Source organism: Triturus cristatus, chromosome 11 (genome assembly GCF_964204655.1).
Source record: "Triturus cristatus chromosome 11, aTriCri1.1, whole genome shotgun sequence".
In the NCBI taxonomy this organism is placed as follows: Eukaryota; Metazoa; Chordata; class Amphibia; order Caudata; family Salamandridae; genus Triturus; species Triturus cristatus.
The window spans coordinates 398,934,879-399,223,236 of record NC_140594.1 but is presented as its reverse complement, the minus strand read 5'-3'; the positions used below and the strand labels follow the sequence as shown (position 1 = coordinate 399,223,236).

At 47.0% G+C, this 288,358-nt stretch overlaps 1 protein-coding gene and 3 pseudogenes across 1 annotated transcript; 3 read left to right on the top strand and 1 right to left on the bottom strand.

The window, feature by feature from the left end:
- Positions 1-101,803: 101,803 nt before the first annotated feature.
- On the bottom strand, positions 101,804-262,913 carry LOC146784288 (uncharacterized). Its single transcript, XM_085634364.1, has 7 exons — positions 262,825-262,913; positions 250,231-250,276; positions 237,433-237,625; positions 237,101-237,274; positions 178,730-178,870; positions 135,700-135,827; positions 101,804-102,511 (listed from the first exon to the last, which is right to left on the bottom strand). Exons 2-7 carry the CDS (start codon positions 250,264-250,266, stop codon positions 102,191-102,193), a joined length of 993 nt encoding a protein of 330 aa, XP_085490490.1. The 5' UTR covers positions 250,267-250,276; positions 262,825-262,913; the 3' UTR covers positions 101,804-102,190.
- On the top strand, positions 210,127-211,867 carry LOC146784291 (18S ribosomal RNA; annotated as a pseudogene).
- On the top strand, positions 212,597-212,738 carry LOC146784290 (5.8S ribosomal RNA; annotated as a pseudogene).
- LOC146784289 (28S ribosomal RNA) lies at positions 223,947-225,541 on the top strand (annotated as a pseudogene).
- Positions 262,914-288,358: the final 25,445 nt, after the last annotated feature.

Below are 288,358 nucleotides of genomic sequence, written 5' to 3'. Positions count from 1 at the left end.
ACATGGGGGATCCGTCCAAAGGCATAGAATTCCTCCTTGATGTCTGACAACTCTCCAGGTGTCGGGAACTTAATATACTGGTCTAGGTAACGGAGCAATGCCTCCAACACATCACGAAGGACATGGCTGAATATTGCTTGGGACATTCCACCAGATGTTGCCACTGTATACTGGAAGGAACCCGTGGCAAAGAAATGTAATGCTGCCATCACCTTCACCTTGGGGGTTAGTGCAGTTGAATATGTGAGACCAGGCTTCAAATGAGATGACAACTGCTCAGACAATTCTTCAATTATTCTCCGTGTGAAACGGTATTTCCGTATGCTGTCACGATCTTCCATGGTCTGTAGGCCTGGAAAGGGCCTGTACACTGGAGCTCGTCTGTGATACCTATGTGTAGAGTGTAAACACAGTTCGTGTTACTAAACAATTAGGGCTCCCGGTTTTATGGTATTTATTTTTTTGCCATTTCTGTCTGTATTTATCCATATTTATTTATGGGGCATTTTATCTGCATTTATCCACATTTATTTTTGCCACAAGCAAAAGACGGCGCTGCAGCTAGTATTTTTCCACATTTATTTAAATTGACAATGCACACATGCACTTGGTTGTTATTAGTCAACATAATACATTCATCTGAAAACTTTGCCATTCGCAGAATGTCCCAAATACGCTTAAAAGTGCTTTCACAAACCATTTGTCTCAGAGCCTTTCAGTTTCTGTCATCGGCACAGAGTGCCGCATCCTCTCCCACACTGAAGACCATGCTGCCCCACTGAAAGAAACTCACAATGTCTTTAGCTACAACCTTATTGTGTCCCGCTATAAACACTTGGAAAAAACTAAATTTGAATTGTGCACTAGATAAGAGTAATATGCTGCCTAAAAAAAAAGTAACAACAATATTCTGGAAAAAGCAAACACTCATAAGGAATTCAACTTAAATCTTTAACACTCATTATTCAGAAATCAATGGGTGCTTTTCCTTGAAAAGCTAAGGATATGAAAAGAAAAGTAGCAATTCACTGGCAAACTCTGTAAGGTGGCGCTAATGTGTTTGGGTATGAATAAAACCAATCTGGCCACTTTGCGCCTACTCTGTCTTGTTTCATTTATTTATGTATTTATTGTTCGTATTTCTAAACCTTTTTTCTCTCCTGAGGCTGCATTTTGGAATAGAAAAATGGCAGAAAAAGACATTTGCAGCAGAAGTGTTTCTTCTATGTTTGTATCAATTTCACAGGGGAACGAATGATGGAAAGGAGAGGAAAGAACAGTCATGGTTTTCTGCAAGTTAGGAAGAGGGCTGGGCAAGGCAACTCTCTGCTGGAGCACGGCAGCGCCGCAAAATGTGCTAGTATTTTCCCATTTTTAAATATAAATACAGACTAAGGAAACCGGGAGCCCTATTCACAATGTACAAAGCAGCATGAATTTAGATAAACAGAACATTAAATATGACCATAACTAAAACTACATAACAATGGTAATGCACATTCCAATTAATAAGGTTGACCTTAGATACATATCACAGCATTATGACCCTTGGCAGATATGTTACCAAGGTATGGTGGCATAGCAATCAGAGTGCCGTAGTGTAAAATTCACTGCTGTCTGTCACCGTTCATGTTAATCAAGCATCACATACTCAACAACATCCCAACAAATAAATCAAGATATAGGTTTGTGAGAACAATTTCATGGTTACAATGCACCCACAATACGATCATGTAATGCCAGATCTGTGGGACCACAAATACACACGGTGTCTCACAAATTATGCACACTACTGTCACAGGGTGGACACCATCATGTTGTCATGTCTGCAGTACACATACAATCACATATGCAAGCAATTAACTATATAAGAGTTGGATATAATGCCGTCATCCACTTAAGTCTGGGACACAAAGATGCACTAGTAAACCTCATAAAAAACACAAGCTGATGTGGCTGCTTAATGTCACGGTCTACTCATTCCAAGGAAAATGCATTATCCATGACTTTGTCAAAAAACCTTTACTGGCAGAAATCACACGCATTGGTCACTTGGTCGCACAATCCCCAAATGCAGTGAATATGTAAAGAATGCACTTGTATTTCCCCAAAACATCATTGGCACTGTGACCAAGCTGAAGAGGCTAAATGGAATAGTTATGTTTCATGTTGGTATTAGCCTCATGCTCAGTGTGCCATGTGCCCCTCAAGGTTAGCTCCTCATGGGGGTGTGAGATATTCATTTAGAGGTCCATTTCATCATTAAAAACCTGCCTCCACACATGCAATGCACAACAATACATCAATTACAGAAGTGTCTGTTCTGCCGACCGATTCGTCAAAGGACGGGGTAGCCACATCCTAACCGATTCGGACAGAGTCATTGGTTGCAAGTTGTTATGGTGACAGACGCAGGTGTATATGCAAAGGATGCGGTAGCCGCAACCTAACAAATTCGTACAGAGCCACAGGCTGCAAGTTGTTATGGTGACAGACGCGGTGAATATTCACAGGATGCGCTAGCTGCATCCTAAATGATTCAGACAGAGCCATAGGCTGCAAGTTGTTATGGTAACAAATGCGGGTATAAATTCACAGGAACCGGTGGCCGCATCCTAAACGATTCGGACATAGGCTGCATGTTGTTATGGTGACAGACGCAGGTGTATATTCAAAGGACTCGGTAGCTGCATCATAACCGATTCGTACAGAGCCATCGGCTGTCATTTGTTATGGTGACCAACGCAGGTTCTATTCAAAGAAGGTGCTTGGTGCAACATGACCGATTCAGACACATACATTGGCTGTTGGTTGTTATGTTGACAGACGCGAGTCTTGGATTGTGTCCTTATCATGTGGAAACAGACTCGGTAACCTCCCATTGCCAATGTGTCAAAGTCACCCGCGGTCCGATGATATCTATTCTGACCGTGCAGTAGGCGTGTCGTCTGCAAGCAATGTAATGCATTGGACCAATTCGGAAAATGAGACTTGCGCGAACCTATCGCTTCGGCTGCATGGAATGAAAACTGCCTCTGCCTTTTAGATAGGTCTGCCTGTTCCTTAGAGACTTCACTTGCCTGCACTACCTGCATTATTCCTGCACCTCCCCATCTCTCCACTGCTTTGTCCACATCCTCTGGGAGCTGCAAAGGCACTTACAGATGGCAGAGCCCTAGCTTTCACACAGGATGAGAACCAGGTGGTGCTGGATGCCCTCCAGCCTCTGTACAGCCAGCTCTATGGCAAACCAGAGGAGCAGGTGAGTGATGATTACACTGCATTTTCATTGGACATGTGCAAATACCATGCACTAATAGCATTAGGAATCTCATAGGCAAGCATGTTAACTGTTTTTTGTAAGTTTAACAGTGTGTAGATAAATGTCTGGGCAGGTACACTGTTGTAGAAGTGTGTGTTCTGGGGTAAACATCTTATCACTGTTCTCATGGGATGGAGTCATCATTGAGTACAGGACAACTGCACATAATGCCAATTGTCTATCCCTTAAACATTGTTCCCAATCTGACCATGACCTATGTGCACAAGTGTTTGACACAGAAACATTTTGCATGTGAACTAAGGGTCTGTCACCATGTCATCCTTACAGGTCGATTTCCATCAGAAGGCCGAGCAGTGGAAGACCATCGCCCGGAAGGTGCTCACTGTGGGGGTCGCAAATTGGCACGTCTGTCATTGCCGCAAACGCTGGGAGGACCTTCATGGATGGAGCAAGAATAAATATTGCTAAAGTCCAGCTGGGCCTGTCAGTTCCAGGCAACAGGGGCGGGTGCCAAACACTGACCCCACATGCTCCTGATTCTAGCGGTGGTCTTCCCTGACCTGGATGGGAAGTTGAAAGCACCACAGCAGCATGGAGGGGGTGAGTATGTGCCTTGTCGCACACCTTTTTTAAACATGCATGTTGTAGTATCTTAGCCTGCTGACACTTTTGCAGTTTGTAAGACACCCAAAATCATTGTTCAGTTTTAAAAGATGAATATGCACAAGGATTATTAGATGCCTGATTATGCCCCTTTCCTCAGGGACATGTGAGGAAGTTTGTTCAGGGTAGTGACAGTAGTGCCATGCATATATGATCAGCACAAATTACAACAACACGTGCATGGAGATAACTATCAGGAGTAATGCGATTGCTCAACATGTGTCAGCACATTGACTAATGTAAGATTTGTGGTCTAAACAATTCAGTGAAGTATGTTGTTATTGGAGCACTCAAGCGTGAACAGCCCATGCTATACATCAAGGCAGCAGGTGACGTCTATGTTGAGGCCTTGGTGAGTTTTGCTTGGTCAATGTACCAATGTTAGGTCTTGGTCGTGGTGCTCACGGGACTCAAATCTATCCCAAGGGCCAATTACAGGTTTTCTAACTCAGGTCCCCTGTCACACTGGCCTTTCATCAGATTGAGTGTGAGATTCCATTCTCTCCATTCAAAAGAGTGAGTCTATGTGTCTGACTCGGTGACAACACATGCAATTCAGTGTCAAACACAGGTGCTCTCTGGTGGAATAATGACTGCAATTGTAAGGCATGATGTTAGATACACATTTACAATGGTTGGCATGTGTATAAATGCTCTTGGCTATTCATAATTGATGTCTTTGTAAACCATGTGTTTGATGCATCACTGTCAGATTCAGAGATGTCAAATGTGCATCATGTTGGAGTAACGTAACAAAATGAGAGGGTAAACAAGAGCAATGTAAGCTGTACAAAGTGTGAAATATGTCTAAAATAAGTGAGGGACATTCAGACTTGGACCCTATAAATGTGGTCTTCTGCTGTCTAGACAGGATTAGTACACAGTGTTACCTGTACTCTTAAATAATATAGGTTCATTGCTAATAGTCTGTACATACAATCCACCCAGGTGGCCCAGTGGCATAGTGTTTCACCTGAAGCATTGTGGAGATGCAGTCATCAGTCTTAGAAGTGTGTTGACCATTGTGCACATCTGAAACTGGTGAGCTGTTTCCAATGTGCACAACATTCAGAATCAACATCATATCACTGTGCATAAATGACACAAGATAGTGTGCCAAGTGCCTCTCACCCTAGTTATGCCTACTACCTTAGTGTCTCCACAATAAGAGTCAGATGTGTGACCTGGCAGTAAAGTACCTAAGTTACAGGACAAATTAGCCTAAACACTGTAATCAGTGTGATATGACTTACACAATGACTACGCCAGCTTGACGTATGACAATAAAGTCATATGACCTGTAACATCAGGGCAGATGGTTCCTAATTTGATGCATTGGGATTGCAGAATGGATACCATGTCTCAATTCAACTGTGTGAATCCTATTTACATTGTGAGGTCTAAACTCCCTTGCATGAGATGAGACAGGTATGTCATGACACAAGACTGTCAGGAGCAAAAGACAATACATCACCTGCTACATAGTGAAGTAGCTGAGAATGTGGTTGTGGAATTTGATATTGATACACCCAATGTTGCAGATCACATCATGTGTGAGGGAAGAATGGTTAACTGGCATATTAATAAGCAGCTTGTACAGAACTATATTAAAATGTAATGGCACAAGTCCAAATGATGTATTTGGTTGATCAGTGAAGAGTTGTGATGATACCTATGTGTCAAGTACATACGGATGACTTATTTTATTTATTTATTTGAAAGGTTTTATATAGAGCTGGCTAGACCCGGAGGTATCAGAGCGCTTTACATGAGTATCAGACCATAGTTGCAGGTTACATCGTTACAAAGGTTACACAGTCATTAGAGCATAGCTACATAGTTACATGTTAGGTTGAGACAAACAATAAGGCCATAAGCGTAAGGGAAAAAGCAGGCAAGGGAAGAGATTCAGGGGAGAGGGGGTAGGAGCAGGGGAAGTAGACAGCGAATGAAGGAGGGAAAGAGGAGGGGGAGGGTGAGAGACATAGCATGAACGAAGTGGGGGGAGAGTGATGGGGGTACAAACCGGTAGACAAGTAATAGCTGCGTCCAAAGTCCAGTAAGCTGTGATCCCAGGGGAAGTGGTATCATTCCCCCAACTCCGTTGCGTGAGGCTCCCTTTACACAGTGGACTCTCTCAGAGGGGTCTCTGAGACTCCAAGGCCTACCTACTGGATCCTTACCCAAAAAGGGGAGAGGGAGTGCTTTGGCTAGGGGCGCCATACCATACCTCAACTGTGAGTGGCTCCCATGGCGCTGTGGACTCTCTCAGAGGGATCACTGAGACTCCAGAGTATAAGTAATTGGATCTTTCCCCAAAAAGGGGAGAAGGAGTGCTTAGTTAAAGGGCACAAGGGACAGGGAGCTAGGTGGCGTAGCAGGCAAGGGGAGAGATAAGGGGAGAGGGAATAGGAGCAGAGGAAGTAGACAAAGAATGAAAGAGGGAAAGCGGTAGGGGAGGGTGAGAGAGAGCATGAAAGGGGGGGTGGAGGGGGCACAAACCGGTAAACGGATAAAAACCTCGTCCAAGGTCCGGTAAGCTGTGATCCCAGGGGAAGTGGCATCAATCCAACATCTCTGCTGCGTGAGGCTTCCTTTACGCAGTTGACTCTCTCAGAGGGGTCTCTGAGACTCCAGGGCCTACCAACTGGATCCTTCCCCAACAAGGGGAGAGGGAGTGCTTTGGCTAGGGGTGCCATACCATACCTCAACTGTGAGTGGCTCCCATGATGCTGTGGACTCTCTCAGAGGGGTCACTGAGACTCCAGAGTAAGAATATTGGATCTTTCCCCAACAAGGGGAGAAGGAGTCCTTAGTCAGAGGGCAACAAGGGACAGAGGGCTAGGAGGCGGGTCAGAACAGGCAGGTCAACAGAGGGGGAACAAACGGCAAAAGAAAATTGCATTAATTACAGAAAGATAACACATTCAATACCAGGGTAAATTAGCGATCCAGAAAAAGACAGGATCTACGAAAGGCAAGGGTCAGGGAGGACAAAGGGAGGGTGTCAGAAAGTTGAAGAGTCCCACAAGGAAGAGATACGGATAGCAGAAAAGGAAATGTATACGTTGTAGAGTCACTCAGGAGAGAGATGCAGACGGGAAAGCTCAGAATCACAAAAAAGTGATATTAAGTACAAAGAACTACTACATATACTAGTGGTTAGAGTTGTAACTATGCAAAATAGTAAATTCACTCAGGGTTCCATTTTCACAACGATTAGGCTAAAAGCGATTGTATATTACTTTTCAACAGAGTGAACGGAGAAATAAGACATCCAAGGGGGTAGAGAGAGGGAGGGGAGGGAGATGAGATAGGTGATAGGAGACACGGGGGCCGAGGGGGGGGAGAAAGAGATAAGGCTGTCCGGCTGAGGAGCAATGTCTGAGTGTCGGCAGGATGAAGTCAAACGGACCGACGGAGAAGACAAGAAACAACAAAATGGTGGCTACATCCGCGATCCGCCATTTTGCGCCGTCAGTTCCCAGACACATCACTGGACCATCACTCTAAGGCATCTCCAACTATGCGGTAATAGGGCAACCTAAGCAGTCAAATGTGTGGCATAACTGCGGAAGAACAAACTCCAAGGAGGCAATCTGTGACTATAAATCCTCAGAGGGAAGGCAGTTCAGGCAGGCCGTTTCATACAAAAATCCTCAGAGGGTAGTCAGTTCAGGCAGGCTGTTTCATACAAGGCCATATAGGAAATATTCACCAACAACAGGACTCATATTGGAGATGGAGCTAGGGAGCCTCTTTTCATGCTTGTTACCCAAGGTTCAGTTTCTCTGGTGGCCAGCGCTGTATAATTATTATAGGCAGGGTGGTCTTCATGAATATGCGTAAGGCCGGTCCCCAACCACAATAAAGCAGTACAAGCGCCTCTGGTATATTGTTCTGGCACGCAGGGGGTGCCCTAGTTACCCCTCAACCACGCCCCATATAGACATCTAATGGGTGTTATGTACCAGTTAAAATGTTGCATACAATAATCAGAGGTGGCCCGTAGGTTCCCAAGTTTGTGACAATAAGTAGGGGCAGACTTGAGTTGCCCCTGCTGTTCGCCTGTATTTTCCTCTGTGTGCCTCTCTCGCTTGTGAGTACGCCTTCTTTAATGCTCCTAGAAATATTGTCAGTTTACGCATATGTCCCTGTGTTGCAGGAGAGGGACGCCAAATCCAGGAATCGTCAAGTGCTTGGGGCGCAGCATAAACGCAGCTGATGCGGTGTATATGGTGACTGTAGTACTTCCACAGCAGTCCCTTTGGTTGTATTAGGATAGGGGCGCACAGCCACACTCACCGCAATCTCGCCCACCACGTCTCGACCAGGCCTCAGTGAAGGAGATCACAGCAAGTGACCGTGGGAGCAGGCTAGTCTACTCCGGGGCTCAGTTCATGCAAGCAGTCTGAACCTCAGTTGTTGGTAACAGAAGTGGATGCTCTGTGCCAGTCTGGGCTTACGCTGCCCGTGGCCAGCTGCACAGGGCCTCACAAATGTGAATGACTACAGAGCCCAGCAACAGAGCACTGCCTTCAGTGTGCAGTCACTGTTATGAGCTACAGGTGGACAGGCACCTCCCTTGGGTTTGCATCCATAGTGCATCAGGGTGATGCAGAAACGACATACAACACCCCTCATCTGGGACACATAGGAATGTGCTGAGATATGAATGTGTTTGGGGCACACACACACACCTTTCATTCTTGGACTGGAATGTTGTATTTTTTAAACTGCCTTGACTTTCATGCCACCTTTGACTTGTGGTCACTCCACACACAGCGTACACAATGCATGGCCATCATTACGGCATGTGCCCACATCACTTGTGAGTGCTAGGGATGTGATTGCCACATGCCCCTGTCTGGATGGACTTCGGTAAATACAATGTTACGCCCCCACTTCTGAAGTCTGACATGCATGATGTAAGTGCAGCAATTTGGGCCCGGCTTAACAGGGTTGAGTGCAAATTATGAAGATTTGTGAATGGTCTGACCAAGCTTGGATTTTAAAGTTTCAACCACACATCATTTGTATTTGAGCATATGTTTTGTGTTTAGGCTGTCATTTGTGCATGAATGACAATGGAATCCTTTCGAGATCTGCTTGATGCTGTTCCAGCAAAACCAAAGGGGACGATGGACGGAGTGTTGAACATTGCAAGCACTCACCACCAGTCAACTGATCTGGGTTTAATCCATCATCATTCTTTAGCTCACTCCACCACCCCAGTTCAGACATGGCCGTATGCAAATCAGTCTGAACCTGTGCCTCATGGGAACAGTCTAGCCCGAACTGCCAAGCCATGTCTTCCCTGGACCAGAAACAAGCATCCTGGGACCGGTTTCTGGCTAATCAGCTGTCATCAGTCAGGCTAGCTTGAATCCAGTGGCAAAGTGAGCAAGGGACCCAAGTCTGGTCATACCCTGCCAACTTAGGGCGAACAAAGCAAAACCAAAGGGGACGATGGACGGAGTGTTGAACATTGCAAGCACTCACCCCCAGTCAACTGATCTGGGTTTAATCCATCATCATTCTTTAGCTCACTCCACCACCCCAGTTTAGACATGGCCGTATGCAAATCAGTCTGACCCTGTGCCTCATGGGAACAGTACAGCCCGAACTGCCAAGCCATGTCTTCCCTGGCCTGGAAACAAGCATCCTGGGACCGGTTTCTGGCTAATCAGCCGTCATCAGCCAGGCTTGCTTGAATCCAGTGGCAAAGTGAGCAAGGGGCCCACGTCTGGGCATACCCTGCCAACTTAGGGTGAACAAAGCAAAATCAAAGGGGACGATGGACAGAGTGTTGAACATTGCAAGCCCTCACCCCCAGTCAACTGATCTAGGTTTAATCCATCATCATTCTTTAGCTCACTCCACCACCCCAGTTCAGACATGACCATATTCAAATCAGTCTGACGATGTGCCTCATGGGAACAGTCTAGCCCGAACTGCCAAGCCATGTCTTCCCTGGACCTGAAACAAGCATTCTGGGATCGGTTTCTGGCTATTCAGCCGTCATCAGCCAGGCTAGCTTGAATCCAGTGGCAAAGTGAGCAAGGGACCCACGTCTGGGCATACCCTGCCAACTTAGGGCGTACAAAGCAAAACCAAAGGGGACGATGGACGCAGTGTTGAACATTGCAAGCACTCACCCCCAGTCAACTGATCTGGGTTTAATCCATCATCATTCTTAAGCTCACTCCGCCACCCCAGTTCAGACATGGCCATATGCAAATCAGTTCCAGGTCACACAGAGCTGAACTAGTGTTGCTGTTATGTGTATTGTGTTGCCCTGTGCTACATGTAGAAAGCAGAGTGGACTGTGAGTCTCTAGAAGTGTTGTGGGCATGTCTACTGTGCAGATGCTACAGGAGTCAGTGTCACACTTGTGCTCTTAGTTGCCACACAGGGGAGGAGGGGGATTTCGGAATGTGAGGCCTAGCTGCAGATGTGTTGTGCAAGATTAATGTAGCATGGGCTAAGCTAGCTTAAACAAGGGTAGAGAAGAGAGAGACTTGTGTTTCCAATTTGGAAATGAGTGGAGACTCATACGTAATGGGCTAGGGCAAATTTGAAAGTATAAGGTAAGAGTTAAGTTCAGAGGCAGTTCTTGTGTAGGAGACGTGAAGTATACCCATTGTTCCAAAGTGAGTGGCTTAAAATGCGGGAGTGTGAATCAGAGTGTGTGACCTTGTAAGACTGGTTAAATTCTATGCAAGGCATGCTAGGAATAGGTAGATGTGATAGAGGTAGAACCACCTAGACAAGGTTGGAGTCTGGCAGGAGATAATAGCTGTACTCTGTGGCACTACGGTGAGAGATGACTGTGACAGGGCAGTATCATTGAGTAAAGATAGTTGTTAATGTGCAGAAGTCAATGGCGGTATGCAGCATGGAACTGAGGTGTGGATGTGACAGGGCCACAGTGAGACAAACTTAAACTTGTCATTTGTAACAAAGTGGATAAGTGTATGTCAAGGGTATACAACAGTTGTGTACTTTAGTGTGCTGTATGGTGAAATGTGAGGTGTTGTCCAGTTGATGTATGTTGTGTTTGAATCTGTGGATGCATTTGTTTTTTAAATGACTATCTGTAGAATTTATGCAGAGTAGTGTGGGTGAATGGTCAGATGCATATGACTGAGGACATATTCATTGAGCAATGTGAGTGTCTTGTTGAGAGATGTGGTGATGTGTTAAGTGTGCATGTCAGAGTTGGCAGTAATGCTGCACATTGTGATATGAGTGCAGTCCTAGACATTAATGAGGGTGAAACTGGTGATGAGAGTTGTCCATTTGACATGCTCTGTTTAACTTCTGCTGAGGAGGTTATGAGTACAGTACATTGTGTACATGTCATGCATGGGAGTGGTTTGTGTACATAGTGATGAAGAGTGGTGCTGTGAATGTAGGTGTGGATGTAAGAAGGGCAGTACCAGTATGAGATTGTGAGATTTGGCTTGGAAGAGTTCTTGGACAAAGCTGGAGCTTGTGAGGCAGACATGCTTTTCCGGATAGCTCCAGCATAGGGGAATTATGATGTGCTTGTGAATGTATGATAGTTCTGGGGGATAAGCATGTACTTTGAGGTGAGTGTGAGTGGGGTCATACCTGCACAAGTAGAGATTATGCAGGCCAGGAGGTAATGTTGACATGTGTATATGTGTAGATTATGTGGATGTAAGTAGGCCATAAAAGTTGCATGATGAAATATGAGGATGAGGAATGTTTTTGCTGAAGCTTGCTGTCTTTCACTGAATGTTCATGACTGATTGTTGGAATGGCTGCTTGGAGTACACTGGCATATGCAAAACGTATTGTCCTCACAGGATAATTTGCCTCCAACTAGCCTTTCCTTGTCTGAGTTGTATGTGTATCAGTGGCAAATTACCCTTTGTAGGTAGATGTTTTTACTGATTGATCATTTTTCTCTGTGGATACTGCCCTGGGATGTAGGTGTTGATTAAGTATATTGAACTGTCATGCTGCTAAAAAAATTTGGAGTGCAGTCCATTGCTTAGAAAGCTGTGGTCCCCGCCCCTCCCCAAGTGAAAAGTAAAGGATGTGTGATATTGTGCCACCTGGAGTCAGATTACTACAGAAATGCATTCCCACACTTCCCAGTAGATTACACACATGGGTATTAAAGGCATTCTGACTTTGAATATAAGAGATGTGGGGACACCAAGGGAGATGGACTCATTGTGATGATATCTCTGGTTGTGCTGATAAAAACACAGTGCACTGTAAGAAAACACACATGTGACACTGGAACATTGCACACAGTTCTAAAAGTGTTTGCATTGTCAATATTTTTAACCTCTAATCTGGTCTGGCAAGGGTAGGCCTTGTGTGGGTCCATACGGGCTTCCATTTTGCACATTTGACACTGCCACAGAGCCTGAGGGCAATATGTCTTAGTTGAATGTCTTCTTGATGTTTTCATAGATTTGGAGACAGTGTTTCAGTGCCAAATGTGGACAAGGCAGACTTCATTCTGCACATATCCAGCATCCTCACAAGATGTATCCATATCCCCTGGCATGAGGATGGCTATGCCAATTGTGTTCGAGAGCCACAGATTAAGCCACCCACTCTGGCATCCTCGCCAGTGCTGGCAGCTTATCTTACACAATGGGCTGTGCACTGGTCCCTCCGACACTGTTGGTGGATCCTACGTCCTAAGGCTCATGAGTACTCCTGCTATTCTGCAGTAAACAATCTGCACATTCAAAATAGAATTATTATTTATCAGCACACACGGCCTGAGGAACTAGCTGCTGAATTGCTGTGAATAACATTCTCAGAAGATGACCCAATACACATACAGATTGAGTGTTGTGTGCAGCGCCCCCTGTCCACACATGTTGACTGTATCCCACATTGTTGTTGGCCAATGATTTTTTCAAATTCCTGATGGATTTCGTATACAAATTGTTCAATAAGAACTGGGACACAACCACTTTTAGGTTGTTGGAATGGGAGGAACTAAACTCAGTACTGAGTGGCTGGGTCTATGGGCTTGTGTGTTATCTGGGCCAATATCCACTGGTCTTTATTGTACACCAAGACATCACAATGTTATCAATTGACTGCAGTTCATTTGCAGGCTGTGATGTTAGCCATGCTGACAGATGTTCAAACACACATCAACCAACTGATTGAGCAACTGCGTTGCTTTTGCTTAGCAGCATGACATGCAGAGATGCACACAGAGTGGAATGAGTCAAGTCAACTCCTGTCCTGCCTCCTCTGTTGCTTAACAACAACCCAGCTGATGTTGCTGATTGTGGATCACCTGCCCCAGATGCAAACTAGACAAGGCAACTGTTACATTTAAAATTCCCTTTACTATGATGCTTCTGCCATGCTGTTTTAAATTAGCAGTGTGTGGCTAAACTACATGTATTGATGCTCGCATTCAGTAAACTGTCCAGTATAGTATGCAGGACCATTAGCCAGTGTGACTCCATTTTGTATTTCGCAATTCCTATAGGACTGCCAGTGTTGTGCTCATGTTAGGCCTTAGAATTCAGAATCGCTTGCCTCAGCAGAACATTGCATCTCGTTATATTTTCTGTTCATGTTCAAGGCTGCAACTCGACTTGCTAACAGTATGATTATTTTGCTCTGCATTCCATTGTATATATATGTAGTCCTGCTCCCACGTTAAGAGGCGATGAGAGTCGGCACGGTGACCTTGGGCTGTTGATAGTGTGCCCATCTGGCAGGTGTTAGCTCATCTTTCTGTGCCTTCTTTGTTTGTGTCTGGCCATGACCGGTGCTTTTCTACCGGGGGCGTGGCCGAAGTCTCCTGAAGGGTTTATCTTCTATTAGCGAATGTTGGGGAGTCAGTCCCTCTCCAGCCATACCTGGGTGCAGGTTATGATGGGCTCCTCTGCAGAGTAATGGTAATAAATGCTTGTTTGTATTCTCTACTGTCCGACCAACTCTTCATTTGGGAAGGCATAGCAGGTGGTCATAAGTACCCGCGTGGTCCTAGAGGGCCATGTCCTTCAGTTGGCGCCTGAACAGGGACCCCACAAAAGGGCCCCCTCACCCGTAACCGGATTCATAGGGGCCGGAGTGGTGTCTGGTCTGTCGGGCGAATAGGGGCCCCTTACGTACAAGACAGAGCTTGGTTCTCGCAGCTGCCCCACCCTCTCGATCAGACGGATCTTCGGCTAGTGGCCCTTGGCTGGGGTCCTGGAAAGGCTAAACCTTGGAGCTGACCATTTGGTCCGAGGAGTCGGCAGTGGAGAATAACTTGCTCGACCTGTGTGCACCAGGTGAGTGATTTGGAAAATGGTGCCATTATTGGTCGACATGCGCCTGCGGGCCGTGTCCTTGTACAGTCTCTGACTGTCTTGTTTGAACGACACAAGCTGACTATCTTGGACTTGGTGGATCTGCGGACCCTTGAGGGACACAGAGCGCTTGTGAGCGGCCTGCCGAGTCAACTGGCCTCTTTGTAAAAGGTCGAGGACCGCTCACAGGTTCTCTGCCAGGCCAACTGGAAATTGGATTTGCTCTTGAAAAGGTCTGTGGCTGAAGCCTGTCCTCTTGTATCAGTGCACTCTCTGGACTGTTTGCGAACTGCCTTGCTTGAACGGCAAGATGTGACGGGCTGTGTCTTGGTACGGTTTAATACCGTCTTGGTTTGTACTTGACGAGTTTTCAGATCCTTGGAAAAGACACAGCGTGTTCGTGAACAGTCTGTCAGGCCAACTGGAAATTTGGCCTGCGCATGAAAAAGGACTGAGACTGTTTGCGGACAATCTGCCAGGCCAATTGGTAATTCAGTCTATGCTTGAAAAGGTCTAGGGCTAAAGCCTGTTTTCTTGAACTTGGTACAGTCTCCAGGCTGTCTTCTTGAATGTGGTACCGTCTCTGGGCTGTCCACCTGTCTTGGTGCGGTCTTTTGACTGTTTTGTTCCGGACTGACTTGTGGTTGATTGTTGCGTTTGAGTGTCATGAGGTTTGTGGACCGACGTCGGTGGTGGTGTTTGTACAATGCTTGCTTGAGTGAGTAGCGACTGTGCTTTCCGGGCAGCGGTCCTGGTTTGTAAACAGCTTTTGTTCCTTTATTTTACTCATATTACAATTGTGGGTTTTGTCTGTCCGTTAGGGACAGGGTGTGTGTCTTATGTTAAGATGCCTTGTTTCAGTAAGTTGGTTGTTTTGGATGCCGATACTGTTCTAAGAGCGGGCTGCTGGAAGAGCTCCAGCCCACCCCTCCGGAGGTATGTCAAACATGGTATTGGCCCTTTTATGTTTAGCACATTGTGGAATAAATATATGAGGGACAATACTGAGCTGCTATGGCCACTTACTGTGTGGAAATCGCAGAAATTACCGTTAGCATAAGCTGAAGCCATTTGGTTGTGGCAGTCATTTTAGTTATGACGACAAGACAAAGGTATCCTGAAGCACACCCTGTTTCTTCTTTTATAGTTCGTGTTTCCTTCATTTTATTTCCATGTAGCGTGCAGCACCTGAAATAGTGCACCGTTCCTACGCACCTGAGCATAATTAATTCGAAAGTAGTGGCCAACGTTTAGTTGGTCACAATCAGGTAGCACAGCCATATACACATTGGTATCTTAAAGTAGTACACATCCACCAAAGTAAGCAGTTTTTTATCCGTTTTATTTTCTCAGTCTTTTCCAACATTTTTCCACTTTTTCTTCATCACGTCAATAGATGTAATATTCGTTAGTTTGCTTTTAGCATATTAAGATTCTACGTATTGCCCATCCAGGCCTACACATGAATTTGTTACGAATTTTCAAATCCTCCACTCAATTCGATACACATCTTACTTAATGCATTTCGGTTTGAAGAAAACCTTCATCGGGAGAATCTACAAGTAAAAAATACGTATATCAGTCACTATGCATTTACAACGCCCATGGTATCAAGATGTTATTTGTGTGACTTCCCATGCTTCTTTTATACCATCCAGTTTCTACTAAAAGTGCCTATCAAACCAAAACCCATCCCCCAAACCATATCACCCTTCTCAACCACAAACTACTGATGAACATTACATCCTAATTTTTTGAAAAGACATATCCTCCAACCCGTGTGCCCTAAATCAACAAACCCCCTGATATTCTAACCTCTAAACCCCTATCAACTTCTGATCACCTCTATCCTGTTTAACTACCTCCTGAGAATACTACACCACTGCCCATCTCAAATTCAAACACCATGCCCAACCCCCGTGCATACCTGCTGTAAAACGCGCAGCGCTTCGCCTTCCTCATACGCGCTTGTTGTATCTTTTTTCGCAACCATGCTAACTCTCCCAAACTTTAAATAGATGTTACTCGCCCCACCTCTGCGGTCATTGGTGTGAACCATCACGTGTATTCCCACGCCTACTCCTCCCAATCCGTGTAATCCGGTATTACCACAAGAGCATTTTCCAGAATCAAATATGTCGCAAATATCATATCAATTCTGGAATATTATTTATGAGGTGAAGAGAAAAAAGTATAACCTTGTACATTTGGAAATACCCTCCTCCAAGAGTCTTCCTTTTGATGCAAGTGAAGAAGCTCGTAAGTAGCAGTTCTAGTTTTGCACATTCTGGCCCGGGCGGAAGTATTAGTAGTATCAATCTTCCTATCAAGTATGCAATTGAAATCGCCCATCACTATCGTTTCGCCAGACCACTCCAACAATTCAGAGCTCAGGTGATGAATAACATCTGGGCAGTCAGTATTCGGGCCATAAACCATGCATATTGTAAACTTCTGCCCATAGATCAGAATCTGAGAGATTGCCCACCTCCCCTTAGAGTCAGTAAGTGTGCGAAGGACAGTAGCCTGGCACAGCCTAGTTTTAAAAAAAGCCACCCCACGGATAGAGACAGTTTGTGACATACACACCATAAGATTGTACCCCAAGTATTTTAATAATGCTATGTCTTTATAAGTGACATGCGTCTCTGCAAGCCCTAATATATGAGGCTTAAAGACACGTAGCTCTTCCATAACTAACCGTCGTTTCCCAGCCTGATTAAGTCCTTCTACATTCCAACACATACACTTGAGTTCCGACATTACATAATATTTAAAAACTGTGTCCAGTTGTCAGTGCCCAAAATAACATATTTCTCCAACTGCTGCTCTGCATAAATGAAAGTGTTTAAACTGTCTAAATTGTGGCTCCCCCCCCCTTCCCAAAGCAACCATCCCTACCAGGCCCTTCTCCCACCCCCTCCCTGTTACTTGAAAAAGGAATCGCCCCCTTCTCTGCTGTCCCATAATGGCAGCATGACGAAGACGCCCTCATGATACACCCCCTCACCCTCAGTGACCTTCACTATTTCCAACATCAATCACTCCACATGTCTTTTGTGCCTAAAAAACAAAAAACAACAAACGACGAGAGTAAGTCCCTTAAATGTATCCATTATAGTGTCGAACAAGGAAGATGGCGGTCTGAAGCCACACACGCGAGGACGCTCTCCCTACCTCCTCCATCAATGGCTCGGTGATTCTCCACTGATGGGCTAGTTGCCACCGGATGTCTTTTCTGCCTGCCGCTGAGCCGAAATGAGGAACGCCTTCCCCCCGCGGGGCCGAGGCTTTGCTTCGGTTTCGACCTCACCGATCCGTGGCTTTGTACCAGCGCATTACAAAATTAATTGCTGTGTGGAGAAACGCCGTCACGGGGGCTGCGGCTCTGCTTCGCTCTGTCCCGTTTTTGTTCTGGCTCCGTTCCTGTGGTGCTGAGGCTCAGCTCTGGCGTACTTCTATCCGACGCCTGTCTTTTGCATTATAACCCAACGGATGTGCAGCATTTCAACAGCAAGTCGAAGGGTCTTTGAAAGCCGCCTTGCACAGTGGTTTTCTCGGTCGGACCCGCTCCAGCTCTTTCAGACACCGCAACTTCCCTCAACCTTACTTGCAACTTTTTCAGACGGGACCCGGCCCATCGCCAAAGCTGCCACGTTTTTGGAGGAAGTATCAGGTTGCGAAATGGGCCCGCCACGCAATGCAAAAACTCGGCGCAACGACATTTCCATACTGGCAAATGCAAGTGATACACCCTGCACTGTGGATAAAAATAAGGAGAAGGCTACCAGGTCTACTGGGAGTAATGGGGCAAGCAGCACCGCTTCCGCATCAGGTGAGCCACATTTAACTGTACACACCCTAAGGACTGCTGCAACAGTACTAGTGGGCATAAAATGGAGGACTGGCCTTTGCCTGGTTTGGGGTCACATCTTGGGAAACCTATTTTGAATCTGCTGAAATCTGGGCGGGCGACTGAGATTCTTCGCACATGTGGTTCTGAAAGTTCCATGCCTGGTTTTGTAATGGCCGAGGTGCTAAATGCTAGTATAACGGTTACATCTACTTCTGACAGCACTAATAACGCACCTAGCAATGTATCTGCTACAACTGTTTTACCTTCTGTCGCAATTGATGCTTCAAACTCCCTCTCAGCCGGTCAGACAGATGGAATAGAAGCGACTGGTCTGGATAACGGTACTAAATGGGGAGATCTGGCTAAAAATGCAATAGATACTACAGTAATAGCTGCAGGACAAGTGGGCTTTGTCAGCCCTGATGCGGAGGATCTCATTAATCACACAGAGGTCATTAGTGAACCAATCGGCAATATCCCTGTTACAGCCCATAATCCAATGGCCCATACCCCAATGGAGTTAGTCATAGAACAACATGACTCTGTATGTGGCTCTGCGAACAATGAGAGTAACGTGAACAATATATGCAATACTCCTAATTGGCGAAGGCTCCAAAAAATAAAAATCCTAATACTGTTAAAAAACTCAAAGGTGGCAAAGGGGGTGGACGTGGAGCAAAGCAACAAGTCACTGAGGTAATGGGGCGACTAAAGGAAGCTTCTGCTAATGTTACCAAGGTTGGGACCAGGATCAGCCCGCTACATAAGTGGGTGTCATCTAAAGGGAAGGTGAAAACTATTATCTCAATGTTTTCAAATGCTAACTACTCTGCTGCCTCCCCGACCAAAATATCAGAAGGAGATCGAGCAGATGCTGGGGGCGAAGGGGGTAGTGGGCAGCAAGCATCAGTGGTTCTCCCGGAGAAGTCTGTTACACCGCCCATCAGAACGTCATCAACATCTTCAGTTTTCTCTCCTGCTTCTAGCCTTGTGGTGTCACCGCCGAGCCAGAAAATAGGTATTAAGAGACAGAACTTAACGGGAGAAGATGCTCCCTTCTCTAGCATCTTGTCAGCACTGAGTACTCAGAGAGCAGAAGCTCAAGAATATTACCAACAGGCTAAAATTGATAGCTCTGAAATCAAGCAAGCTTGACGGAGGTCACATCCAAAGTAGGCCAACTCTCCACCGAAGTCACTGACCTACAACAGCGAGAGGTGGCTGTGGAAGAAACTAATACGTTTACGGTCAATCTTTTTACAACACAGGACTCTCAATTGTCGCTAAGGCAATCCAGGATTGAAGATCTGGAGAATCGCCAGAGACGCCAGAATTTGCCTTTTTTTGGCATTCCAGAGGGCAGGGAAGGCAGTGACCCGCATGCTCTCATCGTCAGTCTGCTCCAAAAAGCCTTTCCTGACCTCGCAGACTGGGACACGGGTACCCAAGTTCAAAGAGTGCATAGAGTGCCGTTGTCACTCCCAGCCTTTCAGGGTAATCAATCTAAAACTAACTTTGCCCGACCGATTCTCGTGCTCCTGGGTAATTTTCTATTACGTCAAGCAATATACTTCAAGTCGCATCCTGCAGCTCCAATAAAGGTAGACACAATGTCTATCTTTGTGCATTCTGATTTATGCAAAGTAACTATGGAAAAGCGGTGGAAGCTTCGCCAATTTATGGACCCCTTCAAAACTGTTTGTTCACATGCTTAAAAGTCATAAAGTATGGTAGACAACATTTTTTCTTTAATGAACAGGATGCTAAACAAGCTCTGTCAAAATGTCAGTCAGTCGGCAAACAATGATCTACAGCTTTAATCTTAAGGCAGCAAATATAAGAGTAATTATAAGAGAGGTTGTTTCCGCGCCATTAAGTAATATCGTTTGAACAAATTGTTAGAATTAACAAAATGAATAAATAAATACACCATGTTACTGCCCCTCCTGTCTGTAAACTGATGAAATTATGAAAGGATGGTAGTATAGACTGATGTTCCCTTGTTTGACCTTTAAGGGGAACTATATGTGGGTAGTTTTTGTTCTAAAATTCCCAGGTGGCAACACCATTATTGTATATGTTATTACAGCACTACATAAGTCGCAAAGGTATCACGAGTCCCTCATTAGTTAGTCTATGTAATTAAGTTGACATCCTTATTAGAGCTGGCGAATAGGTTTTTCCCCTGAATATGATATTACATGGCACAGATCATGAAAATTATGATACATCTGTGTCACAATGCTAGGAAAGAAGCCCATATGCCCTTAGCACACATTTTTTAGAGATGTTCTTTTGCCTGTTTTCTTGTCTGCCACAAACAAGTTCTGCTGGAGAGATTTATGTACTTATTATGTTAGTATTAATTGATCAGTTATTCATGTAATATGGATCCCTGTTACAGTCACAGTTCTAGAGTTTCCTGCTACACCTATAATATGAGAGCATGGTCATAAAGCGCAAAGCATGGTTGTTCTTACGTAAGGAAAATAATTCAAGAAGTGTCCACAGTCCTGTACAGTGGTGAAAGAATCATAAGTAGAAGAAGTGTTGTGAACTATATAATTTATGGAACACAAGCTTGCTAACACAAGAAATACCAAAGAATAGTTGTTTTAAAAATTCCTTTTCTTTGAGGTTCTTCAGAAAATAATTATAGGGGCGTTTCTGAAATGGAATATCCTCTTTTGATTGATTATTTGTATGTTGTGTCGAAAGATTTTTGTTCTGTTCACCAATAGATATCTGCTGCCCTACAACCATTGCCAGAGGGGTCAGGACATCAGATCCAGCCCGGGGAGTCAGTGCCAGTCCAGCTTGAAGCCAAGGTGAAGGGAACCAGCACAGGCGTTGCTGGAAACTATAACAGCGGTGAAGATGGAAGACTGGAAGAAGTGTGTACCCCTACCACTGTCTTGAGTGAAAGACGGGGTCACAAATTAAGACGGAGAGCTGTTTCTCTTTTCTTGATGTCCAGCCGAGAGAGGCACAGACCGACAAGGACGGCAAGGAGGTTTTGCTTGAGGTGACCCCTCTGAAGCAAGGGTTGCTTCAGATACTCCAACAACAGGTCTCTGAGTTCCGGTCCCCAAGTGAAAGCAAGTCTGCACCTTTGTTTGTTGATAATGAGGAGCCTGGGCACACTGGGTACAATCTGCGGCCCCGACTACAGAGCAGTGCGCCAGCAGGGCAACACAGGAGTTAGGGAAGGACTTGAATTCAGGGTACAGGTGTTGTGCCTCTGGTGTCTGTTAGATTAGAGTGAAGAATACAGGTGCACTGCCTGAGACACTGGACAGGATCGTTGAGGGTATTCGTCCCGGAGGGTGACTGCCCTATCCTGAAAGAAAGTTTTCCCTCAGCCTGGGCCGTGATTGTTTTTCCTGAGTTGCAAGTTGTGCAGCTCCACCGTGGGAGAAGTGAACATTTGATGAATGATAAGAGCCTGCCTGTGAGGCTCAGACGGACACAGGGAGAAGACTCCCCTCTGGCTGATTGTACAGCGGCTTCAATTCCCCAAGTACTTTTTTGTTAGCAATGTACCCCTTAGGTCGCCCCATTTTTGAGGAGGAGCAGCCCTTTGCGGCTCCTTGTCCTAATTCCCATGGCCCCGTTTGGTCCTCCTGGTCCCCTAAAACAAAAATTTTTTCCAGAACTCAGGGACATGGACTTGGACTAGTTGGTTTTGGACACTGTTTTCCGTCTGGGGCTGGAAGTTATTATTAGCTCTATGTATATTTGTTGCGATCCATTTTTCCTGCTGCCTCTGTATTTAATGTGACCCAATGCTCTCTTCCCTTTGTGCTCCTACCTATACCTTATATATACCCGCTTGACGAAATGTTTAGAATGTAAATGCCCGACTAGTAACTGATTGGGCCCCTAAAAAGTCTCATTTCCCCAACTGGGAGGATGGAGACGAAGGAGATTCTGGATTCTTGTCCTCCGCCGCCCTATGTTCCGCAGCGGATATACCCTACGGTCCCTAGTTCCTAAGCCCCGACTTCTGGGGCTACTCACTCTGGTACTCCTGGCACTGTTGCATCAGCCCCACTTGCTTCTCCAGTACTCCTGCCAGCAATGGGTACAGACACCGCCCCTTCCCCTGCACTATCCCTCCCTTCTTCTGACCAATCTCTGGGTTCCACCTCATCCGCTACACTTCCCCCTAAACCCCCAACATTGAACCCTTATATGATGGTGCCTGTCTCTGCCTCTGCTCTCTCCTCCGTGAGCACCACACCTCAAACACCGTTACACACCGAGACTCCTACATATGGACTACCTGGCGCTAATAGGGCAGCAGCACAGGATCACATGAAGAAAGTGTTAGTGTGTTCAGCTGTGGGACCGGAGGAGAAACAGGTGGTGGCGAATCAGGCAGCTCAGTGGGTTCGACACCCAATCTATAGCGTGGAGGATATCTGGAGTATGATGAAAGACTATGAGCCCTTCATACAGCTGCATGCCCTTCAGCACGTCGACTACTCTGATACAATTGTGGGAGCAATGCTTTCAGGGCACCGCACCCCAGATTATTTATTACATACGAGAACGAGTATATGTTACAGACATGGCTCCGAATGAAGTTTCTAGTAATGTGACTACACTGGTGGGTTCACGAGGCCGATTACTCCAGAAGGTTCCGCTATTAAGGATACAGCACCCCATGAGGGTGGTCCATCGCATTTATCATGCTGAAATACCGGAATTGCGCGACTCTACCAATACTGTAATAAGACAGCGAGTCAACGCTCGGTTTCAAGAACAATGGATTTATACCCTTTGGAAAAGGAGTGAGGTCCTTTCCCTAAAAAGTCAGCTACCGGACCTGAGAAAAATATCACTGCATATTATAAAAAATTGACAGAAGCGGCCTCCTCGACAGTCATGACGCTGGCTGACATAGAGTTATTCTTTGGTCTGTTGGTACCGGTAGATGTATGGAGGCAGGTCCATACACAAGACCATGTAATGGAATTGGGGGGCACATGGGAGGAGATTAGAGCATGGGATAAGGAGCGCAAGCCCAGTGAGAAGCCCAAAGCAGAGTTGGTAGCCTTGCCAGGGCGCATCATCGCCTACATGCACACCCTTATCCCACCGAAGAGAGTGGACTGGGATAAGTTGTCTGCGTGTCGTCAGAAGAAAGACAAAAGTGTGTCTGACTGCTGTACCAGATTTGAAAGGGTGTTCCTGGATTTCAGTGGCCAGGATTTGTCACAGAAGGGTGGTGTTCGATTGTTTGTGAATAGGTTTGTTACTAATTTGCTCACTGAGATTGCTGCTTGATTGCAGGCCTCAGAGAGTACTTGGACGACGTCCTCCCCGTCAATTATATTGAAATAGACAGAGCGGTAACGATTTTGGCAACCCTCGGGGATGACAGTACTATCATGACGACTATGACCTGGATGAGGTGACGGGGTTGTCTCACAGCTAGGATAGCTGAGGGAAGGGCGAGGGACCAGTTCCTGTGCCTGTAGATCAGTGCGGACCCTATGTCACTGCGGATTTGCAAGGCTCCACTGAGAAATTTCTAGTTGATACAGGGGCTATGAATAGCTCTGTTTCCCATTCACTGGTCCCGGGGGCGGCTCTGTCTGGCCAAAATAATATTTTGGTGAGTTTCTCAGGCGTGCCGGTTGTTAGCCCCATTTCCAAACCCCTGGCTTTGACTATCGGTCCCTTTACAGTTGACTCCCCATTTTTGCTGATGTCAAATTGTGGAGAGAATTTGCTGGGACTGGAATTGCTGAAAAGATTACATGCGACAGTATAATGTTCCTCGGACGGTGTTCATATGACTGTTGATCCACGAGTTGTCCATGCCACACAATGCTTCGCTAAAGATGACCCTCTCCCTCCTGAGTTCCATGAGGTGCCACGTACATTATGGGCGGCGGGTGACACAGATGTAGTGCTGCTTCAGATCCAACCTGTCTATGTAAGTAAAAAAATGATAGCAAGCTTTATGATAACCAAAGTTAAATATTCTAGGCATGATACGGACAAAAAGGTGACCACACTCTTTGCCAATGTAGACAAATTACACTTATTAATGAAAAATATTTAATTTTTGTTGTTTTACTTATTTGATATTTTCAAATTGAATTGACGTACATCAGTACAAGATAAATAAATAAATACATCTATTATATACATTAACAAAGAGAAACATTTTCATCAGGGTAGTACAAACAATGGTCGTTTTATCTCAAATACTTGACAATTTTGATGGGGTTAAGCGGTAGATGACAACACGGGGTAAGCGGTAGATGACAACACTACGCGTGTTTCGGCACTACTGCCTTCATCAGGGGACCGTCTATACCAAAAAACTGTGTAAGGCAAAACATAGTGGTTACCAAATTGCAATATGTTTACATACATTATTTATTCTACTCTACATCAGTTACCTAGAATATTCATTTATACTTGATTAAACTAACGAAACAGTGTTTATTAAATATATATAATTGATAAGACGGCAGACATAGCCATATGCTATCTAGAAAATACAATTAATCATAACAGTTGAATTCAAACACATACACTTTACACAAAGAAGAGCTGTATCATAGATATTACATGTCTGACTTAATCTAAAGACGATTATATTTTCTACCACAATTATAATACATTTTATGTAGCACTTAATTTGAAAGACCAGAACAGACTAGTGATTAGGTCGATAGTAAAGGATGAGAGTAAAACGAAAGTCAAGCAAATTATTTAGAACTAAAAAGATATAAAGAAAGAAAAAGAGATGAAGGCCCATATTGGAGAGATATAAAATAGAAACCAATGTGTATTTTAAAATGATGCTGATCTGAAGGTGATAACCTCGTACACTGCCTATTAATCCAACGAGTTTTCAAAAAGACAAAAACAAAAACAAAAGGACACCATAATCCAGATGAGCAAGAGAAACAGTCTTTATCCCTCACACAAAATAAAGGTTTATCTCACCATAGGTCTCTGATAATGACCATGTCTGGGTATGGAAGGGTACAAAAAATGATCATGTGCCGATTCCACTATGTCATTTAGTCTTTGAAGTTGTCAATATCTAAATCCCTGTGATTAGAAGCACATTGTATTGTAGGGGTTGCCTTTTTCTAAAAATTCAGATCCCACCTGTCTCCATCCAGATAAAGAAGAATGCCAGGTTGCCCCGAGTTCCGCAGTACAAGATATCCCAGGCAGGAGAAAAGGCCTTATTGCAAATAATTCACAATTTGATTAAGTCAGGTGTAGTTGAAGAGACAGCAGCGAATGTGTGTAACAGCCCTATTCTTCCTATCCTTAAGAAAGCACCATCGGATTGCCCAGACCACCACCCTGATGTTTATCGCTTTGTAATTGACCTGAGAGAGGTCAATAAGATAGTAGTTCCCCAGTACCCTGTGGTGCCTGACATTACAGCAATTTTGACAATGATCCCCCCAACAGCTCAGTTCTTCTCAGTGATCGACTTAAAGAATGCTTTCTTTAGTATACCAATACTCCCTGACAGCCGTCACATTTTTGGATTTACAATTGCTGGCCGGAGTTTCAGATTCTGTCGGGCTCCACAAGGCTATACAGAGAGTCTTAGTATTTACAGCCCGGCTTTGAAAACACAGCTGGATTCATTGGAGCTCCCCACTGGTAATGTGCTGCTGCAATATGTTGATGATCTTCTAGTGGCCTCAGACATCGAACGGGGCTGTAAGGAGGCCACAGTTAAACTACTGCTCCATTTGGCACACCATGGACATAAAGTGTCCTTATCGAAATGTCAGTATTGTCAACAGGAGGTCACCTATTTAGGTCACCTACTGTTGAAGGAGGGTCTCAGACTAACACCAGAACGCATAACTACCATAACTAACATGCCCGTCCCTAAAACCCAAAGAGAGGTACGCGCGTTCATGGGGATAACTTCTTATTGTTGGCAGTGGATCCCTAACTTCTCCCTACTAACGAAACCCCTTCTTTACCTCACCACCAAAGATGTGCATGAGCCTTTGCCCTGGACACTTGCATGCCAGCAAGCTTTTGAACAATTAAAGACTGCGCTTTGCTCTGCTCCTGTGCTTGGCACTCCTGACTACCAAAAGCCTTTTGTGCTCCATGTACATGAGGCCGATGGTTGCCCGCTTTCTGTATTAGCACAGGGTTTCGGTGGTAAGCAGACACCCTGCGCCTACTTTTCAGTAATTTTGGATAATGTCGCCAGAGCGCTCCCGAGCTGTCTGAGAGCTGCTGCGGCGGCAGCGGTATCCATCAGACAATTGGCAGAGCTCGTCCTTGATACTGACCTCACAGTGATGGTACCTCACACTGTGGACACATTATTGAACAAGACAAAGACACAGTACCTCACCAGTGCACGTCTTACTGGATAGGAACTGACCCTATTTGCTCCGCACATTACCATTAATCGATGCATTACTCTCAACCCAGCCACGTTACTACCCCTCCCTTCGGACGAAAAGGACAGTGATGTCCATGATTGCTTGTTTCGAATGGAAGAGGAAACTACTACTGCAGCCTATGCAATAACAACGTTACATACTGTAGTTGAGGTATCCCGTGTCCCATACCTGTCAGCCCAAGCTGCTGAGTTAGTTACCCTCCTAAAGGGCTTGTGAGCTGAGAGAAAGACCGACTGGTAATGTCTACACCGACAATCAATATGCCTTCGGGGTAGCGCATCATTTTGGGCGCCTCTGGGCGGAGAGAGGGTTCCTGACATCTCATGGTCAGAGGATACAGCATGGCTCATTGATACTCAGATTACTATCAGCAATGACTCTTCCTGATAAGTTAGCCATCATCAAATGCAGTGTCCATAAAGCAGTGGCAGATGATGTGGGGAGGGGTAATGCCTTTGCGAACCAAACAGCCAAAGAGACAGCCAGAACAAAGATGAATAGGATGTTTGTAGCAGGACCTGCTAGATGGGTTCCAGACAATGCGATGTTTGAAGACACTGTGGAAAGCGTGAGGGAGATAAAAAGAGAAGCAAAAGCAGACAAATTGGCAATGTAGGAGGAGAGAACAGGACATTTAGATGAGGATGGGTGTTAGACGGATTTGTCAGATAAACTGAGGTGGCTGCTGCCCAATGCGCATGTTTTCCCTGTAGTCACTATGGCCCATGACCCAGCACACATTAGTGCAAAAGGCATTTGTAAGTTGCTAGATCCAGTATGGTAGAATGAGAATATCCAAAAAGGTTGAAACACAGTTGGTGAGGCACTGTAGAGTTTGTTTGAAGTATAATCCTGGAAAGGGCATCCCTACACCTGCTGGCAACTTTGCACCACCTTCCTTCCCTTTCAAGGTCATCCAAATAGATTTCATTGAAATGGAGCGAATAAACAATTTGAAGTACGTACTAGTAGTAGTTTGTGCATTTAGTAAGTGGGTAAAGACCTACCCAACTAAAGAGAATACAGCCATAGCAACAGTGAAGGTACTTCTAAAGGAGTACTTTCCACGCTACGGATTGCCACGTGTGATCCGGAGTGCCAATGGGAGCCACTTCAATGCTAAAGTCATTGAGCTGGTGTGCAAGGGCCTACAAATCACATAGAAATTCCATGCGGGCAACCATCCTCAATCGGCTGGCCTTGTCGAGATGTACAATGGCATTCTCAAACTCAAACAAGCCAAGATTCATGAAAGCACAGGATTTAAATGGCCAGATGGATTGCCTCTAGCACTAATGTCAGCAAGAGTGACTGCACATTCTAGGACACGATTATCATCTTACGAGGTGACTCCCCAATTGAAGAAGATTATGGGGGCCCGTGAGAAGACTTCTGGTCTTTACCCTTGTCCCCACCCTTGTCAGAGTTCTTAGAATCCTGCTTCTTTGGGTCACCACCTTGGTTCTGTACCTTCTGCCTGACCCGGGTTCTGACCCATTTGTCTATCTTCTTTCCCAATTCTTGGGGAGAGGTCATATCAGAGTCTACCAGGTACTGGTGCAACAGCTGATTTTGACAATTATTAAGAATCTGCTCCCTCATTATCAGATTGTACAATCCTATGAAGTCACACACTTTACTGCCCAATAACCAACCTTCCAGAGCCTTAGCAGCACAGTCAACAAAGTCAACCCAGTCTTGATTTTGTGCTTTTTGGGTATCTCTGAACTTTAACCTGTATTGTTCAGTGGTTAGGCCAAACCCATATATCAGTGCACTTTTCAAGACCTGGTAGTCATCAGCATCCTCTTCTCTTACAGTGAGGAGCTTGTCTCTACCTTTGTCTGCAAAGGAGAGCCATAAGATTGCTGCCCACTGACCTTGAGGAACCTTCTGTACTTTACAGGCCCTCTCCAAGGCAGTTATCCATTTGTGGATGTCATCCCCACTCTGGTAGGGAGGGACAATCTTACTTAGGTTTCTATGGTCATAAGACCTCTCCCTATCTCTAGGGAAATTGCTGCCACCAAGGGACTTTAGTCCCTCCTTTTTACTAGCTCTGTAGAGCGCTAGGGCTTCCCTATCTAAGGCCATCTGCTGCTTTCTGAGGTTGAACTTGTCTTGCTCATACTTCAGCAGTCTCTCTCACCTCTCCTGGGAGGTTTCCCTCCCTCTGTGAGAAGAGACAGAGGTCCCTATAGAGGAGTTAGACTGTACAGATCCCCTTGACAGAGATCTGTCCCTTCTAGCCCTATTTTCAGGTCTACCTGGAGGAATAAAGGAAGGAGCATTATTATTATCCTCCTCATCCTCGTCCAGGAGATCTGTGTTCACCAGAGTTTGGTCATTGTCACCAGTCTGGTCAGTATTAGAGTTAGGGTCAGGAGAATTGCTACCCCTAGGCACACCCTCACCTGCTGTTCCACCCATACTGTCTACCCCATCAGGCCCACTAGGCCCTGTGATACCATCCAGCTTAAGTATCTTTATGAGATGCTGGGTGGATGGACTTTTGTCTGTCTTCAGCTTCCTAATGGAACATAGGGCCCTAAGCTGAGCAAAGGAGAGATCCTCCTATTTATAGGGAAGGAGCTCACTGGTTCCTGGTAGGGACTAGGGGTGGGCGGAATTTGCAAAATCCACTTTCGCAAATTATCGCGAAAATGTTAAAAATTATCGCAAACACCCGGAAATATCGCGAAGATGCAGAAGTGTTTTTCCCGCATGTTCGCGAGATTTTCTGCATGGTTGCGGCTCGCCAACTTACCCATGTGGTTGCTCGCGGGCGCGGCCATCTTGTTTTCAGTTGTCTCGCGGTGCATGATCGCGAGAAGAAAGACGTGATCGCGCGACGCATGACGTCACTGCGGGCGCGAACTGTCGCGAGACAGTGCAAATGGCTAAAAACAATACAACATCTCATGGAGAACGCGACCGGATCAAGAAAACTTGTCGGCGAACGCAGGGATTCAGGTAAGGCGATCGCGCGCGCGCGAGAAAGTATTATTTTACAGCGCGAGCAAGAAACAAATTATCGCCAAGCTACGGAATGTGGAAATTTTGACATTTTCGCGCTCTCCGCGGAACGCAAAAATGTCAAGTTATCGCAATTTCCGCGAACGGAACGAAATTTTCGCCCAGGCCTAGTAGGGACCCACTGGTTTCTGGCTGGTTAGACATTACTAATGTGGTGTGGTGTATTACACTACTTGCACTACCTACACTAGTGTGGCCTACTAAACTCTCTTGAGTTGTAGAAAGGGTGTGCTATCCCTTGACACACAACTCTAAGTTCAGTAGAACTTACTGTAGCTAAACTTGATATTACCTCAGGTACCTTTAGTGGTTTTCAGTTGATCACTTCAATTGAGATTATCTGGTAAAACAATAGCAAGCTGGAATCCCACACGCTGCACACCAATGTGAGATGGTGGCCTGATATATGCTGTCCACTAGTTCTAGTGGGCACCTTGTATCAGTCCAAACAACCCCTTATGGTGATAGGTTAAAGGCAACCTTTATTGAAAGCTATCCTAGTGGTAGCTATGGAGAGCAGCCTTCAGGCTAAGTCTTGAAGGAATGTAAAGCAGCTTGTTTTACCAGTCTATAATCTCTTGAATGATCAAATGAAAGGACAACCACACCAGGTATATATTTAAAATATATGTATTTAGGTTAAAACACACCCCTCTAGTCTCTTTATGATACTAGAGTGTGAAGTACTTAAGTTACAAGTGAGCAATCATCAGTAATAGCACAAATACACGTTTGGGCCCTAGGGGCGTACCAAACCATATACCAAAAAAGTGGTATAAGAACCACGACTGAATTAGACACAGTGCCTAGAGCCTGTAGAATCGCTGGGATCCCAAGGAACCACCCAAGGTAGTGACACAGGGGACGTACGGGGACTGTATGCAGTGTGTGAACACAATCGCGGGTTCCCGTTATCTTCTATGGGCAATGTCGCGGTTGGAAATTTAAAGATTAGGGACACTTAGAATCGAGTCAGGACCAAACCCTTTTGGACTTTGGAAGTTCTAGGGCTAGCACCCATGGGAGCATGGGAGTACTCGAGTTACCTCACCCAGGGAAGCCGGGTGCATAGGTGTCTTTCGGTGTCGGGTCGCGTCGAGCCTGCAAAGAACTGCTGCTGCCGTGAAGAGGAGAAGTGTCTGAAGAGATCCAAGCCTGGATCTGGGATGGAAGGAACCTGAAAGCAGAGGGGACAGAGTCTGGGTCACTAGCCAGTGACCGAGGGCAGAATGGACCAATGCCCACAGATGTCGGGTGCTTCAGGTGAGTTGATGGGTGTCTTGACTCTTCAGCCACGAGGTCCAGGAGGTGTTGACGAAGTCCATGAGCCAGATTAGAGCTGTCCCACAAAGTCTGTCGAGTGCTGCGGTGTCGGCGACCAGATTGGACCCAACAAGCCTTGGCAACGGCAAGTCACTCGAATTCAGAGAAAGGACTGCGATGCAGACCAGCAAGATCTGAGGGACTCACTCAGCAAGGGTCAGTCAGGGCACGTCTGGAGCAACCAGGAAAGCCCAACCAGAAGAGGCGTCTTTGTGGGGACCTTCTAGCCAACGGGCTAGGGATTGCGAAGGAGCCTCAAGCGGTTGCACTTGAAACTGGCCCACGGGTCACTCATGTTGTGGAGGCCAGCAATCTTTGGTGCAGGAGGTGCTCAAGGCTGGGGCTACTTGGAGCCCAAAGCACAACTTCGAGGAAGCCCAGGAAGATGCTGTTGCTGCAAAAGATCACGGTGTCCAGGGGTGACGGTTCCACGTCGCCCACGATAGCCACGGGCCTCAGCTTTGCCGTGTTCTCAAGATAGCCTCAGGGAAGTCTGGAAATCCTTCTCTGGTGATGCAAAGACTTCGGCATCCGGCGGGAGATTCAGCGATGCAGACCGGTCAGTTGATTCTTTGGTGCCTGTCAAGCAGGGGAGTCACTCCTTGACCCCAAGGGAGATTTCTTCAGTATTCTAGTCAGGATAGAACGTCGAAGGTCCAGGACATATGTTGCAGAGTTTCGTCCAGGGTAATCTAAAGTCCTAGGGACTGGATTCCTATACTTATACGAAGTTTAGGGGATGGACTAACTCTAAGGCCCCACCTATGGGTGGGTCTGGAAAGAGGGGTGGTTACACCCATTTCCTTTTTCCAGTTTCACGCCAGAGCAGGGGCAGGTAGCCCCTGCAACCAGTTTGAACTGGACTATGCACAGGGACACCAAATGTGCCCCCAGTGCAGGACTTCAAAGCACCAGAGAGTGCTCCCGCCCAGCCCCAATACACATCTGCCTGTCTGGGGAGGTGGTTACACCTCCCTTCGACAGGAAACCTACTGTCCAGGCCTCCCCTGCCGGAGTTTCGGTCAGCAGCAGGAGGCCAGACCCGTGTCTGTGGCAGAGGCATCCATTTTGTGATGCCAGGGCTCAGGAAAGTCCTACCGGGTTTGACCAGTGTGAACATGTCTCTCCCTCTAGAAGGGTGGAATGCTACCCCCGCCACCAGAACTGGTGGGGGGTAGTATTCCAAGATGTTTGACACAAAACACGACATGTTTTGATGCAGCCATTCTAAAGTTAGCATTTACCGCGAGGTTATAATGCACTTAAGAGTATATGGTACGGCTGTATCACAGAACAGCCATAAGGAAGTATTTCCAAAGGCTGCAGAGGGGCTCAGCTCATGCTTGAGCACCCTCTCACACAAAACCAAGCACTCTGCCTTCAGGATTGTCAAGGCCTGCCATAGGAGTGACTTATAGGTTTATATGTGTCTGTATATATAGGTGGATATAGGTAGCCTATACCACTGTAAGGGGTGGAAGCTTACCCAGGCTGCAGTAGCAGACCTGTGGTGCCATTTTGGAGTGCTTCCCAGGGGTGGCATAATACATGCTTCAGCCCCTGGTAGGCCTCTGAGGTACCTATGCCCTAGGTACATAGTATACCATATACTAGGGGCTTATAAAGCACTCCAGAATCCAATTAGATATGTACCTAATGTACATGGAAACCATTTTAGAGCGGAACAACTAGGCGGTGGTCCTGATTAGCAGGGCCACAGCCAGACTAAGGTCGACAAACAGTGAAACACCAGCAAAGAGTGGGGGTACCCATGTGAAGCAGATCCTACTCTCCTACAATAGTTAGTTGGACATTTCACTCGTACAAAACCATAGAAATTCCCCCGTTATAGTTAGTTCAGCTAACTATAACTCGCGCCCCCGCAATGCACTGGTGATGACGTCACATATTACATCATTCATGACATGGTCAGTGACATCACTGATGACATCACTGATGACATCACAAATGACATCACTGATGACATAATCCAGTGACTGTGTGTTTCTCTAAAGTTTAAATATGTTTTATATATAGATGCAAGGTGTATTGAAGAATGAGTGGATGTATAAGTGTCTGGATGGAGGATTTAATAGGTGCGTGAGTGACTGTACAAGTGAGTGATTAAATGTGTCTTACTGAATGCAGGCGTTAGTGACTAAACTGTGTGAATGTCTGTCTCAGTCTGTCTGTAGTTGTGTAAGCTGCTGCATGGGTTGCTCAGTATCTACATGAGTGTCTATATGGGTTATTGATTGGTTGCCTGAGTATTTTTATGGGAGAGTGAGTGTGTGTGTTGGGAGGTGTGTGACTGTTCATAGATGTGTGAGTGTTTGATTCACTGGGTGTATGGGTTCAAGAGTGCATGTGGAAATAGCTGTATGGTTGGGTGAGTGTGTGTATGAGTGTGTTGGTGACTGAATGGATGTCTCAGTGGTACATGAGCGAGTAACGACATATGTAAAATGCAGTGTATGTGAGAGTTGGAGTACATAAATGACTATACATGAGAGTCAGTGATTGTTAGAGTGTCTGTATAGATGAGTGTGTACTTGTATCAGTGATTACATAAGAGAGTAAATATGCATAAGTATCTGTATAAATATGTGAGGTGGTATGTGTATAACTATAGGTGAGTAAATGGGAGTGTGATTGATTCTTTGCATGACTGACTAGGTGTGTGAATAACTCCATGGATGAGTGGCAGTGTGTGAGTGTCTGTATAGGTATATGAGTGCATATGATAGTGTTGTATTGATGAGTGACTGCATGTATGAGGGTCTGTATTGGTGAATGAGTGGATGTGTGTCTAAACCTAGGAATCAGTGAGTGCATATGTAGTAACTGGTAATGGTGTATCGATGGTTTCGAAAATGATACTCTGTATTTTAGAGTGGGTGTATCAAAGGTTATATGAGAGTGTGAGGAGGTGCATCAGATTTTCACGTGGATGATGTCATCAGTGTTATCATTTGAGATGTCATCAGTGATGTCATCAGTGATGTCACTGACCATGTCATGAATGATGTAATACGTCACGTCATCAGTAGTGCATTGTGGGGGCGCGAGTTATAGTTAGCTGAACTAACTATAACGGGGGAATTTCTATGGTTTTGTACAAGTGAAATATCCAACTAACTATAACGGTCCTGAAACCTATGGTTTTTTCAGTGAATTTCAAAGGTTTTTTAAATGCTAATTTCTATCTATAATGTCCCTGAAACTAATCTAAGAGTAGAGGGAGCATGTAAAGGGTGGAGAGCAGAGAGAGCGCGTGTAGGGTGGAGAGGGCAGGTGTAGGGCGGAGAGTGCATGTGTAGGGTGGAGGGCGGGGAAGGCATGTGTAGAGCATTTTAAGAGTGGAGGATGCATGCGTGGAGGGAAGATCTCACCTGTGGAGGGCTGCACGTCCTCAAAGGTACAGTGGAGGGGAAGGAGCAGCGCCGCTGCAGGGTTAGGGGTACAGAGGGATGCAAAGGCCGGGGGTGTGCAGAGTGTGGAGGTGAGAGAGCAGTATGACGTATAGGAGGTATGGGTGTGAAGTACTGGGTAACTTAGACCCAGCGGTGCAGGGGCACACACCCTAAGACTTCTGGGTTCACCCTGTTCCGGACCTACAGAAACACAGAGTCTTCTGGGTGAAGTCAAAGATTTGTTTATTGGCTGCAGACCAATGACAGGTATCCTAGAAGTACAACAGCGTGTATGTTCTCAGGAGACTGCTGAAAATCATAGGAACGGACTTCTCCTTAAGTACAAAATATCATGCTCCAGGCACACATTCCTTGGTTTACGATATGGTCATATAAAGGCATACATTACAAACGAAAAAGCAGAGTCATGATGACCATCCCACATTCCAGTTCGGCCAGCCCACAATGATTTACACAGTAAGGTTCAGATCCCACGTTTGAAGTAAATAGACCCCCCAATAAACATGAGCATCTCCTGTTTTGGGAAACAAGTCATAAAGCAGGAACAAGCAGGTGTGGAAGAGATTAGCCGGGGGATTGTGTAGAATGAAAGGGTTTTATGACGGGTCAAGCCCTGATGCTAATCACAGGTGGACGGAGGAAGGGGAGCTCGTGAGACCGGTTTGACCCGGGGCAGCAGAGCCAGCTGCCCAGGTCACAGAGAAGTCAGAGGGAAAGCCCATGTACTGTGAGGCCCGTATTAACTTCATCATAGCCTATGTGAGGGCAATGACAAGATGGCCACTGCTTCCAAAATGGAACCCGCGTAGTGAAGCAGAATAACGTGTACACAGTGCATTCATAGCTAGAACGATATATAAAGCACTCGTACATGCCGCATTTACCATTTGCGGTTCGCTAATACCAACATAGACAGGGGTAGGGCCCTGTCCCCTACGCGGTCCCGAATATTAAAGTACGACAGACCCTCCTTTTGCCCTTACATAGGCAATCACTATACTCATCTTAATCCGAGTCTAGGTCAATGTTCACGAAGTCATGGAGATGTTGCTGTAGCATCATCCTATTACTTAGCTCGTCCCTCGATACAGGTTTCCTTACACATAAGGTAGCACAGAGACCACATATCGCGGGAGCACACTGTATACACAGACAGAACAGGAAAAGAATGGCTAAGATCATTCCAATGACCATCAGAACTTTCCAACCCCAGGCAGATATCAATTCCCAGAACCATCCCATCAGTGACCAATCTCCCTTATCCACGTGTATGGCTTCAGATATTTTATGGAGTTTGGAGATGGCTTGATACACTGTTGGAGCATTATCTGGTATGAAAATGCAGCAACTGGATTGGATGACCTTGCATACCCCACCGCGGTCTGCAAGAATAACGTCTAGAACCATGCGGTTCTGCAGAGTCATAAGGCGATCCGCTTGGAGCTCAGCTGTCAGATTACTAAGGGCACCAGCCGTTACATTGACAGTGGATTCAACCACACGAGTCAGCTGTCTCAGGTTCCTACTATTGACCATAGGTCCCCAAAACGGCAGGAAACCCAAGAAGAAGTCTCCTGCTTCCTGACCGGCAGTATCCTCCTTACTAATCACACCTCTCACAACTCTGGTCTTGTGATAGTCAGAGGCAGCAGTAAATGTCGGCGGTAGCAAGTTCGCAATATAACATGTGCCCGAGAAATCAGGGGGCAGCCATGTATATGCTCGGTCATGACAGATGAAATATGTGCCCTTAGCAGCCAAAAACGCAGGGGAAAACTGTGACGGGAAAGTGTACGTTTCAGTACAGTCACTTCTTCCCAGTTGAGCTCTAGGATTCTGACCATTACCCTGTAAGCAGAACCGACCCATGTGGGGTACGACCCAGATTGGAGATGAGATTTTCCGCTGTCTTTCACCCAGACTAATACTATACCCCGTCGCGTTCCATCCTACATAAGGTCTCAACTCTTCTTTGGGAATAGATGAGTATGCATTAATATCCCTACTCATATCGGCAACTCCTTTCATCAAAGCCTTATTATTGGTGATAGGTCTGATGGAACGCGGTTGGCGAGGGGAGTATGTATCTAGAGCATAGAGAAACATGGTTTGGAATGCCCATGACGATCCATTGTAACTGTACGGCAGCACCAGGTAGGGAATACCCTTGTTAATGGTATGTGGCATTAACCCACACACCCAGCAATTGGTCGTATTCATTACCAGTTGGTGCTGGTGCAAGAGCTGGATAAACGAGTTATTTACGAACTCTGATCGTCTGGTCTGTTCGTGCTCAGGCAAAGGGTGAAAAGAGTGAGAGGAGGCAGTAGAAAGGAATATAGGCTGTTGAGTGGGTTCAATGGGCTTTTGAGCGGAGAAGAACACAAATCCTACAATAAACATCATTATGCTACACAGTGTAAAAAGGCACAAAAAGACAAAACATTTACTTTTTACAATTCTACACATCCTTGCGTTAAAGTTCATTTCCTCAATTGGTCTCTCCATCTTAAAAAACTCCATCCTCTACTCGGGCCGCTCGCGGTGGATGAGTTTCTTCTGCTAAGGAGTACGCCTGTCAGTCCAGGGAAACGCCCTAGACTAACCAGAACCGTTGACCTAGCGTCTTCGGCCTGTACCCCAAAGTCTTGGCACCGCGACCCTGCGGCAGAACCCGGATGGTGGTTCGAAAAACAAAAATCAAGAAAGTCCTTCAGATGGGAGAGCAAAAAAGGTCAAAAGGGAAATAGTGAGGAAATCTTTATTTGTCCATGGGCCTAGGTCTCAAATTATAGCGGAGACGGCCAGGTGCTGTTTGGTCTCGGAACAAAAGTTCAGGCTCAGTGGTGTCCAGTCGACTTGATGGTGGCACAGCTTCCTGCAGAATATTGTCACTCTCTTGGTCTGAAACTGTGTCTCTTAAGCGTGCGTCACTGAATGGTACAAAGCGAGGTACAATGTCTGTCTCTGAGTCGGCGATACCCTCTTTGACCCACTGGTCATATGGCAGAGGCAAGGGGACTATTTTGCAGTGAGTACCATGGATCCAGTGCTTCTTCCCTTTCACTCGCACTGCTGATCTTGTTGATAGTAGGACAAGATGAGGGCCGATCCAGCGAGGCTCGTCGTTGCTCTTGCGCTGGAAGTTTCGGACTAGCACCCACGTACCAGGGTTGATGGGGTGTCCGGGAGGTTCAGAGGCTTGGGGAAGAGTATCATGTACCTGTTGGTGCAAAACACGCAGTTTAACAGTCAAATCATACAGGTAATCGAGCAGTACTGGATGCTCTATTTCGCTAAATTTTGCCGGTCTTGGCACGCCCCATACATTAGCCGGGCGGCCAAAGACGACCTCATAAGGGCTAAGCCCCACTCGTGAGTGTATGGTCATTCTGGTGGACAGGAGTGCTAGGGGCAGAGCGTCGGGCCATTCAAGACCAGTGCTCGCCTGGATTTTAGCCAGCTTGAGCTTTAAGGCTCCATTGTAGCGTTCTACCAATCCAGCTGATTGGGGGTGATTTGCAGCGTGGAACTTCTGCTTTATCCCTAGCCCTTCACATACATTCTTCATCACTTTACCCACAAACTCACTTCCGTTATCACACCACACCATTCTTGGCATCCCAAACCTAGGGAAAAACTCCTTCACAAGGGCTTTGGCTGTGGATAGGGCAGTGTTATCTTTCAGAGGATAAGCCTCAATCCATTTTGAGAAAGCACAGACAACTACCAATACATATTTCAGGTTGTTGCATCTTTCCATGTGAATAAAGTCCAGCTGCAAAACTTCAAATGGACATGATGGGGGTGCAAAGTGACCAGCCGGAGTTGGGGTTCCCCTACCAGGGTTGTACTTCAAGCATACTATGCAATTCTTGACCACGTTCTCTGCACACTTGGGAATCCCAGCATTCTGCCATACTGGAGCCAACAACTTGCATATACCTTTCGTACTAATATGTGCCATTCCATGTGCCATAGTAACCACTGGAAGCACATATGCATCAGGCAACAACCATCGCCTATGTTCTGTCAAATCAATCCAACAACCATTCTCATCCAACTTACCCATACTTTCTCTCCACTTGCTTAACTCTTCCTCTGTGGCTTCAGCTTGAAGCAACTTCACACTCTCTATTGTGTTCTCACACATTCCCACATCATTAACCCATCTTGCGGGACCTGCAACATACATTCTAGTCTTCACATTCTGTGCCGTTTCTCTCGCGGTCTCATCAGCAAACGCATTCCCACGTCCAACATCATCTGTGACTTTCCGGTGCGCACTACATTTCATGATCGCAACTTGCAACGGTAGGGTCAGTGACTCAAGGAGATCATTCACCAACTTGCCATTCTGAATTTTAGCTCCATGCGACGTCAGGAACCCACGCTCTTTCCACAAACGCCCAAAATTATGAGCCACGCCAAAGGCGTACTGGCTATCTGTGTATATGTTCACTCTCATTCCTTCAGACAACACACATGCTCTCGTGAGGGCGATTAATTCTGCTGCTTGGGCCGAATTATGTGGCACTCGTGCAGTTTCCACGACCGTGTGTAAAGTCGTGATACCATATGCAGCAGTCGTGTCACCATTAGGGAGCTTGAAACATGACCCATCTACCCATAAAGTGCCATCACACTCAGTCAGGGGAGTATCTTTTAGATCCACTCTCCCTTTCGTCTCTTCTTCCGTTCTGAACAGACAGTCATGTTGTTCAATCTCATCTGAGTCTGCTGGAATAGGCAACAATGTAGCTGGATTCAGCGTATTACATCTTTTTATGTGTATGTGATTAGCTAACAGTGTAAGTTCGTAGCCCGATAATCGTGCACTAGTCAAGTGTTGTGTCTTAGTTCTATTTAATAATGTGTCTACAGCGTGTGGAACCATGACAATCAATGTATTGTCCATTACCAAACCAGCAGATTGTCGGATAGACATCGCTGCAGCAGCTGTCGCTCGCCCTCGCTACAGGGTCCAAGGTGGATGAAAAATATGCGCATGGGCGCGGTCTGTCGCCAAAAGGCTGTGTTAACACTGACAACGCACATCCATCTTTCTCGTGAACATACAATGTAAAAGGCTTACTGTAGTCGGGAGTACCCAACACAGGTGCTGAACATAATGCATTACGCAATTCCACAAAACTTTTCTGGCACTCTTCAGACCATGGGATAGGATTCGGTGTGTCTTTGTATGTTAAGGCTAACAAAGGTTTTGCCAATAAAGAAAAACTAGGGATCCAATGCCTACAGTATGAAGTGATGCCCAAGAAAGCACGCACTTCTCTCTGTGTTTTCGGCACACTCAACTGTGCAATAGCTTGAATTCTTTCTGGGGTCAATTTCCTTCCCTCCTTCGATAAGGGACAACCGGAAACTGTGGCACAACAATCTTATTAACCTCTCTAAGATCAATCACAAATCTGTAAACAGGTGGCTGTGAGGGATCCGTTCGTTTTAAGACAGGTAAAATCGGACTATTGCAAACGTTGCCTCTTGTCTCTTCAATCACACCCTTATTAATCAGGTCGCCGACAATGTCTAACAATGCTTTCTGTCCTTCATTAGAGATCTTGTACTGGGGAATACGTGGCAGTCTGACATTAGCCTTTAAAGTCACCACATATGGCGGTATTTCCAAGAGGCCCACATCATTGGGACCAGTAGCCCAAAGGGCATCCGGAAGGGACGACAATTCAGGTGGCATCGTGTTTTTAGACAAATACATTGGGGAAACCACTTTCTTGCCTAATGTAAGTTGTACTCCCGAAGGAGAACAATACAGTGTAGCGTGCAATCTTTTCAACAAATCTAATCCCAGCAAATTCTCACCACAACCTGTTGTCAGGATCAGGGGTGCATTCAGCTCACAAGGTCCAACAGAAAGTGACATGGGACTGGAAATCGGGTTCCTAACTGGGGCGCCAGAAAAACCTACTGAAACATTTATATCGCCAGACAAAGGTGCGCCAGGGAGTTTTGAATGCATGATTGAACTCTTTGCAGCACCAGTGTCTAGCAGAAAAGGCTCCTTTACATTTGCTGTAGTCACCTCAACATACGGTCCACTCTGATCCACTGGCACTGAAACAACTCCCTCTCTCTGTCTATGGCTGTCCTAGTAATCATTATTCTCTGCATCACCGTCCTCTGCATAATAATCATTATTATAATACTGTGCCGTATTACTAGTCGCGTTAGCTTGCTGATCAAAGCTATTGATGGTACTTTGAGGCGGCAGAGGACGCGCGTTCTGGGGAACACTTCCACGCCCTCGGCCTCTAGGAGCTTGCTGACCACCCCTACCTCTTGCGCCATACATATTACCGTTCCGCTGCATTAATTTAGGGCAACTGTATTTAAAATGACCTTCCTCTTTGCAGTATGAACATTGGTTGGGACCTACAGGGACACGTGGTTGGTAATACCCGTTCATTTGCTGATTTGTCTGAAACTGTTGGGGTTGGTGATAGACACCTTGGGGTTGCCTATAATTATTACCACCTCCACGTGGCGGATAGGCCTGCTGTAAAAGGACCTTTGTCTTCAGTTCCTTCGTTTTCTTCTCCGTTCTATCTTTCTCGTCTTTATCTCTATTTTCATAATACTGTGCAGTAGCCAGTATTTGCGCTGAAGAAGAAACAGCCCAAGAACTCTCTGAATCTTTCAACTTTTTACACAGGTCAGGAAGTAAATTCTGCACAAACTTATCCACAAACAGCCGTTGGCCACCCTCAGTACTCATATCTTGTCCACTGTGGTCAATAAACGTTTCTTCAAACCTAGTAAAGAAGTCTGACACTGTCTCATCTTTCTTCTGCTTGCATGCAGATAACTTGTCCCAATTTACGCGCATCGCAGGCATTATTGTCTTCATATACGTGATGATTCTACCAGGCAATTCAGCTACCAAAGGTTCTGGTTTCGCACCACCAGTTTGTCTAACATCAGCAGCAACAATGTTAGCCCATGTATCCCCTAGTTCTGCATTGTGATCTACATTACGAATTGATCCCCATAGAGGCTGTGGAACAACATTACCAAACAACATGTCTATATCGGCCAGATTCATAATGCATGATCCTGCCGTCTGTGACAACTCTTTATAATAACCTGCTGGGTTTTTACGGGGATCAGGCAAGGACTGCTTAAGCGCTAACACCTCAGAGCGCTTCCATGGAACATGCACCCAAACACGCTGGAAATGCGCTGCCACAGCGGGGTTACCACCGGCAGCTGCAACCGCTTCCTTCCATACCGGGGGAACTTCTCTCATAGGGTATTGTCGCGCTTTTGCCTTTTTCCCCACAAGGACCTCTTGCTCAAACAATGACTGTTGGCAATCGTCATTCCTTAAGGACAATACAACCGCAACTGCTTTATCTACTTCGCGGTCCACAATTATACCAGTTCCAAAATCGAACCTCACTCTACACAATTCCTGCGGATTCGGATTCCTACCACTATCCTCCAATTCTTCACAGAGAATTTCGCACATTTTCTCAAACACATATCTCTGTTTAGGGGCATCCCATTGATGGAAAGTGTTAACAACTGATTCCACATCATACAGTGAAGGGAAAACGATCCATCTACGCGCCATGTGATCTATTACCTTTTTCTCATCGGGGTTAGGCAATTGGCTGCGCAACTGCTTACGCTGTACACCAGGAGTTGCACCAGATGACCCAAAGAGAGGAGACAATAATGTAGTAACCACACTAGCTAGGCGCTGTCGCGCTGAAGGAGAAGCTGAGGCGAGAACAGGGGGAAAAACAGAGGGAAGAAAAGAGGATGTAGAGACAGGTACTGGAGTGGTGGAAGGAAGAGTGTTAGGGGAGGCAGTTACTGGATTAGGCAAAGTCGCAGGAAGTGCGGGGGCAGTTGGAAGCACAACTGGCAGCACTTGAGAGGGCTGCGCTACAGGAATAGGAACTGGCTGCAAAGCAACTGGCGGTAGCGGCAAGGCTTGCAGTACATGCACTGGAGGCGGCATATTTACAAGCTGGGGAGGCGCCGTGGCAGTTTGAGCATACGGGGGTGGCGAACTCAACAAATGTGACATCAAAGGATCTTTCTCCTTTTCTTCGGACTCATTCTGCTTAGAATGTGGCAAGGCTGGGTAACATTGGTCAATCCCTAACTTACGCTGCCTGTGCAATTGCTCATTCATTTGCTCCTCTTCATTGTCTTTAAATTGTACAGCTGCTTGCATTACTGACATACCTCTCTCTCTCTTATTCTTTTTCGCTAACTTAATTTCCTTCTGTTTGGCTTCCTTTCGCCATAAGCGGAAAGAGTCAAACATCGCCGGCCGGGCTTTCTTCTTAAACAATTTAATTTCCAGATTATCTAAAATATCGGTATCAAAACTACCATTTTGGGGCCATTTTAAAACACCATCTTTCCTGGTGTAGTGGATCCACACTTCGTTATATGCAATGGGGCCTACACCATGTTTTACATAGAGCTCATAAGTTGGAGTTCCAACCGGAGGAACCGGACATGATTCCTCTAGCTGGAAATCTTTTCCACAACCCAAACACAATAACCTACCAAATAATCCAGAACCAGGCATCTTCGCTCACTAGTCTAGATCCAAACGTCAAAGGATTATCGATTACGATATTCTCGTGAATACACGAGTCCTCTGGTTTTGGCGTTTGCAAACTCCAAAGTACCAATTCAAATGATCCCGAAGGATACCAAAACAAATGGGAGACGCTCCACTTATACTTAACTGAATATTGCTGATCGATGCCGTCACCAGAAGACTCTCTCGATTGTTCCGCTCTCTCAAACTCGTCAAGGGTCCAAAACAGGTCGATTAATCAGGGCAGCAGTCCTTCGTAGCCGTCGGGACGCGGAGAACCTCGCAGAAAAGACTTTCGGACCACGTCGACATGCAGGGGTCGATGAAGTGGCGGCCTTCCTCCGGAATTTCCACACGAAGCTCCTCACGAACCTCTGGCTTGGACTGGTACCGCTGAAATCGCCCAACGTTGGGCGCCAAACTGAAGTACTGGGTAACTTAGACCCAGCGGTGCAGGGGCACACACCCTAAGACTTCTGGGTTCACCCTGTTCCGGACCTACAGAAACACAGAGTCTTCTGGGTGAAGTCAAAGATTCGTTTATTGGCTGCAGACCAATGACAGGTATCCTAGAAGTACAACAGCGTGTATGTTCTCAGGAGACTGCTGAAAATCATAGGAACGGACTTCTCCTTAAGTACAAAATATCATGCTCCAGGCACACATTCCTTGGTTTACGATATGGTCATATAAAGGCATACATTACAAACGAAAAAGCAGAGTCATGATGACCATCCCACATTCCAGTTCGGCCAGCCCACAATGATTTACACAGTAAGGTTCAGATCCCACGTTTGAAGTAAATAGACCCCCCAATAAACATGAGCATCTCCTGTTTTGGGAAACAAGTCATAAAGCAGGAACAAGCAGGTGTGGAAGAGATTAGCCGGGGGATTGTGTAGAATGAAAGGGTTTTATGACGGGTCAAGCCCTGATGCTAATCACAGGTGGACGGAGGAAGGGGAGCTCGTGAGACCGGTTTGACCCGGGGCAGCAGAGCCAGCTGCCCAGGTCACAGAGAAGTCAGAGGGAAAGCCCATGTACTGTGAGGCCCGTATTAACTTCATCATAGCCTATGTGAGGGCAATGACAAGATGGCCACTGCTTCCAAAATGGAACCCGCGTAGTGAAGCAGAATAACGTGTACACAGTGCATTCATAGCTAGAACGATATATAAAGCACTCGTACATGCCGCATTTACCATTTGCGGTTCGCTAATACCAACATAGACAGGGGTAGGGCCCTGTCCCCTACGCGGTCCCGAATATTAAAGTACGACAGGTGACATCACGGCCAAAGCGGGAGACTTCGCAGCATCAGGTCTGACTCTTGGCGTTGGCTCCGCCGCCTCTGATTCTGTGCACATCACATAATTCTGCCTTGACTGGAAATGAACGTGCCCTCTTGTAATTTAAGCGGGCCTCCGGTAAAGCGCTTTAATGCCTGTGGGGCGGGCGAGCTTGCGCTACATACAACTGACAAAACATTGAGCAGAGCAGGGTGTGAAAGGGATTTATTAAAGGGCAGGGGGGCTCGCTTCTGATTAAGAGATGAGTTTTCACCTGAGGGGGGGTGTCACTTCCAGCGCCTCCCCTGCACTCTGGTGAAAGCAGCCCCTGCTGCCCTGGGCTCTGACTGTGACCCCCTGCAACACCCCCTGACCCCCACATACCAGTGCTGGGGGCCTTGCCTGTGACCCCTCCCCGGCCACACAGACCTCTGGCTCCTCTCCTCAGCACCAGTAATGTGGGCCCCAGTCTGTGGCCCCACAGACCTCTGGCTCCTCTCCTCACCACCAGTAATGGGGGCCCGGGGCCCCACATATGACCCCACCCCAGCCCCACAGACCTCCGGTTCCTCAGCCTCAGCCCCGTGGGTCATGTTAAATACGGTGGCAGAAAAATTTCTGGAGAGCAGATCGTGCATGTGTAGGATGGAGGGTGGGGAGTGTTTGTGTAGGGTGGAGGGCAGGGAGTGCTTTTATAGGCTGGAGGACGGGGAGTGCATGTGTAGGGTGGAGGACGGGAGTGCATGTGTAGGGCGGGGAATGTGTTTTACAAAAACTTCTGGAGAGCAGAGTGTTCATGAGTAGGGTGGAGAGCGGGGAGTGCATGTGTAGAGCAGGGAGTGCATGTGTAGTGTGGAGGACGGGAGTGCATGTGTAGGGTGGAGGATGGGGAATGTGTTCTACAAAAACTTCTGAAGAGTAGAGGGTGCATGTAAAGAGTGGAGAGCAGAGAGTGCGCGTGTAGGGTGGAGCGGGTATGTGTAGGGCGGGGAGGGCATGTGTAGGGTGGGGAGGGCATGTGTAGGGTGGAGGTCGGGGAAGGCATGTGTAGGGTATTTTAAGAGTGGAGGATGCATGCGTGGAGGGAAGATCTCACCTGTGGAGGGCTGCACATCCTCAAAGGGACAGTGGAGGGGAAAGAGCAGCACCGCTGCAGGGTCAGGGGTACAGAGGGATGCAAAGGCCGGGGTGGGTGCAGAGTGTGGAGGTGAGAGGGCAGTATGACGTATAGGAGGGACAGGTGACATCACGGCCAGAGCGGGAGACTTCGCAGCGTCAGGTCTGAGTTTCGCGTCGGCTCCGCCGCCTGTGATTCTGGGCACATCACATAGTTCCTCAGTGACTGGAAATGAACGTGCCCTCGTGTAATTTAAGCGGGGCTCGGGTAAAGTGCTTCAACGCCTGTGGGGTGGGCGAGCTGGCACTACATACAACTGACACAAAACATTGAGCAGAGCAGGGTGTGAAAGGAATTTATTAAAGGGCAGGGGGGTGCTCGCTTCTGTTTAAGAGAAGAGTTTTCACCTGAGGGGGGTGTCACTTCCGGCGCCTCCCCGCACTCTGGGAAAAGCAGCCCCTGCTGCCCTGGGTTCTGCCTGTGACCACCTGCAACATCCCCCGGCCCCCACATACCAGTGCTGGGGGCCCCACCGGTGACGCCTCCCCGGCCCCACAGACCTCTGGCTCCTCTCCTCAGCACCAGTAATGTGGGCCCCAGCGTGGGGCGCCACAGACCTTCGGCTCCTCTTCTCACCACCAGTAATGGGTGCCGGGGCCCCACGTATGACCCCACCCCAGCCCCACAGACCTCCGGCTCCTCGGCCTCAGCCCCGTGGGTCCTGGGGGTCAGCTCGAAAGATCTTTAAATGGCGACCTCATCCAGTTAGCTGATCACTTGCCCCTCCCCCACCTCGATGATACGGCGGCACCTCGCGCTACTCCTCCCAGACCACGGCATGCTGGTAGATGGAGTCCTCAGAGCAGATGCGTTTCAGCCCTTATATATATATATGTTACCTACTGGCGGTTGCCAGTAGGTAGTTATAGTTAGGACCTCGTTTCTATTGAACAAGTTTGGTTTTTTTGCTAATAACTTTGGCGTCGTTTGACGAATCTTTGCGTAATTCTCCAAAAAAAGGTCTATCCATGTCAGCTCCTATCCTGAAAGTTTGGGGGTGATTCGTCAAGGGGGGGGCAGGGAAAAAAGGGGAGTCCCAAAAAGTGTTTTTTGAGACAGGCTACAGCCCGAACTGCGGAACGGAATTATATCAAGTTTGGCAGAAATGTAGCTCTTGGTTCAGAAAGCTACCTCTTTTTTAAATGGTGTAAATCCGTTGAGTAGTTGCTGAGAAATTCAAAAAATAAGAGTGAAAAAAACAATTTCACATAGGAAACTTTAGCCAAGGCTACAGCCCAAACTGCTGAACGGAATTACTCCAAATTTTACAAAAAAAGTAGTGCTTGGTTCAGAAAGTGACCTTTTTTTTTAAATGGTGTAAATCCGTTCAGTAGTTTTTGAGATATTAAAGGAAAAAAATATATATATATCTGGGCGGAGCCCAACCCTCGAGCACGAGCTTGGCTCTAATTTGCTGCCAACACTTCAAACCAGGAAGTGTTGGCAGCCATCTTGTGCCTCGGACGGAGAGAGAAATATGAGGTAAGGTTTATCACCTGAGTAATGCATTTGCTGTAAGGATAATTTAGATTTACAGTGTACTCTAAATATTATATGGGAAACGTTCCAGTAGAGAAAAGGCTAACTGCACCTCAGAAACATTCCATCTCACTGCAGTTGGTTTAAATAAAGGCAAAACTTGTACTGTTCAAAGGAAAATGAGTTGTTCATATTCCTTTAAAATTGCTAGGCAATGTAATTGAGGCAGGCAGGCACGTTCTCTCGCTGAAAAGCTGCCGTAGTTTCTACCTTCTACTGGTGGAGCCCCCAGCACTGGTACCCCGTCACGTGAAAACTCTTCTCTAAATCAGAAGCGAGCCCCCCTGCCCTTTAATAAATCCCTTTCACACCCTGCTCTGCTCAATGTTTTGTGTCAGTTGTATGTAGCGCCAGCTCGCCCGCCCCACAGGCATTGAAGCACTTTAACCGAGCCCCGCTTGAATTACACGAGGGCACGTTCATTTCCAGTCATGGCGGAATTATGTTATGTCCTCAGAATCACAGGCGGTGGAGCCGATGCCGAGACTCGGACCTGATGCTGCGAAGTCTCCCGCTCTGGCCGTGACGTCACCCGTCCCTCCTATACGTCATACTGCCCTCTCACCTCCACACTCTGCACCCACCCCGGCCTTTGCATCCCTCTGTACCCATGACCCTGCAGCGGCGCTGCTCCTTCCCCTCCATTGTCCCTTCGAGGATGTGCAGCCCTCCACAGGTGAGATCTTCCCTCCACGCATGCATCCTCCAATCTTAAAATGCCCTCCACATGCCCAACGCGTTTCGTGAAAACACTTCATCAGGGGCATCACGGGAAGCAAAGTCACAGCATAGTTGATTACACCAATTTAAATATTTAGTCCCCGCCTCAGTGGGCGTAGCTACTCACATAGCCTTCTGGATCTTGTGGTGCAATACGTGTTCCTACAGTGAGGCGCCGTGTACTTGCTCTTGTACTTTGGTGAAAAATTATTCCCAAGTGGGTTGCGATGATCCACAACGATGTAGGAGATGTCATAACATCCTCCCAACAGCATACCCGTCTTACACGCCACAGCGTCGGTTGGCGCTGCAGCCAGACTGCACAGAAGCACAGCGGGGCCATTCTCGTGGCTCAGGCTGGGCCGCTAATATCCAATCCAAACAGTTGCCTGCAGAGAGAAGGCCCACACAGGTAAGTTGATTTACGCTGTTTATTCGTTGGAAGGAACACAGTCACCAAAACATCAGCTGTGTCTCGCTGTAGTAAAGGCCTCGCCCAACGTGTTTCGTGAAAACACTTCATCAGGGGCATCACGGGAAGCAAAGTCATAGCATAGTTCATTACACCAATTTAAATATTTAGTCCCCGCCTCAGTGGGCGTAGCTACTCCCATAGCCTTCTGGATCTTGTGGTGCAATACGTGTTTCTACAGTGAGGCGCCCTGTACTTGCTCTTGTACTTTGGTGAAAAATTAATCCCAAGTGGGTTGCGATGATCCACAACGATGTAGGAGATGTCATAACATCCTCCCAACAGCATACCTGTCTTACACGCCACAGCGTCGGTTGGCGCTGCAGCCAGACTGCACAGAAGCACAGCGGGGCCATTCTCGCGGCTCAGGCTGGGCCGCTAATATCCAATCCAAACAGTTGCCTGCAGAGAGAAGGCCCACACAGGTAAGTTGATTTACGCTGTTTATTAGTTGGAAGGAACACAGTCACCAAAACATCAGCTGTGTCTCGCTGTAGTAAAGGCCTCGCCCAACGCGTTTCGTGAAAACACTTCATCAGGGGCATCACGGGAAGCAAAGTCACAGCATAGTTCATTACACCAATTTAAATATTTAGTCCCCGCCTCCCCCGTTATTACATCACTGATGATATATGTGTCTTTCTGAAAAAAAAATATTTGTAATATATGTATAGCTGAAAATTAATGGAAGAAGACATGGGTAAATAAGTGTCTGAATACAGTGATGTAATATTTGACATCATCAGCAGAGGATTGCGGTCGCGTGAGTTATAGTTGCCTGCACTAACTATAACGGGGGAATTTCATTGGTTTTTCACGAGTGAAATGTCCTGCTAACTATAACATGTGTGAAACCTATGGTTTTTTCAGTGAATATATATATATATATATTCAGTGAAAAAACCATGGGTTTCACACACGTTATAGTTAGGAATTAGCATTTAAAAAACCTTGCAAATTCAGTGAAAAAACCATAGGTTTCACACACGTTATAGTTAGCTGGACATTTCACTCGTAAAAAACCAATGAAATTCCCCCGTTATAGTTAGTTAAGCTAACTATAACTCGCCCACCCGCAATCCACTGCTGATGGCGTCACATATTACATCACTCATGACATGGTCAGTGACATCACTCATGACATCACTGATGACATCTCAAATGACATCACTGATGACATCATCCAGTGAATGTGTATTTTTCTGAAAATTAAATATGTTTTATATATGTATATCTCACGGACGATGGAAGAATAAATGGGTATATAAGTGTCTAAATGGATGATTTGTTTTTGAAAAATTGATTGTATAACTGACTGATTAAGTGTATCTTAGTGAATATATGGCTTACTGAGTAATGTTTAAATATGTAATTATCTGTATCAGTCTCTCACTTTGCGTATAAGTGGCTGCATGGGTTGGTGAGTAGCTACATGGGTGTTTATATAGGATATTAGGTGTTTTTTAGGTCGAGGACTACCGGTCTGCCGAAGGCAGAACCGGAAGTCGAGATTTAATGTTTCCTAGAGTGGCTCCTTAGCCCGCCTCTCTTTTTGCCTCTCCTCCATTGGCTGGCTTCCTAAACGGAGGCCCTCCATTGGAGGAGAGAGCTGTCCCTCCAAATAGGCTCCGTCTTTTTCAGATTCGGGGGCGTGTTCCTTGCTGTTCTTTCCACTTTTTAGCCACGCCCTTTTAGAACAGCAGGAACACGCCCCCGAATCCGAAAAAGTTTCGGAGCTTCCATCCGCCATTGTTTTGCTGTCCTCTGGCCGTGAGGATCTTCGTGCTGTTGTGAGTATAGTTGGCGGCGCTGCCCTTCGATGAGCAGGGATCCGCACCGTGCCTTGGACGCCTTTCCCCCTTGTTTAGGACTTGTGCCCTGATCCTTTGCCCTCCCAAAAAACAATTCCTGGAGCCGGGCATGCTGACCTCGCTGCCCCGCACCCTACAGACTCTGGGCTCCTCCAATTGCACCCCATGCGGCCTCGTTGCTCTTGTACTGTCCCAGCGCTCCACAGACCCACCCAGGCTCCGTCCTCCTCCTCACCCTTTTGCAGCCCCTGTGGTCTATTGAAACCCCCCTTCCAGACTCGGCGGATCTCCCTTGCAACCCGTGCCCCCGTACACCCGTAGCCCTCCCGTAGTTATGTGCTCCGTTGCCGATTCAGATCCCTTACCCAGACCGAATACTCCCCCCCCCCCCCCACCCCCACCCACGCACGCACGCCCCGCGTATGTGTGATAGCTCTAAAACACTGCTTGTACCCATTAATTGTTATCATTTACATAATGGTGTGGTTGACATTAAGGGCACCCCTCTCATACCCAACGGGCGTTGCGCACCCACCGGAGTCGTAGTGTGCTCACCGGACTCCTGTCAAGTCTACATATTTATTTCGGTGATTTCTATAAAGCGCCAACTTGCAGTCGCTACAGAGCGCTGGCGGGATGGGCAGCAGAGAAAGGCTTGGTAGAGTGCGGTGGGGTGTGGGCTGTGCACCCCTGTGCAGTATTCCGGCATCACTCTCCAGCTTGTACTGAAGGGTGGCTGGCTTTCATGCCTCACTAGGCCATATTAGAAGGAGCACAATTTATGAACTGCAAGTAACAAAGGGATCGCGGTCTTTAAAGCAGTGACCCATCCCCTGCTCTCGGCTCCCTCGGTGCTCCTGCCTCCGGCTGGCGCTGTTCGCTCTCCTCCCCCTGGCACTCGGGGTCCATATGTCATTCTTGCTGCAGTTAGGGTTAAAAAAGAAAGCTACTCTGCGTGGGTGTCAGGCCGAGCCGTACCGAGCAGAAGCAACCAGTCCAAGAGCACACGGATGCATTTCCCCGAGGAGAGTGTCACGGGAAGTATGATGCTGGGGTAATTGGATATCTAAAATGACTGTTGGTGCGTTCATCTGTCATGGGTATGGTAAGTCAGCCTGGCAGGCAATGCACTAGGTTTAATGTATTCGTGAAACCTAAATACGTTCTTCATAGGGTAGTTCAGTGCCAATAGTCTCTGCGGTGAAAGGGCGATTTCTTCCTTGGTTAAGTCAGTCGCTGTGTGGAAAGTGGCACTGGTAGCTCAGTCCCCCCCACACACGTGTAAAGCGCAGGGCCCCGTGGGGGTAGTGCACGTGTGTTGTCTGTGTTGAGTCGGCTCTTTTGTCTGCGCCTGGCACATGCTGCAGGGAGTCGCTCTGTTCTCAGACAGATAAACAACTGGTTAGAATAGGATGTTCTGAGCTCGGAGGCCCTTCTTCTGAAGGCAGAAAGCGAATGAGTGTGTGTGTGCTGTACAGAGGCAGTGGAAACAATGAACGCAAACAGCATTCAAAGCGCCTAGCTTTTAAACACCATTTCTAACTGCCCCACACCTTCCGAATTACAGCTCCATGACCCATCCAACTCCTTTACCCCCCACCCCCCCAGTCCTTGTGGGTCCTCCTTTGTACCTTCTCTAGTTTCTCTTCTTTCACTCGATATGTTCCACTAATTTTCCCTGAAAGACACCATCTTTTACTCTTATCGGCCACTCTTGCCCTAAATATCTGGATTTCTTACCCTCGCTCTTTTTTTCTTGTAATTTCCTACACTAATCCAAATGGGTGCTGGAGTAGCGTGCTACTCACCGTAAAAGCGCTTCAACACCTCGTCAAGTCGTCAGCGCTATTTAATTGCAATTACAATACAATACACATTATTGCTTCTGCCCTCTCCCCTTTTTCGCCCGCGCCTCTTCTCTTCGTATTACAGCCGCACGCTGTCCTCTCTTTGAGCCCTGGACTGCTGCCTTTTGGCCATGCGCCAATCATAGGCTGAGTTCCGCTCTTCTCCCTTTCCCCTAATATCTCCCTACCTTTCTGTCCTTCAACCCCCCACCCTCGTCTCTTGTCCCAAGTTCTCGCCTTGGCTTCTAGCCCTTCGCTATTCTTTGGCCCTACATGCCCCGCTCCACCCTGACTTTGCTCCGCTCCTCACATCTGTCTTGGCCCTTGAAGTCACCCCTCCTTTTTAGGTCTGTGTGTGTGTGTGTGTGTGTGTTTGTGTGTGGGTGGGTGGCTCTGTGTGTGTGGGTGGCTGTGTGTGTGTGTGTGTGTGTGGGTGGCTCTGTGTGTGGGTGGCTCTGTGGGGGTGGCTTTTTTTGTAGGTGGTTCTATGCGTGGTGGCTCTGGCTGTGTGTGGGTAACTGTGTGTATAGGTGGCTCTGTGGGTGCCTCTATTTGTGTGTGGGTTGCTCTGTGTGGGTGGCTCTGTGTGGGTGAGTGGCTCTGTGTGTGTGGGTGGCTCTGTGTGGGTGGGTGGCTCTGTGGGTGTGGCTCTGTGTGTGGGTGCAAATGCAATAGGTCTCGCATTTGAGAGTGATTAAGCTATTGACATCATTGTAAATAACAATGCAGTTTCTTTAAATGTTTTAAAAACATAAACAAAAATAATGTCATGAGCAATGCCAATAGCTCTAACTTTAACAATGCCGAGACCATTGCATTGTAAATGCTTGTTTGAGTATCAGTCTGAGTGTCTGCATGGTTCGGTGGGGGGTATTACGTAGTGCATAGGTGCATGAATGAGTGACTCACTGGTTGTATGTGTTCAAGACAGCATGTGTGCAGGACTGTATGGGTGGATGAGTGTGTGTATGGGTGTGTTAGTGAGTGAATGACTGTCTCAATAGTGTCTCTATGAGTAACTACATATGTTTTAAACTAGTATATGTGACTATTGGTGTATATAAGTGAGTATATGTGAGAGTGAGAGATTGAAAGTGTTCCTGTATGAATAAGTATGTGTTTCTATAAGTGATTGTTTAAAAGACTAAGTATGTGTAAGTTTCCGTAGAAGTAAGTGTGGTGGTGTGTGTATAACTGTATATGCAAATAAATCTATGTTTGATTCTTTATTTTCATGAGTGAGTATGTGTGTCAGTAACTCTGTGGATGAGTGGCATTGTGTAGCAGGATGTATAGGTGTATGAGTACATATGATGAATGAGTACATGTATGAGTGACTGTACAGGACTGTTTGTGAATGTGTGGATGTGTATGTGGATCTTAGAATTACTGAAGAGGTTGTTGTAACTGGTATTGGTATGTCCATTTTTTTGAAAATTTTAGTCTCTATTTTTGAATGTGTGTTTCAAAGGTTATATTAGGGTGAGAGGAGGTCTGCCACTCTGTCACAAGGATGATGTCATCAGTGATGTCATTTGAGATGTCATCAGTGATGTCATGAGTGATGTCACTGACCATGTCATGAGTGATGTAATATGTGACGTCATCAGCAGTGGATTGCGGGTGCGCGAGTTATAGTTAGCTTAACTAACTATAACGGGGGAATTTCATTGGTTTTTTACGAGTGAAATGTCCAGCTAACTATAACGTGTGTGAAACCTATGGTTTTTTCACAGAATTTGCAAGGTTTTTTAAATGCTAATTCCTAACTATAACGTGTGTGAAACCCATGGTTTTTTCACTGAATTTGCAAGGTTTTTTAAATGCTAATTCCTAACTATAACGTGTGTGAAACCCATGGTTTTTTCACTGAATTTGCAAGGTTTTTTAAATGCTAATTCCTAACTATAACGTGTGTGAAACCCATGGTTTTTTCAGTGAATTTGTATGTTTTTTTAAATGCTAATTCTTACCTATAACGTGTGTGAAACCCATGGTTTTTTCAGTGATTTTGTATGGTTTTTTAAATACAAATTCTTATATTAAACGTGTGATTTTTTTTTTTTTATTTGCAAGGTTTTTTATATTTTTTTTTTTACTTTATATTCTCTTTAATCACTATGCTTAAATTTTAAAAATTCTGCAATATATTATTTTTTCTCATTTTATTTTGTACCAAACAGGTAAGATATATTAGTATAACATAGTGATTCTTTTTTTCCAATTTTTTTTTTTTTTTTACGTGCGCGTACGGTAAGCTTACGGTAAGCGTACGTTTTGCGTAATGTACGTAATATTTCTATTCTTTTTGCGTATGGTTACGCAATTTACGTAGTCGTGCATACTGCGTACGCGGCGCGTAAGCGCATACGTTACATGCGCACGTTACGCGGAAGTGTTGGGGCGTGCCTGTTATGCGCATGCGCGCGTGCGCGTGTCTTTTATACGCGCATGCGTACTTTTACCGTAAGCGCTCCGTAAGCGCTCCGTAAGCGTAACGTACGCGCACGGTGGGTCATGTGATCAAGAAACAAAACTTTTGATTGGTTTAAAGTACTTTCAGGTCTAGAACTCTCCTACACCACACCCATTCCCCTCATTTCTGCTTGTGATCCCTTAGGAGAAGGAGCTGAGTTGTCTTTGGGATACGATGGCAGACCAGCACTCCTCTTCTGAGAGTGAGGCTAGCAGCACCACCATCAGGGCAGAGAAGGAGGAAACAGAAGAGCTCTTTTATATGGGAGTATTTTACTTTTCCTGAGGGCGAGAAAAAAGTAAATGCTGCTTTAGTGACTTGCAAGCTTTGCCAGCGTGTACTTTCTAGAGGTAATCCTAACAAGAAGTATTCCTTCGGGAATCACACTATGTTAAGACACCTTGAGGATGTACACCCTAGGACACATGCTCGACATACTAGAGGAAACCCTTCAGTAAGTCGACCAAGCACATCCACAGCAGCTCAGCCGAGTCCATCTTCGGCAGCTCAGCTGAGCCATTCATCTGTGGGGGCAGATTCACCTTTTTCTGGTCCTCTGGAAACTAACTATCGATTTGCGAGGGTTACAATGCGGTGCTCAAATTGCCATGGTCTAATTGTTCGTGGGGAGACCAGTGTTCCCCTAATTAACAACAGAATAGACCAGCACATTTGTCCTACCAGCTAATATTCCCATTCTTCCTTTCCTCTGTCCCTGCATGAACACAACAGCTCTTTTAAGAGCCAACCTTACCTCTCAACTTTTTAAAAAATTTTCTTAAAAACTTTTTTTTTTTTTTACCGTACGTGTACGGTAAGCGTATTTATTTATTTATTTTTTTAAAAACACTAAAAAACAATTACCACATTACAAGGTCCTTGAGGGATTAATAACGAAATACTGAAAATCTGTTTGAGGAGAAGTGGAAAAAAGGGATCATCAAATTTCTGACTTACCTGACCCACCCAAAAATTTAATTAGAAAACAGTATTCCTCATTTATACCAGTACACCTTAATTTATGGTGAAAACATAGTCCATAATATTTTACATGTTCCTTACATTTAAATTTCTCCCAAAATACAAAATGATAAACACAACTTCAACAAAAGGAATTCCAATTCTATTATTCATTTCTTAATTTACCACATACATCCCCTCTCAAACTCATAACTCACCTTTAAAATTAGTTAGTTGTGAAAGAAATGTGGCACTCAAACAGCAGATTATCAGAGCCAGGATCTCTGTTCTGTACACCTCTCTCCTCTCAGCAGAACCAGATAATGGCAATGTTTCCCTCTCTTTTTCCACACAAATACATGTTAATTTCAAATCTCAGTGCTTCCCCCTTTTTTTCAAATGTAATCACACATTTCTATTGGATGAAAACCAACCCTTTTCCAAAAGTACCCTTCCCCCAACTTGACTTCTGCCTGCTACCATAGCAACAGCTCATGGAACACTGCTGTGTGGAGTTAGGTCAGAAGTTCACCACACAATGTTTCATTTCCAAAGAGCAAGAGTGCTTGACTTTTCTAACCTAACAGCAAGTCCATACTACTGTTCTTTGGTAACACATTTTTCTGTACCAATACAAAACATGCTTCTATAAATTGACACATACAGCCTAGTTTTTAGTGTAGAATGGTATGAAACAGCCAAGGAGTTCTTTTTATTTAAAAAAATATGTATGCCTCCATTTCCAAACTGTCTTTCATTTCTTTTTCCCATTCTACTGAAATACACCTCCTGAGTGCAGCCAGATCTCCTTGGAAGATGTTCACAGTGTGGATTGTAGGGCACAGCTATGTCTTCTGGAGTGAAAAGTATGCAGAGAAAACAGGTATGGTGAGAGACCTTGCTTTGCCAAATGTAGACATTAAATGGATTGGTCAGAGAGGGTTAAAGTGGCACCAATTGATGCCATTGGTGAACTCCTTCATGCAAATCCAACACCCTGACCTCATAATAGTGCACTGTGGTGGCAATGACCTAGGCACTTTGACTGGGGTAGGTCTGGAAATGCTTATGAAGGACACCTTTGCACAACTGTTTTCACTTTTCCCTAAAACTGCCTTTGCGTATTCTAACATATGCCAAAGGCAAAAATGGAACTGGTCCAATCATTTTTGTCCACAGATTGAGAAAGCTAGGAAACACGTCAACGCTAGCAGCCCCCTTTTGGTTAGTAAACTCTTCAGTCTCAGTCTTCAGTCTTCAGTCTCAGTCTTCAGTCTGTTTTAGAGTGCTCCTTAAACCGAGGAGGCATTGTTTGACATATATATATATATATATATATGTATGTATATATATATATATATATATGTATATATATATATATGGGCCATATATATATATATTACCTACTGATAAAATTGTAGGGCTACATACAAGCATTATATATATATATATAACACGCAAATCAATCAATGAGAGGCTCGCAAAACAGGAGGACAAGATTAAGGCGCGCAAGGTGTATAAATTCGCCCGCGATAAGGATGACTATGCCCAGGGTCGCATTTACACCTTTGCTAAGAAATTCGATAATGCGAAAAGATCCAAATTTGCACAACAAGCTCAACAACTTAAAGCTGCCAGGCCCACAGATCGTGCGACAACGTCTAGCTCTGCTGTGCTCAATGAAGCAACAAACATAAATCAGGAGCTGAGTGATGTTGAATCTTTAACAAGCGGACCTTCGTCGGATGAGGAAGGCTGCAGCACATGGGACCCTAATGCCATTGTTTTGGACTTAGGGGAAGAGGTGGATTTTTTAGTGTCGGACAGGCTCCAAACACTTCGACCACGAACCAAACCACCACCGAAGACTCAACAGCAAAAAGAACAAGATGTAATAAAAGGAGGAGTGAACGTCGGAAAAAACATAAAATCGCCCAAAAAACAAAAAAAGCAATACTGGCGAAAAAAGCATTAACAAACAATGAAATTATAAATTTATCCACAGTCACCCTATCTGAAGCCGAGAAACAACTACTAAGTCTTGGACTTACATACTGTCCGGTTTCAGACTTCAACTATACAAGAACACGAGTTGATATCTATCTTTACATCAGAAAACTTAAATTAAAAAAGTTCTTTTGTGTCAAGGAGGGTCAAAATGAAAACGATAATAATCCAACCATTGACACTGCTGCTGCAAAGAACCCTTTGAATTTACATGCGAGAGACACCAGAACCTTTTTAACAATGCATCAACTGGCGACAAATGATACGATTAATCTTGAAATTTCTTCTACTCAGGAGGAGCTTAGAATGGCCTCGGTTGAACAACTTGGAGCCAGCCTGAGTCCGTTCAAACCCAAATCAAAATTTATCCCGGTAATGCCCAGGGATTCCATTGATGTTTTTCAAGATATAATTGTAGATGATCTTAAAAAGCTGCACCACAGGATCAAGCACAAGAAAAGATATAAAAGCCAGCATGAAAAGGATTACACATTGTTAACCAAAAAATTGAGTGATGATTATAGGATCATTGTGGCCACTGCTGACAAAGGAGGCAACGTGGTTATCTGGCCGCAGGAAGCCTACATCATGGAAGCAATGAATCAGCTCAATAATCCTTCATGCTACTCTAAAAGTACCATCAAGGACTTCAATGAAGCAAGAGAAGTCCTAAAAAAACTCTTGATGAAATGGAAAAGAGAAGGCATGATTTCTAAACAGGAGTTTGAGTTTCTTCATGTTGAGCATCCATTATTACCAAAATTATATCTTTTACCCAAGGTCCACAAACAAGTTGTTCCGGTGCCTGGGAGACCTATCATCTCTGCCATTGCGGGAGTAGCGGAGCATGTGACTGAATACATCGACTACTTCCTGCAGGACTTGGTAAAGGATCTTCCCACTTATATCAGAGACACTGGGGATTTCATTGGTAAGATCAAGGATGCTGGTTGGAGCGACGATATGCTATTTATCACCTTAGACATCGAATCGCTTTACACAAGCATTGACCATGCATCTGGGCTTCGGGCCCTGGAATTTTTCCTGGGCAAAAGGCCGATTAATTGTTACAACCATAACAAATTACTGATGGAGCTTACCAGTTGGTGTCTCAATAACAACTTTTTTCTGTTTGGTAATGATATCTACATTCAGAAGCGTGGTGTGGCGATGGGAGCATGCTTCTCTCCCAGCTATGCATGTTTACATGTAGGCTGGTGGGAGGAGCATGTCCTCAGATTAACGCACCACGATATTTACAAAGAACATGTGGCACTTTGGGTGCGATTTATTGATGATGTTTTTATCTTGTGGTGTGGCGATGTTGCCAGTGCGACTAATTTTGTTACTGCACTAAATAACAATCAGCAAAATCTTAGATTCACCTCTTCTATCAGCAAATGTGAAGCTGTTTTTTTGGATGTTAAAGTATTTGTACATCAGAATCATTTGGCCACTAAACTTTATCGAAAAAGCACTGCTGGAAATAATACTCTCCATGCCAGCAGTGCGCATCCCAAACATGTTATCGATAATATTCCGTTTGGTGAATTATTGAGGCTCAAACGGATTTGTAGTGAAACAGATGATCTCAAATTATGTACAACTGAAGCTCTGGAAAGATTCAGTCAAAGAGGCTATAGGGAGTCCATTTTGAGGGAGGCAGTTCGGAAAATGGAAGCTAGAACGCGTGAGTCATTATTTTTAACAACATCTAACTCTTCTGTTGACAGTGACTCGACTAATAATAGCCAGACCCCCAGACTCATCATAGCCTACAGTAAACAGGCGAGGCAAATCAGGTCCATTGTTCAAGAACGATGGCCGATATTAAAAACTGATTTGGTCTTAAAACCCAGGTTATCTGATGGGCCCATAATAACATATAGGAGGGGACCCTCTTTAAGGACCCAAGTTTGCCATGAGTTTCCCGAGCTCAGGAAACAAGAAGAGTGGTTGAAATCCCGGCCGGGATTTAAGCGCTGCTCTACATGTAGAGCGTGCAAATTTGGTAAAAACACCAACCAATATTGCACACCTTTTAGCCCAGTTCCATTTAATATACGTGGATCTTTCACATGCAAAACTGAATTTGCTGTCTATGTACTAACGTGTACCTGTGATCTAAGATATGTCGGGAGCACCCGGCAACCAGTACACGTTAGGATTCTCCAGCATTTACGTGCCATTGTAAACAATGATGCAACATATCCGGTGGCGAGGCATTTTAAGGCTTGTCATAATAACAATCTACAATGCCTCAATTATTTTGTTATTGCCTCAGTTCCTAAAATCAAGAGAGGGGGTGACCGTGATAAAATGCTTAGAAGACTAGAATCGGAATATATTTTAAAACTAGACAGCAGATTCCCAAATGGGCTTAATGCAACTGAGGATCTTCATGTTTTCCTTTAACTTTGCATCTTGTATTGTATTAGGTTAAATTTCTATGGAGTGTATTGCCCTGCCTGCTTCCATGTATATAGATTATGAATTTCCAGTTTTTTGATCCCATTTTCTTTCTTTTTACACTTACAATTCTATCTTTCCTAATGTGTTTAACTACATGATTTAGGAATAGATTAATGTATTTTCTTTCACTTCATTAATTAGACATAGACTCTGAGGTATGTCTGTTTGGACCATACGATTAACAACAGTGAATTCACTTGCAATGCTTTATAATTATATCTCAACTCTCAGGTGTTCAACAATACAATAGGATCATCATTTCGATTATGCTAATTGCATTTTATGCGTTTTGATATTTTTTGTATTTTTATCTCCATGGTTCGATATTTGTATCCAATAATCAAATTCAATTATTGACAATTTCTGCGTTATTTGCACAATTTTTTGTGTTTACATCATTGCGTAATTTGCACATTATTTGTATATATATTGAATTTTAATCGAATATATTTGCACTTTATTGCGTATTTTGCACAGTCAATTATGTTGGGATATTATTGAATCAATGAATATGGAGTTTTATGTATTTCATACTGAATAAGGATCCTGAGTTTGTTTGGATTTTAACCTGTTACTGAATTGCACAGCATATTCAATGTGGTCTTGAATGTATTGTTTGGAAAACAGACTTTCGAGGTTGGAGTAGTGTGTCTTCACTTTCTAAATGTCACATGGTGCAAAAAAACGGTGAAAAAAATGCAGCCAATTGAAAGTCATGTTGTATAAAATGGGCTCATTTTATTGAACTGATTGTCTGTGAGCAAGGGCGGATGCCCGAAACGCGTCAGATATTTGTGAAGACTCGGCTTTAAAATAAAATAACAACTATTGTGCCTGACTTTGGATCTGCGTGGTTTCTGTTTTCCGTGGACACGGATTTTTTGGAGACTGCAAACGTGGGATATATATATATATATATATATATATATATACAATTCACTGAAAAAACCATAGGTTTCACACATGTTATAGTTAGCTGTACATTTCACTCGTAAAAAACCAATGAAATTCCCCCGTTATAGTTAGTGCAGGCAACTATAACTCAAGCGACCGCAATCCTCTGCTGATGCTAATACTGTATTTAGACAATTATTTGCCCATGTCTTCTTCCATTAAATTTTAGCAATACATATATTACAAATATTTTTTTTTCATAAAGACACATATGTCATCAGCAGAAGATTGCGGTCGCGTGAGTTATAGTTGCCTGCACTAACTATAACGGGGGAATTTCATTGGTTTTTTACGAGTGAAATGTACAGCTAACTATAACATGTGTGAAACCTATGGTTTTTTCTGTGAATTTGCAAGGTTTTTTAAATGCTAATTCCTAACTATAACGTGTGTGAAACCTATGGTTTTTTCAGTGAATTTGTACGTTTTTTTAAATGCTAAGTTACTTTACGCCATTCGTGGCGTGCGCGCCCAGTTAACGCAGTTCGTTCCGTGCGCGCATGGTGCGCTTCGTTCACCGTGCGCGCACAGTGAGCACGCGGTGCGCTTCGCGCACCGCGCGCCCACTTTACGCAGTTAGTGCCGTGCACGCACGGTGGTCACGCGGTGCGCTGCGCGCACCGCGTGCCCACGTTATGCGGGATGGGCCATGTACGCACGATGCGCTTCGCGCACCGTGCGCACATGGGGGACATATTATGCGCATCTTTGTGAAATGTATTCTTATTAATTTCAGATAATTTATATGCCATGCACAAATGGTGTCCTTCGGCCACCATTTACACACGGGGTGGGGAGAGTGTGGATAATTTTAAAAAAAAAATTTTTTTTACCGTACGCGTACGGTAAGCGTAATTGCCGATTTTCCGAAAAAAAAATAAAATAATTTCTTTGGGCTTGGGGGTGGTTTGGGGACCCCTATATGAGGGCTGGGTGGTTAGGATCTCAAGAAACTGCCCCTTTAGACGTTTTTGGGCTTCATTGTTGCTGCCCAACTCTGAGAGCGAGAGAGAAAATGGCGGCCGCCGCTTCCTGGTTTCGACCGATTCGAATGTTTACTAAGATCTAAGAACCAATCAAAATCGCGCTCGCGCACGCCACCGTACGCGTACGGTAAGCGCACCGTAAGCGCACCGTAAGCTGCCACAGATATATATATTGATTTAAATGCTATTTTCTCAGAATCTACTGAACAGATTTACACCAAACCTACAAAAGGCACTTCCTTGACCTGAGGACTACCTCTCTGCCAAATTTCAAGTAATTCTGTTCAGCCGTTCGGGCTGTAGCTGTGTCTAAAGGTCCTATGGAAAAATGCATGGGAAAAACGCGTTTTGGGACCCCCCTTTTATCTCAGCCCCCGCTTGACGAATCCCCCCGAGACTTTGAGGGTAGGAGCGGAGCGTAGCGCCCCACCTATTTTGAAAAATTTGCGAGGATTCGGCGATCGGCGCCAAAGTTATTCAAAATAGAATGTTGCGGTTTTCCTATGGAAACAGGGTCCTAACTATAACTACCTACTGGCGACCGCCAGTAGGTAATATATATATATATATATCTATATATATATATATATATATATATATATATATATATATATATATATATATATATATATATATTACCTACTGGCAGTTGCCAGTAGGTAGTCATAGTTAGGACCATGCTTCCGTAGGAAAAGTGTGTTTTGACTTTTCCATATCTTTGGCGCCGTTTGATGAAAATTCACAACATTTTCCAAACTAAGGGCCCCAGTGATTCATGCTGTGCATGGAAAGTTTCAGGGCGAGCCATCAAGCGGGGGCGAGGAAAAAGAGGCAGGGCAACAAAATAGTTTTCTTCATGTTAATTTCCTTTTGAATTTTGGACACAACTACAGTCCAAAGTGCTGGAAATCCATTAAGTAATTTTTAAAATATTAAAAGAAAACCAAATTTGTTTATAGGGACGTGGATCCTCAGAGGATCTGACAGTCTCTGTTCTGAAATCTGATTGACTGCCAACACTTCATCAGAAAGTGTTGCTAGCCATCTTGGGACTCAGCTGCTGATTTCACAAAAACCTTTTACAAAAAAGAAAAGGGGGCAGGGTAGGAATACACTGTGGTCCTAGGGTCCCCCTGATAACCACACAGGCCCAAAAAGCAAAACAAAAACAACAACATTGTAGCTGCTGGAATGCGACGGAACCACGAATCTGTGGATTTAAAAAAAAAAAATAAGTGCGGCCTCCTGGGTCCTGAGCGCATCCAGGTTTTTTTTTTATAAAGGAGGGGGCACGTGGTGCCCCCCTCCTTGGGCTTAATTATGCCCCAGGGACCACGACCTTCCTGGGGCTGAATTTTATTTACATCACATCGGGGGGTGCTCAGGCCCCCCGAGGCCTGGGGATCACCACCCCCCAGTGGATGTAAATGAATTGACTGGTGGGGGCTGCGTGGACCCCCCAAGAACTGGGGATACCACCTCTCTGGGGCTAAATGCAGAGAAATCGGTGGCCTTGCAGACCCCCCTGGACCCCAGGGATTCCACCACTCCTAGGGCTATAAACAAATTGAATGGGGGGGTCCATGTGGACCCCCGAGCCCTGGAGACCACCACCTCCCCAGGGCGAAGTTAAATATGGAGCGGTGACCATGTGGATCCCCATGCCCTGGGGCCACAACCTCTGTGGAGCTTATTTTTTTTTTCAAATGGGGCCACCACCTCCCCAGAGTTGCCATGGGGCCCCCCTCCTTGTGCTATTCATGGCCATGGGGACCGCCAACCCCCAGAGCCGGCTCCTGCTATGTTCCGGGGAGCCCACCCCCGGGACATAGCTGTTTGCTTCTGCTTGGTGGGAGCTTTGACAGATCCCGCCAAGCAAAAGCAAACATTCCAGTTCCAGCAGGCAGGAGCTATCAAAGTGCTTCCACCAACTGGAAGCAGATGTTTCCTCTCTTTCCCTGCCCACAGACATACAGACAGGGAAAGAGATGAAACAATTGCTCCTGCACTGAGGGAGCTGCCTTTCGAGCAGCTCCCATCCAGGCAGCAGCAATGCCAGCTCCCGCAGGAGGTGGGGAGCTGACTGGGACCATGGGGGCCTTAAGGCTCCCCTCATGGTCTCAGGGAAAGGAGCAGAAAGAGGCAAAATAAAGGTTGAAATGAACAGAAAGATCCAAAGTAAAGGTCAGCAGTGAGCAGAAAGAAGCTAAATAAAGTTGGGAAATGGACAGAAAGAGGAAAATAATGATTAGCAACGAATGGAAAGAAGCAAAATATGGTTAAGAAATGAGCAGAAAGAGGCAGGACAAAGGTCAGAAGGGGGCAAAAAGAGGCAAAATAAAGGTCTGAAACGAGTAGAAGGAAGCAGAATAAAGGTCAGGAGTGAGCAGAAAAAAGCAAAATAATGGGCAGAATGATCAGAAAGAGGCAACATAGACGGCAGGAACAAGCACACATGAGGCAGAAAACTAGCAGAGAAAACCAAAGGCATCAGAGATAAGCAGGCTGCAGGCAAGTTGGATAGGAGGACTGCCACAGGGCGAGCTGGCACAAGGACCTGCTCCTGTGCACCTCCCTATATTTGATACCTTGCATCCACTGACAAACCCACTCATACACTCCCACACCTACTCACAGATTCACTCACATACTCATACACCCACTCACAGACCCTCTGAGAACCTAACAGGCCCACTCAGACACTGATGTTGCCATTCACAGACCCACTCAGAGACTCATGCCCCTACTCACAGATCTACTCAGAGAATCATGCACCACTGACTGACCCACTCGGACACTCAGTCACCCACTTGGATACTCACTCAGAGACTCACACAACTACTCACAAACCCATTCATACACTTTGCAGCCTGTTTAGGCACTCTTTTAAACTTTTTCCCTCTTTTTAATCATAAATAGATAAATTCTGATCTCAGTCAAATCTCAATTCACGATCATCACTTATCACGTGTGGACACATTTCTGTCTGTTTCTATTTGTATTCTCCATCTCTACTCAGGGCTTTTTAGTCCCATTTGACATAATCTCTTTTTATTTCTCATATTCTCTTCCTTTGCATGCTAGCCTCTCAGACGTTATGCCATTTGACTTATGTTCTTCAGATGTTGTAAGGGGATACATTGGTGTATTTGTACATTGAAGCCTTGAAAAAGTTGCGGGATATTACCCTTGTGCGACGAAACACGTGTCGGCTGCTACTGTCTAAAGAGATCTTTCAGCCTGGAGATACACAGGAAATAAAGATCAAGAAAACTTACATATGTCCAAGATAATTTATGCTTACTTCTTCACTTTGATTTCTGATCCAAAAGTTATTTTTTTGACGTGAGCTGGGGATTTGCTAAAAGTTTTGAATGTATTTGTTGGCCTTGGTCACAAAGATTTTTGAGGAGGTTGGTGGTTCTCCCCACCCTGCGAGCACCGTCACCCAGATATTACTACCCTGAATAATTAACTAGTGGTATTCTCCTTATTGGCGCCTTAACACCTACAACGAATATACCACTGTAGCTAGTCATTCACTCAGGCACTCATGCATCCAGTTGCAGACCCACTCAGACAATCATGTACCCACTCACAGACCTACTCAGACACTCACACACCCACTCACAGAGCCACAAGGCTCTCCTACACATTCTTACACATCCATGTACACACCCATACTCCCACTCACACAATCACTCACATGCCTATAGAGCCACCCACTTTCAAAGGTTGCAGTTTGGAAATAACATTTTTTTAAACTGTTGAAATGTACGGAAAAAACAAAGGTTACAGGGACATTATAGCTAGGAAACAACATTGAAAAAAATGTAGAAGTTCACTAAAAACACAAAGATGACAGGGGAGTTATTGTTAGGCTCAGATTTGACTCATAAAAAACCAGTGAAATTCAGCAGTTATAGTTAACTGAGGTAACTATAACTGATGCCCCGACTATGCACTTCTTATGACCTCACATATTACATCACTCATGGCATGGTCAGTGACATCACTGAAGAAATCTTAAATGACATTACTGATGACAACAACCACAGAAGCATTCACACACCCACTCTCATTCCTATATAAACTTTCATACACCCACTCACACACCCACACATAACCATTCACAGACCCATACAACTACTCACACAGCCACTTACTTATCCATAGAGCCACTCACACACCCACTGACTCACTCATACAGCCACACACACTACCACTCACTCATACAGCTACTCATACAACTAGTCATTTAGCCATACAGCCACTCATACATCCGCTTATTCACCCAGTCTCTCAATACAACCATTCACTCACACACCCACACAACCACATACACACCCATTCACACAACCATATAAGCACTCTAACATCAATTCACTCTCTCATACAGCCATTAACAAAGACACTCACTCTCCAATACAGTCACTCACATACCAACTCATGTAACCAAACACTCACTCACCCATAGAGCCTCTTACACACCCATTCACTTACTCATACAGCAATTCAGACACCCACTCACTCACCCATACTGTCATTCACATCCACTCATACAGCCATCCACACAGCCACTCACTCACACATAGAATCACTCACACACCCATATAGCCACTCACACAGTTACTCATATAACCACAAATCTACTCACTCACCCCCTACTGATACACCCATAGAGCCCCTCACACACCCATTCACACATCCATACAGCCACTCAGACACCCACTCACACATGGATGCACACACTCACTCATATAATATATGCTAGAAGTAGTATCACTCATTAGTTGTGAACCTAGTATACTAATCTAATGTTTGTATTAGGTTAGTATATATATCTTTAACACTTATAAGAAAACACTTACACTAACTGGATGATGTAATTTGAGATGTCATCAGTGATGTTATGTGTTACATCACTGACCATGTCATGAGTGCTGTAATATGTGAGGTCATAAGCAGTCCATTGCAGGTTCGTAAGTTATAGTTAGCTCAGCTAACTATAACTGCTGAATTTCACTGGTTTTGTACAAGTGAACTCTGAGCCTAACTATAATGTCCCCGTAACCTTTGTTTTTTCCAGTGAATATGTATATATCTATACGTTTGTGCTTGCTCTGGACGCTGAGAGTGGAGCCATATGGTGCAAAGATGATAAGGTTAATTATTTTTTACATTACACTTCATGTGATTTGGCCAGAATCACATAATTTTGGTCAGGTGCCAAATCCTCTATTATAACCCTGGTCTTCACTCTCCAAATCCAGTAACGTAGTCATCAGAGCACATATATACCCCTACATAGAGGGAGCGGCCATATGAGTGAGTAATTAAGCAACGTTCAATATATGTGGGTATATGAATGGTTGCATCAGTGGCACTGCAAGCACCTGGAGGCTTGTGCAAAATGTGGGCAGCAGCCGGTTATTTCACCAGTTGGTCTCAACCAATTAAGCAGTGACACCTGAGCCAGGTGGATATTGCATGTGGTGTACAAATGTAGCTGTCTTCGGAACACTGTTCAATTTGGTGGTCGGCAAACTTGAAACAAATGAGCTTGAATGCAAGAGCATTGAAAAGTTATCACTAATCTGATACTCTCCTTCGCTTACTCATTTTCATATTGCTACAAGTGTCTGTGGTGACCATGCAAATTGGGTGGCCAGTGTGTAGGACAGATAAGAGGATCAGGCACGACCAAGAGGGGTACACAATGGCAAGGTGTCTAGTTTTGTCAGTTTTGTCTGAGTTGCAGAATCGAGAGAGTCTAATACAATGAGAGTGCACCAGTTTCTCCATGGGAGTACCTGCTTCTGAATGTGCTAACAGTCCTTATCACTATTGTCCTTACCACTTACTGCAAGTGAAAAGTGAGTGTACATCATGGGGGAGGAGTGTGTACTTACTGTGATTGTGGCCTCTCACAATGTGGTTCTTGGGAGCTAGTAATGGACATAATTTCACCCTGAGAACGCAGCAGTTTAAAGCCTTAGGGCCTCAATAACAACGAGTTGCTATAATTATCGCAAAGCGCGCTTAGTGCTGTTTTTCCTATCTCCAGCTATCGCTGGATTTCATCGAACAGATAGCGCGGTATTATCAACGCTCATCTCAAAGGCGATAAGAAATCCAGCGATAGCGGCGAAAACACCCATTATTGCGAGGAATCCAGAGATAACTGAGCAGCGATAATAGAAAAACTCGCTGATACGATAGTGTGTACTTAACCATACAATCCACCTCCCATAGGCAATAAGGCTAAGTCAGGTTTTTTGCAGGCGTTAGAATCATGCGATAATGGGGGCTTAGCGCACCTTTTGTTATCGGTTCGGGGTTCAGGGGCCACGTTGTTAATATCATGATGTTGGTTTTGCGATCATTTCTCATGTAGTCTTAGGAGGGAATGCCTACTTTGCATCTCATTAGCGATATCTATCGCTGTCATGAGATGCATTACAAAATCGGCTGCTAACATGCCCTAATGCATGTTATCGATGCCTTGATAATATTGAGATTAAAAAAACGTATCTTTTTCGGCGCTATGTGCCGAAAAAGCGGCGATATATCTCTTGATAATATTGCCCAAAGGTTCAGGTAGGACTCCCACATGGAGTCTGGATTCTTATCGAATCAGCCATGGCAAAGCTGAGAGAGACTCAAGAATCTGCTCACTGTGCTAAAGGAGGCTTGTGTACTGCAGGACCATTCTGATTCAATTAATCAATCAGGAGCTGATAAGCGTGCTACTCACCCGTGAGGGTCTCAAGGAGCTGAGGGGGGGGGGCGTTCGCAGGTCCGTTAGCCGAAGAGCAATGTCTTGAGAGCCTTCCTGAAGGTGTTCAGGGAGGGTGTGAGTCTGATGTCTGCCGGGGACTCGGTCCAGGTTATGGCCGCAGTGTGAGAGAAGGATCTTCCTCCTGCTCTGGCTCTGTGGATGCGTGGGTTTCGGCCAGTGCGAGTTTGAAAGATCGGAGGTTTCTTTTTGGTACGTGGAAGTTGATTCTGTCATTGAGGTATTTGGGTCCGGTGTTGTGTAGGCATTTGTAGGCATGAGTGAGGATTTTGAAGATGACCCTTTTCTCCACGGGGAGCCAGTGGAGTCTTCTTAGGTGTTGGCTGATGTGTTTGTGCCGGGGGATGCCGAGGACGAGTCTAGCGGTGGTGTTCTGTATCGTCTGGAGTTTTCGGAGTAGGGACTTGTTTATGCCGGCGTAGAGAGCGTTTCCATAGTCCAGTCTGCTGGTGATGAGTGCTTGGGTGACTGTCTTCCTTGATTCCGGGGGGATCCATTTGAAGGTCTTGCAGAGGATGTGGAGGGTGTTGAAACAGCTGGAGGTGACGGTGTTGATCTGTCAGTTCATGGTGAGGGATGAGTCGAGTACGATGCCAAGGTTTTTGGCGTGGTCCGAGGGGGTAGGTGGGCTTCCGAGGGCGGTCGGCCACTAGGTGTTGTCCCATGCTGAGGGGGTGGTACCGAGGACAAGGACTTCTGTCTTCTCAGCGTTGAGTTTAAGGCAGCTGTTGGTCATCCAGACTGTGACCTCCTGCATTCCTTTCTGGAAGTTGAGTTTGTCAGAGGTGGGGTCTTTGGTGAGGGAGAGGATGAGCTGGGTGTTGTCAGCGTAGGAGATGATGTTGAGGCCGTGTTGTCGGACGATGGCGGTGAGGGGACCATGTAGATGTTGAAGAGGGTCCGGCTCAGTGATGATCCCTGTGGGACTCCGCAAGTGATTTCAGTAAGATTGGAGAGGAAAGACGGCAGTCTGATTCTTGGGCTTCTTCCGGTGAGGAATGATCGGATCCAGTCTAGGGCTGTTCCTTGTATGTCGGCATGGCGTAGTCTGGCGATTAGTGTGCGATGGGAGACGGTGTCGAAGGCTGCTGATAGGTCGTGTAGGATGAGGGCTGCTGAGTGACCTTGGTCCAGGAGGGTGGGGATGTCATCAGTGGCGGCGAGTAGGACAGTCTCTGTGCGGTGGTTGCTTCGGAATCCAGATTGGGATGGGTCGAGGATGGCATTCTTTTCGATGAATTGTGTCAGTTCCCTGTTTACTGTTTTCTCTTCAACTTTGGCCGCAAAGGGGAGGAGCGAGATGGGCCAGTAGTTCTTGAGGTTGGTGGGGTCTGCTGTCTGTTTCTTTAACAGGGGCCTGACTTCTGCCCATTTCCAGTCATCTGGGAAGGTGGCTGTTTCGAGGGTGGTGTTGATGGTGCGTTGTAGTTCAGGTGCGATGGCGGTGGCAGCTCTGTGGTAGAAGTGAAGGGGGCAGGGGTCAGTTGGGGCCCCTGAGTGGATGCCTTTCATGGTTGAGGTGGTGTATTCAGCGGTGATCGGCGTCCAGGTGGAGATGGTGGGTTGGCTGGTGCATCTGGGTGGCGGGCAGGCTGTGGTGTCAGGTTGAAGGTCGATGAAGTTGTCATAGAGGTTTTTGATCTTGAGATGGAAGTAGGTTCCAAGCTTGTCGCAGAGGTCTTGGGACGGGGTGATGTCTGTGGCTTCGCTACGGGGGTTGGTGAATTTCTGGGTGACAGTGAAGAGTTCTTTGGAGTTGGTGGAGTTGGCACTTGACACTTCTAACCGCAGATTCCTCACCTTTAGAATCCTCCTGTGTACCAGAGAGGATCAGAAACTTCCAGAAATGTTCCTACATGACACTTGTTGACACCAAGTGGCTCTGTAGTGACTGCATACCGTCCCATAAAGAGATGGAGTAGAGTTGCTTATAAGTGCCCTCCTTGAGCGCTGATGTCAGTTCCATTCTTTCTGTGCCCTTTGGAGTGGATCACAAGCTCTGTTCCCAACTTGTTGATCTTCTGACAACTTAAAATCACCAGCAGCACAGAAAGTTTAGGTACTCTTCCAGGGGACTAACTTCCCACCACAACCAGCCCTCCCAACCTGTGCAGCAGCAGCGGACCCAGCACTTTCGGGGCAGAGTTTATGGCAGCAGCCAAGGCCATTTGTACCAACAAGGGCAGCAGTCCTCCAACTCCTCTTTTCCTGCTGCAACGGATGCCAAGACCCTGTAGTTTGCTCTCATAAGCACATACATATACAGCTGATATGAAGCAGGATACAGCATTTCCTCCCTGGGTGGAGATCCACCACATTGGTCGGATGTGTTTGCTGATGTTTCAAAGATTTTACTCCCTGCCTTTCATTACCTCCCCACCCCATCTTCCACCCAAGCCAGAACGATTTTGGTAGAATCATTCCATACTCTCAATGCAGGATGTCAACCTTCTCTTTTTCAGGGGTGCCATGGAGCAGGTGCCAGAAAGAGGAGTGCTACTCTTAATATTTCCTCATTCAGAAGAAAGACAGAGGCAACACGCCTATATTAGACCTTTGGCCATTGAATGTATTTCTGAGAAAAAATAAATTTATACCAAGCATTTCTGCTGTGGACCCAGAAGACTGGACGGTGTGCCTGGATTTGCAGGACATGTAATGTTATAAACCTTTCCTGCAGGTCCACAGGTGTTGCGTTTGGTTCACAGTGGGATCAGAACAGTACCAATTTGCCCTGCTCCTCTTCAGCCCCTTGGGCATTCATGAAAGTGATGACGTTGGTCGCTGTTCATCTTAGGGGGTCGGGAATACCCGTGTTCTCCTACTTCTACTACGACTGGCTGCTGAAAGTTGGGCTTGCCACAGTCTTAGATTACCTCTGGATAATGACTGAACTCTGACATCTTTGGGGTTTACTATTAATGAGTCACTGTCCCACTTGAGCCCTATACAGGAGATTCCCTTCATTGTGACATCCTGGACACAGTGGCATTTAAGACCTTTCAACCACTGCAGCAAGTCCTTGACTTTCAGAATATGATCCTGATGATTTGTTATCAGCCCTGGGTCTCTAAGCCTTCTTGGTCACCTGGTCTCACTCATCCCCCTCATTTTTAATGTCACGTGGCATATGCAGGCCCTGCAGTGAAATTCCTGATCCCAGTGGGTTTAGCATGAGGGCTGTCTCTCCTAATCCAGTCAGATCTCACAGAGGCTCTAGATCTGCAATGGTGGAGTATAAGTGCCAACCTGACCTGCAGCTGGCCAGTCTATCTGTCCCACCCAGTGTTCATGGTTGTGACAGATGCATCACTGGAGGTAACCTGTGAGAGGTGGAGATCAGATGCCTCTGGTCTCCAACCTCATATCACTCCTGTGGAGCTTTGGGCAATGTCTCAGGTCCCAGAAGCCTTCCTGCTGTCTATCTCAGGGAGGTTGGTGCAGGTCCTCAAGGACAACATGACTGCCCTGTGATACTGCAACAAGCTGGGTTGAGGGGGGGGCCCTGGGTCCTATGTCAGGAGGACCTATGTCTCTGAAGGCGGTTGGATCAGCAGAACATCTTTCTGGTTACCAGTCACCTAGCGGCTGTCTCTGAATGCCAGAGTCTACAAGCTGAGCAGACATAGCCTGGCATCTCCATTCCTAGATGGTGCAGGACATCTTCAACCAATGTGGTGTGTCATAGCTAGATCGCTTCGCCACTGTCCAGTATCAACGGTATCAAAAGTTTGCATGTCTGAGTTTACTCTGAAGCACTCACAAGGAGATAAATTCCTGCTCAGGTGGGACACAAGGATTTTTGACTAACCTCAGGTTCTGAGGACGGTCTGGATGTACAGGGCCCAAGTTGTCTTAATCGCCCCAGATTGAGCCAGGAGAGTATGGTACCCAAAGTGATTGTGCATTTGACCTCGAATTCAGCTGCCACTACAAGAGGACCTCCTATCTCAGCAACAGGGCAGGGGCCTGCAGCTGAATCGCCACCTTCATGCATGGAGATTGAGTGGCGGTAATTATATGCTTTCAGCTTTCTTGTCAAGGTGGTTGATGTCATCCTTTCAATTAGATGCCCTTCCACGAAGTCCATCTCAAGTTAGAAATCCACACACTGTCATCAACAATTTGTTGAGATGCTCTGCATATGAGGTCGCATAAGGGGAAAGATTAATAAAACTGATATCAGTGAGTGGGGTGTTGCTTATATGCGGCTGTGCGCCTTCACTTCTGGGGTAGTATGGAGTCACCGCTGACCCATGTGGTGCCACCTCCTGACACAGAGAAGCATTGCTGGAAAACGTCTCTGGATCCAGTCTGGCACGTGGGTGTATTCTGAAAGTGAACATTCCGTAGTAAGGTAGATTATCCGCCAGAAAGAGTTGTGCTAAAGCAAAGTAACATGTTCCTCCGATCTAACTCCCTAGATACCTGTGCACACCCATCTACAGGGGAGCTTACTGGATGGGCCACAGAAGTGGGAATGGCCTGGCACAGGCAGCTTACTCCTTGAGCCATGCATGACCAGAGGAGGCGTACTGGGTGATTGATCTGGATAAACTTCTGGAGTCAAATGGACAAACATCCTCATGGAATTATTCCAGAGGAGTGGAGGAGCATTAAACTCTGTTTTTTGTGTGGTCTGCTAACTTCACTGCAAACTTCTGGAATGGAAGAGAAGAGCTTTGTGTGCTCAGTCCTATTGGACTGGGAAGCCTGACTCATCGTATTTGCTGTGTTAGGAAGGTTATGTGATGAACCGGTGCTAAGTATTCCATTTTTTCTTTGTGGTGCACCAGGAAAGCAGCCTCAATGAGAGCTGTAGCCCCACCTGCAAAGCTGGTCGCACCTGTCCAGCCTGTAGTGGTCCAGTGGTCCTCTGGGATGGCACGGAGACCACCCCTCCACCACCTCATCATGTGTTATGTGCTCTCACTGACCCTGCACTATCCTTTAGGAGGCCTGCTCTCTCATCTAGTTGAAAGCTAAAGCTGGTCTTCTTCCGGCCACCTGGCAGGGTACTCCATGCTTCTACCTCATCTCTCGCCATCTGATCCCATGTCAGCTTCTGAGGCCTTCACTTTGAATCAGTTTCATTCCTTCATTGGAATTTAATAGCCTGCCATTTTCAGCTCTGGCTGCATTTTCCTCCCTGGGCTAGGGAATTAAGTACTCTTCTCACCCCTGACATTCTTCCAACCTAAGTTAGGGCGACTACATACTTAAGGGACTCTATACTCCCTGCAAGGGCGACAACTGCGAGCACCAACATGCCGGAACAGTGAGAAAGGGAGTACACTCCTGGGGGAGGAACATTATACTTGTGCCCATGGTGGGCTTCTAGATGGGTCACTGCAATGTTTTACTTTGCTTCCCCTCTGGAAGAGACAATACATCTTCTTTGTTTCTTTGTTCCATAAGAGTTGTGGTCAATTAGCTTGTACCATGTGCCCTTGTTCTATTGATTTGTTCAACAAACTTTTTAATCAATTTCTAGCTAATCCATCACTTTATAAGAAGACTGCATTTTGTCTAGAGAGACACTCTCCTCATACATCCATCACCAGGGTGGAGAACGTTAAAAAAACTCCAGTGGAGGCCTTATTCTTCCTATGCCTTCATAGCGAGTGTTAATGTGCACTATCCCTCAATGGACAATAGGTGTCCCCTGATTAGAAGGGTATCATGAGTATATCGTGTCTACACGTGAGAAGTAGGAAACTCAAGTCTGCTCCACTAGCCTAAACACACTGCCATCCACTGATGAAAACGACATTATAAGGGGCACCCCTTATCACCTGATGAAAATATGTAATACTACACATTGTTTACAAAAATATTGCCCCACTTGGGTTGCTAATAGAAAATCCACACTCATTTAGATTTTATTTTTGTAAACAATGTAGGAGAGTAGGATCTGCTTCACATGGGTACCCCCACTTTTTGCTGGTGTTTCACTGTTTTTAGACCCTAGTCTGGCTGTGGCCCAGCTAATCAGGACCACAGCCTAGCTGCTTCCTCTCTAAAATGGTTTGCATGTACATTAGGTACATATCTAATTGGATTCTGGAGTGCCTTATAAGCCCCTAGTATATGGTATACTATGTATCTAGGGCATAGGTACCTCAGAGGCCTACCAGGGGCTGAAGCATGCATTATGCCACCCCTGGGAAGCACTCCAAAATGGCACCACAGGTCTGCTACTGCAGCCTGGGTAAGGGTTTGCTTGCACCCCTTACAGTGGTATAGGCTACCTATATCACTACCATTGCACACACATATAAAACCTATAAGTCACTCCTATGGCAGGCCTTAACAATCCTGAAGGCAGAGTGCTTGGTTTTTATGTGAGAGGGTGCCCCTGCATGAGCAGAGCCCCTCTGCAGCGTTCGGAGTACCTCTTCTGATGCTGTTTGTGGTGCAGCCTGCCCATATACTCTTAAGTGCATTACAACCTCGCGGTAAATGCTAACTTTGGGTTGGCTGCACGGAAATATGTCGTGTTTGGTGTCAAACGCTTTGGAATACTACCCCCCGCTAGTTCTGGCGGCGGGGGTAGCATTCCGCCCTTCTAGAGGGAGAGATATGTTCACACTGCTCTAACCCGGTAGGACTTTCTAGAGCCCTGGCATCACAAAATGGATGCCTCTGCCACAGACACGGGTCTGGCCTCCTGCTGCTGACTGAAACTCCGGCAGGGGACGCCTGGACAATAGGTTTCCTGTCGAAGGGAGGTGTAACCACCTCCCCAGACAGGCAGATGTATATTGGGGCTGAGCGGGAGCACTCTCTGGTGCTTTGAAGTCCTGCACTGGGGGCACGTTTGGTGTCCCTGTGCATAGACCAGTTCAAACCGGTTGCAGGGGCTATTTGCCCCTGCTCTGGTGCGAAACTGGACAAAGGAAATGGGTGTAACCACCCCTCTTTCCAAACCCTCCCATAGGTGGGTCCCTAGAGTATGTCCATCCCCCAAACTTAGTATAAGTATGGGAACCCAGTCCTTGAGACTTTAGATTGCCCTGGATGAATCTCTGCAATATATATCCTGGACCTTCGACTTTCTATCCTGACTAGAAGACTGAAGAAATCTCCCTTGGGGTCAAGGAGTGACTCCCCTGCTTGGCAGGCACCAAAGAAGCAACTGTCCAGTCTGCAATTCTGAAGCTCCCGTTGGACGCCGAAGTCTCTGCATCACCAGAGGTGGATTTCCTGACTTCCCCGAGGCTACCCTGAGTCCACAGCAAAGCTAAGGCCCGTGGCTATCGTGGGTGACAAGGAACCGTGACCCCTGGGTACCATGTACTATTGCTGGTACATCAACTTCCTGTTCATACTTGAAGTTCTGCTTTGGGCTTCGAGTAGCCCCAGCCTTGTGCACAGACTGCACCGAAGATCTCTGGCCTCCACTCTACGAGTGACCCGTGGGCCAGGTTGCAGTGCGACCGCTTGAGGCTCCTTCGCGATCGCTAGTCCGTTGGCTAGTGGGTCCCCACGAAGGCAACTCCTCTTTTGCTTGGGCTTTCCTGGTTGCTCCTTGCTGGGTGAGTCCCTCAGACCTTGCTGGTCTGCACCGACGTCCTTCATCTCTTTCCACGAGACTTGCCGTTGCCAAGGCTTGTCGGGTCCAATCTGGTCGCCGACACTGCAGTACTCGACAGACTTCGTGGGACAGCTCGAATCCGGCTCGTGGACTTCGTTGACCCTTCCTGGACCTCGTGGCTGAAGAGTCAAGACACCTGTCAACTCACCTGAAGCACCCGACACCTGTGGGCATTGGTCCATCCTGCCCTCGGTCACTGGCAAGTGACCAAGACTCTGTCCCCTCTACTTTCAGGCTCCTTCCATCCTAGATCCAGGCTTGGATCTTTTCGAACACTTCTCCTCTTCACAGCAGCAGCAGTTCTTCGCCAGCTACCATTGTAATCGACGACGCGACCCGACACCAAAAGACACCTATGCACCCGGGTGAGGCAACTCGAGTACTCCGGTGCTCCCGTGGGTGCTAGCCCTAGAACTTCTTAAGTCCAAAAGGGTTTGGTCCTGACTCGATCCTAAGTGTCCCTAATCTTTAAATTTCCAACTGCGACATTGCCCATAGAAGCTAACTGAAACCAGCGGTTATGTTTACACACTGCACACAGTCCCCGTGGGTCCCCTGTGTCACTACCTTGGGGTCCCAGCGATTCAACAGGCTCTAGGCCTTGTGTCTAGTTCAGTCATGGTTCTTATACCACTTTATTGGGATATGGTTTGGTACGCCCCTAGGGCCCAAACGTGTATTTGTGCTACTACTGTTGATTGCTAACTTGTAAATTAAGTACTTCGAACTCCAGTCTCATAAAGAGACTAGAGGGCTGTGTTTTATCTTAAATACATATATTTTAAATATATACCTGGTGTGGTTGTCCTTTCATTTGATCATTCAAGAGATTATAGACTGGTAAAACAAGCTGCTTTACATTCCTTCAAGACTTAGCCTGAAGGCTGCCCTCCATAGCTACCACTAGGATAGCTTTCAATAAAGGTTTTCTTTAACCAATTCACCATAAGGGGTTGTTTGGACTGATACAAGGTGCCGACTAGAACTAGTGGACAGCATACATCAGGCCAACTTCTCACAAACAATATCTAGAACACAATATTTCTGTCAGGCAATACTTTTATATACAGTAATATGACATCCTGCCCGCCAATGTCTTCTGTCAGCTTTTTCTGTGGTGGTCCCAGCTGTGAAAAAAACCATGAAAATGTTGGGTAGGTGCTGGGAGACAATTCCCAGTGCAAGGAGGAAATGTCCTCCTTTTCTATACAAAAACTATCTTTGAGTATTGCATTCAGAAAATAAAAAATGCTACTGCGCTTGTCATTCTTATTTTTGACAAATGTGCCACATTTGTCACCCCGAGTGGGATAGGTATGCCCAGACGTGGGTCCCGTGCTCTCCATATCACTGAAGTCAACCTAGCCTGGCCGATGAGGGGTGATGCCCCTTAACTGGTACCAGGATGCTTGTTTCCAGTCCAGGGAGGACATTGCCTGGCAATTCGGGCTGGACTGTTCAAATGGGGAACAGGGTCAAGACTAATGTGCGTATGGCTGAGTCTGAACTGGAAAGGGATGGGGAGCAAAAAAACGATGGGTTTAGGTCCAGATCTCTTTACTGGGGTGAATGTTTGACATTGTGCAGCATTCTGTCCATCAATTGTTCTCGTTATAGCAGCAGCACTCTCAGGAAAAATATTTGAAAAACTGCTGCAGAAGCCTAAATAGGGCAAGCCAGCTGCATTACCTCCACCATTCAACGGTTTGATTCATGGCCTAAATGAGGGTCGAAGTGGCAACTATTTAAATATGGACAGTGAGTGTGTACCTGTAAGGAAGTGGAGAGTTAACGTGCCCTGACTGAAAGTGATACGGATACACACTATGTGGTCATAGTCAAGAAAGTATGCTTCTTTAGCTAGAGCTCGGAACATTTTAACTCACAACCAATTTTTAAATTGTCCTTAGTCTAGGAAGGTTATTGTGAGACCTTAGCGAAGGTTGAAAAAAATGCAACATTGCACAAGGAGATCTAAGCAGAGAATTAGGAATTCAACCATTTCTGATGCTATATTGCACTTTGTCACAATAATAATTTATTGGGCCAATTAACATTTAGTCATTGTTCAGGGAATTGGGTAGTGACACTTGGTATGAATCAGTATGATACTTTATTAGACAATAATAATGAAGATGTTTCAGAATTAAACAATCAGTGTTGGGTCCATAAGATGTCACAGATTTGCCAGGACCTAGGTAGGTCAAAACCAGTTAAGGGTCAACTATTTTCCCATCTGGAGGGGATCTGGCCTGGCAGTTCAGGTTGGACGTCTCCTACTGGAGCAAGTTTCAGACTAATGTTTGGCTGGTTTCTTTGCACAGTGGCATAGTGGGTGAAAAATAGTGAACTGGGATGCAGCCCCTATCGATGGCCTATGCCTACGATTAATTCAAGCATTCCATCTATTATTTTATTGTTGATGCATTGGATGCCCTAAGTGCAACAGATATGCCCAGACATGGGTTCCATGCGTATTGTGCGACAAGATTCAAGCTACATACACCACTGATGAGTCGTAAGTAGGTTGAAACTGGTCTGGGGTTGCTTGTGTACCTGTGCTGAAAGGGCCTGGTCTGGCAGTTCAGGCTGTACTTCTCCTATCGGAGCAGGGTCAAGACTGATTTCCACATGACGGGCCTACATCTAGAGTGTCATTGTGGGTGAAAAATAGAGGACTGGGTTGCGGCCATGTGTGATTTCCAAGACTGAGATTAAGCATTCCATCCATCACTTTGTTCTTGTTGCAGGCACCTGTATCCAGGCTGCTGTCACCATGGCTCCATTTAAAAATGATGTGCTTTCTTATTCCCAGTTTAAATTCTGGTAGGGTAGACCTGCCAGATTTTATACATTGACAAGAGGCCAGTAACAAAGTGGTTGTAGTAGTTCCTGGACCACTGCCTTGTAGCAATCAGCCTAGTTAGGGGACCATGGGAGCTCAAAAGTAAATGACACGCAGGAAGACAGCCCATAACAGATCATGGGGGTACAGGGGCTGTTTTCTATTTAAACCTATTATAACATGTCCGCTGCATGGGAACACATCATGCAATTCATTCAAGATTCATCCCCCATTCAAGCAACACTTTATAAAACATTCATAAATAGCCGTGATTGTGGAGCGGTTTGAGTGCTCTGTGGCACTTATGAGCTTCAAGAACTTTTACAGAACATGATCGAGAATTTCATCATATTTCAATGAGGAAAATATATTTTTGCTATTTGTGTTCAACTGAGTGGTATTCTTTAAAACACATACCATGTTATAATTGTATTACATTTTTTTAACTTCAAATTAGATAAACAGTGACCCACAGGTGCTTTGTTTTCTGTAAAATATATATATCATCTGGTTGAGGTGTTTGAAGTGCAATAATAAAGTACTTTATATCATGGTTAGCCACTGGGGAGGTGGGGTATTTTCCACAGCATTGTCTCTGTAGTGGTTGATAAATAGTCCAATTGTCTGGTGAATCATTTCTTTCATGGCTGTGGAATAGTGGGATTCTCCGTGGGTTGTTTCTGTCTTGCTTGCTGTATGCTGGGATTACCTAGGCAGCGAAATGTGCTGCATGCGCTGTCTCTGTGAGACATGCTGTATCTGGTACATGGGTTAGAAGAACCTCACATGTTTTCCGTTGGCTCCTGTTAATACCCTTTGTAAATGGCTGCTTTACATTCGCAAAGGTGTTTAATTTATCCTTCCCTTTGCTATTCCAGACCCTCCCAGCAGACTTCCCCTGTTACATGTGTTCTTCCTTGGTTTTTTTAAAGTTTGTTTGTGGCACTATTTTCTTTTTGATCAGCACGGAGCCCTACGCCTTTTATCTGTTAACATGTCGGTTGCACATTTGTTTTCATTTCCCCGGCTCTTGCCACCGCAGGAGGGAGTTTCTGCTCTTCACCCTCCTAGCTGAGTCACCCCCCCATCACAGCTTCCTCGCGTTGCACCTCAGCTCCTCTGCCCCACTTGTTTTTAGGTCTCGGCTGCGAAGGCTGCGCTTGCGCAGTCTCGCTCCGAGATTTTTTTTAGGTCTCGGCTGCGAAGGCTGCGCTTGCGCAGTCTCGCTCCGAGATTTAATGACTTGGAGAAGAGGGGCTTGAACCCGCCCCTCTTCTCCCCTGTTCTCCATTGGCTGGCCTCGTAAATGCTGGCCAGCCACTGGAGAAGAGGTCAGCCACTCCGATTAGGCCCCGTCCTTTTCGGATCGGGGGGCGTGTTTTTTGCGAGAAGTCTCAGGGAGGAGACAACAGCAAAACACGCCCCCGAATCCGAAAAGGACGCTGCCTTTCTCCGAGGCATTTCTGCTCTGCCTCGGAGAAAGGCGGTGGTGTGTCCTGCAGCGGCCCCTACCCCCAGACACAACCTTCCGGTGGGCCTATCCGTGCTCACCCCTCCCCGCTGCAGCCTGGGCGGACCTGGGGCCGCTCCTTCCTTCTCTCCTCCCCTGGCCCGAGTGTGCGCTGCCAGCGGCAGGAGGAGCTGCAGCTTGGCGGCCGTGGAGAGCAGGCGAGTGTGCGAGATGCAGGGCTGCTGCAGCCAGGCCAAGCTGCAGTGCCCCACCTGCATCAAGCTGGGCATCCAAGGATCGTACTTCTGCTCGCAGGTAGGGGAGGGGATGGATTCGGGCCTGTGGGGGAGCAGTAGGGTGCGTGCATGTGAAGCCCAAGCGCAGGCACTCACGCTGTCAGCAGTGAACACCCTGAGGGGGTTTGATTTGGCTGATATGCCCGGGCATGAAGCTTGCCTCGTCTGTGTAAGAGGGCGGCACCAGCTCCACTTTGAGCCGGGTCCTGCTCCTGTGCAGGTGCAGAGGGGCCTAGCCCGTAGCTGCGATCAGGTGGTGCGGGAGTTGGAATGAGTGTCGGCGTTTATTTATATAGCCCTTGAAATATGGGGTTTGATAGAGCAACCCTACACCTTTTACGCAGTTTGCGAGTTGCACATAAGCTCGCCCTTCGCCTTAATCTTTCTTAAAATATAATTTGGGTTCACAAGTTTCATTTAGGATTTTCTGCACGTCTCTGATTCTCTATAAACCTCCATCTTTTTACAACTTTGTCCTGCTCGCCGCGTTGCCACAACCTCCGCTATCTGCAAGTCAGTCTCTCTGCACGTGGGTCCCATGCCTTTTTTTTTTCTCTCCGTTTCCTGACTTTATTTCTACCAATCTTATTATTCTTTTATTTCTAGTGTATTTCAAAATGACCTTGCCCTAAAAAATAATTTGATATGTTGTACTGTTCTGCGGGGGGTTAAGTTAAATTTTTTTTTATTTTTATTATTTTTTATTGACCCTTTCCCTAGTCGTTGCCCATTACTTACAGGGACGCTCTGTGCCACCGGCATCATGTGGTAAATTTTAATTACCTAGACTTAATTTATGCGGTAAAATACAATACGAATAACTCAGTAAAAATAAGAGGCAGAATCCGTGGTATTCGAGGGTATAATAGGGAATTTATTCCTTACAAAGGAATGATGATGATGGTTCGAACCAGGCAATCGAGTTCCGTCACCACGAAGGTTCAGGAAGGGATCAGCAATACATTATTGACAGGTTATAATATATATAGTAATGCATTACAGTAAAGACAGATGCAGGAGGCGTTACAGCTGATATGAATACACATACGTAATAAAAAGGCGTTCAATAGGCGTGCATAGAGGCGTATACTAAAAACGTCATTATGATGATGACACAAGTGGGTGGATCCATAAGAGAATCCTGCAAAGTCAGCAAAAATACATGGCAGAGATGCGTGCGCAGCCGCATGACGTGTGATTGACGTGTAACTAGAGGGTGAAAGGAACTTGACATTTAGCCCTACATGAGGAGACAAAAGTCTGGGGTGTCAGGACAGCCTAGTCCCAAATCATATCTAATATCTTGTGTTTAAGGAACTATATTATCTGGAAGGAAAGTCTTCTCGGACAAAGCCTATTCTATACTGACTGCTAGTGCGTGTACAAGCGTCTAAGTGTCTACATGAGATGCGAGGGGGCATGGGCCTACCATGGTAACGAGAGTCATGAATTACTTGCACGGAGACAGTAAGGCCGGGCCCTTTGCTCTGCAGCTGGAGGGATGTTTACCTAAGCTACTAGACAGGAATGCATTTCTTGAGGAGCGGAGCAGATAACTTGAAGGCTGAATACAGTTTTGGCAGGCAACAGGCCGGGCTAGGCACCGTTAGCCGCGCAGGAAGTAAGACAAAGTTCATGGATACAGATGCAGGTCCAGGCTGGAGCATTCAGAGGCAGAAGCAGGAAAAGCTCAATGACAGAATTCAGGGCCTACCTTGCCAGAGCTGGAAAACGTGAAAAGTATACCATATAAAGACGGTGGCAAGGCATACTTAGGAACGGAATATCTGACCCATTCATGGCAGATCTGAAAGTGGACATATTAACGTTGGACACAATTGTATTTGCGTCTTCATAGCTTGAAGTGGAGGGAACATACATGTACTTGTAGCATGTACATGGAGCCGTTGGGGTCTAGATAGGGGACACAATTGACCATAAAAATTCATATTTCCTCATTCCCTCCTTGTCCCCTACGGACCCTTCATGAAATATCGATCTTCAGGAATCCATCAATCTGTTCATGTAACATCATTTGCTCTTCTTTCTTCTTCCGGGATCTTGAATGAAAACTTGAACGTGGAATACATGATGTGGCACACAGGCCGCAAATCGCTGGCCCACATTGTAGACACAGGCAGCAACTGAATATTATGAGAAGGCCAATACCTAGGAAGGATAGGACTTTCCATCCCCAGGCTGACAACACGCTCCAGAACCAACCGGACCATGTCCAGGTGCCTGCATTCTGATGTATCTGGTTTGCAATCTTGTGAAGACGAGTTATGGCTTTATATACGGATGGCGCGTTTTCTGGGATGAAAACACAGCAACTTGATCCGATGACCCTACAAGCTCCGCCCCTATCTGCTAGGATGACGTCAAGGACAAGACGATTTTGGAGAACAACAATCCGCATCGCAGACTGCTCCTCTGTTAAGTTGCCTAGGGCAGAGGTAGTTTCATTCACTACTGCTTCAAGAGTTCTGGTTAATCTACGTATCAGTTTACTGTTTGAGACAACACCTATGTAAGGAAAGAGACCTTTATTGAAGTCTGTATATTGTTCCCATGCTGTTTCAGTGTAGTCAACAATCGGGATATCTCTCTGGGGTCTATGGTGTACTAGATTGGTATTTCTATGATAATCAGGAGGGGCTAGGAAAACAGGTGGCAGAAGGAATGCAATGTAACAGGTACCATCCCAATCTAGAGGTAGGCGTATATATGCGGTGTGACCACATATGAAGTAGGAATGACGGGAAGCTCTAAATGTAGACTTGCCTTTATCACTGAATTCGATCACAGTAGTACATTTACTATGACCCAGGTGTACTGAACCATTCTTTCTTACACATAATTCGCCTTTGACTGGTAATACGGACATAGCGGGCAAGACTAGTGCAGCTTCAGATTCAACATTTAGAATCATGAGGTTAAGTGTAAAATTACCTAATCCATATACTTCATTTTCTAGGTCAGTTCCTGTTCTTTTGGGAAGTCCCTCCTTGTTAGGATAACAGGCTTTAAGCAAAACTAAGTTCAGGTTTCCCCATACCCAGTTGCTCTGGTAAACTACAGTGTTTGAATCTAAAGAGTTAATCAAACTAAACCATGCTCCACAGGAACCATTGTGTGTGAACGGGTACGGAAAGAGAGGCAGAACTCCTTTGTACTTCTGATAGGGAGGGAGTCGGCCACATATGCAACAATTTGTAGCATTGCTGGTCTGATGGGAATGATGTAACATACTAATGAATGTGTTGTTGCGCAGCGCAAATCTATAGGACAACTCATGTGGAGGTAGTTCACTAAAAGAATGTTCGGCTGTAACATTGTAAGCACGCTTGAAAATAGGATAGTACATGTGCAACAATATACTTGCAGCAATAATAAAAAGACTTAGAAAAAACATAATCAACAATGTCACTATACAGTGACTATGAAGTGATTTACAGTATGCATGTTTCTTGAGCTGTTTCTGTCTATTTCTCTCTCTCATTCGGTCTAGAGGATACATGTCAAAGACTTAATTCAACCGATTCACCTTGGAGAGGACTTAAACAATCGAATTGTCTGACTTGCTAGACCTTAGTTTCAGTTTGTATTCTTGTGATTCGGTCTTTTCAACCACGGGGAGTTTTGAATCAGTCTCTGGAAGGGGGCAGGGCTGAGAGTTCAGATCGGATGGTAGTCCATGAAATTTCTTGATATGACTCGAGTGTAACCAACCCTTGCGACCCTCGACCTTCACTGCTGTCCTCGTCGTTAGAAGAACCAGCTTTGGTTGTTGCCAGCGAGGCTCCAGCGGGCTCCTCCTGTCGAAGTTTCGTACGAAAACTAGATCTCCAGGAACCACTTCATGGGGCTTTACCTCGGTGTTGTCGGGAAAGGCTGCAGCTACCTGTGAACGGCAAGATTGTAGTGCAGACATCAAGGAAGCAAGGTAATCTGTCAGCATATTACAATCAACATCAGTTATTTTACGAGGTATAGGCATCCCCCACATATTTGGTGGCCTACCGAAGACCACCTCGTACGGGAATAGCCCTGTGCGAGAATGTGCTACCATTCTCATGTAAAATAGTGCAACCGGTAAGGCTACTATCCAGTCGACACCTTTCTCTCTACAGATTTTAGAAAGTCGTATTTTCAGGGTCTGATTATGACGTTCCACGAGACCTGCTGCCTCGGGATGTCGGACACAGTGGAATTTCCATTGATAGCCTAACAAGAGTGAAATGTGTTTCATTAGCTCGGATGAGAACGGCTGGCCATTATCTGAGTACACGATACGGGGCAAACCATACCGTGGGAAGAATTCACGAACTAATTGTTTGGCAGTAGTCGGGGCAGTGTAATCTGAGACGGGATACGCCTCTGTCCAACGGGAAAGAGCGCATACAACTACGAGGACATATTTGAATCCTCGACATCGTTCCATCTGGATATAATCCATCTGGAGGACTTCAAAAGGGTGATCGGGAGGTTGAAATCCACCCTGCTCTACAGGTACGCCTTTACCTGGATTGAACTGACAACAAATCATACAAGTTCGGACTTTCTGTTTGGCTGCAGCTCGTAAATGTTTGTTGAACCAAATGTGTTGAATACTGTCTAACATAGCTTTCTCTCCTAGATGTGCTGGACTATGTATTGTGTTAATGATAACTTGAACCATTGAGTCGGGGAGAAACCATATAGATTTTCCCTTCGTCATCCATCCCTGATCTGTTTGGATCCCTCCTAATTCAGTCCATTTCTTTATTTCCTCTGGTGTAGCATGTGTCTGTATGTCAATTACATCAAGGGCGGGATCCTTAACTGTCATGCAGTGTGTCGGCGTCGGAACTATTGTCTTTGTCAAGTCAGTTGCATGAATCCGATTCTGAGCTGTCTGCTTAGCTGTTCGGTCTGCTAGGTCGTTACCCTGGGAAATGATATCGGTGACTTTTGTATGGGCTTTACACTTCATGATAGATATTGAAGTAGGTAGATGTATTGCATCTAACAGAGCTTGAATGAGGGGACCGTGTTGAATGTTGGCACCGTGAGAAGTCAAATAACCTCTTTCTCGCCAAAGGACTCCGAAGTCGTGTACAACTCCGAAAGCATAACGTGAATCTGTGTATATGTTAACTTTTCTATTCTTGGCTTGAATACAGGCTTGTGTCAGAGCAATAAGTTCTGCTGCTTGAGCTGATAATGTGTCAATACAATTCGTTTCAATGACTTCGGTGTCTGTCGTGACTGCATAAGCGGCCACTAACTCTCCTGTACTTGTTCTCATACATGAACCATCTACATAAAGTGTCAGGTCTGGGTCTGGTAATGGGACGTCTGTCAAGTCTTGTCTGGGTTTCGTCGTAATAGTAATGACTTCAATACAATCATGTGCCAGTGGGTCTGTTCCACTTAATGGCAAAAGTGTGGCAGTATTTAATGTACTACAACGTCTGATTTCTATGTGTGGCTGAAACAATGTGAGTTCGTAACCTGTCAGTCGTGCTATAGTCAAGTGTTGTGTTTGTGTCCGGTTCAAGAGAACCTCTACTGCGTGTGGTACTTGTACTGTCAATTGATGTCCTAATACTATGGAATCGCTTTGTCTAATCGCTAGAGCTGTCGCTGCAACTGATTTCAGGCACGCAGGAAGAGCTTGAGCTACGGGATCTAATGTGCTAGAAAAGTAAGCACATGGCTTGTGTGATCCTGCTTGTTCCTGCGTGAGTACTGACAAGGCAGTACCTTCACGTTCTGTAACAAAGAGTGTAAAAGGCTTACTGTAACATGGTGTCGCTAAAACAGGTGCTTGGCATAAAGCTCTCTTCAAGTCTTCAAAAGCTTGTGTATGTTCTGGAGTCCAAGGGAGGACAGTCGATGTCGCTGCCTCCTGTGTTGTCAACTGAATGAGTGGTTTTGCTAGAAATGCATATTGGGGAATCCACTGCCTGCAGTACGAAGTGAGGCCTATAAAGGCCCGTACCTCCTTTTGTGTCTTGGGTGGTGGCATGTTTACAATTAACTGGATGCGATCAGGTGTGAGCTGTCTCCCCCATTTGGACAGCAAGTGCCCTAGGTACACAACTTGCTGGGCACAAAATTGCAGCTTCGAAGGGGACACCTTGTGCCCCTTGTCGGCCAGAAAATGTAAAACCGTCAGTGATGCTTTTTCACATTCGGGTTCGCTTCGGGCGGTGATCAGCAGATCATCGACATACTGAAGCAGTGCAGTGTTAACTGGCATGTGGATACTGTCAAGTTGTCTTTTCAGTGCTTGGCTGTAGATGCTAGGACTTTCTGTAAATCCTTGAGGTGCGCGTGCGAATTTAAAACTTCGTCCATTTAAACTAAATCCGAACAAATATTGGCTTTCCAGATCGATTGGGACGCTAAAGAAGGCGTTCTTGAGGTCAATTACAGTAAAGAACATTGCCTCTGAATCAATAGCTGTCAGTAATGAAGAGATATCTGGGACCACGGGATATTGTGGTACAATGCATTTGTTCAATTCGCGCAGATCAATAACTAATCGATATACTGGGGGTGCTTTTGGATCTGTTCGTTTAAGAATCGGAATGATCGGAGAATTAAATACATTGGAGTCGGTTTCTACAACCACTCCTTGTGCAATGAGCTCGTCAATGATTTGCAGTAAAGCCACTACAGCATCTGGCGGTAACTTGTATTGTCGCATTCGTGGTAATACCACTCCTGTTTTGAGTGTGACTCGATATGGTGTAATGTGCATACAACCTACATCAGTGGGGCCTTGTGCCCATAAATGTGCAGGTAGATTCTGTAACCGGTGATCCATGTCTCTTGACACGTAGTGACCTTTAAAGTCACGCAAAAATAGTCGTACTCCGTCCGGAGAACAACATATTATAGCTCCTAGAGCTTTCAATGTTTTTATACCTAACAAGTTTTCTGGGCAAGATTTTGTAAGCAATAGATCTGTAGTCCGTGTCAATGGACCAACTGTAAATGCAAGTGGTTGCGATACTTCGTTAATAGTAGGCTTTCCTGAAAAACCAAGGGAAATATTTTGTGAGCCTGAGAGGGGTGCCCCTGGAACTTCATCGTGACTTATAGTTGTTCTGCTTGCCCCTGTATCAAGTAGAAACTTTCTGTCTTTCCCTAATACTTGACTCTGTACATAGGGACCCTCTTGATCTACAGGAACCTCAATAAGGGGTAAGCCAACTTCCCTCTCTAGGCTATTTCATGTGTAGCGCTGATATTCTGGATAGTCATTTTGTGCATACTGGTACATCTGTTGTGTCGTGTTTTGTGTTGCGGCAATAGGCTGTGGCTGTGGCTGTGGCTGTGGTACCACTACGGTCTGTTGTGGAACCGGCATGGTGGCAGAGTGGGCTAAAGAACGGTGATGGATTAAACCCAGATCTGTTGACTGGGGGTGAGTGCTTGCAATGTTCAACACTCCGTCCATCATTTCCTTTGGTTTTTGCTTTGTTCGCCATAAGTTGGCAGGGTATGCTCAGACGTGAGTCCCTTGCTCACTTTGCCACTGGATTCAAGCAAGCCTGGCTGAAGACGGCTGAAATGCCAGAAACCGGTCCTAGGAAGCTTGATTCTGGTCCAGGGAAGACATGGCTTGGCAGTTCAGGCTGGACTGTTCCCATGAGGCACAGGGTCAGACTGATTTGCATATGGTCATGTCTGAACTGGGGTGGCAGAGTGGGCTAAAGAACGGTGATGGATTAAACCCAGATCTGTTGACTGGGGGTGAGTGCTTGCAATGTTCAACACTCCGTCCATCATTTCCTTTGGTTTTTGCTTTGTTCGCCATAAGTTGGCAGGGTATGCTCAGACGTGAGTCCCTTGCTCACTTTGCCACTGGATTCAAGCAAGCCTGGCTGAAGACGGCTGAAATGCCAGAAACCGGTCCTAGGAAGCTTGATTCTGGTCCAGGGAAGACATGGCTTGGCAGTTCAGGCTGGACTGTTTCCATGAGGCACAGGGTCAGACTGATTTGCATATGGTCATGTCTGAACTGGGGTGGCAGAGTGGGCTAAAGAACGGTGATGGATTAAACCCAGATCTGTTGACTGGGGGTGAGTGCTTGCAATGTTCAACACTCCGTCCATCATTTCCTTTGGTTTTTGCTTTGTTCGCCATAAGTTGGCAGGGTATGCTCAGACGTGAGTCCCTTGCTCACTTTGCCACTGGATTCAAGCAAGCCTGGCTGAAGACGGCTGAAATGCCAGAAACCGGTCCTAGGAAGCTTGATTCTGGTCCAGGGAAGACATGGCTTGGCAGTTCAGGCTGGACTGTTCCCATGAGGCACAGGGTCAGACTGATTTGCATATGGTCATGTCTGAACTGGGGTGGCAGAGTGGGCTAAAGAACGGTGATGGATTAAACCCAGATCTGTTGACTGGGGGTGAGTGCTTGCAATGTTCAACACTCCGTCCATCATTTCCTTTGGTTTTTGCTTTGTTCGCCATAAGTTGGCAGGGTATGCTCAGACGTGAGTCCCTTGCTCACTTTGCCACTGGATTCAAGCAAGCCTGGCTGAAGACGGCTGAAATGCCAGAAACCGGTCCTAGGAAGCTTGATTCTGGTCCAGGGAAGACATGGCTTGGCAGTTCAGGCTGGACTGTTCCCATGAGGCACAGGGTCAGACTGATTTGCATATGGTCATGTCTGAACTGGGGTGGCAGAGTGGGCTAAAGAACGGTGATGGATTAAACCCAGATCTGTTGACTGGGGGTGAGTGCTTGCAATGTTCAACACTCCGTCCATCATTTCCTTTGGTTTTTGCTTTGTTCGCCATAAGTTGGCAGGGTATGCTCAGACGTGAGTCCCTTGCTCAATTTGCCACTGGATTCAAGCAAGCCTGGCTAAAGACGGCTGAAATGCCAGAAACCGGTCCTAGGAAGCTTGATTCTGGTCCAGGGAAGACATGGCTTGGCAGTTCAGGCTGGACTGTTCCCATGAGGCACAGGGTCAGACTGATTTGCATATGGTCATGTCTGAACTGGGGTGGCAGAGTGGGCTAAAGAACGGTGATGGATTAAACCCAGATCTGTTGACTGGGGGTGAGTGCTTGCAATGTTCAACACTCCGTCCATCATTTCCTTTGGTTTTTGCTTTGTTCGCCATAAGTTGGCAGGGTATGCTCAGACGTGAGTCCCTTGCTCACTTTGCCACTGGATTCAAGCAAGCCTGGCTGAAGACGGCTGAAATGCCAGAAACCGGTCCTAGGAAGCTTGATTCTGGTCCAGGGAAGACATGGCTTGGCAGTTCAGGCTGGACTGTTCCCATGAGGCACAGGGTCAGACTGATTTGCATATGGTCATGTCTGAACTGGGGTGGCAGAGTGGGCTAAAGAACGGTGATGGATTAAACCCAGATCTGTTGACTGGGGGTGAGTGCTTGCAATGTTCAACACTCCGTCCATCATTTCCTTTGGTTTTTGCTTTGTTCGCCATAAGTTGGCAGGGTATGCTCAGACGTGAGTCCCTTGCTCACTTTGCCACTGGATTCAAGCAAGCCTGGCTGAAGACGGCTGAAATGCCAGAAACCGGTCCTAGGAAGCTTGATTCTGGTCCAGGGAAGACATGGCTTGGCAGTTCAGGCTGGACTGTTCCCATGAGGCACAGGGTCAGACTGATTTGCATATGGTCATGTCTGAACTGGGGTGGCAGAGTGGGCTAAAGAACGGTGATGGATTAAACCCAGATCTGTTGACTGGGGGTGAGTGCTTGCAATGTTCAACACTCCGTCCATCATTTCCTTTGGTTTTTGCGTGGAACCGGCATAGGCTGTACATGTTGAGGTGCTTGTTGTTGGATCTGATCCTGTCTAGGCGGATGTGGTCTCTCCTTGGTTTTACCCGTGGAGATATTATGTTTCAGAACTGCACAATCGTTTATATAATGACCTGGCTGTTTACAATAGTTGCATGTCCCTTTAACGGGAACCGCTGAATTACTGGCCTGTGTCGCACCCTTTTTATGACCGTCAGCTGGAACTGACTGAGCGACGAGCATTTTCATTTTCGTGTCTTTCATACGTCTTTGTTCGTGTTCTTGTTCTTCTCTAATTCTATTCTGGTGATACTGTAACATTTGTAACATTTGTGAAGGAGTGTTAGCTTGCCAAGTGCTCTCAACTTTCAATACTCTGTTTTTAACCTGTGGCAGGGAATTCTCGACTAGTTTTGTTACAAAAAGATGTGGATATGACTCGCTATTTGCCTTCAGGCCGCTATTAATACCAAAACATTTTTCAAAACGGGAATAAAAATCACTAGTGTCTTCATCGGGTTTCTGTTTACAAGCTGAGATTGCTCCCCAATCTTCTTTTTTCGTAGTTAATAAACGTGGCAATACTTGTACTAATAATCCTGGTAATGCTTTTGTTTTGTCCCCAAGCCCTACGCCTGCAGTTCTGTTATTTTCTTCGGTTTCTAATGCGGTCCAATCAATCTTTTGGTCTCCCACTTCCCATTCTTTTTCTTTGAGTTTCTCATAAATACCGGCAGGCAATAATACTTTCAATATTTTCATAATGTCAGGATAGGTATAATCACCCATGAGTAACATGTCCTTTAGTTCACGGTGAAAACCTGCTGGATCTTTGTCATGGCTGGGCACTCATTTTTTCATTTCCAATAGTTCTATTTTAGTTATGGGCGTGTACACAAACACGCGTCTAAACGTATTGTCATCATTTCTGACTGGGTGCACTTCGCGTAAGGGATTCTGTCTGTCTATGTAATACGTTTTTCTCTCCATGGAAGGAGCTGAATCATGTTCTGGACACAAAAAGGCACTATATCTATGTCGGTATTCTAGAATTACTTTAATTAGATCGGTACCTAGACCTCTCCATTTATTCATGAGTAGCTCTATCAATATATCAGGTAGGGGACCAGGATCGGAGTGTTGGCCTTTATATAATATAAGGAGATGTTGTATCATGTATATACTAGCTAAACGCTGTTCGTCTGGGGCAAGATTCAGAAACGTATGTGCTAGCGCATCATCACTGTATTTTTCAGAGCTGTCAGCCCATTGTACTGCTGACCTGGCTAATTCTTGTTCATCCATAGAATCGAGCACATGGTACCCCCTTCGTTCTCGAAGTAATTTATCAGTAGCCTGGAATAAGTGTTCAGGGGTCCTTGGATTTGTGATAACTGTTTGAAAAATTCTGTTACATTCTGGACGTATCGGACGTATTGTTTTATTAAAAGATCTTCCTTTTCCTACATAAGCTATCATTTGTTTAGCTGGTATTTCAAATTGTCCTGTGTTCATTTCTGACTGTTCCTCCTCCTCTTCCTCTGATTCAGTTTTATCTGCCTCCACTCTTCTTTCATGTATTCGTTCTACTTCTTTTCTGATCCTTCGGCACATGACTTCTATACACTTCTGTTTATCATGTCTCCCGTCTGTTATATTCTGACCCCATTTGGTAAGTACTTGCATTTCCTCCGAATCTACCTCAGGCCTATCTCTGTTTCTGATCAAGCAGTTTATGAAAAAGCGTAACAATAATTTTTGCATGTCCACTTTCTGGTATTCCATAGCCTCGGCAATACTTTCAGGACCTTGACCTGTTTGGATAAAGCGATATATTTTGTCTAGATGTTCAACCATTCCTGGTAACGTCATTAAATAGTTTGCAGCTCGTCGTAAACGTACTGAAGATAGCAACATTCTGTCGTGTTTTCCTGGCACTGGATCATATCTACAATCTGAAAGAGGCTCATTTAATATATTGTCATTAGCTCTTTGGGGTGTACGTTGGTATGCTAAATCCCTATAAGTCAATCTAGTTGTTGGCGGTGGCGTGGAAAAACCTCCTGTCGCACCTCCTGAGGTGCCAAGTCCAAAAGGATTTGTTGGGTGTAGGGTAGAGAGTGTGGGTGCAGGAAGGACTGTAGAAACAGATGGAATGGTTAGAACTTGAGTAGGAGTTTGTTGCTGCGGAGGTGGGTGCAGCTGATTTTGGGGTTGAGCGTCGTTAACGGGTGGTGTGCGTGGCTGCGCACCATTAGCATATTCAGGGGCTGCATCGTCTAAATAGGAAGAAAGGAAAATGTCTTTTGCGGTCTTGGGATGTACTTTAATCGGGAGTAATGGAGGTGGCAGATCTTTTGGTACCTCCAAGGTGGCCTTAGGCAAACCCTCGGCCAGAAGAGGATACATACCATTCATAAGAGTGTTTCGTTGCCTATCTACTTGTTCTGTTTTTACTCGGGTACCTTCGTCAATTAATATGTTTTCTCGGGCTCTTTCTGAATCTTCCCTACTTTTCTCTTCCTTTCTGAGCGCTTTCTCTGTGCGTCTATGCGATTTTTTACGCCATAGTTCAATGGCATCTTTCTGCGACTGTCTGGCTTTCTTTTTCCATAATGCTTCTTCTACTCTCATGATGCAATCTGCATCCCATGTTCCAGCAACGGGCCATCTCTGACTCTCTGCTAAATCCTTAGTGTAGTCCACCCATAGATCAAGATATAATACGGCATCTAGGCCATGTTTATGGTACATAAAGTACCCTGGGGTGTCCCTAGGTGGGATGGGAACAGCTTCCTCGAGTATTCCTTTTCTAGTTTTTATCTGTCTTAATTTTGAAAATAACGGCATCTTGAACCTTGCTACTTAATTCTTACTCGGTTTTGAACACAATAATTACAATAGACACAATAATGAAGATCGAACAATCACTCATACCACGACATTTAAAACATATCAAAACATTTTAGAACGAACAATAATAATTAGAATAAAACTAGTTAACTGCATAATGCTAAATATACTGTATGTACTGCTAAACAGTACAGATACACTGCTAAAACAGTGCAGACCAGGTCTGTGTACCCAGACCCGTCTTGACCGGCACAAACTAATGTGCACGTCTAGATGCGTCCCCAGCAACGGTACTCACCGGGAAGCACGGAACGGAAGGCCTCGGAAGTCTGGACTGGACTAGACCAAACTGGACTGGACTCGACTCGTGACTTAGATACTTCGGAATCTGGTGGGCCTCTGTATACCTCGGATCTTGCTCTCTCAGCTAGGCTCTGGTCGGGATTCTCCGCACTCCTCACCGCCTCGTCTGGGTGTTGATCGCAGCCTCAGTCGCCCCCGTTGGCCTGAGGGAGATACAGGAAATCCTGCGGGTACGCGTAATTGTCCGTCCGGCTGTGGCAGGAGACCGGGTCTGCAACGCACCTCCGGCGCGTGGGGTGTGAGAGGTGTCCCTATTCGGGCGCCAATTATGTGGTAAATTTTAATTACCTAGACTTAATTTATGCGGTAAAATACAATACGAATAACTCAGTAAAAATAAGAGGCAGAATCCGTGGTATTCGAGGGTATAATAGGGAATTTATTCCTTACAAAGGAATGATGATGATGGTTCGAACCAGGCAATCGAGTTCCGTCACCACGAAGGTTCAGGAAGGGATCAGCAATACATTATTGACAGGTTATAATATATATAGTAATGCATTACAGTAAAGACAGATGCAGGAGGCGTTACAGCTGATATGAATACACATACGTAATAACAAGGCGTTCAATAGGCGTGCATAGAGGCGTATACTAAAAACGTCATTATGATGATGACACAAGTGGGTGGATCCATAAGAGAATCCTGCAAAGTCAGCAAAAATACATGGCAGAGATGCGCGCGCAGCCGCATGACGTGTGATTGACGTGTAACTAGAGGGTGAAAGGAACTTGACATTTAGCCCTACATGAGGAGACAAAAGTCTGGGGTGTCAGGACAACCTAGTCCCAAATCATATCTAATATCTTGTGTTTAAGGAACTATATTATCTGGAAGGAAAGTCTTCTCGGACAAAGCCTATTCTATACTGACTGCTAGTGCGTGTACAAGCGTCTAAGTGTCTACATGAGATGCGAGGGGGCATGGGCCTACCATGGTAACGAGAGTCATGAATTACTTGCACGGAGACAGTAAGGCCGGGCCCTTTGCTCTGCAGCTGGAGGGATGTTTACCTAAGCTACTAGACAGGAATGCATTTCTTGAGGAGCGGAGCAGATAACTTGAAGGCTGAATACAGTTTTGGCAGGCAACAGGCCGGGCTAGGCACCGTTAGCCGCGCAGGAAGTAAGACAAAGTTCATGGATACAGATGCAGGTCCAGGCTGGAGCATTCAGAGGCAGAAGCAGGAAAAGCTCAATGACAGAATTCAGGGCCTACCTTGCCAGAGCTGGAAAACGTGAAAAGTATACCATATAAAGACGGTGGCAAGGCATACTTAGGAACGGAATATCTGACCCATTCATGGCAGATCTGAAAGTGGACATATTAACGTTGGACACAATTGTATTTGCGTCTTCATAGCTTGAAGTGGAGGGAACATACATGTACTTGTAGCATGTACATGGAGCCGTTGGGGTCTAGATAGGGGACGCAATTGACCATAAAAATTAATATTTCCTCAATCATTACGAAGATCTTTAGGTCAGCAGTAAAGTAAAGGACAGCCTTTCTTTCGGGTGTGTTGCAGGAGGTTTTGAGGCCTTCAGTAACTTCTGAGATTGACACATGACAGCACTTTATGCAGGGTTAAATATAGTTAAACGCACCTCCGTGTCATCACACACTACATGAAAGCACTTCCCACATATGCTTAAAACAACAAGCATTTACAATGCAACGGTCTCGGCATTGTTAAAGTTAGAGCTATTGGCCTTGCTCATGACAATGCCGTTTCTTTAAATGTTTTAGAAACAAAAACATAAACAAAAATGTCATGAGCAATGCCAATAGCTCTAACTTTACCAATGCCGAGACCATTGCATTGTAAATGCTTGTTTTTAATGTTTCTTGCTGTTTCTTCTGTCTAGCCTGTGAGGCGCATATTTTTTAGAAGATTGGCTTTTTATCTAGGTGTCAATAAATACCTCTTACAATCATAGAAGGCGTGGGACCCTGGCGGCTTCTTCTCATCTTGGAAGTCCACTTTACATATTTTAGTCCTATGGTGCTTTGCTACCTTTCATTCTTTCATACTACAGAGCACCAACTCTTTCACGTCTGAGACCTGCAGCGAGTGTGGATTTACAGCCCAGCCCCTCCTCACTACCCTGCCAAGGAGAACCATGCAACAAAAAACACGGGTCCCCATCTGTTCCTTCTCTATTCTGAAATACCAATAGGACTGAGACAGTTTCAGCTGAGCCATATTCAATTTTGAATGTGTTGGCTAAACATTAATGCGACTCTCTCAAATCCCAATCCTTACACATAACCTTGCTCTCAGCATTCCCTCTTCCACTAACAAAGCCAAGCTGTAACAGTGGCAAATGGTGAGTGGGGCTGGGCATGCGTTGCCCGTGCCAGAGAGATCTGTAACTCGATCTCCAAGTGAATGCATGTCATCTTTTGAAATAGCAAAGAGGTGTTGACCGCCACTGGAATGCGATCCGATCCGCAGCTGTAGCAGGAGTTGATGTGGCTCTCATTCCTAAAGTCCTAAATTCATTCACATCAACACCCTTACTTATAAAGACAACAGGCACTCAACTCCACATAATTCAACACAACACAACACCACTCAATTAAATACCATGCAATTCCACAACACAAATGCACACAACATAATTCCACTACACTAACAATTTCAGCATCTCATAATTCTGCACTGCACACATCAACTCTCCATCATTCCATTACATACCACATAATAACAATCCATCAAATTCAACTCCACAAATGCCCACTCTGCTCCATTACCATAATTTCACTTCACATAATATCACTCTATGCAACATAATTCTATTACACTCCACGCAACACAATTAAACTCCAGAAAATTCCACTACACATATTTACACTTGAAACTACATAATATTTGCACTTCACATATAGCCAATCAGCTCCAAAACACATATTTACGTTTAACAAAATTCTACTTCGCAACATGGCCACATTTTACACTCCACATAATTTCATACCATGCAACACAATTACACACAATGCCACACCACACAATTCAACACCACAAAATTCCATACCACACAACATAATTACACTTTACTCCATGCTACATAATTACACTCCACATAAATCTACTCCATGCCACATAACACTCCACATAAATACACTCCACACCATGGCACATAATTCCACTCAACATATTTTCATTCAGTGCCACACAATTCAACTTTACACAATTCCATTCCACTACAGAAAAACACACAATTCCACTACACACCACATACATACAATCCACACCACACAATTCCACATCATGCCACATACTTCAGCACTACACCACGTAACTCCACACAATACATGCCACTCCACAACACACAATACTACTACACATAAGTCAACTACACTTAATACCACATAATCACCATCCACATAATTCTTTTGCACACACTCATCCAGCAATTCTTATATTAGTTCACTTCAGGTCTTTCAGGTCTTTCAACACAGTTTCTTTACCATAACTTTTCAAAAAATCCAAATGCAAACACACTCTCTCCTCCTCTTCTTTTGTTGTCATCTGTGTACACAGGCGCAACCTCTTTATGCATCTATAATCTTCTCTCCCCTTCATTCTCTCTTTCTCACACACTCTTTCTACTACTCTATCTAGAGTTCCTTCACCACTTCATATACAAACTACCTATCATTCTCAGTCTTACTTTCTATCTATTTTATACAGTTCTCATCCCTATTTATTCACCATGCCACATATTTCCAACACACAAATACACTACACACCACGTAATTCCACCCCACACAATTTCACAACTAAAAATTCGAATTCAAACCACATAATTCCACTACAAACAACATACATCCACTCCACTACATACAAAAAACATAATTAAATGCAAATATCTCTAACTTTCCTAAATGCAAGACTAATTGCATTGAAAATGCTTGTTTATTATTTTCTCCAAGGCTGTCAAGCACCTGGATTACTTGACATCTAGTTCCTTGATTCAGGAGGATCTGCCTATCCTGAGTTGCCATTCTTCATGGCCTGAGTTGATTGTCACGGCGATGAAAGGAATCAAAGCCCTAATTTAGATTTAGGCCCTAATTATTGTGTTCATTATTCTGTTTTACCTATCACTGTACTGTCAGCTCAGGCTCTGCCATTACTCTTTGCGCTGCGCTCTAGTTGTTAGGAGGGTGTGTTTGATTAGTATTTAAGGCGTCATCTCCGCTGGAAGAACCCCTACACGGTACTTTCAGCTCAGGCTCTGCCATTACTCTTTGCGCGTTATTTTAGCGTTTTTAAAAGTTCACCTTTGTAAAATTGATGCTGTCTTTTTGGCTGTTTCTTCCTGCTTTTATTTTAACTATTCTCCGCATACTCGCACAATAAAAAACAAAAAGCACCACTCACCGCGATTTTCGCGGGTCACTTGGACTATTTACCGGACTTCCTGGACTTTCCCGGGGGGTAGATTGGGCCGTAATACCGCCGCCATATTGTGCTGCGCTCTAGTTGTTAGGAGGGTGTGTTTGATTAGTATTTAAGGCGTCATCTCCGCTGGAAAAACCCCTACACGGTACTGTCAGCTCAGGCTCTGCCATTACTCTTTGCGCGTTATTTTAGCGTTTTTAAAAGTTCACCTTTGTAAAATTGATGCTGTCTTTTTGGCTGTTTCTTCCTGCTTTTATTTTAACTATTCTCCGCATACTCGCACAATAAAAAACAAAAAGCACCACTCACCGCGATTTTCGCGGGTCACTTGGACTATTTACCGGACTTCCTGGACTTTCCCGGGGGGTAGATTGGGCCGGAATACCGCCGCCATATTGTGCTGCGCTCTAGTTGTTAGGAGGGTGTGTTTCATCTCTATTTAAGGCCATGTCATCTGCGCGCAGCGTTTACGCGCAGCCGGAGCGCTCCGGAGTCGCGCCAGAGTCCAGCCCGTCTGCGCTCGTCCGCGCGGAGGACGGGCTGGAGGAGGGCCAGGCCACTGTATTTTCATCAGCACCCTGTGTTAGGTATGCCCATCATTCCTATACACTCAATGATTTAATCGCGCTTAGACCTTTTCACTCCTATTGCCACCATTCCTTTGTTCCGGAAGCGATTATGCACGTCCCGGACTGTGTATGTCTTCTGCAACCTCGTCGGCTGCCCGTGAAGGCTGGCCCTACTCCTACGGCGTCCATCACTTCTAACATAGCTCCCTTTGCCACTATTCGGCGTGGTTTCCTCATTAATGCTAGATCTCTAGTCAAAAATAATATAGCTTTTAATGAGTTTGTGGTCAGCGTGAAGCCCTCCTGGGTTTTTGTCACCGAAACCTGGGCCTCGGATACCTCCGGTACCCATCTCATAGATGCCATCCCCGAAGGCTATGCCCTCAGTAGACATGACCGGGAGGGTCGTAGAGGGGGTGGACTAGGGATTGTATATCAAACTTTCTATTCCTGCCGTACCACCCCCCTTTCTACCCCCTCAGACTCTTTCCAGGCCTTACATTTTGTGATCACCTCTCCCTCCTCTCCCCCCTTTACTGGTATTCTCATCTATAGACCTCCCGGACCTAGAACTGCTTTCAGTCAGAAATTGTTCACCATCCTAGAGCCCTATTTTGGGTGTGATTCCATGACGATTCTCGGGGATTTCAATTTTCATTTGGAAAATTTGGATTCCACTGACTCCCTCGCATTACTGGACTCTTTGTCTGCGTGTGGCCTAAAACAACTGGTCACATTTCCTACCCATCAGGCCGGACACACTTTGGATGGGGTCTTCTCCAATGACTCCAGAATTTCGACTGGCCTACCCATTCCGCTGGTCTGGTCCGACCATCTGGCCGTGCCTCTGGAGTTTCAGTGTCCCCCTGCTATCTCCAAACCCTCCAGCCATGGACGAAGAGAGCCCAGGCGGAATTTTAGAGCTATCTCTAACAAGACTTTGGGCCCGCTGATCTCTACAAACAACCATCCTAATGTCAGTGACGTTAACTGGGCAGTGTCCAATTTTGACTCTTTTCTGAGCAGGGCAATTGATACTCTGGCCCCTATTACCTTGTGTTATTCAGCCAGAAAGAGTCCTTCGGCCCCTTGGTTTTCTGAAACCCTGAGAAGTCTCAGACAGGACTGTAGGAAACGGGAGAGAGCGTGGCGGGCGACCTGGGACCAAACAGAAAGGGAAAAACACAAGCTCGTGCTTAAAAGATATAAGGCAGAAGTAATTAAACATAAGCAGGAATACTTCTCCAAATTAACTGCCTCCCTTAAGTCCCCCAGAGACCTTTTTTGTACTGTCGATTCTCTGTGCACCCTGCAGATCCCTAACCCAACTGTGAGTTCTCAAGATCTCTGTGACAGGATTGCTCAGTTCTTTCATTCTAAGATTGCGGATATATATTCCGCCTTAGAATCTCAACGGGCCTCTCTGCCCCCCTTGTGTAATATGGCCATTCCAGAGGCGGAAATAGATGAGCATTCTATTAAAGTCCATCTGTCCCGTTTTCCTCCCCTGAACTTGGCAAATCTGGATAGGCTGCTTACCAAAATTAAATCAGGCTCTCCCTTAGATCCTTGCCCGCTCAGAGTTTTCAAGGACTGTAGGGACGTTCTACTACCCCCTCTTCTTGAGATTATGAATAGGGCCATATGTCAAGGTGTGTACCCGGATGCATGGAAGAGGGCAGTAGTTAAGCCCCTTTTGAAAAAACCATCCCTTGATCCTGAAACTCTGAAAAATTTCCGCCCCATCTCGTTGCTCCCGGCACCGGCCAAAATGCTAGAAACTCATCTTAATGAATATCTGATGGCCTTTGTAGACGACCACAGACTTCTTGATCCAGCCCAACATGGCTTCCGGAGGGCCCACAGTACAGAATCCGCTCTTACCGTGGTGTTAAATAACATCCGTTGGGAGGTGGATCAGGGCCATACCTCTTTTTTGGTCCTTTTGGACCTTACAGCAGCCTTCGATACGCGATCCCCGGCGACGCTGACTGCCCGCCTGAGGGAGATCGGGGTTGAGGGATCGGCCCTGAACCTCCTGGCTTCTTTTCTGGATCGGAGAGAACAAAGGGTCAAACTAGATGAATTCCTATCTCCATCCCTGCCTGTGCAATGTGGGGTCCCTCAGGGGTCGGCTCTCAGCCCTACCCTTTTCAATATCTATGTGGCCCCACTTGCCAAACTAATAAGATCTTTTGGGATGGAGGTGGTTTCCTACGCTGACGAAACCCAGATTATGGTGTCTCTCTCCCACCCAGATGACTCTTCTGCACTCGGTTTTAGAAACTGCATGGAGGTAGTTTCTAGATGGATGATCTGTAACTCCCTCAAATTAAATGGAGAGAAAACTGAGGTTCTCATATTCGGTGGTGGGAGTGACCTTTGGTCTGACAAGTGGTGGCCCCCCTCTCTGGGAGTGTGCCCCTCTCCCACTTCCTCAGCTCGTAACCTGGGTGTCCTTATTGATCGCTCTCTCTCCTTGAACCTACAAGTAAACAGGACGGTGTCGACCTGCTGGGGCATTATTAAAATCTTACGAAAAATAAAACACTATCTTGCTCCCGATGCTCGCAAACAAGTAGTTCTAGCCCTGGTGTCCTCACGCCTCGACTATTGTAATGCCCTATATTCTGGTATAGACAAGGGCCTGGTGCTGAGATTGCAAACTGTGCAAAATGCGGCTGCCAAATTTGTCATGGACGCCCCTAGGCTCTCCTCTGCCACTGCTGTCAGGAAGAGCCTACACTGGCTTCCAATCTCGGCCAGGGTCACTTTCAAGATTCTTAGTCTGACCTATGGGACCATGCAAGGCTTTGGAGCAAGAGGAATTAGGGAACTTCTGATTCCCTATGCCCCCGCCAGAACCCTTAGGTCCTCAGATAAAAATCTACTATCGGTACCTCGTTTCAGGAGAACTAGGTGGGGAGGAAGGGCCTTCGCTTACCTGGCGCCCAAGCTCTAGAATGCTCTTCCCATTGAAATCAGAGCTCAACCATCAGTCCCCCTGTTCAGAAGGGCTTTAAAGACCTGGCTTTTTGTTATGGCATACCCGTGAGCTGGCTTACGTGTTCTGATCTTATTTGGTAGGCGCCTTGATGCCTTCGGGCTTAGTTTGCGCGATATAAATTGCCGTTCATTCATTCACTTGCCCACAAACTGAGGATCTTTTTCATGTAAAGAAAGAAAAACAGTATAATGTGGTTTAAAAGTGTGGCTAAACGTGCATTTTAAGTTGCACATTTGTATCTGGAAATACCCACAGCCTGCTTTCAAACAAAGGTCTAAATGCGGTCTGGCTTAAGTGTTTTTTCTGGCTGAGAAACTTCCTGTCTTGAATATGTAACAGGAAATTCAGAGCAGCAAGAATGTTCTAATTGTAGTCTGTAAGTGTGGCGTGAGAAGTCACAAACACAGGAAAAAGAAGCAGGAAAAGTGTTTTATCTGGGTGAGACATAATGGAAGAGCAGGAAGCTTTTTCTATTGTGAACATTGTATTAAACATGGATTAATGTCAAAATTAGTATTATAAGACTAGACTCGAAGTGTGTGTAAGTTGAGACTAACTTGTGCTTCTCTCATAGTACGGGTCACTCTCCCAGCTGTACTAGCCTGGCATATGCAATAAACCTGTTTCTACTCCCTTTTGTTGCAGATTTGGTGATTAAATGATTTGCACTGCTTGAAGGATGTTTTTCCAACGGCGACACCAGGAAATAGGAAGAAAACCTCTGTAGGTCCTTGTCATTCCACAGCTCCAAGCTGACAGGTGTGTCACCTGTGCGGGTACATAGTAAGTAACCCCGATGCAGCACGGACTCAAAGCTGCAAAAGGTTCTTTCAGTCTTTTGCAAGAAGATTATGCGTTTTCCGGAATCGTCATCCACATTGTCCGGAACATTTTCAAGTGCCTGATGAAGAGGGTGGAGAGCGAGAGAGAGAGATTAACTGCACAGAATTTGCATGCCTAAGACATATATTTCACAAGAAACAGTAGTATATTAACCTTATTGCCCAACCCCCATTGTATTAGCTTACCCATAACTCCCATCCCCACCATCACTTCAGGAAGGTGTAAATAAGTTGTGAATGAGAAATAGAGGGGCTATGTTAATGAATGTTCAAGCGTTTCTATCACTGAGCAGCTAAGTAGCTATAATTATAGTGAATTTAAATAGTGATGCCACGGTTGTTTCTTTGTGTGAAAATATAGTCATTGCTAGCTTTGAGGATATAATTGATCGGCTGTTGTTATGGTCACGAGGCCTTATTGCAGGTTGTGAGCTTCTTTTATGCCAGAATTTGATGTGTACGGTATGATGGCTTTAGGTGTTTAGGTGTTTTTGTTATAGAAAATGTCAATTTTCAATGATATGCATGTTTATGTATATATTTTTTTATTTTTCTATATTGCGTTATGTGGTACTCTGACTGTACCTTTACTTTTGAATTTCATGTTATTCTAGAGTATGCAGCAGTCACTAATGACACCCGGTTAACCTGACCTTCTCTTTAATTTATCTTTAACTCTCGATTATTCAGAGAATGTCATTGTTTTTTTTAGAGATGTATGGTTCTTATACTTATGAATATCAGCATGAAAATGCAGACAACTACCTGGGCAAAATCGTAGAAAATGTCAATCCGCACCCCCGGGCGGATAACACCTCATTCCCCACATAGCAAGACCAAGGTTCAGCCAGACGTGCTAGTGCGCGCGGTATCAAGACATACGCTGGGCTATACTCAGGAGGAGAATTTATCCCCGACCTACCAAATCCTGGCTCAGCAGCACAGACGCTATCAGACAAATTATCATACCTTCAAATTCGCGCCACATGCCGCACAGTACACGAGTCCCTCCCATCCCCCCCATCACAGTTGTGGCACTAGAGCATATGTACACTACCGCTTCCCCACATAAGCTCATAACACGCCTTTATGCCATAGCACAAAAGTAGCATATTGTAGACACCACAAGGGCTAGGGTGGCCTGGGGAGAAGACCTAAACTGCGATATATCGGAAACACAGTGGGTGTGCTGCTGTGCGCAACTAGAAAACTTACCACCCAACTACAGAATGCGCCTAATATATTTCAACTACCTACACAGGACATACAGGACACCAACACACTTACACAGGGTTAGCCTCAAAGACAGCTCACACTGTGGGCGCTGCTGAGCTCCTGAGGCAACGTTCCTCCACTTAGCCTGGACTTGCCCTAAAGTAGCAAAGTTCTTGTCCGACATATGTACCGCATTGGGAGATATGGTGGAGATGCAAATCCAATACGACCCTTTAACTTGCCTGCTGGGATACGCGGAGCCCGTCCCAAGACAACACCGTAAACTGTTGGAGCTGCTCCTGTTGCTAGCCAAACGGAGAGTGACAATCCACTGGGGCGCCGCCCAGCACAGACAAAACAAGCCTGGATGGTAGATGCCACATATTGTCAGGAACAATTCTCGATTTACTGGGAACTGATGCCCCCTTGGGCAAGGCCCAAGGACATTTGGGAACCTTTCGCAACACACCTGAGAAATCTATCTGAGGGAGGAAACAGCACACCAGATAAACCCAACACAGACACTAGTTAAGCACACAGAGGCCGCTGTTGCTCTACTGTAACTCTTGTCAGAAGGAAATAAGTTTATTGTCAAAGTTTGATTAAGCTATCATGGCCAATGGGGAATGTCGTTCCTGGGCAGCCCTCTCCATACATAACGGCTGATTCCCAGCATGTAAAGTAAATGAAACTAAGGGTAGAAGGCACTGTATATCTATGAATGGCGACGTTACTTTGTGGGAGCTGTTTTCCTTTTCTCTTTCAGTTGGAAAATCAATAAATAATTTAATTTAAAAAATAAATAAATACATTTTTTTTAAAAACCTGAAATCCGATAAAGGAGAATACAAAAGTATAATACGCCGTCACAGCTCAACTTACAAAATGCCTGGACGCTGTCTTGAAATGAGACATAATGAGAATGACCTCAAATAGATCATACTATAAAAACTTCATCTCACTCCTGTGCCAATCTCCACGAGCGGGAGACGATTCACCAGAGAATAACAATGGATTTTCAAACTCAGATCACATCTTACTGGGTTGAAAGATGACATTCCATGGATTGATTAAACATTCTTCTGAAGTAAGTCCATTTCTATCCACACCTTAAATAAGCTGATCCCACTTTATATGTGTAAATCTTCTTCACATGACTCCAATGAAGTGACATTTTCTGAACATTAATTAAAATTATGATTTTATAAATCGAGCATTCATATAGCATTTACATTTATCTGAAAAGACAAGAGGTTGACCAATCATTCTCATTCTGATTCTTCAAACAAAATATTCAATTTTTAGAAATATCCATCTGGATATTATTTTAGCTGAGTGTGTGCTGCAGTTATCATTTTTAAACTGACACTCAACTATACATGCTGTAATGGCCCTGTTTTATTTACCCAAATTGGTAGGCAAACCTTCTAGTGTTTTTTATAAGCACACTTCATGACACTTGCGAACAGGGTCAGACTCTGTCATGTTTCTGCGTTCATGTTACCCACATAAGCTCTCATTAGCAGGTGAACTTATTTGTTGGATTGTAAAGGTATATATGTAAACAACGGGAGAGAGAGGGAAAAGGATACAGAGTCAGTCTTAGTCCCCCTACTAATAATATTGAATAAACAACATAAGAGTGGGGCCAACACAAAAAGAAATAAACTAAAGAAAAACGGCGAGAAAAAATCACTCTTTTGAGTTAAAAGAACCCTCACTCACCAACCTAGTTGGTGACATGCTTCATCCTTGGGTTCCCACCAGAGAGGCCGAGTGCCTCCCTGGTGTACTACGATGCCTGGTTACAGCGGAGCAGGTTTTGTGTGTTCCAAGTGTGATTAAGTGAAAGTGGTTTAAAAAGTGACCAGTTCAACCATAAACAAACTTTATGCGCAGTGAACTGAGCACTACTAAAAACAGTGTGGTGGATGTTACAGAAACTGGCTAGATTGACCAGATACATTCATAGTACATAGAAGAAAAAAGTGTGGTAAAAATGTTTCTGCTTCCACTCGCTGTTTGCAAGGCTTTCGTCAGGACCAAAAATCAAGAAAAACCACTGCGGTATGCGCATGCTAAGGCGCACCCTACCCTGTGGTGTGAAAAACAGTGTAACTTACGGTTTGTAGTCAAGCCTTGAACATTAGTGAAAGCCACGTGTATTTAAAATGTCTGGTAATTATACCCCATGGGTCCTGGTGGGGGGCGCGAACTTGTAGTCACACTTACACCAAAGATCGTCGCCCGTGGTAGACCTGCATTCTCCCTACCTCAGGACCACGCAGATTGTAAAGGCATAAATCATGCCGTGGATGTGCAACGTCACATGCCACCATTGTTCGAAACTCAGCCAAATGAGGAGGCTAGCCTTTTTTGACATTGTACACATGAGGAGATTAAGAGCAGCAAGCGAAGATTCATCCATGCTCTTGCCACAGAAGCCCAGGAAGCAGCAAGCCATGGAATCTTTAAAGATCTCCGCAACATTACAAGGTAACTCTCTAGCAGATATAGCAGGCCAGAAAGGCCTGTTAAAGGCAAAACTGGGATGACAATCCAACTATGAAGGTGGGTGGAGCACTTTGAAGAACTGCTGAATCAGCCCATAAAGCAGTTTCCACCAGACATACAGCCAGCTGACAAGGACTTGCCAATCGATGCAGCTGACCAACCGAGGAAGAACTACGGAAATCCATCAAACATCTGAAAAAGGGGAAGCCAGCAGGACCTGGCAACATTCCTGCAGAGGCACTGATGGTAGAAACTGAAAAATCAGCAGACATACTTTACCCCATGTTTGGAAGGATCTGGGAAGAGGAAAAGGTGCCATCACGCTAGAAGGAGGGATATCGGATCAAGATCTCCAAGAAAGGTGACCTGAGTAACTGTGTAAACTACAGAGGGATAACTGTTCTATCAACCCAAGGCAAAGTGTTCAACAGAGTCATCATGAACAGAATGAAGGAACAAGTCGACTCTCAGTTACGAGACCAGTAAGCTGGCTTCCGCAAAGATAGATCCTGTACTGACTAGATTGCAACACTGTGCATCTTCATTGAGCAATCGGTGGAATGGAACTCCGCCCTCTATGTCAACTTCATCGACTATGAGAAGAAATTCAATAGCGGGGAAGGGGAGACCCTTTTGAAACTCCTTTGACACTATGGTGTTCCAGATAAACTTGTATGAATCACTTGGATCTCTTACGAGGGAATAACCTGCAAGATAGACCATGGAGGACAACCCACAGAAGCTTTCGAAGTGAGGACCAGAGTCCGCTAGTCTTGTTTGCTCTCGCCTTTTCTCTTACTGCTGGCCATAGACTGAATCATGAAGACATCTGCAGCAAGGAAAATAAATGGGATCCAGTGAACACCTTGGACACAACTTGAAAAGCTGGACTGTGCAGATGACTTGGCCCTGCTCTCTGCAGATGCATGAGAAGACCGACAAAGTGGCAGCCGCATCAGCACAACTTGGCCTCAATATTCACAGGGGAAAAACCAAGATTCTGAAGACTAACACAGCCAGCACAACTGCAGTCACTTTTGCAGACGATGCACTGGAAAAGGTTGAGGCCTTCACCTACCTGGGCAGCATTATAGACAAGCTGGGCTGCACAGATCCTGATGTCAAGGCAAGGATCATCAAAGCAAGGACTGCCTTCATTCAGCTAAAGAAGATCTGGAACTCCAAGGACCTATTGCTGCAAACCAAGATCAGACTTTTGAGCACCAATGTAAAATTGGTCCTTCTGTATGGGGTAGAAACTTTAAGGACAACAATGACCAACACCAACAAAGTCCAGACCTTCATCGACACCTGTCTGAAGAAAATCCTCCTAATCCGCAGGTCAAATACCTTCAGTAACAACCTATGGCAGCAGACTGTCCAACTCCCTGATCATGAAAAAATCATGAAAATATGCGTGGCTGGATAGGTCACACCCTCCGCAAGTCCGCATCAAACACCACCAGACAAGTCCTCACTTGGAACCCTCAAGGAAAAAGGAACAGAGGAAGGACAAGAAACACCTGGCATTGAGGCCTCGAGCCTGACTGCAAGGAGATGGGTTACACCTAGAGTCAGATTGAAAGAAAAGCCCAGGACAGAGATGGCTGGAGAGTCATGGTTGATGGCCTTTACCCAGGAGGGGTAGTAAGCATAAGTAAGTAAATACACATGATGTTTGTCTGCATGTGACTTCACCCACCTCCATGGTCCTGAAGTGATGCCACCTGCTTTGTCTTCACTGAGCATTATTTAAAATCCTGTTATCGTTCCTTTGTTACCTTGGGGGCTTGAGTAGATACTACTAGGTAATTACGCGGGGTTCAGTATCACACCAGCAAGATGAGACTGTCATCCATTCTTTTCAATACACTTTGCATTGCTACTAAAGGTTTATGATCTTCCCAACATTTTTGGGGCCTCCAACTAATTACCACCAAGTTGAATCACCTCTGCTCCCTTCAAGTAAATCTGTTAGAAGAGGGTTAGGGTACGTTATACAGATCTTATTTGTAGGAATAACCATCTTTGTGTGATGTACCCCTAGATGTTTACCTTGATTGTTTTTGCTAACTGTAGAACTCTGTGCACTTTACCCCAGTTAGCCAGAGGTAAAGTGCCTGTGCAACCTCCTTTCAAGATGATAAAATGAGCATAGTCTTAAAGGGTATATTTAACTTACATATAAGTCTTCAGTATATAGTACAAAATGTACCCAGGTCCTGTTCATTAAATGTCACCAGTGGACTACAACACCTATAGAGCCATCCACTACAGTGACATTGTAAAACATGGCTTCAGGCCTACCAGTGTAGCCTGACTGTGGCTGTTTAAACGCTGCAATTCAACCTGCCAAATAAACCCTTTTGAAATGTCAAAAATTCCTTTTGAAATATTAATAAGTTATCGCTATGTAGACCTTGTCACCCACAAGGCAGGGTACATGGTATTTAACAGCAGCACACACATAAAATCACACATAAAATTTATAGCCACATGTAGCAAACAATTTTGCATTCGCAAACAGCAAGAATCGGTAATTTCGGCAGTTTGCGAATGCAAAATAGCCTTTCAAGATGTTCAAAAGGCTTTGTTGTAGCAATTTTAGGTAATCACAAAAATAGTGATTACCTGAATTTACGACTACAGATAGGGAATCACAATTTGCGATTCTCTTAGCACATGCACCAAGCATTTTCTAAATGCAAACTGTGCATTTAGGAAAATGCTATTGCCATCAACTTCAAGTTGATGGTAACCATGTGCAAATTTTTAAAAATGCTCAAAAATTCATGCCATGTAGCGGACATATGCCTCTAGGGTTCGCTTTACATGTGTAAATTCTTTTGGGGGGGCTCAGTGGGGCCTTAGGCCCCTGGGCACCCTTGGCTTTGCATTACCTAATTTGCGATTACCAATTACGTTATCAGTAATTAGCTAATGCAAAACCATTTGCACCTATGGGGCTTTAGGTGAATGGAGTAGTATTATCTAATAGCGATTACCTATTTAGAGAATCACTATTTGGTAATAATAAGGAATCACTAAATCTTTGGTGATTCCTTACATGCATACCATTTTGCGATTACCCAATAGCGGATCAGTAAAAATTGCTATTCGGTAATTGCAAAACGCTTTTTTGATACATGCGGCCCTTAATAATAACATGTCCTTACAGTGAGTAGCACCCAAAAGCTATTTTCTGTGAGGCAGGCCTAGCTATCCTATATAGAAAACCAGAGTACAGATTAACAATCTTAATACTGTATTTCGAGAAAGGGACTAGCCTGGAAATAATCATAGAACTATTTTCAATGGTTATTAAAAATCCAATTCAATGGTGAAGAAAGATTTTAAATAAATATTTAGGAAAGTAACCTTTAGAAAGTTACCTTTTTCCTACCTGAAGTTCCTTGAGGCTACATATGCTCCCTCACTTCTGCAAACCAGGAAGTAGCATTTGAATATGTATGAAAAAGGTGTGAAATGATTCCCAGGAGCACACAATAGGCTCACCTCAATGGGCATAGATGATTCCTCTGAACCTGATAGAACATGCAGTGTGCAGCTGTGGGCATCCTTATTTACATTACAGTGTTAAATCCTGCTTGTATGTCAGATAGTGCTTTACAGGTTTGCCGGGTATTTACATGTAACACAAGGGTGCACTTGTAAGGCAGAGAAGCAAGATGCACATGTCGTGGTTGTCGGGCCGGACGAGAACTGCTGAGGCTTCAGTTCGTACTCCTGTCAGTCGGCAAAACTTCTGGGCAGACGCGCATGCGCAGGGAGAGGCAGAGCGAATAAAACCCTGCCTTTCCTGAGCGAGAACGCTTCGCGTTCTAGTGTTCTCGGGTCTGCGGAATCCTCACTTCCGGCGCGTCGCGGCCCCTCACTTCCACGTCATCGGCGTCCTGGTTCCTCGGCGGGACGGTAGCTCCGGTTTTCGGCGTTTTCCTTTCGTTGGCATTGTGTGTCTGCAGAAAGAACCATTGAAGGGCAAGACATGGCAATTGGACCGTGGTTACGGTATTAAGCGCATTGCGCTGACTTTTTGTTTCTTTAATTGAACGTTTCAATGCAAGTCAGAGTGGGACTCTGTTGCACATCCTTATTTTCTTCTTTGGGGCTACGCTTCGCCAACACTATAATTTTCAGTTATTATTAAGCAAGATTTTCAGTTACTATTAAGCAAGATTATCAAACAAGGTGCAAGAAGTATTACAGGTGGGCATTATACCAAAAAAGTGGCATATGGAAAACTCTTAGATATATGCAGTGACTAAAGGATAGTGTCTTGTATCTTACAGCTTTGTTTATAATGTGGCCTGCTTCTACATTACCTGTACAGCTCTTAACCAAGGAGGGAAAGAGTTACATATTCTCCTGCTGAAAGCCACAAGTAAAGGATTCTATTTGTTTGTTTTATTTCTAATTTGTCCTATTTCCCCATAGCCTTACTTACCCAGTGGATTGTTTTCAGATGTCTCCTGTTTACTGAAGTATCCTGAAGTCCCTTTTCAGCACCTGGTATCAGAGGAGTGTCTCCCCAGTCTTCCCTTGTTTTGTTTCCCTTCTTCCCCTGATTACCTTGTGTAGCCTGTTTCCCTATAGGCACAGGAGGTGATTAGGTGGGAGTTGTGGAATTTGCTGCAGTTCCGTGGCGCTCCTGCAGAAACAGAGGTGAGGTTTGACAGCACGCAATTCTTGTTAATCCACTATCTAGTTGCTGAAGGGCCTGCTTTGTCCCACCAGACTTCTGTCTCTGGGGTTTTCCATATAAAACTCAGGGTGCACTTGAGAGGAAGGGAAATAGAATGGCAAAACAATTCTTGTGTACACACTCTCTGGTTACTGGAAAACCCTGCTTTGTTCTACCAGGTGCCTGTATCTGGGTTTATTGGGGTACTATGACTACTTCGCATTGGATTTTGGTGTTACCTATGAAAGGAAACTAAGACACACACACACATACCTCCAGCCCCCAGAGCCCAGGTTTAGTGTGGCTGAAGAAATCCGCCTTCTTGAAAATGCCCAAAGAGGGTAGGATTGACCCGGGAAGTTTTACCCCATTGGTTAGGGAATGCCCTGGAGTCATTCCCACCCACAAGCTCGTGCCAAGCATAAATGTGGCACCTCCAGGCACTCACTTCAGAACACTCTTGCACCTGAGGAAGAATAGAAGAGGACTGAGCCTGTTGTCTGTGACCTAAGAGGAGCCCTAAAGGACTGGGCCTGTTCCCAGGACAAAGAATTGGTCTGCAAGGGTCACAAGTTTGATGACGTGTTCAAGTTACAGGGTAACAACAAGCAACATGAGGCCTTTCCTGCAACTGCCCAGCTGATCAGTGGTAAATGAACCTGGACTGGATGCTGCCTGACACCCTATGAGTATCTAAGTGCATCCTCTGAGGTTCTGGGGGCTTTAGCAGTGTACTCCTGTGGTGAATTGGACCTTAAAGGACTGAAGTCAGGAGGTAAAATCAGAATTAACCTGGTTGGTGTATCCAACTCATGCCCCATCGTGGTCAGTATCAAATTGCGCCTAGGTTCCAGTCTACCATGAGCATTGACAGTCTTTGCTGCCTTATGCTTCTTGGTGCTATTCCTACTTAAAACTTTAAAATTCATATCTCAAGTTTTCTCATTGGAGTTTTGCTATTTTCTTGTCATTCTGTTTATTATATTTTACTCTATTTTTCTAATTCAGTTTGGGATTTTTATTTTTTGCATTTCGACTTTATAACTGTTTTGGTACTGCATAAGTACTTTATACATTGTCCTAAGTTAAGCCTGTCCGCTCTGTGCACTAGATACCAGGGGGTTGAGCTTAGATTAATTTAGCAACTTTGAGGGTTCACCCTGACCAGGGTTGTCATTGCCCCTTGAAGTGAGTAGTCATGGCCCCCGCCACGAATACTAATCCATTTTTTACATTAACGATCATGGTCCACCATTTCTTTCAACCACTGTGCCTGTTGTGTTTACATTGTGTGATATGAAATGGAATTGTTTTTAACAATGGGGTTATCTCACAAAGCATAATTATCCTATATTGGTCATATCATTTGTTAATAAGTGAAGATTTTCTTCATAGTATTTTTCGCTAGCTGGAGTCCAGACATGAGTTGTTCCACAGTCAAAACAGTTTAATGTAGAGGTGCATATTTTACCAGATATTATACCAGATATTATACATACTGTGTTATCTACCATGTCACCACTGAATTGGAACAGGACACAACCATTTGTATATAATGTTAGCTATTGTACATGATAGAGCGCAAAGTGCTCTGTTGTTTGTAAGGGTGCATCATAATCATGGGTAGTCAGCACCCACATATAATCTTTATTGTGTTAACATTTTTGCCATTAGCTCGTGTATTGTAATAACGTGGAAGGTGAAGTGATAGGCATATTTTCGTATACTGTGGAGAAATCAATATTGCAATTGCGTATGATTAGATGAAAACCTTAACGTGAAGAATTGTACATGTGACTAATGAACGTTATAATTTGTATGCTTATGTAACGCATTGATTTAAATGTGCACAGTAACAGGTATACGTGTATTTATGAATTTACGTGTTATGTTGGCCAAATTCTGTGGGCCTAATATGCATTTCTCCTGAATTGCTCTTCTTGAGTTGGGTTTGCTAGTGAAACTCATGTGTATGCAGAACTTGTTCATTCTCACGTTTTCCGTTGCAGGTGGAGAAATGCATTTTTGTTAGTTAGAATAATGTCTTTGTTTTTAGGAGTTAGGCTTAGGGAGGAGAAGATACATTGAACGGCGATGCTGATAATGTGGGTTGATGTTCTTTCTCACCGAAGAGAGCCTGGGAATCAAGGTATTCGAGCCAAGGCCTGGGAGCATTGTTGCCTCCTGGAAAGTTACCTACGAGGAGGTGTCTTGTGTGGATGAGGTGATACTGCACAGCCTTATGGGAGTTTGTATTCTTGTATTGGAGTAAGGGACATAGTCTGGGGACTTCTGCCTTTGCCTTGAAAGAGGAGAGCATCTCAGAATGAGCTCTGTAGCTTTATGCTACTGGACTTATCCAACGTGAATGGTCTTCTTAGGAAGCCTTCAAGAGCTGACACTTTTTCAGAACTTGCCTTTGGGAAGGCTAAGTAGTGATGTCACGTTAGCAGTATAGGGACAGACTAATGCTTTTTACTTACGAGTCTCCGATGAAGGAGACTCTTGATATAGGCGCTGTGATATTCTGTGTCCTGTTTTTCGAATTGGATATTCTGTGTCCGCTACATCGTCTTAACTTTACCCTTAGGCTTAGCGTTGTATTAATTACAATGTATTTCTATGCCCTCGTCTTGAGGTGTTTGCATGTCCAGCTGTTCTTGCCTTTGTAATACACTAACTAAACTGTCTGTGTTTCTTCTGAGTCATTGGTCATTGGAACTGCAATGCATAATTGGCTAACTATATTTTTCCTCCCCTCCACACTTCCAAGCAGACAAAAAGAGACATAGCCCAGAGGTTCCAGAGTAAGTTTAGAACGTGGGACCCGGCTCCTTCAGTTGGTAGCAGAGGATGGTTGTCTCTTGGAGTGAGGGGAGAATCTAGAAAATTCTAGAAAAGATTTAGACCCACAGAACCCCAAAATAGAGCCTAATGATCGAGAATAAAGAACGACGGATTGTGGCGGAGACCGATGTAGATTGATGGTGCAGAGAGAACAGCGGTGAACGGAGGAGTGAGTATCAATAGGTATGCGTCGTGTGATAGATTGCTGTGATGATCTGATTGTGTGATGTCTTGCGGAGTTGGGATGAGAGTTGAGTGAATGTGGTTTCAGACTGGACGTGCGCGGTCCAAGAGTTTCGTTTTGTTATGGTTATCAGGCTCAAGAGTAGCCTAAGATCCTGGGATATATTTGTGGCGTAGAAAACACTGTTTTTGTTGTAATTGTCTGCCTGTTGGTTTGTTGGGAAGTCATGAAGCGCTATAGACAACCCGCCTGAGAACTTTGTGAGTGGATTTGTTAGGTTCATGTGAAAAGCTTTGTGCACAGGGGTGGACTACTTCAATTCAAGTGGCCAGTGCAGGTCAAGGGTCATGGTGTGTGGATGTTCTTGAGTGATTGAATTCTATCGATCCTTTAAAGAGGCAGACAATTACTTGTTTTCATGATTGTGAGAGTGAATGTGTATAGAGAGTTTGTGAAGAACTGCTGCCAGGAGGACAGGTTGTGCCGCGCTGCGATAGGTTGGTTGGTGTAACGCCGTGCTGGGATTGGTTGATGATCATCAGTAAAGTTGAGGGAAGAAGTCTTGTAGGTCGAAGAAAGTTGGGTTAGCCATGCAATGTTTTCAGGTGTTACGAGATCTATGTAGGGGAGGTAGGGGAGTGGTGAATTGAGTGGGTGAGGAAGCACTGCCCGAGGATAACCTAGCACATTACATGGCAGCGAATGTAGGACTCCATACTAAAGTTTGGATTCAAAATGGGCAAAAGATTACTGAAAAAGAGGGAGATTTGGCTTTTCCAAGCTGTGGTTCATTTCGATTAGAGGTGTTGTATCAGTTGAGGGTAGTGATGTCTTCATTACGGCCTCCACACAGACCAACACAATTTGAGGCATTAGATGCTTGGATGCGAGCAACTCAGTCAAAGAACAGGGAAAGATGTCAGGGAAGGATGCAGGACGCACGATGGGACGCTCAGCTGAAGAGGAGGGAGAGTAGACACCATTGAGGGAAAGAGGTTGTACCTACATTAGTAAAGGAGGGAGACGTTTGAAATAGGAATTGAGATGTAGATGATGGGAGTGACACCACTGACAGTTTGTTAGATAGCGAATATGGAAAGAATGGAAACGCCACAGATAGGCCACAGTGCAGGAATAGTGGGGAAGATGTAAACAGGAGCCGAAGGGACAGGTATACCAGTATTTGGAGGTGCAGAATTGAGTCAACACTGCTATAAGGTTACCGGAAGCCCTTACTGTAGCGATCACCATCGGACCTGTAGTGTCTGTGTATGATCCAAGTCTAGGAGAAAATGCTAGTCAAGTCAACAGCAATCAGGATGGGGAAAAAGGGTCAACCTAGGAGGAAATGTGACGGGGAATGGGAACGGTCCATTTTTGGTGCCTGTAGAAGCTAGTACCCCATTACCAGCAACAGTAGACTCTTCAAGGGTGCGTGTTGGATCTAGTACAATACGATCAGTGTCACTGGTATATTCGAATTCAGATTTGAGAATGCGGAAAGCTTCAGTTAGAGGACCCATGGGAAGGATATCAGAGGTAGGAACAGATCAGGGAGCTTCTGGAGATCAGCATGTCTTTCAGATTACAGCATCGGAAAACCGACGAAGGAAGCAGAGTGGCGAAGAGGAAGGACAGAGTAGTGCTTCAAGTCAGGGAACAATTAAAGCTGCAGTAAAGGCGAAGTTGCTAGATGTAGTGAGGCTGAAAGCAGAAGTAGATGAGATAATCAGTGGAAGTTTGCCTTTAGAAAGGATAGAACTTTATGAACAGGATGAATTGTTGTTTGCAGCAAAGGAGGTCACTCATAAAGCAAGGCGAGCACATGAGAAACTGACAGAATTGGCTGAAAGGTACGATGTGGATTTGTAAAATAAAAACAGTGCGTGTGCAGTTTAGAAAAAATAACTGCATCAGTCCAAAAGAGCAGGTCTACATGTTTCAGCCATATCGATCAAGTTGTGATCTTGGCCTTCCACAGGACCTAGATATTTAATCGCTACTGCAAAAAAGAATGTGAAAAAAGTAACACAAGTGTCAAACAATGCGATATATGTGGTTGGAATCAATACAACCTACATATTCCTGTGGCTTCAAAATTTGGAAAGATGTCATAGGAATATAGACAATACCCGTTGATGTACGGGTACGCACCTCACCTCACCTGGCAATAGCTCAGGACATGAGGCAACGCTCTATCTGCACTAGGTTTTGCAACCAAGAGGAGATCCCAGATGATGAAGTATGCCACCTCGGTGGGTGATGGGATTCCGTCCTCTATAAAGGACTACCCTCAGATTTAAGAGGGACACATAAACCTGTACTGTCTGTGCTCCTGAGCTAGTTTTAGCTGGGTTAGACCTGCAGATTTTCTAAGAGCAAGGTGTCACCAAACCAAATTGAGGCGATCATGAAAATGAATCGCCTACCACGCAGAAGGAGGGCCGAATGTTCTTGGGAATGGTTCGTTACTGCCAACAGTGGTTTCAGAACTTCTCACTGAAGACGATGCCCTTATAGAGATTTCACAGGGTAACTGCCCTCTGCATCTTCTGCCCTCTGCATCATGCATCATGCCCTGGAGGACACCTACCACTGTCCCCCGCAACCCACTGCCACATTCACCTTGGACATTGATGAGACCCGCTCAGCTCGGGTGGCGCCATCTGACGGCACCGCAAGTCACCGTCCTGGGGCGGTGTGTCTGTGCCGGCCGCAGTGCATCCGGGGCCACTGACTCTGTGCAGCTCAAGTCAAGGACCCTGTCTGCTGAGGTATTGGATGGCCTCTGAGACGATGGCCTTGGATCGTCAACGCCATGTGTATGTGGCCCTGCGCTATCTGCTGCCTCCAGCCTCAACTGCGGTCCACCAGGGCTCACACATCAATTTGAGTTCTGACTGGCCCAGATGTTGCATCACCGCAGGAGGCACACGCCGCCACCACCAGAACCACCTCCAGAAGCCAACTGCCAGAGTCGAAACAGCTGTACTGGCAGACTGACGGAGTTGCTCACACCTGTCGTGGATGCCATTATCTACCTGATGCCCTGCTCAGCACTCCAGGTGCCAGTAACTCAGTGCACCAAAGCTCATGGACACTTCTGTTTGTTCATTGGGTGACCTCTGTACTTGCTCCGGATACTACCATGATGCTCCGCAGTTGTCTCTGTAATGCTTGAGTTTTCTGTTTCCGTTTTAATTTTGTTCACTGTTGTAGTTGTTGCCTGCACTAACCACTCCCGGCGGGCTGGCTTACACTCACCCCACACACATCCAGCACAGGCGTCACTGTACATGTGACTCTGCCAATAAAGGGGCCGGTTGCACGTGCCCGTAGCCAGTCCCACAAACTATCTGAATGTGTCCGTGTGGTCATAATGCATGCATGGGGGCCCCGGGCCCTACAACATTACATTGTGCTGTGTACAATCGGACGCAACCATGTGCCCGCTGGCAGCGGGTAAGACCTTGGACATGCAGCTATGTCATCACCCACTCAGTACGATAGAGGAGTGGCCTGGGCCATCGTATGGAAGTCCGGAGTGGGTGTGTGTATAATAGTTCCGGGGCTCTGGACGTGGTTCATTACGGGACATGTGGCAAATGCATGTGTCTCTGTCGCAGTGTGGGTCTCCTTTGTGGGGTGTAGGTGGTCCCTGATGGGACTTGAACATCCATGAGTTCTGACCCCACCCGCACCTGTTGAGCCACTTCCTTTTGGCATTTTGACACCTGGCATTGGAATACGATGGGTGCCTCGGTGGAGTGTTGGGAGCCAGCCGTGGTGGCGGGTGCTTCCTGCTGTGTGGTCTGTGCAGGGGCTGGGGTCTCCTCTATGTAGCTTGACTGCCCTGCTCCTGGAGGTGGGTTGCCTAAGATGTCCATGAGCTGTTGTAGGGCGTCTGTGTTGGGGGTGTGGTGGTCCTCTCCGGCATCACTGATGAGTTGTCTTGTCTGCTGTGCTGGAGGTGTTGTTTGTCCCTCTGCAATGTGAAGGGGAGATGCATGTTGACATTGTGTTGACATGTATGTTGACGCATTGTTCTTGTTTACATGCAGACTGTATGACAATGTACATTGTGACTGTTTGGGAGGTGCTGAAATTTGAGGCGGGACAGTGGATATTTGGACTACAGGACGGATGTGAGGTTGTACACGTACATTTCCATCTCACAGTTTCCTGCAATGTTAGATGTGATTGGCCTGTTTCTGCGCACGGGCGGACCCAGTTGTGTCCTCTGTTCTGCAGTGTCAGTGTTGCACATTGTACCACATTGTCCTGGGATGTGCTGTGACTGCTATGTGTGTGTGCAGCAGTGTGCCACGGGGATCAGGGACATGATCCTGGGTCATTGTGGGTGTGCAGTGTGCTACACATCGTTGTGCATGTGTGCCATTGGCCCATCTCCCCCTGTCCCCCCAGTCCCTGGTCGTTGCTCACCCTGTTGATGTTGTGTCAGGTCCTATCGTGCTGTGTCCGTACTCCCGACTCCTTGCACCATCTCCACACTGATGGCTGTGGTCTCCATTTCCCCCAGCTCCTCCTGTGGCGCAGGACTCCCACCTCCATTCGCAGTTGCTGCCTTCCTGTTGGCAGTGGGATTGTGCTTGGTATAGCTTTTCACATCATGCCAGCACCTCTTGGCCTCCTCCATTGACCTCCTCAACACTCTGACTGCATTCACGTTTGTCAGATTGGCGTTCAGTTGAGGGTAGTGTTCTGTCATCTCCGTGACGCTGATCTGCGGACTGCACCCCATCTTCCTCTTCCTCTTCTCCTTGCCCTTCCCCGGGGTTACTTGCTTGTGGTCTGTGGGGCTTGTGGGCTTCGCGTTGGCCTCTGCACTCGGTCCGGGTGCATCCATGTTGCTACACAGTTGATTTAGTTTTTTGTGTGTTTTTTTGTTCTACTTTTATAGTGTATGACGAGTGGGAATTGCAAGCCTGTCGCTGGTTTTCGCTGATTTTCGCTGATTTTTGTATCACGCTTGGCCTCATCGCAGCTTTTTTTGCGTTCGTGTTTCGCATTTTTGCGACTCCGCGTTGACTTTATCGCGGACATTTGACGCATTAGCGTGAGCCTATAGCATGGTACCGCCGGCTCGGGAATACCGCGTTACCACAGTGTTATTTTCCCGCGATAGACTGCGATGTGAACAGTTGCGTTAAGCTAAATTTGCGATGGTTATCACACTTTCTTGAGAATGTCCCCAATGTTTAGTTTGAAATGCTCCTAGATTAACTTTGCTTGGATCATTTTACCCTTGGTTGGTTTTTCTTAGCTTAATGTATTTGCATGGAGTTTCTTTGCACAGAGCACGGCATGGGGTAGGGGTAGACGAACCTGTATATTTGGGTCTGGTGGCTCAGTGGACCAATGCTTCAACTGCAGGGGCCTGTGTTCGACCTTATGGTTACAGGTTCAAATCCCAGAGGGTCCACTCAGCGTTTCATCCATCTGAGGTCGCTAAAATGAGTACTATTGAGTTGGGTAACAATAAACATCTGTTATTCAGCACCAAGAAACCTACGGGTGAACGTGCGCTTTACAAATACACAAGTTATGTTATCTTGATTAGGGTGTGTTTAAGGGAGCACTTTGGGTTAATTTTCTATTGAGGCATGTGTTTCTTTGATGCTTTGTTTTTTATGCTTTCTTGAAGTTTGTTTCGTTAGTAGTAAACGGACATGTTTTCTTTGCTAGTGCGATTCTTTTACTAAGCATATTTCCTTATTGAGCATGTTTTTTTCACTAAGCACGTTTCTGATTTCTGTCACCAGATGCAGTGCATGATGGTAGTTGTAGGCTGGGTTTTTCAGACATTAGACTCTTTACGTTTCTTATGGGATGTTTTTATGTTCTAGTGACCCCTGAGGAATGGCCACCGGCCCGAAATGCATTGGTTTTTTTTTACATCATGGATACCCAGGATAAAAGTGTATTCTGTTGTGCTGTGGGATAAAGGCCTGGATGGGCATTTCCTAGGCATCTGAAGCTCAGAATCGTGATGCCTCTGTATTAAATAATGGATCAAAATACATTGAATACATTTGAATAAAGAAGGATTATCTGGATTAAAATTGGTTTCAAGTTCTGAATCCTTGTGGAGACTGGAATGAACGCAATGCAAAGTGAAGCTGGTGTGTGACGACACACCAGATAATTGTGACATATTGATGTGCTACCTGGACATAGCACACATTCTGGCTTGCACGCAAACAAAGGCAACATTGAAAATTGGTCTACACTGAGTTAAGCATAAAAGCGGAGTGCATTCCACCATTTTCTTCTAGTAATTTTACAATTTTGTCCTTCCGCTGGATTGTACCCAGAGACTCAGTTCATGAATAAGATTACATCACAATTTACGGAGGTGCCCTGGGAACAAGATGTTACTGCAAAAGGTCATCTTTAAAGGATATGCTTACGTCAAAAACGACCGTTTGAATGTAAAGGACTTGATATTTGCAATATATTTTATTGTTTAGAGAAGCTTAATTTTAGATGTCGATTTTTATTGTTTTAGTTCAATTACATGTATTCACATATGTTTTTTGGTATTTACAGGGCATGGACAAATAGCTTTGACATTAGCACCTCTAGCATTTGCGTTCGGTTGATATTTTGATCTTTTCTTTGTGTGCAGTCATATTAGTGGGGTTGTTTCTTTAAGAGTTACACAGTTTGATTTGTTTCACCTGGGGAGTGCACTTTTGGGTTTAAAAAGGAGTGGTTGCATTGCACACAAGATTTCATTCATTTCAAGCAGCTAGTGTGGCAGAGCACAGTGCTGGAGCACTGGGGCTTGAGGTTTCAGACTGGGGATCATGTGAGTTTTTGATTAAGTTTATGCACTATGTTAAGTTTGATATGCTCCTAGGCTAACTTTGCTTGGATCATTTTACACTTGGTTGTTTTTTTTTAGCTTGATGTATTTGCAAGGAGTTTCTTTGCACAGAGCACGGCATGGGTTTGGAGTAGACAAACTGTATCTTGATTAGGGTGTGTTTGAGGGAGCACTTTGGGTTCATTTTCTATTGAGGCATGTGTTTCTTTGATGCTTTGTTTTTTTTATGCTTTCTTGAAGTTTGTTTCTGTAGTATTAAGCGCACATGTGTTCTTTATTAGTTCGATTCATTTACTAAGCATATTTCCTTATTGAATATGTGTTTTTTCACTAAGCACGTTTCTGATTTCTGTCACCAGATGCAGTGCATGATGGTAGTTGTAGGCTGGGTTTTTCAGACATTAGACTCTCTATGTTTCTTATGGGATGTTTTTATGTCCTAGTGACCCCTGAGGAAGGGCCATCGGCCCGAAATGCATTGGGTTTTTCTGACATCATGGATACCCAGGATAAAAGTGTATACTGTTGTGCTGTGGGATAAAGGCCTGGATGGGCATTTCCTAGGCATTTAAAGCTCAGAATCACAATGCCTCTGTATTAAATAATGGATCAAAATACATTGAATACATTTGAATAAAGAAGGATTATCTGGATTAAAATTGGTTTCAAGTTCTGAATCCTTGTGGAGACTGGAATGAACGCAGTGCAACGTGAAGCTGGTGCGTGATGACGCACCAGATAATTGAGAACCAAAATCCAGCACTTAACTAATAACAGGCTTATGCGATATGAGCAGATTTTATTGGCCTCTGAAAATGTTACATTAAAAAGATGTTCTGTGTTAAATCCTGCTACCTTGATGCCTGTTCCAAGTATTGAAGGGGAAGATTGTGAGGAACATGACTGTCTGGATGTGACTGAACTCTGTACCAAAGTGAGACTCGACATTGTCGATGAACCTCCACCTGACTCAGATAAAGTCCTGTTTGTTGATGGTTCATCTTTGAGAAACAATGAGGGTTACTTGTGAGCAGCCTTTGCTGTCTGTACCATTTCTGGAGTTGTGGAAGCTGCTTTTTTTACAGGGAGTACACTCCTCACAGGTGGCTGAAATCATTGCCTTGACCCGTGCATGCCTTGTTTCTGATCATATCTGAGTCACTATCTCCACCGATAGCCAGTACGGTTTCAGTGTGGTTTATGACTTCGGACAGCTATGGTCACAGAGGGGGTTCTTAACACCATCAGGCTCTCCTATCAGGAATGGGGATTATGTGAGACAACAGTTGGAAGTGTTACAGCGGCCCAAGGAAGTGACCGTTGTGAAGTGTACTGCCCATGGGAAGGGGGAGGATTTTGTCACTGTGGGGAACAGATATGCGGACGAAGTTTCCCGCTTTTGTGGTATTCATGCTTGTATTTTCAATGTGGATTATTCGGACGAGAGCACAGAAAGAAGCGAGCTCAGCATGATGTTAGCCATAGCGGACACTTGGGATGACGTCAAGCGTCTGCAGGGAGGAGTGTCTGATCAAGAAGAAGTTGGTTGGAACGAAGCAGGTTGCGAAAGGAGAGATTTAGAAAGCAGTCTAGTGCTCCGGGACGATCAGCTGCTGCAGGGCTGATTGGTGGGGGGGAGGAGCTAACCTGTTATCTGTCGCGCAGGAGCAAGCGCACAGGCAGAGAGGGACGCGCTGAACCTCCTTGTGGTGGTTTGCCTGAGGCGCGGTAAAAACGCTGTTTTAGCTCCTTTTTAACCTTTTAAAACGTACTTGTATCCTTGAATTCTTCTCTGTGTTGTTTAAAAAATGCTTTAAAAAAAATTGGAACTGCACTGGCACTCGCTCTTAAGCGCTCAGCAAATCCTCACTTCCTTTGCCCTAACAGCACTTCCGCTGCTGCAAAGCGGTCTAGTTCTCCGGGACAACCAGCTGCTGCACAGCAGGGCTGATTGGTGGGGGAGAGGAGCTAACCTGTTATCTGCCACGCTGGAGCAAGCGCGCAGGCAGAGAGAGACGTGCGGAACCTCCTTGTGGTGGTTTGCCTGAGGCGCGGAAAAACGCTGTTTTAGATGCTTTTTAACCTTTTAAAACGTACTTGTATCCTTGAATTCTTCACTGTGTTGTTTAAAAAATGCTTTAAAAAAAATTGGAACTACACTGGCACTCGCTCTTGCGGGCTCAGCAGATCCTCACTTCCTTCACCCTAACGGCACTTCCGCTGCTGCAAAGCGGTCTAGTGCCCCGGGACAATCAGCTGCTGCACAGCAGGGCTGATTGGTGGGGGGGAGGAGCTGACCTGTTATCTGCCTTGCTGGAGCAAGCGTGCAGCGGGCGCGCCGCTGGCGCGCCTAAGGGAAGCCCGTCTGCACCCGTCCGCGTTCGACCGGGGCTAGGGGCCAGAACCCCTGGCCCTCACACCACGTACCCTGCGGAAGAACTCCTGGCCTTAGCTCGTGGATCTGAACACCTTAACAACAACATAGCTGACATCCTCAGAGCGGAAGGCTTATCAAAGACATCAACTGTAGTGGGAAGTGCAGCTACTTCACCGCACCTCCCCAGACTGGCCAGGCCTGCTAGCACACAGGGACTACGGGTAGAGGTCCTGCATACCAGCTCCCTGCAGAAGCACAACCTGGAGGTCTTCTTGCTCCTCCAGGATGGCTCCTTGGACATCCTGGGGGTTACGGAAACTTGGCTTGGGGACTCCTCCACCCCGGACATAGTAGTATCCCTGCCCCCGGACTATGCGGCCCTATGGCATAACAGGACTGGAAACACTAGAGGTGGGGGAGTAGGAATTCTATACAATCGACAACTGGCAATAGAGACGCTAGTTACCGAAAACATCGAGGGTGCAGTTGTTCTGGGAGCAAAGATTCTTTCCAAGGCATCTTGCCTAACCCTATTGGTGGTTTATCGCCCCCCTTGTATATCCCTCAAATTCATTGAGAGATTCACTGAGTTAGTCAGTGACCTCTGTTCCCGGTATCAGTGCATCCTGGTGATAGGGGACTTTAACTTTCACTGGGATCTGGTACCCAGAGACATCTATGCTAAACAACTGGAAGAGGCACTGATTACCATGGAACTCAATCAACTTGTCAGCGCACCCACCCATGACAAGGGTCACTCCCTCGACCTGGTCTGGACCACTCACCCATCAGCAAGCCTGACGGATATCAGTCCGTGCGCCTGGTATGATCACGGGCCGAGTGGCTCCCCCTCCCCCAGAGTGGAAAGTGGTGCGCGGGTGAAAGCAAATAAAAGAATGTGACCGGGTGGGGACCCTGCGTAACTCAGCCCCTATAAGCCCAGTACAGGGAATCCTTGACCAGGAAAGCGAGTCCCTCTCACTCAGGCTGAGGAATGCCATTGATAAGGTCACTCCTGCACATAGGGAAAGAGTGTGGAACGAAGGCAAAGGGGCCCCCTGGTTTAATGAGGCTTTAAGAAGGGAGAAACAAACACTACGCCAATTCAAGAGAGCTTGGCGTAAAGCATACGATCCAGGTGCCCTTTCCGAATACAAAGCCATGTTTGCAACCTACAAAAAAGCCATTTTAGCCAGGAAGGCAGAATATTACGAATCTAGGATTCTGGCCTCCGACCACAAACAGAAGGAGACTTTCTGGATCTTAAAGGAGCTGAGACAGTCAAAAGAACAGAAACCCCCGGTCTGCCCTGAAGACTGCAACAAGTTTCAGTCCCACTTTCTGCACAAAGTCAATGACCTCTTGTCGGTCATTCACCACACCCCCGTCGTCCATTCTACTCTGGTGGCTGATCCCATACTGCCTGCCTATGACAAGCCCATCACCATCTTCCCAAAGCTAAACCATGACTTCCTGAGCCTCCTAATGGGCCGTATCAAATCTGGGTCACCAGCAGACCCCTGCCCCCCTAGGGTGTTTTGAATGGCACTCCCCGGGGTGGAGAGTGAGGTCCTTAACTTGCTAAATCGGTCTCTTGAAAGCGGCCATGTCCCGACCAACTTTAAAGAAGCTAGAGTCATACCCCTGCTGAAAAAACCAGGGGCGGATACAACGAATTTTAAAAACGTTAGGCCAATTTCCCAACTCCCTTTTCTGGCAAAGGTGTTGGAACAACATGTGCTGAAATCCCTATCACACCACATTGAGAGAAATCAGCTATTTCAAATGAAACAGGCAGGTTTCAGGGCTCACCACAGCACAGAACTGGTAATGCTGGCAGTGATGGACGATCTCAGGCTTATGACCGATAATAGGAAGCCATGCGCCCTGGTCATGCTAGACCTGTCCGCGGCATTCAACACGGTCAATCATGGCCTAGTCTTGTCACGGATTATGAAGCAAGGCGTCCAGGGGCTAGCATTTCAATGGCTTGTGTCCTTCCTGTCAGGCCGATCCTAAAGGATTCAACTGGCTGACCAGGCATCTGATTCTGGTGAGCTAACGTGTGGTGTCCCTCAGGGTTCGGCGTTGTCCCCCCTTCTTTTCAATGCCTATCTCCAGCCCCTGGTGGCCGCATTGACTGGTATGGAGTGCCAAGTCTTTAATTATGTGGACAACACCCAAATCATCATCCAGATCGACAACTCTCCCACGGCCCATGTACGGATGCAGAATATACTGAAGTACACAGTCAACTGGATGACAGCCAATTCCCTCAAAATCAACCCAGACAAAACCGAGGTACTGGCCATTACCACGGATATCAACCCTTGGAGTGACCTCTTCTGGCCACAAGAGCTTGGTCCTACTCCCAAGCCAGCCTCAGTCGTAAAGAGTCTAGGCATAAAAATAGACGCCAGACTCTACATGTCCCACCAGGTTTCTACCGTGGTGGGAACATGTGTGGGCCTGCTGAGACTCCTACGGAGACTTGCCCCCCTTCTCTCTTTTACGGCACTCTGTATGGCAGTGTCAGCAATGATCACCTCACGTTTAGATTATGGAAACTCTCTGTATGTTGGCCTCCCGGAGAAGCTGCTAACAAAACTCCAGGTAATCATGAATGATGCTGCCAGACTGATTTTTAGGCTCCCAAGGCAGGCTCACACCACCCCCCTACTGCAGCAGCTACACTGTCTCCCGGTCAATCAGAGAACCAGGTTCAAGGGCCTATGCATAGCCCGCAAAGCCATCCACGGTCAGGCCCCAGCATATATTAAGGAACGCCTGGTAAAGTATGTGCCAGGGCGGTCCCTCCGGTCCTCGGATGCTGGTTCGCTGGCTTGCCCCCGCTTTAATATCTCTTCCAAAGGGGGCAGAGCCTTTTCCACAATTTTTCCTCAACTGTGGAATAAGCTGCCGGCAAGCCTTCGTAAGGAACCCGTCCTCCTCCCATTCAGGAAGAAACTAAAAACACTCCTTTTTACTGAAGCCTGGGGCACATCCTAGGCCACGTCAGGATGCACACTCTGGCAGTTGTGCCGAGGTTGGGCTCTCTCGCATAGCGCTTAGAGACCAGTTGGTGATTATGCGCTCTAGAAATCCCAATTAACATTAACAATAACTATTTACCAATTATATGGCTTGGAGCCATGCTATGCCCATGACAGTGACAGAGATTGTGTGTTATTTTTTATGTATCAATCAATCAATCAATCAATCAAAGCCATTTATAGAGCACACATCTGCCTCCATTGAGGCGTCCCGGCGCTAAAAGCGAGACTGAAGAAGACCAACCAGCTAATTTACTCCTGACTGAAGAGCCAAGTTTTTAAGTCCTTCCAGAATCCCTGTTCTGTCTCGACAAAGCGTAGATGGAGAGGCAGAGCATTCCAAAGCTTAGCCGTCCTTACCGAGAAGGACCTGCCACCTCGTCAAGTTTTGGCATATCTTGGAATGCGACAGAGTCGCAGATGATTAGATCTCAGTGTTGCTCCTGGTGGCATAGGCTGAGCCTCCGTCTGAGAAAGAGTGGCCCTATGCCCCTTAAGGCCCTGCAGGCCAATGTCAGGGCATTGAAATCGACCCTCTTGGCCACAGGGAGCCAGTGGAGCTGCCTCAGATGAGGGGAGATATGGTGATGAAACGGGACCCATAGGATGATCCTCGCTGCCGCGTTCTGAATTATCTGCAATCTGTTAATCAGATAATAAGCTGGAAGCCCCAAGTATAGGCTATTGGCATAATCCAAGTGCAAGGTCACCAATATATGGACAATGATCTTGCGGCTCTCCTCTGGGAGAAAGCGCAAAAGCTTCCTGGTTGTGTTAGTGCTGAGTGATGTTAGGGTTCATGACAGCCTTTCAGGCAAATTGCGGCCGAACTGGGTATGTGCGGTACTTCGTGTTCTGAGAGTATTGCTGGGCTACCCTGTGAGGGCAAGCTTTTATCATTCTGAAAAGAAGAACCCAGGACCCTGTATACCTGTCCATCCCTAACATGTTACATTTCAGCTTCAGTGAGTCCAGGCCACTGACAGTCTGATTTTCTTGTTTATTTTACCATATAGATGTAGTAACTACAGGACCCAAACATTCTATCCTTCAAGGTACAGCACAGACACATCGAATACAGCTTGTCCTTCCTCTGCTTGCTACAATGAATATATGTGTTACATTGGATTATCAACATTTCCAGCATCTCCAACCACTAGTATAACACCTGAGCACAGTCTTACCCTGGGGGGGGGGGGGGGGGGGGGTGCTGCATTGCCAGGTGGAGAACAGCAGGCACAGGCTTCCAGCCCCCGTCAGAGTGCATAATCATCCAGCTCAGGCCAATCCCAGCGCTTCTCTCATTACCAGCATGAGAGCAGTGTCTGAATTGGCCATAGGGGAGTCTGGGAGCCTCAGCCTGTGCTCTAGCAGAGGAGCAGAAGAGCGGTGAATTGCCCGACGACAGGTAAGTTATTGTTTGGTTTTTGTTATTGTCCCCCCGTACTGCCTCACCACATTTCCCTGATACCACCAGCTACTGATTCTAATGTTACTCATATAAATGCAATTTGCTTGTACACTTTTGTATGTTTCAAGAGTATGCTCGGAATCGGTAGCCATTCAGTTTATGGAGATTCTTTATGCTGCATGAATGCCAGAGAACAGCTAGGAATGTCTTGCTTAGCACAGTTTTGCCCCATCCACATGATACACAGCACTGTCGGCACTCTTTGTGAAAAAGCCGAAAATGAAAACGTTTGTTTCATTTTTTCCCGCCTCACTACACCATTTTAAAACGAATGCAACAGTTTCTCCCTAGAATCATGCTCCCTAAGCAAAATAAGAAGCATTGGTAAAACCAAAACAGCTGAAATTGGGTGCCAGCGTTTTGGTTTTATCTCCTGTTTTGCTTTGTCACAGTTTTGGAAAGTTGTTGGAAAGCTGTATGACAATCTAAAAAAAAAACAATTGGCTAAAAGTTAAAATATTTTTTGGTTCTCAAAAAGCACACACTTCCACAGTAGTCACTCATAATGAAAGGAACTCCTTTGTGTGTGGATGTGCTTCTAGTGAAACAGCAGAATGCCTTCACTCTCAGGGAACAGGTTTACCTACTGCCTCATGCTGCGGTGTGCGTGAAAGAAAAATGCGACTGATACAGTAACGCACCAAGGGATGTACACATCATTTTGGTAAAATCAAAAGGTCTTGGTTATTTCCACAACGTTTTCGTTTTTCAATTGGTAAAGTGTAATATGTATTACTTTAGCACTCTGTGGGTGTGAAAGTCCTCCATGAAGTATCCTTATCCTTAATTTTAATGCACCACAATCTGTCTTCTTCCAGTTACGCTGAGAGTCTAGTCACAAAAGTCCATTTGGAGTGTCCATGTGGAATGCTAGATATTGATGAGTATTGCAAACGTTAGATTTTGATCAGTGATGTTCTTCAGATGTGACCACTAGTCTGTCATAGTCATTCTGTGATAAATTCAGTGTAGGCACATTTAAAAAGTACAGTTTTCACTTGTTTCCTGAACCACTGGTAGTTTGATTCCGCTCTTAATTTTGAGTTCATGGAGTTCCATAGCCTAAGCTGTGAACTCACAAAGATCTGACTCCATGTTACTACCAATTGAAGGCCCATTGATTGATTAAGCCAGTGCCTGACGAGCTTAAGTTCCTGGCTGCAGCTGCTGTAACTATAACTCAAGGTAACTCACAATGTATTTTCAGATCTCATGGACAAATCAGGAATTTTGCAGACCAGCCCGAACCTTAATCCTGATTTTCTGGCTCTATCTGGATCGAGAAGCCAAAAAGGTGCACATTTCTTCCCACGCCTCAACTACAAGAGTATTGGTCAAATCAGACAGTAGGAACTTTCCAAAGAGTTCGGGAAAGATGGGACAGAGTCTGACATGTGATTGATTCTGTCACTGCCCGATTGGGCATGGGCCAACAACACACTCATCCTGTACTGAATTTCATTTAAATGATTGAATGAGGCTTTAAAGAGAAAAAAATAGGAAAACATTGAAAAAGGCTCCCTGTTGCTGCCTGTAACCCATGCAAATCCTCTACCAACTCCATCTCATCAGATTCCCTTCATCTTTCTCCACCGCAATCTCGCAAAATCAGACTATCCGTCTTTTATCACCTCGACTGACAACTTCTCAATTACTAAAGAATTGAAAAATCCACATCTTACCATACCTGTCAGTCTGCCAAGACACTGATTCATGCACGGTCCCTCAGCAACCTGGACTACCGCATTCCCCCTCCTCTCCTGTGTCCTGACTACTACTTGCAATCCTTTGAAAACGTTCTGAACCTTCAGCACCAATGTACATCAGGCTGACTTGCTCTAAACGTAGCCTATTTTAGAAGCCTCCAAACGTATCCCAGCACATTCGAACTCACTCCCTCTCTCCATTTGGAAGGTGCCTCTTTATACATCTTCAAGGTAGGAACTCAAACCATGCTTACTGAAGAAAGACTCACAAAATATTAAGCACACTTTCTAATAACTCGCAACAAGTTGCCTCTGATAGGTTCCCCCTCCTGCACGTGCTTTATTTATTTAGTACTGTGAAAGTTCTTCTTATGCCGGTTTTTATGTGTTTAAAGATTTCCATGTACCCTTGCTTTGTGTTTTCCTGGCCCCCTCAAGTGTCAGCCTTTAATGGCGTCCTTCAAAGCTAAACCTAGAATTGTATACCCTGTCCCCATCCACATGTGCGGCAATCCAAGTCATTTTGAATGATTTCCTAATTTCACTTTGCAGTTGATGTACCAGTGATGCCTGATGCATGGTGTTAAACCTGTGTACAGTGTCTCTACTTTTAATATTCCTATGTATGGCTGTTTGCGTTGTTGGTGGTGAATTGTACTGTTTGTGCTGTAAACTTGCTCCTTTGCGGTGTCAGGTAAATCAGTACTCTTTGTGAAAAAGCCGAAAATGAAAACGTTTGTTTCATTTTTTCCCGCCTCACTACACCATTTTAAAACGAATGCAACAGTTTCTCCCTAGAATCATGCTCCCTAAGCAAAATAAGAAGCATTGGTAAAACCAAAACAGCTGAAATTGGGTGCCAGCGTTTTGGTTTTATCTCCTGTTTTGCTTTGTCACAGTTTTGGAAAGTTGTTGGAAAGCTGTATGACAATCTAAAAAAAAAACAATTGGCTAAAAGTTAAAATATTTTTTGGTTCTCAAAAAGCACACACTTCCACAGTAGTCACTCATAATGAAAGGAACTCCTTTGTGTGTGGATGTGCTTCTAGTGAAACAGCAGAATGCCTTCACTCTCAGGGAACAGGTTTACCTACTGCCTCATGCTGCGGTGTGCGTGAAAGAAAAATGCGACTGATACAGTAACACACCAAGGGATGTACACATCATTTTGGTAAAATCAAAAGGTCTTGGTTATTTCCACAACGTTTTCGTTTTTCAATTGGTAAAGTGTAATATGTATTACTTTAGCACTCTGTGGGTGTGAAAGTCCTCCATGAAGTATCCTTATCCTTAATTTTAATGCACCACAATCTGTCTTCTTCCAGTTACGCTGAGAGTCTAGTCACAAAAGTCCATTTGGAGTGTCCATGTGGAATGCTAGATATTGATGAGTATTGCAAACGTTAGATTTTGATCAGTGATGTTCTTCAGATGTGACCACTAGTCTGTCATAGTCATTCTGTGATAAATTCAGTGTAGGCACATTTAAAAAGTACAGTTTTCACTTGTTTCCTGAACCACTGGTAGTTTGATTCCGCTCTTAATTTTGAGTTCATGGAGTTCCATAGCCTAAGCTGTGAACTCACAAAGATCTGACTCCATGTTACTACCAATTGAAGGCCCATTGATTGATTAAGCCAGTGCCTGACGAGCTTAAGTTCCTGGCTGCAGCTGCTGTAACTATAACTCAAGGTAACTCACAATGTATTTTCAGATCTCATGGACAAATCAGGAATTTTGCAGACCAGCCCGAACCTTAATCCTGATTTTCTGGCTCTATCTGGATCGAGAAGCCAAAAAGGTGCACATTTCTTCCCACGCCTCAACTACAAGAGTATTGGTCAAATCAGACAGTAGGAACTTTCCAAAGAGTTCGGGAAAGATGGGACAGAGTCTGACATGTGATTGATTCTGTCACTGCCCGATTGGGCATGGGCCAACAACACACTCATCCTGTACTGAATTTCATTTAAATGATTGAATGAGGCTTTAAAGAGAAAAAAATAGGAAAACATTGAAAAAGGCTCCCTGTTGCTGCCTGTAACCCATGCAAATCCTCTACCAACTCCATCTCATCAGATTCCCTTCATCTTTCTCCACCGCAATCTCGCAAAATCAGACTATCCGTCTTTTATCACCTCGACTGACAACTTCTCAATTACTAAAGAATTGAAAAATCCACATCTTACCATACCTGTCAGTCTGCCAAGACACTGATTCATGCACGGTCCCTCAGCAACCTGGACTACCGCATTCCCCCTCCTCTCCTGTGTCCTGACTACTACTTGCAATCCTTTGAAAACGTTCTGAACCTTCAGCACCAATGTACATCAGGCTGACTTGCTCTAAACGTAGCCTATTTTAGAAGCCTCCAAACGTATCCCAGCACATTCGAACTCACTCCCTCTCTCCATTTGGAAGGTGCCTCTTTATACATCTTCAAGGTAGGAACTCAAACCATGCTTACTGAAGAAAGACTCACAAAATATTAAGCACACTTTCTAATAACTCGCAACAAGTTGCCTCTGATAGGTTCCCCCTCCTGCACGTGCTTTATTTATTTAGTACTGTGAAAGTTCTTCTTATGCCGGTTTTTATGTGTTTAAAGATTTCCATGTACCCTTGCTTTGTGTTTTCCTGGCCCCCTCAAGTGTCAGCCTTTAATGGCGTCCTTCAAAGCTAAACCTAGTAGAATTGTATACCCTGTCCCCATCCACATGTGCGGCAATCCAAGTCATTTTGAATGATTTCCTAATTTCACTTTGCAGTTGATGTACCAGTGATGCCTGATGCATGGTGTTAAACCTGTGTACAGTGTCTCTACTTTTAATATTCCTATGTATGGCTGTTTGCGTTGTTGGTGGTGAATTGTACTGTTTGTGCTGTAAACTTGCTCCTTTGCGGTGTCAGGTAAATCAGTACTGTGATTTATAAAATCTCTCCTTGTACTGTATTCTTGCAGTATAGTGCTCCAATGACCACAAAACCTGGCTTGTTCACTGCAAAAACTATGCAAAAAACATAGAAGTCCTAATGCATACCTCACCCTCCGCAGGACATCTCTCTGTCTGGAGGGTTTAACATAAACCCAACATCGCCTCACTGATCCTAGAACCTCTCCACATTTCTTCAAGACTGAGGCACCCTTGGTACTCACATCTCTCGAGTTGAACATCAACCCTCACCCTTCGTCCAAAGAGCTGGCACTATCCACATGTTTTAATCACTTAAGGGTGACTGTTCCTAAAGAGAAGAGAGAGAGCTAGCCTACTTGGTTGCTAGGGCTCTTTATCAGAGTTCTTTTCGGAGAAACAACGCAGTGGTGAGTGCGGGTGTGTGGGGGGAAAGGTGAGCGAATTAAAAAACACTCCACTGGTACCCTAACAAACTTTATTCTGGGGTCCGTGTAGTATGGTTAAAACAGATGACAAGAAAAGGCCTCCAGGTTAATTATATCAGAGGGGTGAGTATGTTAATTCTGTTTTATTGTCAACAAGTGAAGATGATAGTGATAGGTGAATCAGTTAGGCCGACATGTTTCACGCCTTAAATAGGTCCCTATGGACCCCTTGGTGTTTCATCAGGAACGTGCTAAAAGTGAAAGATGTTAAAAATAGGAATCTGAGACAACGACACCCAGTATCCCTATAGCACCTATGTTCAGGTTTATTAGGCATCAGTGTACCTAGAGGAACGCCAACTAGGAGTTCCAAAATCCAACCCCACCAGTAGTTAAGGCTGCCCTCATTGGCGTTGAAACAAGGAATGAAGAGGACTACGGAGCCTCTCCTGGAATGCATGGGATTAAGGAGGTACATATGAACATGAGCTTATTATATATAAATTGTCCACTGTACGTAATTTGGCACTTAATTGTATATTGTACTGAAATTCCAAATATTTAATACGCGATAATAATTAGCGAATTAAATAGAAGAAGTAATTGTTAGCTTGCGAGTGATACAGTAGTTCTCAGGAATGGAGACCAATCCAAAATGGCCACCATTGCCCTATCGATACAAGCTTACACTTGCATCGACAGTGGTAGATCGAATACACATGAATCAGTGCCACGGGTTATGGTAATTCTAAAATACCCCCGTATCGAGTTTGGTTGAACAGATACAGGAGTCCGTTGCTGAATAATATAACCTTCAGCATATCCCCCCCGTTATATATGCCGCTGACCGCGGCCCCCGCAGGGGGCCACTCGGCGGTCGGCGCCTTAGTGGCCCCGGGGCCCCGGTCACCCCTCCCCACTCCCTCCTTCGGGGGGGGCGGGGGCAGGGATCCTGATTGTGCCCCCCTCCGTGTCGGGGGCCGGAAGTGACGCGAAAGGCGCGTCACTTCCGGGCCCAGGTGTGAGGGGAAGGCTATTTAGCCTTCCCCCACCCTCACTGGCGACCTCTTTGTCGCCCACCTCGCCTTTTTACCCTCCCTACCGCTTACCCGGCGTGGTGTGGTGGGGTGGGGTTTTTGGCTGAACGTTTTAATGTTTTTCTTTTCGTTGCAGGCGGAGTTACAGGGCGATCTGGAAGCAGGCCGGTACAAAGGGAACCTCTGCGCGGCACCACGTGGTGCCTGAGCCAAAACGAGGAGCCTCCAGAGAGGTCCCGGAAGCCGGTCGGCGCCCCGCTAGGCCTGTGGGCGGTTGTGGGCCTGAACAACCGGGGGCTTGCTATGCGACGCTCCGCCCCGAGAGGGGGGGTGTGAGTAGAATCTCAACGGCACGTGATCGAAAAAAGAATCACTTGGGGGGCAGCACTTGCGGGTCGTTCCCGTGCTGCCCGGCTCATCAGGCGGGGCAGGTGAAGTAGATGGCCGCCTGCCCTTGGATCGCCCGTAAGATAACCCACCTATTACATATCCTGGAATTATGTAATAAATCCTGCAGCATTTGTTACCCAGTTACAACTGTTTCTTGTGTCTTCTTTGGGTAACCTAATTTGGGGGAGGGGGGAAAGCGGGGTGCCCCTGGGGGTATTAAGACCACTGCAAGATGGCCGCCGCAGCAAGGAGACTATCTGTTTCCTAGCAACGCACGACCGGCGGGTCCCGTTTCTGGCCGGCGTGTCTTTAAACTACCGTGCGGCATAGGCGGCTTACACGGAAGAGTTATCCCGCTCGAGTGCAGGAAAGGTGATACCGAAGGAAGTAAGGAGCCCTAGACCACTGACATTGCTATTAATAACTAATGGTTAACAAATACCTAATGTCCACGATCTTATTATTTATTACAGCGTGGGGCATCATCTCTAGTGTGTGATTAGAGACACTTGATGATAATATTGGGGGTTACCTACCCTGAGACTTTCCATCTATCAATGGTGAATCAGACAAATAGTAAGTCCACCTCCCGTTTTCACATTGGTGTGCACCAAGTTTAATTTAAAATAGCATTATAATAAGGCATTCCCTGATTACAGGTCCGAATATCCAAGGTTCCTGCGCTGCATCCAACAGAATTCCCACATCCTGGACGAATTAAGAATTAATATCAGTACTGTACTGGTAAGCCATGGTACACACTTATAGTTAGCCCAATTCCTTATATCATGTATTTCCTAGAACCTATACTTATATCATTTTACCTCTAGTCCCCAGAAACACAGTCCTGAAGAGACCCCGTATATAGAGAAGGTCGAAACGCCGTCGACACCATAACAAAATAAAGAGCCTGAACTATTATTCTCTATTGTATTGAGCTCGTGCTTTTGATTTTCACCAATAACCTGTTTCCAGTCACGCAGTATTGACCAAAATAGGTTATGGTCACGTCACTGGGGTTCACAATACCACTTCGAATGTACAAGTAAATACAAATATTTTAATGACTTATGTCTAAGGAAATACGTCAGTAGTACAAAGTATTACTGCATAATAAACTTACCTTCTTCGGCTGAAGTAAGGAATATCTATAATTCAATGCTTGTTGGGCTTTTTTCAAGTAAGTTAAATATGACTGGTGTATACAAACTGTGATACTAAACTACGTTGTGACTCAATGGTGGGTCGTAAATGAATAAATGAATAATTGACTATGATTGAATTAGAGCAACTACTCGAGTTGCAGATTGTTTATGGTTCGTGATAAATGAGTTCCTTGTGAACATTGTTTTTGTGCTTAAGAAATCCAGATGCATTTTCGCTCCTAGAATATTGTATCCCTGCTTCCAACCTCTATCGTTCCCGCTGCTGGTGAACTGCTAAATTGTATGATGTATGTCACTCATTTTTGGGTGGGAGCCTTTAATTTACCGCACAGAATAATTATTTTTCTCCACTCATGCTCTGCACTAGAATTAGAACCCCCACCACCATCACTCACCTCCAAAGTCAACGAGGGTGGGGTCCTGCATGCCAGGTATTTGTTTGTCCCTGACAGATTCAGAGCAACTGGAATCCCGGGGAGACGTGTATCTGGAAGAAATGCGTACATGTGGATGTCGAGGGTATCTGTGAAAAAAAGAGATTAACACAGAGAGTCACTACTCCGACTCTTTGGAGGATCTAGGATAGCATACAGGAACCCTCTTTTGGTGTGTGGATCTGGCAGATGGGAGCCTGGGAAGAACAAATGACCTGTGGGGTAATATGAGTGTGGGACTTTCAGACAAGCCTCTAATTGGGCCATTATACTGTGACGTTAAACTCTGGAGAACACCGTGCCCTTGGTACCCCCTGGGTCTACTGAGAGACCATTTCCATCCCAAGGGAGGTGAAATTCCCTATCCTCCTGAAGGATGTCATCCCACACCATCTCACGAGCGGTGATGGAAGGAAGAGACATTCATTGCCCTGCATTAGCATGTCTCTGACATTATTTCCCAGGATGTTTATCACATTTAAATGTTCTGTAATACAATATGACCCTAATGGTGACAAAACGCATGTTTTGGGAAATATTATGCTTTTCTCCCTTTTCCTTTATCTGTGTGTGCTGCAAATACCTGACATCATGTCAGTCTTGGCCGGTGGAGAGTAAGAATTTCTGGACTATTCTTCTAGGCGCCTAACTATTAAGACAAAGGTATTTATTTTTGGAACGGTTTACACTGCACATTTTAACCTGTTCTTATTTTCAGCACTTTGAAATCTGACACTTTTTTCTGGTTTACATTTCAGGGGGCATTTTATTTATAAAGTTTTATATAGCGCAAACAAGATCCCGAGGGATATCAGAGCACTTTACAAAGGAAGGAAGGAAGGTCATAAAACCAGTATTGACAACAAGTAAGAAAATACAACAAGAATAATCGCATATATCCCAGACAAATAAACGCATAGTTTCCAGACAAATGAAACAAGAAGAATAGTACAATAAGCGAGAATGTAACAATCTAAGAAAGGGGGTATATAATGCGGAAAAGAAGAGCATAGATCCCGTATGGACATCAGGTATGAATACATAACAGGAATACTCGCATGTTTCCCAGGACAAGTGAATCACGGAGAGTAATATGATGAACCTGAATATAACAAGCAACGAAGGGGACACAGAACGCAGTAAAGACGAGCAGCATCACATGAGGGTACAGCGGTTGTGGGAACAGTGATTTCCAACCAGTGATCCAAGCTCAAATTAAGGTAAAAATGTGTGAATTAGGAATCTTTTGGCTTCAAGTTTGAAGGCAGCCGTTGAAAAGAGATTCTGCGTACTTCCGGTGGGAGAGAGTTCCAAATCCTTGGAGCAGCGCCGGAGAAGGCTCGGAGAACGGTTCTCTTTTTCTTAAGAATGGGTGGTTTCAGAAGGAGAGTGATAGCGCTTCTTGATGCTCTCCCACCACAGGATAATTCAAGCTTTTGTGCAAGGTACCTGGGAGTTTTGAAATGCAGGGCTTTGTGCGCTAGAACTTCAATCTTTAACTGAATTCGAACTTCATAAGGCAACCATTTAAGAGGTTTTAGGATTCGGGATATGTGCTCACTTCATTTGGTACCTGTGACCAGTCTGGCCGCAGCGTTCAGTGATGCCATTAGTGGTGCCAGGATGTATTTGGGTAGGCCGCAGAGCGTCGCGCTGCCATAGTCCAGCCTCAGGAGGACCAGTGCTTGAACCACCTGCTTGAAGTCCTTTTGTGGAAGGAATGATTTGATGTTTCTGAGTGTCCTCATCAAGTGATTATCTCCCTTAAACACTTTGCTAATATGATTTTTCATATTCAGGTGTTTGTCCAAGGTGATTCCGAGAGATTTGGCTGAATCTATGATGAGTGGGGTGCAATTGAAGGCAGTAAGGTGATTCAGCCAAGGGACTAGTTTAGGGATGTGGTTTGGAGGAGAGATGAAAAGGAATTCAGTTTTGGAGGTGTTGAGAAGTAGATGGTTCTCCGTTAGCCAGTTTTGCGTGGTGTTTAGGGTAGTGTTGAGTGAGATGATATTGTCTGGGGATGAGATTTTCAAATAAAGTGTGTCATCCGCATACATATGGAAGAGAATGTTCGTGGAATTTAGAGAATTAGCTAGTGGCTCCAAGAAAAGGTTGAAGAGGATAGGAGATAGGGCGGACCCTTGGGGGACACCCATGAGTACAGGAGAGGGAGTGGTTTGCCTTGATTATTTGTGATCTATGGTGAAGGAAGGACGAGAACCACTGTAACACCCGCCCTGAGAAACCCATCCTGTTCTTCAGAATGGATAGGAGGTTGTTGTGATTCACCGTGTCGAAAGCGGAAGACAGATCCAAGAGGATTTAGAGGCATGAGTCATTTTGATCAAGCGTTTTTAAGATGTCATCCATCACGTGCGTGAGAGCCGATTCGGTACTGTGCACCTTCCGGAAGCTGGATTGATGCTGGTCTAGGAGTTGGAAATCCCCTATGTGAGCACAGAGTTGGGACTGTACACACTTTTCAAGTAGTTTGGCTAATGTGGGGATATTGGAGATAGGGCGAAAATTATTGAGGTCAGAGTTATCGGCGTTAGTTTTCTTTAGTATAGATGACACCTGCGCTGCTTTTAGGCAGTCTGGGATCGTGCCTTGTGAAAGAGAAGCATTTACAATCCTTATCCAGGTGGGGATGAGTGCATTCTTGATTTCTTTGAAGATGGCCAGAGGCAGCGGGTCACTGAAATGGTTAGATGGATTGATGTTCTGAAGAATCTTGTTGATGTCTTTTTCACTGAAAGGGGTAAAGGTGTCCCAAGTTGCATTATTCTTGGTATTCAGGCTGTTAGGTTTGCGCTTTTCTGAGAGGTCAAGGGGTGGTACAGACCCAGGGGATTGTAGGAGCGCCTTCTTGGTAGCGAGATCAATGGAGATGAGCCTTGATTTTTTTAGTGAAGAAAGCAGCAAGATTATCACAAGAAGGTGGGCTGTCTCCAGAGTAAGAGTGGTTGTTGTTTGGGCCTACAGTTGATTGCTGTTTGACCAACTCGAATAGTTTCTTGGGCCGGTTTGCAGCTTGATTCAGTTGATGTCTGAAGTAGTCTGCCTTGGCACGCTTGATTTGTTTGCTGTAAAAACTTCTAACCTCTCTAAGGTGATTTAGTTGTTCCAAGGAGAGATTGGATCTCCAGGAACGTTCAGCTGCCCTAAGGTTGCGGCGATCCGTGTTTAAATTGCTGTTGTTCCAAGGTTTGGATATTTTTGTTGAGGCATTTTGTTTTGTTGGAGCGGTGCAATGTCGTCCAAGATATTGGAGATGGTCGAGTTGTAGGAGTCAGTGAGTAACTGAACATCGATCAAGTCTGCTTGGGAGGAGAGGCCAGATTTACAGTGGGCTGCTAGATCCACTGGGTTTATTGATCTGAGGTCCCTTTTCCAGACCTTTGATTTCGTTGGATGAGCCTTCCTCAATGCCACCTCCCTGTTTATATAAAACGTGATGCAGTGGTGATCGGACAAGTCGCAAGGGGTAATGGTGTCCAATGGGATGGTCTGCCCTTTCGAGATAATGAGGTCTAGAGTTTCACCTTTGTTGTGAGTTGGTTGGTCACAGTGCTGAATCAGTTCCCTGATCATTCAAGAATGCTTTCAGGCAAGTTACCAGTTGATCATTGGAGTTAGACCAGTGAAGGTTGAAATCGCCAAGGAAAATTTGGGACACAGCTGAATCGATATTGCCAGAGATGACTTCCATTAATTGCTCGATGAAGGGGAGATTGTCTCCCGGGGGTGATAAAAAGTGTGAAGTTTGCAAACCGGCAGGTTAGTACTAGAGACGCTGAGACAAAGGTATTCATAGGAGGAGGGTGAAGAGGACTCTAAGTGAGAAATCGAGAGTGTGTTCCTATGAATACACGCAAGGCCATACCCCAGCTTCCGGGCTCTGTCTAGCCTAATTATGTCGTGAGTAGGAGGTACTAGTAGGTCTAGGAAAGGGGTGGAGGCGGGATTTAGCCATGTTTCAGGGAGGATGATAATGTCTAAATCTTTGTGTTGGATGAGGTCAAAGTTGTCTGAGGCGTGTTTATTGGCCGACCTGCAATTGAGTAGTACACATTTAAGTCATGGAGGATGTGTGTGAAGGAGACTGATTGACATTCACTTTCTTGAGCTTGTCTTTATCGATGACTCTGGGATTGTAAGGAGTTTCTCTGTACCGGTTGGAATGGATGGATTGTATTTTGTTCGGCGGGATCATGTTAGAATGGGACCTAGTAGAGTAAGAGTTGTGCAGGTCATTGAGTGCAATGGGTGCCAAGTAATTCTCACATCTTCTGGGGCGGGATAATGCGTTAACTAAGGGAATGGTTTGCGAGACGGGGGGGGCTAAGAACTGGCCCAAGCGATCACTCACACTAGGGGGGGGGCTCTGGGCAGGTTTGTAGAGGTGAGGAGGGAGCTGATCACTGGGAAAAAATCATGTGAGAAAGCTTTCAGGTCATGTAGTTCAGTAGTGAGGAGGTGCAGCTGGAGAGATATAGCGTCCAGGAGCGTGACCCAGTCAGAAAGGGGCAAGGGGTGTGTTGGGACAGCAAGTGGAGAAAGAGGGCCTTGGTGTAAGCCCTTGGTGTCCAAGGTGATGGAGAGTGGCTCCTGGGGAGGGAGTTGGTCCAGTGGAACTAGCGGAGATCCTTGACCTTTAGATAACAAGGTAGGGGCCTTAGCAAGGGTGATATGACCATTGAGCTGAGGGTCAGATTTGGTCCAGACAGGAAAGAGTGGGTTCGAACGATCATGGCTGATGGTGGGCGCCACCATAGTGAGAGACATGGGAAGAGGGATGAGGGAAAAGGGATCAGTCATTGAAGGCAATGATAGTGGATCATATGGGGATCTCTCCGAATGAAGAACAGATAAAGTTGGATTGGCTGGCTGAGCGACTGGTGAACCCAGTATGTCTCTCACATTCTGAGTCGGGAGTCTAGAGGGTAGGGAAACGTCAAAAGGGGACAACGTTGTTCTGTGATCATCTAGAGGCGATGAGTGATTTAAAGAGAGTGAGGACCTACTCCGAGTGATGGGGGGAAGGACTAGTGGTGACCTGAGTGATGGACGGGTGAGAGTGGGTGTCATTGTGTTTCGCTGAAACCACGTTTTTGAGCACCGGGGAGGTAATGGCTATCTTAATTAGATTGACATTGGAGTCTTCGATAAGGATGATTCCATTGTTATAGAGGGTGATGTGGCATTGGCGTTGAGCAAGGACGAAGGCGCTATAGTATGTTTGAGACCATGAGTTGTTTTTCTGGTACCTGATATTCGTAGTTAGATATTCGAGTAGAAGACTTTTTGCCAACACGCTCTTTTCCTAGTGTAGAAAATAAGGTCATTGACTCGGCTGCCTTTGTTTGTGCAAAAGTAGATGTCCCAGATTAAGGTTTCGGGCCTAGCCCTAAAAATGTGATGCTTGTGTTTTTTGACTGCATATTTCGATAGGTTGGGTGGGTAGTTGATGATTAATGCGTTGGATCCTGAAGGACCGGGACTTAATTCCATTTTGAGAGTGTGTCAGATGATCGTAATGATATATCCATAGGATGAGGAAGGTGTTAGGAGGAGAGATGGGATAATGACAAAGAGTCCACCCCAGGATGGCTACACCAAAGCAGAGAGTGGAACCACCCCTTTTTTCTTTCAATGCCCATACCCGGTGAGAGTGATAGTGACAGCGAGCACACTCCACGATGGCTGTCAAAAGCAGAAGGTTAGGGCCAACCCTTTCTACTTTCAGTGCCCAGCCGAGCAGGGACCAGGGAGCGGGGGCAACACACCATAAACACCAGTGACCATGGGACAAAAATGGTGCCCAAGATCAACCACAGTGATAAGCACGAACAAAAAATCCGTCCCTCAAAGTCAACAAACACAGATAGGGGTGCCGTGTGCAGCTCCTCTAGAGACTCTCCAAGCCCCGCACTCGCCTCCTCAAACCTGGCATTGGGGAGAAAGCGGTCACACAGGAGGTTCCAGTGTGACCGTGTTCGTTTCACACACCAGGTTTAGCTGTGAAGAGGAGGTCAGGCATCTGCCCAAACATAAACCAAAAATCCAAAAACAAATAGACAGAAAGGATTCCAACAGGATACAGTGTGTCTACGAATAGCCTCAAACACCGGGTGCGGCGGCCATGTTGAGGTCGGGCACGCAGAGGCATGGGAGACCATCCTCTGGTGCTCCAAATGCCTCCAACAACCGAGACGAGCCACTCAACATTAGTCCCTGTGACCCTCTCATGTCTCTGCATCCATTGCCAACCCCACCCTTACCTGTTCCAGTGGATCTCATTTGTGGACCGAGCAGCCACCATGAAGGGGTCAGGAGTCACGAGCGTCCTTCCGATTTTCAAAACACCGGCAGCACATCGGTGTCGCTCCTTTACTGCCTGCACCTCCTGTGAAATGTCGAGTGCTAGTCTGTGGTCAAAAAGCATTCAGCGCTGATTGGTAGACAAGCAGAGGCCACGCTGGGTAGAGAGCGCAACCCGAAAACCGCTCGGGAACTGGCACAACGCAGGTGATCTTTTCGGTCCGCGGCCCTCCCACTGCAAATTCTGGAGACTCGGCACATCCAGAACCACCGAAAAGCAGAGGGATCTAATCAGCGCCCCTAAAGAGCACAAATCACCTTCTCCCTCGAGATGTAAAATTGAGACGCTCCGGACTTCATCTGGAAAGCTGCAGGTCTCCCCGGACAGGTCCAGGGACCGATGATCACAATCAAGGTGATTCTAGCCGCACAGTTGTGGTTGGTTCCAGCGGGAGTAGGGACCCGCTTTCATTGGCAAGCCAAGTGGGTCCTGGTCAGACCTGCAGCGTCTTCCAACTCGGAGTCGTCATGGGTCTGGGCGGAATCAGGATGTTTCCCTTCTCCAGGCCGGGTTAATGTGGGTGGCACTGGTCGGAGATTGCAGCGGTCACAAGAGAAGAGTTGCATCGGGTATGGGCGAACCAAAATAAGTATCTGCCAATATTAAGGTAAAGAGTTCGACGGTTCCGGTGCTGGGCCACTGGGGCTAACCGGGATAAATGTTAAAAATAACGATCCCAAGCGGAGGAGCTCCCATTTGCGAGCTCCTCACCAGTCGGCCATCATGTGATGATTGTGCATTGATCCAAACAATAAAGCAAGTACCCACGTAGACCTCCTAGGTACTCAATAGGATCCTTAGCTCCTGAAGAAGCTCCCTGCACATTCAGGCAGCGAAACGTATCGACCCAACTTTAAAACAAAGTCCACACCTACCACGTTTTTCACATATGTTAGCCTACAAATTATTTAAGTAGTATAGTGTCTCCTGGACACGTTCTTAAGGTGTTCACTCCTTACCCGATCTTTAATATTAGGGTCCTCTCAGACACATTCATTTAGTGCACTGCCCACACACAGCTAGAATGCTCCCAGGACAGGCAGTTGGCCCACCTTACCCAGAGCAGAGACACACACCATGACCAGCTGGAACCATTCAAACTAGTTCCAACTTAATAGTATGTTCAGCCCCAATGAAAATGGAATACACCGATGATGAGAAGCTGTGGCAAAGTGCAACAGATCTGTGCACCCACCGGTCACTCCAGGATGCAGCAGTTACCCTTACCACCTACCTGAACCATGTATTTTGAAGCACCCAACTGCTATGATCTGGGTGACTGAAATGGGAATAAAATGCTCCCTTCTGCTAGTAGTGAGAAATACTTCAACTTCTGATAACTCAGAAGCATACGGTATATATAGCTTCCATTTGTCTTTAGGGCCACATATGTTCTGATACTTTAGGGAGAGGGTGAATTAGTCCTCTGTTACCCGCACTCCCCCAATTTTGTACTACCCCACGACACGACAAGCAGCATCTCAACATTGACTTTTTGCTTACGCTGAAAAACAGTAAAAATGAGAACTTAAATATGCCACTGGTGGCCCTGCCCAAGAACAAAACTATGGAGCATATTTAAAAAAAAATATTGGAGCACAGTGTTACGCCAAATTTGAAAACATCGAGCTCCAACTTTTTTTTAAACGCAGAGATGCGCCTTATTTACAAGAATGGAGTGCACCCCTGTGTTTCCCCTAGCGCTAAAAAAATCTGCCTAGCAGCATCATAGGCACCCTGCTTCAGTGCTTAATTTGTGCAGGTGCTTTCCGGTGCTTAGCACCGGCACTTATTTATTATGGCCGGCTCTACACGCAATAACTGTCTCCCCGGCGAAGAGATTATATTACAGGGTAACTGGTAAATCCATGCCTGCCAGGGTGCCTGATTGGACTGTATTTGTTTATGCTGTTATAAATATTTAAATTTGGATGGAGTTGCTGCCCCCCTTAACACGAGGCACACGGACGCCACACGCATACCATCAGAAACTGCCTGGGCGGAGTGAAGTTAGCCCCTTCCTCAAGTGTCAAGTGTTTCCCCCCCAGTTGGATAAACCAATGCTGATCAGAGTCCCCACTTCTGTTCCGCCCCAGCGTAATGCGCAGCTGCATCATTAGTCATTCAAACGAAGCAAGCAACTAGCAGCAGGCCTAGAAATAAAACAAAAAAAAGGCAGAAAGTAATTATTTCATTTTTGTTTATTAACATATGCTTTCAAAGCAGGTCTATCTTTTTAATGGTTTTGGTACATGCGTGACCGGCAAAAGTGCCTCCTCTGATTTCATTCTAGTGCTTGTTTTTATGCGTAAGTATTAAGGTTACATGCGTTGCCGGCAGTCTCACATCTGAGCACGGGGTGTGGGTCAGTACTAGAATTCGCCTGGATCTTAACTTCATCAATCAGGTTTTGGGGGCATCTGCCCAGTGGTGTAACAAAAGTTGAGGGGGCCACCCTGCAAGGTACCTGAAGGGGCCCCACTCCGGATTTAAACCGGAGCTCTCAGGCCGGAGTACCTTGCAGAGGGGGCCCCTGCAGCTCGGAGGCCCCCCGTACCGCAGGGGCTGCGGGGGCCTGTGTTACGCGCTTGCATCTGCCAACTAAGGGGCAGATTTACAAGCCCCTTGCGCCACTTTTGCGTCACTTTTAACATGGGAAAAGTGGCGCAAGGGTCTTGTAAATCTGCCCCTAAGTGCTGTGTGCTAAATATCGTATCTTTTGTTTTGCTTGCTTTTGTGGTCTTAGGCAGCCTTCGTTCAGTGCCTCTGCTGCCAGGAGTGCCAAACATTTGGATGTCCACTTGTAAAGATTACTGGCCTCCTAGTTTATCTTCGGTCGTTGGCATCGTGACGCTACGTAGTAGCATACACTCTTTAAGGTGCCCAGAGACATTATCTTCTCTAATGAGTTTGTGAGCGGTGAATCAAATATCACGTCAAGTATCAATTCTACCATTTGTTTCTCTGTCCAGAAAGGTGCAAGCAGTTTCTGCGAGTGATACCACAAAGCAAAGGAGAACGTTGCATTATGTACCGATGATGTGGTCTGTACTGATGATTACTTGCTGGCAATTGATTTATGCACCTTATAGATACTGCCACGGGAATTATGCAATTCTGTGGCTGCAGCGTTTTTCGCAAAATTATGGGTTTGCCGCATTGGCCACATACCCCATCGTCTGCTGCATATTCAGTTGATTTTTGCAACAACAACAAAAAATTCTACATCAAATGGATCAAAAACATGTTGGCGTGTTCCAGTACAGTAGAAGGCTATTTGTAAAGGTTGGCAGGTCAAGTTTCAGTTGCTTAAACTTATTGCTGTTGTTGGTAGTTAAACTGGCACTAACAAGGTGACATTTTTGCGCAGTATTACCATGTGTAAACAATGACAAAATAATGAAGTAATACTATCTCGAAATGTACTACTGCATTACTCTGCATGATTTGCCTTTTCCTTTCACATAATTTAGCCAACCCTGGCACATAATTTGGTCCTCCACTGTCGCATAAATCCAGTGTCCCTACTTATGGGGACATGCATAAAGCAGAGCAAAGCCGTTAAAGGGAATACAATTATGAGTAACACCAATCCGAAGCCTTGAAATACTACTATAAAATTGGCACACTAACGACCCCTTTCTCAGAGGCACAAAAAATTTAAAGTCGACCACAAAATATTTGCGCCCCGTTTAAACCAAAGTTTAATCTTAAATAACACTCAGTCGCAAGGTTTGTGTGCCTGTAATTTCCTGCAGGTAATACATGGAAAAACAGTGCAGCAAAAACAATGTGCTGAGGGTAATGTGGCCTTGTATTGATCACTAACAGGAGTTTCCTGGCTGCTGTCGCTTGGATAAAAGTGTGTTAAATGCTCTCAATCGTTTATAATTACATTATTGCTATGAAAAGGTTTTGACATAATTTACTTCTAGTGACTCACATAGTTTGAACAGATATATATTATTGTCTTCTGGAGGGTGCAGTTTGAAGGAAAGCATTGTTTGCTCTGCCACAATTAATTTGCTATTCGGCTGTTGTGGTTGTTTTGCATGTCCACATTTTACTTTATTTTTTTGAAATAATTAAAAATTGGTGTTACACTCGGCGTTGCGATCAAGTTATTAGGCCAATTCCCACAGTGGTAACATTCACCTTGTGATAACATATGCAGTTTGCTGTTTATCATGACACTTCATGAGGTGAAGGTGTACTTTTTAACTCCATTTCTTGCTCTGGCAGATAAAGTATTACATATATTTTCTTCACAAGTGGTAGCTCTTGTGCGCCTGATCAACTGTTCAACAGTGTTTGCCAAAATGTATATTTTTTCAGTTTCTTCATATTTGTCTTCTGAAAAAGAGGTGGCATTTCTTATGTACCACCTACAAACCGCATTATACCGGTAGGAATGATGGCCCTACAGATCAACACCCTTCAATCTACTAAGTGTGTGCCTACAGGTTTGTTGTTTCCACAGATGTTAAGTTGGAGAGAATGTAGGGGAGCAAAAAATCATGGCAATTTGATACTTTTCTCAATATTGTAATAGCTATCAGACTCTGGAATAACGAGAAACCTAATAAAAACCCTATGTCTGGCAAACGTAGATACGCATTTTTTTTTTTTTTTTTTTCAGTGCAGTATTATACAAGCAGGGATAGTACTCCTGATTAAGATTTCAACTGGTATTGAGCACTCCACATTTAAATCGGAGCTGAGCAATGGACCAATTTTATTATAATGCAGCAGAAATGCTAGTTTGGTTTGTTTGCTACTTAATCACCGAGTTGGGTACCTGGGCTACAATATAGCATATGTGAGAAACTGGGTTGTTGATTGAGGAGTGTGAAACCCTACTCAAGAAACAGCCACAATCTTTGATAGGGCGAACCTCAAAAAGTCATTACATTAACCTGTGCTTAGTGCCAGGGCCAATAGTGTTTGCTGTCCTGATAATTAGAAAGCACATTCAAAAATGTCATAAATTATAAATGAAATGTAAAATGAACAGTTGTTTCTCGTCACTCACGCATACTTCAGAAGATGAATGTGTTAGGGACTGCGGATGGTGCTTGTGCACAGTGTGGATGTATGGATAGAACGTGCAAGGGGGTTCTTTGAATGTTTGTAACTGGTACAAAAAATGTAAAAGCAGTTAGCTAAAACACAGAATTGTTTGAGGATCAATCATGATGTAGGCCACTTGGCAGTAATGAATTATACACCATAGTGGCCTAGTGGTTGTTATATGTGATTTCTATTGTTTCTATGTAGTGATGAGGGTTCTGACTTCATCCAGTGGGTATTAGGAATGCTCTACAATCTCTACTTCTATTGAGAAGATAGGTCTTCTACTTCAATAGAGAGCTATAAAAGGTGGTTGGGTATTAACCTTGGGGAAGGGTAGTGGTGGAAGTAGGCCTTTGTCTGATGAGAGCAGGGCCCCATCCTGAAAATTCAGCAGTACAGATCATTGTCCAGCTGTCTATGATAGTTCTCCATCAGGCGATGAGTCATAGTTGGGAGGAAAGATCTTTCTTCTTGTAGTCAGTTGCTCTCTGAAATTCAGATTGGGTATTAAATCTGTCTTTCAGCAGTGCTAGTTGTGGCTAGAGCCAATAAAGGAAGTGGATGGGGTCAGTAGAGGAAATGGGTGTGGCCTCATGAAAAGAATTGAGCACCTGCACTTAATATTTTACAAATTAAGCACTGCCCTGCTTCCATGTTGCAATGGTGCAGGCGCTGCAGGGGCGATTGTGTATGTGCTGGAAGGGGCACCTTCTTGTACATAAACAATTAGTAATGGTGATTTGCTCTTTCTACGTGTGCTGCAGAATGCAGCACACATAGAAAGAGTAAAAATGAGTAGAAATTAATAATTTTTCTTCGTATTGCCATTCTAATACCAGGCATTCCCTGGCCTTCATTTTTGGTGCGGCCCCAGCTTTTTAAACTGGGGCAGCGTAAAAAAACAATGTGTGTTGCGGTGGAACACCCACTGCAACCCCCATTGCCTCAGAGGACTGCAGGTAAAGGGGCATATTTACAAGGTGGCGTTTAGCCACTTTAAGTGGCTTAGCACCACCTTGTAAATATGGGGAATGCCTCTATGCCACCGGAAATTCAAAAAAAGTGACGATCCGATGGCGAAAACGGCTTGTAAATATGCCCCTAAATTTTTAACTGCAGCCTCAACAGTCAACTTAGATTTCTTGTACTGGAGGGCAGGATACCACCGCGGGTCAGGCCTTCTATTCCAAGGTGGTATCACTAAGCCAGACATCGGTCTGCCTGGCAGAGCGAGCTAAATTGAGCCCTGACATTTACTCTTTAGTCACCCTTATCAAAAAGGGATTGTTGGACTTGGCCCTTTTTGTATTGTCATCCCTGAACTTTTTGCCTTCCTCCCTGTCTTTTTTTCTGACATGGTGTTGGTGGTTTTAGGACTCTGGACACTTTATCACTGCTGTCCAGTGTAAAGTGCATGTGTTCTCTATGATAAAACGTGGTAAGATTGGTCTACACGTGTTCGGCGTATAGAATTTATTTATCAGTCCCCAGTAAGGTGGTATCCCATATACCCAGGGCCAGTAAATTAAATGCTACTGGTGGGCTTGCAGCACTGATTGTGCCACCCACCAAAGGGCCTGTGCGTGCAGTTTACTGCCGTTGTGACGTGGCACATAAAGTGGGTGCCACGTCTGTGACACCCCTTTTACTACATATCAGTCACCCCTAAGGTAGGCCCTGTGGGCAGGGTGCGCTGTAGGTAAAAGGTAGTACATTTAACTGTGTGACATGTCCTGGTAGTGACAAGCAGCCATTTTGGTTTCACACTACTGTGAGGCTGCCCTCTCATAGGAATGCATTGGGGATTCCCTGATAAGTGTTTCAGTGGTAATTCCTGGTATGAGAGGAGCAGCGTGGTCAAGTTTGGTATGTTTGGAATAGTAATAATAAATGCTGCATAATGGTGTTCGCAGATTTACTATCACTATTTTAGAAATGCCACTTTTAGAAGTTGGCATTTCGGTGTGCTATGTGTCTTTGTGCCTACCTGATGTTTATTGCATGTCTGGTTCCGGAGTGACAGGGGCTGGTGAGCTGCAGTGGCTCCAGAGGGACCGGGTGAGTCAGCGCTGACCTGAATGGGCCTGATCTGCAATTGGAGTAGTGGGAGGAGTAGTCCCTGACCCTGAATAGGTCTGTGCCTGCCTTGCACAATGCTGGCTCCGCCCTCCTGTGGTTTGTCTGGGGCCAGAGCCTAATCTAACAATGAGGGTATTTAAGCACTGTAAACAAATGTTGGAGTGCCCCCCAGAACTGGTTTAAACTGGGTCTCTAATCCCTGTGCCAGGGCAGAACAAAGACAATCATGGTATAAATATTGGGGCTGTGACTCCATGAGAGGTGTGCTTTTTGATGCTTACTTGGACAGAAAGGAGCACTATGCCATGAGGAACCGCTGTAGGACTCAGCTGCTGCCCTCTGCTGGGAGTCCCTACGTGCTGGCCTACCTGTGCCCAGCCCTGCCCTGGTGGACTAGGGGCAAGGAATGCTGTCTTCAGGAGGGAGACCGGCTGGGCATTCACTGATTGTTCCCTCAGAAATGAAGGGCAAGCGGACACTTTTGGCTTCACCATTTTTAATAAGCGTGCTTTGAGAGCGCTGAAAAACCTCCTGCTCACAGGAGTTGTTCCCCGCTGCAGTGGAGTGCGTGGGGCGCTTCAGGATTCCTTTATTGCCCCCCCCCGGTATGTGAGCCTCTGGTGGGGCTTGTGTTGCCGCGTGGCCGTGACGTGATGTGGAAGACAGGCAGAAGTCTGTTCCTGGTTGTGGGCGGAGCTTGCGGCGAAGAGAGGATCGCAAAACAGAGGTCAGGCAAAGCCAGCCTGACTGTGGGTGGAGCTGCCCCTAGATGAGGCAGCCAGATCGGAGTTGTGCCGGTGGTGGGCAGGGCCCACCAAAGGAGATTGCGCCGGAGCCTCACAAGCTCCGAGGCTCAGGGAGAAAGAAGTCTCCCCCCTCAGTGAGGAAGCACGGAGCCGCCTTCAACGACGCAGTGGCACCGCATGGTCACGGGCCACTGCATCCAGTGCTTCACCATCGAGAGCTACAGGGAGCTCCAGAACCCGGCCTGATTGGCCTTGCAAGGTGGTGACGCCACAGTGAGTGGGGCTCTCCAAGCCATGCTGTTGGTGCCGATTGCACAAGAGAAGCTCCGGTGAGTAGGGCTTCGGAGGAATCCTGTTGGCGCCTATTTTGTTACACAGCTGCACCACCAGATCGCGGGCAGGTGCAACGTGATGCACATGATTAGGGAGGACAAGGATAGGTTGAACCGCCTCCCCTCCTGTGAGGACTTTGCCCGGAACTAAGTGCTGCATCGGCAGCCAGGACCTTTGGAAACAAAAGGCATCTGGGAAAGCGCCGGATGGGCCCCTGAGGAAGGCCAGTCGGCCTGGGGTTCATCCAGGGGTTTGGTGGGGCATAAGGCCCTAACATGAGTTGTGCTAATATGTTCATGCACAGTGTTTATGCATAATGTGTTTATGCCTAATGTGAATGCCTAATGTGGTTTATGCATAAGTGCTAATCCCAGTAGTTACTGGTTGTTTTATTTTAACTACTTGCATTCTAATGGTTACGACAGTGGCCCTATTGGCCCTGTCATGTATATAATCCCCTGTAAAGTAATACCTAGTGCCAGATGGCACAGTGTACATGTGTGATTACATTCTAAGGTGTTTTGTGAGTAATATAAAGGCTATTTTTGATATAACCTTGTGTGGAGTTTCTTTTGTGGTGTGCCGAGTGTGTCGCTGCTGTGTGAGTGTGTTGCGCAAACGCTTAACACATTGCCTCTGGGATAAGCCTGACTGCTCGTGCCAAGCTACCAAGGAGGTGAGCAGGGGTTATCTTCCGTGTGTAGCTCCCTTGCCCTGACTAGAGTGGTGGTTTCTGCCTGGCTTAGGCGCTTGCCCTAGCCAACCAGAAATCCCATTTCTAACAGGGATTCAAATATTCTGAACCTTTTTGTCACTTGTGCAGGTGTACGTGGGCAGGAAGCTCCCATTCCTGGTAGTGTTTTCTCAGTCCTCTCCTGTACCAAGTGGTAAATATTTCGTTACCGGTACTATTTTTTATGCGGTAAAGTCTATTAAGAACAACTCAGTAAAATGAGAGGCAGAATCCGTGGTATTAGAGGTTTTAAAAGGCTTTATTCCTATACAAAGGAATACAATTCGAATTGTAGGCATTCTATTCCATCACCACGAAAGTTCAGGAAGGAAGGGCATATATTATTGACAGATAAGCAGTTTTATAGAAAATACATTACAATGAAACAGATGCAGGAGGCGTAACAGCTGATAAAAGGTGCATACGTAGCTAATAGAGGGCGTAATTTAATAAACGTCATCATACATGATGTCACAAGTGGGTGGATCCATAAAAGAATCCTGCAATGTCAGCAGAAATAGTTGGCAGAGATGCGCGCGCAGCCGCATGACGTGTGATTGACGTGCAACTAGAGGGTGAAGGGGACTTGACATTTAGCTCTACATGTGGAGACAGAAGTCTGGGGTTATGTCAACCTAATCCCAAATCATATCTAATATCCTATGTTTAAAGAACTGTGTTATCCAAAAAGAGAGAGGTCTCTTAGGATAGAATCTTATTCTATACTGACTATACTGACTGTTAGTGCGTGTACAAGCGTCTAAGTGTCTACACTAGATGCGAGGGGGTAGGAATATTCCATGGTGACGGGGCTATGAATTACTTGCATGAGGGCAGCGAGGCCTGGCCCTATGCACGGTAGCTGGAGGAATGTTTACCTAAACTACTAGACAGGAATGCATCGGATGAGGAGCGAAGGAGATAATCTTGAAGGTGAAATACAGTTTTTGGCAGACGACGGGCTGGATCAGGCACCGTTAGCCGCGCAGGGAGTAAGACAAAGTTCATGGTCACAGATGCAGGCTCAGACTGGAGCTTTCAGAGGCAGAAGGCAGAAAAGGCTTGATGACAGAATTCGGGCCTACTCGCCTGAATCTGTAAAATGTGGAAAGTGAACCACATAAAGTCGGTGGCCTTTCATACTTAAAAAAGGAATATCTGACCCATTCATGGTGGATCTGAAAGAGGACATGTTGGCGGTGGACGCACATATATTTGCGTCTTCAGAACTGGAGCAGGAGGGAACATACATGTACTTATAGCATGTACATGGAGCCGTTGGGGTCTACGATAGGGGACATAACTGATCACAAAATCCATATTTCCTCATTCCCTCCTTGTCCCCTACGGACCCTCAGGAGATATCGATCTTCATCAATCCATCGATCTGTTCATATAGCATCATTTGTTCTTCTTTCTTCTGCCGGGATCTCGAACGAAAACTTGGATGTGGGATACACGAGGTGGCACACAGACCACAAATCGCTGGCCCACATTGTAGACATAAGCAGCAACTGAATAGTATGAGAAAGCCAATACCAAGGAAGGATAGAATTCTCCATCCCCAGGCTGACAACACGCCCCAGAACCAACTGGACCAAGTCCAGGTGCCTGGACTCTGGTGTATCTGGCTTACAATCTTATGAAGGCGGGTTATGGCTTTATATACTGACGGCGAATTTTCTGGTATGAAAATGCAGCAACTTGATCCGATGACCCTACAAGCTCCGCCCCTATCGGCCAGGATGACGTCAAGGACAAGACGATTTTGAAGCACAACAATCCGCATAGCAGACTGCTCTTCTGTTAAATTGCCTAAGGCGGAAATAGTTTCGTTCACTACTGCTTCAAGTGTTCTAGTTAATCTACATATCAGTTTACTATTAGTAACTGTACCTATATAGGGAAAGAATCCTTTATTGAAATCTGTGTATTTTTCCCATGCTGTTTCAGTGTAATCGACAATTGGGAGATCTCTCTGCTGTCTATTGTGTACTAAATGGGTATTTCTATGATAATCAGGAGGGGCTAGGAAAACAGGTGGCAGAAGGAATGCTATGTAACAGGTACCATCCCAATCCAAAGGTAGACGTATATATGCGGTCTGGCCACATATAAAGTAGGAATGACGAGAAGCTCTAAATGTAGACTTGCCTTGATCACTGAATTTTATTACAGTGGTGCATTTACTATGGCCCATGTGTATGGAGCCATTCTTTCTTATACATAATTCCCCCTTTACTGGGAATACTGACATGGCGGGCAAGATTGGTGTAGCTTCAGATTCAACGTTCAGGATCATGAGATTAAGCGTGAAATTCCCTAATCCATATACTTCATTTTCTAGATCAGTTCCTGTTCTTTTGAGAAGTCCCTCCTTGTTAGGGTAGCAGACTTTAAGCAAAACTAAGTTCAGGTTTCCCCATACCCAGCTGTCTTGATAAACTGCGGAATTTGAGTCTAGGGAATTAATCAAACTAAACCATGCTCCACAGGAGCCATTGTGTGTGAACGGATAGGGAAAGAGGGGCAAAACTCCCTTATAGTTCTGATAGGGAGGGAGTCGGCCACATATCCAACAATTTGTGGCATTGCTGGTTTGATGGGAATGATGTAACATACTAATGAATGTGTTTTTGCGCAGCGCAAATCTATAAGACAATTCATGTGGAGGTAATTCACTAAAAGAATGTTCTGCAGTTATATTATAAGCACGCTTAGGAATAGGGTAATACATGTGCAATAGGATGCTGACAATGATGATCAGAAGACTTAGAAAAAACAAAATTAATAATGTTACTGTGCAGTGACTACGAAATGATTTACAATACACATGCTTCTTGAGCAGCATCTGATGATTTCTTTCTCGATTCCGATCTAGAGGATACATGTCAGAGACAAATTCAACCGATTCACCTTGGAGAGGACTTAAACAATCAAATTGTCTGACTTACTAGACCTCAATTTTAGTTTATAAATTTCTGAGTTCGATTGCTCAACCAAGGGGAGCTTTGAGTCTGTCTGTGAGGGAATACAGGGTTGAGTATCTACGCTGGATGGTAGTCCATAAAATTTCTTGATATGACTCGAGTGCAACCACCCTTTCCTTCCCTCGATTTTCACAGCTGTCCTTGTGGTGAGTAGAACCAACTTCGGTGACTTCCACCTAGGATCCAGTTGGGTCTTCCGGTCAAAATTCCTGACCAACACCAGGTCTCCAGGAACCACGTCATGGGGCTTCACCTCAGTATTGTCGGGAAAAGCAGCGGATACCTGTGAACGACAAGATTGTAGTGCAGACATCAAGGAAGCCAGGTAATCTGTCAGCATATTACAGTCAACATCAGTGATTTTGCGAGGTATAGGCGTCCCCCACATATTTGGTGGTCTACCGAAGATCACCTCATACGGGGATAGCCCTGTTCGAGAATGTGCTACCATTCTCATGTAAAAGAGCGCAACTGGTAAGGCTACTATCCAATCGACTCCTTTTTCTCTACATATTTTGGACAATCTAATTTTCAGAGTTTGATTATGACGTTCCACGAGACCTGCCGCCTCAGGATGTCGGACACAATGGAATTTCCATTGGTAGCCTAATAGAAGGGAAACGTGTTTCATTAGTTCGGATGAGAACGGCTGGCCGTTATCTGAGTAGACAACACGTGGTAAACCGTACCGTGGGAAGAATTCTCGAACTAACTGTTTGGCAGTAGTCGGGGCAGTGTAATCTGAAACCGGGTATGCTTCTGTCCAACGGGACAGAGCACAGACAACTACGAGAACATATTTGAATCCTCGACATCGTTCCATCTGGATATAATCCATCTGGAGGACTTCAAAAGCATGATCGGGAGTTTGGAATCCACCCTGTTCTACGGGGATGCTTTTACCTGGATTAAACTGACAACATATCATACAGGTACGAACTTTTTGTTTAGCTGCGGCTCGTAAATGTTTGTTGAACCAAATGTGTTGAATGCTGTCTAGCATAGCTTTTTCTCCTAGGTGCGCTGGACTATGTATAGTGTTAATGATGACTTGGACCATTGAGTCGGGAAGAAACCATATAGATTTTTCCTTCGTCATCCATCCTTGATCTGTTTGGATCCCTCCTAATTCAGTCCATTTCTTTATTTCTTCTGGTGTAGCATGTGTCTGTATGTCAATTACATCAAGGGCGGGATCCTTAACTGTCATGCAATGTGTTGGTGTCAGGACTATTGTCTTTGTCATGTCAGTTGTGTGAGTCTGATTCTGAGCAGTCAGTCTAGCTGTTCTGTCAGCTAGGTCATTACCCTGAGAAATGATATCGGTAACTTTTGTGTGGGCTTTGCATTTCATAATCGATATTGCAGTAGGTAGATGAATCGCGTCTAATAGGGCTTGAATGAGGGGTCCGTGTTGGATGTGGGCACCGTGAGAAGTTAAATAACCTCTCTCTCGCCACAGTACGCCGAAGTCATGGACGACTCCGAATGCATAACGTGAATCTGTGTATATGTTGACTTTTTTATTTGTGGCTTGAATACAGGCTTGTGTCAGAGCGGTGAGCTCTGCTGCTTGAGCTGACAAAGTGTTAATACAATTTGTTTCAATGACTTCAGTGTCTGTTGTGACTGCGTAAGCGGCCACTAACTCTCCTGTACTTGTTCTCATACATGACCCATCTACATACAATGTCAAGTCTGGATCTGACAAAGGGATATCTGTCAAGTCTTGTCTGGGTTTCGTCGTGATAGTAATGACTTCGACACAATCATGTGCCAATGGATCTGTTCCGCCTACTGGTAACAGTGTGGCAGGATTTAACGTATTACAACGTCTGATTTCTATATGTGGCTGAAACAATGTTAATTCGTAACCGGTGAGTCTTGCTATAGTCAAGTGTTGTGTTTGTGTGCGGTTCAAGAGAACCTCCACTGCGTGTGGTACTTGTACTGTTAATTGATGTCCTAACACTATGGTATCGCTTTGTCTGATTGCTAAAGCTGTTGCTGCCACTGATTTCAGGCACACTGGAAGTGCCTGAGCTACTGGATCTAATGTACTAGAGAAATAAGCACATGGTTTGTGTGATCCTGCTTGATCCTGAGTGAGTACTGACAAAGCAGAACCTTCGCGTTCTGTAACGAAGAGTGTAAACTGTTTACTGTAACATGGTGTTGCTAGAACAGGTGCTTGGCATAAAGCTTTCTTTAAGCTTTCAAAGGCATGTGTATGTTCTGGAGTCCAAGGGAGGACAGTCGATGTGGCTGCCTCCTGTGTTGTCAACTGGATGAGTGGTTTTGCTAGAAATGCATATTGAGGGATCCACTGCCTACAGTATGAAGTGAGGCCTATAAAAGCCCGCACCTCCTTTTGTGTCTTGGGTGCTGGCATGTTAGCAATTAACTGGATGCGGTCGGATGTAAGCTGCCTTCCCTCCTTGGACAGCGAGTGCCCAAGATAAACAACTCGCTGGACACAGAATTGCAGCTTGGAAGGGGACACCTTGTGCCCCTTGTCAGCCAGAAATTTCAAAACCGTCAGTGACGCTGTTTCACATTCAGGTTCGCTTCGGGCGGTGATCAGCAGATCATCGACATATTGAAGCAAGGCAGTGTTAACTGGCATGTGGATACTGTCAAGTTCTCGTTTCAGTGCTTGGCTATAGATGCTGGGGCTTTCTGTAAATCCTTGAGGTGCGCGTGTGAATTTAAAACTTCGTCCATTTAAACTAAAACCGAACAAATATTGACTTTCCGGATCTATTGGGACACTAAAGAAAGCATTCTTGAGATCAATTACAGTGAAGAACGTTGCTTCTGAGTCAATAGCTGTGAGTAATGAAGAGATGTCTGGGACCACAGGGTATTGTGGTACAATACATTTATTTAATTCGCGCAGATCAATAACTAATCGATATACTGGTGGTGCTTTTGGATCCGTTCTTTTAAGGATCGGAATTATCGGGGAATTACATACATTGGAGTCAGTTTCCACAACCACTCCTTGTGCAATAAGCTTGTCAATGATTTGCAGTAAAGCCACTACAGCATCTGGTGGTAACTTGTATTGTCGCATTCGTGGTAGTACTATTCCTGTTTTCAGTGTAACTCGATATGGTGTAATGTTCATGCAACCAACATCAGTGGGGCCTTGCGCCCATAAATGTGTAGGTAAATTCTGCAGTCGGTGATCCATGTCTCTGGATACGTAGTGACTTTTAAAGTCACGTAAAAATAGTCGTACTCCTTCCGGAGAACAACATATTATGGCTCCTAGAGCTTTCAATGTTTTTATACCTAACAAGTTTTCTGGACATGATTTAGTAAGCAATAAATCTGTAGTACGTGTCAATGGACCGATTGTAAGTGGAAGAGGTTGTGTTACATCATTTATTATCGGTTTTCCTGAGAATCCAAGGGAAATATTTTGTGAGCCTGAGAGGGGTGCCCCTGGAACTTCACTGCTTCTTATAGTTGTTCTGCTTGCCCCTGTATCAAGTAAAAACTTTCTGTCTTCCCCTAATAGTTCACTATGTACATAAGGTCCCTCTTGGTCTACAGGAACCTCTATAAGGGGTAAGCCAACTTCCCTCTCTAGGCTATCTCATGAGTATCGCTGATAATCGGGATAATCTGTTTGTGCATACTGATACATTTGTTGTGTTGTTGCTTGAGTTGCAGCAGTAGGCTGCGCTTGTGGTGGTACTACGATCTGTTGTGGAGCTGCCTGTTGCGGAGCTAATTGTTGCGGAGCTAACCTAGGTTGTGCCTGCTGAGGCGTTTGTTGTTGATTCTGATCCTGTCTGGGTGGACGTGGTCTCATGTGTTCTACCTGTGGCTATATTATGTTTCAGGACTGGACAATCGTGTATATAATGACCTGGTTGTTTACAATAATTGCATGTCCCTTTTGCAGGACCTGTGGAATCACCCTTTTGATGACTATCAGCTGGAACTGACTGTGCAACAAGCATTTTCATTTTCGTATCTTTCATACGTCTTTGTTCGTGTTCTTGTTCTTCTCTAATTCTATTGTGGTGATATTGTAACATCTGTAGCATCTGTGATGGGGTATTACCTTGCCAGGTACTTTCGAATTTTAATACTCTATTCTTGACTTGTAGCAGAGAATTTTCAACTAATTTTGTCACAAACAGATGTGGATATGACTTACTACTGGCTTTTATGCCACTATTTATCCTAAAACATTTTTCAAATCGGGAATAGAAATCACTAGTGTCTTCATCTGGTTTTTGTTTACAGGCTGAAATTGCACCCCAGTCTTCCTTTTTAGTAGTTAATAAACGTGGCAGTACCTGTATTAGTAATCCTGCTAGTGCTGTAGTCTTTTCCCCAAGCCCTGCTCCTGCAGCTCGGGCCTTTTCTTCGTTTTCTAATGCTGTCCAATCTATCTTTTGGTCTCCCACCTCCCATACTTTTTCTTTGAGTTTCTCATAAACACCGGCGGGTAACAGGACTTTTAGTATTTTCATAATATCGGGGTAGGTATACTCTCCCATGAGTAACATGTCTTTTATCTCACGGTGGAAACCTGCTGGGTCCTTGTCATGGCTGGGTACTACTTTCTTCATTTCTAATAATTCCAGTTTAGTTATAGGCGTGTACACAAACACGCGTGTAAAGTTATCACCGGCACCTCTAATTGGGTGTACTTCGCGTAACGGATTCTGTCTATCTATGTGATACATTTTTCTTCCCATGATGGGAACTGGAACGTGTTCCGGGCATATGAAATTTAAATATTGGTTTCGGGATTCTAGAATTTCCTTAATCAAATCAGTACCTGACCCTCTCCATATATTCGTGAGTAGTTCTGTCAATATGTCAGGTAAGGGTCCTGGATCGGAGTGTTGGCTTTTATATAATATAAGGAGGTGTTGAATCATGTATATACTAGCTAACCGCTGTTCATATGGGTCTAGATTCCGAAACGTGTGTGCAAGTACATCGTCATTGTATTCGCCGGGACTGTCAGCCCATTGTACTGCTGACCTGGCTAATTCTTGTTCGTCCATGGAATCGAGCACGTGGTACCCCCTTCGATCTCGGAGTAATTTATCAGCGGCTTGGAAAAAATGTTCAGGGGATTTTGTATTTAACATAGGGTTTGGAAAATGTCTATTATATTCGGGACGTATGGGACGTATCGGGTCGTTAAAACCTCTGGTATTATTATGGGATCTTCCTTTACCTACATAAGCTATCGTGTCTACTTGCTCTGATTCTTGCTCCTCCTCCTCTCTGTTTAGGTCAGCGGCGTCTACCTCTAATCTTTCTTCGTGTATTCGTTCTACTTCTTTGCGGATCTTTCAGTACATAGCTACTATACATAACTGTTTATCATGTCTCCCTTCCGATATATTCTGGCCCCAAATGACAAGTTTTTGCATTTCTTCCGGATTTATCCCAGGCCGGTCTTGATTTCTGATTACACAGTTTATGAGGAAACGTAACAGTTGTCCCTGTACCTCCGCTTTCTGGTACTCCATGGCTCTGCTAATACTTTCAGGACCTCGTCCTGACTGGACAAAGTGATATATATTTTCTAAATGTGTAGCCATTCCTGGTAGCTTCGTTAAATATATTGCAGCTCGTCTAATACGTAATGATGACAGCAGCATTTCGTCCCGTTTACCGGGCACAGGATCATATCTACAATCTACTAGAAGTTCCTTAAGCATGTCGGGAGTTGCTAGTTTGGGCGTACGTTGGTGTGCTAATTCTCTATGGGAAAATTTATTTCCTCTGGGTGGCGTAGAAAAAATGTCTGTTGTACCTCCTGTAGCACCGTCTGGGGTGCTGGACGTGAAAGGATTTGTTGAAGGTGAGACAGCAACCGTCGTTGCGGGAAAAGCTGTAGAAACAGATGTGCTTGTCGGAATGTGTGTCAGAGCTTGTTGTTGCGGAGGTACAGACGGAGGATCTTGGCGATGAGCATCATCGGCAGGCGGTCTATGTGGTGCGGTACTAGCATACTCGGGAGCTGCGTCATCTAAATAAGAGGAAAGGAAAACATCTTCTGCGGTTCTGGGATGCCCCTTGGGGTGTGCTTTTATCGGAAACAATGGGGGTGGCAAGTCTTTTGGTATTTCCGGAGTAGCCTTAGGTAACCCTTCGGCCAGAAGTGGATACATACCATTCATAAGGGCGTTTCTTTGTCTATCTACTTGTTCTGATTTTACTCGGGTACCTTCCTCAATTAACAGATTTTCTCGGACTTTATTTGAATTCTCCTTACCCTTATCTTCCTGTCTGAGTGCTTTTTCTGTACGTCTGTACGATTCTTTACGCCATAATTCAATGGCATCTTTCTGTGACTGTCTGGCTTTCTTTTTCCATAATTCTTCTTCTACTCGCATGATGCAATCTGCATCCCAGGTCCCCGCTGCGGGCCATCTCTGACTCTCTGGTAATTCTTTGGTGTAGTCCACCCATAAATCAAGAAATAATACGGCATCTAGGCCATGCTTATGATACATAAAGTACCCTGGAGTGTCCCTAGGTGGGATGGGAACAGCTTCTTCGAGTACACCTTTTCTAGTTTTGATCTGTCTTAGTTTCGAAAAGAGCGGCATTTTTAGACCTTATTACTAGAACACACTTTATACAAAAAAACACAATAATGAACAGTCATTCACACCACAGTATATAGAACGTATTTCAAAACATTTAACACTTAACAGTTTTACGAACAATGATAAATAGAAAACCTAGTTACTGACATCATACTGACACTAGATAATACTTATTTATATGAAAAACATACTATATATACTGCTAAACAGTACAGATACACTGCTAAAACAGTGCAGACCGGATTTGTGTACCCAAACCCGTCTTGACCGGCACAGACTATGTGCACGTAAAATGCCTCCCCGGTAATGGTACTCACCGGGTAGCTCGGAACGGAAGGCCTCGGAACGGAACTGAAACTGGACCGGACTGGATTCGACTCGACTGGACTCGGCACTTCGGAACCTGGCGGGTCTCTTGTATACCTCGGATGTTGCTCTCTCAGCTAGGCTCTGGTCGGGATACTTCGCACTTCTCACCGCCTCGTCTGGGTGTTGATCGCAGCCTCAGTCGTCCCCGCTTGGCCGGAAGGAGATACAGGAAATCCTGTAGATACGCGTTTTTGTCCGTTCAGCTGTGGCAGGAGACCGGGCCTGCAACGCACCGCCGGCGCGTGAGATGAGAAAGTGTCCCTATTCGGGCGCCAATTTATGTGGTAAATATTTCGTTACCGGTACTATTTTTTATGCGGTAAAGTCTATTAAGAACAACTCAGTAAAATGAGAGGCAGAATCCATGGTATTAGAGGTTTTAAAAGGCTTTATTCCTATACAAAGGAATACAATTCGAATTGTAGGCATTCTATTCCATCACCACGAAAGTTCAGGAAGGAAGGGCATATATTATTGACAGATAAGCAGTTTTATAGAAAATACATTACAATGAAACAGATGCAGGAGGCGTAACAGCTGATAAAAGGTGCATACGTAGCTAATAGAGGGCGTAATTTAATAAACGTCATCATACATGATGTCACAAGTGGGTGGATCCATAAAAGAATCCTGCAATGTCAGCAGAAATAGTTGGCAGAGATGCGCGCGCAGCCGCATGACGTGTGATTGACGTGCAACTAGATGGTGAAGGGGACTTGACATTTAGCTCTACATGTGGAGACAGAAGTCTGGGGTTATGTCAACCTAATCCCAAATCATATCTAATATCCTATGTTTAAAGAACTGTGTTATCCAAAAAGAGAGAGGTCTCTTAGGATAGAATCTTATTCTATACTGACTATACTGACTGTTAGTGCGTGTACAAGCGTCTAAGTGTCTACACTAGATGCGAGGGGGTAGGAATATTCCATGGTGACGGGGCTATGAATTACTTGCATGAGGGCAGCGAGGCCTGGCCCTATGCACGGTAGCTGGAGGAATGTTTACCTAAACTACTAGACAGGAATGCATCGGATGAGGAGCGAAGGAGATAATCTTGAAGGTGAAATACAGTTTTTGGCAGGCGACGGGCTGGATCAGGCACCGTTAGCCACGCAGGGAGTAAGACAAAGTTCATGGTCACAGATGCAGGCTCAGACTGGAGCTTTCAGAGGCAGAAGGCAGAAAAGGCTTGATGACAGAATTCGGGCCTACTCGCCTGAATCTGTAAAATGTGGAAAGTGAACCACATAAAGTCGGTGGCCTTTCATACTTAGAAAAGGAATATCTGACCCATTCATGGTGGATCTGAAAGAGGACATGTTGGCGGTGGACGTTTGAACAGATATATATTATTGTCTTCTGGAGGGTGCAGTTTGAAGGAAAGCATTGTTTGCTCTGCCACAATTAATTTGCTATTCGGCTGTTGTGGTTGTTTTGCATGTCCACATTTTACTTTATTTTTTTGAAATAATTAAAAATTGGTGTTACACTCGGCGTTGCGATCAAGTTATTAGGCCAATTCCCACAGTGGTAACATTCACCTTGTGATAACATATGCAGTTTGCTGTTTATCATGACACTTCATGAGGTGAAGGTGTACTTTTTAACTCCATTTCTTGCTCTGGCAGATAAAGTATTACATATATTTTCTTCACAAGTGGTAGCTCTTGTGCGCCTGATCAACTGTTCAACAGTGTTTGCCAAAATGTATATTTTTTCAGTTTCTTCATATTTGTCTTCTGAAAAAGAGGTGGCATTTCTTATGTACCACCTACAAACCGCATTATACCGGTAGGAATGATGGCCCTACAGATCAACACCCTTCAATCTACTAAGTGTGTGCCTACAGGTTTGTTGTTTCCACAGATGTTAAGTTGGAGAGAATGTAGGGGAGCAAAAAATCATGGCAATTTGATACTTTTCTCAATATTGTAATAGCTATCAGACTCTGGAATAACGAGAAACCTAATAAAAACCCTATGTCTGGCAAACGTAGATACGCATTGTTTTTTTTTTTTTTTTTTCAGTGCAGTATTATACAAGCAGGGATAGTACTCCTGATTAAGATTTCAACTGGTATTGAGCACTCCACATTTAAATCGGAGCTGAGCAATGGACCAATTTTATTATAATGCAGCAGAAATGCTAGTTTGGTTTGTTTGCTACTTAATCACCGAGTTGGGTACCTGGGCTACAATATAGCATATGTGAGAAACTGGGTTCTTGATTGAGGAGTGTGAAACCCTACTCCAGAAACAGCCACAATCTTTGATAGGGCGAACCTCAAAGTCATTACATTAACCTGTGCTTAGTGCCAGGGCCAATAGTGTTTGCTGTCCTGATAATTAGAAAGCACATTCAAAAATGTCATAAATTATAAATGAAATGTAAAATGAACAGTTGTTTCTCGTCACTCACGCATACTTCAGAAGATGAATGTGTTAGGGACTGCGGATGGTGCTTGTGCACAGTGTGGATGTTTGGATGTATGGATAGAACGTGCAAGGGGGTTCTTTGAATGTTTGTAACTGGTACAAAAAATGTAAAAGCAGTTAGCTAAAACACAGAATTGTTTGAGGATCAATCATGATGTAGGCCACTTGGCAGTAATGAATTATACACCATAGTGGCCTAGTGGTTGTTATATGTGATTTCTATTGTTTCTATGTAGTGATGAGGGTTCTGACTTCATCCAGTGGGTATTAGGAATGCTCTACAATCTCTACTTCTATTGAGAAGATAGGTCTTCTACTTCAATAGAGAGCTATAAAAGGTGGTTGGGTATTAACCTTGGGGAAGGGTAGTGGTGGAAGTAGGCCTTTGTCTGATGAGAGCAGGGCCCCATCCTGAAAATTCAGCAGTACACAGATCATTGTCCAGCTGTCTATGATAGTTCTCCATCAGGCGATGAGTCCTAGTTGGGAGGAAAGATCTTTCTTCTTGTAGTCAGTTGCTCTCTGAAATTCAGATTGGGTATTAAATCTGTCTTTCAGCAGTGCTAGTTGTGGCTAGAGCCAATAAAGGAAGTGGATGGGGTCAGTAGAGGAAATGGGTGTGGCCTCATGAAAAGAATTGAGCACCTGCACTTAATATTTTACAAATTAAGCACTGCCCTGCTTCCATGTTGCAATGGTGCAGGCGCTGCAGGGGCGATTGTGTATGTGCTGGAAGGGGCACCTTCTTGTACATAAACAATTAGTAATGGTGATTTGCTCTTTCTACGTGTGCTGCAGAATGCAGCACACATAGAGAGTAAAAATGAGTAGAAATTAATAATTTTTCTTCGTATTGCCATTCTAATACCAGGCATTCCCTGGCCTTCATTTTTGGTGCGGCCCCAGCTTTTTAAACTGGGGCAGCGTAAAAAAACAATGTGTGTTGCGGTGGAACACCCACTGCAACCCCCATTGCCTCAGAGGACTGCAGGTAAAGGGGCATATTTACAAGGTGGCGTTTAGCCACTTTAAGTGGCTTAGCACCACCTTGTAAATATGGGGAATGCCTCTATGCCACCGGAAATTCAAAAAAAGTGACGATCCGATGGCGAAAACGGCTTGTAAATATGCCCCTAAATTTTTAACTGCAGCCTCAACAGTCAACTTAGATTTCTTGTACTGGAGGGCAGGATACCACCGCGGGTCAGGCCTTCTATTCCAAGGTGGTATCACTAAGCCAGACATCGGTCTGCCTGGCAGAGCGAGCTAAATTGAGCCCTGACATTTACTCTTTAGTCACCCTTATCAAAAAGGGATTGTTGGACTTGGCCATTTTTGTATTGTCATCCCTGAACTTTTTGCCTTCCTCCCTGTCTTTTTTTCTGACATGGTGTTGGTGGTTTTAGGACTCTGGACACTTTATCACTGCTGTCCAGTGTAAAGTGCATGTGTTCTCTATGATAAAACGTGGTAAGATTGGTCTACACGTGTTTGGCGTATATAATTTATTTATCAGTCCCCAGTAAGGTGGTATCCCATATACCCAGGGCCAGTAAATTAAATGCTACTGGTGGGCTTGCAGCACTGATTGTGCCACCCACCAAAGGGCCTGTGCGTGCAGTTTACTGCCGTTGTGACGTGGCACATAAAGTGGGTGCCACGTCTGTGACACCCCTTTTACTACATATCAGTCACCCCTAAGGTAGGCCCTATGGGCAGGGTGCGCTGTAGGTAAAAGGTAGTACATTTAACTGTGTGACATGTCCTGGTAGTGACAAGCAGCCATTTTGGTTTCACACTACTGTGAGGCTGCCCTCTCATAGGAATGCATTGGGGATTCCCTGATAAGTGTTTCAGTGGTAATTCCTGGTATGAGAGGAGCAGCGTGGTCAAGTTTGGTATGTTTGGAATAGTAATAATAAATGCTGCATAATGGTGTTCGCAGATTTACTATCACTATTTTAGAAATGCCACTTTTAGAAGTTGGCATTTCGGTGTGCTATGTGTCTTTGTGCCTACCTGATGTTTATTGCATGTCTGGTTCCGGAGTGACAGGGGCTGGTGAGCTGCAGTGGCTCCAGAGGGACCGGGTGAGTCAGCGCTGACCTGAATGGGCCTGATCTGCAATTGGAGTAGTGGGAGGAGTAGTCCCTGACCCTGAATAGGTCTGTGCCTGCCTTGTACAATGCTGGCTCCGGCCCCCTGTGGTTTGTCTGGGGCCAGAGCCTAATCTAACAATGAGGGTATTTAAGCACTGTAAACAAATGTTGGAGTGCCCCCCAGAACTGGTTTAAACTGGGTCTCTAAGCCCTGTGCCAGGGCAGAACAAAGACAATCATGGTATAAATATTGGGGCTGTGACTCCATGAGAGGTGTGCTTTTTGATGCTTACTTGGACAGAAAGGAGCACTATGCCATGAGGAACCGCTGTAGGACTCAGCTGCTGCCCTCTGCTGGGAGTCCCTACGTGCTGGCCTACCTGTGCCCAGCCCTGCCCTGGTGGACTAGGGGCAAGGAATGCTGTCTTCAGGAGGGAGACAGGCTGGGCATTCACTGATTGTTCCCTCAGAAATGAAGGGCAAGCGGACACTTTTGGCTTCACCATTTTTAATAAGCGTGCTTTGAGAGCGCTGAAAAACCTCCTGCTCACAGGAGTTGTTCCCCGCTGCAGTGGAGTGCGTGGGGCGCTTCAGGATTCCTTTATTGCCCCCCCCCCCCGGTATGTGAGCCTCTGGTGGGGCTTGTGTTGCCGCGTGGCCGTGACGTGATGTGGAAGACAGGCAGAAGTCTGTTCCTGGTTGTGGGCGGAGCTTGCGGCGAAGAGAGGATCGCAAAACAGAGGTCAGGCAAAGCCAGCCTGACTGTGGGTGGAGCTGCCCCTAGATGAGGCAGCCAGATCGGAGTTGTGCCGGTGGTGGGCAGGGCCCACCAAAGGAGATTGCGCCGGAGCCTCACAAGCTCCGAGGCTCAGGGAGAAAGAAGTCTCCCCCCTCAGTGAGGAAGCACGGAGCCGCCTTCAACGACGCAGTGGCACCACATGGTCACGGGCCACTGCATCCAGTGCTTCACCATCGAGAGCTACAGGGAGCTCCAGAACCCGGCCTGATTGGCCTTGCAAGGTGGTGACGCCACAGTGAGTGGGGCTCTCCAAGCCATGCTGTTGGTGCCGATTGCACAAGAGAAGCTCCGGTGAGTAGGGCTTCGGAGGAATCCTGTTGGCGCCTATTTTGTTACACAGCTGCACCACCAGATCGCGGGAAGGTGCAACGTGATGCACATGATTAGGGAGGACAAGGATAGGTTGAACCGCCTCCCCTCCTGTGAGGACTTTGCCCGGAACTAAGTGCTGCATCGGCAGCCAGGACCTTTGGAAACAAAAGGCATCTGGGAAAGCGCCGGATGGGCCCCTGAGGAAGGCCAGTCGGCCTGGGGTTCATCCAGGGGTTTGGTGGGGCATAAGGCCCTAACATGAGTTGTGCTAATATGTTCATGCACAGTGTTTATGCATAATGTGTTTATGCCTAATGTGAATGCCTAATGTGGTTTATGCATAAGTGCTAATCCCAGTAGTTACTGGTTGTTTTATTTTAACTACTTGCATTCTAATGGTTACGACAGTGGCCCTATTGGCCCTGTCATGTATATAATCCCCTGTAAAGTAATACCTAGTGCCAGATGGCACAGTGTACATGTGTGATTACATTCTAAGGTGTTTTGTGAGTAATATAAAGGCTATTTTTGATATAACCTTGTGTGGAGTTTCTTTTGTGGTGTGCCGAGTGTGTCGCTGCTGTGTGAGTGTGTTGCGCAAACGCTTAACACATTGCCTCTGGGATAAGCCTGACTGCTCGTGCCAAGCTACCAAGGAGGTGAGCAGGGGTTATCTTCCGTGTGTAGCTCCCTTGCCCTGACTAGAGTGGTGGTTTCTGCCTGGCTTAGGCGCTTGCCCTAGCCAACCAGAAATCCCATTTCTAACAGGGATTCAAATATTCTGAACCTTTTTGTCACTTGTGCAGGTGTACGTGGGCAGGAAGCTCCCATTCCTGGTAGTGTTTTCTCAGTCCTCTCCTGTACCAAGTGAACTCTCAAACACTCCATCTTATTTAAGACCTACAGTAAGAACACATTCGAGGGGCCTCATGACAGACAGTTGCTAGGGGCCCCTATGTGGTGGATGAGGGTGTTTGCTACCACTATATTGGTGTCTGTGCTAGTATGGATCTGCAAACTTGGCAAAATACACCCTTTCCAAGCTTGTCCCACAGTTGGACGTGGAAGTGCCTATTTGCACAAGCCCTCGCAGCCACACCCACTTTGGCTTTTCAGTCATTCATTTTCACTTTATTCGTGGCGATGTTAGTCCTTTTGGCTGTTTTGTGTTATGGGCATTTGTGTAGCGCTTTCTGCTGTTGGTATGGCACAGTACTGCTTGTTTATTCTGAGCGACCTTTTGAACAGCATTTCATATTGCACTATTTGGTTGTGTCTCTTGTGAGTAGTGTTTCATGGTATATGATTAGAAGAGGATTGTTTTCTGTTAGGTTTAGAAGTGGTTTATGGATGTTAATTTGAAAGTAAAGGGAGCTTGGTGAAGATACAGATCTTTCTGATGCAATGTGTGTATGGATGGGTGTGCCAGAGAACTTTTCTATTTTTTCTCTTTAGTGAAAATGTTTCTACCAATACCTAACACAGGCACAATATGGGCAGTGCAAGCCACCCCAAAATCGAACCTAGAAATAGGGTAGATGGCAGTAGTAGTGCACCCTTGGAAACACCAGGGGGCAGATTTATGAGCCCTTTGCGCCTCATTTACGCCGCCGTTGTGTCACTTTTGTGACGCAGCGGCGGCGCAAATCCTGCGCCATGCTGCGGGGTATTTACAACGTGACGCATCTGGCAGATGCGTCACGTTGTAAAGCCCTGCGCCACATGTAGGCGTTCTGGAGCAGGGGGGGGGGGCGTTCCGGCTCAGGAACGCCTCCTAAAAGTGGCGTAAGGATTGACGCAGCATGTAAGGGATAGGGCACCCCCGAGCCTTGCTGGAGCTGCGTCGCGCTTGCGACGCAACTTCAGCAATGCGCCGCCTTTCCGACAGGAGATGCGTCACGCATCTGCCCATCCGAGTGCCACGGTGCGCCGCATTGTAAATGCGGCGCATCAATGGTGGCGCACGGGTGGGCAGATGCGTCGCAACTCTTCTGGCGCATCTCTGCTGATTAGCAGAGGTGCGCCAGACGTCATAAATCTGCCCCCAGGTGTGATTCCTCTTCAGGGGCTCCAGAGCATAGCCTGGACTCACCTATGAAACAACAGAGCCAATGTAAATTATTCTATTACACTTGTAAAATTTATTTAGCAGTGTTCATGCCTCTGAGACCTGGCCCTGCTGCTTGTTCTAACTCCTGGTTAAGAATCCTGGTTTGCCAGTTCCAGTTTCCAGCACCAGATTTAATTTCTCATCTGCTGTGCCATTGAACCTCTGAGCAGCCAGAAAAAGAAGAAAGGTTAATAAAAATATAATTCAGTCTTGTTTCTAGGTGCTTGTGCGAGTAAAAGTGTGTTTGTTTGAGCGAGAATGAGATTAAGTGTAGTGTTTGAGAGTGTCAATGAGAATGAGAATCAATGAGGGAGCATGAGTAAGGGAAAGCGAGGTAGTGAGTAAAGTAGTTGGAGTTACAATGAGTGTGTGAGGGGGTGATTGAAAGGGAGTGGGAGTGAGTCAGAGGTGCCTCTATCAATGGTGCAGCTGGTGCAGTGGCACCATGGCATAGAGGCCCTGGTGCAGCTGCTCTTGCTGCGCTATTAAAGCAGAACAACTGTACCCTAGGAGTTCAGATCAGAGCCCCTGTATACCAATGGTTGGGATTGAGGGTCAGTGATTATGAAAGTGTGTGTGTACATGTGCGTTTGTGTGCAAGAAGCAGTGAGTGTTAGTGTATGGGTGCTTTTGTGTGTTAAGGCACCCAAGGCAATTTTTGACAGTTAAGAGGGGAACCAGTGGCAAGTATTACGCCTCACCACTTTCAGGGATCACCGGCCGCCACTGTAAACTATGAAAAGCTTCCTTCCCCCCACATGCCAACTTGCTGTTCTATAAGCTTTCCTTTCTTTGTGGCTAGAGGAAGTGGTTGGCTTGAAGGGGATTAGAGAGGAGCTGGCTCCCCATGGAACACTACATGCTGACGGAGGTGATCACCCAGTAAACGGGTTCCCAGATATCTGTTAATGCACCATCACAGAGCCAGCATATTTCTCTATATAGGTTCTTCATCTTCTAGGTTGCCTAAGTAATGGACGTTATCTTTGTGCTGAAAGGTAACCACTTCTGGCCCTTTCCAACTCCACAGGTATTGGGATGCCTGCAAGTGCTATGTTGCGGATTCTTAATATGCGGGCAAGCTCTGGTTCTTGTCAACACACATTTAGAACCCGTTAGCTTGGTCTTCACTCAATAAACTAACATAGGCTGCTTACTGACAAACAGACCCCTTTGGGCAATCCCACCGGCTCCCTCCTGATGCTAAAGAATTCCATTGTTAGCCTGTTCCTGTAGTCTACACCATGACATAGCATACACCAGGCACTCTTTTAATCTTTACCCACATCCATTCATCCATACATTCACCTTGGAAAGGGAAACCTCTGCAATAGAATTCCACTTGATCATTTTGCCTTCCAATAGTCCACTGATATTTTCTAGTTAGGTCTTTTGAGACACCTAACATGCAGCTGACACTTCTCCACCCCACCAACCTTTCAAATGAAACTTGCTACTCTTCTCTGACTTACCTTCCCAGCTTTTGTCTATGTTTACAGATGAAAACAAGTTCCCCTTCAACCATACCTTATGTTAATTTCTTAGGAAAAGATTAAGGTTTTACCTTGATAAAAAAAAAAAAGGTGAAAATGACAGCTGAGCGCAGATTCCAGCTTGTGCTACAAGGGGCACTGGCATTGCAGAATTGGGATGTGTCCAATAGTGGTCCTCAGATAGCTGACCTTTTGGAGTCACACAAGTGGGTGGCTCTAAGAGTAAGGGCGTTCTAGCATTACCTAGCATTCAAGCCCTCATTTCCATTTAACTGTGCACCAATGTTGAATGGAAAAGCGGGCTTGAGGTTTTAGGGATGCAGGCTCTCTCAAGGCAATGGAAAGCAGTGACTCCTGCTGAATTGTTTCTAACACACCCTGTATTTTTTTCACTCAGTGAACTTCACAATCCATAGCATTTTGGAGGCGTGTCATGTTCTGCTGACATGGTTTAGCACAGCACTAGGCTCTACTATCCTGGGGATGCACCATAAGTGGGCACTGCCCCCTCACAAAAGGGCTCAAAGAGTTTGGTAGTTAGTGGAGGCTGATTTTAGGTTCAGGAGCAGCTGTAGCCCTGAATGAGAGAAGACCTGCTCCATTCAGTCCTTACTTGCCCAGGTGTGTGTACTATGTCTGTGTTTGTTTCTGTGTGTCTATATGTAATGTTACACGTGTGCTGGGTGGATGGGAGGCCATGTGCAGTGTTAATCGTTCCCTATGAAGGATATTGTGATCGTAGCACAAAATAGTGGATCTACTTCAGGTTGTCTTTGTACCCAGAAACCTCATGATTTCCAGGCATAATCGGGGATATACATCCACATCCTTTGAAGCTCATGACGTCTGCCCAGCAACAGCACGTGATCTGCCCTTGCCTGGTGTGTTGTGCTGGGGGTCGCTTTCAGCGGCGGTCGCCATAAACAAAGGGCATTGGGGTGGGGGGGGGGTGTTAGAAATACATTATTTAAAAAAATATTCCTTTTGCCGCCGGCCGCCTCTAGCGTCGCGTGGCATTCACCACCTCTCCACTTCCTGGGTCCAAGCACTCCCTGGGACCCAGACTCCCATCCATTCCTCGTGCTGCAGAGCAGTGCCGGCATTAGTCTGAGCAGGCAGGAAAGATGCCCTGCTCAGACCAGGGAAGGGAGTCTGTGGGGTTTCTCCAGCCTGGCTGCTCAATGCACTTAGGCTGGAGAAAACCTAAGTGCGCATATGTGTTTTGGTCAGCCTGAGATGGCCGGCCAAAACACATGCGCACTTAGGGAGTGGAGTTCATGTAGCTCTCCTCCTCCCCCTCACATGCCTAGGCTCCGACCCTCCAAACACTGCTGGCTAAGAGCCGACAAATGCAAAATAAAATGATGCAAGAACTTCGTTGTATTTTTCATTTGCTGGCTCTGAGCCAGGCAGTGGGGCGACGCTCCTCCGCCATTGAGGAGGAGCTGCCACTGGTTGCTTTGCAATAGTGGGAACGGCTCTTGAAAATTTGACTGAACTTGTGAATATCAGAAATGCTTTATCAGTTTGGCCGACTTTCTCTCCTTAATTCACTTTCATTCAAAGTACTGCATGGACTGGCCCTGACTTTTTGAAAAACCGCTGTGCTTGGTACTTACCAACCTGTTCCCTGTGATCTGCATCAGCTAAACTGGTGTCAATTCCTAGATTCAAACTTGTCAACTGGGGAAGAATAAGCTTCGAGTTAGGAGCCTGTAAGGCCTGAAATGATCTATGTTTGCATATCAAAGCCCAACCTAATCTTTTGCCCTTTAAGAAGGCCCTCAAAACATGGCTTTTTGTTACTCTAACTGTTTGATCTATTCGGTCTCCTTTCCTCAGCTAGTGCCAAGACGCCCTTGGGGGCAAGCAATCGTTTTATGAAAATATCTAACATAACATAGCAATACAAAAGGATCAAATGCAAGCATTCAAAGATGCGGTCTGCCCAGAGTGGGAAAGGGTTTCAATTTGAAAGTAAGCTTGTTTGGCTAGCTTTAGCTTCTCGTTGGTGCCTCCAACTTAGAATAAATTCTTTCTGAAATGAGCAAAAAGTTATAACTTGTCTAGTAGTCAAGGAGAAGCTCTGCTGAAGCAGTACAGGGGACATTTCCCAGGAACATAGCTATCTATATTGTTGTTTCCTCAGGGCTAAGACAATGCTTAGGCCTATATCTGCTGATTCACCTGTCCAAGTAGAAGAAGAGAATGCTGTATTGCCCAAAGTGTGGAGATGATGCTAGCCTCTGGCACAGATGACCAGAGCAAAGCCCACCAGACCAAACCATTCATGGAGATCATTTCATGGACATGAGAGGACCACGAGGCTCGAGGATCTTGATCTTGATTTGATTCGGCCAAAGACACTGCATTTTCTGCAAGAGGGTCGCAGATATTCCAGTACTTTGAGTGTGATTTATATTGTGTGATTTTATGATTTATTTGAATTGAATAAAGCGTATTTGACTGACTGACAGAATGTGATGCGCCTCCATGTGCCCCGACCTTTGTGGAAGTTGGTGTCATTCTATAACCAGTCCCAGAGGGGCTTCCTGTTCACTGAGGCTGGTGGCTTTGAGTCTGTAACCAATGGTTCCTGCAATACAGCCCTTTTGGTTTTAAAGATATCATGGTTCATGTGTGCGACCCTTGACCTCCTGGTAGGTCGCTCCCCCCCCACCCCCCGATGCAGCTCCGCCTGCACCTCCGCTGCCGCTGCTCAATGACCGCTGCTGCTGCCACTGCCGGTGAAATCGAGGCCCTCCTCCACCCGCAGACTTCCACCTGCGCCTCATCCCTGGTGGCCAGTGGTGGCCCTTAGGTTCATTTGTTTCACTGCTTAGTTTTCACTGTTTATTTCTCACTGTTTATTTTGCCGCCGTTGTTTTGTTCCCGCTCGGTCTGTACCCCTGCCCCCCGCTCGCCGGTCTGCTTGTGCCCCTGTATTTGCATTCTGTATCCCAATCGCCGCTCTGCTTTGTGCCCCTGTTTTTTCCTTCTGTATCCTGATCGCCACCTGCTCTGTGCCCCCTGCCCCCCGCTCGCCGCTCTGCTTTGTGCCCCTGTGTTGCATTCTGTACCCTGATCGCCGCGCTGCTTTGTGCCCCTGTGCTTTGATTTCTGTATCCTGATCGCCGCCTGCTCTGTGCCCCTCTGCTTTGTACTCTTTTCACTCCTCCGTGCCCCGCGCCGGTATCCCGTCCTCCGTCCTCGCCGCTGCCTCCCCTGTGGCCCGCCCCCTCCACGCCCATTCGCCACACCCGTCCCTCGCCTCCCGCCTCCCAGCTGATCCTCCCTCCCCACCTTCCCATATATGGCGGATGCTGCACGGCCACTCCGCTGGCGCGCCGAAGGCGCGCCTAAGGCAAGCCAGTCTGCGCCCGTCCGCGCCCAGACCGCGCCCAGCGCCAGAACCCCTAGCCCCCGCACCTTCCAGGACGGCCACCTCTGCTACCACGCCAGGACCCTCGTCACTCTCAACCCAGGAAGAAATCACACCTGCTGCAAGGTCGCCCCGAGGTGCACCCACGGCCCCTTCACCTGCCGAAACTGCAGCTTCTCCTGCCACGCACGCGCCAAGACACCCACCACAACGGAAGCTAACCAGCTTAGATGCATACTGATTAACACCCGCTCCGCACACAAACACGCCGTCGAACTCTGGGACCTACTTGACACCACATCACCGGACGTCGCCTTCCTCACCGAGACCTGGATGAACGAAACCTCCATGCCAGACATCGCCATAGCCATCCCAGACGGGTACAAAATCACCCGCAGAGACCGCACCAACAGGAGGAATCGCCATCGTCCACAAAAACACCATCAAGATCTCAACTAACACCAACGACACCCTCAGCACCGCCGAACACATGCATTTCCAGATCCACACGAACCCAAAGACCACCTTAAGAGGCACCCTCGTCTACAGACCCCCAGGACCCGACCTCAATTCTGCGACTCCATCGCCGACCTCATCAGCACACACGCGCTGACCTCCACCGACTACATCCTCCTCGGAGACCTGAACTTTCACCTAGAGAACGACAGCAACTCCTCCACCCTGACCGCCAACCTTGGACTGAAACAGCTCGTCACGACGCCGACCCACCACGCCGGCCACACGCTAGATGTCATCTTCTCCTCAAGCCCCCACGTCACCTTCAGCCACGCCTCCAAACTCACCTGGACAGACCACCACTGCATCCACTTCTCCTTCAGTAAACCGCCCACACACCACCGCACCCTATAGACCCCGCGCCGCCGCTGGGGCAAAATCACTGAAGAACAACTACATACAAACCTCGCACTCAACCCCCCCCGACGAACCCACCCAACCCAGATGAAGGGGCACTCACCCTCGAACGCTGGATGAATGACTGCGCCAACACCGTCGCTCCACTGAAAAACCCCACCAACACAGACACCAGCAGAAGAGTCAGCTGGTTCACCCCGGAACTCCTCAACTCCAAACGCACATGCCGGAAACTAGAAAACATATGGCACAACGACAAGATGCCAGACAGCCGCACTGCCCACAGAGGCGCCATCCGCAACCACCACCACCTCATCAGGACCGCCAAAAGAATCTCCTTCACAGACCGCCTTGACAACAATGCACACAACAGCAAGGAGCTCTTCACCATCGTGAAGGAACTCTCCAACCCCAGCTCCAACGACATCCCACCATCGCAAGCCCTGTGCGACTCCCTCGCCACCTTCTTTCACCGGAAAATCATCAACATCCATGACCGCTTCAAACCCCGGACGACCCCTGCTGACAATACCGCACCCATCCCACCGCCCACGACACCCTGACTTCCTGGGCCAACGTAAGCATCGAGGACACAATCCAGACCAGGGGGAACAATCCACTCCAAATCCCCATCTGACCCTCTCCCGCACTACATCTTCAACAAAGCCAGCAAGTCCACCGCTCCCCACCTGCACAGAATCATCAACCTGTCCTTCGAGACCGCCACCTTCCCTGAGATCTGGAAGCATGCAGAGATCAACGCCCTACTGAAGAAACCCAAGGCAGACCCAAGCGACCTCAAGAACTTCAGGCCCATCTCCTTGCTTCCATTCCCAGCTAAAGTCATCGAGAAGATAGTAAACACCCAGCTCACCCGACACCTCGAAGACAACAACATCCTAGACCCATCCCAATCAGGATTCCGCAGCAACCACAGCACTGAGACAGCCCTCACCGCCACCACAGACGACATCAGGACCCTGCTGGACAAAGGCAAGGCGGCTGCCCTCATCCTCCTGGACCTCTCCGCCGCCTTCGACACCGTCTGCCACCTCAGACTACGCACACGCCTTCACGATGCAGGGATCCGTAACAAGGCCCTGGACTGGACCACCTCCTTCCTCTCCGGCAGAACGCAGAGAGTCCGCCTCCCCCCGTTCCGATCAGAGGCCTCCAAGATCATCTGTGGCGTCCCTCAAGGATCCTTCCTCAGCCCAACACTGTTCAACGTCTACATGGCACCACAAGCACACATCGCCCGACAGCACAACCTCAACATAATCTCATAAGCCGACGACACTCAGCTGATCCTCTCCCTCACCGCCAAATCCAACCTTCACCAGGGAATGAAGGCCGTCGCCGACTGGATGGAGGACAGCCGCCTCAAACTGAACACAGATAAGACGGAAATCCTCATCCTCGGACCCAACCCCTCCGCATGGGACGACTCCTGGTGGCCCACTTCACTGGGGTCCCCCCCGGCCCCCACCGACCACGCACGCAACCTGGGTGTTATCCTCGACTCAAAACTCTCCATGACCAAACAAGTCAACGCAGTCTCCTCCACCTGTTTCAACACCCTCCGCATGCTCCGCAAGATCTACTGATGGATTCCAACTAACACGAGGAAAACAGTCACCCAGGCCCTAGTCAGCAGCAGACTCGACTACGGAAACGCCCTCTACGCCGGAGCCCCGTCCAAGCTCATCAGCAGACTACAGAGAATCCAGAATGCCTCCGCACGCCTGATCCTCGACGTTCTGCGCTGCAACCACATCACCCCCTACCTGAGGAACCTGCACTGGCTCCCCGTCGACAAAAGAATCTCCTTCTAACTCCTGATCCACGCACACAAGGCACTCCACAAAACCGGCCCAGCCTATCTCAACAGTCGACTCTCCTTCTACGTACCCAACAGGAACCACCGCTCCGCTGACCACGCCCTGGCCACGGTCCCACGCATCCGGAGAACCACTTCCGGAAGCAGGTCCTTCTCCCATCACGCCGCCAAGACCTGGAACACCCTCCTCGACCTACGACAAACCGAAGACCTGCTGTCTTTGTAAATGTAAATGTACAGATATTTATATAGCGCAAATCACCAACCGGTCTCTAAGCGCTTGCTTAGGGAACTCGTCCTGGTATTCCCCTGTGAGATAACCCAGCAGGGCATCCACAAGGTGAAAGCCAGGCATCCCGCCGCAAGGGGCCATTGTGGAGATTAAGCAAGCTATTGCCCAGAGTCGCAGAGTGTGAACCCATGAATCGAGTATGCACTGGAGCGAGAATTATTGAGTCCATGGACAATTTATGGACTCAAGACCCAGCCGAGCCGGGAATTGAACCCTGGTCCCGGGCTGACCTCTGCTTCCAGGTCTGCCTACTCTAACCAGTGAGCCACACTTCTCCACTGTCTTTCAGGCGACAACTCAAGACCTGGCTCTTCGACCAGTAACAGCACCTCCCCCCCCCCCCCCTCCCAGCGCCTTGAAAACCCTCACGGGTATGTAGTGCTCTTTACAAATTTTATGATTGATTGATTGAACATTAAACGTCATTATCCAAGCTCCGACCATGAATGGACAGGTCCAGTGGTGTTGCCACCAACCAAAAATCTCAACCAATGCTCGCCATTTTTTTTTATCTAATCCCATGCAATTTGGTACTTCCTAGAAAACTGCTTTGTGTGCTAATTCCAGTTCCAGCACTACCAAAGTATATTTTGAGGACACTGGTTTTGTAACCTGTGAGGGTCTCTGATTAGTCTCTCATGAACTGCATTGGTACCTCCTGAAAGCCCTCAAATGGACCTCCAGCGACAGATATAATTGGGCACTTCAAGAACATTAATTTTGTGGCACTTTGGAAAAATCTCCCGTACAAACCAGTAGCAAAATCCAAGTTGGTTGAGAGTTCCAGGTCACTGGGAGCAGGTGTTTAGGCATTTTTGATACATTCTGAGATGAAACCATCTTAATCGTAGAGGCAAACTGAGTGCCATTGAGAAAGTGGGGTAAAGGGCGGGCCGACCAATTAAAACAACAGGGATGCTTTTTATCATTATTTCATGCTCTTTCAGCCCACTGACTTAGCACTGTAAACAAAGCAAATTGTAGAATGCCAGAGACCCCGAAAGTGTTTGAGACTTTCCAATATTCCACAAAATCCAACTAACCTCATAGAATAACATAGGCAACCGGAATCTTATTTGTAATACTGCACCTTGATGTGTGACCACTCAGTTTATATATGGGGGTCATAATCACATCTTGGGCCTAGAACACCAAAGGATCTTCTAGTTTTCGATTTGTAGCTGCTCTTATTTCCAGTGTATACATGAAAGACCTCTCCCTTTTAAAAAAACGTTACTCTTAAAGGACGCCGAATAGTTGTGGCCCATCAACAAGATTACCCACCACGGATAGTGCACGCCAACCCTGATGATCCAGGACGCAGAGAAAATGTCCCATAGTGCTGCTATGCTGTTAATGTCACCAGGGTGTTACCACTTACAGAGCCGGATTACCAAATAGGCAAAGTAGGGCCGGCCTATGGGCCCCACTCCTTTTAGGGGCCCCAGCCAGCATCGCAATCGTACAAACTAAGTTTTGAAAATGTGGTGCAATTTGGTGCAATCAACGTTCCCAAATGTTATGACAGCCATATGTATAGGTGTCTCATGATCACAAACGCTACTGGTGAACGAACCTTTCCGAAGGTAAAACTACTGAAAAATTGTCTACGATCTTCAAACGCACAAGAACGACTGAACTCACTTGCCATTATGGCGACTGAATATGAGGTAGACTACCAAGATATCCTGAAAGATTGCACCACAAACAAATTGAGGAAAATACAGTTTTGTTGGTTTCTTTTTTTTAAAAGTGTTAATTTATTTTTAACAACATTAATAATTGTTAATGTTTAGTTTGGTGTGATAAAATTTGTTTATTAAAATTGTTCGTTGGTAAAATTAAAAACGTATTAGGATATAATATGCGTGGGGGCCTCGAAATTTCAGCTGCCTTGGGGCCTCCACAGGGTTTAATCCGGCATTGCGCACTTACTTTGATTGCTAGCTGGTAACTCAAGGGGCATTTTCATCTGCATTGCAATTGGAGGATTTGGGGTAGGGACCTCACAGTCTTCTTACCTTTTATTAGAGTTCAGCGGCTTACCTATAATCGTAGAGTCTCCCATGCGGAGCTTCTTGCCCATTTGGTTGGTCACTTTGGCTTTATATTTCTTATAATAATGGAATGTAGCTCCTTCAGTGCCAGATGAGTCCTTTTCTTTGACTGCTGTTTTTCTCAAGGGCACTACAAAAATGAAGTAGAGAAAATGCTGCTGTGAGTGAGGATAGCTTGCACAAACGATAAGCTACCCTGGAGGTCCTGTCATTGTTTAGTAAAGGAATAGTGGCATGGAACTAGGGCAAAAGGAGGTGCGGAGGGAGCCAGAGGCAATCTGGAGCTTCAACAACCCAGACAGAGCTGGGCAAGGGCACAAACGGAAGAGACAGGTGAGTGCAGAGAACAGTCGGAAGGGAATGAGATCACATGGAGAGTCTGTGCAGGAGTAGCGATTTAAGCCTACAGGCCTATTCTTTCAAGGCTGTCCCAGAAGTACAAGGTTCTTACTTCCACAATTGTGTTACACATTACATATAGCCCGACCATTTGCAGTCAGTCCTTTGTTTGCTCTTCAAAAAGTGCAAGAAGAAAAGGCCCGGAAGTAAGTGCTGCATCGGCAGCAAGGAGAACCCTGACCTTTGGAATCCAAAGGCATCTGGGACAGCGCTGGATGGGCCCCCGAGGAAGGCCAGTCGGCCTGGGGTTCATCCAGGGTTTTGGTGGGGCATAAGGCCCTAACATGAGTTGTGCTAATATGTTCATGCACAGTGTCTATGCATAATGTGTTTACACCCAGTGTTTATGCATAAAGTGTTTATGCCTAATGTGAGTGCCTAATGTGGTTTATGCATAAGTGCTAATCCCAGTAGTTACTGGTCGTTTTATTATAACTACTTGCATTCTAATGGCTACGACAGTGGCCCGATTGGCCCGGTCATGTACATAATCCCCTGTAAAGTAATACCTAGTGCCAGATGGCACAGTGTACATGTGTGATTACATTCTAAGGTGTTTTGTGAGTAATACGAAGGCTATTTTTGATATAACCTTGTGTGGAGTTTCTTTTGTGGTGTGCCGAGTGTGTCACTGCTGTGTGAGTGTGTTGCGCAAACGCTTAACACATTGCCTCTGGGATAAGCCTGACTGCTCGTGCCAAGCTACCAAGGAGGTGAGCAGGGGTTATCTTCCGTGTGTAACTCCCTTGCCCTGACTAGAGTGGTGGTTTCTGCCTGGCTTAGGCGCTTGCCCTAGCCAACCAGAAATCCAATTTCTAACAGGGATTCAAATATTCTGAACCTTTTTGTCACTTGTGCAGGTGTACGTGGGCAGGAAGCTCCCATTCCTAGTAGTGTTTTCTCAGTCCTCTCCTGTACCAAGTGAACTCTCAAATGCTCCATTCTTATCGAAGACCTACAGTAAGAACACATTCGAGGGGCCTCATGACAGACAGTTGCTAGGGGCCCCTACGTGGTGGATGAGGGTGTTTGCTACCGCTATATTGGTGTCTGTGCTAGTATGGATCTGCAAATACACCCTTTCCAAGCTTGTCCCAGCGGAGCAGTCAAGATGTCTCAGGGATTTAGTGGGGGGGGGGGACTCAGAACGCAAACATTCACACGATATGGGCATCATTATAATTGACATCTCAGTGCTTGTCTTTTAAAAAAATAAATAAGTATTGTAATCAAAACATAACTTACTATGGTACATAGAAAAATTAAATAAACTGGGATGCCCTAGAGTCTCAGGGTTTTCTACAGAAAGAAAACATTGAAATAATTACAATTAAAGTTCAAGTGCAGGCTTTCTGTGTTGCAGCAAAACAGCTTTCTAGCATTCTGTGACTCACAGATTAATCTACACCAAATAAATATTATTTTCTGGTGTAGGGATAGCAATGTTCGATAAAGAGCTCCACCAAACTCTGTTTTAAAGCCTGTGTCTCCCAGGCATGTGGAATAACCAGATATGGTGCACATGTAGAATTACCAAGGAGAGCTGTGCTGATCGGCAAGGCAAGGGTGAGCTGTCACACCAGGGCTCCCTCAGGCAAACCCTGTCCCCTAAAGCTGGCCAACTGTCACCGCAACAACTTCACAAGGAGACCTCCAGCAGATGGCTCTAGCGATCATGGTGGAAAGATTTCCTCCTTCGGACCAGGGCACTAGTGTGATCGCTGAAGTCAGCATCGGACATCTGCGTCTTTTTCAATGGCTTTCTCTACATCGGGCAGCCTTTACTCTGTAGTTGACACTGGCAAGTTAGACCCAACGGCCCAGATTTAGTAATGCTTTGCATAGGGTTTGTATTACTTTTGTAAAGCAAATGCGATGCAAAGTGTGAAGGTCTGACACAAATTTGGATTTACACTGGATAGTATCCGAAAGTAACGCAAAGTTGCACAATGCACAGCTTCAAAACACTTAGCATCTTTTGGGCGTTTCATGGGAGGTACATGGGAGTTCTCACGCAACCACCCATGGGTTTAATGCAAATTTCTATCTAAAATAAATCATAGACAGGGATTTGCGCCATCGAATTTGGGATATGCCTCCTCGAGGCAGGTGTAATGAGGAGAAATATTTTCATTTCTCCTAATTTTTATAACTTTGCATGTGTGCAAAAGTGTTCATCTTTACTTTCCTCCCACCTACTGGGCTTCTTTGAGGAAACAGGACAGACCACCTCACTTCCGGAGGACCTTCAGGGGACAGCAGTAGTTACCATCCTTAAGCCATAAGGGAGATAAGAACAATGTGGGGGGTACAGACCTATTTCATTGCTTACTGTTGAGAATAAGTTTCAGGCAAAGATTCTAGCTACGAGACTGGTTTAGGTGATGCTCATGTTGGTATATGAGGACCAAAACTACTTAATGCCTGAGCACCCGGCACTGCCACAGCAGGATTCAGGTGGTATTAACCAGGCTACCCCAACAACAAGGTACGGCAAACATGCTATTGTTAAACTACTCGGCGGCGGCTCCCCCATTGGGGCGTGGGGGCGTTGCCACACTGCTTTCTCGCAGTGCGAGAAGGCAGAAACATAAATAGTAATAGCTACTGTTTTATGTTTCTGCCTTTTCGCACGGCAAGAAAGCAGAAGTGCCTGGTTGGGGGTGGGTGGTCGTGCTCGAGGGCAGGGGGGAGTGGCTTCCCCACTGTTGTGCCTACTGACTGTTTGGTCGGCCGACCAAACAGTCAGTATGCACAACAGTGGGCAAGCCACCCCCCCCCCCCCTCTGCCCTCGAGCACGACCACCCACTCTCCCTTTTTTAGGTCTCGCCTGAGCCAGCGCTGCTCTCGCGAGAGCTTTTGTAAAAGGGGGATCTGGAAGTGCAAACCAGTGCTTTCAGGCCACCAAGTACAGTGCATGTGCGCTGGGCGCGCGCACCATTTGGCAGCCTGCGTGATCATTTCGCGGGCGCTTTGATGTTCTCAGTGAGCCGCGCGGCCACTGAGCACATCAAAGCGGCCGCGAAATGATTGCTTTCACTTTGCGTGCGTTCTTTCGTTGTTCTGCCGTGGCTGCCTGGTGAGCACTTGTCATTAGCGCGTTCACGTTCACGCAGCTCGCATGTTGATGACTTGTTTCCCTTTGTTGTGAGGGTTTGCTGTTGTCGCATCTTTGGTGTTTTGTTAGTTTCAGCAGAGTTATAGTGTGTAGAATTGTCTGCAGTTCTGCACCGTAGCACATTTTCCACTTTCAGTCTTTTTATTCACTAGTGATATGTTTTCAAATTGTGCAGCTATTTTTACTGCCCCCTCCCCATTTTACATCATTGCCAAGTCTCGTTTACCCTGCCGTGCGTGTTTTTCAAGTATACACATTTTTCTCACTGAGGAAAACGGAAATGCTTAAGCACCTCACACAGAACAGATCAGAGGTGTAGCAAGTAGGGTTGCTTTTATTCACATGCTGTTTGTTCATAGACCTCGTCAATTTCATTTAAAACTTCTTGGTAACGGTGTCTATCTCCCGCAACAGAGAGAGGCTGCGCTGAATCTCAAGAGGCAGCGACTCAACGCAGTCCAGGTATTCACGTACGAAGCAAGTATGGTGCGATCTTCCTCTACGCCAACTGGGCTGCTGCCACCGCCACCCCCGGGGGAGCCTTGCTGCGGTCCCAGCATCCTAACACAGGGCCGTCTCAAACTAAAACCATGGCGGTGGACCGGGAATGGTCGTCCTGCTAGGGGGACTCTGCAGCCTTCCTCTGTTTCTAAAGTTGCAAGTACTTTACTCACAGAAATATAACCACAATTTTGTGTTCCACTGCCAAAAGCCGGGTTGTGGTTCTTATCTCCCCTCTGCCCTCCCTCCATATTTTGAGCATACTGCAGCAGAGCTAAAAAAAAAAAAAAAGCTGAAAGGGAACCACCGCCAGCACTCGTGGCCGATGCTGGGGTCTACTTACCTCCTCACAAAATATTAAAAGTGCCTATATGCAGCTCTTTCGTAGTGAGTGACTTACACATACCTTAAACAAATAACCAAAACCGACATCTGGAACGAGCAGTTACGTCTGTATTTCCTTCAACATATTTAAAACATTTGACCTCTTAATTTACTGCTTTACTTCCAGTCTCCAACAGTGTTTTTCACAGCTAAGGATTTGAAAATATCTGATTCAACACAAAGAAATTAATCATTCTTTGCGATGTTCCACGGTGTTTCCTGTGAATCTTTGGCAACAACAAACCCGTTCACAAATATGTATTTTAAAAAGTGCTGAATTTCACACGGAGAAATTGTGGCAGAAATTGCCTCTTTTTCAGAAATAGGAAGTGGACATCCCTTTGCAAAATTGACTTGCTACCTTTAAATTGCGTTTTGCAGCATTTGGATATGAAATGTGTACTGAAGGGATGAACCCATTGTAATGACAGTGTTAAAGTATAAAAACAACAAAATAATGTGGTAATGCTATCACAAAATGTGCCGCACTATGCCACATAACGGGACCTTTCTTGCTGCTTAATTCCACTGGGTCTGGTTATTGTGCTATCATCACAGCATTGTTGGATGTCATCTTGGTATCGGTTGCATGTTCTCTCTATGACCTGAATTGGTTTAGGAGGGTTGATAGCAAGGACCAGAATGTATTTGCAGCATGCATGATTTGTCCTAACTGCAGGTTGTCGTGATATTTATGATCTATGGAGCCACCAGAGGGGGGGAACAGCGCTCGGTGCATACAAGCTACGTCACACTTAGTTATGCATTCATTCCCTCTCTGGGCCTCAGTCCTGTTCAGCAGGCCAGGCTCTAAGTGAACAAGCTCTTCCGGGTCTCAAACCCAGTAGTAACATATTTTTTAGCCTGTGTTCCTTTTTTTTTTTATTGATCAGGACAGCTCACCAACAATGTTTTACAAAAAATACCTCAAAACAAGCACTCACAAAGCTGAAATGATAGCAGGCTAATACCAGAACTATTGGCTTTGCCAGTGCTTATGGGATATTGGTAAGTAACTTGCTTTAATACATGTATCTGTCATTAGGTGATGTTCACTCTGGGTATTTATGGGTGATGGTAACAAACTTCATAGGCAAAAAACATTGTCTGTACTGGCGGTGGGGGAGCAAGGCATGGCTAAACACTTATAAGGTCTCAAAGGCGAGACCTATTGGCTATGCCAATGCTTGTCTCTATATATGCTGCTGCATGCAGCATACATAGAGAAAATGGCCCGGGTGGGGCGCGCTCCGCTGCGCCTCACCAATCACAACGCTGCCATTGCTGCGCTGTGATTGGCGGAGGCTGCATTTCCTGGCTGATGGCGATGCAGGAATTTGAAAAGGCAGGACGGCGGGAATCGGGAGTCGGACCCATCCAGAAGCTGAGGTGGCAGGGACGCAGGACGGTAAGTTAACTTTTATTTTATGTATTTTTTTTAATTAAACAAACCCCTCCCGCCTCCCCCCATTCCCACCCCCACGGGACGACCCCATTCCCACCCGCTCTCCCCCCGCGTCATGCCGGCCGCGACTGTTACAGCATCTGGAGGGCTGACCTGCCTGTTGTTACTTTCTTTTGTTCTTTTATCTTCTCTCTTGCTAGAAAGAACGATTAGATTGCTAGGGCACAGTTTCTTTCCGGGTCTTGTGCTTTACTTGAGAGTCCTCATCAATCACAGTTGAGCTGGATTATCACCTTGAGTGATGTGCTTTGGTGTTGCCTTGCGAGCTTTGATAACTTCAGATAGAGTCTGGTTTTGGGGGGCAGGGGGTTTGTTTGGTGATGTGTTTTGAAGTATGAAACCTTCACACCAACTCCTGGCCATTGGCTCCCGCAGTTACAATTTACTCTTTCTGGGCTTTCACTTGTGTCATTTCCACATTATAGCACAGGTCAGTTTTTGTCGCTTATTTCTGCACCATCACCCCAATCATCTTTGTTGAGATCTGGTGAGTGTGCATATCACCCTCTGTCAGCATACTGTTTCATCTTCTCTTTTGCCCTCCGAACCTTTAGGCACATGAGTCCGAGCTGCTGGTAGCAGCCAGCTAGGAATACGGGTGCACGTCTCTTGTACTAGCATCAGTGCTGGAGGACATTTTCACATGGAGCGGTGATGTTCCTATAAACCCCAAAGATGAGGGTGAAGACTTGTTGCATGGACGTGTGGCTTAATTCAGCTGGTTGGGGAGCATTATCGATGCATTTTCCCATCTTTTTCTCGTGAATCTTTTTCACCAAAGTTCAATTGGGCTCGGGGTTTTAAGTAAAAGTTTTATATTCAAGTGTTTCCTCCCTAGGTTCCTGCAGTGATGATAACATTAAGGCAAATTTTATGGCAAGACCGGAGGCTCCTATTATGCTTTCTTATCTTGCTTTTTATTCAATAGCAGCCAAGATAAGTAAAAGAAACTACAGTTCCCAGGGGCTCAAGAACCAAACTGGCCAATGGGGACGTAGGAAACAGAAAACGTAAGGACCAATCATAGTAACCCTAACAATAAACGTCATAACTGACTGCGCAGCTTCCTCTTTTCTTGCTGCTCGCAGTCAGATAAGTGCCTTTTTCTTTGCTCGCTTGCTATTTGTGGTGAATTAATTGGTTTATTCCTAATTACATATGCTCTGTATTTAATATTGTGCCGCATGGTGTAATACACGCTCACGCCCCCTCGCATTGCCGGTTTTAGATTCTAACGCGCCTTCGCGCTCGCTTTCTTTTCCCCCCTCCGGGTCTCCCAGTGGTGCTGCCCATCGCGCGCTCAACGTTTCACTCTCGCTCTTCCCCCCCAACGGCGCATTCACCTCACCGAGTGTCCGTTTGTCAGCGCTCCTGTATTTTCTTCGTGAAGGGCTTTCCTGCTCCCTCGTCTCGCTCTCTCTACCGCGAGTGCTCCGACAAACTTATTTCCTGTGTACACGCCCCTGGGAGGTTGCTAGTGCCTGACTCCTCCCCTTTGGCTCCACATTAACCCCTTGTTACCTTTTTGCTTGCCATTATGAGCTCTGACAGCTCTCCTGCGTGAGACCAGGCTTCACAGGAAGGTGAAGCTTTCAAGCAGGATCTACATACATTTATAAATGCTTCTGTGGTGAATGCTGTGGAGTCTTCAATGAAACGCATGTCCAAGGGCATGCAAAATACGATGTTGAGTCTGTTGTCCAAAGCTTTGGCCCAGTCTGCGGGGGATAGCAGATCAAAAAAGGTGGTTTCCTCTGCTTCTAATACTGCGTCATCTCTAACTGGCGAGGTTCCCTCGCGTTTGATTGAGGACAAAGTGCCTCCCAGGCCTCCTTGCTCGGAGGGGATTTTAGGTACCCAGGGTAAACGCAAGCACAAATCTAAACACGCAGAGGCTCCCAAAAAATTAGTTATATGCACCATTTTGGACACTGACACAGACTTGGATGACGCAGATGATTTGTTTGATATTTTTGACGTCTCTGATCCTCCTTCCCCTCCTTCAAAAAAGTTTAAGTCGGATTCCTTTCATTTTGAACCTGTTTTTGACTCTGAAGGAGTCCCCATGTTCGACCCCTCTTCTATTAGGCACCCCAATTCCACTGAATGGGCTCCTGCTGTTCATGTGGGGGAGTATATTTCTGCCAGATTACGACTCCCTCTGGACACTGCCGTCAGGTCACTGCTAAAATCTGAATGCCCTAAGCCTTCCTTGCCAAAAAAAGTTACTATGGTCCCTGCTATTGATCAGCCCTTACTTACTTTCTTCTCAAAGTTTGGGAAGGACAAACTCCTTGACGTGGTAGGTCCCCTGGCGCGTATTTTTGACTTGGCGGAATCTTCCCGCTTAGACGGTTCTGACTTACCTGCTGAAGAAATCTCCTTATGGGTCCAGCGCGCCTTTTGTCTTCTCGGCAATGCTAATGCCGCCATCACTCATGAACGGCGTAAAGGTCTCCTAATTAAGTTAGACCCCAAATTGGCCAATCTAGCTCCACAGGACCCAGGCTCCAAAGCCAATGGCCTTCTCTTCGGGGACTCTCTGGTCAAAGACCTCAGCAGATTTATGTCCACCTTCGCATCTCTGGACAAGGCGCAACAATCTATAAAAAAGGTTTTTTCCCCCCGGGTTTTTGGACGGGCCGGCAGAGGCAGGGGTCGCTCTTCCGGCCGGTCCTTCCACAACCAAGGCTCCAGAGGTGCTTCCTCCACTCAAGAGTACAAACCCCAGTTCTACCCGCAACGCGGCAGAGGCTTCCGGGGTCGCGGAAAGAAAAACTACCGCAACAACACCAACTTCAACAAACAGGGTAATTCCTCCCCCTGTAGGAGGTCGTCTAAACTGTTTCTTTCCAAATGGCAAACGATCAGTGCAGATCCTTGGGTTCTACACACGGTTCAAGGCTATCTTATAGAGCTTTACTCGCCGCCTTTTCAACTCATGCCGCCTCATCCCATGGTGTTCTCCCACAACATGCAAGCTCTAATAGATTCGGAAATACTCTCCCTTCTCCAAAAACAGGCCATTTCAATCGCCCCCTTCGATCCTTCCGGCTTCCTCAGCTCCATTTTCCTGGTTCAGAAAAAGAACAAAAAGCTGCGTCCTGTGATCAATCTCAGATTGTTCAACCAGTTTGTGGTATATCGACACTTCAAAATGGAGACCATTCTCCACCTAAGAGATACTCTTCGGCCAAACGACTGGATGGTCCGCCTGGACTTACAAGACGCCTATCTCACTGTGCCCATTCATCCTTCTCATACCAAATTTCTTCAGTTCCAGTAGTCAAACATCACTTATCGCTTCATCTCTCTGCCTTTCGGTCCATCTTCCGCCCCCTGGTGCTTTACAAAACTCTTGAAACCGGTGGTGGCTTTTCTGAGATCCCTCGGGATCAGACTGATCATTTACTTAGACGACATTCTCCTCATGAGCTCGGACAAACAGCTCCTTCTCTCACATCTTCGCACCACACAATCCCTCCTCTTGGATCTGGGTTTCCTTCTCAACTTCGAAAAATCTATGCTCATTCCTTCCCAGACCATGGAATTCTTGGGTTTTCAAGTGGATTCGGTCACAGCATGTCTCCTTCTCCCTCAGTCAAAGGTCTCCACGATCAAGTCAGAGATTCGGTCTGTTCTTCGGTCCTCCCTCATCTCCCTTCGATCTCTGGCAAGAATAGTCGGTCTTCTGTCTGCGTCCATTCAGGCCATCTTTCCGGGGCCTCTGCATTACCGCGCTCTTCAGCGTTTAAAAATCAGACACCTTTATCAATGTTTGGCTTACTCCGATCTCATCTCCCTAGACCACGAAGCTCGAGACGAACTCCTATGGTGGATAGACCATTTAGATGCGTGGAACGGCCGCGCTATCTTCGCTACGGCCCCAGATCTTGTATTAGAATCAGATGCAAGCCTGTCGGGTTGGGGCGCCCGTTGTGGACAAATCTCGACTGGAGGTACATGGTCTCGCGAGGAGTCCAAATTGCACATCAACTGTTTAGAGATGCTTGCAGGTTCCTTTACGATCCAAAGCCTTACCAAAAACAAAGTCCGATGTTCCATCCTTCTTCGCATGGACAATGTTTCTGCGGTCCGCTACATAAACCACCTTGGGGGGACCAAGTCCAAGCCTCTGGCGGAACTGGCAAAAAGTTTATGGGAATACTGTCTGATAAATCAACTTTCTCTGACGGCGGAATACCTGCCGGGAGACCTCAACGCGGTGGCAGACTGGCACTCTCGCCATCTTCGAGACTCCAGCGACTGGAAGCTCTTGCCATCCGTCTTCCTATCCCTTTCTCGCAAATGGGGTCCTTTCTCGATAGACCTCTTCGCTTCCCGCCTCAATTCTCAGTTACCCCGTTTTTTTAGCTGGCGCCCAGATCCTTCCGCTCTGGCGACGGATGCTTTTCTCCAAGACTGGTCCCTTCATCTCAATTATGCCTTTCCTCCTTTTCCCATGATCAATCGGGTTCTCTCTCAGGTACGCCGGCAGTCGACGTCCTTGATTCTGGTAGTCCCGTTCTGGCAGTCTCAGATTTGGTTCCCGTCTCTGTTGGAAATGGCGGCGGATTTTCCTATCCTTCTCCCGGAACGAGAGGACCTTCTCCTCAATCCTCTAGGCTGCCCCCACAGCCTTGTCCTGAACAACTCTCTGGTCCTGTCTGCCTGGAAGGTGTCCGGTCTTCCCCTGTTGACATCCTCATTTCGCAGGAAGCTTCTCTCTTTATCAGCAAAGCCTGGGCCCCTGGAACCTCAAAAGCGTACACATCCGCTTGGTCTCTTTGGGCAAGCTGGTGTCTGGAACGGCATATCGATCCCCTTTCAGCCCCTTTGAACTTTGTAGTTAATTTTCTGGCCTCGGAAGCCAGCGCGGGTAAGTCCTATAGGACCGTTAACCTGTATAGATCGGCCATTTCTCTCAACCATTCCCCTCTTGATGGCAAACCTATTGGATCTCACCCCTTTATTTGCCACCTGTTAAAAGGAGTTCGCTGTTCCAAACCTCCGTTGGCTAAGTATTCCAGTTTATGGGATGTTTCAGTAGTCCTTAAGTTATTTTCTGATTGGCCAGATAATGCTTCCCTTTCCCTAAAAATGTTGTCTGCCAAACTTACTATGCTGTTATGCCTTGTTTCCATCAAACGTGTTTCTGATGTTAAGGCCTTGGACATTTCGGGCCGTCAATTCTCTCCTACAGGTGTTGTGTTCCAGATTCACAGACGAACCAAAACCAATCTGAATTCTGTTTTTTACCCCTGTTTTCCCCTCTCATCCCAAACTTTGCGTTGGTCAATGTTTAAAAACTTATGAACAAAGAACTGCTAATCTCAGAACGCCCTCCAATTCCCAACTTCTCATTTCCTTCCGCAAACCTCATCTCCCTGTTTCCTCTGCTACCCTTGCCCGTTGGGTTCGCTGGGTTATGTCTCTTGCAGGCATTGACGTCTCCGTCTTCGGAGCACATTCCACCAGGGGAGCCATGGCCTATAAGGCCTTTTGGGCAGGCTCCCGCCTCGAGGACATTCTGAGATCAGCTGACTGGACTAATGATGATGTTTTTCGAATGTTTTATTGTAAACCTATTGACTCTGTGGCTTCTTTGGTGATTAATATGCTTTGAACAAGCATAATAGGAGCCTCCGGTCTTGCCATAAAATGTAGATTTTCCTAGTATTCATGACGGAAAGTCTTAATTTTATTAAAGACACGGAGGCGAGTATTATCCCACCACTACTCTACTAGCATGTGTTCTCCCTCCCTTCAGCGAATCCGGCTCTGCCCCCGGCATCTTCGTGATCGTCCAGCCAAGCATCAGCAGTGGTCTCCTCCGTCACAGAGCTTCTCTTCTTCCACTCCGGCGTCTTCGTCAACGACGTCTTCAACTCTCCAGTCCTGGTCTACTTTGGTTCAAGAGGCTTGTTCATGGACCTTGGCGTTTTCCTTAGTGTTGGCAATTGTTCCGCTATTTTCTGACTTTATCTAACCTGCTCGTCAGCGAAAAGAGGAAGCTGCGCAGTCAGTTATGACGTTTATTGTTAGGGTTACTATGATTGGTCCTTACGTTTTCTGTTTTCTACGTCCCCATTGGCCAGTTTGGTTCCTGAGCCCCTGGGAACTGTAGTTTCTTTTACTTATCTTGGCTGCTATTGAATAAAAAGCAAGATAAGAAAACATAATACTCGCCTCCGTGTCTTTAATAAAATTAAGACTTTCCGTCATGAATACTAGGAAAATCTACATTACTTACACTGCAGCCTGTAACCGCACTGTCAGCTGGGGACACTGTTCGGCAAAGTGAATTCTTTCCACTTTTCTCAAATTACACCATTTAATAGGGTGACACTTGTTATCTTTGGCAAATAATATTAGTATTTTCCTCATTGGTTTCACTGGCTGCCAACTGTCATTGTTTCAACTAGCTGAGCATCATTGTTAAGCGCTGCAGCTACGACTGGATCAGTTGGACGTGGAAGTGCCTATTTGCACAAGTCCTCGCAGCCACACCCACTTTGGCTTTTCAGTCATTCATTTTCACTTTATTCGTGGCGATGTTAGTCCTTTTGGCTGTTTTGTGTTATGGGCATTTGTGTAGCGCTTTCTGCTGTTGGTATGGCACAGTACTGCTTGTTTATTCTGAGCGACCTTTTGAACAGCATTGCATATTGCAATATTTGGTTGTGTCTCTTGTGAGTAGTGTTTCATGGTATATGATTAGAAGAGGATTGTTTTCTGTTAGGTTTAGAAGTGGTTTATGGATGTTAATTTGAAAGTAAAGGGAGCTTGGTGTAGATACAGATCTTTCTGATGCAATGTGTGTATGGATGGGTGTGCCAGAGAACTTTTCTATTTTTTCTCTTTAGTGAAAATGTTTCTACCAATACCTAACACAGGCACAATATGGGCATAAGCAGTGCAAGCCACCCCAAAATCGAACCTAGAAATAGGGTAGATGGCAGTAGTAGTGCACCCTTGGAAACACCAGGTGTGATTCCTCTTCAGGGGCACCAGAGCATAGCCTGGGCCCACCTATGAAGCCACAGAGCCAATGTAAATTATTCTATTACACTTGTAATATTTATTTAGCAGTGTTCATGCCTCTGAGACCTGGCCCTGCTGCTTGGTCTGACTCCTGGTTAAGAATCATGGCTTGCCGGTTCCAGTTTCCAGCACCAGATTTAATTTCTCATCTGCTGTGCCATTGAACCTCTGGGCAGCCAGAAAAAGAAGAAAGGTTAATACAAAAATAATTCAGTCTTGTTTCTAGGTGCTTGTGCGAGTAAATGTGTGTTTGTTTGAGAGAGAATGAGATTAAGTGTAGTGTTTGAGAGTGTCAATGAGAATGAGAATCAATGAGGGAGCGTGAGTAAGGGAAAGCGAGGTAGTGAGTAAAGTAGTTGGAGTTACAATGAGTATGTGAGGGGGTAATTGAAAGGGAGTGGGAGTGAGTCAGAGATGCCTCTATCAATGGTGCAGCTGGTGCAGTGGCACCTTGGCATAGAGGCCCTGGTGCAGCTGCTCTCGCTGCGATATTAAAGCAGAACAACTGTACCCTAGGAGTTCAGATCAGAGCCCCTGTATACCAATGGTTGGGATTGAGGGTCAGTGATTATGAAAGTGTGTGTGTACATGTGCGGTTGTGTGCAAGAAGCAGTGAGTGTTAGTGTATGGGTGCTTTGGTGTGTTATGGCACCCAAGGCAATTTTTGACAGTTAAGAGGGGAACAATTGGCAAGTATTACGCCTCACCACTTTGAGGGATCACCAGCCGCCACTGTAAACTATGAAAAGCTTCCTTCCCCCACATGCCAACTTACTGGTCTATAAGCTTTCATTTCCTTGTGGCCAGAGGAAGTGGTTGGCTTGAAGGGGATTACAGGGGAACTGGCTCCCCATGGAACACTACATGCTGACGGAGGCGATCACCCAGTAAACGGGTTCCCAAATATCTGTTAATGCACCAGCACAGAGCCAGCATATTTCTCTATATAGGTTCTTTATCTTCTAGATTGCCTAGGTAATGGACGTTATCTTTGTGCTAAGAGGTAACCACTTCTGGCCCAGTCCAACTCCACAGATATTGGGATGCCTGCAAGTGCTATGTTGGGAATTCTTAATATGCGGGCAAGCTCTGGTTCTTGTCAACACACATTCAGAACCCGTTGGCTTGGTCTTCACCCAATAAACTAACATAGGCTGTTTACTGACAAACAGACCCCTTTGGGCAATCCCACCGGCTCCCTCCTGGTGCTAAAGAATTCCATGTTAGCCTGTTCCTGTAGTCTACACTATGACATAGCATACACCAGGCACTCTTTTAATCTTTACCCACATCCATTCATCCATACATTCACCTTGTAAAGGGAAACCTCAGCAATAGAGTTCCACTTGATCATTTTGCCTTCCAATAGTCCACTGATATTTTCTAGTTAGGTCTTTTGAGACACCTAACATGCGGCTGACACTTCTCCACCCCACCAACCTTTCAAATGAAACTTGCTACTCTTCTCTGACTTACCTTCCCAGCTTTTGTCTATGTTTACAGATGAAAACAAGTTCCCCTTCATTTTCACCTACACCTTATGTTAATTTCTTAGGAACAGATTAAGGTTTTACCTTGATAAAAAAAGGTGAAAATGACAGCTGAGCGCAGATTCCAGCTTGTGCTACAAGGGGCACTGGCATTGCAGAATTGAGATGTGTCCAATAGTGGTCCACAGATAGCTGACCTTTTGGAGTCACACAAGTGGGTGGCTCTAAGAGTAAGGGCGTCCTAGCATTACCTAGCATTCAAGCCCTCATTTCCAGTTAACTGTGCACCAATGTTGAATGGAAATGCGGGCTTGAGGTTTTAGGGATGCAGGCTCTCTCAAGGCTATGGAAAGCAGTGACTCCTGCTGAATTGTTTCTAAAACACCCTGTATTTTTTTCACTCAGTGAACTTCACAATCCATAGCATTTTGGAGGAGTGTCATGTTCTGCTGACAAGGTTTAGCACAGCACTAGGCTCTGCTATCCTGGGGATGCACCATAAGTGGGCACTGCCCCCTCACAAATGGGCTCAAAGATTTTGGTAGTTAGTGGAGGCTGATTCTAGGTTCAGGAGCAGCTGTAGCCCTGAATGAGAGAAGACCTGCTCCATTCAGTCCTTACTTGCCCAGGTGTGTGTACTATGTATGTGTTTGTTTCTGTGTGTCTATATGTAATGTTACACGTGTGCTGGGTGGATGGGAGGCCATGTGCAGTGTAAATCGTTCCCTATGAAGGATATTGTGATTGCTGCACAAAATAGTGGATCTACTTCAGGCTGTCTTTGCACCCAGAAACCTCATGATTTCCAGGCATAATCGGGGACATACATCCACATCCTTTGAAGCTCATGACGTCTGCCCAGCAACAGGACGTGATCTGCCCTTGCCTGGTGTGCTGTGCTGGGGGTCACTTTCAGCGGCGTTCGCCATAAACAAAGGGCATTGGGGTGGGTGGGGCTGCACGCGGGGGGGGGGGGTGTTAGAAATACATTATTTATAAAAATATTCCCGTTGACGCCGGCCGCCTCTAGCGTCGCGTGGCATTCACCACCTCTCCACTTCCTGGGTCCAAGCACTCCCTGGGACCCAGACTCCCATCCATTCCTCGAGCTGCAGAGCAGTGCGGGCATTGGTCTGAGCAGGCAGGAAAGATGCCCTGCTCAGACCAGGGAAGGGAGTCTGTGGGGTTTCTCCAGCCTGGCTGCTCAATGCACTTGGGCTGGAGAAAACCTAAGTGCTCATATGTGTTTTGGTCAGCCTGAGATGGCCGGCCAAAACACATATGCGCACTTAGGGAGTGGAGTTTATGTAGCTCTCCTCCTCGCCCTCCCATGCCTAGGCTCCGAACCTCCCAACACTGCTGGCTAAGAGCCGACAAACGCAAAATAAAATGATGCAAGAACTTTGTTATATTTTACATTTGCTGGCTCTGAGCCAGGCAGTGGGGTGACGCTCCTCCGCCATTGAGGAGGAGCTGCCACTGGTTGCTTTGCAATAGTGGGAACGGCTCTTGAAAATTTGACTGAACTTGTGAATATCAGAAATGCTTTATCAGTTTGGCCGACTTTCTCTCCTTAATTCACTTTCATTCAAAGTACTGCATGGACTGGCCCTGACTTTTTGAAAAACCGCTGTGCTTGGTACTTACCAACCTGTTCCCTGTGATCTGCATCAGCTAAACTGGTGTCAATTCCTAGATTCAAACTTGTCAACTGGGGAAGAATAAGCTTCGAGTTAGGAGCCTGTAAGGCCTGAAATGATCTATGTTTGCATATCAAAGCCCAACCTAATCTTTTGGCCTTTAAGAAGGCCCTCAAAACATGGCTTTTTGTTACACTCTAACTGTTTGATCTATTCGGTGTCCTTTCCACAGCTAGTGCCAAGACGCCCTTGGGGGCAAGCAATCGTTTTATAAAAATATCTAACATAACATAGCAATACAAACTGATCAAATGCAAGCATTCAAAGATGCGGTCTGCCCAGAGTGGGAAAGGGTTTCAATTTGAAAGTAAGCTTGTTTGGCTTGCTTTAGCTTCTCGTTGGTGCCTCCAACTTAGAATAAATACTTTCTGAAATGAGCAAAAAGTTATAACTTGCCTAGAAGTCAAGGAGAAGCTCTGCTGAAGCAGTACAGGAGACATTTCCCAGGAACATAGCTATCTATTTTGTTGCTTTCTTCAGGGCTCACACAATGCTTAGGCCTATATCTGCTGATTCACCTGTCCAAGTAGAAGAAAATGCTGTATTTCCCAAAGTGTGGAGATGATGCTAGCCTCTGGCACAGATGACAAGAGCAAAGCCCACCAGACCAAACCATTCATGGAGATCATGTCATGGACATAAGAGGACCACGAGGCTCGAGGATCTTGATCTTGATTTGATTCGGACAAAAGACACTGCATTTTCTGCAAGAGGGTCGCAGATATTCCAGTACTTTGAGTGTGATTTGCATTGTGTGATTTTATAATTTATTTGAATTGCATAAAGCGTATTTGACTGACTGACAGAATGTGATGCGCCTCCATGTGCCCCGACCTTTGTGGAAATTGGTGTCATTCTATAACTAGTCCCAGAGGGGCATCCTGTTCACTGAGGCTGGTGGCTTTGATTCTGTAACCAATGGTTCCTGCAAGACCGCCCTTTTGGTTTCAAAGTTAGCATGGTTCATGTGTGCGAATAGATCCCAACATTAAACGTCATTATCCAAGCTCCGACCATGAATGGACTGGTCCAGTGGTGTTGCCACCAACCAAAAATCTCAACCAATGCTCGCCATTTTTTTAGATCTAATCCCATGCAATTTGGTACTTCCTAGAAAACTACTTTGTGTGCTAATTCCAGTTCCAGCACTACCAAAGTATACTTTGAGGACACAGGTTTTGTAACCTGTGAGGGTCTCTGATTAGTCTCTCATGAACTGCGTTGGTACCTCCTGAAAGCCCTCAAATGGACCTCCAGCGTCAGATATATAATTGGGCACTTTAAGAACATTGACCTTGTGGCACTTTGGAAAAATCTCCCGTACAAACCAGTAGCAAAATCCAAGTTGGTTGAGAGTTCCAGGTCACTGGGAGCAGGTGTTTAGGCATTTTTTACACATTCTGAGATGAAACCATCTTAATCGCAGAGGCAAACTGAGCGCCATTGAGAAAGTGGGGTAAAGGGCCGGCCGACCAATTAAAACAACCGGGATGCTTTGTATCATTATTTCCTGCTCTTTCAGCCCACTGACTTAGCACTGTAAGCAAAGCAAATTGTAGAGTACCAGAGACCTCGAAAGTGTTTGAGACTTTCCAATATTCCACAAAATCCAACTAACCTCATAGAATAACATAGGCAACCGGAATCTTATTTGTAATGCTGCGCCTTGCTGTGTGACCACTCAGTTTATATATGGGGGTCGCAATCGCATCTTAGGCCCAGAACACTAAAGGATCTTCTAGTTTTCGATTTGTAGCCGCTCTTATTTCCAGTGTATAAATGAAAGACCTATTCCTTTTAAAAAAAAGTTACTCTTACAGGAAACCGAATGGTTGTGGCCCCATCAACAAGATTACCCACCACGGACAGAAAATGTCCCATAGTGCTGCTATGCTGTTGATGTCACCAGTGTGTTACCACTTACAGAGCTGGATTACCAAATAGGCAAAGTAGGGCCGGCCTATGGGCCCTACTCCTGTAAGGGGCCCCCGCCAGCATCGCAATTGTACAAACTAAGTTTTGAAAATGTGGTGCAATTTGGTGCAATCAACGTTCCCAAATGTTATGACAGCGCTATGTATAGGTGTCTCATGATCACAAACGCTACTGGTGAACGAACCTTTCCGAAGGTAAAACTACTGAAAAATTGTCTACGATCTTCAAAGGCACAAGAACGACTGAACTCACTTGCCATTGTGGCGACTGAATTTGCCATTGTGGCGATTGAATGACGTCTTGCAAAAGGTAGGCTACCAAGAGATCCTGAAAGATTGCACCACAAACAAATTGAGGAAAATACATCTTTTAAGTTTTGTTGGTTTATTTTTTTTAAAAGTGTTAAATTATTTATAACAACATTAATAATTGTTAATGTTTAGTTTGGTGTAATAAAATTGGTTTATTAAAATTGGTGGTTGGTAAAATTAAAAACGTATTAGGAGATAACTTGCGTGGGGGCCTCGAAATTTCAGCTGCCTTGGGGCCTCCACAGGGTTTAATCCGGCATTGAGCACTTACTTTGATTGCTAGCTGGTAACTCAAGGGGCATTTTCATCTGCACTGCAATTGGAGGATTTGGGGTAGGGACCTCACAGTCTTCTTACCTTTATTAGAGCTCAGTGACGTGTCTATAATCGAAGAGTATCCCATGCGGAGCTGGTTGCCCTTTTGGTCGGTCACTTTGGCTTTATACTCCTTAGAATGTTGGAATGTAGCTCCTTCAGGGCCAGATGAGTCCTTTTCTAAGACTGCTGTTTCTCTCAAGGGCACTACAAAAACAAGCATTTACAATGCAATGGTCTCGGCATTGGTAAAGTTAGAGCTATTGGCATTGCTCATGACATTATTTTTGTTTATGTTTTTGTTTTTAAAACATTTAAAGAAACGGCATTGTTATTTACAATGTCAATAGCTTAATCTGTGTGTGGGTGCAAATGCAATAGGTCTCGCATTTGAGAGTGATTAAGCTATTGACATTGTAAATAACAATGCCGTTTCTTTAAATGTTTTAAAAGCAAAAACATAAACAAAAATAATGTCATGAGCAATGCCAATAGCTCTAACTTTACCAATGCCGAGACCATTGCATTGTAAATGCTTGTTGAGCTGAGTAAGTGATGTCTATGTTTTAGGTTTAATATCCTGTATTTTTTCTTATTAAATTATTCTTCATATTGTGTCTTTCGTCTTTGGTGTTAGTTTATGATTTAAGCTATGGGTTATCTTCCACGTGTTGAAGTATGCGTTAGAGTACCTCCATTCACCAGTGCCGTTCTGTGTGAGAATAGCGCTTGTTGTAATAAGAGCCGTGGTGAAAGACGGGGAAACGAGTTTGCTGGTGCACAGGGCACTTTTTGCTCGTCCTTGTGCACAATGCACAGCTGACGTGGGCACCATTAAGTGGCGCCCCCTTGCTGCTCAAGTCAGATGCTGGCTCTGAGGAGGGCCCGAGTCCAGTAAGGGGCCAGCCTCGGGCAGACACTTCCTGATATTAGCAAGGCCTGAAATGATGGATTTGCCGCCTCTGCCTTTGAACGCAGCCCTGCTTGGACTGGTCTTTGATGGGAACTCATTTCTGTCTGTGATTGATGGCTGCGCCCTGGAGCTGTACTCTGCAGGCATTTCACTGGGTGTGGGGGCGTGCTTCCCGGGAGGGCTTACTGCCTCCAAGTGGTAAATTGAGGGGTGGGGGGAGGGGTTGGAGTGTGAGGAGGTGGGTGGGGTGAATAGGAGGGGGCTCGGGTTGGCTCAGCCCGTAAAGCGTTGCGCCAAATGATCACAAAGAGGAGGGGTCAGGACCACGTGATCAACTGGTTGGGGTGCAAGGGGGTCTGTTTGCTGTTACTGCAACACAGACCACACCACAGAACTGCTGCAGAGGGACACTGGCAGGCAGCGCTCGGGACGGGCCAGACCCTAATCTCATTACACTGTTTATCATCTGGAGCAGCGCGCGCTGGCTGTGTACTGTCCGACGGCTCGCGGCACAGGCCACATGAGAGAGTCTGAAGGGGCTCCCAGGCCGAAACACTCTAGTTTCAGCACGGGGGGCCTGGCGCGATGTGATGCAATCATCATCATAATAATAATATACTTATAACAATAACATCAATAACGAAACAGTAATAATATCAATCACGAAACAGTAATAATATTAATCTCCAAACAAAAACAACAGTGACTATTATCGTTGTGAGTATGAATCATTTGCTCCGGGTACGCGTATGCACTAAAGCGTTAAAGATGTCAAAGTACACACCCACTTTGCACTCAGACTGGGTGGGAGCTGCTGCCTTTGGAGAGTGTTAGTGTTCAAGCACCTGGAAAGTGAGGGCGTGGAAGCGCTGCAGAAGATGAGTGGTTCAGGGCATGTCACCTCCCTACTGTTATCCGTCTGGACTCCTGACGCGATAACGCATCCTCTCCCACAGCAGTGGTTAGTGTTAGACTATATATTTTATGAGGCGATGCATGTATTAAATAAGGAACCTCTCCCCCTCCTGCTGGAGCAGTGAGGGGGGCTTCTTGCGGCCTGCAGACGAGGGAGGGGCAATATTGCATTTACATAGCGCTTTCTAACCCTGGCGAGGCACATACAGATACCCCTGACACAAGGTGGGAGGAGACAGGGCGATGGCGGGGAGAAGAAAGGTGGGGGGCCTTGTGAAAGAAATAAACAATGGGAAGCCCTCTTGGTCTCTGTGCTGCGCGCTGCACGCCGAGAGCCCTGCTTGCCTGCCTCTGCCAGTCCCCGCTTTGACTTTGCTCCTGGGCAGGGTGAATTCTCACAGGTCATCTGTTCCTGTTGGATTAATTTGATTCAGCGTTTAGAAAACGAGGGCTGGGTGTCGAGCCTGCTAATAGCTCTCTGCTGATGACGTTGTGGTTGGTCAGTGGTTCGTTTCGTTCTCTCCTTAATAAATGAGACACAAGCCGGCGCCATCCTGCCACCAAAAGTGCTATAATCTTAAAATATTTTTTAAATGACTTCATTTTCTCTAACTTAAAAAAACAAGCCGAGGGCACCGGAAGACACCACCGCCTTTCTCCGAGGCAGAGCAGAAATGCCTCGGAGAAACGCAGCGTCCATTTCAGATTGGGGGCGTGTTTGTCTTTTCTCTCCTCCAGCCATTGGCTGGAGGAGAGAATGAGACTTCTTGCAAAAAACACGCCCCCCGATCCGAAAAGGACGGGGCCTGATCGGAGTGACGGGACCTCTCTTCTCCAATGGCTGGCCAGCATTGAAGAGGCCAGCCAATGGAGAACAGGGAAGAAGAGGGGCGGGTTCAAGCCCCTCTTCTCCAAGTCATTAAATCTCTCGACTTCCGGTTCTGCCTTCGGCAGACCGGATGGTCCCGAGACCTAAAAATGAAGGGGAGAAAACGCTGCTGTGAGTGAGGATAGCTTGCACAAACGATAAGCTACCCTGGAGGTCCTGTCATTGTTTAGTAAGGGAATAGTGGCATGGAACTAGGGCAAAAGGAGGTGCGGAGGGAGCCAGAGTCCAACTGGAGCTTCAACAACCCAGACAGAGCTGGGCAAGGGCACAAACGGAAGAGACAGGTGAGTGCAGAGGACAGTCGGAAGGGAATGAGATCACATGGAGAGTCTGTGCACGAGTAGTGATTTAAGCCTACAGGCCTATTCTTTCAAGGCTTTCCCAGAAGTACAAGGTTCTTACTTCCACAATTGTGTTACACATTACATATAGCCCGACCATTTGCAGTCAATTCTTTGTTTGCTCTTCAAAAAGTGCAAGAAGAAAAGGCCAATAATTTTCACTAAATGCAGGTTGGGGAAGAGTTGTAAGTTTTAAGAAACCGACGACTTCTGCTAGATAGGCAAGGGTGACAGAGACCCTAACCCAAACAGGGAAACCTGACTGTGGCACACCTGGTAGGGTTGTAAACAAGCTCTGGGAAAGCCAATAGGCCTCTGCAATGCGAGAGCTATTGGCTTTGTCAATGTCTTTTAACCATGTTGTATAACAGCACTGCTGCTGTTCAGCATGTATAAAAGCCGTGGGAAAAATCACTATGACGCGGCCAGTGCTGCTGCATCATTGCGCTTTATTGTTGTTGCAGGAGGGGCAGGATTGGCAACACATATGGGGGAGGCAAGTAACACAACATGGTCGGGGTGGAGGGTGATTAGGGAAAAGGTAAAAAAGCTTTATGGCAAGGCCAGCGGTGTCCGCATTACAGCGTTGGTTTGTTATGGTGGTTGGGACAATGGTAGTGAGGGCCAGCACACGGAAACAGGTAGGAGGGAAGAGCCCAACATGACAACGGGGGAGGCAGCAGACGGATAGGGGATAGGCCAACCCAGGAGCGGCTCCTCCGCTATCACAGAGGAGCATTGCCCTCCTTCGATGAGCGTAAAAAAAAGAAAAAGAAAACTAGTATAAACCATGGTTTATTATCATTTTATTTTGTTTCCCAGAGTCTTGGTGGCGGGGCCAGGGGGATAACAGGCACCCACGGGGAGAGGTATGCACTGTTACCACTGCACATTAGGAATTGGCCGTCCGTCTCAGTTCTGTTTTTTCTTAACCTTTTTTTAGTTGTGTGTCCCCCACCCATCTGCCCCGCCACTCTCCCCTGACACCGGCCGCTACTGGTGGGTGTGATGAGGTGGTAGAAAAGAAAACGACTGGGGCAGGGTGGTGGGAGGGAAAAGAATCAACACGGGTGGGGGGGCAAGTGGAAGGCAAAAGAAGCAACAAGGATGGGGGAGCGGGTGGGAGGAAAAAGGAGAAACATTGATGGGGATATGGGAGACGGCTTGAAATCACAAGCAGTCATATGGAGTGCTTGAACCCAAAAAAAGATGAGGACATGACACATGCATTGTATGACGAATGGGAACGAGGAGGGGCTGTAATCCCAGTGTGCGTAAACAAAATGTCTCCAAGAGACAGCGCATGCGCTGTCTAGTCGAGACCTAATGATGGAGCAGGAATGCTACCCAGAAAAATATGCAGCTTGCATGGAAAAGGTTCCACCAATGTGGTTCTTCTTGGCAGGGGAGTGATCAGGTGAGGTGTGAGTCTAGAACGTTGGGTTGTGTTCTGAGAATATCTTTGGAGTTTTACTAGGATGAGGAATGTGCTCTTGCCATGAGTGGACCGTGGGCATTGGGTGGACCATAGGCATTGGCTGGTTGGCTTCTATAAGGGCACTGATGAGCTGTAAAGAAGGGAATGGAATGCTTTCCAGAGGACTTCCCAGTGTCTAAGAAGTGTTAGAGAAAGTATTTCTATCCGTCATTTTTGGGACACTCACCAAAGGCTTGGTGGCACCTGCCACCCAGAGAAGCGATAGGGGGGACCAGGAGGAGCAGGGTAGAGGAGCAGAGGGGAAAATTATGAACAATAAGTGAAAACTAAAAAAAATACATTCATTTTCACTTGCAGCAGCATTTCACTGTTACTTAGTGTAATAACTGTGGCAAAGGTGTTGCCTCGGAACAGGGCTAATTTCTGTCAACTGTGGACCTCATTAGCTCAAAGTCGACCTGCAGTCATGCAGGAGCAGTGGAACACAAGTGTCAGAAAAGTCAGCAAGTCTCACTTTTAAGACTATTGCCTCTGTCAATGCCTTTTGTTCCAGCTGTACAGCATGGGCATTGTCGACTTTGGCAACGATTTGTAGCCATGCTGTATAGCAACATGACTAAAATTATTAATAAAAGCGAACTAAGATTCATTTAGTGCTAACGCACTTTACATTTTGGAGTGGAGTGGCATTGTGTGTAATGGAATAGTGTGACAGTGTGGCATGGAGTGGAGTGGAAATATGTGGCGATGGGTAGAATTGTGTGGCATGATGTGGAATTATGGGGCGTGGATACGAACATGTGTTGTGCGGAATTATGTCATGTGGAATTGTGTGTAACTGCAACAAATGATGGACAGAATGCTGAATGATTCAAACATTCTCCCCCAGTCAAGAGATCTGGGTTAAATCGATCATTCTTTTGTCTGATTGTGTTGTTTGTGTGGCATGGTATTGTGCTGTGTTAAGTGGAGTGGAATTATATGGTGTGGAGTGGAATTATGTGGCATGGAGTAGAATTATGTGGCATGGAATGGAATTATGTGGTGTAGAATTTTATTGCATGGAGTGAAATTTTGGGGTATGGAATTGTGAGATTGTGTGGCATGGAGTGCAGTTATGTGTAGTTGAATTATGTGGGGTGGAATTATGTTACTCAGGGAGGAATTGTGTGGTATGGTGTGGAAATGTGCTTCGTTGAGTGGAGCGGAATTATGTGACTTGCAGTGGAGTGGAAATCTGTTGGGTGGAGGGGAATTATGTGTCACAGTGTGGAATGGAAATTAGTAGTATATAATTATGTGGTATGAAGTGGAATTCTGTGGTGTGGACTTGAGGTATGTGGTATGAAATGGAATTGTGTGGCCTGGATTTGGGTTGTGATGAGTGAAGTGGAATTATCTGCTGTGATGTGGAGTGAAATTTATGGCATGGAGTGGAATTATGTGGCATAGATTGAAATTATGTTGCAGACTGAAATTGTGTGCATCAGAATGACATTATGTGGAGTGGAATTATTTGGTGTGGAATTGTGTAGTGAGGCATGAAATTGTGTGGCAGGATGTAGAATTGTGTGATGTGGAATTGTGCTTGGTTGAAAGTAGTGGAATAGAGTTGAGTGGAATTATATGGTAAAGTGTGTAGTGGGATTATTTGGCACAGATTGGAATTTATGTAGCATGGCGTGGAATTATGTGTTGCGGCGTAGAGTGGAATTATATAGCGTGGGGTGGAATTATGTGGTGTGGAATTGTACGGCATAGAATTGTGTGGTTTTGAGTGGAGTGTAATTATGTGGTGTGGAAAAATGCAGCATGGAATTGTGTGGTGTGAAATAGTGTGGCATCGAATTGTGTAGCATTGAATGGAGTGTAATTATGTGGAGTGGATTGGAAATATGTGGAGTGGAATAATGTGGCATGCAATTATGCGATGTGGAATTATGTGGCATGGAGTTGAATTATGTGGCATAGAATTGTGTTGCATGTTGTGGAATTGTGTGGTGTGGACTGCAATTGTGTTGACTTTAATTATTTGGTGTGGAATGTAATTAGGTGACAAGGTGTGGAATTAGGTGGCATGGCGTAGAATTATGTTGTATGGCATGGAATTGTGTAGTGTGACATGGAATTATGTGGCGTGGAAATTTGTTGCATTGAGTAGACTTTTGTGGAGTGCAGTGGAGTGGAAATATGTGTCATGGAGTGGAAGTATGTGGCGTGGAGTGGAAATATGTACAGTGGAATTATGTGGCAAGGAATGGAATTATGGGGTGTGGGGTGGAATTATGTAGCATGGAATTGTGTGGTGTGGCATGGAATTATGCGGCATGGCATTTTGTTGCATTGAGTGGATTTATGTAGTGTGCAGTGGAGTGGCAATATGTTGCCTGGATTAGAAATATGTGCAGTTGAATTATGTAGTTTGGAGTGGAATTATGTGGCGTGGAATTGTGCAGAATACCATGTAACTCAGAGAGAGAAAGAGGCACTACCAGGGAAACGCCTGCGTCAGAGAAACCTTCTAAACACAAAAACTGGTGTGACACCCTTTACTAGTGCGTGGAACAATAGCACACCTATAGCTAATGTCAGTTTCATCACCTACTGCTATACTTCCTCCAGGTAAAACAAGGCAATTCCAAGAATTGGACGAGGTAGGCCCACTCACGTAATGTGACATGCTTCATCATTTGCCACCAAATCCCACCCTGGTAAGATGGTACTACCAGGGCGGACTCGACCTCAGGTTGGGGCTGACCCAAGGGAGTTCTAAGAAATTACTTATTTTTCTGTGGATAAAACCTGGATCCATTAGAAAGGGTAAAAAAGCCTTAGGATAAGCCACAAAGTATCCTTTATTTAGGTGGTATTCTAGGTTTATTTAAAAACCATAAGGTGTTGTCAGAGGATGTATATGGTTACTATGACCATTGTGTGCTACTGACTGAATTGTCCCATGCACCAGTAAAGAGTGTCACACCAGTTTTTGTGTTTGGGTGGAAGCTTGCAGCACAGAATTAAATTATGTGCCATGGAAATGTGTTGCGTGCATTGCATTATGTAGAGTGGAGTGCAATTGTGTGACATGGAGTGCAATTGTGTAATGTAGAAAGGAGTAGAATTATACGCCACGGATTGTGTGGCGTAGAATGGAGTAGAATTATGTGGCACAGAGTGGAATTATGTGGCGTGCAGTAGATTATAAACATGTGAAGTGGAATTATGTGGTGTACAATGGAATTATTTTGTTGTGTTGTATGTAATTGTGGAGTGTGATTCTGAGACATGAAATTTTGTGGGGTGGAGTGCAATTGTGTAATGTGGAGTGGAATTGTGTGCTGTGGGGTGGATTTATGAGGTATAGAGTGGAATTATGTGATGTGGAATTATGTGGTGTGGAGCGGAACTATGTGCAATGGAGTAGAATTATGTGGCATGGAACTGAGTGGCCTGGAGTGAAATGGTGTGGCATGTAGTGGAACTGTGTTGCATGGACTGGAGTGGAATTATGTGGCATGGACTGGAGTGGAATTATGTGGTGTGGAATTATGTGGCATGGGTGAAGTGGAATTATGTGGCATAAAGTGTAATTAAGTGGCATGGAGTTGAGTTCTGTGCCGTGGACAGAATTGTGTGGCAAGGGATTGTGAAACGTTGAATTGTGAGATGTGGAATTGTGTGGTAAGTAGTAGAATTATGTGATGTGGTGTGGAATTGTGTGGAGTGAAATTGTGTGTAGTGGAATTTTGGGGCATGGTATTGTGTGGCATGGAGTGCAATGGTGTGTATTGAATTAGTGTGCAGATAGAACGGCAGAAAGCCAAGAACACCAGCTTGGTTTTGGAAGCACTCAGGAAGTGAAGACAAAGATAGTAAATATTAACCCTGGGCGGAGTTGGTGTAGTGTCACTTTGCGGAGTTCCACGGAGGTGTGGCCGGGACAGGGGTCCCTCGTGCTTGGGCAGGCTCCCAGATCCCCCCGGCCTGGCTGGGTTGAGAAGCAGGGACTGGGCCCGGGGCCTGGGATTCGGGCAGGGGTGTGGGAGCCTCTGTCCTGCAGGCTGCCAAGGGTCCGTCTGCCCGGGACAGGGGTCCCTGGTCCCCGGGGAGGCTCCCCACTCCCCGGACTGGCTGGGTTCTTAACCAGGGGCCAGATGGGCTGGGACAAGGCACCACCGTCCTCCAGCCGCCACGTGGCAAAGTGACCGGGACGGGCTCCATCTGTCCTAGGCAGTCCTCTCCTGGGCGTTCGGGCCCGAGAGCTCTGGCTGGGTGCTCCCCCTCTCCCCCCCCCCGGTCTCCGTCCCATGCTCTAGGCCTGAGTGGGCCTTCCCCAGCTTGGCTGGGTTTAGGAGCATAGGCCGGGGTCCTAGGTGGCCCGACGCAGGCCCATGGAGGCCTCCCCCGCGCGGCCTGGCCCGGGACTGCCAGGCGGGCCCAGGGATGAGTTAAGCTCAACCATGGGCCTGGGTTGGAGGTCCGTCGGGGACCCCTTTCTCAGCCCTGGGTCTGAGGCCCAGCTGGGGTCTCTGAGCCCTCGGGATGCAGAGCCCCCAAGCCCTGAATGGGCAGGCGGGAGCCCTCCAGTGAAGGCTCAGGGTGGGCAGATTGACGTCCTTCGTGCCCGGCCATCTGGTCGCGCCTTTCCCCTTTGCCATCTGGTGGCACGCAATGCTTTCCAATGGGGCGACCAGATGGCCGGGCTGGCCTGGAAGTCCCGATGAGGGCTCACCCGCCTCCATGATCCCAGCCAGGACTCCAAGAAGTCAGGCTCCCCTGTGCCCTGAGTCCCCTCCGTCACTCGGTGCACACGGGTTGCCAGAAAGAAGGGTAGCCTTCCTCCGAATTACTAGGGACAGGGTATGCCAGAACCGCTCCTGGGCTGGCGGTTCTCAGATGGGCTGGGACCGGGCACCACCTTCCCCCCTGTTCGGGGCTCCATCCTCCAGCCTGCCGCATGGTAAAGTGCCCGGGACGGGCTCCATCTCGCCCGGGCGGTCCTCCCTTGGGCATCCGGGCCTGAGAGCTCTGGCCGGGCACTCCCTACACTGGTCTCCGTCCTCCGCTCTGCCATGGGCCCAGGTCCCTTCAGGCGTTCCCCAGCTCGGTTTGGGTTCAGGAGCTCCGGCAGGGGCCCTCAGTGGCCCAAGGGTGGAGGGTGCCCTCCCCACCCCAGGCTACGTCCTTGAGCCTGCCGGGCTACAAGGTGCCTGGGACGCAGGCCTCGAGGATGCCTTCCTGCGCGTGCCGGCCCGAGACCTCCGGCCGGGCTTAGGGGACCGGGCTTCATCCCCCTGCTCCACCATGGTCCCAGTACGGGGGTCCGTTGGACCCGGGCAGTCCTCCCATCTTCTTTGCCCACCTATCAAGGTGCCTGGGGGACCCCGGGTCGGAGGTCCGTCGAGAACCCCATCTGCAGCCCCGTGCTCGAGGCCCAGCTGGGGTCTCTGAGCCCCCTGGACGCAGAGCCCCTGAGCCCTCTGAAGGGCAGATGGGAGCCCCCCACGAAGGCTCGGGCATGCAGATTGGCGTCATTCGGGCCCGGCTATCTGGTCGCGCCTTCCCCCTCAGCCATCTGGTCATGCGCAATGCTTTCCAATGGGGCGACCAGATGGCCGGGCTGCCCTGGAAGTCCCAATGAGGGCTCATGTGCCTCCTCGATCCCAACCAGGGCTCAACAAGGTCAGGCGCGTCCGCGCCTTGGGTCCCCTCAGTCTTGCGGTGCGCACGAGTTATCAGAAAGGGGGGTACCCTTACTCCGGATTACTAGAGACAGGGTACTCAAACACCTTATGGACTAGCGGTCCTCAGCCGGCAGCCAGACAGGCCAGGACGCCCCCCCAGCCTGCGGCTCTGTCCCCTGGCCCAACATGTGGTGTGGTGCCCAGGATGTGGGCCTCACCTCTGCCCAGGAGCCCCAACGGGGTCCACGGCCTCCAGGCTCAGTCCCCTGGCCTGCTGCTCCGCCAGGAGCTCAAGACGGGGTTCCGCCGGGTCCGGGGAGCCCCCCCCTGCTTGGCTGGGTTCAGGAGCTCCTGCCGGGGCCCGGGGAAGACGGCCTCCCCACCCCGGGCTCCGTTCTTGGGCCTGTGGCATGACAGGGTGCCCGGAATGGGTCCCGCAGTCCCGGGAAGACTTCCCCAGCGCCTCTGGACCCAGGAGCCCCGGCTGGGTCCAGGGGCCCGCAGGGCCCCGGGTCAGGTGTGCCAGCCCTGTGCCCCATTCCTCGGCCTGCCGCTCTGCCAAAGGCCTGAGACGGGGTTCAGTTGTGCTCGGGGAGCCTCCCCTGCTTGGCTGGGTTTAGGAGCTCTGTCCGGGGCCCCTGAGGACCCTGGGGAGGGTGGCCTCCTCACCCGGGCTCCGTCCTCGGGCCTGCCATGTGGCAGGGTGTCCAGGACGGGGTCCCGCAGGCCCGGGGAGGATACCCCTGCACCTCTGAGCCCAGAAGCCTCTGACTGGGTCCAGGGGAACTCGGGTCAGTTGCTCAAGCCCTGAACCCCATCCCCCGGCCTGCCGCTATACCAAAGGCCTGAGACGGGGTTCCATTGTGCCCGGGGGAGCCCCCCTCGCTTGGCTGGGTTCAGGAGCTCCATCTGGGTCCCCCTGAGGGCCCAGGGAGGGTGGCCTCCCCACCCCGGGATCTGTCCTCGGGCCTGCCGCGTGACAGGGTTCCTGGGACGAGGTCCCGTGGGCCCAGGGAGGCTTCCCCTGTGCCTCTGGGCCCGGAAGCCCCGGCTGGGTCCAGGGGGCATGCCGGGCCCCGGGTCAGGTGCTCCAGCCCTGGGCTCCGTCCCCGGCCTGCTGCTATGCCAAAGGCCCGAGGCGGGATTCCGTCGTGCCTGGGGAGCGCCCCTCGCTTGGCTGGGTTCAGGAGCTCCGTCTGGGGTCCCTGAGGGCCCGGCGAGGGCGGTCTCCTCACCCTGGGCTCTGCCCTGTGGCAGGGTGCCTGGGACGGGGTCCTGCAGGCCTGGGGAGGCTTCCCCCATGCCTCTGGGCCCTGGAGCCCTGGCAGGGTCCAGGGGCCCTGTCAGGCCCCGGATCGGGTGCTCCAGCCCTGGGCATCATCCGCCGGCCTGCCAGTAGGCCAAAGGCCTACCCCCCTTGCTTGGCTGGGCTCAGGAGCTCCGTCCGGGACCCCTGAGGGCCCGGAGAGAGCGGCCTCCCCACCCCGGGCTCCGTCCTTGGGCCTGCCGTGTGGCAGGGTGCACGGGACGGGGGCCCGCGGGCCCAGGGAGGCTTCCCCTGTGCCTCTGGACCCGGGAGCCGCGGCTGGGTCCAGGGGCGCCGCTGGGCCTGGGGTCAGGTGTTCCAGCCCTGGGCCCCATCCCTTGGCATGCCCCTATGCCAAGGGACCGGGACGGGGGCCCGTCAGTCCTGTGCAGACCTACCTGCTTCTCCTGCTTGTCAAGTTGTCTGCGGGTCCTGGGTCGGAGGGCCCATCGGCTCCCCCCCTCGCAGCATCATGGCTGATCCCCAGCTGGGGCCCAGGCCTCCGGCCCCCCATGCCTCAGCACCCGCTTGCCCTTTTGTTAGGGCACAGAGCGACCTGATGGCCACCCGCTGAACCCGGCCATCTGGTCACGCCTTTCCCCTCGGACATCTGGTCGCACCTATCCTCTTGGCCATCTGGTCGCACGCAATGCTTTCCAAAGGGGCGACCAGATAGTCGGGCTTCCCTGGAAGTCCCGATGAGGGCTCAAATTACCTCCCCGATCCCAGCGAGGGCTGCAGGAGGTTGCGCACATTCGCATCTTGGGTCCCCTCTGTCACCTTGTGCGCACAGATCACAAGAAAGGGGGGTATTTTTCCTCCGGATTACTAGGGAGAGGATCAGTCAGACCTCCGTGAGGTCCAGTGATTCCGAGACAGGGGAAGGCAGGACCCAGGTCCGCCCTCCCGGGGCCCCCAGGGGTCCAGGTCTGTGCCTGTCTCTCAGCCCCTTCCGATGGCCCTTTCCTCTGAGCCTACTCGCCCCGGGAACAGGCAGGGACGCAAAGCCGGCAACCCCCATGCAGGGCCCGGACGTATTACGATCGACTGGGCACTCTCTGTCTGTTTAGGGATGGACTGCATGGCCAGCCTCGGCTGTTGTTTCAAGCAAAGAGCTTCCACCCGCATGGACCGTCCGACTTGAGGGCCTGCCGCCTGGCGGGCTGCCCTTCATCTTACCCAGAAGACCGAAGGCCGGGCACGCGGCTCCCGAACCCACCCCGTCAGCAGGTGCGGCTACCTGGTTGATCTTGCCAGTAACATATGCTTGTCTCGAAGATTAAACCATGCACGTGTTAGTACACACGGCTGGTACAGTGAAACTGCGAATGGCTCATTAAATCAGTTGTGGTTCCTTTGATCGCTCCATCTGTTACTTGGATAACTGTGGTAATTCTAGAGCTAATGCATGCCGACGAGCGCTGACCTCCTGGGATGCGTGCATTTATCAGACCAAGACCAATCCGGTCTCGCCTGGCCGCTTTGTTGACTCTAGATAACCTTGGGCCGATCGCACGTCCCCGTGACGGCGACGATACATTCGGATGTCTGCCCAATCAACTTTCAAAGGTACTTTCTGTGCCTACCATGGTGCCCACGGGTAACGGGGAATCAGGGTTAGATTCCAGAGAGGGAGCCTGAGAAACAGCTTCCACATCCAAGGAAGGCAGCATGCGTGCAAATTACCCACTCCCGACTCGGGGAGGTAGTGACGAAAAATAACAATACAGGACTCTTTCGAGGCCCTGTAATTGTACACTTTAAATCCTTTATTGAGGATCCCTTTTCCTGCAGTTAAAAAGCTTGTAGTTGAATCTTGGGATCGAGCTGGCGTTCAGCCACGTGGCGAGCTACAGCCTGTCCCGGTCCCTGCCTCTCGCTGCCCCCTTGATGCTCTTGACTGAGTGTCCTGGGGATCCGAAGCGTTTAATTTGAAAAAATGAGTGTTCAAAGCAGGCTGGTCGCCTGAATACTTCAGCTAGGAATAATGGAATAGGACTCCGGTTCTATTTTGTTGGTTTTCGGAACTGGGGCCATGATTAAGAGGGACGGCCAGCGGCATTCGTATTGTGCCACTAGAGGTGAAATTCTTGGACTGGCGCAAGACGAACCAAAGCAAAAGCATTTGCCAAGAATGTTTTCATTAATCAAGAACGAAAGTCGGAGGTTCGAAGACAATCAGATACCGTCGTAGTTCTGACCATAAACAATGCCGACTAGCGATCCGGCAGCGTTATTCCCATGACCCGCTGAGCAGCTTCCGGGAAACCAAAGTCTTTGGGTTCCGGAGGGAGTTTGATTGCAAAGCTGAAACTTAAAGGAATTGATGGAAGGGCAACACCAGGAGTGGAGCCTGCGGATTAATTTGACTGAACACAGGAAACCTCAACCGGCCCGGACACGGAAAGAATTGACAGATTGATAGCTCTTTCTCGATTCTGTGGGTGGTGGTGCATGGCCGTTCTTAGTTGGTGGAGCGATTTGTCTGGTTAATTCCGACAACGAAAAAGACTCCTCCATGCTAACTAGTTACGTGACCTCCAGCGGTCGGCGTCCAACTTCTTAGTGGGACAAGTGGTGTTCAGCCACACGAGATCAAGCAAAAACAGGTCTGTGATGCCCTTAGATGTCCGGGGCTGCACGCGCGCTACACTGAATGGATCAGCGTGTGTCTATCCTTTGCTGACAGATGCGGGTAACCCGCTGAACCCAGTTTGTGATTGGGATTTCAATTACTTCCCATGCGAGGAATTCCCAGTAGGTGCGGGTCATAAGCTTGCGTTGATTAAGTCCCTGCCCTTTGTACACACTGCCCGTCACTACTACCGATTGGATGGTTTACTGAGGTACTCGGATCGGCCCCGCCGGGGTCGGCAACGGCTCTGGTGGAGCACCGAGAAGATGATCAAACTTGACTATCTAGAGGAAGTAAAAGTCGTAACAAGGTTTCTGTAGGTGAACCTGCGGAGGGATCATTAGCGGCAAGCACATCCTAGGCACAGGGCCCCGCCCTGCCCTTGCGTGCCCCGGCCGGTGGAGCGGTCTGTGCCCACATGGGGCGCTTGACCCTGCCACCCCGGGACCTCCCGCACCTGAGTCCCGGCCCGTCCGGGCTTCGGGCGACTGAGGAACAGTCCTTCTCGCGCAGCAGGGCAGCCTGGAAGAGAAGGAGCCAAGGGCCTGCGAGGGGACCCGCGGCTGCACTCGGTGGAAGGCGTGCGGGTGAGGGGGAGCCTCCTGGCTCTCCCCTTTTGGCGCCTTCGACCTGGGCATGGGTGAGGTGGGCTTCCCACCAACCCGCCGGCACGGCACGGGGCCGCCTGGCAACAGATGGCAGACGTGCAGGTAGTGCGACCCTCTCTCGTTGCCAGGTACCCAGTTTGGCCCTGTCTCGTCCAGCCTGGCCAAGGGGTTTGAAGATTTGTGTAGTCCCTCCCGGTTACCCTGGGAGGGACCGGTGGTGGTGGGGCTGTTGCCTGCTCCCGTCGCTCCAGGAGCCCCCCTCACCCGCAGGTGGGCGAGGGGACTCCCAGACCAAGTGCCTGGCAATGTTTTTTTCTCCCAGCAGTGCAGTCTGACTCCCAGAGGGGAAGCCTTGAACAGGGCGCCATGGCCGTCTCGCATCGCGGGCGGTGGATGGAGGCGTCACCTCCCTCCCACCTCTCTTGCGCCTGCAGGTGGGCGAACATTTTCAAAAAGTTGCCTGTGACTCTTGGCAGTGGATCACTTGGCTCGCGCGTAGATGAAGAACGCAGCTAGCTGCGAGAATTAGTGTGAATTGCAGGACACATTGATCATCGACTCTTGTGGCCCCGGGTAAATACCGGGGCTACGCCTATCTGAGGGTCGCTCGATCACCAATCGCCCCGGGGCTTTCACGGGACGCGGCTGGGGACGTCGCAGGGTTAGCTCCACTTCCCTTTGTCCCCTCACAAGCTCAGATCCCCTGATTGCCCATGGCAGGGGTCCTCACCAGGTCCTGTCACGGAGGTACGCTGCCGGTGCGCCTAGCCACACTTCCCCGCCTTGGTGACTGGTATGCCCATGGCCTGTCCCAGGAACGAGGGCGAAGCCCCTCCAGATCCGATCCGGGGACAGAGGGCGTGCGCTGCTGGGATGCCAGGTCCCTGCTCTGGCAGGGGCCTGGCATTCTCCGGCGGCTCCCCCTAACGCTTTGGTGTTTTTTCTGGCTACAACCTCAGATCAGACTTGGCGACCCGCTGAATTTAAGCATATCACTAAGTGGAGGGAAAAAAACTAACCAGGATTCCTGCAGTAACGGCGAGTGAAGAGGGAAGAGCCCAGTGACGAATCTCCGTCCGGCTGTGAACGCAGGAAATGTGGCGTACAGAAGACTGACTCCCTGGCATTCCTTCTGATTGATGCTCACCACGTGCACAGGGTCAAGACGGATTTGCATATGGCCATGTCTGAACTGGGGTGGCGTGGTGAGCAAAATAACGATGGATTAAACCCAGATCTGTAACTGGGGGTGAATGTTTTGCCAATGTGCAACATTCCGTCCATCATCTTGTGTGTTTTGCTGTTCGCCCTATGTGGGAAGGGTATGCCCAGACGTGGGTCCCGTGCTCACTACGCCATTGGAGTCAAGCTATCCTGGCTGAAGAGGGGTGAAACCCCGAAACCGGTCCTAGGATGCTTGATTCCGGTCCAGGGAAGACATGGCTTGGCAGTTCGGGCTGGAATGTTCCCATGAGGCACAGGGTTAAGACTGATTTGCATATGGCCATGTCTGAACTGGGGTAGCGTGGTGAGTAGGGGTGGGCGGAATTTGCGAAATCCACTTTCGCGAATTATCGCGAAAATGTTAAAAATTATCGCAAACACGCGGAAATATCGCGAAGATGCGGAAGTTTTTTTCCCGCATGTTCGCGAGATTTTCTGCATGGTTGTGTAGAAGCCATCTTTCTTGTATGATACCAAATGCTGTAAGCTTCTAGGCCCTGCTAAGTTGACATGAAAAGCAGTGCACAAAATGCCTGTACTTAACCATTCGCTTCAGAGACACAGCTTTTGTAACACACGGTTCGATCAAGAATAATACAGAAGATGCTCATGTAGACACAGACATTTCAGCATAGCACATTTTGTAATATGTCTGGTCACTTCTATTATGTTGCAACTATTAACTGGAAAAGCACCAGACCTATATCTTACATTACAGTGGAAAGTCCCAGAAGCAGACCTAGGTCACGCAGTCTGCAACAGTACTTTTCGGACCTTAAATGGTATAGAACTATCTAGGCCCTTGCAAATTGGTCAAATGAACTATGCTTAATTTGTGCTACGTATGTGATGATGCCGTATCCTTTGTGGTTTTGGCTTATAAAAGCTATCACCAATGTCACATCTTTGGGCACTCAGTGACTTTGCTGGGTGCCCCCGTGCTGCACGCTAATCTGTTGTTGGTTTCTAATAAACGCTGTCATCTTACCCTTGACTGAGGACCGTTTGTGTGGATTCATTTCTTGCTTATATTTCAGATTCCACATTTGGTGGAGAATGCAGCTTCCAGACCACTGGCGATTTCACGGACTGGCGGCCTGGACTCCAGCTTCCATCAGGGTTCGGAGACATGAGGATCAAGGACGATTTCCATTTGCCTTCCTCTCTCCTCCGCCTCCCTTGGAACGCTGGGGGACTGTCTGCCCATCTGTTGACTTCGCTTTGCCTCTGGCTCCTGCTCCCTTCTCTCTCTCCTATGTCAAGGGTAATATGCTTGTGCCCGGGCGACATATATGAGGTCTGCTTCCCCGACTTGTGGGACACCTCAATGGCTATCATTACGCCTGTACTTATCACTTTCTTCTGTGTTCTTTTTGTGGCTCTTGTGATTTACTTTGCGGTCTGTCATCATTCGGATGTGGACTGAGTTCCTGTTTTGTGTCTGCCCCTCGTTAGAGGATGCAGACAGGCTTTCTCCTCTGGTTCCGTGCGTAGCTCTTGATCTCTGACATTGCTGCCGCTCTCTGCCTGAATTTTTACATGTGCATTTTTGCTCTACCGTTCAGTTCCTGGTCCGGATTCCCTCCCCACCTGGCCGGTGACAGCGCCCCTCTGCAGGTTCCCAGCACGCAGTGACTCCCTGGTGCCAGGCAGCACCTGGCTGATGGCGTGCCGAGGAGGGCGACCTACTGCACACCCTGTCTTGCTAGCAGAGAGTCCCCAGCCGTTGGGGGGGGCAGGACATTCACGGATTTTTCCCGTTGACTTGAACAGAGGTCGGTACGCTTTGCCAGACTCAACAGACGCCGGTAAGTTTCCTTTGGGAGTTCTGTACTCCAGTTTGGGTGGTAGCAGGTAGCTCCTCGTTTTAGAGTTGTAGCAGTTATGCTCCCCAGGTTTTGGGTGGTAGCAGGTAGCCCCTCGTTTTAGAGTTGTGGCAGTTTGGCTCCCCAGGTTCAGGTGGTGGCGGTTTTGCACCCCTGACAGCGCGCATCCTGTTTGGTACAGGTACGATATCATGGGAGTGGCGGTCCCTGGACTGCCCCTCTTTTGGTTGCAACGGTTTCTTAGGGCGCCCGTTCTCCAGGTCCCTGTACTCAGGTCTGGGCCAAGTTGCCTCACCTCAGCGCCGCTGGACCCGGGTACCCAGTGGGGCGCTGCCTCCTACTGGACGCCTGAGGCGGTCTCCAGCTGTGCCTAGGGAATTTCCTAGGCACAGGGGGGGGGGGAGGGGGGAGTATCAGTTGACCTATTTGTTGTAGTTAACCTGTTTGTTGTTGTTTGTTTATTCGTGGTTGCTGTTTTGTTTGTTGCTATGGGGATTCCTTGCATTTCTTTTGTGTACTACATAGGCCTCTTATATATAGTGGCAAGGTTTGGTTAGGGTTCCAGAGCTTTACTAGTCTCTGTATGATGTTATCTCTTCTTTGGGTATTGTGACGCTAACACCACTAACCTTTGACGCTGCTAATCAGTCTGACTGCCCCATATCAATTGTCCTGTACGCCATCGTTCAATAATAATATACAGGGCTAGTGACCCTCTGCATCCTGTCCCTGAGACCTCTTGACGTAATAAAAGTCCCCCCGTTACTATTTTGGGATTAGCGTAAGGGCAATACACATACTCTTAGTACACAGCCTCTTTGACAGCGCTGCGCGCAGGGATGTGTTTTGTTTCATATGTTTGCCTGAACTGAATGTAGAGTTCACCACCCTGCACTATCTAGTGGATTGCCTGACAGACTCCAATTCCGCCTAGCCGCCCCTTCCGCCAGCTTATGGGATAACGGAAGATTGCAAGGAGGCGGAATTACTAACCTTCCTTCCGACACTATTCTGTCACCTTTTCTTCCGTTCATGGGACGCCAGTATTTAGCACCCAGAACTATTTCTCATTCTCACTTATAACCGCTTGGGTGAACTTGAAGTAACTGATCTGTCTGTTTGCCTGACGAATGGCTCCCTCTGCTATCACATCAGCTGGAGAGTGGCTGAGAAGAGTATGATCACGTACGTTAACCCACTGTGGTGGTGTCTGTCCATTGTCCGGCGCAAGGCCCCCACCCATCTGTCCGGTGTGTCTGCCCTGTCCCTGTTTAGCGCTTGCACTTGACACACTCCACACTCACCTCTCACAATGGGAAATTCACTAGGTAAAAACAAACTAGATAACGCTCAGCCAGCCCCCCCCCCCCCCCCAAAGACACCCTGGCATACAACGTGGCCCTAAGCCAAGGACTCCACTCCATACTATTTGTACATAATGGCATGACATGACTGCTAGAAGACCGGACTTACAGTCCCCATGTCAAGGAACGTACGACATGAAAAAGTGGTGACCAGAGATCAGTTGGCTCTGGTGCACTGCCTCCTGATGGATACCAAGGGTGGTCTCCAGATGTGAATAGGTGCCCACCTACTCACAACAAGGAGGGTGTTGGTGTTGGTATTGCATTATATGCATTAATTTGAAGATCTGTTATTGTATTGTGTGCATTTATTTGAAGTGCTTTTATTTAATTATAGGGTTTGTTTTGTAATACTCTAGCAACAGAGCTCTTGGACCCTGAGCTTGCACAACAAATTTTGGGCAGGTCCACTCTATCATCAGTAAGGGGTTGATAGACATCCCTTCAGTTAGATTAATGTACATGAGTGAGCACGCTTCTCCTCTGTGAGGAAGTGGGAGGCGCGCTGAAGTGTGTTTACCCTTACCAGTGCAAAGTGAATGTGTTTTTGGAGAGGATACATTGTGCGTGCTAAACACAGCACGCACTGGTATTCTCTACCACAGGGGCACAACCCACCGAGCTGTCCCATGATGAGCAGACCTTTTGCAAATTTCTCGTGCACAATCTCATAAATGGGGAAGTTAACCATATAGAACTTTTGACAGGATGTTTCAAAATACTGCTTCTCTTGTAACTATGGGACAGGACGCAGCCTATGCACCTTTCAAGTTCTGCAGAAAGAAAAATAAGCTGTTAAAATTATGCACAGAAAAATAAAATACAATACCGCGTCTTAATGGGCTAAGGTCCTGAGGCCCACTGTGCTTCTAAGCAGAAAGCTATGGCCCTAAGACAAACACAGAATACGGGAACAGCCCCCCTCTCTCCATATTATAGTTGCGATGTTGTCAAATTTACGTTCCCTGATTTCTTTCCAAGTGCCCACAACGCACCACATTGATAATGCCCCTGTGAAATGTGCCCCCTCCACCTGGGGAAAAGGAGAATAAAGTGGAATTTGTACAGGTCTCATGATCCAGAGCAGATCTCATGTCCTTTACCAACATATTTCTGAAATTACATGTAGAACAAAGAAGAGGGTACATAGAACTAATGAGACAGGAAGGGAGACAAATAGATGGAAGGGAACGCCTGATAATTTTGTAGAGTAGAAAGAGTGAGAAAAAAAATAAAGCAATAGTTACTGAGAAATGGCCAGCACGGTCTTTGATTATATGATACATTAAGGGGTTAAAGAAAACTCTTTTGGACTGGCTTTGAAATAACGATCGTGGGCTGGCCACAGATTCTGGGCATTGCGCCAAGACTAAACCACACACTACAACAGTTTTCTGTGGGTATGAACAGAACTGGTTAAAAATGAAATGTATTCTTCGCAGCGGAGATTGGAAGGGAATGCTAATTCTTAAATGTGTATTAACAAAATAGGATTGAATAACTGTTACAATTTATAGTTTAAAGTTCATTTAAAGATTGATGAAGGGCAAATGTTATTTTGTGTATATGCACTTTAATAAGTTTTGGTGCAACATTTTCAGATGCAAGAACGGCAGAGAAAAGATGTGTCGTACGTGTCTGTTTGGTGTCTTGTCAATTGACATTGTGAGGGCCAGAGTGATGCTATCCACAGGTCCCCCACCCCATCTCCCAGAGTGATTTACAACAGGAGACATTTGCTATTTTAAAGGACAAAAGATTCCATTACATTGCGCAAAGGCTACTTAATAGCAGGGGGAACAGAGGACCCTCCTGCCAGTTATCAGGTTATTTCCGTGCATTTATAGGTATTGTCCCTGTTTCAAGTGCTGGTTTTTCGAAGTGTGCATTTGAACATATTAGCTATTGAGCTAAAAGATGAATGATCTGGGTGGCCTGGGTTCCCATTATTAAAAAAGATGTAAGTTGCTAAGATAAAAATGAAATGCCCAGGATAACACAATTAGGTCATGTTAGGTAGCTGGATTGTTTTCCCCATTTCTCACTCCACAGACGGCAGCCTAACATATAACGCCACCATCCTCACAAGCACATATAGAATAGCACTAGGTATATTGCGCTCTTAAAGGGTTTTGCCTAATTGAATGGATCAAGGAGAAGCACTATTTTATGTATGCATCTAAAAGAAATATTGTGTATGTATATTAATGTTTTTCATTTCTAGGTTCTTCAGAGTTGCAGGATATATAACAATTTATATTGTAAGGGGAATGCGCTAAAACGCTTTTGAAAGTAGTGCATTCGCCAGGGACTACAAAGGATTGGACAAAGAGTAGTGATATTATATTTATTTATTGGTCTTTAGTAATGAGTATATGCCAATGCAGAAGGATAGTGTGCATTGAATAACTGTGCTTCGTATTATGATGTTTTAAGGATACAAGGTGTACAGATCTATTATGTCTTTTAATGTACAGGTGCAGTCTTTAGGGGTGTTAGTGAATAGGTGTCCTGTGACAAAAACCACTTGTCCCTTTTGTGCCATGCAATGCGGCGACAAATTATGGCAGCAATTTCATTATATAAGATCTCTAAAATAGCATTTCTGATTATGCCAGGGCTCCTTCCATAGTAGGGTTTGAATACTAACTATTACCTTATGCTGCCACGTTCCACAGATCTACATACAGAGGATGGAGGTAATGGTAGGAATGCTGAGACAGGTTGGATTTTTACTCCTGAAAATGGCAGACCTAATACTTCTTCCAAGGTTGGCTAAAAGTGGATGGAGGAAAAGTGAGCTTGCAAACACTCAGATTTTCGCATGAGTAGATCTACACCTGCATATTTGCTCATGCTTAAATGCAGTTCACAAATATTTTCTAGGAGTACTATTTCTTGTCCTGCTTCTGTAAAGTCTTGTGAAATAACCACAGATGTATATCTGCACTTAATCAGAGTACGTGGGTGCACTTTATTTCATAACTCAGCCCCTAATTAGGTCTGGCATTAACAGTGACCTTCTGTGTTTATCAAAATGTTGTCTCTTTCCCTCTCTCTCCATGAGGGGATTCCTCACACCCACAGGCCAACAAATATAACATGCACAGTTGATCAGTGGCTTCCTCCAAGCATTACTAAGACCAACTACAGTGGCGATAATAAAATGTGAAGCGCACACATCATCAAAGGAATATGTATCAAAGGGCAACGCATTTATTGATGGGGAAGAAAAGACAATAGCACTGACAGGCTGCCAGTTAGCAATGGTACAAATAACAAGCAGCGAGAAGAATACTAAATATAACAGTGACTCAGTACACTTTGACCCAATTTATATTAAGAGGAAGGTAGGGGAGGATGAAAAAGAGAAATGGGCCAAAGGAGGATGTGTGAAAACAAAGGAGGGGTTATGGACAGGGCCCAATGGGAAGATATGCCTGCCCTCAGCAATGCTTCCTTCTATCACATGCCTTTTTTCACGATCTCTCACATGTTGGCCGAGATGGCATGAATCAGACTGTTTTCCCAATGCTGGTACAACTCCAAGTTCCGCCAAATAGCAGAAAGACTTTGCAGGCAATGCACTGTTTGCGCACAATACAATACTGGAAAGGGCACACCAACTGCACATGGTCATTTCCCACCTCCCCAAGACCATTTGAAAGCCTCCAGATGGACTTCATAGACATGTCCCCCACCCACAAGTACAAACATGTGATGGTAATTGTGTGCATGTTCAGTAAGTGGACCGAAGCATACCCAACAGAGAACTGTGATGCACATACGGTTGCCAAATGCCTCCTACAGGAACTTATCCCACGCTTTGGAATAAGATTGGAAAAATGTGTGCATCAACTGAACTTTCATGGGTAGGTGCACTACCACTAGCCCTGCTGACTATGAGGAGCACGCCAGATAGGGTAACAAAGCCCAGCCCAGCAAATAATATTTGGCCACCCCATGAACATTGCAGGCCATATGTCCACAGCTCCACTATCATTAACAGACTACCTGCTTTTATGTTACTGCAAGAAATTAACAGAGACCTTATGTTATCTTCACCACCAGGTACTGCAGGCTCTTCCAGAGGCAACATCTCCACCGCCACATGACCTGCAGCCTGGTGACAGGATCTGGGTAAAGGTCCACACCCGACGGCACTGCTTCCAGCCAAGGTGGAAGGGACCTCACCAGATCATCCTCAGCATAGCAACAGCAGTGAAGTGCCAAGGGCTGACATCCTGGATCCACAGCTCCAAAGCAGACGGACCAGACAGCAGAGAATAAGCTGAGGCACCTCGCAGGTACAACCTTCGATCCACCACGCAAGACAAGAACAACAGGAGATAGAGGCAGACACCTGCTCGGGGCAGGCTAGGCCTCCAACAGAAAACAGAAGACACCAGAGGCAGTAACATAATGCGCACAACAAGCCCAGGCCTCTGGGTATCATCACTCCAAAGACGTCTGTACCAGCTACTTTCCAAGGGAGTGCCAACTGTCATGTGCTAGTAACCTCTGACAGTACACCATCAAGGCACCAACGTTTTCTTCTACATGGTTGACTGGTGTCTGCACCAATAGACCCCTAGGAGGTGCATCACCCGCTAGTTAGATATCAAAAACAAGGCTTTGGAACATCAAAGAACTGAATTGAACACTTGGTTAAGGGTATGCAACTACCTAAGTAGACCCCAATTACGATAAATGCCAGCAACAAGATCTGGAAGGCTTAGATCTATACAAGTGAGGGTAGAAGAGTAACAACTAATAATTCATATGAGGTTATTGTGTCCTGGAATAAAATTAAATAGTGTGCTGGAACTAACTGTGCCAAATACTCCGCTATTGAGTGTGATAAGAGACCTGATCTTGCAAGACATCTTGTTCCCCACTTTTTTGGACATCAAACAATAGCACAAGAAATAGTAGACATTTGACTTGACATTTTGGATTGCGTGATTTATGCAATAGAAGAGATCTGATCTGGTCTTATCAGAGGCATTAACTAAAAAGTGAAAGAAAGGAACAATGCCCAGTACAAGAAGGGACAGAACATGGCCATCAGTGTTAGGAGCCATATTGACGCCAGTCCCAGGGATAATAGTGACTGCGCTGATAATAATATTTGCAAAAGACATTGAAATACTGTTCATCAATGGCCGGCAGGGAGGTGAGGGGTTAGAAGATAGTGATTTGGTATCAGATGGGGCAATGTAGAAGCCATCTTTCTTGTATGATACCAAATGCTGTAAGCTTCTAGGCCCTGCTAAGTTGACATGAAAAGCAGTGCACAAAATGCCTGTACTTTACCATTCGCTTCAGAGACACAGCTTTTGTAACACACGGTTCGATCAAGAATAATACAGAAGATGCTCATGTAGACACAGACATTTCAGCATAGCACATTTTGTAATATGTCTGGTCCATTCTATTATGTTGCAACTATTAACTGGAAAAGCACCAGACCTATATCTTACATTACAGTGGAAAGTCCCAGAAGCAGACCTAGGTCACGCAGTCTGCAACAGTACTTTTCGGACCTTAAATGGTATATAACTATCTAGGCCCTTGCAAATTGGTCAAATGAACTATGCTTAATTTGTGCTACGTATGTGATGATGACGTATCCTTTGTGGTTTTGGCTTATAAAAGCGATCACCAATGTCACATCTTTGGGCACTCAGTGACTTTGCTGGGTGCCCCCGTGCTGCACGCTAATCTGTTGTTGGTTTCTAATAAACGCTGTCATCTTACCCTTGACTGAGGACCGTTTGTGTGGATTCATTTCTTGCTTACATTTCAGATTCCACAGTTGCGGCTCGCCAACTTACCCATGTGGTTGCTCGCGGGCGCGGCCATCTTGTTTTCAGTTGTCTCGCGGTGCATGATCGCGAGAAGAAAGACGTGATCGCGCGACGCATGACGTTACTGCGGGCGCGAACTGTCGCGAGACAGTGCAAATGGCTAAAAACAATACAACATCTCATGGAGAACGCGACCGGATCAAGAAAACTTGTCGGCGAACGCAGGGATTCAGGTAAGGCGATCGCGCACGCGCGAGAATGTATTATTTTACAGCGCGAGCAAGAACCAAATTATCGCTAAGCTGCGGAATGCGGAAATTTTGACATTTTCGCGCTTTCCGCGGAACGCAAAAATGTCAAATTATCGCAATTTCCGCGAACGGAACGAAATTTTCGCCCAGGCCTAGTGGTGAGCAAAATAACGATGGATTAAACCCAGATCTCTGACTGGGGGTGAATGTTTTGCCAATGTGCAACATTCCGTCCATCATCTTGTGTGTTTTGCTGATGCTCACCCCGTGGACAGTGTTAGGCCGGTAGCGGTGCCGGCTCTGGGTCGGCACCGCTACCGGCTTCAGGGTGGCAGGTGGCCTTCTGCTCAGGCAGAGGGTGTTACAGTCCCCCTGGCAGCAGCTTCACAGTGTCTGCGGGGTCAAGGGAGATTCGACCACCTCCGTGTCCTCCCCCGGGAACCCACTCCCGGCTTCCCCTCATGGCGTGCCGGGGCGGGGAAGGGGGGACGTGGCCCCCTGCTCCTGGCATGACTGTCGACTTGGGCGGACTGTGCTCAGTACGCCCTTACCGCGTTGCGCCGCCGGGCAGGGAGGCCCACGCCGGGCGCCAGGGGCTGCGGCGATGTCAGTTACCCACCGACCCATCTTGAAACATGGGCGAAGGAGTCTAACACGAGCGCGAGTCGGAGGCCCAGCAAAACCCTGTGGCACAATAAAGGTGAGGGCCAGTGTGCGCCGGCTGAGGTGGGATCCCGCCACGCTCCCAGTGGCGGGCGCACCACCAGACCTCACCTCGGTCGCGACGAGTAGGAGGGCCACTGAGGTGCGCATGGAAGCCCGGGACGAGGGCCCAGTTGGAGCCGCCGCAGGTGCATATCTTGGTGGTAGTAGCAAATATTCAAACAAGAACTTTGAAGGCTGAAGTGGAGAAGGGTTCCATGTGTTCAGCAGTTGAACATGGGTCAGTCGGTCCTAAGAGATGGATGAGCGCCGTTTGGAAAGGACGGGCGATGGCCTCCATTGCCCTCAGCCGAATGAAAGGGAGTCGGGTTCAGATCCTCGAACCCGGAGTGGTGGAGACAGGCGCCCTCGCGGCGTCCAGTGCAGTAATGCAAATGATCCCGGGAGAAGCAGGCGGGAGCCCCAGGGAGAGTTCACTTTTCTTTGTGAACGGTGGGGCGCCCTGGAATGGGTTCACCCCAAGAGAGGGGCCCATGCCTTGGAAAGTGTTGTGGTTCCGGTGGCATCTGGTGAGCTCTCACTGGTCCTTGATAATCCAGGGGAGATGGTGTAAATCTCGCGCCAGGTTGTACTGATATACGCAGCAGGTCTCCAAAGTGAACAGCCTTTGGCATGTTGGAACATTGTAGGTAAGGGAAGTCGGCAAAGTCAGATCCGTAACTTCCGGATAAGGATTGGCTCAAAGGGCTGGGTCGGTCGGGCTGGAACACAAAGCGGGGCTCGGCGCGTGCCATGGCTGGACGAGGCGCCACCCTTTGGGGGCGGCAGTGACTCTGGATTCGAGCCGGGCCCTTCCTGTGGATCGCCCCAGCTGTGGTGGTCGCCTCTTCCTGTGCCCCTCCCCAGGGGCGCAGAGCCAGCGTTCTGCCTCGGCCGGCACATAGCAGCTGACTTAGAACTGGTCCGGACCAGGGGAATCCAACTCTTTAATTAAAACAAAGCATCGCCAAGGCCCGAGGGGGGTGTTGACACAATGTGATTTCTGCCCAGTGCTCTGAATGTCAAAGTGAAGAAATTCAATGAAGCGTGGGAAAACGGCAGGAGTAACTATGACTCTCTTAAGGTAGCCAAATGCCTCGTCATCTAATTAGTGATGCGCATGAATGGATGTACGAGATTCTCACTGTCCCTACCTACTATCTAGCGAAACCACAGGCAAGGGAACGGGCATGGCAGAATCAGCGGGGAAAGAGGTCCATTTTGAGCTTGACTCTAGTCTGGCACTGTGAAGAGACAGGAGAAGTGTAGGATAAGTGGGAGGCTCTCGGGCCGCTGGTGAAATACCACTACTCTTATAATTTTTTCACTTACCCTGTGAGGCAGGAGGTGAGCCCTGTGGGGCTCTCGCTTCTGGCTCCAAGCGCCCGCGCGCCCGCCGGGCGCGACCTTTTCTGGGGACAGTAGCTAGTGGGACGTTTGACTGGGGCTGTACACCTGTCAAACTATAACGCAGGTGTCCTATGGCGAGCTCAGAAAGGACAAACTCCCGCGGAGCAGAAGGGCAAAAACTCGCTTGATCTCGATTTTCAATATGAATACAGACCGTGAAAGCAGGGCCTCGCGATCCTTTTGCCTTTATGGGTTTCAAACAGGAGGCGTCAGAAAAGTTACCATAGAGATAACTGGCTTGTGGCGGCCAAGCGTTTATAGCGACATCGCTTTTTGATCCTTAGATGTCGGCTCTTCCTAGCATTGTGAAGCAGAATTCACCAAGTGTTAGATTGTTCTCCCACTAATAGGGAACATGAGCTCGGTTTAGACTGTCGTGAAGCAGGTTAGTTTTACCCTCCTGATGATGTGTTGTTGCAATAGTAATCCTGTATAGTTTGAGAGGAACTGCAGGTTCAGACATTTGGTGCATGTGCTTGGCTGAGGAGCCAATGGGGCGAAGCTACCATCTGTGGGATTATGACTGAACGCCTCTAAGTCAGAATCTCCCCAAACCATGACGACACCGCAGTGCCGTAGAGACTCGGTTGGCTTGGGATAGCCGGCCTCTCTTGGGAGTCCGGTGCATAGAGCCGCTCGCTTTGGGACCGGAGCGCCAACAGAAGGGGGCCGCCTCCATCACCCTTAGAGCACCCGCATGTTCGTGGGGCACCCAGTGTTAAATCATTTGTAGACGACCTGATTCTGGGTCAGGGTTTCATAAGTAGCAGAGCAGCTACCTCTCTGCGATCTATTGAAAGTCATCCTCTGAACCAAGCTTTTGTATCTCCATGTGTGGGTCTCCATCTTCTTCCACCACACCCAGGGGTGGGCCCCTCTGCCGCTGGGCAGGAGTGACACGGAGGGGGTGATGCAGGCCTGTGGGAGGCCGCCTCCACCACGTGCCCTCCAGCACGGGGGCCTCCCCCCTCCTGTCCCTGCCTGTTAGAATTGGGGATCTCTGGTTGGCACAGGTAGGTACTTGTGACAAGCAGGGACCCTCTCCTCTAGTCAGGGTAAGGGGGTACACTCTTATAATAACCCCTGCTCACCCTCTAGGTAGCTTGGCGCGAGCAGACAAGGCTTAGCTCAGAGCGTTATAGGTTAAGCATTTGTGACCATATACAGTAACCCAGTGACAACACCACAAATAGACACCACACTAGAGTTATATCAAAAATAGTTATCTTTTATGTAAAGACTTAGCACAAGACCAAATAACGACAAAAATGACCACAATACTGTTAGCAATGAAGAGTTCTTGTTAAAATGCTTGGTTTTAAAGTTCTGTGCGATTCGTACCCTTTGTCCGGCTCTCACGTGATGAAAATGCCCAGAAAGAGTCAAACAGGCACAGCGGATGCTCTGGTCCAAAGCGCACACAAATGCAGTGCGAGTCGTACACAGTACCTTAATTCGATGAGTCCGGCACGGACAAAGCGGTGAAAACAAAAGCGTTGCACGCGGCGATGTCCTTCTTTCACGGTGCGAGCTACGGCTCGTGGAGGTCCAGAGTCGCGTTGCTTGAGGGGGCGGTGCAGTTGCTGTTCGTTGCGGCGTACGAGCCGTACTGTAGAAGCCGCGGCTTTCAGTCTTTGGCTGCGGTGCGAGGCGGACGTATGGTGCGTACTCCCCCTTCCGATGCGAGCGGCAGCCTTGAACTTCAGCGGCAAGGTGCGAGTCGTACCAACCAAGATGACTCGCTGAAGCGAAGCGTTTGTACGCGGCGAAGTCGGCCAGTCACGGTGCGATCTACGGATCGTAGGACGCGTTGATTGAGGCAGACAGGCGGGGTACGGTGCGTTGCTGGACACGAATTGGAGGTACGAGGCGTACACAGCTCCCGGCCTCGGTAAAATGCTAAAAACAGCGTTTCTAGCAGCGGATTACGAGGCGGATGAAGTCCACTGGTCCTGGGACTTTATTCAGGGGGCAAGCTCACTCACAAGCCCTTGGAGATCTTTAAGCACAAGTTGAAGCACATTTTCTTTGTAGTCTTTCTCCTCTCCTTCAACAGCAAGGCAACCACTGCAGGCCAATCCCCCAGGTCAGGGATAGTACTCCTCTTTACAGCTTTCCTAGTTCCTTCTCCTCAGGCAGAGGTTCTTCTTGTCAAGCAGGATCTAATTTCTTGGGAGCAAGGTCCCAATACTTATACCCCTAATTCCTTTGTTCCTCTGGGGTAGAGGGGCCTTTTCCCAGCCAGAACCAGTTCCTGAGCACTTTGTTGACATGACTCTGACTTTCTATTCAGGGTGCAGGGCAGAGTCATCAGCCGCTCTACAGAAGGTGGAGCCAGCATTGTGGTGGCAGAGCACAGCCCTATTCAGAGTCCAGGTGCACTCCTCCCACCTATCTGGATGTCAATTTCTCTATTCACCACCAGGCTACCTAGCCCTGCCCCTCTGGAATTCCCAAGCCCTGTCACTCACAGAAACCAGACAGCAGATACACATCATAGCAGAGGCGGGCTGAAATGGTTAGGCAAGCAAATACCAGCTTTCTAAAAAGTGGTATTTGCAAACACAGAATATTAAAATAAACTTTACTAAAATATGTATTTTATTATTCTGAGTTCAGGCATACTAAACTCGAATTTCTACCATGTTCCCTGGGTCTGTTAGGATTATAGAATGTAACAATTCTGACAGCCCATTCTGGCCTATGAGAACAGGTAGCCTTGCAATAGTGAAGAACGAAAATGGCTGTAATTCACTATTAGGACATGCCACACACATCAGGGCTTGTCCTACCTTATGCTTACAATGCTCCCTGCCCTTGGGCCTACCATAGGGGTGACTCACATGAAGTAAAGGGAAGGTTTAGGGACTGGCAAGTGGGTGCACTTGCCCAGTCAGCATGACAGTACCAGACTGCACGCAGGTTCTGCAATGGCAGACCTTAGACATATTTTACAAGGCTGCTTCTGTGGGTGGCACAACCAGTGCTGCAAGCCCACTAGCAGCATTTGGATTTACAAGCCCATGGCACTCCTGGTGCACTTTACTGGGGTCTGACAGTAAACCAAATAAGCCAGTCATGGAATCCAACCAACATATACATTTTATACAGGGAGCACTTGCACTGTGGCACTGGTTGGCAGTGGCACAGTGCTCTGAGCAGCTAACACCAGCAAAACACATGAGGCACAGCAACAAAAAAGTGGAAGGGAGACTCACGCCAAGGTGCCAGGTCTAACACTGCCCACTGGGGTGCGGGGACTGGGGTCACCATCCCTTGCGGGTCAGCAGGGTGACCAGATGGCCTTGGCCGGCCGGGCCCCCTTCCCACTGCTCCCACGCAAGGCAAGCGGCCCTGGAAAGAAGCCTCCCGAGCAGAGGCCTCCGAGTGCCTGGCCACCCTCGCCGTCGTCGGACTGCAAGGGCGACTGGGTCCGGCTGTCTCAGGCCATCTGGGCACTGGGTCGTCCTGGACCATCTGCGGGCCGGGCAACCAGATGGCCCTGCGGGCCGGGTGACCAGATGGCCCTGTGGGCTGGGTGACCAGATGGCCGGCCTACCGGTCGGCTCAGCTCACTCCATCTTTTGTGCTTCCCCAGGAAGGTTGGGGGCTTAATAGTCGAGGAAAATGGGCTCCCCGGGCAGGCCGGTGGGGAGAGGACATGGCCTAGGCTTAACCCTCCTTGGTTCCTGCCCTGGGCTCCGGGAAGGTGGAACGCACACACGCCAGAGTCAGCACCCTGACGCCCAAGGGCCTGGGTGTGGGGGGTGACAGTCAGTAGCCAGGGCAGGTCGGCTGCAGAGCAGGGAGGACTGCCTAGCTCCCCGCTGTCTCCGGGGCAAGGAGTGGCAGGAGGCCAGCCCTGCATGAAAGGGGGGCCGAGCCAGAGCTCGAGCCCCTGGAGAGCTTTGAGAAGCCCTGAGCAGGGGACGCCTGGGCCTGGTCTAAGCTCGAGCCCCTGGAGAGCTTTGAGAAGCCCTGTGCAGGGGACGCCTGGGCCTGGTCTAGGATGGCAGCAACTTGCAGATGTCCCGTGCCGCCCAGGGGGGTCCACCGGGGCCCGGGGAGTCTCTCCCCGGCCTGTCTAGGGTTCGGAAGCTGGGACCAGGCCCGTGGCTTGAGCTCCGTTCGGCAGGCCCCGGGTTGCGGGAGCCCCCCATCCTGCAAGCCAGCCGAGGGTCTGGGCACTGGGGACAGGGGTCCATCGGGGCCTGGGGAGGCTCTCCCCTGCCTGGCTAGGGTTCGGAAGCTAGGACCGGGTTCGGGGCTTGAGCTCCGTCCAGCAGGGTTCGGGCTGCGGGAGCCCCGCGTCCTGCAAGCCAGCCGAGGGTTTGGGCGCTGGGAACGGGGGTCCCATCGGAGCCTCTCCCTGGCCTGGCTAGGGTTCGGAAGCTGGGACCGGACCCGGGGCTTGAGCTCTGTCCGGCGGGCCCTGGGGTGCAGGAGCCCCCAGTCCTGCAAGCCAGTCAAGGATCCAGGTGCTGCAGACGGGGGTCCATCAGGGCCTGGAGAGGCTCACACCGGCCTGGCTAGGGTTCGGAAGCTGGGACCGGGCCCGGGGCTTGGGCTCCATCTGGCGGGCTCCGGGTTGCGGAGGGCCCTGTCCTGCAAGCCAGCCGAGGGTCCGGGAGCTGGGGATGTGGGTCCCATTGGGGCCCAGGGAGGCTCTACCTGGCCTGCCTAGGGTTCGGAAGCTGGGACCGGGCCCAGGGCTTGAGCTCCATCTGGCAGGCCCCGGGGTGCAGGAGCCCCCCGTCCTGCAAGCCAGCCGAGGGTCCGGGTGCTGGGGACGGGGGTCCATGGGGGCCTGGGGAGGCTCTCCCCAGCCTGGCTGGGACCGGTCCCGAAGCTTGAGCTCCATCCGGCGGGCCCCGGGGTGTAGGAGCCCCCCGTCCTGCAAGCCAGCCAAGGGTACGGGTCCTGGAGACGGGGGTCCATCGGGGCCCGAGGAGGCTCTCCCCGGCCTGTCTAGGGTTTGGAAGCTTGGACTGGGCCCGAGGCTTGAGCTCCATTCGGCGGGCCCCGGGGTGCGGGAGCCCCCTGTTTTGCAAGCCTGCTGAGGGTCTGGGCGCTGGGGACAGGGGTCCATCGGGGCCCGGGAAGGCTCTCCCCGGCCTGGCTAGGGTTCAGAGGCTGGGACCAGGCCTGGGGCTTGAGCTCCATCTGGCAGGCCCCGGGCTGGGGGAGCCCCCCGTCCTGCAAGCCAGCCGAGGGTCCGGGCACTAGGGATGGGGTCCATTGGGGCACGGGGAGGCTCTTCCCAGCTTGGCTAGGGTCCGGAAGCTGGGACCTGGACTTGAGCTCTGTCTGGCGGGCCCCGGGCTGTGGGAGCCCCCCAGTCCTGCAAGCCAACCAAGGGTCCAGGCGCTGGGGACGGGGCTCCCATCGGCACCCAGGGAGGCTCTCCCTGGCCTGGCTAGGGTTCGGAAGCTGGGACCAGGCCCGGGGCATGAGCTCTATCCGGCGTGCCCCGGGATGCAGGAGTCGCCAGTCCTGCAAGCCAGCCGAGGGTCCAAGTGCTGGGGACGGGGGTCCATCAGGGCCTGGGGAGGCTCTCCCCGGCCTGGCTAGGGTTCAGAAGCTGGGACCGGGCTGAGGGCTTCAGTTCCATCCGATGGGCCCGGGTTGCGGGAGCCCCCCGTCCTGCAAGCCAGCCAAGGGTTCGGGCCCTGGGGACTGGGGTCCATCGAGGCCCGGGGAGGCTCTCCCCGGCCTGGCTAGGGTTCGGAAGCTGGGACCGGGCCCGGGGCTTGAGCTCCATCCGGCAGGCCCCGGGTTGCGGAGGCCCCTGTGCTGCAAGCCAGCCGAGGGTCTGGGCGCTGGGGACGTGGGTCCCATCGTGGCCAGGCAGGCTCTCCCTGGCCTGGCTAGGGTTCGGAAGCTGGGACCCGGCCCGGGGTTTGAACTCCATCTGGCAGGCCCAGGCTGCGGGAGCTCCCCAGTCCTGCAAGCCAACCGAGGGTTTGGAAGCTTGGACCGGGCCTGGGGCTTGAGCTCCATCTGGCAGGCCCCGGGCTGCGGGAGCCCCCCGTCCTGCAAGACAGCCGAGGGTCCGGGCACTAGGGACGGGGTCCATTGGGGCTTGGGGAGGCTCTTCCCAGCTTGGCTAGGGTCCAGAAGCTGGGACCGGGCCCGGGGTTTTTGCTCCGTCTGGTGGGCCCCGGGCTGCGGGAGCTCCCCAGTCCTGCAAGCCAACCGAGGGTCCAGGTGCTTGGCACGGGGCTCCCATCGGTGCCCATGGAGACTCTCCCTGGCCTGGCTAGGGTTCGGAAGCTGGGACCGGGCCCGGGGCTTGAGCTCCATCCGATGGGCCCGGGGTGCGGGAGTCCCCATCCTGCAAGCCAGCCAAGGGTTCGGGTGCTGGGGACGGGGGTCCATCAGGGCCTCCGGAGGCTCTCTCGAGCCTGGCTAGGGTTCGGAAGCTGGAACCGGGCTCGGGGCTTGAGCTCCATCTGATGGGCCCGGGGTGCGGGAGCCCCCCAACCTGCAAGCCAGCCAAGGGTTCGGGCTCTGGGGACGGGGGTCCATCGAGGCCTGGGGAGGTTCTCCCTGGCCTGGCAAGGGTTTGGAAGCTTGGACCGGGCCCGAGGCTTGAGCTCCGTTCAGTGGGCGCTGGGCTGCGGGAGCCCCCCAGTACTGCAAGCCAGTCGAGGGTCCGGGCACTGGGGCAGGGATCCATTGGGGCATGGGGAGGCTCTCCTCATCCTGGCTAGGGTCAGAAAGCTGGGACCGGGCCCGGGGCTTTAGCTCCGTTTGGTTGGCCCCGGGATGCGGGAGCCAGCCAGTCCTGCAATCCATCCGAGAGTCTGGGTGCTGGGGACAGTGGTCCACTTGGGCCGGGGCAGGCTCACCCGACCTGGCTGGGTTCAGAAGCAGGAACCGGGCAGGGGGCGAGGGTGGCTGGCTAACTCCACTCCCCTGGCGGAGCGGAGTTCTCTGCCCACCCTTAGTAAATATAAGTAGTCAAATTAAACAGCACCTGGTGAAAAGAAGAGTGTTTGTTTATAAAGAAAACATGTATGTGGAAACTTGCTCAGACTTGTGCCATGGGCATAGGACTTCTAAAATTTGCAACAGTTGCCAATGATCTAAAGTCGATGTGTCTGCAATGGAATGTGGCTTCAACATCTTGGAAACACAGGCAGTGGCACGTGATTTGTGGAATATGCTTGCTTGTGTTGAGTAAATGAAAGAAGGCATATGTTTAAATAAAGGTATCCTTGCTATCACAAATGAGAAGAGAGGAATTTAAAAATGTTTGGGCTGTCAAAATACGTGCATTGTAAAATAGCTGTGCAAGTACATTGTTTTTAAAATAGGGCAACATGTTGGATTTTTAAGCCAAAGTGGCAGTGTAAGTACGTTTCTTACAATCAGGTAACAGTTAGAGACATGAGTCCCATAGCCAGTTGAAGATGTGCATGCTAATGTGTAAAGTAAAGACTGAGAGGGGTGTGGACGGAGGCAAAAACACAGGAAAATGGTGGGTGGGGGAAGGGACAAGAAATAGTACCTGACTAGCGCAAGCGGCAGACACACTGGGCCCGATTAACAAAACTAACTTAAGACAAAATCCTAAACTTACTACCAATTTGGTATTCACAGAAGGCACTTACTCATTTTGGTATTCACAGAAGGCACTTACTCATTTCGGTATTCACAGAAGTTAGGAGTCCTAACTTTAGGACTCCTAAATGCCTTCTGTGAATACCGAAAGTCTTAAAGTTAGGATTTTTCTCAGTTTAGGAGTCCTAAAGTTAGGACTCCTAACTTTACTACTACTAAACTGAGAAAAATCCTAACTTTAAGACTTTCGGTATTCACAGAACGCATTTAGGAGTCCTAAAGTTAGGAGTCCTAACTTCTGTGAATACCGAAATGAGTAAGTGCCTTCTGTGAATACCAAAATGGTAGTAAGTCTAGGATTTTGTCTTAAGTTAGTTCTGTGAATCTGGCCCAAATTAATTAAAATGAATCAAGCTGTGTTAGATGTCAGGGCTTTAGGGAAATGCAAATGGTGTGGGCGCACTGGGCACTGACCTGGGGGATGAGGCGCTGACCTCAGGGGGAGCACTGTGCTTAGCAATAAAATTAGGGCTCCCGGTTTTATGGTATTTATTTTTGGGACATTTCTGTCTGTATTTATCCATTTTTATTTTTCGTCAACTTTATCTGTATTTATCCATATTTATTATGGGTTTTGTGAAAAAAGTAAAGCTGAAACTGGCATATTTCCGCATTTATTTAACCAATAAATATGCAGTCACGCTTGACTACCTGTCAGACTTCAGTGATATGAACACCTGCAGAAGATAAATCAATGTACTTATATAAAATATGCACATTTCAGTATCAGCCTTGTGCATATCTGTTGTTGATATCATGCTGTTCAAGCCTCTTTACAAAAATTATTTGTTATTTTAACACACTTACCTATCAATACACACTGTTATTGGCATGGCAGTCATGGCAAAGTGTATTTAGAATCATTCAAAAGGTACCCAATTTCCGTTTTTATCCACATTTAAAAATAAATACAGACAAGAAAATAATTTTTTTGTCTGTATTTATCTGTAAAAACGGAAAACCCTAATAGAAATATCGCCCTGAATCTTAGGCGTCTTCACGGGGTCCTTGCACGCCAAGTCACTATTGAGGAAGAGGCGGTTATTCTGTCACTCGGCGTTTGACCTGGTGGAGTGGCCCTTTCTTTTTGCGGTTCTTCGGCATGTCGGCTTAGGTCCAAAGTTCTGTGCTTGGGTCCAATTACTTTACTCACACCCTCTAGCCCAGATCGTAGTGAACGGCCATGTGTCCTCCACTTTCCCGCTGGGACGGGGAACGCGACAAGGATGCCCCCTCTCGCCGCTTCTTTTTGCGCTGGTGCTGGAGCCGCTGGCGGCCTGGATTCGGCAGGACCCGGTTATCCGGGGCCTACAATGGGCAAGAGGATGGGAGGACCGCATATCCCTATATGCGGATGATATCCTGCTCTACCTGGCGTCACCGGCTCCATTAATTGTCTCCTAGACATATGCACGTCCTATGGCCGAGTATCCGGGTATACTATTAATTGGGAGAAATCGTGTCTCTATGTGCTCCAGGGCCCCCCGCCTCGGCTTCCGCAAGGATGCGGGATGCAGATAGAGGAGGAGGGGTTCAAATATCTGGGAATATATGTCACCGCCGACAAGGCGCACTTCGTCGCTGAGAACCTCGTGGAGCCCCTTATGCGGCTTCGTCGTGATGTCAAGCATTGGCGCTCCTTACCGCTGACACTGTTGGGGAGAGCAGCCCTCTTTAAAATGATGGCCCTCCCCCGTTTCTTGTATATACTGCAAAACACGCCGTTTCCGGTTTCCCCCAAGTATTTTACATCGATAAATGCTGAGGTTACCAGCTTATTATGGAAGGGGAAAGCACCACGGATAGCGATGCGCAAATTGACAAAAGGCTGCTACGATGGAGGCATTGCCCTCCCAGATATCAAAATCTACTACTGGGCCTCGCAACTTGCGGTTGTTAACCAATGGCTCCACACGCCAGGAGATGAGCCAGCGTACCGCATGGACAGGATGCTGCTAGGAGATGGCGGCATCATGGGGGCATTATATAACAAAAATAAGAGACATAATCTTACGGGCCCGACGGCGCACACGGTTCAGGTGTGGCATGCGGCTCAGAAGGACCTGGGCTGGGACGGAAAAATAACACAGGCTATGCCACTGTGGGACGTGCGTAGGCTGGGTAGTCTGCGTAATACCAAAGGTTTTCAGCAGTGGGACCTGATAGGGATCTCGCGTGTGGGGGACCTCTGGAGGAAGAGAGGGGTGATAACATTCGAGCAGCTGCAGACTGAGTATGACCTGGACGCTGCCGAAAGATTCCGATACATCCAGGTCCGACATGCGCTTATGGCACAGATCGCGCCGGGTACAAAGTTGGCGGAGGCATCGCCCTTGGAGGACAGACTCCTCACGGACCACCTTACTAAGCGAGCCATATCTCAGACGTACCGCAAGATCATAAACAATCAGCCAGACCCTTTGGTGGCCCTAAAAGCGAGGTGGGAGGAAGAGCTTGGTGACTTTGACGAGACGGAGTGGCAGTAGGGCATAGCCTCCCCTATGGAGGTAGCGATACCATCCACATTCAAACTCATACAGCTCAAAATTCTACACTGCACATATTACACACGGACTCTCCTCTATAAGCTCAGCCAGACTGACTCTCCCCTCTGTCTTCGGCGATGCGGGAAGGATGGGACCCTCTTTCATACCCTGTGGATGTGCCCCGTAGTTTGCAAATACTGGAGGGCGGTCATGCGTACACTATCACAGGCGACACACATCCCGCTGCTTCCGGATCCCAGGAGGTGTCTCCTCAATATATGGGAGCCCACCGACCTCAACCGCGCAACGCAAACGTGGGCAACAATAGGCATGATGGTGGCGAAACGAAACATAGCGCAGAAGTGGGGGTCCAGTCAGTCCCCTACCCTCCCCCAGTGGTGTAGGGACATGGCCTCCATCATGGTTGCTGAAAAGGCAGTGTATATACATAGGGGATGCCCCAAGAAATGGACACAGGTATGGGGGAAATGGAACAGTTACCGAGGAGACATCTGTGAGCCCCCAAGGGAGAACTCTGATCAAGAGCTTAGTGATTAGGCATTCTGGGGGACGGACGGAGGGGTGGGCGGGTGCAGCTGGGCTCTTAGCCAGCGTAATCCTACATGTGTTTGCTCTACAGTACCTGATAATGTTTGTGCTGTCATTTTTGATGTGTAATGACACTACAGTTACGGAGGTACTGTTTCTCGAGGTATGCAATGTCACATATTTTACTGTATGTTCTGAGAAAACCAATAAAAAGTTTTTACAAAAAAAAAAAACGGAAAACAGGGAGCCTTAGCAATAACTTACAATTTCAAAACACCTTCTGTAGAGTTCCTTGTGCACCCAGCTTTCTGGCAGCAATAAAAAATATCAATAACTCTTGTGATTGATGATGCTGTTAGAAAGGGAGATCGAAGTTTAGTCTATTGGCATAAAGTAGCACAGAGGGTTAAAATGCCTGCTGCAAAGAACACATACTGTGCAGATCCCAAATCTGTATTTTGTATGGACAGTGGAGTGGAATATTGCTTTTGTTACAGAGATCCTTGTGTTACTGTAGTGCATAATACACAGCACTAATATAGAACAGTGACTGTTACAAACTGCCTTCAAAGAGCTGCATGCAAACTGCGTATAATAGTTAAGAGGTTATGTTTTTTTCCCCAGTCTTTCATTATCTATACCTAATGTTGCATAAAAGGGGTTTGTTTGCGTAGATATACATTCTTATTAGTAAAGCCAGCCTTTGCCAGTGCTTTAAAATGAATGCAATGTATGTGAGAGATGCGCTATGGAGAGAAAGAAGGGGCACTTTATCCCAGTGGTAGTCAGGGAATCCGTGGAGGAGGTCATGGGGGTGGGCACCAAAACTGATAGTTGCACCGGGAGCCCCCAGCGCTAAAGCTGGCCCAAAAGGAAATGATGAATGGTGCGTGTTGGCCAACTACGACGCAACAAAGAAGAGTGACAATAAAGTCAATGAATGGTATGCAATGGGTGGGCTGGAAGCCCTTTGCTGTACACAATAGTCTCGAAGAGACAGTGCATGCACTGTCGAGCCGAGATCTGACCAGAGCCGGACTGGCCGTTGCGGGCACCGGGCAATCCCCCGGTGGGCCGCACGGGTGGGGACCGTTTTGGGGCCCCTGGGGGCCGTTTTTGTTACAGGGCCGTTTTTGCAGCATAGCTGGCTGTAACAAAATCGGCAGAAAACCGGCCCTGGCAAAGAGCTCAGCGGCACCCCCAACCCTCAGCGGCACCCCCAACCCCCGGGGGGGGGCCTGCCGAGCACTTTGCCAGGGCCGGTTTTGGTTCCCAGTCCGGCCCTGGATCTGACAATAGCAATAAGTGAAGTGAAGTGGTCCCCTCACATCCCTAGCTAAGCCCCAGATCTACTGCAGCTGCTGAATTAATGGCAGTTAATTCCCTGAATGCAGTGAGTATTCCAGGACTGCTAGAGTAGGGAGCCTCTATCGGCCCCGCCCCACCCTATACCAACGCCATCTTTATGGGAGGTGGCTCACTGGGGTTTTCCATCGGTACCATGAGTCTGTGTGTTATTCTCTTGGCTGTAACAGGTATCATTCAATTCCAGCCTCTATGGTTGTGTTCATATAGCAGACTCAAAGTGGCTTGTTTACAAGCCCCTTGCACCGCCGGTACGTCACTTTTAATATGGGAAACACTGATGTAACGGTGGGAAAAGGGGCTTGTTAATAAGCCTCAAAGTGTTATTTGATGGAAGAGTCTTCCGGAAACGTACCTTTCTTTCCATGAGCTTTTTTTTTGAGCCGCTTTAGAGCATTCCCAGAAGGCTTTCTTTTCGCGCTGTACAACATGACTTTTTGGTCCCAATCAGGCGAATGTGCAACTGGTATATTATTTCGGGCCTGGGGCCTTGATGAGCTTATATACCAGGTGTGCCTTGCAACAAGATCTGAAAATGAGGATATGGCATAATATTTAAGGTATGCAATGCACAGAACAGACAAGTTATAAAGGGCCATGTTTAAGTTTACTCTTCATACTTCAGGGGTGATGCACAATCAAGGTGTGAGGACCCAATAGGCAGGAGAATCACTAGAAGAAACTCACCTCTCAACTCAAACCTCTTATGCATGTCCATAAGGGTCCTCGCTCTCGGCGTGAAGACTATCTCCTTCCTCACAATCATCCTCAGGTACACGTAGGGTGGCACTGGGTAGGAGAAGCTGAGATGGATTCTGCTCACTTGGATAGAGCTGCCTCCACTCTGGTGGTACATGCACGACCACCGGTGCAAAGGTTCCTATAGTGGATAAAGAGAAGAGATCACCAGCTAGAGAATGTCAGTGTAACCAATAATTGAGTGGCCTTCTGCAACATAGTTCATCTCTCATAAACTGATAGTGCTCGGGCAAAATCAGTCAGAATGTAATCATTTTATCATATGCGAAAGGATGAAAAGCTGGGTTGAAACTGCCAGAATTCCAACTTGTGACCTACAGATTGTATCTATTATCATGTTAACAGATATGGAGTGACTAGCACGTATGTGCACCGGTGGGCGGTCGGGCAACTAAGTGGTGGGTGGGTGTGTAGCTGCATGCATACAGGTAAGGCGTGTGGCAAATCATAAAAAATAAAGTAACTTACCTTGCCTGCTGCACGTCCGATGTCCCCTTCGGTCCCTCCTCCCTCATTTCTGCAGGCTCCAGACTCTAGTAAGTTCCACTAACCAGTCCTGGCGCTGCTCTCACCAGCATGAGAGCGGCACCTGGATTGGATGGAGCGTCCTGGCTGGACACTCCTTCAGTCCCTTTAGGCCTGTGCTTGGTCTCCACCCAGCTGTCTAAGACAGCTGAGTGGAGAGCTTCAAAGTGCACATGTCACTTTGGCCAGCTCAAGAGAGCCGGCCAAAGTGACATGCGCACTTTGGAGGGTCCATCTTGCTCCTCCATTGGCAGCAGAGGAGGACACACCACTACTAATCCCGGCTGCAGGTTGTGCGCTGCTAAACATGAAAAATTAAATGGCAATTAAATAATTGCATTGCGTTTTATTTTTTCACGTTTAGAGCCACAGCAAGATGGGGGTGCAGCCCCCTCGCCCTCACGAATAAACCGCCACTGTAGCAGATGTAATTACCGACTGAAATATCTTATTGACCTGAAAAGGGTTCTACACCAGTCAAATGATGAGAAGCAGGAGTGGGGGTCCATCTTAACTATTGTTCTAAAAGCCTGCTGTATGTCAGCATTTCTCCTTACTTAGGGTGATTCTATAATAGTCCCCATTCATAAAAAAGGAGACCGACACAACCCTGCCTGTTACAGGCCGATCTTGCTGCTTGACTCCCTAGTCAAAATAGTTGGCAGAATAATTTTAAATAGATTACAAGATTGGGCTGACAGTAAAGGTGTGCTTACCAATTTACAATATGGGTTTTGTACTGGGGTGGGGACGATTGAACAGTCTTAATTTGTCCATCCTCATAGGGAAGTGCACGAAAATCAAAGCCAGCAACTTGTATTTAGGATTTGTCGAACTTTGATCCGCCTTTGATTGTATTAATCACTCCAAACTCTGGGCGATAATGGGCGAGATGGGAGCGGACTCCACGATAATTTCCTTCCTAAAGGACCTCTACGCAGGTGCAAAGCTAGGATTAGACACGGAACTCACGGTGAATACACTCAGTCGTTCAGCATAGGTAGAGGGGTGAGGCAGGGCTGTGTCCTTGTACCTCATCTGTTTTCACTTTACATCAATAACGTGGGCACTGCCCTGGTCCTGCAACCGAAAAACCTGGCACAGGTGGGAAACCGTCCTGTGCCTGCCCTTCTCTATGCTGACGACGCGGTATTGATGGCGCGCACCCTAAACTCAATGCAGCTGGTACTTAACAACTTTGTCAATTACATGCAGGATCTTGACCTTCATGTAAACCAGGCTAAGACTTTTATAATGAAGTGTGGGAGGAAAACAGGCAGCTCACAAGTTATGAGAATTAAGTACACCATTATTGAACACACCGATACCTTCTCATATCTTGGTGTGTTATTTGACAAAGGCGATTCTTGGAATCAAGCTATGAAAACAAGGTCGTTACTTTTCAGAAGTGCCTGTATGTCATTACGTAAATTTGCTCTGAGACTGGGTACTAATCCCCCTAAGGAAATGTTGACCATCTATAAGACCATCTATAAGGCCAGGAGTGTAAGCAAAGCAATATATGGGGCAGGCATCAGGGGACATGTGAACTGCAAGCCGATTGAAGTAGTGGAAAATGAATTTTTAATTTTAAGATCCATTCTTGCTACTCCTAAATCCGCATCATCCTTTGTCTGTTATGCAGAGCTGGGACTACCATTTCTTACCGATTTAATTAAGACTCAACCAATGCTGTTGTGGTATAAAGTGTGGCCATCTGAGTACACATTTTTTAATCAACTTGGCATTAGGGAATGCCTAAACTCTACTCATTATGCACAAATTTCCTGGTTAAAGTATGTAGAGAGTTTCTGCAAGCACCTGGGTCATCCAGAATATTTTAATAACCCTGAAAATCTAGTGAAACTGAATAGGAAAGACCTAAAAATTGACTGCTCAGTATACCTGGAGAATAACAGGATGTCGGAAGAACTGTTAAAACCCTCTGTTCAAAGAAATCAGTTCATTTTAACCAGCTACGACATCCAACTATATCTTAGACAGGTCGCACACCAAAAGCATCGATATGTTTTAACACGTTTTAGGATGGACATTTTTCACCGCGCGGTTACGTTCCCTGAAGTATATGATTGGTCCGCCACCTTATCCAATTGTCCATGCGATAATGCTTCTACACAGACAATAATGTACGTTGTTTTCTTTTGTAAAGTTTATTAAAAAAATGGAGGAAGCATTATATATTAAGTTATCTAAAGCACCTAGATTTTTATCAATGCCATCCAGCTTATCTATTTCTGCAGTCCCTACCGACAATCGACATCTGTTTAAGAATGTCATCTTTCCTGTGGAGCGTCATTTATGCCAGGAAGTCTGTTTTATCATTTTTATGATATGTTTTTTAAGGATGATATATATGAATTTTATAAAATAGTTATTGGTTGGGGTGACCATGACAGGACAGTATGGAGGGCTCCGTTTTTGAGGTTCTTACCCTCCTGCTGCTCCATGACAACGAATCAAGAATATTTTTAATGATTAGAAGTTAACAATTCCTCAAGATGATTGTTAAATAGGTATGGAAAGGCCTGTCTTTTTACAATTATGGGTTGATTTGCATGTGTTTGGAACTCTGTTTTCTGACATCGTCTTATCTTTTGTATTGTGCTTTTATGGTCTAATATTTTCTTGCCCAAATAAAGATGGTGATTGATAGAAGCAGGAGTGCTTTTTTACTTTTCTGCACTCAAAAAGATGCAGAAAATTCAAGATAATTTGTTTGTGAAATTAATTTCAATATTACATAACAAAATTAAAAGATGTGCTAAATTATTTTACATATTTTATACGCACACACACACACACCACATACACACATCACACCGTAGAAGTAGCCACTATGCAGTTATAAGTATCAGAGTTTCCACAGGAAGAGTGCTTTTAGTTTTGCTAATATCTTTGGCACCGTTTGATGAATCTTCACAAAGGTTTCCCAAAAGAAAAGTTTACTCACCATAGCACCTTCCTGGAAAGTTCTGGGATGATCGCTAAAGCAGGGGCCAAAAAAAGGGGTCCTAAAACACTTTGTCCCTTGCATTTTCACATAGAATAAATTAGACAACGATACAGGAATACCAGCTGAATAGAATTACACAAATTTGGCAGAAAGATAGGTCTTTACCCAGAAACTATGCTATTTGGGATTTGGGAGAAATCTGTTCAGGGGATTTAGCGAAATTGAGGCTCAAAATGTAGAGATATCTGTCCTGCAGGACAGATATCTGAAGTAATTGAAGTAACTAGAACTTGCAACCCCACCACGGACAGTGTTGACATTAGTGATGTCAATTATGTTTTCTTTAATTTAGCCACCCCAGAAAGTCCAGAGTGTCAGGGTACCTCTCCCCTGCCCCCTTATACCTTATTTTCTTTTCATTTTCAGCTCACGGGGACCGACACCCGGTGTCCTGTAGTGGCGGTTGCAACATTTCTCTTCATGTTGCTGCTAGGCAAACAGAGCGCAAGCTCCCGCGGGACTAGTGGTAGCTTCCCCCTCCTGCTGTAGCTAGGCGACTGATGGGGAAAAAAGCCTTCTCTGGCAGTGCTTAATTTGAACTGGTGGTTTCTGGTGCTTGGCACTGGCACTTAATTGTCAGCACCGGCACGTATGACAGCCTGGCACATGGTGGCGCTGTCTACTTAATTTAGAGATGACCACAACAACAGTTAATTATTAATGGTATATTCATTAAAAATTACTATTACCTGCCACCCAAGCCATTCTTATAGCTTTGGAGGCCTGAAATAGTCCGAATTCTCACACCTGTAAGAGTGTGATGGTTAGTAGTTGTACTGTTACTTTCATTGGTAGCAAAGCAGGGCAATGTGTGGTGGAAGCTGCAGTGGCCTCCTGACGAGAGCCCTGGTTCTTATTTTTTTTTACAAATCAAGCACTGCCCTCTGCCAATCATATCGCTCCACTATTGAAACATGAAAGGATATGGGACTCCTGCAAGAGTCCTGTGAACCCAACTTTCCAGATATTTATAAAATTTGAACCTCAGTTTCTCAAAAACTAGATTTAGGGCCATATTATAAGTTTGATGGTCCTCCTGCGGGCCCGCCACCGCTGCACTGACAGGAGGTCCGCCAGTCCCGTAGTGCATCCGCCCTCCAGATTACAACTGTAATCCATGGCAGGCCGGCGGTGGTGTCATGGCAGAGGCTACCTAAGGCTTGTAGGAAAGCCTTAAGACAGATTGCCGCCGTGAGACCACCACAGCACATTCCTGCTCGGTATGGAATGCACCAGGTTGTGTATTCTATACTGTACATGAACTGGGATGCAATTCCAGGGGGACACAACGTATGCCCCCCTGCATGCGCCACCAAGCCCAGTAGCGGCAGGGAGTCCTGTTAGGGCCCCCTTAGTTGCCTCACAGGCCACCCTTTTCATGTCAGGCTGACTGCCATGGAAAGGGTGGTAGTATGAGAACTCCTAATATGCTTGGCGGTACTGCAACGGCACCGCCAGCATATTACTATGCCTGACTGCCAACTCTATACCACAGGATCCTGGATCCCGGCAGAGGCAGCACTCTTGTGGCGGTCCAACCCCCACACTCTCAATGAGGTGCACGGTGCCGCAGTGGTGGCAGTGGTTGCACCGCCACTGCGAGTACGGCTGTCCAATGGACTACTATACTCATAATAAGGCCCTTAGTTTGTGCATTATTTGGTGTAATTCCATGCAGCCATTTTGTCTGGAACCTTCTTGACAAATCTTCCTGAACCTTTCCCAAAAAAAGTTCATTCACCTCAGCTCCTTCCTGGAAAGTTTCAGGTCAATCTGTTAAGCATGGGCCTGGTAAAAGATCAGTTGTCCCAAAAAGTTTTTTCCCACATGTAATATCCATAGGAATTTTGGAACAGAGATACAGAGAAAATGACACAACAGAATTAAACCAAATTTGGCAGAAAGCAATATCTTTACACAGAACGAGTGCTTTTGTGATTTGGTGTGAATCTGTTCCGCTGTTTTAGAGAAATTATGATTAAAAACATAGTTTTCTAGAAGGTTGGTACCACGAGACAGCAAATCTTTAAAAAATAGAACGTTTTCATTGGTCGTGAGGACTTTTCTTCCAGTTGGCTGCTTTGGTGTTGCAGGACAGAACAACTTCATTGACTGGCTGCAATATGAAATAAAATGTTGCGTCCAGTGTTACAGGGCACAGGGCCTGTAAAAAGCATGTAAGGGACAGGGTAGGGGGTACTCTGACTCTTGACCATTGTGAGTAGGTGCCAGAATAACTTCCAATGCCCCCCAAATTATCTATTTTCTCTTAGGGCACGCCAGTCCCATAGTACACTTGGCTGAGTATTTCACAGCACTCGCAGGAGTTCTGCAGGACCCATTGCGGCCTTCTGTGTGGTTCCGTGGGCCTCTGGTAAGAGGCATTGGGGACCCCTTTTTTCCTGCGGGAGCCCTGGGAGAGAGAAAAAAAACCAAAGGGAAATGTGGGTCCTGGTGAGATGGTAGGAGTTTTGGCCGGTTGGCCGTTCATGGGATGTTGGCCACCGATTGGGTTTGGGCGCAGGCCCTGTGGACAACCATATGTCGCACACACCCACAGGCCAAAGGCCATGCACAGCAGAGGGTTGACCGCAGGCATATTGTAATTAGATCATACTTTACCTTTAAAAAAACACTGAAATTCACTGAAAAAAATCAAAGGTTAAAGTGGCGTTATATGTTCATCTTCTAATAATAAAAAATATTGTTTTAAAAGCAAAAAGCACTGAAATTCACCAGTTATACGTAAATTATTTAGGTACAATTTGCACTGCTATGATGCAAAGCTTATGACCTCACATATCACATCACTGATAACACCTTAAATCTATCGAGATGCAAGTTATAATTAGGTTACTCACATCATGATTTGTTCTATTATTGAGGTTTACGCCAGAAGTTAGGTATTTGGTGGTGTTGATTAAATATTATTTAAAATGGTTTGAATGGAGATTTATTCATGAAGCCAGAAAACTATTTGTTGTGGGTTTCTGAAGGATGTTTTCTTTAAAGAAGGTTATCCCTCCATCATCATTATTGACAATGGCATGCAGTTTACGTAATGCGAAATGACTGACAAGTTTTTGGATGCTGTGTATATTAAACATAGATGTACCATATTGCATCACCTGTAAGCCGATGGTTTAGTAGAAAGAATTAACCACATTACAAAGGAGTGCCTACAACAGGTGGTTGCTACAAATTGTGATGCATGACGTGGGTACATTGAACTGCATCGCCTTCTGTCGTAAATAAAGTGCTGTTTTTTTGTTGGGTGAGAGACATGTTGCATGTGTTTTGTGTCCGGAATGGTTTCATACCTTATAAGAACGCATAAATAAGAGTAGTGATAACAGAGGGAGGGTGTATGATACTGTAGATGACAGAATTACCAAACATCCTGTCACATCACAGCAGTACTGTGATGGAAGACGTATTGTTCAACTGAAGATGATATATTAGGATATTTTCGGAATTAAGAAACCCACCAAACAGGAAAAGAAGGAGCCTATTTATTTTAAACCAGGTGTAAGGGAAAATCTGGTTTGCTTGAGAGATCGGAAGTGCGAGAACAGCAGCAGAGTGTGGAAATTGCCTTTTCTGCTAATGTGATGGTGGTAAAAGGAATCAGCCTGTGGTTACTTGAAGGCGGACTGGATGGACGTGTGCTACAAAGTGTCAGTTTCACAAGTCAATCAATCAATCAATCAGTCATTTGTGAAATGGAGCACTGTCACCCTGGGGATATCTGGGTGCTGTTGCCCCGTCGAAGAACCAGGTCTTGAGTCTCTTTCTGAAGTCTGCCAGCTAGCAAGTGAACTTCAGGGTCGCAAGACATCTCTTCATAGTGAATTGACCAGTGTTGCTGAAGTTTATGTAGGTCCTAACTTGTCAACTGTGAGTAGTAAGGTGTAGTTCCCAACGTGAATGATCATAGCATGGGCCATTTGAATGTGTCAAAGAGAGTTTGGTGTAGGTTGTAGTAGAGATTGGGACTGATGTTGTGATGGGCATACTCTCACCAGTGTACTCAAAGGGTGATCAAGCATGACAATTACATTTTACATAGTTTCCTATTATGTATTGGAATAGTCCCTCCATGTGTCATGTTTTGCAGTGGCTGTAATGTTCATTTGTTGGTATTTTTATTTAATATTTTTATTAAACCAGCTCAGGATAACACAAAGAGGGCCAGATCTACGATGACCAAAATAGCGCCTCGCAAATTGTGACTCTTTTGCGACTTGAATTTGAGAGGCGCTATTTAGGATGTACAACAGTGTTTAACACACTGTTAGCAATTCCCAATGGGGTCTCAAATAGAGAGGCTTATGAACATTAATGAGCCTCTCGCAATTTGCGACCCCATTGGGAATGGCAGGCCCTCCCAGGTATGGTGGCCTGCTGGGCTCAGCAGACCACCATGCCTGGGACTGCTTTTAAATAAAGCAGTTTTTCTTTTTAAATGCAGCCCGTTTTCCTTACAGGAAAATGGGATGCATTTAAAAAAGAAAAAAATGAAACGTTTTCGTTTCATTTTTTAAGGGCAGGCAAGGGACCCCTTCGCTTTTGCGAGCCCATTACCACCCTCTTGAAGAGGGTGGTAATTTGTGAGTGTTTTGCACCCGCAATTGTGGACACAAAACATTCTTACATAAGGTTGCGCTCGCTATTAGGAAGGGAACGCTCCTTCCTAATAGCGATTCGCAAAATAGGGTTTGTACATTCCCCATGCTGTTTTGCATGCGCAAACGGGTTGCGAGTCCCATGTGAACCTTCAGAGTGTTCTAGTCTAATCTGGAGTAGGCCCCCACACCAGCTCCCTGCCCTACCTAATACCCCTGGTATTTCTGCCATTCTACACAGATTTTATCACATTTGTGTGGACAACCTCGGGCTTTGTAAACCACTTTCTATGCCCTGGCACACCAATCCATGTCAGACGTCCAGGCTCTCACTTACGGCATCTGTCTTGCCCCCCATTCTTGGGCTATATTTCATTTTCCACCATCGCAGCCACCTTCAGCCAAATTATTGTGTATTTCGGCCATTTATCTTCCCCTGTTACGCACAGAAGCATCCAGCGTGAGTCAACTGGAATTGTTATCCCCATGACTTTTGACATTACTTTTGCCACTCCCTTCCAGTATTCATGTATATATTTACAATCCCACAAAATATGAAAAAGGTACCAATTTCTCCACATTCCCGAACACAGTATTCGGACATCCCATATCCCAGTTTATATATCAGTGATCTAGAGGCCAGTGACCTGTGTAATATGCGTAACTCTACCAGGAGGAACCGGGCTCTAATTGCCACTTCCCTGGGGCTTTGCACCGCCTCTTCCCAATCGTCGTCCTCAAGTAGCCCCACTTCCGTCTCCCATGTCACCTGGAGAGGATCTATCGGATTAGGGGAGATATAAAACAACTTTTTATATGTCAAGGAGGTGGTTCCGTTCTCCATTGGGCCCATCAGCAATCTATCTTCCAAAGGGGAACGATCCGGCAGAGTGTCACCCTCCCTTATATGCTGGTATAGTGCGTGTCTGAGTTGTAAGTATTTATATTGTTTCGAATCTGCCAATTCATACTCTTCCTGGAGTTCCGTAAATGTGAGCGGTTTCTGACCCCTCCATATATCCTCTAATTTACTAATCCCCAGCACTTCCCATTTCCTGAAAGTCTTCATGAGGGCCCTCTGTTCTGTCAATTTATCACTATCCCACAATGGAGTTTTCCCTGTTAACTTTCCCTTCCAACCCATGTGTTTTGTCACCTCTTTCCAGACTCGGGTAACTGTCCGCGTATGCATGGGTAAGTACTTATCTGAGCATCCGCTGTATAGAGCTGCCATGTATCCACTTGCCCCCATCACCCAGTGATCCGCCCTAAGTGCAGGGGCGCCTCGGTCTCCAAAGGTCCAATCATTGATCACAATCAATTGTGAAGCTCAGTAGTACTTAATAAGATCCGGGACAGCCAATCACCCTTCATATACTCCCCTCTGTAGATTCCCTAGCGCTATACTGGCGCTAACACCATCCCAGAGGAGTCTGCTCACATCACTATTTATATCTCTGAATACTTTCTGTGGGATCAAGTGGGGAGTATTTTGCATTACATATAATAGTCGAGGTAATTACATCATTTTAAAGAGGACTGCCCTCCCCATCAAAGACACCGGCAGTTTCCTCCAGTGTGCCACGTCCACTCTTAATCTCTGTATCTGTGGGTATACGTTGTCCACAAGAAAGTCTGCCTCATTTGTGGAGATCTGCATTCCCAGGTACGTAAATTTTGATTTAATTTGCAGGGGAGCATTATCCACTAGTCTCTGTGGGATTTCACCAGCCAGCGGGAACATAAGAGATTTTGTCCAGTTGATCGTGTACCCAAAGTAGGTGCAAATCAACTGAAAGACCTGGAGGACCCTATGTACTGAACTATATGGGTTAGTAAGGTACAGAAGGACGTCGTCGGCATATAGAAATATTCTGTTCTCTCAGTCCCCTCCCCCTGGTATCCCCTGTAGCACTGTGTCGTTACGTTTCCATGTTACGAGAGGCTCCAATGTCAGGGCAAAAATCATTGAGGACAGTGGACACCCCTGCCGCCCTCCTTTACTGAGGTAGAATGAACGAGACACTTCTCTATTTACTCACACTCTGGCCTGTGGGTTTTGATATAACCGCTTCACCCAGGAGCAAAACTCCGGAAGCCCACTCTGTCTAGAGTGGCGAATATAAACTGCCACTCTATACTGTTAAATGCCATCCGCATGTCTAACAATAGGAGGACCGCGGCCTTTCCCAGCGTACGTTTGGACCGGTCAAGAACTCCATACAGTCTCCTCAGATTCAGTCGCATTCTACGGTGGGGCATGAATCCAGACTGATATGGATGGACCAATGTGGCTATCACTTGTCTCAACCTGTTTTCTAGGACCTTGGCCAGGACCTTCTCTTCCACATTTAAAAGTGATATGGGCCTGCATGACCCACAGTCAGTCGGGGGCTTACCTTTTTTAGGGATTACCACAATAGTAGCTGTGCGTAAGTCTACTGGAATTTCCTCTCAGTCTCTTGCATCTTTGTACATATTTAAGAGGTGCTGAGCTATCTTGCTCACCACACTTTTGTAGAATTCCATCGGCAAGCCTTTCCAGATTGTAATTCAGAGAGTGCATTTGTGATCTCTTCAACCGTTATTTCTTGGTCCAAGGCATTTGTTTGTATTTTTACTCTTTGTAAAAAGGGAGCAATGTTATGGTGACATTACTTGGAACATGGTGCTTTCAGGTCCTCCTGCACAAAATGCCTCTTTGTTCACAGTGCACGAGGAGAGAAACGCACCGATGTATGTGGTGGTTGGGGCACTTGTTGTGGGTCTCCTCAGATGATGCTTGACTCTACCCACCGACATGAGTAAAGTCACTTTATCATTCTACAGTTCTGAGCCCCTACCAGGTGGAGCCCTTTATTCTGTGCGCATGTCTGGCAGAAGCGCCTGGGCTCTTGTACCCTTACCTGGTGGTAGAGCCTTTGGTTCTGTCCCCTTGTCTGGTAGAAAAACCTTTGATTCCGTGCTCCTATCTGGCAGAAGAGCCCTTGGTTCTGTGCCCCTGTCTGGCAGAAGAGCCCTTGGTTATGTGCCCCTGTCTGCTTTCTAGCAGAAGAGCCCTTTGTTCTGAGTCACTGTCTGGCAGAAGTGCCTGGGCTCCTGTCCCCTTACCTGGTGGAAGAGCCTTTGGTTCTGTCTCCTTGTCTGGTAAAGCCTTTGGTTCTGTGCCCCTTTCTGGCAGAAGCGCCCTTGGTTCTGAGACACTGTCTGGAAGACGTACCTGGGCTCTTGTGCCCTTGCCTGGTGGAAGAGCCCTAGGTTCTGTGCCCCTGTCTGGCAGAAGTGCCCTTGGTTCTGTGCCCCTGTATGGCAAAAGAGCCCTTGGTTCTGTGCCACAGTCTGGCAGAAGTGCCTGGGGTCTTGTGCCCTTGCCTGGTGGAAGAGCCCTTGGTTCTGTGGCCCTGTCTGGCAGAAGAGCACTTGGTTCAGTGCCCCTGAGTGGCCGAGGAGCCATTGGTTCTGTGCCCCTGTCCAGGGCCGGCTCTAGGGCGGTGCGATCAGTGCCACAGCACTGGGCGCTTGTTAAGATAAGTCCGGTTATTAATTGTCTCCCCGGAAAGAGACGAAAGTTTGCCTAGTGGAAGTTTTGACTCATCCAAAGGTAGCGCAGAGGGTTAAAATGCCTACTGCTAAAAACGTGCACCATGCAGATAACAAAGTGCATGTAATGTAAATAGTTCAGTGGGTTACTGCTTCTGTAAGAGAGCTCATTTTGTTACTTGTCGTTTGTAAGTCAAAATCCTAATATAGAACATCAAGCTATTAACTGTCATCAAAGAGCTGCGTGTAAACTGCAAGTTATGTTAGAGCTATATGTTTTACTGCCCAGTCTTTCATTATTCTAATCTTGCCAAAAGTGTTCATTTGAGTAGAAACAATTCTTGTTATTAAAGAGAACCCCTAACAATGGTGTTACACTTTGAATTCCGAATTTGTGCTTTTCCAGAATAAGGACTCTTAAACTATATTGCCTACCAGTATCGATGACATGTTACTCCTACACTACATCCTGTAATCCTGTCTGATGTAACATTTCCTATACACTGATTTACACACCTATGATTGTCTCTGTGCAATGAGTGTGTGATGTAAAGTGCTCTGACACCTTACACTAGTATGAGTGGTGCTATAAAACTAACTGAATCCGAGAGACAGTGGTTCTGGAGACTTGAGGGGCACTGTTAAAGTGCGGTGGTGAGGGAATCTGTGGCAAGGTGGTCATTGGGGGCGGCGCCAACATTGTCTCACAAGGCGCCACCAGTGTTAAAGCCGGCCCTGCCCCTGTCTGGCAGAAGCACCCTTGGTTATGTGCCCCTGTCTGGCAGAAGAGCCCTTGGTTCTGTGCCCCTGTCTGGCAGAAGAGCCCTTTGTTCTGAGTCACTGTCTGGCAGAAGCGCCTGGGCTCTTGTGCCCTTACCTGGTGGAAGATCCCTTAGTTCTGGCCCAGTGTAATCCACCCACCCAAAGTGCTCAGAGTAAGTCGCAAATCTGTAATGATGCAAATGTAAGGGTCCCTCAGGAATCTGCATAGGGCCATCTTACCTTTCCTAGTGTTCGGCTCATTCCATCACCCGTCATGGTGATTTCACTGTTAGTAAAAACAAAAACACAAAAGTAAATGGTTACTCTATCCAATTGAAGCGTTCTTCTGTGATCATAAATCATAAGAAAACGAGTTTATCATGCCTGGTTGTGTGAGACTCTTGTGCTCTGTGTGTGCTAAATCACATGGTTTTGAACCCAACCCCCTTGCCAATATTAAGATGCAATATACACTCAAGTATGGGTAACAAGTAGATTATTTTAACATAAGTCCAGATGATGTTGCTTGAGCGAATCTAGAACTCTGGTGTGAGAGATGGAAGGAGTCGCCACCGGAGGAGTCCTATGCCCCGGGGCATGCTGTGTATGGGGCAAACCTCAGCCTAAGAAGGCTGCTTTGAAGAGCTCGGAGAATGAGCTTTAAGCTGTCCATATATTCAGGGGTTTGCATCTCATGATAACTACTTAAACAATACATTACTATTATTTTTATAATAATTATTTCAGGTCCTCTCTGTACCTTTTGGCTTTTTGGGGGGAATCGGTTGCAAGGTCACAGTCGTTCTAAATATTTTTTTTCACAGTATACACAAGACAGACTGAAATAACTCCTCAATAAAATGGAAAGGGGGGGCCCTTGGCCCCTCCGCCTGCATGGCAGTGCGGCGACCTCCCCCGGACTTCTCGGTGGTGGGGCGTGTTCACTGGGGGCGCGCCCTACCACCGATTGGCTACCTACGTGACCCGGATGACGTTAATCGACATCCGGGTCGGAGGGGAGGGGGGGGGGGGCCTCTGGGGGGTTAAAGCGGCGGGGAGCGCCCAGGTGACCCCCTTGTTCCCTGGACGCTCCCCCACATCGGACGTGCCCTGGCGCGCAGGGCGGTAAATTACTTGTTTTCCTTTATTTTCCCGCTGCAGGTTACACGAGGAGGCGACATGCGGTTTCAGCGGAGGAGTCTACTGCGGCTGGAAACTTGTGCCGGAAGACCGAGGACCGACGAGGCGACCTGCGGTTCGTTGCCTTGGTTGGGGGCTAATCGGCAGAGTGGAGCGGGTCGGCGGTGACCAGTGCGGGAGCAGCGTAGGAGTCTACTGCGGGGCAGCTGGAAACGTGTAAGCGCAGGCCGGCTTAAGGAGAGTAGGTTGCTGTGGCAGGATGAGCTGTGTGTGTGGGGATCGGTGTGTAAAGCGCCCAATATCTATGTCTCCGTTACATACTGGTGAGCGTTCAGCCCTGCACACCCCCCCCCTTTTTTCCCGCCCCCCCCCTCTTCTAACCGAGCCTGTGTATTTAGGGTGCAAAGGGGAACCAGCGAAGCGAGGCTTGCCCTCGCCCTTTCGTTATTAATGAGGTACTACGGTATTTTGCAGCGGCAGGCGTCCCACGTCCTGTAATTTTTCGAGCAAATCACTGCACCACCCGTGCCTGAATGTGTATTGTAAATCCTGTGCTCCAATACCTCGGGGCGAGTTCGCGCTATATAAATATGCAATATTTTATAAATAGTTTGGTCAATTGTACAGGGTTAAGGGTGAGTTTGTATGACCTGCACTTCTCTCACCTTGAGGAGGGACCCTGTTATTTCGCTTGGTGTTTGATTTGACCCTATGCTTGGGTCGCGCAGAGTCAGAGTGTCATAAGTTGGCAAAATTTTGACCTGCGTTTTGGAAGCTAAGCAGAGGGGGTTTGTTTGACGGCGCAGTGGAGAGGTTTTCGTAGGTGAAGCAGACAGAGCAGTTTGCTCAGTTGACTTGGCTGCGCAAGGCTGAATAGAATAGTTTTTCCCTAATTTATATTGGGTATTGGGACTTGGCTCATCGTTTTGTTGGCCTACATGGAGGGATTACGGTGTTTTCGGTATTAATTAATCGTTTCAACGTTGGCTTGGCACGTCTTGTCCAATCGTGTGTTTTGGCCATGTTTGGTGAGTTGCCCGAGTAGAGAGATTAGGCATTTTTAGTTTACGGTTGTTCTGTGGCTTTGGCTATCTAGCAACGTTGTCGGTTAAACTATTCCTACTGTGATTTGAAACCAGACATGTGAGCCGGGTGTTTCGCACGCATACACACTGTCGTCTTTGTGACGCGCTGAGACTTTCCTTTCAGGTGTTTGTTTCCATGGGTCACGGGGAGCTGCTGTGGGATGCCTTGCAGCAGAGTCATGGCATGAGCCACTAGTGGCACATCAATACTAGGTGCCTCCATCTTAACTTTTGTAACCGTGGAAGTGTCAAAAGGTTCTCAGATCCTTATGCGCTGAATGCATGTAATGTGTGGAGAAAATGGATTAAGAGGCGCTGCGCATCCATTCTATGACGACAGTTTACAGTGTTAAGCATTTTGTTTTTATTGTGAAGTCAGCTTTCTAGTGCGCAAGATGTGCACGCTTGGTATTTATTTTGTGCATATACTGGAATGGAGCAATACATCTGACATTCCTATAGTCCTTGCATTTCAGGGTCTCCTAGAAAGGGTTAGAACACAGTGATTTAACGGTGTGCGCTAGTGTATTAGAGAGAATTTTGAGGCCAACGCGGTAGGCAGCTGGAGCGTGGGTTGTTCAGTGGTAAAGTCACTGTCCCATTGATTCTGGTTCAGGTAGTTCTCTTCGCATGTCCTGGAGCAGCAATGTAAGGCTGGTATTTAATTTCATGATGGTAAAATTGGTGCTTCGTGTTTGCCATCCGTGTTGGTGTCGGGGTTACGAGGCTAAGTGGGTCATGGGGACAATATCACATACAGAAAATGTGCCGAGGGTTTTTTCGAACTTCACCTTAGCGTAGCTCAGCTCGCCGTGTGTGGGCCACCATTTAAACTGCATGGCAAGGTGGCAACAATAATAGGCTATGCCCTGCAAAGGCAACAGAGCATGCCCTAGGCGACAAAGCCCCGTATATATGAATTGCGTCCGGAAAGGGGAGAGGAGGGGGTGTGAGGGCTAGAGTTGCCGAGTTTGGGGGTTTTCAAATCAGGGATCGCGCCTCGGGGTCGCGTACATAACTTGTGCGTATGGACAAATCTCCCCACGCGTAACGGGGGCTCTTGCATTACGAGAGTTCGTGAATGAGTCCTTGTGTAATGTAACGGGTGCTCATGTAAAGCTTCCCAATACCTGCGGGGCAATTGTGCGCTTTAACACATTTGAACTTGAATCCTATCCTTCCATGCCTTACACAAGTTCGCATAGGCTGAAGAAACGGTCAGGGGTTATGTTCCCTTGCGGAGCACAATTATGTCAGTCGGATGTTGAAGTGCTGTCGTGCTAACAACCCGCCTTTTGTACATCAACTGTTGCAGAGTGTACCATGTTGTGCTATGTTAGGCAACAGGCGCTAGCATAGGCGGTCTTCATTTAAAGCGTGGGCGATGCTCCTCGAGTATTGCTCATGCTGGCACTCTCCTTTGGGTGAGTCTGATGTTAACACAAGGGATGCGGCCAGTGCTATACAGGGCACTCCCAAGTGTAGTCCCTGTGGTAGGGCAGGTGTTGTGCGGCTAAGGGCCTTTACATTTAATGTCCGATTTCTATAGGGGACGTTTTCTGAGTCCGACTACAATTGCGGGCGATGCCCGTGGCGTAGGTTCCTGGATTGTGTAGGTCTCACCTACAGGTGAGCACAGTTGAGGAAGGCGGCTGCTGTTGACCGCCGTTTGTTGGTTTACAACATCACCAGGCTTCGGGTCACTGGGGAACACATATGGGTGATAGATGCTAGTCAGTAATCAGTCAGCATTTGCTTTTGGGGGCTAATCCAGGCAGTTTGGAGATTCTTTAGATGGCGGGAGCCAATGCCTTGGCCTGCAGGTCAAATCCATTAGGTAACATTGTAATAAGCAGCGTTAAGGGGATTAGCTATAGATAAGGGAAAATAAAGTGGGCAGGAATAGGAAATGTAGAATAGGAGTCGGTGTTTTGTTCCTGCAAAGCGGGTCAATATTGCTTAGGACGGCGTCCTAGGGGGGAGGTACCAGGTCTATTGAGGAATATCGTTAAGAATACAAGAGGTGTGGGCCATGGCATGTAAGCCAAGTACACATGATGGGCCCGTACCACCAGCATTGCCACCTGCCGGGGTGGCCCACCTTTTTGTTAACACGGTGTGTCAGACATATCATTGTAGGATCTGCTCAAAACAGTTGGTAATTTGCCAGGTTGGAGCAAGCCTTCGCTCCGTTACATATGAAGTACCTTTATGGTAGGTTACTGGGTTGCACAGTGTGTTACAATTTTTTAGTTGGCAAGCGAGGCTCAGCGTGTTACCTAATGTCTTGTCTTTAAAATGTTTATGGGGTGGGGCCCATTAGGCACTGGCTGGGGGTCAGGGTCATTTAGGTGAATTTGAACAGGTATAGGCCTTGTCGTCACATCGGCAAGGGTATCCATATGTGCAGTGGGGGGGTGCGTAGGAAGGTGGGGTAAGGAAGCCCTAGGCGCTATGTGCAGGGGAAGTAGCTGCAGGAGGGCGTTCAGTCACACGGCGCCTTTGCGCCGGTCCAATTATACATGTAGGGACTGGGGTCCGATGTCTGCTCAGTGTCTGTACACTAGTATCCAGGGAGCACATTGGTGCACAATGATGTATGGTATCACACGGGATTTCTGCATTTATGGGGCTTGTGTACTTCTTATTGTACGTCGTATGGCAGCACAGGATACCGTCGCTCCCCCAGTACGTTACACGGCGTCATTATATGCCTGGGGTGTGTCATGTTGTATTTATGCACCATTGCCCAGCCACTCCCACAGTGTAATGTAAGTGTGGGTCACGTATTTTTGGCACGTTTAAAGCCTGTGGGGAGTAGGGGAAAAAGGGGGGAAGAGTACAGTCTCGCGGAATAGCAAGGCAGTCAAAACATCGTTGTTGGGCACCTCTCGGTGTAAGGCACTAATCATTTGTCTTTGATTTTCGTTTGTTTACCTGGATCAACGCCTGGTGCCTGGAAGCGCTACGTGCCGCTATGATTGCAAAAGTGGACAATCAAGGGGACCGGTGGATCCGGAATGTGAGGGGCAAGCGGCGCCGTCAAGTTGGATGGGTGATCAACCCAGTGGTCAAGTGGTGCCAGCCTGGATGGTGCTTCATAACGGACTGTATAGCTGTCATGCGTTTGTGGTTACCATTAGTGGTAAGTCGGCAGTACGTCTGCCTGGCAGGTTATACCTGCAGATCTGCTGATGCATTCTAGTGAGAGGGTATGGTTGTCACCATTTAATCTTGCCACACGAGTTCTGACGGCAGGGCGCCGCTCTGTAAGTATATACCTTTACCAATGGTAAAAAAAACCCACGAGTATCAGGGGCAGAGGTGACACAACTCCTGTGTCATGGAACGGTTAACTGCCATTACGGCGCATGCACGCGGGCGCCTATCGATGCGGACATGGAGTAGAGTCTGGATGCTCCGTGTAGGGGGATAGGCAGCCACGGGGCCTATCCCAGAACCTTGGGCTTGGATGCAGATAGTTCACGGTTTAGGGGGTCCTAAATGGGAGGGTCACTCCCTATGATGAATCCAGCACCGTAGCATTATTGTCCTGCTAATGGGAGTGCCCGGGTGTGGAATTATTCCTCAACGCACCTTGTAATTACATTAGTCACTGGGTGGGTTGGGAGGCTCCGGAGTAGGGGCAGCAGCCAACACAGAACATAGCTTAGAGCATATTGGTTCAGTTTCAGCAGTACATGAGGCCCTGGGGGATGCTCATGGGAATTATCTGGGACCCTGGGGGCACTATTCTGGGTTGTATCACAAATTGTACAGTTACATTGGGAATGAGTACCGGGTTATGTGAGTGGCTGGTCAACTGTGTAGGTTTTGAGCAGGGTGCTAATAATACTAGGGGTTTGGGTTCCAACGTGGTACATCACGATGCGTCAATCAATTTTTTTTTTTTTAAACGTGTTTTTATTGCAGAATTAAGAATGAGAACTCCGTGACGTCAACCTAAGTACACATGATACCTCAGAGCCCACCCCTCGTCTCAGCACTATACACAGCCATGTAGCCCACATCCCGGAGGCTGGGCGGCACAATAATGCAAAGATTCTGAATGTCATGTCGATCATTGCACAGATGGACAGGTCAACAGCTCAGTATACCATCTGCTTTTTTACCCCTTCGCCTCAATCCCCTGTAAACCATCATCACCCCCCTACAACATCCCAGAAACTCCCCCCCCCCCACTGCCCACCCCCCAACTACTGCTGGCATGGGCTCCGACCATGAAATGTAGCACACTGGTTGCACTGCTGTCTGCTTTGCATGTATCTCACTGGCCTCATGGAACCCCGCCCTCCGGGCCATCCCGCTCTGCACTCTCCAGCCGGTAATCCTTCACAGCCTGTACTATCAGCTCCCATGCCCTCACCCATTCCAATCCCTTCTCATTTCCAGCCCTGGTCGCCTGTCGCCTTCTAATCACGCTCTCACAGCCAGCCCACTTCAGCAGCTCAGCCAGCCATCTCCCATACGACGGACCCCCCCGGGATTTCCAGTGCCATGTGATTTCTCTCTGGGCCAGCATGAGACCTAAGTCTATAAATGTACTCGTCACTTTCGTCTTCGCCGTGTGAGGAAACCAGAGCAGTAAACAGGCCGCCATGTCAAACTCCACCTCCCGGTCGGTGACTGCATTCAAAAGCTCTCCCACCTCCGCCCAGTATGTCCCCAGTCTGGGGCACCCCCATAAGAGGTGGTCGAACTCCGCTCCAATCACTAGACATCTCGGGCATGCCGCGTCCTGCACCTTAAAATGCCTCCGAATCCTTCCCGGGGTCAAATAGGCCCTATGCATCACGAAGAAGTGTACCTGCTGAAAGCGGGCATTCCTACTCCCTTTCCACGTCCTCCGTATGATATGACTCCACACTGTGTCCGGAATGTGTTTGCCTATGCTGCCCTCCCATTTCTCCTTAAGAGCTGTAAGCGGCTCTATACCTTCTCGCAGCAGTCGGGAGTGGAGGCAGGTCACCGCCTTCACTCTTCCCGCTGCCATCACCACATACTGACAGGTCAGGGCCACGGCTGGTTCCGCCAGTCCCTTCTTCCAGTGCTTTTGTATCGCTGCGCTCACCGCCGCGTGTAGGAGGTAACTCCCTTCGGGGAGACCAAACTGTTCCTGTAATACCTCAAAGGGGGCGAGCGCCCCGTCGACAAATAGGTCTCCCACCATCTGCAGCCCCAGCTCCTCCCACTCCGCCAGCGGGGACCAATCACCGCCGTGCGGTAATGCCGTCAGCACTCCCAATGGGATCTCCGGCGCATAGGGCCGTGTGATTTTCCCTCTCTTCATGCTCCTGTGCCAGCACTGTCGGAGGGTTCTCTCCTCTATGGAGAGGTCTCTCACGTCTAGCTTCTGTTGCATGACTATGTAAGACAAAATGTGTCTCTGGATACCAGTCTCCCTTTCATGCTCCGGGCCTCTAAATGCTCTTGCTATATTTTGCGTTAGGACCTGTAACTGTGCTGCCAGGTAGTATAATTCAAAGTCAGGGGCCGCTAAGCCATCATCCAGTTTAGGTCGCACCAGAGTGGCCAGTGCCACCCGCCGCCGCCCCCCTCCCCATAGGAAGCCCACTATCATCGTCCTCAACTCTGCAAAAATCCGCTGGGGAATCCAGATCGGCAGGGTGCGGAAGTAGTAAAGCAGCCGCGGCAAGGCCACCATCTTCAAAAGTGCTACCCGGCCCAACACCGACAGCGGTAGAGAGGCCCAAAAGGCCATACATCCCTTCAGGGCCCTCACACTACGTCCTATATTACCTTCTAGCAGGTCCCCGACGCTGCGGTAGATCCGGACTCCCAAGTAGGTGAAGCACGTGGCTTCCCTAACCACCTCTATCGTAAGCGGGGGGTACGGTACCTCTGCCCGTAGTGGGAAGACACAAGTTTTGTTCCAATTCACCTTGAGGCCCGAGAGCCCTCCAAAGCCCGACAGCAATTCCACCGCCCCTTCCAGAGCCTCCTCCGAATTCTCGAGGTACAGCAAGAGATCATCCGCGTACAAGGAGATATAATGCGTCATCCCCCCACACCTAATCCCACCATACATCAGCCCCGTCCTCTCCCGCATCGCCAAAGGTTCCATTGCCAGGGCAAACAGCAGGGGAGACAACGAGCAGCCTTGTCTCGTGCCCCTGCACACCTGATACGCTGAGGAAACCACCGATCCCAGGCGGACTCTGGCCGTGGCAGAGGAGTAAAGGACCTTCGTCCACCGCCCAAGTCCATCCCCTAGGCCCATCTTCTCCAGCACCGCAGCAAGGTAGCTCCACTCTAGGCTGTCAAAGGCCTTTTCAATATCCACGGATAATACTGCCGGCCTCTGGGTAGGCCCCCAGCCATTATCCAATATGCGGACCAGGCGCCGAACATTCAGGGCCGTGCTCCTCGTGGGGATAAATCCAGCTTGGTCCTCGTGTACCAGCCGGGTCATGTAGGGCATCAATCTAGTGGCCAGGATACGGCTCAGAATTTTATAGTCGACCGCCAGCATAGACAATGGTCTATACGATGTCACATCAGAAGCGTCTCTGCCCGGCTTCAGTAGCGGGATCACTAATGCCTCCCTCATCGATTGGGGCAGGCGTCCGAGCTTTAGAGCCTCGGCATAGACCAGTAGGAGCCTGGGCGCCAACACGTCTACATACTGCGCATAGAATTCGATCGGCAGGCCATCTATCCCCGGTGTTTTGTTTCGAGCCATTTGCTTAATAGCCACCCGGATTTCCAGGAGCGTGACGGGTCCGCCCAGTTCATTCGCAGTCTCAGCCTCCAGCCTAGGAAGCTGGACAGTCTCCAGGTAGTCAGCCATTGGGTGGCCCCCCGCCCCCAGCTGGCTCTTATACAGGCCCGTATAGTACGATCGGAAGCGCTCTAGCACCGCTGTTTGTGTGTATACCACCTCCCCTGTCTCCATTCCAATGCTCATGATCAGACAACCCCTAGGTTCTGGGTTTGCAAGCCGGGCTAGCAGCGTTCCCACCTTATCTCTCTCTGCATGCATTTTGGTTGCATACAGCTTATAATCAAAGCACCTCAGCCGTTCCGTTGCAGTCGCAACTACCTCCTTCGCCTCAAGCAGCCTATCATGTAATTCCGGTCGCTCAGGTCTGTCCCGCTCTAAGTCCCGCAACACCCCCTCCGCCTTCTCCAGGTCAGCCAGGACCGTCTTCCGCACATTCGAGAACCGGCCCAAACAAACACCTCTGGTCACCACCTTCATTGCATCCCATTCCGTCGCCCTCGTGGCGGTTGAGCCCTCATTCTCCCTAAAGTAGAGTTCAATGCCCTGCTGGACTGCCGCACTAAACACCGGATCTTCTAACGCCTCTGGTCGCAGCCTCCACATCGGAACTGCGGACCTCGGCCTCTGCCATTGCACCATCAACAACAGCGGATTATGATCGGAGATCGTTCTAGTTAAATACTCCGTGTGGGTCATTTTGAGGGCCAGGTCACCACTACACAGAATGGAGTCTATCCTGACATGCAGGGCATGTAGAGCGGAGAAGAAAGAGTAGTCCCTATCAACCGGGTGTTGCTCCCGCCATACATCAACCAGGCCCCACCTCTCTTGCCAGTCCGCCCTATGCGCCGCCAGCCGGCGCACCGGTGAGTCGGCCAAGGGCGGATGCGACCTATCTAGTATAACATCCGTTATCGAGTTAAAGTCCCCTCCCAGTAGAATGGGGCCCGCCAGAAAATGGGCCAATGATCCCGTCAGGCCAGTAAAGAAGCGCGCCTGATCCACATTAGGAGCATAGAGACTACACAATACTACATCCTGGCCATACAACCGCCCCTCCACCACCACAAACCTACCCTCAGGGTCCACCAACTGATTAGTAGCCTGAAATGGAATCCCCGCTCTCACCCATACCAACACCCCTCTAGCAAATACGATGCGTCAATCAAGACCATTTTTGAGGCTCCTTGACGGTATGTCGTGTTTGTCAGATTCAGTCAGCTCTGGGATTTTTTGTGTTGCCCCACACTGGGTGGGTGGTTGCGTACTCTACCCACTGGGTAGAACGGGGGGAATACTTCGCATGGGGTTGGGAATGCGACATGACTATGCCGAGGTACACTTCGGCATGGAGTGCAGCGATTCCAGTAGGGAGGAGGCTGGCTAGCGTTTTTACACCGGCAGACTAGGCAGACAGAGCTGAGAACAGGGTGGTTTTTTCAAGTATAGGTCCTTGGCCTCAGTCAGTTTCGGGGTTTTCTTTAGGACTGATATTCTGAGGAGATACAGTCCTTCGCCGCAATAGTTCCTAGAGTTAGTAGAGGAATGGCTTGTTACCACTAGGCAGAAGGGTCTTGCGGGAGGAGGTAATCTTCGAGGTTGGCCGGTTAGCACAGGGGTAACAGGGCTGCAGCATAGTCTGGTCACAGGGGGTGTCAGGGCGAATTGTGCTTTATAGAAGTCGTGGTTCACTCGACTAGGGTGGGTGATGACATAGTGTTGAGAAATTTCATAGGTGTGGTCAGGGAATTGAGGCAGGGGCATGACCTTTCTGAGTTGTAGGATTGGGGGGAGGCCAGATCGCCGGTTAACAATACTGGCCTGTGGCGGTAAGGTCATGACCGGTGAGCAACTATTTGAAGGTCTGAGGGGGCGGGCATCATCCTACGGAGGTGCCCGCCCAGGGGGAGGGGCCATTGGCTCCTCCTAGAACTTCAGGGGCAAGGTAACTGGTGCTTCAAAGGGGCGCGGGTTGGGGAGTCACGCTTTCCTTAGGCTGGTAGCCACCCCGCGCGCGCATACTCATGACGTCACCGGATGGCGCAGAGTAAGGGCCCTCCTTCAGTGGGTAAATGGAGTTCACGGCGTGGACCGGGTAATTACCGGGCCCGGCTGCGCATGCGCACACCTGTAGGGGAGGCGCAGCTAGTAGGACCTGACACCGGTTAGCGACCTTGCCATATGGCCCAGAAATGTTAGTATACAAAAATGCAGAGGAGGATGTTAGACTCGGTTAGGAAACAATCTGTATTAGAGTCTTTGTTAAGGATAGTCACTCACACCTGTTGACAATAATGTATCTAATGTCCTGCTGAATTTTTGTATAATTGTTTATCATGCAAATTTAAAATTTATTGTTTTTGTACTTAATAAATACGGCCGGGGGGTCTCTCGACCTCCCGCCTTCCAAAGATACCACGTCCAGGGTGCTGTGTCCGGGGGTGGTGTGGACATAGGGGGAGGGCGGTAGCCAGTCACTGACCATGTGCCCTTTGTGTAGTGTGCAGTAAATGATGAAACAGATATTGTAGGTGGATTTAAAAATCAACAATTTTGGTGGGAGAGGCACACTCTGGTTTTGATTTAGAAGGTTAGTGTTTCTTTTTACAATCTTGAACCTTTTTAAATTCAAGCGTGCTGCAGAGAAGGCATGCAACAGTCATGAATGCCAACAATGCTCAACAATTTCGGGGTCAGTGGGACCCGACCTCTACGCACTGTTACTGACTGGTGAAAATACCTATTAATTTTTCAACATTTGTTGTTATCACAAACTATGTGAAGAAGATTTTTTCTTTTTTTCATATAAGCAACAAATTCACTGAACAATTTAACATTAACAAAACTTTGATATGAATACATTCCAATTTTATTCATTGAATGTCCATAAAGTTCATCTTGTTCAATCCAGGTTTAAAAAAATGAAATTTTCAATAGATTTATCTTGCTGCCCAATGCATTTCGAGCCTTAGCGGCTCTTCTTCAGGGGCTCAGTGCAGATTCCTGAGGGACCCTTACATTTGCATCATTACAGATTTGCGACTTACTCTGAGCACTTTGGGTGGGTGGATTCAAAGGCTGACTGGTTGTGTTTCTGAGGGTTATTGCTGTATTTGGGTGTTAAACTGATACTAATGACGTGAACCTTTGGCCACAAAGTGTTAACCTGTGTGAAAATGACAAAATAAGAAAATAATACTACCGCAAAATGTGCTGTGTTATGCCGCATAAATTGGCTCTTCTTTCCCCATAATTTAGTCAACCCTGTCACATAATTTGATCCTCCCTTGCAACATAATTCCAATGTCCTAACTACAGCCCTCTTGCTATTCTAGAGCCGAAGTCTATCAAGCAGCCAGATTTATTGTGTGAATACTAGAGCTATAAACCCGGATATCTCTCTCACTCGCTTTCAGTCATCCGACAATCCCCAAAACCGTTGTGCTCAATGAAAACCTGACACCTTTCTTAAATGAATGAGGTACAAAAAGGAGATATTTCGTGGTAACACAGCATGAAACAATCGGTTGGAGGCGGGAAAGGGGCAATGACGCAGGAGTAAAACTTACCACTCTTCCCTTCCTCCTGAGAGGAGGCCCGCACAACATGGGCAGACCAGAGACATGGCTGGGACGGTGCACATTTCGCCTCGGTACCTATACACCTGTATCTATCTATGCACCGCACCTCTGCCACAAATGTTGTGGCGTCGTAATGTTCTCATTAAAAATGATTTGGAAATCCCAAATTCCCAAATACTCTCACCCTGCTTTGTTTGGAGTGGGAGATACGAAGTAAGAAGCTTCGACCGTCATCATAAGCAGCACCCTCCGTAGTGCTCACCTTTGATGCCTCTGCACGCCTCTGGAACCGAACCCTGAGTACGTCACTTCCCGCTCTTTATAAGAAGCTGAGCCTCTCACGCAAGAGATGGAATCTCTCCAAGTGCGGGATTTCCGAGATTTGGGAAGTGCCACTAAACTGGCAGGCAAACAAGGCGAGTATAAGTAGGAATTTTGATTGAATCGCTGGGTGGAGCTTCTTGGCATACAAGTCTTGAGCAATTCGTCGACAGGTTTTCTAGAAAGTAATGGCGTCACCGAAACGTGACCCTTTCCTTCCAATGTTGGCAATGCCCTTCCACGACCTTATCCTTTCGGAGAGGCGTCCCGTAGTGGTGAACAGCAAGCATTCCGTGTATACATGCAGAGTTAACCCCACGTCAAAGGTGATTGCTAAGTATTTCTGCCGAAGACCTGCCTTGATGTTTTGTGGAGAGCTGATAAGTGACTGATTCTTCCCCTGCCCTACCCGCCTTTTAAAGGCAAGCCTTAAACATGGCTGACTCCGACTCGGCCCTATTGGCTTTTCAGGGAATCTCTGGCCGGACATGTGGTTAACTTTGCACCAGCTTTATTTGCCCTTCAGACGTACTTGGCCATCTTAAAATCTACCCTTTCTTTCTGGGGAACCCGCTTCTGATGCACCAGTCAGTGGCCAGCAGGTTTGATATCCCCTTCCATCTGTGCCAGTGAATGAAGAGGCGGCATTCAGAGCGGCACAGTAACTGAACTTCACTTGTCTTCCCAATTAACCATGACACGAGGCACCTGCCCACCACCAGAGCCCCTCAACAGTCATTTCCACTCATCACTGTCAGAATTTAACCAGCACTCCTGACCAGGCGTCTTACACACACATCACAACACATGAAAAATAATCATGCTGCAGGCCCGGATTGCCAAATAGACAACGTAGGCGCCGGCCTAAGGGCCCCACTCCTTTTAGAGGCCCGTGGAAACGGCTCAATATAACGTTGGTTTGATCTTCAAAGAAATTGGAATCAAGCTTTCTTAAATTGTTTCCAAAAGATAGAAACAAATGAATCAACTCAAAGAAACGCAAACTTTACATTAAGGACTCTATAGAGAAAATGCTGTATTTATGTAATGTACTCATTAACAACGTAAAGTGCATAAACCAGAGACATCAAATTCACGTAACGGTTTGTCTCTCAAATGCTCATCTTGTGGCAGCTGTCAGTTAGCAAACTACGTCTGTGTAAGGTACAGTAGTAATTGTTGGTTGGTAGAATTAAAAACTTATTAGGAGATAATTTGCGAGGGGGTCCCCAAAATTTCGACTGCCTAGCGGCCCCCACAGGGTTTAATCCGGCACTGTCATGTTGCACCAAGGCTACGTGGTCAGTTAGGTATGGTGGAAGATGCAGAATCCTTCATGAAGAGCATCAGGCTCTCGAGGCTTCAACCAGCTGTACCTCTCCTGTACCCTCTGTCCACTGCTTGATTGGCCATAATACATGCAGTGTCTGAACCTTCAGTGTGGGAGGGTTTTCACCCCATTAATCACAGACCACACCAATGCACCGACACGTTTCAACATTACCTGACCTACAGACCTTGACATTGAGACTTATACTCATCCAAAGTTCATTGGCTCCGAACACCTTCACGCTAAGCCTGGCTCGGTAGGGTGTATCCCATGCATTATATCGCATGACAAAACTAGGGCATCCGTCATATCGGAATATATGTCGTTACTACGCATTCCGTTGCAACGCATGCCTTTACCACGCATGCGTTACAACGGATAACCTTTACCACGATTGTTCCTTTACCACGCATATTTTTACAACGATTTTTGTTGTAAATTTATGCATGGTAATGGCATACTCTTGGTAAAGGTTATACCCCTCCCCTGTACCCTTACCTGACCCCCCAGCCTCCAATACTTATTATTATTACCACTGCCCGTTACCCTTAATCCATATATTTATTTTTTAAATTTATATTCCCCTTACCTCTTCATGTCGTCTCCTCGTTCTTCCTTGTTGACGTTTTACGTCTTCAAGTTGAAGCGTCATTCCCTTTCACCTAAAACGACGTCGATTTCCTCCCCGACCTGACGTTACTTCTTGGTTTTTTTTTGGAGGGGGGGGAGACCCCCCCAAGACCCCTTTTTTTCTCACTTTTTTTTGGGGGGGGGGAGAGACCCCCCAGAGCCCCCTTTTTTCTTTTTTTTGCCTTTTTCTCACGTCTTCGCCAACACTAAAAAAGGACTGAATCGGATGAGGAAGAAGACGTTCCGTGAAGACGTTGCTTGCATGGTAAAGACGGTCGTGGAAGCAATACACGTTGTAAAGACGTTTACATGGTAGGTGTACCGTTGTAAACGTAACGCGTAGAAAAGCCTTCGTGGTAAAGGCTGTTTCCCGTCATATCGACCTAACCACTACATCGCAAGGTAAACATTGCAATGTCTAAGAGATTATTACAATAGTCATTAGGATTAGGTGGATGGTGTGGATTAAATATAGTAATAAAATACTTAATATGATGATATAGTGGGAGGAAATGCATTATATATTACAGCGTAATGTTTCCAACCTTGAAATAGTGTGGCAAGCCCCACCAACAGATCACCCGTTATATCCATTGTCCTCTCTCTGCCTTTGTCTTTACAGCTTAATCTTTTCAGTACAAGAATCAGTGCATACGTCACCACAATGTATGTGCAAAAGTTATCAATTTTTCCTAGTCATCAATAAACACTTGAGCCTTAATTACGAATGGCCCAAAATAACTCCTTTTATTTCCTCGCCCTGCAATTACCATTTCTGGGATTTCGGTAAGTGGTGGAAGGAAATAACAGGAATTGCAGGTGTTTCAGGGCTGACATGCATTCTGTTCCCCAGCATTCCACTCAGAGACCTCACCTGCTGGTGGAGTGCAGCTCACCAGTGGTGTTCACACTCTGCTTATAATTCCAGTGGGCGGGGTAACTGCATTTACAGGAACCATCCTGATTATCAAGCCGATCTGAATGAGGACTTTGAGGGTAAAGTTCTGAAAGGTTTTCTGATGTGTTTTTTTTTTCCTGTTGGCACAATACCTGCACAACCTTAAAATTCCTAAGGTCTACTTCTATAATCTGGATGGGGTCTTCACAGCAAACAAGGCCTTTCTAAGGCTCATCCCACCCTCAGAACTGCATCACATCTTGGAAACAGGCCATGGTGTGGTTCTCATCACTGTCACAGCCAGCAAGCATGATGCCACTCTTCGTTATTGCCTCTGTCCTATAGTCTAACACTCATCCATGTACCTCACAATCAGTTATATTACATGATGAAACTGAAAGCACCGTTATTCACACCTGCTTTCCAGGAAACACACCATACACCCTGGAGGACTCAACTTACCACTGTCAATATACAGCATCTCGTTGATGGACCGGCTACAGCATCATTGACAAACCTCACCTTGGCCTAAGTGTGAGAAAGTAAATCAAAAGGAATCTGGAAGGAAGGTCGAATATCAAGTTTACTCTTTGATAGGCGCCCCTTTCACCTGGGATTGGTCCTTCAGAAACAATACAATCAGATTTGTAGAGCGCACAGATACCTCCGAAGAGGCGCCCTAGCGCTAGCGGGAAAAATCACCAGAGGAAGGGAGCAGAAAGATACTGACTTTAATATGAAGGATCACAGACAACATGTTCCAAATTATTCCTCAACGTTCTAGATTCTCAAATCTCCCTTCAGCAGATGAATTAGTACTTTAATTGGTCCCGCCAGGGTGATTTGAAGCTGGTACTAGGCCATAGTTTAGGTTGTTCTGAAAAATGTCGTAAAGGTCAACAGTGTAACTAAACCCAGTGAACAAAACTGAGGTCTTCTTTGAGAGAGATATCCCTGGAGATTTTCATGAGAAATGATATTGATTAAAAGGGTTTGCTCATGCAACCAGAAGTCGGCATAATGAGGAATAAGTGACAAATTATATCTGTGGCATAGAGGTGCTTAGTGTCTCAGCAGTCATCTCACTTAACTCATCTGCAGTGTTAAAAAGTTAATAAGATAAAACTGGAAGGAAGGTTCAATAGCACGTTTACTCTGATGGGCACCCCATTTATCTGTGACTTGTCCTTCAGTGACAGATGTCAGTCAGATGGACCACACACAGGATGTTCCAAATGACGTGAACATTCTAGATTCTCAAAACCTTACAATAAACGCCTATAGAGTTCGTCATAGTGACTCATGAGCAGAGAAAGGCCAAAACAAAGGCTCCAGGGATCACGGCTATGGTGGCCACCTCTCAGCAATTAAAAAGTGCTCAAATATTTAATAGCTAACATTATTTGCGTCAAAGTGACACATGGCCAGAAGGTTGTCCAGACAACGTATAAACACGGTTGCATGTACTTCTTATCTTCGTCCAAACAATACTCTGCTCATGAGTCACTATGACGAACTCTATAGGCGTTTATTGTAACAATGTACAGTTACTGGTCTTTTTAAGAAGTGAAGTCTCACCACTATGGTATAAGTATGGGGTCTATGGAAAGACTTATATCAGTATATGTAACTGTGTGCATACGTATTGGGCAAATGTCACTATGACGCAAATAGTGTTATTTACTGTTTGAGCACTTGTTTTATACATAAACTGTAAGGCGGTCACCTTAACAGTGATCCCTGTGGCTTTTGGCTGGCCTTCCGTTGCTTAAGAGTCACTATCACAAGTTTTATGTGCTTATTTTGACAATGTATTCGTGCATTTATGCTACAAACAATTAACAATAACGAGTAACGAAATAACATGGTTATAACATTTGGTGCTGTGCTTTTGCTTCACTATGCATATCAGAATGTACCTACTAAAAGATGGCCGCCAAAGTCACCCTTGTATATATGACTGAGATCCGAAGTCCTATGACTATGTCTACCATATGTATTTACTTATAGAGGATTGTGTTTGAATGTATCACTGTGTGACCAAGGGAGCGTGACTCCCGAAACGCGTAACAGTGTGAATTAAACTCGTTACTCGTTACTGCTACTGAGAGTGCGTTGCTTATTTGCAGATACACTGGATTGATAATTGCCGGCGGTAGCTCTACCGGCTTAACGCGCCACTCAACCACGGGCGAGATCCCCAGGAGGAGCTGATCCTGTTTGCATATATATATATATATATATACACACATTACCTACTGGCGGTCGCCAGTAGGTAGTTATAGTTAGGACCCCTTTTCCATAGGAAATCCGCTACATTCTATTTGGAATAACTTTGGCGCCGGTCGACGAATCCTCGCGAATTTTTCAAAATAGGTGGGGCGTTGAGCTCCGCTCCTACCCTGAAAGTCTCGGGGGGATTCGTCCAGCGGGGGCTGAGATAAAAGGGGGGTCCCAAAACGCGTTTTTCCCATGCATTTTTCCATAGGACCTTTAGACACAGCTACAGCCCGAGCGGCTGAACAGAATTACTTGAAATTTGGCAGAGAGGTAGTCCTCAGGTCAAGGAAGTGCCTTTTGTAGGTTTGGTGTAAATCTGTTCAGTAGATTCTGAGAAAATAGCCTTTAAATCAATATATATATCTGTGGCAGCTTACGGTGCGCTTACGGTGCGCTTACCGTACGCGTACGGTGGCGTGCGCGAGCGCGATTTTGATTGGTTCTTAGATCTTAGTAAACATTCGAATCGGTCGAAACCAGGAAGCGGCGGCCGCCATTTTCTCTCTCGCTCTCAGAGTTGGGCAGCAACAATGAAGCCCAAAAACGTCTAAAGGGGCAGTTTCTTGAGATCCTAACCACCCAGCCCTCATATAGGGGTCCCCAAACCACCCCCAAGCCCAAAAAAAATATTTTTTTTTTTCGGAAAATCGGCGATTACGCTTACCGTATGCGTACGGTAAAAAAAATTTTTTTAAAAAAATAATCCACACTCTCCCCACCCCGTGTGCAAATGGTGGCTCATTAAAAATGTGAAATTAATAAGAATACATTTCACAAAGATGCGCATAATATGTCCCCCATGTGCGCACGGTGCGCGAAGCGCATCGTGCGTACATGGCCCATCCCGCATAACGTGGGCACGCGGTGCGCGCAGCGCACCGCGTGACCACCGTGCGTGCACGGCACTAACTGCGTAAAGTGGGCGCGCGGTGCGCGAAGCGCACCGCGTGCTCACTGTGCGCGCACGGTGCGCGAAGCGCACCGTGCGCGCACGGAACGAACTGCGTTAACTTGGCGCGCACGCCACGAATGGCGTAAAGTAACTTAGCATTTAAAAAACCGTACAAATTCACTGAAAAAACCATAGGTTTCACACACGTTATAGTTAGGAATTAGCATTTAAAAAACCTTGCAAATTCACTGAAAAAACCATAGGTTTCACACAGGTTATAGTTAGCTGTACATTTCACTCGTAAAAAACCAATGAAATTCCCCCGTTATAGTTAGTGCAGGCAACTATAACTCACGCGACCGCAATCTTCTGCTAATGACATATGTGTCTTCATGAAAAAATAATATTTGTAATATATGTATAGCTAAAATTTAATGGAAGAAGACATGGGCAAACAATTGTCTAAATACAGTATTAGCATCAGCAGAGGATTGCGGTCGCGTGAGTTATAGTTGCCTGCACTAACTATAACGGGGGAATTTCATTGGTTTTTTACGAGTGAAATGTACAGCTAACTATAACCTGTGTGAAACCTATGGTTTTTTCAGTGAATATAGATATATATATGTATATATATATCACTGAATAAACCATATATCACTGAAAAAGCCATAGGTTTCAGGGACGTTATTGTTAGAAATTAGCATTTAAAAAACCTTTGAAATTCACTGAAAAAAACAGGGGTTTCAGGGACTTTATAGTTAGAAATTAGCATTTAAAAAACCTTACAAATTCACTGAAAAAACCACAGGTTTCAGTGACGTTATAGTTGGTTGGACATTTTAGTCGTACAAAACCAGAGAAATTCGGCCGTTATAGTTAGATGAGCTAACTACAACTCGCGCCCCCGCAATGAACTGCTGATGATGTCACATATTACATCATTCATGACAACCACCAATATTGTGACCAAGGAAGTTGTCCCTTCTAACAGTAGAAGACATCTTAAATGGCCTAAATTTGCTGCTAAGGAGCCAAAAATGGCCGGAATCAACCGAGTCTTGGTAGAAAATATAGTTGATTTGCAAGAGGTATCTCTTAACCCCGACGTCCCAGAGAAGGCCTTGGACATTTACATGAGAACCGTAGAGCAGATGGGATCTTTTTTCAAAGTAGCTGCTAGTTCCAATATTCACAAAGCGTGCCCAAAAGAGGCCAGGCCTGGTTTTCCAAAGCCTGTAGACAAAAAAGGAAAGTTCTAGCCCTAGCTATTAAAAGTAAAAATTGCCCTCGTATCCAATCTGCCAGGAAGGAATATAAAGTAGCATTGCATTGTGCAAAACTACAGTGGGAAGAATCCCACTGGCAGGACCTAAAGGATGCTAGCTTAGCAAAGGATGCCAATCTGTTTGGAATCTTGTCAGGGGGGCTAATAGAAAAGACCCTGACCTAATCCCCAACCATATCTCGAGCCAAGATTGGTTCGACCACTTTAGAAAACTCTATACGGGGACAGACACAATTTGCCAAGAAGGGCCTTGTGACTAGCCAATCCCCTGCTTTACCCCAAATATCTGTGACTATTTTACTTTAAATGAAGTAGGAGCGGCAATCAAAAGAATTGTACCATCAAAAGCCCCCGGACCGGATCGTCTCCCGGGGAATCTACTTCTTGCGAACCCTAGCAATTGGGCAAGATATATCATGCTCCTAATTAATTTCATCTCTAATGGATGCCCTATTCCCGAATCATGGAATGGCGCCGAGGTGGTGCCTATTTTTAAAAAGGGAGTTAGGAAGGACCCTGCCAGCTACCGACCTATTAGTTTGATTGATGCTATCCAAAAAGTAGTTGGCAGGGTGCTGTTGCAGAGAATCCAATCCTGGGCTGAGGATGAGAATATCCTTTCCCAATATCAGTCACGTTTCAGGGCCAGAACGGGGACAGTTGACCAGGCATTCAGGCTGCTTCACCATCATTGGAAGGTAGTCGTGATAGGTGGAGGAAGTCTTTATCTTGCTTTTATTGACTTCAAGACTGCCTTCGACCTGGTCCCCCGGGATCGATTATGGAAAGTCTTGGACGAAATGGGCATTCCTCTGTTTATTCTTAACTTGCTTGTTCGATTGCATGAAGGTAACTATGCACAAGTGAGATGGGGGTCACAAGAGCAAAAAACTGACAGGATCGCAGTGAACAGGGGAGTACGCCAGGGCTGTGTTATGGCACCCACCCTGTTATCCCTCTATGTGAACGGGGTGGTTAGTTTCCTTCAGGAAATTCCAGCTGATGCCCCGGCCCCGGCAGGAGATAGGGTACCCACCCTCCTGTTCGCAGACGATATGCTGTTGATCTCCAAGACCCCAGTAGGGTTACAGAGACTCTTGGACAGGTTTCAGCTCTTCTGTACCTCAAGGGGGCTGATCATCAACACTACAAAGACTAAACTGATGACATTCAACCCCTATAAGCCTTTTAGACAAATGTTTACCCTGGGTGGAACGCGCCTGGAGAGAGTTAGCACTTTCGACTACTTGGGCATCCGACTCTCCGAAACAATGCAATGGAATCCCCACATTAATAAGATGCTCCTGAATCACAAATGTGTGGCTGGGGCAATAGGCAGAGAACATCGCTCCTCACAGAGCAGACCTGTTGCCCCAGCGCTTACGATCCATGCTGCAAAGGCAGTTAGCTCGGCCCTTTATGGTGCGGAACTGTGGGGTCTCAACAATGTGCAAGAGGTCTGCGGATTCGAACATAAGTTCCTGAGAGAGTTAGTGAGCCTCTCCTGAAATGTCCCACTTAAGCCTCTCATGAGTGACATGGGAAGACGCTCCTACAGAGACATTGCCCGATCAAGACCGCTGTTTTATTAGGCCTGATTGCTGCGAACTGCCGAACTTGCTAAATATGCTGCTGCATTTAAAGAGGTAATTAGTCTAGACTGCAACCACAGGGTCAGCTGGATCAACAATGTCAAGAAATTAGTATTTGCCCTAGGCCTTAAAGACTCTTGGGAAGGTCAGAACCCACCCTGTAAGGACGATCTCAAAAAAGTATATTGGCTTGGGCTGACACACAGGAACTCAGCAACCCCAGAGCAGGTAGGAAGACAGATGATTTTTATCAGTTTAAGCAGCACACACTTCTAAAACCATATTTAGATTTTATCCAGATCCCAAGAGATAGGGCACTCTACATACAGTTTAGGGTCGGCTCCCTCTTAGTTCGCAAGCTAACTGCAAAATGGAGTCCTCCTCAACAGACAATTGTGGATTGCCCCTGCTGTGAGGCACCAAAAGTGAGTGTAGACAGGTGGGTACCTCGGATGACTGTGTTGCTCTGCGGATCCTGAAATCAGATTCAAGAGTTCTTTTTGTCTGTGGTGTGGCAAAGTACCTTGGCTGCATTTGGCTCATTAGGTCTACATTTTTGCGTAGGGAGGTATGATTTTACACTGTGAATATATTTTTATATATTTTTAAATGCCATCAAATAGCTGAAAAAGATGTAATGTTTTTACTTCCACCTATTTAGTTTTATTCACTAATTACATTTATCAATTTATCAAATGCACAAATGATATTTCCATCTTGACTTGGGGTTTAGCGTGTTACTGCCAATAACTACCAACAAAATGATTAATTCTTAGTGCATCATGTCTGGATGGAATGTATATACTAATTTTTATCACTGTTTTTATGATAACTTGCATCTTTTATCTTTGGTTTGTATGAATGATGTTGCTTTTATGATACTTGTTATCGAAATAAAGCTATTTGACTGACTGACATTCATGACATGGTCAGTGACATCACTGATGACATCTCAAATGACATCACTGATGACATCACTGATGACATCATCCATGTGATAATCTGATGCACCTCCTCACACCCTAATATAACCTTTGATACACCCACTCTAAAATACAGACTACCATTCTCGAAATCATAGACACACCAATACCAATACCAATAACATAAAATCTCATTAAAAACTGAAATTACACTGGAGTGCAACAATATTGTTGCACTCCAGCGAGTGCAATAATAGGGAAAGTGTTGGATAGCGGAGGAGTAAAAATTACTATTCCAACTCCAGTGAGTACAACAGTAGGGAAAGTGTTGGATAGCGGAGGTGTAAAAATTACTATTCCCACTCCAGTGAGTGCAACAGTAGAGAAAGTGTTGGATAGCAGAGGGGTAAAAATTGCTATTCCCACTCCAGTGAGTGCAACACTAGAGAAAGTGTTGGATAGTGGCGGGATAAAATGTACTATTACCCCTAATTAAATATAAATTAATTAATTAATATTAATGAAAAACTAATTTGTAATTAATTAAGCAAAAACTACTTCCCACCCTTCACCCTGTAAACCCCACAACCCACACCTAAAATTAATTACACAAATTCCATATTTAATTCTCAATTAATTAATATTAATTAACAACTAATTATTAATTAATACAACATAAATATACTTCCCACCCTTTGCCCCATAAACCCCATATAATTACCATAATTAATTATAAATTAATTTGGTAATATAAATAAACAACTAATTATAATTATTTAAACATAAATGACTTCCCATCACTTACCCCTATGAACCCCACAACATACACCTAAAATTAATTACACAATTTACGTAATTAACTTTCTATCAATTCATTATTATTAATTAAGAACTAATTATTAATTAATTTAAAATAAATTTCTTCCCACCGTTTACCTCATAAACCCCACAACCTACACCTAAAATAATTCACACAAATACCGTAATTAATGATCAATAATTAGTTACTATAAATTAACAACTAATTATTACTTAATTAAACATAAATTACTTCTCACCCTTTACCTCTATAAACCCCACAACCCGCACCTCAAATTAATAAAACAGTTCCCATAATTAATTTTCAATCAATTAATTAATGTAAATGAACAACTAATTATTAATTAATCAAAAATAGATTACTTCCCACTCTTTAACCATGTAAACCCTCCAACTTGCACCTAATTTGTTTACACAATTACCATAATTAAATATCAATTAATTAACTAATATTAATTAACAACCAATTAATAATGAATTACAAATAAATTACTTCCCACAATTAACGCTATAAAATCTACATTAAATATATAAAAATAATCATTAATTTATTACAATTAAATCACTTTCCACCCTATTCCCCTATAAACCCACAACCAGCTACGGAAGTAAAAAATACAAAGTTTAATTAAAATAAAATTCATAACTTCTAAAAATGTAACATATTAAAAAACATAAACAATACTAATACAAAAAGAATACATCACATACATTTAAAATATAAACTAAAATACGTAACACTAATTAAAAACTCAATATTTTATACATCCATATTTTTACAAACAATATTAATGACTTCTGTATTTTTAAAAACAATATTTCCTTAAATTCAATATTCTTGACCACGATATTCGTGCTGTCGATATTTCTGAAGCTCGATATTTGTGTAAGTCGACATTTCCAACTCGATATTCTGTCTCAGCACCAGTAAAATGGCAGTCCCGTTCGAGCAGGCGGGAACTGCCAGATGTAAAAAAGTGTAAAATACACAAAGGAAAAGGAAAAGTTTTGACAATTAAAAGAGTTTCTTTAAAAAAAACTGCCCTCAGCACACTATATGGTCATCATTTTTCACATCCTCACACAGTCCCACTGCGTGGTCGCGCCAGCCTTAAGTTTTTGTGGCCTCCTCCCAGCATCAATAAGACCTGCAACAACTGGACCAGACTAGTAATAAAAATGGCAGTCCTTTTCTAACAGGCGGGAACTGCCAAAAGTGAAAAAGTGCAAAATAAGCAAAGGAACAGTAAAAGTTTTGACAATTAAAAAGAGTTTCTTTAAAAAACACAAGCCCCAACACACTATGGTGCCAATTACGATCCGGCAAAAACCGGGTACGAACCGTCGGACGGAGGCTTTTTACCGTCCGACTCGTACCCGGTCGTAAAACTTTACAAACATGCAAGTACGATTCGCACGGAAACACCATTTCCGTACGAGTCGTACAAAACACCGACCGACGAAAAGATACATACAAATGGGATCCGGGGAAAGAGCCGACGTGACGTCGGGACGCTCTCAGGCCGCGTTCCACGACCCAGGAAGTACGATTCGAACCGACAGCAGTCCGGATGGCAATATTTTTACGGCACCCAAAAAGTGCCGGAAAAGCGAAGTATGCCGCGAAACGACCAGAGTAGGTGGCCCAGTAAGCGCTGTACCCCCCCCCAGCCCCCGCATGTACGCGCCGTACCCCCCCAGCCCCCGCATGTACGCGCCGTACCCCCCCCAGTCCCCGCATGTACGCGCCGTACCCCCCCCAGCCCCCGCATGTACGCGCCGTACCCCCCCCAGCCCCCGCATGTACGCGCCGTACCCCCCCCAGTCCCCCCCCAGCCCCCGCATGTACGCGCCGTACCCCCCCCAGCCCCCGCATGTACGCGCCGTACCCCCCCCAGCCCCCGCATGTACGCACCGTACCCCCCAGCCCCCGCATGTACGCGCCGTACCCCCCCAGCCCCCGCATGTACGCGCCGTACCCCCCCAGCCCCCGCATGTACGCGCCGTACCCCCCCCCGCCCCCGCATGTACGCGCCGTACCCCCCCAGCCCCCGCATGTACGCGCCGTACCCCCCCGTGTATGTACACCCGAGTACGAGTCGAACCTCCCCGTGTATGTACACCCGAGTACGTGTCGAACCCCCCCCCAGCCCCCGCATGTACGCGCCGTACCCCCCCAGCCCCCGCATGTACACGCTGTACCCCCCCCAGCCCCCGCATGTATGCGCCATACCCCCCCAGCCCCCGCATGTACGCGCCGTACCCCCCGTGTATGTACACCCGAGTACGAGTCGAACCTCCCCGTGTATGTACACCCGAGTACGTGTCGAACCCCCCGTGTATGTACACCCGAGTACGTGTCGAACTGTACGAGTCGAACCCCCCCGTGTATGTACACCCGAGTACGAGTCGAACCCCCCCGTGTATGTACACCCGTGTACGTGTCGAACCTCCCCGTGTATGTACACCCGAGTACGTGTCGAACCCCCCCAGCCCCCGCATGTACGCGCCGTACCCCCCCAGCCCCCGCATGTACACGCCGTACCCCCCCAGCCCCCGCATGTACGCGCCGTACCCCCCCAGCCCCCGCATGTACGCGCCGTACCCCCCGTGTATGTACACCCGAGTACGAGTCGAACCTCCCCGTGTATGTACACCCGAGTACGTGTCGAACCCCCCGTGTATGTACACCCGAGTACGTGTCGAACTGTACGAGTCGAACCCCCCCGTGTATGTACACCCGAGTACGAGTCGAACCCCCCCGTGTATGTACACCCGTGTACGTTCGAGTCGTACCCCCACCCGTGTATGTACAGTGCGTACCCCCAGCACGTAGCGGGTGTACGTCGGACGGAGGCTTTTTTCCGTCCGACTCGTACCCGGTCGTAAAACTTTACAAACATGCAAGTACGATTCGCACGGAAACACCATTTCCGTACGAGTCGTACAAAACACCGACCGACGAAAAGATACATACAAATGGGATCCGGGGAAAGAGCCGACGTGACGTCGGGACGCTCTCAGGCCGCGTTTCACGACCCAGGAAGTACGATTCGAACCGACAGCAGTCCGGACGGCAATATTTTTACGGCACCCAAAAAGTGCCGGAAAAGCGAAGTATGCCGCGAAACGACCAGAGTAGGTGGCCCAGTAAGTGCTGTACCCCCCCCCAGCCCCCGCATGTACGCGCCGTACCCCCCCAGCCCCCGCATATACGCGCCGTACCCCCCCCAGCCCCCGCATGTACGCGCCGTACCCCCCCCAGCCCCCGCATGTACGCGCCGTACCCCCCCAGCCCCCGCATGTACGCGCCGTACCCCCCCCAGCCCCCGCATGTACGCGCCGTACCCCCCCAGCCCCCGCATGTACGCGCCGTACCCCCCCAGCCCCCGCATGTACGCGCCGTACCCCCCCAGCCCCCGCATGTACGCGCCGTACCCCCCCAGCCCCCGCATGTACGCGCCGTACCCCCCCGTGTATGTACACCCGAGTACGAGTCGAACCTCCCCGTGTATGTACACCCGAGTACGTGTCGAACCCCCCGTGTATGTACACCCGAGTACGTGTCGAACTGTACGAGTCGAACCACCCGTGTATGTACACCCGAGTACGAGTCGAACCCCCCCGTGTATCTACACCCGTGTACGTTCGAGTCGTACCCCCACCCGTGTATGTACGGTGCGTACCCCCAGCGCGTAGCGGGTGTACATACACGGGTGGGGGTACGACTCGAACGTACACGGGTGTACATACACGGGGGGGTTCGACTCGTACAGTTCAACACGTACTCGGGTGTACATACACGGGGGGGTTCGACTCGTACAGTTCGACTCGTACTCGGGTGTACATACACGGGGGGTACGGCGCGTACATGCGGGGGCGGGGGGGGGTACGGCGCGTACATGCGGGGGCTGGGGGGGGTACGGCGCGTACATGCGGGGGCTGGGGGGGTACGGCGCGTACATGCGGGGGCTGGGGGGGGTACGGTGCGTACCGGGCATCTGTTTGGACGTCTCCATGGTTGCTATTGGAGTTCGGTGCGGACGGTCTTTTTACCATACGGTTGTACATTCGGACGCCCGGGACCGATCGTGATTCCCCGGTCGGACTTCGCTTTTCATGTTTGTACGGTAAATCGTCCGAGGACGTGTCGGACACTTTTTCCGACCCGAGGACGTGTGGGGAATTATTCCCAATGCGACTCGTATGGGCTTTTTACCATGCGAATCGTGATTGCCAGTTTGTACGGCACTTGTACGATTCGTACGGTAAAAAGACCGGATACGAGTCGTACGGGAATTTTTTTTACCGGATCGTAATTGGCACCTATATGCTTGTTATTTTTCTCATCCTCACACAGTGTGGTGTGGAGTGGAAGCTGGGAGACGGGGAGAGTTGAAGAAAGGATGGAGCTCTCCCAGGAGGTACCTGCTGTTGCTGTCACCTAAGGGCCTAACATTAAATAAAGAACTTACCTCTTACCTATATAGCTTGTGTGTGAAGATCTTGACCTCTGATTTCAGGCTTTGCTATGATGCAAACTTGGCCAAAACACAAGGACGGCGGAGCACCAAAGCAGGTCTTCTTCTGCACATTCATGGAAAGGATTCAAAATACAGGTAGGTTTGCCAATGTGCCCTGTGCTTACTCACCTTAGATGTTAATCCGGTGTTGGGATAAAATATTGGATACAAAATATTGTGTTGCAGAAATATCGTGTCAAGAATATCAGGATCTCATATATAGATTCTGGACAGGAATTTTGAAGGTAAAAATATTGCTTTAAGTATTGTTTTGAATATCGATTCAAAAATATGTTTTAATTGTAGAATAATTTTTATTTATTACATTATTATAATTTGTTAATTTTAATTGTTTTAATGTTATTTTTTAATTGATTTTTAGTAGCTTGATGTTGGGTTAGTAAGGGATAAGGGCGGAAAGACTCTTTTTAAATGTGTTCTATAAATTTAGATTTTAAGTAAATTTTTTATTTAGATATGCAACTTTTAAAATACATTTTAAAATGTATTTTGTTACATTTTTATTTTATTTTTGAATTAAATGTTATAAAAGATATATTTCCATGTTTCTGAAAATAAATTATTCAATATATAAAAATATTTAAAACTTTTTTGAATTTCATAAAATAATTTTATATATGTATTTATTTATATGTTTAAATCAAATTATTTATTTTCTGCATGACATTTTTATAAATATACTAAAAACTGTAAAAAATTATATTTAGAAATAAAAAAAAAATTGAAATATATTAGTAAGTTTCACAAAATGTGAATTTGTTTTAGAAAATTTGGTTTGTTTAAGAAATGTGGTTGTACTTTAAAAAAATATTCGAATGGTAGTAAATATCAATTACAATTTTGGAAATATTATTTCTAAATAGGAAATACATTTTATTTTTATAATATTTTATTATATAAATAATAGTCATTTAATTTAGAGTGATATACAAATATACCTTTTTAGAAAAATATATAATTTGCTTAAGTGCGATAATGTGTAGTATAAATTGTGTATTTTACATTTGTAATGTATTAGATTGCAGATAAAAAAATGTTTTTGAATTTAATTTAATATTTTACATTTTTAAGTTTTTTAAACCTTCACTAAGTTTATTTAGATTGGAGTGGCATTAGTTAATCTCACTCTTTAGTGTCCAAAAGCTTCCCTGTGTTGGTATAGATTGGAGTGGGAATAGTAAATGTCACCTCTTGAGTGTCAAACACCTTCACCAAGTTTGTTTAGAGTGGAGTGGGAATAGTAAACATAACTTCTTTAGTGTCTAACATCTTCCCTGAGTTGGTTCCTGTTGGAGTGTGAACAGTACTTTTCACCCTTTTAGTGTCTAATACCTTCCCCAAATTTGATTTAGATTGGAGTGGGAATAGTAAATGTCACCCCTATAGTGTCCGCACTTCCCCGAGTTTATTTAGATTGGAGTGGGAATAGTAACTGTAACCCTTTCACTGTCCGACATCTTCCCTGAGTTTGTTCATATTAGAGTGTGAATGGTAAGTTTCACCCTTTTAGTGTCCAATGCCTTCCCCAAGTTGGTTTAGATTGTATTGAGAATAGTAAATATCACCCCTTGAGGGTCCAGCACATTCCCCAAGTTTGTTTAGATTGGAGTAGAAATTGTCAATGTAACCCCTTTCATGTCCAATATCTTCCCTGAGTTGGTTTATATTGGAGTTGAATATTAAGAGGTCCATTAGGATGGCGGGTGGAAAAACACCCCGACCGCCATGGAAGTGGAAAACAACTGCCCGTCGGCACCGTGGGAAAACTGGCGGCCAAATTAGGATTAACCGCCCAAAAAATCTGACCGCGGCGGAACGAGGCCAAGAGAAACCACCTGTAGCAGGCGGAGATGGCCAAAATTCGTCCGCGGCGGTCAGAATCACCGCAGAAAAACACCAACCCGCCGCAAGTATAGCGGAGACACCGCACCGGAAATTAGGATATCCCCAACGGTCCTGCGGTACGTGCCGCTGTCTCCGACCGCCACGGTTGCACAATGGGATGAATGGAAGAGCCAGTGAAAGAGCTGAAGCACAGCCACCGCGGACGAACCGTAAAAAATATGGCGGATGAAGCCAAAACCCCACAAGAAGGCCAAAAAGTGCACACACAAAACTAGCCATGTCCCCCAAATACACAAAACACACCCCAATGACACAACCACATGGCAAAACGAAAAATACAAATCCCAGGACAACACACCTGTCAACAACACCCCAATTGGACACACCCACATAGCTGAGTATAAAACCAGCCCCTTCCCTGACCACAATCCCTTGCAAAACTCCAGGAGAGAAGGGACACATATCCCAGCTGACAGGAGAGGCAAAGGACACAACATCACTAGCCACACCACACATAGCACCACCACCACCTCCACACCAGCACAACTAACCCCCCTGCACAACACACACCATACACAGCACAACCACAACCACCACTCACACTCCTGCACCCACAATCACTTTGCACACCACACACCATGGCCACACAGAAAATGCCCAAATTCACTGAGAGTGAGTTGAAGGTCATGGTAGATGAGATAGTCAGAGTGGAACCATAGCTTTTTGGTAGCCTGGTCCAACAGACACCATTAGCCACAAGGACACAAATGTGGGCAAGGATAGCCCAAAGGGTCAATGCAGTAGAGACCACCCCAAGATCAAAAAAGGAGATCATGAAGCGTTGGCATGATCTGAAGAGGGTCGTCAAGGAGAGGAAGAGCAAGAACCGTGAGCTGGCTCAGAGGACTGGCGGTGGCCCTCCCATTCCACAAAAACCATTCACACAATCGGAGGAAAAGGTGCTTGCCATACTGCGTCTCACAGGAGCACCCGGGGGAGTGGAGGCTGGTAAGTACAAACAAATGACTACCGCCACTCTGCTATGTACTTGCTTGCACAACTACAAAGCTACACAACCTAGGACACATACCATCCATCTGCACCACACACTCACAAAAACATGGCTCACCGATCCAACATTCACCCACTCCCATTCACCCCAAACATAGCTACCAACATAACCATGGGGGCATGGGTACAGGCAGACAGCACAACAACTCCTACCAGGCCCCCTGGCTCACAGCATCAGCAAGATGGATCCCTCCCCCATCCCACCCAGAAGCATGTGTCAGCCATTACACAACCCACATCAAACTCACGGGTAGGTAGCCATCGTCCCTGGGAGGATGTCTGGGGGTGGGGGGCCTGCACCACTACTCTCACCATGCCCCCTGTCCCACAGCCTAGCAAGATGAATCACTCCCACCACCCCACCCAGAAGCATGTGTCAGCCATTACATCACCCTCATCAAACTTACAGGTAGGTAGCCATCTTCACAGTGAGGGTGTTTGTGGGTGGGAGGCCTGCACTACTACTCCCAACATTCCCTCTGTCCCACACCTGAGCAGGATGGAGCACTCTCCCACCCCACCCAGGAGCAGTTGGAAGCCATGCAGTACACCAAACAAACTTACAGGTAGGTAGCCATCTTCCCTGGAAGGGTGTTTGGGTGTGGGAGGCCTGTACCACTACTCCCACCATGCCTCCTGTCCCACACCTGAGCAGGACGGAGCCCTCCCCCACCCCACCCAGGAGCACTTGGAAGCCATTGCAGTACACCAAACAAACTTACAGGTAGGTAGCCATCTTCCCTGGGAGGGTGTTTGGGTGTGGGAGGCCTGTATCACTACTCCCACGGTGCCCCCTGTCCCACAGCCTAGCAAGATGGATCCCTCCCACCACCTCACCCAGAAGCATGTGTCAGTCATTACACAACCCTAATCAAACTTACAGGTAGGAAGCCATCTTCACAGTGATGGTGTTTGTGGCTGGGAGGCCTGCACTACTTCTCCCAACATTCCCTCTGTCCCACACCTGAGCAGGATGGAGCACTCCCCCACCCCACCCAGGAGCAGTTGGAAGCCATTGCAGTACACCAAACAAACTTACAGGTAGGTAGCCATCTTCCCTGGGAGGTTGTCTGGGGGTGTGGGGCCTGCACCACTACTCCCACCATGCCCCCTGTCCGACAGCCTAGCAAGATGGATCCCTCCCACCACCCCACCCAGAAGTATGTGTCAGCCATTACACAAACCACGTCAAAATCACAGGTAGGTAGCCATCTTCCCTGGGAGGGTGTTCTGGGGGTGTGGGGCCTGCACCACTACTCCCACCATGCCCCCTCTCCCACACCTGAGCAGGATGGAGCACTCCCCCACCCAACCCAAGAGCAGTTGGAAGCCATTGCAGTACACCAAACAAACTTACGGGTAGGTAGCCATCTTCCCTGGGAGGGTTCTGGGGGTGTGCGGCCTGCACCACTACTCCCACCATGACCCCTGTCCCACAGCCTAGCAAGATGGATCCTTCCCAACACCCCACCCAGAAGCATGTGTCATCCATTACAAACCCACATCAAACTGACAGGTAGGTAGCCATCTTCCCTGGGAGGGTGTCTGGGGGTGTGGGGCTTGCACTACTACTCCCACCATGCCCCCGTCCCACACCTGATCAGAATGGAGCCCTCCCCCACCCCACCCAGGAGCAGTTGGAAGCCATTGCAGTACACCTAACAAACTTACAGGTAAGTAGCCAGTACGTGCACCCACTCATTTTTCACAAATTAAATGGTGCCAAATGACAACACCAGCCCTCTCATTGCACAAAGAGGCATACATTACATACCCCATTGCCAAGCACAGTGTGCACACAGGTAAGCTAAGGAATCTGTCACAACCACCAAAGTGTGACACACTAATGCACAAGTAGAAGAAAGTCAGGGCACAATCATGCACAACAACTAGTTACATGTGCATCACCATGTGGCAAGGGCAACAAGGACCATTCGAAAAATATGAAAGCATGTGTGGTGGCACAAATCAAGATATGCACATGACAGGACAAAGGTATGCAGCCATTATGAAGGTGCCACGCGCTTCCCCTGGTCAGCGCACTAGTTTTTGCACGCCGCACTGCCACATTTCCTATTTAATGAGCAGTAACCGGTCACGCAGCGGACGCGCGCAGCGGGCGTGCCGGCTCGCTGAAGGCGCGCCAAAGGCAAGCCCGTCTGCGCCCGTCCGTGACCTTTTGGGACCTGGGGCCATGAACCCTGGCCAATTTCATTTTAATATGCCTGCTCCCTTGAGGTACTCATTTGAACAATTACTGCAATGTCGCACTTGTACAGGTGTGAATTGTAGCATTAGCTCTGATCTCAACAACGTCTTTTGCTGTCCCTCTTTTGCTGTCCCTCGTTTTGTACGACACTCCCTAAAGACATAAGCTACAAAACTCTGAGTAGCTCCCCTTCCCAGTCTTTAAAAAAGACGGCTTCACTGTCAGGAAAAAATACTGTCAGTAAAGTTTTTACATTTTGGAATGTGAATTGTCGGTCACTGCCCAAGCATAAGCTGGATATTTAGGATCTTTTAGATAGTGAACATCCTGATGCGATCTTTCTTACCGAAACCTGGCCACATTCTAGTTCAGGCCCCGATCTTGCGTTGGCTCTCCCATCTGACTATGCCATAGCCACAAGGGATAGGGCAAACGGAAAGTGTGGAGGAATCACTATAATTTACGATAAGTCCTACCAATGCAAATTGGAAGATTTAGCTATTTTAAACTCTGAAGCAGAGCTATTTAAAATTACACTTACACCTCATATTACCTTTTCGGGTATTCTTGTATATCGTCCCCCTGGACCTTCGAATTCTTGGGCTCAGTTACTACCAGAACTAACTGCACCTTATCTGCTTAAAGCATCTAATTTCACCATATTGGGTGATTTTAATTTACCTCTTGAAAATTTGGAATGTACGACTAGTAGTACTCTAATAGCGGACCTTGCTGCCTTAAATCTCTTACTTAATAATAATGGTCCCACCCATGTAGCAGGGCATTTGTTGGATCCTATCTTCTCTAATTTAACTGGCCTTCATTGCGATACCGCTCTCCCTCTTTGTTGGTCTGACCATTTCGCTACCAAATTTCAGTGTACTTTTTCTTTGACTCCAACGGCAGCTCCTGTGAGCAGCCCTCACAGAACCCGGAATTGGAGTAAATTAGATTTGGAATCTTTTAACAGGACTCTTAAAGAGAATGCTCCCACTATTGCACATATATCAATCCACTCTTCTAGTATAATACATGATTGGATTTCAGATACGGTCGATCGTTGTCTTCCCATAACCACAAAAAAGAAATATAATCACCGTTTACCTGCCCCCTGGTATACAGAGCAATTAAAAAGTGAAAAAACTAAATGCAAAGCTTTGCAAAGGAGCTGGAGAAGAAATTACTCTCAGGACTCTAAATTTAATTATAAGCTAGCCTTAAAGCAATATCAAGCTCTTTGTAAACTAGCTAGAAAGGAATATGTATCGTCTACTATCGCCAATGCCCAGAACTGCTCACGCACTCTGTTTAGTATGGTAAAAAAACTTGCTGGATCAGACACACAGTCACTGCCACCTATCCTTAACGAACAACAGTGCGATAATCTCGCAAGTTATTTTGTAGACAAAGTTTAACTAATTTGCTCTGCACTACAAACCACTCAGACAGAAACATCTGGTACGGTACTGCCCCTGTTTGAGTCCGTTCACAGGGTAAATAACCCTGTGAGTCTCGAAACCTGGTCGCTACTTGATCTTAATTCCTTTAAAAAAATCTTAAATAGTATCAAATCTGGCTCCCCTCGTCATCTTATCCCTGTTTTTCTGTTGCAGCAGTTGGATTCTTCTTCTTTGTCTCTCATTATGCAGCTACTAAATGCTTCGATTCGCGAAGCCGATGTTCCTTCTAACTGGAAGCATGCAATAGTTCTTCCTCTTCTGAAGAAGGCCAACGCGGATCCTTCTCAGTTGTCCAATTTCAGGCCTATTTCCTTGCTTCCTATCTATTCCAAAGCCCTGGAAAAACACATTAATCAGCAACTTACTCACTTTGTGGACTCTGCTAACCTTTTACATCTTTCTCAGTCTGGTTTTCGGGCAGGTTTCTCCACTGAGACTACCCTGCTTGGAGTCTCAGAGGCGCTACGACAGCGCTTGGATGCTGGGGACACCGTAGCTCTTATATTGCTCGATTTGAGCACTGTATTTGATACGGTGTCCCACACTATTTTGCTAAAATCCTTGCAGTCCTTTTGCATCACTGGCACAGCACTTGGCTGGCTCACGACTTTCCTTGCCAAGCGGAGTTTTCAAGTTTTTTGTTCTAGAGCTACCCCTAAAACGTACCCCTCTTCATACGGGGTGCCACAGGGCTCTATTTTGAGTCCTATTCTATTTAATTTGTACATTAAACCCCTGGCAATAATAGCAGAGAATTCAGGACTGAGTTTGTTTTCTTACGCCGATGTCACCCAGATCATCTTTTCCCTCTCTTCGGGACAGCTGTGTGGCCCTTCGATGCTCCAGCTTGGCTTAAGTAACATCGCATCGTGGATGCAAGCTAATCTCCTAAAGCTTAACGGCAACAAGACCAAAGTCCTCATTTTGGGGAAGAACAAGGATTTCTGGGGCCTTCAGCATTGGCCATGTGAGATGGGTACTTTCCCTCAGCCTTCTGCTTGTGTCCTCAACTTGGGAGTTCTGATTGATGTTAATCTATCTATGAAGCTGCAGGCCGTAAAGGTGGCTGCCACTTGTTTTGTCATCTTGTAGTGGTTGAAGAAAATCATTTGGATGCTCCCTGCTTCCCCCCAAAAAACCGTAGTCCAGGCATTGGTGACCTCGAGACTGGACTATGGAAACATCCTTTATTTGGGTTCCAATAAGGATGTTGTACGGAAATTGCAAGTAGTACAAAAATTCGCTGCCAGGTTGTTGTGCCAGCTCCCCAAAAATTCCTCTACTTCTAGTGCTCTGCATAAACTTCACTGGCTCAGGATTGAAAACCGAGTGAAGTTTAAAGCCATGTGTTACATGCACAAAATTTAATTTGTCTCTTCTCCAAAGTATTTACAAACCTTGGTTCGCCCCTACTTACCCTCTTGTGTACTTCGCTCAGCCACCCAAGGTAAATTTGTGGTGCCTAATGTTAAACTTAAAAGAATTGGTGGTCGCTCCTTTGCCTACCTTGGTCCTGTGCTTTGGAATTCTCTCCCCACTGCAATCCGTAATGAGACCTTATTTCCGGCTTTTCGAAAACTTTTAAAAACCTGGCTGTTTAATCAATAATTTGCTTTCTTTTTGTTCTGTCAGTTTTTAGCGCTGGAAAAACCCTAGGAGGGTAGCTGTGCGCTCTACAAAATTACTTTAACATAACATAACAGGAGATGATAATGGCCAGTCCATGGCCAGATGTGACGTCTGCTAGTTCAGACAAATAAAGTATGAGTTCTCAATTAAACACATGTTGTGCCAGGTCCTAGATGGCAACAAGTCCCTGTAAACCGCAATTGTGCACGAGTCGCATGGTATGCCTTGACACCTCACACCATGGACAAGTAATGCCTGTACCACTGCATCATGTCAGGAAGCCCAGTACTGCACATAGTCAACATTGTGATGATATATCAATTGTGCAGTGTACAAAAGGTGAATGACACACAGCTAACACAAAGCTTGCCGGGTGCACTGCAATGACCATTTCACATCTGACCCACAGCTGACCAAGAACTCACTGCAGAGGACAACACCAGCAATCTGCAGAGCCAGTCTCCACCCCTGGTACAAGGATTCTCGGATGTTGACTCCCAGGATTCCATGGACGATGAGCACGAGGCCGGCCCATCTGGTGTGCCAGGGTGGAACAGGTCCCAGGACCCCATCGTCCCCACCACCACATCCTTGCCAACAACAACTCCACTCCAGACCCCTGCTGTCACAGCCTGTGTGGCCACCACCACCACCACCAGTGCTGCCTGCAACACCCTCCCTGTCCCAGAGGATGACCAGCACACACCACCGACGGAGGAGGGCAGGGAGAGGATGCGGGTGCCCACAGTGGTGAGGCAACACGTTCGTGGCAGCAGGGCAGGTGGGAGGGGCAGGGTCACCCAGGGACACCAGGAGGCTGGGACCCACTCCCTGGAACACATCACCAGAGTCCTGGGTGCATACGAACAGGCCCAGGGACGAACTGTCCGGTCGGACAAACTGTTGCACGAGCTCATCCTGCTGATGAGGTCCATCAACACCCGCATGGGACAAATAGTGGACATCTTGGGCCAGCAAGTGGTGGTACTTAGGGACAGGCATGCGCCACAAACATAACCTCCACCTCCCTCTGGTGGTCTGCACAATGACAGTTCACCATCCTCCCCTGCGCCCACAGAGAGGGCTGAGTCCTTAGACTCCACTGGCCCTGCAGCAGGGCCCCCCCCTGCCACACAACGAAGGGGCTGTCCCAAGAAGACCCTAGGCGTATCTGGAGACCAAGCACCTGCCAGACGCCAGTCACGGAGCCAGCCATGATGGCAACCCTCTCCACCACTGCATTGACTTTTTGGACTGTCCTTCCCCACACTGCCTTGTGAATGGCATCTGTCTGTTGGACTGGGTCACCACATCAATGTGGTGACTACTCGACTATCTCATCTACCACAACTGTCAACTCACTGCTCCACCCCACCCCCCAATGGAAATGAACACCCCCCTCGCATCTCACCATAGTAAATAAAATATCCTCACACACATGTTGTCGTGTCTGCTCCATCTTTAGTGCAGGGTGTACAGTCTTCAACATGATCACAATGTACCAGGAGCATGGGCTGTATGTAGGCAAGGAGAAGTCGAAGGCACCTAGGGAAACACAACAGAACAACTGTTACTGGTCTGGGTGTGGCATCACAGACATCACACAACCCCTACCATCAGGATAACCCAACATGCACATGTCACAATGGCCACCAAGTGTCAACATACACGTCCTGTCGATGTTCCCAAATGACATGTCCTAGATCATTTCCAACCACCACTGAGTCTACAACTGGCTGATGCTACAATTCTCACATGCCTCTTCACGACAACAGCAATATCATCAGACAATGGGTATGTTGCACATTGACACCCACCGTCAAGTGAAGTAGCGGGTGATGAGCTGTTCACGCAGGTCAACACCTTCCTCCTCTCCACTGTCCTCATCACTGGACACGGCTTGGATTGCAGGCTGGGGCCTTGGGTCCTCACCATCATCCAGGAGAAGGGGAATCTCATTGCGAATGGCTAGGTTGTGGAGCGTGCAGCCGGCCACAATAATCTGACACACCTTCCTGGGCGAGTATGCCAGTGCACCTCCGGTCTTGTCCAGGCAGCGGAAACG

Coding starts and splice junctions, on each gene's coding strand:
- LOC146784288 (XM_085634364.1), bottom strand. CDS start 250,266: ATGACGGGTGATGGAATGAGCCGAACACTAGGAAAG. Junction 237,626..250,230: donor TGAGCCGAACACTAGGAAAG/GTAAGATGGCCC, acceptor TATCCACTATAG/GAACCTTTGCACCGGTGGTC. Junction 135,828..178,729: donor GGGAGACTCTACGATTATAG/GTAAGCCGCTGA, acceptor TTTTTTTCACAG/ATACCCTCGACATCCACATG.